The sequence below is a fragment of the Alligator mississippiensis genome, chromosome 15 (genome assembly GCF_030867095.1).
Source record: "Alligator mississippiensis isolate rAllMis1 chromosome 15, rAllMis1, whole genome shotgun sequence".
Taxonomy (NCBI): domain Eukaryota; kingdom Metazoa; phylum Chordata; order Crocodylia; family Alligatoridae; genus Alligator; species Alligator mississippiensis.
In genome coordinates this window covers 2,818,064-3,074,360 of record NC_081838.1, presented here as the reverse complement: position 1 = coordinate 3,074,360, position 256,297 = coordinate 2,818,064, and the positions used below count along the sequence as shown (strand labels likewise).

At 45.9% G+C, this 256,297-nt stretch overlaps 1 protein-coding gene across 8 annotated transcripts; it reads right to left on the bottom strand.

Moving 5' to 3' along the window:
* Positions 1–15,136: 15,136 nt before the first annotated feature.
* LOC102573424 (leucine-rich repeat and fibronectin type III domain-containing protein 1-like protein) lies at positions 15,137–184,716 on the bottom strand. Of its 8 annotated transcripts, XM_059718459.1 has the most exons (6): positions 184,547–184,716; positions 112,357–112,527; positions 111,499–111,567; positions 111,315–111,385; positions 37,496–38,887; positions 15,137–15,857 (listed from the first exon to the last, which is right to left on the bottom strand). In XM_059718459.1, the coding sequence occupies exons 5-6, from the start codon at positions 38,866–38,868 to the stop codon at positions 15,347–15,349; spliced, it is 1,884 nt and encodes a 627-aa protein (XP_059574442.1). In that variant the 5' UTR covers positions 38,869–38,887; positions 111,315–111,385; positions 111,499–111,567; positions 112,357–112,527; positions 184,547–184,716; the 3' UTR covers positions 15,137–15,346. The 8 variants fall into 8 exon arrangements, with proteins under 8 accessions (XP_059574442.1, XP_059574443.1, XP_059574444.1 ...); XM_059718460.1 differs by lacking the exon at positions 111,315–111,385; XM_059718461.1 differs by lacking the exons at positions 111,315–111,385; positions 111,499–111,567.
* Between the last annotated feature and the right edge of the window lie 71,581 nt (positions 184,717–256,297).

The following is a 256,297-nucleotide window of genomic DNA, read 5'->3' as shown; positions in this document are numbered from 1 at the left end:
CCCCTTAGACGTGCTCCGTGGGCTCTCAGGGGTCCGCAGACCACAGGTTGGAAGCCATTGCTGTAGTTCTGACAGCTCTTTTCTCACGGGCCCTGCCACGTCAAGTCAGTCCAAGAAAAGGGGTGGGGGGAGAGCTCCTGAATTCCAGCTTGATCCGAGCTGCCTCCCATGCAAAAAACCAGTTTGGCAAGTTGAAGTGAATAAACTTCCTGGCTCCAGAACAGATTTCACAATCCTCAGCAGCTCTCAGTCCAGGCAGGTTGTGATGTCTAAGTCCAGCATTCAACAACATTTCTAAGCGCTGTGCACAGTAAAATCTCCGAGTCCGAGCAAATTCAGTAGACCCACCCAGGGACACCAACATCTTTTGCTGGACTTTTAATATTAGACTTCAGGTAGTGGCACCGAATTTATAAATGCTTGAATAACAGGCAGACAAGGTTCTTTGGGTAGACGTGATATCTTTTATTAGACGAACTAAGTAGTTGGAAAAATGGTTCTGTGGAAGCTTTTGGGCGCAAACGCTCTTTGTCAGGCACGGGGAGAGTCTGCCGGGGAATCGTGCGCGCCCTCTGTCGACGGCCGGTGTCGAGCAATTTGCAATTTCAAGTGTGCGACAAAGAACAGAAGAACTCAGCCCAGTAAGACACAATGACAGCACACGCACCTGAGCCTAACGGAAAACGTAACATCATAAGCCAGGAATGTATTTGGCCGCCGTGTCGGTCCGAGACAAAAAGAAATGCAAAACTCTAGAACTCTTGGTTCAGGGATGAGACCTTTTACTAATCCACCTAAGAAATCACACAAAAATATCTTTTTCTGCATGCTTTCGGGCACACCCCCCCTTCCACAGGCTCAGGGAAAATTAAGGATGGTAAAAAGTCTCCATGGGTAGAAAATAAACTTCATTTTTGCACAGAAGCAGCTGAAAGTGGAAGTCTGCTCAGAGGAACTGCCCTGGGGAACAGACATCCACCCTCAGCTTCCTCTGTGCAAAAATGACGTTACTTTTCTACCTACGGGGACTTTTTACCATCTTTAATTTTCCCTGAGCCCGAGGAAGGGCATGTGCACCCAAAAGCTTGCAGAGAAAGATCATTTTTTTCCAATTCCTTAGTTGGGCTAATAAAAAGTATCATCTCTGAACCAAGAGTACTCGGGCTTTGCACATCGTAAGCCAGCAAGACAACACAAAGCCTTGCACAGCTAGGTCTCGTGTAATCCTGAGGGCAGAGCGCCAGGTATTCAGGAAGTCTCTGAGGATCCACAGCTCTTCCTCGATGAGGAGCAGATCCCACAGGCCTGAGTTTTCCTGGATGAAGCTGCACCTCCTTCTCCCCCTTGGGTGCCTTTTCACGTCCCTCGCTATGGCCTACCTCTCCTGACTCTCACACATTCAGTCTCTCTCCTCTGAGGTATTCCAGTCTTTTACCCCTTACAAGTTGCACTTTGAAATGCAAATGTAGCCCCCCCACCGCCCCTCTTCTTCCCTTCCCCTGCTGCCGCAGGTCACACCCTTAACACCTGTTACGTAGCTTTACACCCGCTCAAAGGGCCCACACTTGCGATGACCGTGCCAGGTCTTTGCCAAGAGGGCCGTGCACGGGGAACGAGAGATATCGGCAGTCAGGCCAGGGGGGCTCCAGGGCAGGAGTGGGGGGCGCTGCCACCAAGAGACATGGGCTGTGGCTCGGGGGAGGAAGGAGAACGATTTGCTGCCCTTGGTGACTTGGTGCAATCTCCAAGTGTGGCCCTGGGCACTCAGAGGGAACAAAGGGACAGAGCCCCCATTCCCAAGGCAACTTCTTAGGGGTGGTACGGATGCATCTGCTTACACCAGGGGCGGGCAATTATCTCGGGCGGAGGGCCGCTTACTGAGTTTTGGCAAGCCATCGAGGACCACGTGACAGGCAGCCGGGGGCAGATAAATATTCATTTTCTACATTTTTTTAGGGGACCTGCAGGACGGATAGACTAGGACAGGACCAGGGGTCTCATGGGAGGCCTTCAGAGGAAAGATGAGGACAGGAGAGGCTGCCAGGCAGGACAGGGGTGCTGGGCATGAGAGGGTGAGCGGCTAACACATACTGAAGCGTGCAGAGATCCCAGGGCTCCACACCTGCTCCAGGCACAGGGAAGCAGAATAGCAAGTCTGGGGGTCTGCGCCGCTGGCATCGGGACAGGAGATTGCTCCTGGAGGGCGCTACTCGTCGCTCGAGGGAGAGAGCTGCAGTCATTTGAGGCGCTGCCTTCGGACGCGGGCAAGCACACCAGGTGCATCCAGGCAGCAGCCGAGGCGACTGCCGGTGCTTTCACGCTCGCCGAGCGCGACAAAGGCAGAAACATGGACTCCCTCGTTGCCGTGGATGTTTTCTGGGACCGATGCAGACCCCAAAACGCCCTTTCCCGAGTGGCTAGTGACTGTCTGCAGCCAGGAGCTGCTGGGGGCCCTCCTACCCCACGTCCCCCGGGGCCGCCGGTCACGCCGGCCCTCCTCACCGACAAGCTGGCTCCAAGGACAGGTCATGAGGACTAGCCTGGGAGGCCAGGCAGACCCACATCAGGTGGTTTCATGCGAGTTTATATTCACACGCCATGTACCGCACCACCGCCGATGAGATGACCCCCTTATGCCAACCGCAGTCGCACAACGCAGCTTCGCAGTGCCGCGCTGGCTGAGCCAGGGCAAAGCTCAGAGGAACAGGCAAAGCTACAACAAAACGTGACCCTGCACATGTACAAGCTACCGGGACACAAAGGCAAGGGCGTAAGGCCTGAAATCTGCCTTACCACTTATGGCAGGTGGTGAGGGACCTGAGCCCGTGCCCGCTGGGGGTGCAACTGTACATCTCCATGCAGCTGCTCCTGCCAATCTCGGCAACCCAGCGCAGAGTCCAGAAGGCTTTCTTTTGGGTTGTCTTGTATTTCTCCACTCAACTCTCGTCCTCCCCACCAACCTGATCTTCAAAAAGCGCCTTGATGCCCACCTTGCTGGGGTCCACGTGCAGGGGGCTGGGCCCGATGATCCGCAAGGTCCCTTCCAGCCCCTAAAAACGATGAAACCCCGCAGCACCCTGGTAGCACAGACTGGTGCCCCATGCGAGGAGGCTACACGTGAACACAGCTCGTGGGAACCGAACAGACGCAACGTTCCCAACCTGACCGCCCACCCCGCCGCAGCCCTGGCTCCAAAAGGGCAGACGGAGACCGCGGTGCTGGCATCGTCCCCAGCTCCTGCAGCCGGGCACAAAGGAAGCAGTTGAGCCACGCGCCTCTGTCCATAAGGACCCCGCGTGCTCCAAAATGCAAATACTGCCCTGTAGGAAAAGGGGGGCAAAACCACAATAAATCTGCACACGAGATCACCAGGCAAAATAACCGAAACACTATACACAAGTCTCCATACACAACGACCTAATTAACTTGCAAAATCTCCGCACAATTTTCCAGGCCCCCCCCCCCCCCCAAGTCCACACAAGAGTCCACAAATCACCACACAGTCCCCATAACATTGTGTGCACAAAAAATCCCCCGTGTTCCCGCACACGTTTCCACCAAGTTCTCACGTCACTGCGCAGTCGGGGTCCTGCACGACCACCCCCACCTGCAAGACTATGCAGACCCCCCCCGGTGCTATTGCAGCGCTGAGTGTTGGGTCCTGCCCACTGCACCCCCGTCCAGCCCACGCTGCCACTGACCTGGTGCAGGCTGCGCCAGACACCCCACGTCTGCCGCCGGCTGGAGCACAGGGCAGCTGCCATGGGCTCCCCAGGACTGGTGAATCGTCGTGGGTGCAGGGCGCCCCGAGTCCCCCCTGGCAGGGGCTCCCATTTACTTCCAGGCTGCTCTGCCAACTCCGTCCATGAACAAAAACACCCGTGGGCGCCTGCCACTGGTCTCCCTGCCAGAGGGTCCACGCAGACCAGCGGTTCTCCATCTGTTCAGACCGAAGCTGCCCCTCGACGGACCCCCCAGAGCAGGCCAGCTCCGAGCTGTCGCTCATTTTTAGAGGGCAGAAAAATACTACAGCAACAACTCCGTTGCAAGGAACTCACAAAGCCCACGGCAGAGCCCCAGGGTTGCAACACTAGGGATCCCTACTTCAAGCCAATGCCCGGTGAAGCGTGTTTCCTCACCTAGCAATGCTCACCTTGCCCGGCCCCCCAGCTCAGGTTTATCGCTTTAATTACTCTATGCAATTGGGGCAGAGCTTTTAAAACATACCCGAATTGCGTGCCCTGATTTTTCAGGCCTCTTCAAATGAAGGAAGGGACCTCGAAGGATCATCGGGTCCAGCCCCCTGCATGAGCAGGAAAGACATCTGGGGTCTGACAACCCCAGCCAGGTGACCGTCCAGTCTTCTCTTGAAGACCTCTGGGGTAGACGATTGCACCACCTCTGCGGGGAGCTCGTTCCAGTCTGGACACCCTCGTTGTGAAGAAGTTTTTCCTAATGTTCAGCCTGAAACTCTCTTCCAGGAGTTTGTGGCTGTTGTTTCTAGTTTTCCCCAGGGCACCCTGGTGAACAGGTGTTCACCGAGCCCCCGATGTACACCTCTGATATAGCGCTAAGCCACAATCAGGTCCCCTCTCAGCCTTCTTCTCTTTAGGCTGAAGGGTCTGAGATCCATGCAAGTCCCTGATCATGCGGGCGGCCCTCCTCTGGACCCTCTCGAGCTTTAGGATGTCCTTGTTGAAGTGAGGAGCCCAGAACTGGACGCAATACTCCAGCTGTGGCTGCACCAATGTTGAGTTAAGCGGGAGAATCACTTCTTCGGATTTACTGGAGAGGCATCAATCGATGCATGCCAGGTTTATTGGCCCTGGTGGTGACTGCATCGCATTGCCGGCTCATAATCACGCTGGGGTCTACTGTTACCCCAGATCCCTTTCACGTGTAGTGCTGGGCAGGTTAGCGATGCCCAGCCTGTCGGTGCGCTGGGGGCTCTTCCTTCCCGGATGCAGCACTTTGCATTTCTCTACCTTGAACCTCATCTGGCTGCCCTCCATCCAAGATGCCAGCCTGGCTAGGTCTGCTTGCATCTGCAGCCTATCTGCAGGTGTGTCCACACAACCCCAAATCTTAGCGTCATCTGCCAACTTGGCCAGTGGGGTTTTCACCCCCTCATCCAGGTCGTTGATGAAGATGCTGAACGGTACTGGGCCAAGTACTGACCCCTGGGGTACGCCGCTGCCCACATCTCGCCAGGACGACACCGATCCATTCATTTGGACTCTGCGTCCTACCCCGCAACCAGTTTCGCACCCACTTGACAGTCCCGCAGTTGAGTCCAATATCTTCCAGTTTTCTGATCAGTACCTCATGGGATACCAGGTCAAAGGCTTTCTGGAGGTCGAGGTATATGACGTCCACCGCTTGTCTCTCATCCAGGTGACGAGTCACCTGATCATAGAAAGAAATGAGGTTGGTCAGACAAGACCTGCCCGCGATGAAGCCATGCTGGCTGTCATTCAGTATCATAGGCTCATAGAAGTCGGGTCGGAAGGGACCTTGTAGATCTTCAGGTCCGACCCCCTGCCTGGGCAGGAGGACAACTGGGTTCAAATGACCCCAGCCAGGTAGGCATCGAGCCGCTTCTTAAAGCCCCCCAGGGCAGGAGCCAGCACCACTGCCCTTGGAAGCCGGTTCCAGATCCTAGCCACCCTGACTGTGAAGTAGCGCCTCCTGATGTCTAGTCTGAACCTGCTCTCCAACAACCTGTGGCCATTATTCCTTGTTATCCCGAGGGGCGCTAGGGGAAACAAGGTCTCCCCCAAACCCTTCTGGTTCCCCCTAGTGAGTTTATAGACGGTCACTAGATCCCCTCTCAGCCTTCTCTTGCGAAGGGTGAACAGGTTCAGGTCCTGTAGCCTCTCATTGTAGGGTCTGCCCTGCTGTCCCCGGATCACGCGGGTGGCCTCCTCTGGACCCTCTCCATGTTGTCCACATCCCTCCTAAAGTGCGGTGCCCAGAACTGGACGCAGTACTCCAGCTGTGGCCTGACCAGTGTCGCGTAGAGGGGGAGGATCACCTCCTTGGACCTGCTCGTGATGCACTTGTGGATGCGCGATAGGGTCCAGTTAGCCCTGCCGACCGTGACCTCGCATTGTCGGCCCATGTTCATCTTGGAGTCAATGATGACTCCAAGATCCCTTTCTGCCTCCGTGCTCTCAAGAAGGGAGCTTCCCATCTTATAAGTGTGCTGCCAGTTACTACTGTCCACGTGCAGCACCCTGCACTTGTCCGTATTGAAACGTGCCTTCTGCAAGTTTGTCACACGTAGCCTCTTTGATGAATGCATCTAGGATATTCCCTGGAATAGAAGTTAAGCTAAAAAGAGAAATCCAGGGCAGCCTAAGGGCCAAAAGGGGAGCACATAAAAAGTGGAAACAAGGTGAGATCACTAAAGAGGAATATACCTCCTCTGCTCATGCTTGTAGGGAGGCAGTTAGGCGGGCCAAAGCTACCATGGAGCTGAGGATGGCAACCCAAGTAAAAGACAACAAGAAATTGTTTTTTAGATACATAGGGAGTAAAAGGAAGGCCCAGGGAGGAATAGGACCCCTGCTAAATGGGCAGAAACAATTGGTGACAGATAGGGGGGACAAGGCTGAACTCCTCAACGAGTTCTTTGCCTCAGTGTTCCTAAGTGAGGGACACGACAAGTCTCTCACTGGGGTTGTAGAGAGGCAGCAGCAAGGCGCCAGACTGCCATACGTAGACCCTGAGGTGGTGCAGAGTCACTTGGAAGAACTGGATGCCTTTAAATCGGCAGGCCCGGATGAGCTCCATCCGAGGGTGCTGAAGGCACTGGCCAACATCATTGCAGAGCCACTGGCGGGAATATTCAAATGCTCGTGGCGCACGGGCCAAATCCCGGAGGACTGGAAAAGGGCTAACGTGGTCCCCATTTTCAAAAAGGGGAGGAAGGAGGACCCGGGCAACTACAGGGCAGTCAGTCTCACCTTCATCCTTGGTAAAGTCTTTGAAAAAATGATCAAGGCTCACATTTGCGAGAGCCCGGCAGGGCAAATTATGCTGAGGGGAAACCAGCACAGGTTCGTGGCGGGCAGATCGTGCCTGACCAATCTAGTCTCTTTTTATGACCAGGTTACGAAACGCCTGGACACAGGAGGAGGGGTGGATGTCGTATACTTAGACTTCAGGAAGGCCTTCGATACGGTATCCCACCCCATACTGGTGAACAAGTTAAGAGGCTGTGACGTGGATGACTGCACAGTCCGGTGGGTGGCGAATTGGCTGGAGGGTCGCACCCAGAGAGTTGTGGTGGATGGGTCGGTTTCGACCTGGAAGGGTGTGGGCAGTGGGGTCCCGCAGGGCTCGGTCCTTGGATCGATACTCTTTAATGTCTTCATCAGTGACTTGGACGAGGGAGTGAAATGTACTCTGTCCAAGTTTGCAGATGACACAAAACTGTGGGGAGAAGTGGACATGCCGGAGGGCAGGGAACAGCTGCAGGCAGACCTGGACAGGTTGGACAAGTGGGCAGAAAACAACAGGATGCAGTTCAACAAGGAGAAATGCAAAGTGCTGCACCTAGGGAGGAAAAATGTCCAGCACACCTACAGCCCAGGGAATGACCTGCTGGGTGGCACGGAAGTGGAAAGGGATCTTGGAGTCCTAGTGGACTCCAAGATGAACATGAGCCGGCAGTGTGACGAAGCCATCAGAAAAGCCAATGGCACTTTATCGTGCATCAGCAGATGCATGACAAATAGGTCCAAGGAGGTGATACTTCCCCTCTATCGGGCGCTGGTCAGACCGCAGTTGGAGTACTGCGTGCAATTCTGGGCGCCGCACTTCAAGAAGGATGCGGATAACCTGGAGAGGGTCCAGAGAAGGGCCACTTGTATGGTCAAGGGCCTGCAGACCAAGCCCTATGAGGAGAGACTAGAGAAACTGGACCTTTTCAGCCTCCGCAAGAGAAGGTTGAGAGGCAACCTTGTGGCTGCCTATAAGTTCATCACGGGGGCACAGAAGGGAATGGGTGAGGATTTATTCACCAAGGCGCCCCTGGGGGTTACAAGAAACAATGGCCACAAGCTAGCAGAGAGCAGATTTAGACTGGACATTAGGAAGAACTTCTTCACAGTTCGAGTGGCCAAGGTCTGGAACGGGCTCCCAAGGGAGGTGGTGCTCTCCCCTACCCTGGGGGTCTTCAAGAGGAGGTTAGACGAGTATCTAGCTGGGATCATCTAGACCCAGCACTCTTTCCTGCCTATGCAGGGGGTCGGACTCGATGATCTATTGAGGTCCTTTCTGACCTTAACATCTATGAATCTATGAATCTAATTGGCCTGTAGTTTCCCAGGTCCTCACGCTTCCCCTTCTTGAAGGAGGGCACAACACTGCGCCTTTTCCAGTCCTCTGGGATTTCTCCAGAGGCCCATGATTTTTGCATGACCTTTGCCAGGGGCTCTGCGATTACTTCGGCCAACTCTTGCAGCACTCTCGGGTGGAGTTCATCCAGGCCTGCCGATTTCGATATGTCTAATTTCTTTACTTGAGTGTACACCAGTTCTAAGCAATGGTGGGAATGGTGTCAATCCCGCCCCACTCGTTCTGTGCCCTACCTGGCACATTGTTCCTCTTGTCTTGTGAAAGACCGAGGCAAAGTAGTCATTTAGGAGCTCTGTTTTTTCCTGAGTGGTCATGACCAATCAACACACAGAGCAGGGAAGGTGGCTCAACAAGCTCTGACAGCCAATCAGAACGAGGAGAAGGAGAGCTTGCTTCTGCACCCACCTCCTCAAGCAGAGACCAATCAGAGGGAAGAACAGCTGTCTCCACCCCCACGGCCTTCCAGCCAGTCACCACTTGCCTGTAGGCAGCCAACTGAGACACGAGTTTCCTATCCCTTCCCTGCCGCCCTCCCCAGGCTGCCGGCACCAGCGCCGCGTCTCCCATCCGCCCATGGGGGCCCATTTGAGACCAGGGCTGGATCAACTCATAGGCAAACTAGACACAGGTCTAGGGTCCTAAGTGAAGAAGGGGCTCAGTGGTGCTTATTTTACACGCAATTATTGAGTGAAAAAAGTAATATAAAAATTTCATCTTCAGCTGGGAGGCTGCAAGTTTCTTTGCCTAGGGCCCACTAAAGCATTAATTCAGCCCTGTTTGAGATGGGTCTTTTCTGGAAGAGACAGAAGTGGGGGACCGGGTCAGGGGCAGGAACGGGGGTTGCATCTCAGAAGAAGCCAGGGTGTGTAGCGAGGGGCACCGACACTGCCAGGCTGGCAGGGGCTGCGGGTCGGGAATGAGGGGCACCGGCAGAGCAGGCCAGAGGACAAGCGGTTGAGGTGGGGCACCAGCAGCTCCAGGCCAGTGGGGTTGCTGGTTGGGAGCAAGCCAAGCTTCCCGTGCCAGGAGTCAACGGCCCGATCCCCCGCTGCCCCCCAGTTCTTTGCCATGGGTCTGTCTTTTGGCTCAATGCAAACTGCTACTGTGCCTGGGCTTCCTGGACCAGGGGCTCCAGGCAGGGATGGAAGAAGGGCTGCAGGCTGGAAAGCCAGGGGGGTCTGGTCCGCTTTGGTCTGGGGGCGGTGGAACGGGAAGCTGGTGGTGCAGGGCTGGGAGGCAGTGACGATGCTGGGGATGGCGCGTGGGGTCCAGAGGTCTCTCGGTTTCAAACCTCTGCAAGGACACGTGTGGAAGAAGAGGGGGCAGAAGCACCTGAGGGAGGAGGCAGGAGCGAGGAGCAGGTCACGAAGCCTTGGGCTGCTGCAGTGTTTCTTGGTCCAGAGAAAGTGAGGCCCTCATCCTTGTGCCCGATGCCCCAGGCCTCTCACCGCAGCCACCTCTGCTCTGCAGGCTCCTGTGAAGCCCCCCTTGCTGGCACAGGTCAGCACTGAGATGTGCCAGGGATGTGGGGGGAGGAGAGGAGAGAGGCACCCACCCTGCCACTTGCCTCCCCACCCCGCCACCTTTCTGTCCTTTTGCAGCCACTCGTCTGGCCCTGGCTAACCCCCCGGCAGCCCAGTGCCATCCTCCTCCTCCCAGACTCAGGGCAGGGGCGCTTCCCCCACGGGCACACCCAGGATTGTGAAAATGAGGGGGTGCAGAGGATGGGGTAGTATCTTCCCATATATAACAACACCTATTTTTCTCCAGTTCAAGAGCAACTAGAAGCTTTATTAATATGCCAGGGGACCAGGGCTCTATTATTCTGTTTAAATCAAAGCAAGAGACGTCTATTTCCAATGTGCGCTAATCTGCTAGATTATACATTCAGCTTAAAAACACGACAAACCAAGCAAAAAACCCTCCCCAAACCAATTAGCCAAAAGGTATGGTTTTGTTAGGCCTGCAGTCATTTGTTATGGTCACTGCATGCAGGTTTGTGAAACAAAAATCTAGCCGTCTTGAGCACCGTGACAGTGCCCCCAGTGCCTCCATCAATCACTGCTGCACCTCAATTAATATTACTGTGCTCGAGTTCAGATTTTTAGCTAAAACTGAAAAACTGGCTGCAGGGCTGTGAAACAGAAGAGAAACATTACCAGAAACGCCTAATGGACAGCAACATTTCAGAAGGAAGGATAGGTTGAACAGTCGAACATCGACACCTTTTTTTATTTAGCACCCGTGGAGTTAAATTAGCAGGTGGATTTTAATGAGCCATGAAGTCATTCGATTCCCTCCACGCTGCCTGAACAGAAATACCATCGCAATGCCACTGCCCCTCCCAGGGAGCGGGTTTTAACGTCTGGGCAGAGCTGGGGAGAGGGGAGCAGCAGCTTGGCCACGTCTCTCTGCTCCGGACAGGGTGTGCATACACTAAAAGGCAGAGACACGTGCAAGGAGGTCACAGGAGGCTGGACTCAATAAATGGGTCCCTGCACAGATCTCAGCTGCCTTGCTAGCAGTCTGCCAAAATCGTGGCGCCGCAGATGGGAGACCCCCGCTGCACGACCACCCCGCAGCACACCAACGTCTGAAGTCACGCAGGAGCTCCCTCGCCCGCACCCAAGCTCGGGATGCCGTGCCCAGGGAGACACGACTGCGGACGCGGAACGAGAGGCTGAAGAAAATCCCCGACAGCGGAAAAACGCACGCTGCAGCAGCTGAGTCTTTACCGCCAGGGGCTGCGCCATGGAAAGGTAGCGACATCTCGACCACCTACGCACCGGAGTCGGATGCTCCAAGGAACTAAGGAAGAAGATTTAACAGGCCATGCCATTACTGGGCACTTCTCAGCCGGTTTTGAACTGGCCAGGGCCACTGTGCCACAAGCCTATACCACCGGGGCCTTTGCAATGACAACCAACGCCCTTGCGGACAAGTTCAAACCATGTCCCTTGTGTCTATTTACTGGGGCACCTGGTGGCCTTCAGGATGACATCGCCTTATGAGGGCTGAAACAATATGCCGAAACCACGTATGCTAAATGAATGAAGCAGCGGGGCTGTGCCACGGGTTCGACCACCTGTTGACGGTGGCACAGCGCCTCGGACCACGCAACCCCTGCTGCACTGCCCGCGCTGCTTGAGGGCGCATGTGCTACGGGTGTGAAAGGTTCAACGATTAATCATTTAATGGATAGGTGCAGTGGTAACCAGTAAGCAAACTGGTTATCCTTTAGCTTGGGGCGGGCGCAGCCTGGCAGAGAACAGAGCTGTGCGGTGCCCCGGAGGAATCAGAAGGCAGCAGGGCAGGCAGGAGGGAGGAGCAGGGGACGGGGAGAGTAGTACCCATCACCTAAAACAGCTAGCAGCCTAATGGCTCATCAATTAAGCAGTTAGCGGCTCTTTCACCCAGCGCAAGGCTTCCGGTGGGCTGTGTTGTCTGCCCAGGCTCCCCTCCCTCCTTCCTCCCCAGTCCAAGGGCCCTTGGCTGGGAGCAGGGAGGGACACCGCTAGCAGACACGACATGGATGTATATGTTTTCAAACATCAGTGGCATCCCAACCACGGGCAGCGAAAGCCGTCCCAAAGCCCAACAAAAGAGCACGGGCCCACGGAGCAAAGCGGTCAGGTGTGGTGCAGAGACACGAGAAGATGACGACCCATCAGCCTGCCGCCCCCCGCCGGGAGGGGAGCCCGCGCACTGCCGGGGCACAGTTGGGCACCGACAGGCGCGTGTTGGCTGGGCAGCGAGGCACGGGGCTGTGCATACGTCTTACCTCTTTTTCCCCCGAGCTCGGCGGCAATGAGGGAGGGAGCAGGAAACGTAGCCGAATCCAGTGCCCGAGGGACCCGCAGCCGTAGCGCTGTCCTGCTGCTGATGGCCCCGAGGGCTCAGACCTCTAAGCCTTGTGCGCGCCGGGCGGCTCCTGCCTGTGCTGCAGGGACAAGGGAAGTTGTGAGGGCCGGGCCAGGGGCCACGTAGCAGCTCGAGCCGCCTCAAGCCAAGGGCCGTCGCACTCGAGGCCCTGGGCAGGCTGTGCACCCAACACCCCTCACTGGCTCCGTGTGCCCACCCTGTGCACACGCCTTGTACCGGTACGTGCTGGCTGGCGGTGCATGCGCCGCTACGTACTGGCGTATGCAGCCTGCAACACACGTGCCCATCATCGCCATGCTTACTGAGCATGGCGCATGTCAATCGCACGTCAGCGCGCTCCCTTGGTTGTTCTGCACACGCGCCATAAATTACTCCTCTTGCACGTGTACTTGAGCGCAGCGGTATACAGCAACTACTGCACATGCGTGCGTGCATTGAGGCCTGCTGGGACATGTGTGTGGTTGAGTGAGCATGTCCAGAACGGACTTTCCATGCACGCACCATGTACTGCACAAGCACTCTGCATCGCCCGGCCTTGTGTGCTGGTGTTGAAGAGTGAGGGGCACCGATACTGGCCCCTGCCATGGGGGTGGGGGCTGCAAAGTGCTACCACTCGGGGGCACGTGGCCTGTTCTGGGCTCCATCCTCTTTGCAGCCCCCCTGCAGGGAGGTGAAGGCTGCTATTCAATCCCCCTCGGTCTTCTCTTCTGCAGACTCAATCAGCCCAGTTCCCTCAGTCTTTCCCCAGCAGTCATGTCTCCCAGCCCTTGCACCATTTTCACTGCCCTCCCCTCGACTCTCTCTGCCGTGTCCACATCCGTTCTGCAGCGCAGGTGTATAATATGCAACTTCTGAAAAAAGGGGCATGTTCTACATCCTGTCACTGTGACCTCCACAAAAAGAGACCCCACATCCTCTCGAGTATAACCCACCGGCATCCTGAACACCCGTCTCCGGGGAACGGCTCCTTGGAAACCACAGGGGCCACGGGCCAGATCACTAGTGACCCTCCAGGAAGGAGCAAGTCCCTCGAGTCTCGTGCTTACTCCCCCCCCCCAGAAATAACAAAGGCCCAAACCTCAGCCATACTGTTTTCTTCAAACTTAGGAGGCTCTGATGTCAAAGCAGCCGTGAAAATAAAGACGGGCGCACCACCATCAAAACCACACTGTGCTGCGTGTTGCTGAAGGGCTGGTGATACCTGCACCTGCTGGAGAAGTGGGGAGAAAGGTCCTAACTCAGGTCATGGCTAGAAAGTCATATGCACATTATTCCATCCTTTCCCTGTGCAGAGACAGATCAATATCCCAGTTTTCATAAAGTATATCTTTCTCACATACAGGTGTACGATACGCTACGTGACTCGACTTTCACGGTTTGAACAGCCCCTCTTACCAGGGGAACCGAAGACAGAATCATTCAAACTCTTGTGCTTGGTTTTCATTTCTGTATGGAAATCCATGCGGTATCTAGGCCACGCCAAGTAATCTCTATAAAAGATTTCCAAAAGTTCCTGACACCGACAATGAACGAGTCTAAGTATATTAAAGTCTCGAGTTTCTGAGCAGGTGTATTTATTACTCGATTGTAATGACTGAATTAAAATATATTAGTTGGATGTTGCGCAAGTGTACAGCTGTCCGCTGTATATCCTTCCCTGGCCCATGCTTTCAAATCTAACCGGAAAAATATTCAGTTGATTAAAGGGATACCATAAGTCCAAGGATTTCCTTCCAGATTAGTTTTTTAAATTATCATGTGCTTATCACCTTAAACGATTCAAACGGGTTTTGATAATCTGCACTTGTATTGTCGATCGTTTCCTCTCTCCAGTTCCTTCAGCGTGCTTAACAAGAAACAGATTAGTGATGTTAAGGAGAATTTTGTTTTCAAGACACTGCAAGAAAAATACAGAGACACATTGCTGTTGAGTAGGTCCTTTTTTATGTTACGCTCTTCTTAAGTTGGGTTTGTTTTGTTTTTTTTAATGTTACAACAAAATCTAAAATTTGGGCCCGTCTTGACCTAGCAGCATCCCTTTAAACAACAGGAAGATCCAACTATTATGAACGCTTAAAAACGACTGCACAAACATTCACATAACTCATCCTTCGGCCAGTTACATTACACACTTCATGCAGTATTACAGAAAGAAGAGGTTGGCAGAGAAGCCACTGAAGGTCCAGTGTCACAGTGCGATGGTGCAGCGCGTGCGCCTTGAAACATGGGTTGTCAGTCTTAAAACATACCCACACCAGTCAAATCAACACGACTGGCACCATTCGGGAGTGCGACTGTCACCCTTTCCAGCACGGCAAAAACGTGCACAGCGGAGTACTTACTTCAGTAGCTTTCTGGAGATTTAAATCAGGCAGAAAAAAAACGGGTGCCCCTGATTGATTTACGGTAAATCTGACTGCCGGGGAAGAGCAGGGTCTCACAAGGCAATATAATATAAACTCGTTCTGCATCAGTAAATACTTGTGCACAACTATTTGAAAACTTTAATGCTGTTTTCCTTATTTTGGTGTGGTATTTTCCCCACAGACGACCTGTTAGGACCATGCACCCCCCCGGCCTGATCCCCATTTCTCTTCTTTTTTGTTCTGTGGCTCGCATGTCTAGAACGAACATACAACGCTGAACAAATCACGGTCAACAAGTTGAGGACTTTTTTCATTGCGTTTCACTGTTAACGAATCACTACTTTACTTGTTAAACGACTCTGCCACGAGAAGACAAAAACCCGGAGGATCCCGAGAGCACGTCCTGCTGCCAGTTCAAAACTGAATGAGTGAATTGTGCATTTTACCAAAGAAATACCCATCGTTATGTAGTTGCCTCAATACCGCAAGTGTATGTTATAAAAGAACCAGTAAAAAAAAAAAAATCTTGTAAATCACACACTTTATATTTAATATATTGAAACAAAAATAGTTAAGAATGCAGGAACTGTTTTACAGATTAAAAAAATAGTTTTTTTTTAAACCATCTGATCTTAAAAATAGACAATAGTAGTGAAGCTTAAAATACAACCACTCGCATTAAAATGTTTCAAGCGATACCACCTTGGTGTGTGTGTGCTCTTGCCACATTGCTATTAGGATACTGCATCAGTAGTTAAAAAGGTTGTGTCAGTGAGAGTCACTCTTTCGCAATCAAAGTCGACAACAGTTTTGCCTTTGTTGGACGTTCCTGAGCACTCCTGATGCAAACTTTCCCGGCCCTCCGTCAGTTTGGAAGTCGAGCGCGCCATTGACCCGCTCTGGCTACCATTGGTTTGAGAGCAGACGTTACTGACTTTAGTAGTTTTATTTTTGTGGTGGTTGTTGTAGACTTTGTACTTCATGAGAAGGATGAAGATGAAAACGAGAACCGAAGCCACGATGATCCCACCAATAATGATGATCATAGTTCCTCCGAGAAACTGCGCGTGAAGAGAGCGGCACTGCTTGTATTCTTCGTGCGTGGTGAACTGCACGCAGCCGATCGCCCTGGTCGCGGTCAGAGATGTCAACCCATCGTCGTAGACGGCCAGGACGCAGAGATCGTACTCGCGTCCTGCCACCAGATCAGTCAAGAAAAAAGATTTGCTAGCAGCTGGTATCATCCTAGAAGAGAAAATGGGCACAATCAATACTTGAAGCGCAGCAACACCTTCGGTTTCTAATTAGCAGCACCACGTAATAACGGGAGACCTCATTTCGAAAGCAATCGTAGCTACCAGCTGAAGGGTCGGCCTCCAAATCTCCGTCCGCTGGGAAGGAAATGCTGGAAGCCTCGTCGTTCGAACGACGGGAACACGCCTGCAGCGAGCAAGGGCCGGGTAGTAGGACATCTGATCATCTGGACCTGGGCTGCCCCACTGGTGGCCTGCGGGCCACGTGCAGCCCAAGGTCAAGCTGTGGCCTGGGCTCACACTATGGCTGTGGTGGCAGCAGCATTAGGGGCTCCAGGCACCCCCCTCCCTCCAGCTACATGCAGCTTATGTGGGGGTGTCCATGCAGGCACGTGGGCTGGAAGTGGAGGGGAAGGGGTGGGGGGACAGTGACGGAGACACGTGGGCTTGTGGATGCACACAGACTTCTGGTGCATCCACGACGCACCTGCCCTGGAAGCCCACAGACCATCTAGTATGCCCCCTGCCACTTCCAAGTTGGATAGCCCTACTCCAGACCTCACTTTTCTATATTTTTGTTGCCAACAGAACAATCATCAGCTGGAAATGACTCAGGCAAGACTTTTTTAAGTAACTTCAGAGTTCAGGGCACATTTCTGATGCGTCACTACTTGACGGAAGAACGTGACACCGCTCGGCAGTTTGGTTTAGGACACGACATTTAAATTCACCACAGATTTAAGGCAAAGTTTTCGTAACTGGGCTCTACCAAATAATCTTCCTGCTGGCTCTGGGCACTTCTGCTCTAAAATACGTGACGTTTCAGCACTGGAAAGTTTTTACACAATAAATAGTACCAGGACTTTGCACTTGCATGTCTGGTAACTTGCACGTGGGCGCATCTACACGTCACGCGATGGCCATGTAGCGACCACGTGGGGCTACACGTGCCCGGCAGCTACTTTGCCGTAGCAGCGTGCTCCCCTGGCGCAGAGGGCCATGCAGTACGGGCGGTTACTGCGCCATGCCGAAGGAAGTACTAAAACACGGTGCAGTAATTATGTCGCCGTACGACGTGTAGATGCACCCTGTAAGTAGCATGATTTTGTAGCAAAACGTCACCTGTACTTGCAAAATTCATCAACTGCCCAGCCTGGTCCAGCCTTAATGTGAAGGCTGTTTTATCCTGTGCACACGTGTGCGAGCTTGTACAAGTGTGTGTACAGAATAAGGAGTGGAGGGCTAAATATGGCCTAAACAGTGCATTTCCCATAGCAAAAAATACATAAAACCGGTCCTGTGATGTACAAAAGATCCAGTTACTGAGAGAACCGATCCTAACAGAGATAATAGAAGCACGAATCAAACAGATCTCACGCTGGAGGTCAGGAGTACCAGCAAACTTTGGGTCACGGATACATGATTAGTCGGGGGTTTCTTTTGGTGTAGACTACTGTAACTCTCCAAAAAACCAAGACAAAACAAAAGAAAAAAAAAATCAATGCAACTGCATTTATTCCAGCTGAGAATCTGGTCATGACCACACTGTCAAATACTTCAAGCGACATGTTAAGCTAAGCTTCTCTAACCAGGAAACATAAAGCAAAGGATATTTTCATGTGGTCACTCAGCCAAGTATGGAGTCAAGATGCCTACCGTTGAGAATTGGAAGTGACAATCCTTACTCAAACCTTCCTGAACATGTGTTTGAACATGCTACTGCCATCAGTTCGGTTACAGCAACTGTCGTTTCTGGGATTTTTATAATCACCGCAGGAAAATCATGTGCATTTGCAAAACACCGTGACTCTACAAATAATCAAACTATTGCCCAAGGGACACATGCCAATGCAAACGACTGGAGGGAAAAAAGGAGGCTATAATATTATATACGGTGCATCTACACGTGCACTTCAATGCGCGTTAGCTTATTTTAATGTGCATTAAAGCGTCACACAAAAACCATGCGATTTTGCTAATGTGCGTTAACGCACCTTTTCCAGTACCTCACAGTGCAGGCCTCCTATACACGTGCAGGGAGGCTGCTCCGACGCACGGAAGCAGTCTCGATTAATCGAGTCTGCTGGAGCGTGGTAATTCCCGTTCTCCAGCAGACTCGAGCGTCACGTGTGTCAGTGTCCCCATGCTGAAAAGTGGTGGTGGGGCACTCTAAACTAAAGCTCATTCGATGAGCTTTAGTGCAAAGTGCCCTTTGCCATTTTTCAGCGCGGGGACATTAATACATGCGACACTCTGGTTGCTTCTAATTAGCACGTGTCTCAGAGCTGTGCTAATTAAAGCACCCCCCGAAGCACATGTATAAATACCCAGAGGTACTAAATGTAACGTGCATTAGCAAAAGCGCATTAATGAACATGTAGAGGCGCCCACAGACAATTATTGAATACATGCAGAAACACAAGGCGACACATTTCTACCTAGCTTCTCATGCCTTCAAATACGTCCTTGGAGCAGTTTATGATGCTGGGATTACAAAAAGATGAATATACAAGTTCAGAACAGTACCCAACCAGACGTGCAAGGCAATGTCCGCCACACAGCGCCAATATTCTGCTTAGACAAGTGTTATACTTACAGCCGGTTAAAAACGAGGGGAAGACATGAAGGTTTTCAGGAGCAGGGCTGAAGTCTTGTTGGACCCATGAGGATCCAGGACACATCTGGGAAGCAAGGGGTTTTTGTGGCACCTTTTACTGGAGCAACTATAAGGCTCTTGGGTAGCCTGTTCTCACACCTGATGCCCGAAGGCTGGTTCAACAAGAATCCCCACTACGCGGTTGGTCCTGTACGAGATATCGCTTAAAATCTTTGCATCTCAAACCCTTTCAGTAAAATGTCTCCGTCTCTTCCCCTCCCATTTCTTTTAAGTTACATTAATTGAGTATTGCTTGTTATACTGCTCTGATTTGTGACCAGAGAGATTTAGGGGTCAAAATTATCATCATCAAAGACCCACAAATATATTTCCCCCTTTCTTTTACGTAAGCAAGATCACTTACACTTTTTTCTTTACTGTTTTAAATTAGATGCATTAAAAATCTCTTTTTGAGGGAGACTGGGAATTGTCTGGCTTTTAGCTCACAAGGCCAAGGTGTAATAAGAGATCTTTTCTTTTTCTACTTTTACAGTTCTACCGTGGAGTTTCTAACAACATTTTTACTTTTCAAATAGGTTTCATTTCTCCAACATTTGTGATTTATAAAATCCATAACTTTCCAGAGTCTTCCAGGAAAAAAAAGCATTAGACAAGCATTAGATCTGGCATTATTTATACTTATTTATTTTCTTAAGTCACTTCCTTACTCATCTGAACGCATGTGGCTCATCCTTGTGACATATGTTATTATCTCCTATTGATGTTATCACTTCCTTGGCTACCCACTGCTCCCTTCTGGTCAAACCCTCAGCAGGCAGACAGACAAGCAGCCTGATCTCACACAGCGTAGATTCTCAAAGTTTTGCATTAAAAAAATAAAAAAATCAACCATTTCGAGACGTTGAAAGCATTCTCTTACCAAATAAAAGAAAATGAAACAGGAGACCATGTCAGTGGTAACGTTTTAAATACGGTATCCGGTCTTTTAACCTATTATCTTTGCCAGACAGGTATTTAAAAGATTTAAATAATTTTGCCAGTTAGCTTTAAATCATTTACCTTGAGGTCTAGTTTCTCTCTTCATCCATTCTGCATTACAGGAAGGAAAAATTCCTGATATTGCTTTACCCCCTCGCCGTCAATGCAATATAGCAACAGGTCAATGGAACAAGTGGGTCCCAGCTTGTCATTACCGAGGGCTAAACAAACAACCACTTTCGACTGCTTTTCGCGCCTAGGATTTTCTAGAATTTCCTCCTTCCTGGCCTCCGAATTAGAACGAAGCATTTAAACTTGCCAAAGAACAGAAATACTAAAATATTTAGTGAAACATCCAAGTGATCTTATTGAAACATCTTGTTTACTGCAATGGAACAGCTGCCATTAAGGTCAAACCATTGCAACGCGCTATAAAATATTACATACGTCAGAAAATAAGGTAAATGTACATACATCTGTAATAAAAGAAAACATTACATATATAATATTTTAACCTTCATTTGTGTAATGAGTGCTGCAATGAATAATGTATCAAACTGCAAGCTCTATAGCAATCGTGGGTTCTCAACCCACGGCCCAATCAATCAGCACACTGCTGCAGCCCACGTGACATCCTGCTAAAACATTTTTTTAAATGGATACACAGGAAGTGAAGTTTCCTAGTTTCATAGGTGTTAGGGCTGGAAGGGACCTTACAGGTCATCAGAGCCGCCCCCCCACGCGTGGGCAGAAAGCCCACTGGGATCAGATGACCCCAACAAGGTGGGCGCCAAGACGTTTTTTGAAGATCGCCAGGGTGGGTGACTGGACTTCTGGGGCAGCCTGTTCCAAACCCTCGGCACTCGACTTGGAAAGAAGTTTTTCCTTACGTTTAGCCTGAAGCAATCTTCAATCAGCTTGTGCCCATTATTCCTTGTCCTCCCCTGGGGGGCCTTGGTGAACAGACGCTCCCCCAAACCCTGACGTACGCCCCTGATATACTTATAGGCTCCAACCAAGGCTCCTGAGTCTGCTCTTCTCCAGGCCAAGCAATCCCAAGTCCCTCAGCCTCTCCTCATGCGTCTTGGTCTCCAGGCCTCTACATCATGCGTGTGGACCCTCTTCTGGACTCTCTTAAGCTTCTCCACCTCCTTCTTGAAGTGCAGTGCCCAGAACTGGATGCAGTGCTCCAGCTGTGGTCCTACTGGATGAGGCCCACAACACATCGATAGCTGCAAGTGGGGCCTGCCATGGCAAATTGGTTGAGAACCACTGCTCTATCTATAGGATCGTACATCTTCAACATCTGTTTTCATACACCCCAAAACGTAGAGATCCTACACTCATTGGCTACGGACAAGACTGTCGGCATACTGCAACATAACATAAACTTGAATTTTCGATCTACGCTATTTCTGGGGGTGGAAAAAGTGATAAACATTTAGAAACCTACATTAAGAACACATAGTGCAACGTTCCTCTTCTGTTCCTGTCAGCATCTTCAAGTGCTATTTGAATTCAGCCTCTACTAGCCTATCAGTCTTGACCAGGGACGATACATTATCAACAAGAGTGACAAGCATGAAGTTAGACAAGGTTCTTCGGGTAAATCTGATCTCTTTTACTAGACCAACTCAAATATAGTTAAAGCTTCTGCGACATATTCCATTAATCAACATACAAGCTTATTAGCACGATTTGGTTTCTGCAAGCATTCGTTTTTGTTGATTTTTTCCCCAAACCTATCAAACTTTTTTTGTACGGCATTGTTGCAAATTGCTTGGTGAACAGCTTGGGGTTAAATCTCCACTACTTAGCATGAAGGGCTATTTAGAGTCTGAAGCATGTTAGAACATGCAGTGCAAAGCAGCTAGTACTCATGCAGCCTTTGTCACAGAAATGAACAGAAGTGAAGCAAAAATTGTTATATGCTTACCAAACACCAGAAAATACTTTGATGTTCGGTGACACGTAAACCTGTGTACAAATGTTAAGTAATAATTAATACTAGCTGTGTGTTGTGTCAGCTCTTCTGATAACAGAGGACGGCTGCCACCTCCAGAAACTAGGGAAGGCGTAAGCCATGCTTGCAACACCATGGTAAGGTATTACATCAAAGAAAAGATGCCTTGGCTTCTTACAAAGTTGGAGCAAAACCCTGTCAAGTCTGTCTGAAAACAAATGCAGGCGGGTTACTGCTGATCAGATGTTCATATAATTATAAAATACATGCAAAACTTTGCCAAAGACTAATTACTGCTCTCCCCTGCACACGCAGCTGTTTAGACCAGTGCGGAGGTTGGAAGGGCAGGATCTTATCTATATTTTGAGTAATCTGAGAAAAAGGTAACATCATCAGCACTTCTACCACAACTGCATGTGAAAATTAAGTTGCTAGTGTAATTATTGTAAATGATGGCATTCGGCGCTTCGTGGAGCGCTCTCAAACAACAAGGAGCTGTTGGGATGCCTAAGAACAGAAGGTTGATAGCGGTACCTCGTATTGTAGTAGTCTATTTCTTTGCATAGGGAGACTGTATCATTTTACCCCTGTTTTTGAGTGCCTAGAATATATATTCTAGAAGCCAGCATATGTATAACAACGTGGCTATTATTACTTTCATTGGGCTTAGAAGCCATTTAAACAACATGGACATTGTATCCATCCGTCACAAAATATAGGTATAAGTATATACGTATATGTAACGCGGATGTCACATACTACTTGAACACTTGAAAGAAAAAACGGTTTAGATTTAGGAGTTTGTGATTTTGAAAGGGGTAAGACTACTAAATCAGCCTCTCAGTGGAATAAAACTGTATCTCAGACTAGCAACTTGATCACCCTAGTGATCAAAGACATTTACTTAAAGAATTCATTTTAAATGAAAGACATTTCACTATAGTAATAAGACAGCTGCAGGACCCTTGCCATGAGATAGCCATACCTCTTGGGAACCGCAAGGCTCCCCTTTTTTAGTGCTTCCGGAGATTTGAAAATTTTGGTTTCTACGTGGTAACTACTGGTTAGGCCTCACTGCTGAAGACTGCCATTTACTTGCACGAGAGTTTAGCCAGGAGTTTGTTTGCCATTATGTGTACTCTGCAAGAACTACAATTTCAGTTACAAGCCTATTAAATAAATAATTCCTGATTAGAGCAAAAAGTTGTCTCTACACTCCACTTGCCGAGGAAACCAAACATGGCCGAGGTTGGCCCATTCCCCACTACTCCTAAAAGAAAAAAAGAAGGGGTGATCAATACCTGAATAATGCATTGGCAAAGTTAAGATCAAACAATGGTTTCAATTGCAAGGTGACGATTACTGCCTGTTGAAGCAGAACTGGTGCTCCACCCCCACTATAAGCCAGTATTAGCAATCCTATCCGTAATTCGCCTTTGTGTTCCCATTTAACTCGAGACAGTCAGGAAAGACATGAGTTTCTTTCAATCAGCAGTCATCATGGGAGCCAGTAAAAAAACCCACAAAAATCAGTAAGCTATCCACGCAAAACCACGGCTTTGTTAGAACTGGAACGTGTTCTACAGAAACTGTCAACGGGGGAAAAAAATCTGAGCTAGTTTAAATTTAAATGTATTCTTTTGTTACACTATCCTTTTCTTGCATTATGATATATGATCTTTTAAATGTTCGTTACACAAATAAAGGTTAAAATATTACATATGCAATGTTTTATAGCATTTTGCAATGTTTGGACATTACTGAAACGGAACAGTTGCCGTTCGCTAAACAAAATGTTTCAATAAGATCGTTCTGATGTTTCACCAAAGATTTCAGTACTGCTTTTCTCTGGCGAGTTTTAATGCTTCTTTCTAATTAAGAGGAAGGGAAGGAGGAAATTGAGATCCTGAATTTCTCTGGGATGGAAATACCATTTTTCAACTGCCTCTAGTCACCACTAACATAGTTAGGGGTGGGCAACTGGAAACTAGCCCCCCAATACTGACCCAGAAGAAGCACCCCAGATCCAGGCTTTCTCCATTGCAACTGTTGGTGATGACAGACAGTGGAGGGAAGGGTGAGGTGCAGCTGCTTTAGGGAGGGCTGGGGTAGCTGCAGGTGGCATGGGGCGGCAAGAGTTTAGGAGCAGAGCCACGAGGCAGAGAAAGGGGACGCTGGTCCAGGATGCAAGCCACACTATTTATACTTTTGCTGGTGACAACCTTCTTAGTAGTTATTCTCTAAAGAAAAGTGGGTAACAGCCACTTGGTACAGGGGAAATACTTCTTCATGGAAGTGATCAATGAAGCCTGAACCCGATCAACAGTATCTGCAGAAGAAGCCGACAGTCTGTCCCAGCGTGAAAAGCTAAGCTGGATAATGCCATGGGCTGGAGTAAAAATTCAGCTCAGAAGCTGTGTGGAGTTGCGAGATACTAATAATTGCAGGACTCATTATATTCTGGCTTTCAGATAAGTTGTGCAGTGGTTCTTCCATAGAAGAAATTACAAATGATTGGCCCTTATTCATGACATTTAAATAAAATATTTCAAAGACTCGAGAACAAAAAGTAACTAGAGGGATTTTTTTTCTTTGGAGAGAAAAAGCCTGAATCTCTCAGGTGGCAGGAAAACAGAGCACAGGTATTTCAGGTCTGAATGATCTCTCTGTAATGGAAAGATTATCTCTGTCCATTATCTGAGTCTGAAAGAATTACACCTTTATGCAATGTGATGAAGCGACAGCAGCAATCAGTGCCATGGCACAAAGCTGAACTAAGAAACTGCATGAATAAATAACTCATAAAAGGCAATGACAGACATGAGCAATGCTGTTTGAGCAGCACACATTAGTGGCTGCAATCACCAGTTTAACTCAGCACCCAAGAAAATACAGCCTTTTTGGTATAAGGCAGCATGCTGGTAAAGAGCAAATGTACCTCCAATATTTAGGTACTGAAACTACAAAGTAACATGGAGAACAGACATCTGACTGGATTCCCAGATAACTGCCTGGTAAACCTGCTACACATGTTGTCTACAGAAAAAAAAGAAGAATACAAGGTACAAAATAAAGACAAGACTGCAGTTGCAGAGGTGGGAGAACAGATTTGTGAATATAACTCTGGGTGTTACCCTAACTCAGTGGAGACTAAGAATACGCTACCCCCAACACATTGTCTTCTTTATAGACAACAGGTGTTTACCTGAGCAACAAAACTCACGCGTCTCCTTAAGAGCATCATTTCATTGATAGAAATAATATTTCTAGTACTTTTGCTAGGTGAAAAATAGTAATATGAATGTAGAAAAGTCCAGGATGTGGATCACATGCAGAACTAAAACAGATGCATCACAAACTGGCGTTGTGTCAGCATACCCAGCGCAGAAACCTTCAGCTAAAAAGGTTTGTGAACAGTGAATGTAGAAGCCGTTATTTGGAAAAATGAAGTGTGGAGATGTAGAATATATTGAAGATACCAGTAGTATTGTTTTCTCACACACACGTGAGCACGCGCAAATTGAACTAGCAAGACTGATCTTAATTGGAGTGACTTTGAAAATCCCGCCCTTCCTATTTCTCCTATTAACAGGAAGGTGCTGAAATTAAGGCCCAAACTTTAGTTTTTTGGTCAACAATATACGGAGACTTTCATGCTTTACTCAAATAATGCACGATCCTATAAAATTGCTGGCAGTTAACTACACCATATTAATTTAAATCAGACTTTAGGGTTTTTCCTAGGAAAACCCACATAGCCATCTCTCTGAAACAGTGCACTGCATTGCTCCAAAATAATGGAGAGGTATGAGCATTTTAGCAAAAAATCGTACTGCTTTGTCATATAGCAAATGTAAAATGAACCAGCACTCTCCTGTTTAATGCAGCAATCTGGCAATGAGTCACCTCTTTATGATGAATGATATTTCAGCCTTTTACTCTAATATTGCTCTTAATAATAAATAACTGACATTTTAAATTGTTATGCTTTTCCAATAAACAGAGAAAGCTAGATCATATTACCCCATTTTCATGCAATAAATAATGTTTCAATTATCGGTACAGAAATATCACTCTTAAATATTTATTTCTCAACCAATTTATAGTGTGCAGTTCCAGCTAATTAAAGTTCGATGATCACTGGCTCTGAAAGAATAAATTTAGCGCTCAGGAAGATATTTCCTCTGGTGTTATGAGATCCAGCTTCAAGTTGACTAGAAACATTAACCAGATTGTTATGAGCTGTTAATGATGTGCTGCTAATACCAACCACGATATAAATGGGGAGTTTGTCTCACCTAGACCAGAGGTGCTCAACCTCTTGCCCCGACAGGACGGGCGGGCAGCTTCTGGGTCTCTCCATGGATCAAATCCGGCCTGTGGCCATGATACCTCACCCATGGCTGGGGGGAATGGCCATGCAGAGGGGGACAGGGAGCAGCCTGGCCCTGATCTGGCCGTGCAGAGGGAAGGGGGCCCGGCCTGGCCCCAACCTGGTCACAGGGAGAAGGAAGCCTGGCCCAGCTCCATCTGACTGGGCAGGGAAGGGGCATGGGGATTTGGCAGCAGGTGCAGGGTAGCAGTATTAATGACTGCTGCTCCTCCACCGTCAAATTTCCTGACCCACGGGGAGCCCCGTGGGCCAGATGCCGTGGCTCCACGGGCCACATTTGGCCTGCAGGCTGGAGATTGAGCGCCCCTGCTCCAGAATCTACCGTGCCGTTGGTTTAGCAGATCAGTGAAAAGACGCTGGAATTTAAGGTCTGAGTGGCTACTTTCAAGTTCCTTTTTGCTTCTGTACTCGCTTCTATTATAAAACCACCATCCCATTGAAATATTCATCGGACAACAGTTTAATAAGCAGCCTCATTTAATCTGAATCCCAAAGGAGGCTAGAAAAAAATTAAATCATAATTACCTACTGGCAAGGCCAGTGGCCAGGGAAAGAAATGGAAGCTTGAAGCATAATCAGACTTTATTATAGTTGGTATTAAACCCTTAAATTTGAACTCGGCCCCTGTCCAGGGTCTGGCAAGACTTGCATTTACGTGATGTAAACCCTAAATCAGTGACAAAGTTTTGCTGTCAGTAAAAAGTTTCAAGATTGCCAATACAAGAAAAACAAATCCTTGGGTTGGTAACCCTGGTAGCATAGGTCCAAATATAGTATTTTTGAGATTTTTTCTTGTGCTGTGCTCTTTCAACCTTCTGGTTCCCCATCCTCCTACTCCCACATTTCCAGTGCAATCTGGAGGTCTCTCCTACTTTTGGGGGAAAGACTGATGCAAGCTGTGATTCGATAGGGACTATACCCAAACAGCAGATTATGGAACGGTCCAAGGAGCGTGAAAAGTTGAGATTCATTCGGCCTATGACCTTAGTTCTAAATCAAAACGGCAAATGTGATGGCTTTAGTTTTGCTCCTCCCTCACAGCAGGCAACATGAATTCAGAACAGGCACTGCCCTCTTTTACACAATGGCAATTAAGACTGTGCTGGGTAGGCCACCAAGCATTCACAATTCTGGCTTATCAACTTGATTTCATAATAAAAAAATTCTCGTTCCATGTAGTATGTAAATCACAGAAGGGTGAAACTAAGTGACGATAATACAACGTTGGTTGCATCAGTATATGCAAACGCCATCCCCTTCATTCACGAAACAAAAATGGCAACCTCTGAGGGATTTCCGTTACCAGTCTGTAGGTTTTTCTAACCCTTCTATTAAACCCCTTCAGTTGTTCCTATCATATCATACCAGACTGGTAACAAAAACACCAATTGTGGAGTCACAGTTAATATATTGTGATGGGACGATTAGTACCACTTTTATAATGCGTACCAAACCTATGTTTTTGTTCTGCAGACTCTCGGTATTTATTGCTGTATGAATCTTCCTTCTTGTTCTCTCCTTGAAAATCCAAAAAAGAAACCACCCACTCTTGTTCCCTTTTCCTTCACTACAAACTGGCATTTTTCTAAATTCAATCTTACAAAGGATTAAAGTAGCTAAGCACAGAATCACAGAAAATTCAAGTTGGACGAGACCTCAGCAGGAAACATCTCGTCCACCCCCCTGCTCAATGTAGGACCAGCCCCAAATACATCATCCCAGCCAAGGCTTTGTCTAGCTGGGTCTTCAAAACCTCCACCACCCCTCTGGGTAACCTGCTCCAGTGTTTTCCTACCCTCCTTGTGAAAAAATTCCTAATATCCAACCTCAGCTTCCCTTGCTGCAGCCTGAGCCCATTGCTCCTTGTTCTGTCATCTGCCCCCACTGAGATCAGTCTGGCTCCATCCTCTTTGGATCCACCCTGCAGGGAGCTGGAGGCTGCTATTCAATCCCCGTTGGTCTTCTCTTCTCCAGACTGAATCAGCCCAGTTCCCTCAGCCTCTTCTCAGAAATCCTGTGCTTCAGACCTCTAACCATTTTCCTTGCCCTCCACTGGACTCTCTCCAATGTGTCCACATCCTTTCTGTAGTGGGGGGCCCACAGCTGGACACAGGACACCAGATGTGGCCTCCCCCATGCCACATAGAGGGGAAGAATCACTGCCCTGGATCTGCTGGCACCGCTCCTACCAATGCAGCCCAGGATGCCGCAACAAGGGCACACTGCTGGCTCATAGCCATCTTCTTGCCCACTGTCACCCCCAGGCCCTTTTCTGCAGAGCTGCTGCCCAGCCCGTCACCCCCAGCCTGTCCCGGTGCATGGAATTGCTCTGTCCTAAGTGCAGGACTTTGCACTTGTCCTTATTTGAACCTCAGGAGATTTCTTTTGGTTCAATCCTCCAATTTATTTAGGTCTCTCTAAATCCCAGCTCTACTGTCCATTGCATCTACTATTCCCGCTGCTTGGTGTCATCCACAAGCTTGCTGAGAGTGCACCCCCCCCATCTTTTAAGCCATTGAAGATAATATGGGTTATGAAAATACCTAGACCTGTGTTTTGGATTTGTTATCTTTGAATTGTCTATTTACAGACTCTAATAAAACATTTAGGAATTTTCATAAAAATATTAAAAGCCAAATTTTCATTGCACACGTTGTTCTTTACCCCTTGAAAAGGTGGGAAACGCTACCAATTTTGAATGGACTGGAGAACGCGTACTGAATGTGTACTGGTGTTACTCATCACCCAGTACGCAGGACAAATGCACGCAACAATTTTGTATTAAAATGCTAGCTGATTCTTTCAATACAGATGTGTTAGACTGCACAAGGTTTCATTTTAAGCTACGCATTCACCCACTGAATTATTGCTATAGTAGTTGTATATCAAGGGAGAGAAAAAATATGGTAATATACTACAATATCTGGGAAACAAAAGGAACATTGATATGATGTAGCATGCAGCTAATTTTTAGGAAGGAAATCTCTCCCTGTCTTTGAAGATCCTCCAGTAAGTCTTAGAAAACCAGTGAGTAAAAAAGCTTAATTGATTCACGCCCTCTTCCCCAAATGAAGCCATAGGAAGCCAATTGGAACGTGCACTAACGACTGTATTCTTAAGCACGGGAGAATGCATCATGCTTTACAACAATCATTTTACACATACAAATACAATACATGAAAAAAGATTTCCTCTCAAATTAGCATTTCCAACTGTTTAAACCACGGGGGATGTCAGATACAATCTGCATGCACGTTCAGTTCAAGTTCACCCAAGGAACAACTACTTTTGAATACCAGCTGAAGAGTCAGAGCTTTATATTATACAGGGGATAAAACTGTCAAGAGTGCTTAGGCGACTTAGGCCGTTTTGAACACTTCAAGCCTACAAACCTGCAACATGTGGAAACACGACCGCCTATGTATCGTAGCACAGCCGTGCGTTATGTGAAATGGGAAATCATTTTGATCTGCCTCTGCTCAGGGAATGAAAAGAGTTCTCATCACCACAATTACATCTGATGGTTTCAGTTTATACTCTACTCTCAAATTGCGTCTACGTGCACATCTCCCCGCTGAGCACTGCCTGCCTCTGCTGCCATTTTGAACGTACCTCCAGAACTGCACCACGCTCCATAAAATGCATTCATTTGGGTACCAGACAGCAATTAATTTACACATTTGTAAGCAATTTTCTCATAAAACAAACACCTGTTATACATAACGATACTTTGGGTTGTCCTGGTGCTCAGCGTTAATCAATATTGTTTTGTTCCCCAATGCTTCTGCTAATCTACCATGCGTATATTTTTCTGGAAACACAGAAAAGAAAATTTCACTTAAAACCAGTCTTGTAGAATTATTCTCACCTCCTCAGTCAAGATGAGTCGTGTGCATGTTTGATGGACAAGTAAAATATCAGTTCTTGCACTGTTCTCTGCAGAATGGTAAAAAGCTAGTGAACAAAATGTGTACACCTGTGCTGATAGATTTGCATAACAGGTTGCCAAAGCTATAATTTTAGTCTATCACGCCTGTTTTTGGCCTTCTCCAGGATTCGTTCTACATCCAGAACTCCCAGCAAAGTAAGTGGAAAGCTCTGTGCATCCAACAGATATTCTGTTTGTACCCAAATCCAAGACGACTCTGAATTTAAGAGGCCCCTCCACTAATTAGAGGCTATACATGGAATATTTACAGATTTGTTACAAATTCCCACATACACAATCTAATTCTTGCAGGGTTGTCTTGAATGCATCCTCCCTCCACAACTGCAGTGGGGAAGGCAGTGCTGGGGGGGAGCAGGCGGTGGCAGAGGCAGGTGGGGAGGTAGCAGGGAGGAAGGGGGGTGTCAAGCAGCTTGACCCTTGCACCTGACCTCCATTCACCCCCAGCACCCGTCGTCCCTCCTGCTACCGCCCTCTCCCTGAACCCTCTACTTCCTGAACAGACCAAAAAAAAATGGCTTCTGAAATTAATATGCGACATGGAACAGACATGAGAAGGACAAAAAAAGGACATGAGAGACAGAAAAGGGAGCTGGCAAGCAAGAGCACACCCTAATTTAAGACCTCCCTGAATTTTAATCTATATTTCTACCCACATTTTTGAGAGAATTTCACTGGCAGCTAGAGCTACTTTCTGCATAACATCCGCAATTATATTTTGAAAGCATCTTTATCATTCCCTTTCAGTCTCTAATTAGCATTATTAAAATTACATTGAACGGGGAAGCCAGTACAATATTATAACATCAGGGAGTCATGAAAACAGCTCAGGAAAGTCACTTTAACAAACAGTAGGGTTTTATAACTTCCCAAAGAGATCTATTAAGAATCTGTTTTGAAAACCCACCTACACATTTTTAACTTAATGTGGACAGAAAAGTGAAGCGTTTGAAAAAGACACTAAATGAAATAAATCCCATTACAAGGATGCATTAGCCCAGTTATATGCAAATGTTTCAAGGTGAAATTTAATCCTCTGCAGATTGTCAGCACAAAAAGGCTACGCACAACTGAGATTTCAATTAGGCAAACAATGAACAGGCCTTGAGGTGGCCATCTGCAAATGGCAGATTTTACCATCAATGATTTTAAGATGCACTATTTCCTTTTCCCAGCAAATAACTTCTGTTATGGAAGATCAATCTGAAAACTATACAGATGGGTATCTCATTTCTCAATCCTGAGAAACGCCAAGTGATGAACACAGAGACACAAGACTGTCCTACTCCGATCCTAACAATTTTGGCGATGCCTGCTATGGTTGAACAGCAGAGAATAACCATGGAGAACAAGAAACAAATCAGATTAAAAGGCTACTTTTTCATTAAATTCTCAAAAAGGTTTGTTTTAAAATACCATAAAAAAGCATAAACTCTGGAAAATCTGTAAATTCTAGTACTTGGCGATCGGTCACTCTCGGCTAGAACTTGTAGTTTATATAATAAAATTTCTACTTTAGTATGGAAATGAAGGGTCTGTCAGTGTTGGGTAATGGCCAGAAACATTCCCAGGCCCCCAGCTAGAACACCTGAAGATACCAGGTGATATGGAAATCGTACTGCTGAGATGTCTCCATTTTACAGAGCCTGCATGCAGCAGACGTAGGTATGATGATATCAGCAGTGCTAGCGGTCAGTGTGGCTGCCTGTACAGGTGCTCGGTGGCACTCTAATTAGAGCGCGTTAAACAGAACGCTACGCACTCGAATTCGGATGCTGCAGCATCACCACAGCACCATGTGTGTTAAGCCTCCAAGTATTTAAAAATGGCCGGAGGGCGCTATAACTAAACCTCTGGGTGAGCTATAGGTGAAGTGTCCAGTGGCCATTTCTACATGTACAGGGGCTTAACGCACACGATGCTGCAGTGTTTTAATTAAGAGCGGCTGGCTGAGAAACACTGCAATTAAAATGCTCCCCTCCCACCTCTGAGCACATGTATAGGTAGCCTATATGACCAACAGACAGGGAGGGGTCACAAAAGCATGAAAAAGCAGCAAATGTCACTTCCTGCACTTTAGTTACATTTGGGCTAAGTACAGACTGTCAAAAAGCCCGAGGCTGAATCGATTCAATCTTCACAGGTTAGTTTAAGCTGCAGAGATTGAACCGACAAGCAAGTGAACAGACATTCGCTTCTGATTCCAGAAATGCAGCCACATGCCTGCAGTGGCCCAGGCCAAGTGCTGGGGGGCGCTAAAGCACAGCTCCATGCTGGAGCAGACAGCTTGGCCAAGGCCTGCGTAAGGGGCAGGGAGGGGGTGGAGGGGGGGAGGCGCAAAGCATCCTGGGTTGCTGGGGGACTGTGAGTTAACTTGAATCTGGAGGGGACCTGGGACAGAATTTCAATAAGCTAATTTAACCTAAACCAGTGAAGTGTGATAGCGCATCCATCCATTTATCTTAAACTGGTTTCAGCCATTTTGAAAGTGCACTGAACTTCTGCCGCGCTTCAGGTAGGAACTGGTTTCTGATCACCTACACTGGTGTTGTGTAACTTGAACATTAATTATGTGCTTGTTTTCTTGGATGTAATACCCAAGGGAGGGGATGGAAAAAAAGAACTGGGACGCGTAACTGTCTGCAAGGTGCCCAAGGTTTCCGTGATTCTGCGATCCTAACAAAGTTACCACGAGCCAACAGGTTAATTTGGACGCCCGTCTCCTCCTCCTTTCCCTTCCTTGGATCTGTATGGTATAAAAGCACTTTAACTTCCATCTACAATGTCAACACAATATCTGTTGAAAGGGGGGAGCAGAAGGAAGGGTGAGAAAAACAGGGAAGAGGTGATGTAGTAGGTGGAAGGCAACAGAATTAGAAAGGAAAAGACTTCTTTAAATTATTCAGTGTAAAATGAAGTTACCATAGAAACTGCCACTCACATGGCCTAAGCATACGCTGGCTGTTAGATATTACTCACCTTCACAAAGGGGACACGCTTCCCGCACATCGTACAATTGCTTATGGGGGGTTTGGGGGTGGGGTTGGGTTATAAAAAAAAGAAGTTATTGTCTGTCGGATGCTGATTACAGCAAGGAGCCTAGTAACTACCACTGCCTTCACATTAGGGCCCAAGGCTAAAAGCAGCTTTTTGCTTCCCATAATCCTTCTGCAGCAAGACCGAACCGTCGCTGCTCTCCAGGAGCACTACTCGATGGCTCTTGACATCATTATATGCCAAGTCATCCTTCCCAGAGCTCCTGCGAGAAGGATCAGTAGCGTTCTGCCGGTCTTGCAGACTGGAAACGCAGAGCACTTACCCGACTAGTTAGGGGTTAGCACAGTGCTCGGGGATTCCTGGCACCATTAATTCATGCAGCTTAAAATACACACACAGAGGAGTGTTAACGGTGTAACAATTGCTCAGATAACTGCAAGCACAGACTTACTGTTCAATCATCACTCCCCGTCATCCTGCACAGAATGTAAGACCTAGATTTGATGATTATTTACCGTGGGAATCAAACATATGAACTTCAGTCTTTATGAAACGGATTATATTACAACTAATGGGAATCCTTGCTCTCTGATTTGAAGCATAATGTCTTTTATTGCTTTGTTACTTAACTGAGCCTTTCATCTAGAAGAGATCCGGACTGAAACATGGAAGGGATGTGTGAATGCAATCCCCGCCCTTTGCCCCCACCCCATTTCTTCCAAAGAGCTCTTTCCTAGGGACGAGTCTATCAATAGCACCATTCAATTTACCCGTTTACTTCTTGACTTATTAAAGAGTTACTGTATGACTCATGTATTAATTTTTAAACGTTCAGAAAGTTCAAAATGTATCCACAATAAATTGCTATCTTTGTTCTGGAATATGTCAAGGGCTATAACTTGTTACTATGCCAGGGGATGCTCGATTCTTTTTGAAAAGTCCCCTCGAGGACGCAGGGGACCGACTTCTCCAAAAGAATCAGGCATCCGGCGTTGCGAAGATTCAAGAGATGACACAGATGCTGCTACAAGGACACGGGACTTCTCTAGCTCAAGTCAACAGTGCACTTAATTTTAAAAGTTTTGTTTTAAGCAGCAGCAGTGCCTAGAAAGTACTTCTCAAATTAAACCAAGAACTGTGAAACACCAATTTGCTCTCTCAGGTTACTTGATTTACATCCATCAGGACTTCACCTAACTATTCCTTGCAATGCGTGATAAAAGTAATTTATATCAAGCAGGAGACAGGTTTAAAATTAACAAGTACTTTTTTTCATGCAGCGTACACTTAATTTCTGGAACTCATCAGTGTAGGAGGCTGTAGAGGCAGAGAATATAACCAGATTCAAAAAAGGGACTAGATAAATAGGCCCATTAATAGCTATTAAACAGAACAGTCAGGGATGTCTCTCTAAGCCAATGACAGTGGATAGGCCATTCTAGACGTGCCCTGGGGATACGCTCTCTCTCTAAAGCAGAGGTCCATGGCTACATCGAGCCCCGTATGCCATGATAGCGCTGCCCCTTGCTTGGCTCGTGCGTCCCGGGACTGGGCCCTGGTGTTGCACCCCCCTCCCCCCACGCACACACATTTGGGCTCAGGGATCTGGTGCTGCTCCTTCCTGGGACTGGGTCCTGGGGTCTGGTGATGCCATCGTGCACCGAGATTGGGTGCTTGATCAGCGTGCAGGGCTTTAGGCACTACATGGGTCTAGAAATTTGGCGGCTGGGGGGGGGGGGGGAGCAGGGCCACCACTCCCCCACCGCCAAACTTCCAGCCCTGTGGGGAGCCCCACCATGGGCCAGATGTAGCCTGCGGGCCAGGGGTTGAGCACCCCTGCTCTAAAGCATCCACTCCTGCCACTGTCAGAGACGGACGCTGAGCTACACGGACCCAAATGGTACTTACTTTCTTGCGCTCTAATTTCTCCAACAACCCCCAGAGGCAGCCTCTCATCCACGTAGTACAGAGCTCTTTAAATGACACTTTACATCTGAACTTTAAACCAAACTTTGCAAACACGGAAGAAAAATCAACCCAGTTTTCACTCCAATTACCTGCATAGCCGGCAGGTTCACGTTTCATCTTCCACTTCTCCGATGAAACGAGGCCCCACAATTTCTGAGGACAGAACGCAGCTATTTCCATTATTTAAAAAAAATAAAATGGGATTGTTCCTGGAAGGTGGGGGTAGGCTTTCACTTAACTAAACCACCACGGGACAACGGCCGTGCTGCGGTCCCTACAAAGAACCAGGCATTTGTGGAACCGTTTTCATCATCCCCAGAGCTGAACAGCCACATTTGTGATTGAACCTTAAAATGAGTTTACAACTTTCAGCACACAAATGGGACAAATCACACAGACAGGTGTTTGCTTTGTACATCTGCACACGACAAGATAATTTCTAGCCCTTCAGAGACGGTTAACAATATTTCGTGATATTAAGCATATGAAGATGAGCTTTTCAGCAAGCCCATGTGAGAACACGTCCTACAATACCGAAATCTGACAAAAAGAATCATTACATTTAGTTAATAAAGTTAGGTTTCTAATGGCAGCACGTTTAAAATAGCAGAAATGAAAGAAAAGAAACGGTTTTCTTGGAGTTTGGATAGCTTACACTTCTCAGAGAAGCACTGGTCCTTGTTTTAAATCTACTAGCTTGGGTACTCCCCTCGCACATCCTGCAATAAACCGCAACCATCTCAACTGAGATCAGCGAAGGTTCCCAAGGGAAAATTGATGTAAGTGAAAGGCGAACCAGCTCCATTATTTTTGGAAAAGCTGTCACTTCCCGGGATCTACAGCCTGACAAACTAACTCACACGGCTCGCATTCTAGCTCTGGATTCAACAATTGTTCCACTATTTAAACACAAAAATAACTGGAAATAGAGTGCGATTTAATCTGAATGAAAATCCCCTTTGCATAGGGGAGCTGTAACAAACTTACACTTTATGATGCCCATCAACATCTAGAGAAGTCAAATTAATCCCAAGCAAACTTTACCAAAATAACCCCAATTAGACACTCTTTAGACTCTAAATGCCCAATGCGTGAAAAACACATTATGTTATCACTTGTGCCATGGAATTTGGTTTCCTGTGCCTCTAAAGCAGCTGTATAAATGCAATTACTGAATTTACCTAGTCAGTCCTAATGGCTAAGTACAGACATTCAAGGTGTTAGTGGGAGGCTAAATCAATTCAGATGACTGCCCGATATCAGGTAAGTTAGGGTTGGGGGGGTAGCTGGGGGTGGTGGTTGGGGGTCCAGAAGAATACAGGGGATTGAGGGTCTGCTGGCGGATGGGGGCAGGTGTGACCTATGGGTGGGATGAGAGGGTTGGGGAAAGACACAACCTGTGGACGGGGTAGGTTCCCCCCCAGCAAACCTACACCCCCCCACCCCAGCCCTTTCCCCAACAGGACTTATTTGCTCGGCTCCAGCAGCAGCAAATTCTGATAAAAATGGCTGTACCCAGTGCCTTGTGGGATGGGGGTTAAGTGTGCTGGCTGGGAGGGAGCAAGGGGCCGGGGTGGGGCAAAAACCAGACCAGTCTGGGGCAGCGCAGGGGAAGCGGACACAAGTTCCATGCACTGGTCTGACCTACACCGAATGAGTCGGATACTACACAGATCCAGGTTTATGTTAAATCGGATCCTGCAATTTTTAGACAGGTTTGTGCGTGTCGAACTTCTGTACAGTTACAGGTTTAGACTGACTGCCGGTCACTGAGACCAGGTCTGAAAGAGTAAGGTCAGTACCAGGATGAATTAAATCAGGCAGCCATTCTGAACTCGATTTAAGGTCCCGAACGTCTGTACTTAACCAATGTACACGAGACAAAGAAGTAGGAATACAGACCTTTCCAAGTACATGTATAACATAAATACACAATGCAACTTCCAACAATCTTGGGTTCTGAATATTTTCTCTCCTCATATTTTAAATGAAACAAATACATATTTAATTCAAATAACATGTAAATCATGCGTTGGTCTCAATTTCTCTCAATTTAAAAATAGCGATAACATTAACCAGCCTTGCAAGGCTTACTGGAAGCTTAGTTTATGCCTAATCAAGTGTTCAGAGATTCTCTAATAAGAGGCAGAAGTGAATGTATTATTTCTAATATTATCTTAATTCCTCAATAATTGGAGACAACAAATGAAAAACGGGCTAACAAGGGCATTCCCCCTGAGCTTCCTACACTACACACAATGAATATCTGCAAGACAGGTGGTCGAGTTGATGTCCATTTGCAGCAACTCCCAGAAACAGCAAGAGCTACTTACCACCACCGTTTGCCCTGGGAATTTTTTTTCCTACCATGTCTTTACATGACATCCCCTGCATTGGCAGCAGCCATTAGGAGTACCATAGCATTAGAGCCGTGGTTTTCAACCTTTTTTCATTTGCGGTCCCCCCCCCAAATTTCAAATGGAGGTGCGAACCCCTCTGGAAATTGCAACTGGTGGCGTGGACCCCTCTGAATGCTAAGTGTGGGTATTCACATACTTTTGATTGACCACAGCCATCTTTCACGGACCCCTTAGACAGAGTCTGTGGACCCCCCAGGGGCCCGAGGACCAGGGGTTGAAAACTACCGCGTTAGAGAATTGATTGAGGCACCGACTATTACACTGGGCACATTTAAACACCTACTTACTTTCTGATATCCTGATTTGCTACCTGCCATGACATTTGGATTGCTATGCAAGCAGGATTACCTGTAAACTAGTATGTCATCAGAAGAGCTGTTATACTGAATCTGGTACATTTTTATTCCAGGGATGTGATGCTGGGAAGGCCACTGTATGAGAGCAGAGGATGAGGTCAGCTCAGCAACCACAACCTTCTCTTGCTGAGCTTTAGTTTCATTGGGGAAACTTGACTTGGCTGATATAAGAATGTCTGAAGGCCCCGGCTCAGCGTCTTTGTCACAGTTGGTGCTGTTAGCAAGATTAGGATAAGGATTAACAACCAGTTCAACAGGAGCTGTGGACTCCCCAGCAGCATTGGATGCTATGCAGGTAAAGGTGCCTTTTTCTGTTAGGGAAGTAGATAAAACATCCAGTGTCCCATTCTCATAGGAAATTGTCCTAGACGTATTGGAGACCAGCTTCCCTTCGGGCGAGATCCACCGAACATAGGGATCCGGGTCACCGACGGCTTTACATTTCAAAGAGACGCTTTGGCCTTCCATGACCACCAGTTTTGGTGTCCGGTGGGTTATCATTGGCGGTTCACAGACAAACTCCTCCTCTTTAATGGTCCAGAAGTATTTGCCCATCAGCTCAGGTGGTGAGGCACATGTTTCTAGATCATCTTCTCTGGTGAGGCGTCTCAGCCACACTAATTCACAATTGCAGTGCAGAGGATTTCCTCCAAAACTAAGCACCAGAGATGATAATGGAGACCCTTTTGATTTAGCATACACAGGTATTCTCGAGAACAAAGGATCAGGGGGGATCTTTTTCAGCTTGTTGGATGTCATGTCCAGTCGAGCAAGTTTGTGAAGGTTTGAGAAGATTCCTTCTGGAACAAACTCAATGAGGTTGTGATCCAAACTCACTGTATTGACATTAGACAACTTTCCAATGGTTTCCCAAGGAATATTAACTAAATTATTATAGGATAGATCCAGATCCTCAATGGTTTCAATGAAGTCATCTAAAGACCCAGGGGAGATATAGTTTAATTGATTGTTACTAAGTATTAGGTGGCGCAGGTTAATTAAACCTTTGAAATGATCCTCATTGATATAAGTCAGTCTATTACTATCCAAGTGCAATGCGTGAAGGCCTTTAAGATCAAAAAATGCATAAGGCATAATTTGACTTATTGTATTTCTTGACAGTGTCAAATGAATAAGGTTGGTCATATTTGCAAAATCCTTCCTCCTAAGGGTGGTGATGAAGTTATCCATTAGCCTTAGTTCTGCTGTTCTTCTGTCAATGCTGGGGGGGACAAACAGAAGCCCAGTCTTTGTGCAAAGGATGGTGAAGGATGGAGACAGGTTTTGACACATACATCGTTTTGGACACATCATAGCCTTCACAGCTGTGCTAATAACCAATAGATAGACAACCAGCCTTTCCATTGTAAGAAAAATAGCAATCCTAAAGGAGGAAAAAAAAAAAGCCAGGTAAAGATATTTTAATGCAAAAAGTCATGCAGTTTACATTCAGACATTCACTATAGCTGTGGCTTTTGAACAAGCTAGACATGCCATTTGAGGTCTATTTCAAATTGTTAACACTGCTCTTCGCTCACATAGCTCTGCTCATCTTTCCAAGCACAAAGGCCCGATTGCAAAGTAACACTGCCTTTTCGCAGGGTTGTGGCAGCATTTAAAGTAGAGAGGGGTTTGGTGGGATGAATAATTAATTACTTACCAATATTTTTTGGTTTCAAAACACTACCTAAAATTTACCCATCCATGCATTGGAAGTTGGCATGGAAATTCTCTTTTTCTGTAAAATCAGATGTAATTCCGCCCAGGTAGGACAGGCGTACCAGACGCACGGCGCCAGGAACACTGATCCACCCCGTGGCCTACGGAAGTCTGAACATAAAAAGAAAACGATACCTAATGGACTCTGCATCTCGCTGCCACGCACACAAGCATGCCACAGAACAAGATAAAAGGGAACAAACGTGTCAGCCACAGCAAAGGGGGGAAAACCCTACTCAAAGCTTGGCTCTACTTTTTCCCCTGAACGTCTAAGACGACAACGGACTTTGCAGCACGGCGGATGGCCAACACTGGGGAGCTCTAGCAAACCGACGCGGAAGCTCGATTCCACAGTCCATGGGACTCCCTGAAGACGTGCTGCCAGACTCCTCCTTTCACACCATCTTTGACATTTTACAGTTCCCGGCTTGAGCTACGACTCCCGTTTCATTTCATGTCACAAAGCAGAGCGGAAGAAAGGTAAACTCCTTCTGCATTTGGGTCTTGTGACTTTGTAGATTCAGTTTATCACCTGGCATCCTACCTGGGAACCCTGGGGCTTCCTGTGAAGAGCCCAGAGAACCAGTGCAGCACACTCCTGCTGGGAAACGCTGCTTAATTCGTAGGTACCTGCAACCTGTATGCTCGTCAGTCTGAGTGGACTCAACCACATTACAATATAACACAAGAATCTACTCCTGAGCCGACCAAAGCAATTACAGCAAGGTCACCTTGTTGTCAGAGGATAAAGGTGCCATTTTTAAAAAAAACTAGTGGCAAGTGAAAAAAAAAAGGCTATTTCCCATGACTTCTACTTGAGCATCCCGAGTCCGACCAAACCTAAAAACAGCACCACGTACTGCATGCGTGCCTTTATTGTACACGGCAGTCACATTCCCCCCATCAGGGGTATCTACAGAAATCCTGGCACCTTTTTCTTTTTTAGCCGTTTCCCCTCCTGTATGAACAGATTAGGAATTTCTTCTGTGAAATCTTTTTTTTTCTAACCGAGTTTCATTCGGGAGGTGGTGAGGAACCAGATGTTCACTAGCAAATAATTAGGAGGAAAAATGCCTGTAGGCATTTTCGAAAAGCACAGTTATAGTCGGCCATAAGTACATGTATATTATTGTGTACAACAGGTAGCAGCACTGGAATATAAATTCTATAATTATATATATGTATATATGTTTGGCTACTGAAATTATCTCTGTGTAATCTCAAGTACTCAAAATAATTGCCTTTTGTATCCAAAGGGTAGATTTTCATTGCTACTTTACATCCAGCTGGTTAAAAAATTGTCATGCAATAGGCATGACTCAACTTGCACGTTAGTTTTGAACTCCTGTTTTACAGTGTAAGGGCTCAAATGATATAGCTTGCCAGGAGCTTCTAGACGACTCTGTTTCTATTCAAACTTCTTTCCAGGAAGAACTTCTCTTAAAAAAAAGGAACGTCTTCCCGAATGAGAGAACACATTTAATTTATTTCAAACATAGCCCAGCACCCTCCGGTGCCTGTCTCCCCCTGTCATTCTGCTGACCATAAGTAGTGGTTCATTGTTCCACATGAATAGGAATTACTGCTGTCCATGGAGAAAAAAAAAATCATGGACATTTAGGATTAGACGGGACCTCAGGAGGTCACATCTAGTGCAACCCCCTGCTCCAAGCAGGACCAGCCCCAACTCCATCATCCCAGCCAAGGCTTTGTCTACCCAGGTCTTCAACACCTCCAAGGATGGAGATTGCACCACCTCCCAGGGAAGCCTGTCCCAGTGCTTTACTACCATCTGAGTGAGAAAGTTATTTCTTAATATCCAACCTCAACTTCCCTTGCTGCAGCTTGAGCCCATTGCTCCTTGTCCTGTCATCTGCCCCCACTGAGAACAGTCCAGCTCAGGAGCGGGCAAAGTCCAACCTGTGGGCCAGATCAGGCCAGTGGCGGTCTCCATTTCCCAGTGGCCCCAGCCCATGTGGCTGCGACTGGTTTCCATGGAAACCCCAGATGTGGCGGAGCCGTGGCAGCGTGGGGCCAGGGTTTCCACGGAGATCGGCCCCAGAAGCGCTAGCAGGGGCATGCGGGCAGCGGATCGTGGCTCTGCTCTGGCTCCAGACCACGCTGTCACCACTGCAAGACCCCAGCCCTGGCCCTGGAGTAGCTCCCCGCCCAGCGAGACAAAAGTAAAATAATAATTATAAAAATAATGAACTATTGCCTACTAAAACAATAGTGACAATACTAATAATGAATTAAAAATAAATTGAAGAGTAATGTATATCTTAACTGAGAATGGAATAAAATACTAAGTAATTTCCGGGAAAAATGTATAAAAAAGCACTTTTGTTCCTCTCCTGTATATTTTCAAGTAGACTTTGCAAACAGTTAATTGAGTCATACATACAATCACTTTTGAAGTACATCCTAAAGGCACAGAAAACTTCTCCTGAGACAGACAGACACACACACTAAAATACATTCTATCTGAATAGTCTCTATAAAAGCCCATTTACTTATTTAAAAAGTCAATTTTCTCATTTTCTTTTTACTTCACTCAGTTAGACATAAATTGCTGTGATTTCTTGGAAATTATGTCCATAAAAAGCATAACTAAATTCCTCCATTTAAAAACATTTATGATACAGGGAGTAGGGCGCATCACAACCCTTGATGCCACTAGCATCTGAGATCGATCACGTTAAGCCTGTTTCCCTGTTTCTTGATACAAATGCCCTGTTTCAACCACATGATATCTCAGGACAAGAGACCAAAACAAACCCCGGGGACACATGCAAGCTGCATCACTAAGAAAACGACTTGGAATTAATTACACGTCAAATGTTGCTAAAGCCAAATCGAAAACGAGCCTGCAATCTACTGTGCGTTTGCTGATGAAGTATACCCTCCGCTGTTCTGCCCCACTTCTAAACCTCACAAGCAAAGGGGCTTCCACCACTCCTCTTGGTACATGTCCACATAGGCTCACAGGAAAGTAGGGCTGGGAAGGACCTCATAAGGTCCTGTAGCGCAGCCCCCTGCTCAAGGCTGGATCATCCTTGACTAAACCTGCTCTTGAAAACTTTCCAAGCATGGAAAATCCACAACTTCTCTAGACGGCCTCTTCCAGTGCCTGACTACTCTCATAGTCAAATTCCTTCTAATTGCCAGCCTAAATTTCTCTTGCTGCAGCCTGAAGCTATTGCTCCTATTCCTGTCCCCTACATTCACAGGAAACTGCCCCCCCCATCACCATCCTCTCTGTAATCATCCTTCAGGTATTTAAAGACTGTTTATCAAGCCTCCCCTCAGTCTTCCCTTCTCCAGGTTAAATAACCTTAGTTCTTTCAGTCTTTCCCCATGGCTAAGTACAGACAGTGAAAACGCCCGAGCAGAATCGATTCATTCTTCTCAGGTTAGTTTAAGCTGCATCGATTGAACCCACAAGCAGGTGAACAGACATTCACTTTTGATTCCAGAAATGCAGCCCCAGGCCTGCAGTGGCCCAGGCCAGGCACTGGGAGGTGCTAGCTCCCTGCTCAGCAGGAACAGACAGCATAGGCCAAGGCTAGCCTGCTCACCCTGCAAGGGAGAGTTTGTAGGGAGGTGCATCCTGGGATGCTGGGGGACTATGAGTTAACTTGCATCTGGAGGGGATCTGGGACAGAAGTTCAATAAACCAATTTAACCTAAAACTGTTAAGTCTGATATGACATCCATCCAGGTTTATCTTAAACCAGTTGTGGCTATTTTGAAAGCAGTTTCTGTGCACTGAACTTCTGTTATGTTACAGATTTGAACTCGTTTCTGATCACTTACACCAGTTTGTGTGTAATTTCTGTCCCTGGCCCATAAGTCTAGTCTCCCAGTCCCCGGATCATTTTTGCTGCCTTGTGCTAGACTCTTTCCAGGCTGCCCATGTCCTTCTCGAAGCATGGCCCAAAAATGTACACAGTCCTCCAGGTGAGGCCTCAACAGTCTTGAGGAGAGAGGAAGAATCACTTCCCTTGATTTGCAAGTGGTGTTCCTGTTAATACAACCCAGGATGCTGTTGGCTTTTTTTGGCAACAAGAGTACCCTGTTGCTTCAGCTTATGGTCCTCCTCTGCAGCACTGCAGCCCAGCCAGTCATTCCCAAGTCTATAGTTGTGTATGCAGTTATTCCATCTCAAATGCAAGACTTGACACTTGCCCTTGCTGAAGTTCATCTGACTGCGGACTATTTCCCCAGTCTATGCAGGTCATTCTGGATCCTAGCGCTGCCAGCCACAGTTTCCACAGTTCCACCCAATTTGGTATCATCTGCAAATTTCCTAAGCTTTCACTTGACGACATCATCCAAATCATTACTGAAGATGCTGAACAATACCAGACCCAGGACATATCCCTCGGGAACCCCATTTGATAACTCCTCCCAACTAGACATCGAGCCATTGAGGAGTAATTGCCAAGTAGGATGATCCAACCAGTTACGAATCCACCTTACAGTACTTTTGCCTAGTCTGTAGTGCCTTAGCTCGTTAATGTGTATGTCATGGGAGACCCAGTTGAAAGCCTTGCTAAGGGTCAAAATATACCTTGTCCACTGCTCTCCCCTCATCCACAGACCCTGCCACTATCAGAGAAGGAAATCAGATTGGCATGGCATGACTTGCTCTTGGTGAGTCTACGCCGACTGTTTCTGATCACCTTGTTCTCCTCTCGGTGCTTCCTCGAGGACCTGCTCCATGATCTTTCTGGGTATATAGGTTAGGTTGTCTGGTCTGTAGTTCCCCACATCCTCCTCCTCCTCCTTAAAGAGGGGCACAATATTTGCCCTTTTCTAGTCACCTGGGACCTCATCCAACCTCTGTTAGTTCTCAAAAAGGATGGCCAATGCTCTGAAATTACCTGAGCCAATTCCTGCCGTACCCTCACATCCCTATGAACTGGACTGGAAAACCACCCCTGCTATGATACCCATCTTTTATTTTTCTTTAGCATTTTCACCTTATTACTCTCAGTCCTACAACCATATACCAGGCTCAACCTCTCTTCCTCCCTACGATCAGTTATGATCCTTTTGCTCTTCAGTGTCATTGTCTCCTACTTAGTCTGTCCAATGACAGAAGCTCTTAAAATCTTCATAAAGCTATTCTTCTGTGCCTGTACGAAGACAGAGGGAGAGAGAGAGACTGAGGGACAGAGACCGATGGACCTGCTCAGGAAGATAAAAACCCCAGCACAGCTTTTACGTCGCGCCCTTAGCATCTGTACTGCCCGGCAACCTAAGGGAGCCGAAGTGCTTTACAGACGTGACAAATAAAATGGATGACGGACTCAGTCATGCTTAGGACAGAATGAGACCACTGTTAAACAACGCACAACAAAATGCAGCGTTTTATGACACAGGAGAATTATATCCAAAATAATGTAATCCAATGGAATTTAAGAGGAGCTGAATGATACCACCTACCCTAATGCCTGAGCGATACCCTCCACCACTACTCTAATATCTGGTATTTGTAATCTTTTATGCCCAAAAGGGGTCATTGTTTCAGTTGGAAACTTATGAAAGATGCTATCTCCAACATCACAGCAGCCCCTAACACTACACAGAGGTCTGAGTTCAGTACCGAGTCGGAGACGAGAGAACAAGCTGCTGCATAAAATCTCCTAACAAATGAGATCAGAGCCCGTAAGAGCGCAGTCTCCGAGAAGTCAGGGAATTAGCGTGGCATTTTTTTTTCCAACTACACAAGCTGAATGTCTGCTCCATATGCACTAGTATGATCACAGGATCCTAAATCAGCCTCTAAATCACAAATGCTGGGACAAAGGGGAGCAGAATGCAGCTCTCCAGTGCAAAGGAAAGGGCTTCAAGCTCTGGCTCCCAAGGGGCACGTTTCTATCAGCCAAATGTGAGCTTCCAGCTGGCGTTACATGCCTGCCTCCCTCCCCATCACTTCCCAAATGCCAAGTGAGGCTAGGTGCACAGAACTAGAGTGGAGCTTCCTTGCGTCCTGTGCTTGTTCTTCACGACATCCGAGGAACATCCCACCTGCAACAGAAAGCCCAGTCTGCAGCTGCATGCTCTAAGCAGGGGCCCAAGAGCTGCTGTGCAGGGTCACAGAGGGCGAGCTGACCGCATGCACGATGCAAGAAAGGGATAAATCTTCCTGCCAAACAGAAGAGGAGCACCCAATTGTGCGTCTGAGTCTCTTACATTCAGATTATTGCTGCAAGTCCCAGGTGCCTTGGGGTCTTCTCCAGGACAGGCGCTCCCGTGGGCATCAGTCACCCCGGACCGAGGCGGTGGAGACAACATGCCCTAAACACAACCTTCCTTCCTCATGTCTTGGCACTTTGAGCCTGAAAGCTTGTCTACTCTCTCCCTCTAACCATATACACGATTCGGTCAATAGAGATATAAGACAAAAAAACTTGCTGCCTGCGTTGGTAGGAGCGGTGCCAGCAGATGGAGGGCAGTGATTCTTCCCCTCTATTCAGTACAGGGAGGCCACATCTGGGGTCCGGTGTCCAGCTGTGGGCCCCCACTGCAGAAAGGTTGTGGACAAGTTGGAGAGAGTCCAGTGAAGGGCAATGAAAATGGTTGTGGGGCTGGGGGACAGGACTGGTGAGGAGAGGCTGAGGGAAATGGGCTTGTGTAGTCTGGAGAAGAGAAGACCGAGCGGGATTTGATAGCAGCCTTCAACTGCCCAAGTGCAGGGGGCCGGAGATGATGACCTCGAGGTCCCTTCCAGCCCCCAACATCTATGAACTACCTGAAGGGGTCCAAAGAGGATGGAGCTCAGTGGGGGCAGATGACAGAACAAGAAGCAATGGGCTTGAGCGGCAGCAAGGGAAGTTTAGGTTAGATAGAAGGAAAAACTCTCTGACTAAGAGGCGGTGCAGTCTCCATCCTTGGAGGTTTTGAAGACCCGGCTAGACAGAGCCTCATCTGGGATGATGCAGTCGGGGCTGGTCCTGCTTGGAGCAGGGGTTGGACTAGATGTGACCTCCTGAGCTCCCTTCCCACCTGAATTTTCCATGATAGTCCCTGAACTATACTCCAGCAATTACAACACTCCAGCCACCTTACGGTAAGTGTGCAAAGCAGTGCTTAAGTCAGGCTAATCTGCATGAAAAAGTACAACCAGGACAGCTGCCGTGGCAAGGGCTGTGAAGAGATCATGCTGTACAGTGGACAGCTGGGCCAGAAAACCCAGTGTGCATGGGCCAGGGGTACAGCCAGGCACACGGAAAAAGCCATACAGACATTGGATTTATGGTACATGACAACCTGCCTGCCATCTGATAACCCCAGATAACCTGTCTGCATTTTATCACCGTCTCCCCTTTCCTCCCTTCTCACCGCTATCGTCTCCCGTTCCCTTTGAACCTCACTGCCACGCATTTGCATTTTCGCAGACCTGCATGTTGCATATTGGCTTCTGTTCTACCCAAGAGAGCGCGCAGACACCCGCAGACTCTCCCTGTGCCTGAAGAAGGGTGTTTGTGCCCCAAAGCTTGCAAAGAACCATTTTTTCCAACTATTTAGTTGGTCTAATGAAAGATGCTGCATCTGCCCAAAGAACCTGGTTTGCCTCTTGCGGCGCAGTACATTGCATCCCCCACGAGAGGTCTCTGCCGGCACAGCTTACTGGCACGCCGGCAGTGCAACCGCAGCAAAGGCTCTGCGGGGAACAATTCCTTTGGTCACCGTGAGGACGGCAGAGCGATGACATAAAACGATAAGCAGTTAAACTTTCCTCCTAATCAAGATGTGTATTTAGACTAGGTCACTTGTCTCGATTCTCATGGGGGGAACAAAAAAAACTCTCTGAAGAGAATTGAAGCAACGTAACTTTTTAAAATGGGTATAGTTATAGCCTTATCGGAGTAAATCTTTAATTAAGGATGAATTTTTAAACCGCATTTCTTTTTTTCTCCCAGGGCATAAAGTCCCTATGGAATACCTAATAAGAAAATAAATTAATACCAATGTGTTATTCAAATTCCCACTCCGGCTTTTCTTTCCCCTTGAGACTGAACTACAGAAATACAGCCTTTACGGATCTGTCCAGCAAAGCAGAATTTCAGATTTCTGAATCTGGGTACAGATTTGAGGACAGCCAACAATACTTTTCAGTGCTACCTGGAAAACAATAAACTAAGTTTTCCTTTAAGTACTACCAAGGCAAATGATATAGGAAAATGCACCTAATACTGTGAACTGCATGACTCTAATATTTACTTTATTACAGTCAGCGGCAAACTGTATCTAATTTTTTGTAATAACTTCCCATTAGTAACGTCTTTCTTCCTAATGACTTTCTTCATCACGAGCTTCTAAAATATTTAACATAGTGCATTACTGGCTTCCTCTTTCAAATATTTGCTTTTTTGACAATCCCGATTTTATCATCACTTCATCGTGCACTCTGCAACCTGCTTCTCTCTAATGGCCCCATGTTTTCACTCCTATTTGGTACAAATGATTAACTGATGCGTAATTATCTAAAAACAGGCTGCAGTGCAACGTTATCATTCCCTTGCTTTGTCATTAGCAAATATTAATGCATTTTAATGGATTAGCCACCATCTGGGCTATAAGAAACCAACGTGCAACCACCTCGCTTAAGCCACTATTTTGTTACAAAAATAATTAAGTGTTGTTAATGTGAAACTATGGCATTAAATTAACAACGTTGGTGCCAACAGTGATTGTGGTGCAATTACTCTTGTAAAACAAATTACAAAGTCCCTGCAAATGTCATAAAGGAAAGTCGCATCCATCCCTGAAGTACTGCTGTTGTCCTGAATTATAGTTAAAAAACGATCTAGACCTAGAAGTGCAAACAATGCATTGAAAATGCACTTAACTATATGGTGATGCCAATACGCCGAACTTCAAAACCTGAGGGATCTTTAAAATCTGTCTTGGCTACCCCAGACTTTGGGCACGGAGCTGTCCCCCTGCTATCTAGAGACACATCTAGTATCCAGGCACAGTGCTGTTTCCAAGACCTCTTTCACCTCGATCCAATTCGGATGAGATCTGTTTTGACCATGACCAACTCTTGTGTATCTTGACCCTATACCTGTGCCTTGGCACCTTAGTACATCTCCATGAAGTCGCCAGGATGATCCACTAACCACCGAGACATTTTTTCTGATGTACTTCTGGTACTTCTTGTGCTGCCGCTATTCGTAAAGAAAAAAGGGTTAAGGAACTTAACAGGATCCTCTTGCTAGAAAGAAACGAGAGGAATACTCCCAGGATTTGTACAGAAGTCAGAAGTTATCTTCATATTCAGAGATACGGTGGGATGCATCAAAGGGAAGAAAACATCTTCGGGGGGAATTCCTAAATTCCAGCCAACACGCAGGATTTTGGTTAGTAATGCATGTGCCAGGACCCCATGTCTCCGGTGATTAAAACTTTAATCACCAAATCGAAACAAGATGCCATATGCAACGCTCTAAATACCACCCTTGCTTACTGGCAGAGAAAGCGTCAGCCCAACTGCAGTGGAGTGGCATAAAGGTGGGCGAGGCATTAAGAACCGAGAGGCGCGAGTGTAAGCCTTGCTCTAGACTCAAACGCATCCTCCAAACTGACCCAAGAGGCAAATCGTTTGAGTTGAGGCACCAGAGGCGGCTGGACACGGCGCCATCCCACTCCACTTGGTTTTCCACAGCTGTGGAAACCAGTGCATGAACCACGCCAGCTCAACGCACTACCAGATTCTGGATGAACCTCTGGAAGCAAATGCCCCGGTGACTTCCTACTAGAAAACCATCATTTATTTCCGTCGCAGGATTACACGCGATGGATCTGGGTCTCTTCAATGGAAAGGCTTGGTGAATCCAAACCCGTCACTCCCCATGTTACAGCTGAATTACAGGAACGTACACTGCTCAAGTTAAGCATATGCTACCTAGAAAATGGATATGCACGTGAGTTGTGCTTAATTTATAGCACATCTTCTAGCAGAGAGGTGCTCAAACTGTGGACCGCGGACCAAGCTCCATTCAGGTGGTCTGCAGAAAGGTGACCTAAAGATAAAGCTGACAAACATTACGCCCGACTTCCCAGACCTTTGCTTAAAAGAACAGGTAGAATAAAAAAAAAAAAAGTTTATTAAGTGGTCTGCCGAGATTTTGAGCAATTTTCAAGTGGTCTGCAAAAAAGCAAAAGTTTGAGAACCACTGCTCGAGCATGCTGTCGCCAGGGATGCTTAGGACGATTTTTTTTTATAAAGGAACATGAACAGCAGAGAAAGGGGCGTGCTCCTATGACAGTAGGTTAGCAGGCCGCAGTCGACTGAATTCAGAGTGATATTTTCAGGCAGAAAGATTTAATTCTAATAATTCCAGAACTGGATAAGCTGTTGAAGGTCTCACTGGTTTATCGCTTATGACCTATTATTTTGCTCCACAGGAGAGATTTCCAATTGTGTTTCCTGTACGTTTGTGATGCGACAGACAGATTTACCAGTCTTCAATCAAAGAGTCACAGAAAATTAGGACTGGACGGGACCTCAGGAGGACATCTTGTCTAATCCCCTGCTCCAAGCAGGAACATCCCCAACTATCTCATCCCAGCCAAGGCCTTGTCTAGTCGGGTTTTGAAAACCTCCAAGGATGGAGACTGCACCACCTCTCTGGTAACCTGTACCAGCGCTTTATCATCCTCCTAATGAGAGAGTTTTGCCTAATATCCAGCCTCAACTCCCCTTGCTGCAGCTTGAGCCCATTGCTCCTTGTCCTGTCGTCTGCCCCCACTGAGACCAGCCCAGCTCCATCCCCTTTGCAGCCCCCTTGCAGGTGGTCGAAGGCTCCTATTCATCAGAGAACTCCAAGAAATTCAGCATCATGGTATCAAACTCTCTTAGGTTTAAAAACCTGCTTAAAGCCTAAGAATGCTAAGTCAAATCAACTGAACAGATTTCAGCAAATAAAACTTTAAGACCATAAGGCTTGAGGGTGTCCATGGATACAGGATTCACGTAGGGGTTTACAAGAGCCAAGCTCTGGACAGTAGGAAGCACTTCTCGACAAGTCTGGAAGCACATTCATTTCAGGACTCATTTCTGAGTCTATTTTATACACTCTGAATTTCTCTTACATCTTCCTGCCAAGTTAAAGAGCTGTTCAAAAAAAGCAACATCCGCATTTCTTGAGCATCTCATCTGCTTGCAGCATCACAAGCCTCTCCTCAGCACTGAATCCAAATTTCACTAGAAGATCTGGATTTCAGGGAGAAATCAGCAACAAGGACAGATGCACACAGTATCTATACTAACACACGGGCCCTTCAACTAACCCGGTAAGATGCATTTCCTACCATCTAATACACACACTCTGGCATCATCCCAGGTTTGCACCTGTCCTCAGTTCAGCAGCAACGAAACTGCAACGCTTCCTGCAGAACTGCTGACCTTGCAAGGCCCTGAACGATTTCAAATCCCTCAAGTTCATCAAGAGCTGGAAGCACGCGCAGAACACGATCAGACCTCTGTGCTTGGCTAATGACTACCTCAATGAAGCTTTCCCCAAGAGATCTGTTATGCAAAAGACCCATGCAACAGGGTGGGAAGCACACATCCAAATGCTGAAGCATTTGCTCGGCTTCCTCCAACATGAAAAGAGAAGTGGGCCTGTCACTAATCAAGAGACAGCTTGCCATAAGTGCAGTAGAAGGTTGAGTAGATTTGTACCTTATAGACTAGCCAAAGCATTTGCATGTACCCCCCCCCAGCTTTCATGAGCTAAAGCTCACTTCATCAGACACTGGAAAAGGATGGCACTGTGCTCAGCTGAATTCAGTGGACTGCACGTCCTTTCACAGCATCTCATGAAGTGAGCTACAGTTCACAAAAGCTTGTGAAATATCTCTATATATACTGTATATAATAGATTATATATATATGTGTGTGTGCGTGTATGTATGTGTGTATATATATATATAGAGAGAGAGAGAGAGAGAGAGAGAGAGAGAGAGAGAGAGAGAGATCATATATATAGATGTATATATAGATATCTATACATATGATATCTATATCTCTCTAGATCTATATATATCTATATAACTATCTATATATAGATATAAATATCTGCATCTATCTACCTATCCATCTACTTTCCTAGGTGAGTCCATAAGGTGTAAATCTACCCCATGCGTGTGCCCAAAAGCTTGCAAATAAAGACTTTTTCTTTGCGACTATCTAGTTGGTCTACTAATAAAAGCTCTCACTTTTGCCGCGAGCTCCAATTCTTTTTGCCTTTAGACCGGCACGGCTACAACCCGTCTCCAAGACGTTATTTGCCGTTAACTTCGTGTTCCCTCAGATACATGCAATTTTCTCAGCTACTGGCCTATTCCCACGCATCAAGCTCTAGTGCAGAGCGATATTTTCCTGTGATACAGTATTTTCACTCTAACTATCCCAAAGAAATACCTAGTCGACTTCTGAGCGGTCAGTCCGCAGGCGAGCGGCCGACAGTAGCGTCGGTACCACAAGCGAGAGGGAGGCATTTGAGAGCATAAGGATGTCGCCTCGTGTTTAGATGCCAAGACCCAAAGCCAAGCGGAGCGGATCCCTTTTGATCCTTTCACAGCCCGCAGGATGGTATCATGGTCTAAAAAGTGTGGATCAGCTAAAATTCTCCACTGTTTTATTCTTCTGCTGGTTTAAATTGGAAACATTTACACTCTTGAAGTGAGATTTTTTTTCTTCCTCCAAAGATGCTTCTTTTGTATTTTTATGTAATAATTTGCAATATTACAATTTTCAAAAAGAGAAGCGTTTAGGTAGAGGGAGAGCATTGTACGAGCGCTTAAAAGCCTATTTGCAGGTTAGGTAATAGCTTCTTAAAAAGAAAAGATAATCAGACAAAAAACATTAAGCAGATTAATCCGTAATGATGTGATGCCCGACAGCAGAGAATCATAATTTGTACGACCTGTGAGGAAGAGTTATCGGGGTATTACACTACCTTTGGGTGGGCACAGCCGTAGCAGCTGCGCGCTGGTAAAACCAGCGCAGCAATCGGCTGTGCCGCTCACGTGACGGCCATGCGCTGAACTTCCCTACGGCCTCTCTCTTTGGGGAATACTACAAAACGTTTCTCTCTTAACCAATTAACATTATATTGCTCTGCAGGTTTTTTAGTCTCTCTTACACCATGTCCTTGGGGGCGTGAGATCTGTCCCCATTTTACACTCGCGGATCTCCTTAAACGTCAGGAGCTGGAACAGCTAGCGTGTAACACCGTGTAAAGCAAACACCAGGGGCTCGCCTGCTTCGCTCTTACATGTTACTACACGCGCAGCCCCTTGCCCCATTTCTATCTGAGCATAGCTTCATTTCTGAGAGGAGGCAAAATCGTATGTGCCTGTACGCTAGATAAGAAAATCCCTCTCCGGTCAGTAATGCCCCCGGCTCCACTACTTCCAAGATCCCCAAGAGGCAAAACTCGGAAACGTTATGCCACGTTCTCACTCCTGCGCGTTTCTGATGCATTTTATGATGCTTTTGGTTTACCTTTGAAAACACTGTCCATTAGTATATTCCATTTATATCTTTCTTTTCATAGAAACCCGGTACAAACGTCAAAACCTGTAAGCTAGATCTGTAAAAGCAATGCGTGCTGCTTCTGCTGGGAGGCATTACCACTGGGGCTTCAAACACTGACCACAAAAGCTATTACCAGGCATTAGTCAATGTTTGTTAATTGTTGCAGCTTTTATACATCCACCTATTATTGACAGTAGAATTAATGTCGAATCAGTATTCTGGAGATGCTAATCGTGTCACATGGGCTAATCATCCATTTCCCCGATCGCAGTGTCCCGCTACACAATAGATTCTGAAATGCTTAAGGGGAAAAAAAAAGAGCAGGGTGGGCAGGAAGTTACTGAGCTCGCCTCTCAACCCTGGAGATGGAGGCTCCCGTTTTTATTTCAGATTAAAACTGGTTTTTATCCCAGTTCCCTTTGGGCATTTATCTGTGCAACAAAACCTTGCCAAAACCCAGTGGCATTTGGGACCTGCGTTCGAGAGGCATCCAGGAGTGGGGAGGCTTGGGATCTTGCAGCACAAGATCAAGCATTCGTAAAGCTGCAGGGAAGTGTGACACACACAAGTCAGGATGCAGAAGACAGGATTTGCAATCAGTGAATAAATCAGCATCTCTGACAGATTCAGATACTTATGTAGACCAAAATGTCTCGGCTACAACTTCTATCTTCTCTCTAGGTCACTTTCTGTTCTGCTTTTCTGCTCCACTCCCACTTCTCTGCTTCTACAGTACAAAAAACATCTTAGGGTTACTTGTAGCTGCACACCAATGGAAATGTCAGTTCTGATCAAACACATCGCCTAGCCAAAAGAATTAGTGCCTGCAGCTCAGCTGCCCAACCGAGCTCGGTGAAACCACGGGCGATTTGGGAAGGAGCCAGCACAGCAATGCAGCTGCACTTTTGTGAACTGCCGTACAAGACGCTGACCACCGCAGATTGGGGATTCGCACTTTGGAAAGGGGGGGAAATGCAACCGCATTATGAACGTCAGCTCACCTGGCAACTGGGAAAGGCTACACCTTCGGTTTGCCCGCGGAGGGGTTGGCCTTCCAAGGTGCATCCAACATAGCTCTTACCCCCGAGTAATCTCACCGAAGTCACCGCATTGCCTTTCAGGATTCAGAATACCGTGGGACTTATAAAAAGCTCTGAATTTCAGTCTCCAGAAAGGAGCCACTGCACGCGGGTTTTTAATAAGGAAGAGATTGGGAAATGGCACTATCGAACTGCAGTGCGGCTGAAACGAGGCCATAGCTAAATCCTTTTCAGGGGCGTTCCTTACTCTGCCTAGTGAAAAAGTCAAATAGAGAAAGACTAAAAATGAGAAACAGGAAGGGAGAGGGGAAGATATTAAATGAACTGCACACAGAGCAGATAGAGATGTGGAGCTAAATGCCTTGTGCCCCTCCTGTGCTGTTTTCTTTGCCCACTATTACGTCTCCCAACAGCTAGCATGACCCCCCTGCCCCACATCATGTGAAGAGAAAGCATTAAAAAAGTCCAGCTGAAATACAGTGAATGTTTGGCAGAACTGCAAAACGCTCTGCTCAACAAAATCCCAAATCATCGTATTCGTAATGAGATTGCCGGGGGCTTGTTGGGAGTTACACGAGGGAGCGCGTGTAGAAACGTGGAAAGATAACTTTGTAAGTGGTATTACTACCACTTCTTCGAGACCAGTCTGCCCATGTTACACTGGAGCTGCGCACGGCTGTCTACATGACAACAGTCTTTGGAGAATGCGACAGTATTTAAGGGAGTCATGCATGGGTTCGTCTTTGCCGGGCAGAAAGGCATTTCTGTCCATGGCTTTTTGAGCATGCCCCTTTATTTGCATCTTTTACCATCTGCATTATGACTGCTTGCAATTAAATTCACCCTCTTCTCCCCCAAAGCTATTGCCCCTACAACGCTCAACATTTTCTCTGCAAAGAGGGGGCAAGAGTTCCTCCCAACTTCTCAATGTATTTTGTCCCCAATTTCTTGCATCCAAATGACACAAGAACACGGTCAACCTATTTCAACCTCCAAAGCAACACTTTTCGACAGGAAAAATGAAATGGTTCTGCAGAGACCATCCAATGGCCGAGCCTAGCCGAGAGGAACAGACTGTGCTCCTGCACCCGTGCTACGCAAACGCAGCATTTCCAACTGTCACACTGTCGTGGCAACCTGTTAATTGTACGCGACAGGTGTTCGCCATCTGGCTCCGTTGGAAAAAATATAAAGATTTTATTCCAAACCAGGTTTTATGCTCATTTGTTCTGGCCAAGTCTTAGAGAGGTAGTGGAATGCAAGCTTCCTTCTCGCTGAAGCGCCAGTATAAAATTCACAGATCTGCTTGCCGTGCCCATAATGTGTTATAAAAGGTCTTATTTGTCATATCATGTAAAGGCTGTAAAATTTCTCTTTTCAACTCCTGGTTTCCTTCATAGAATCACAGGGTGCACGGGACCTCACAGGTCAGCCCCATGAGCAGATGCAGGTGTTGGCAGCCTAAAATCATCCCAGACAGATGTCGATCCCAGTCTCGTCTCAGTCAGTAAGTTGGGCGTACGTGCCTGCATATGCATGCGACCCTGCAAATGATGGAAATTATGCAATTATAGCTCTATTTGTATTAGTTTAATAGAATATGAAGATTCCAGACAGTTAACATAATGCCATACAAATCAATAGGGGCATTTTTTAAAGAGACAAAAAGTCCCTTTTAAGAGTCCCGAGCCTCAAGGCACGTAATCAGAGTTGTATCCTCCTCGCTGAACTTCCAGATAGTATATCACCCAGGTTTTTACTGTTTAACTCACAAGTTAGATTATTATGGTGATAAATAAAAATACGAGCATGTACAATTGCATTGCAATCTAAGTACATAAAACCCTAACCTTTCATTTCAAATTAAAAGTTTAATGGATGATCAATATAAATTTCAGAATAGCCTTTTTCAGCACGCTGCTCTTTGGGACAGGCTAATTATGCAAACGAGCAACGCGTGTTATATTTCCCCGATAGGTGGCACAAATCATCTCCCCACTCGACCTAGCAAGAAACACTTGCCGTTCGCAGGTCTGCAGGCAGGTGGCGATAGCAATATCTGCTCGTTACCTTACGGGGCAGGCAAATATGAACGAGAAAAAACACACTTTAATTTTAAAATTCGGAGGCACGAACACTGTTTTGGCTAGAAATGGCAGTGCCTTTTAAAACAGCATTATGTAGTATATATTCATAATAAGCATATTTCACACCTCCTTATATTTATCTACTATATAAAAAATAGACATACTCTGTCCACACTCTGCTTCTGAAAAACTCTTCCAGTCAACTGTATTTCAACTAAGTCAACAAGTGTGGTCCTAACGTTAAGCTTTAAAATATTGCTAATATAGGAGAAGTGGGATAAATATGCAAGTATGAACACCACATGGAAAAAAAGGGTCAGACCGTAAGGGACACAGCATCATAGAAAGGCAGGGCCGGAAGAGATCTCAGAAAGCCACCTAGTCTAACGCCCTGCTCCAGGCAGGACCATTTCCAACTAAACCGTCCCAGCAGAGTTTACCCACCTCTGAAAAACTCGCAAGGATGGAGACTCCACCACCTCTCTAGGTAGCCTCTTCCAGTGCTGAACCACCCTCGTAGCACAGAAGTTTTCTAACATCCAACGAAGACTTCCCTTGCCACCATATAAGCAAAGAAGGGACAAAGCAAGGAATAGAAAAGAGAGGAAGTGGGATTTCATCAGTTCCTTCCTTCCCCACTTCTCAGGTAAGTCAGTCCCGAGGCCGGTGAGACCGTTGGGGCACCTCAGATGCTGTCACAACCCTCCTCCGCTCCGCGTGAGCTTAGCTGAGTTGCTGCACATCATCGGCGATTCTTCAGGCCAAGTCATCTGGCAGCGCCCATCTCTTCTCCAAGTATGGATGGCCGTTGGCTCGCAGGGAGCTCATCCACCCTTTGATGGGTCTTCTTTTTTAGTCCCGTTGGGTGTCCACACACCATCCTCACCCAGGCTAGCCCAGGTGGGGGTGCCAGTTCAGTCGCCGACAACCCGAGCACGGAACAGGCTGTGCTGGTTTACATGGTACCAGACCCAAGAGAAGCCTGGCCGGGCAGGTCAAGAGACTCAAATAAGTCCAAAGGTCAATGGTGGAAGATGCCAGCCTCGGAAGAATGAGATCGATCAAGCCCCTCACTCTCAGCACATGGGGTCTTTATCCATTATGCATTTTTTTTTTCAACTAAAGTGTTTTTCATCTAAAGAGATGGGGATTTCAATAAAGACCAAAGCTCAACTTGCAGTCGCAACACAATTCTTTACATTTATAATTCTGTATGTTATAAGCATCTTCAGAAGAGACAGGGGAGTAATCTTGCCAAAACAAAACCGTGACTATGAAAGCATGCATCCTTGCCATTTGCTCCGAATTAAACCATGCGAAGCATTCTCTTATCACCATCGCCAGCTGTGAAATTTCCACCCGAGCGGAGGCAGTCAGCAATCTGACACCGCAACTCCATTCAAGTCTTGATCCGAAGAGGAGGCGTGGTGCCTGCGTCTTGTCTGGACCTTTTTGCAGGGGTCGACGTCACTGTTTCTGAACCGTGTTGTTGAAAGAAACAAACAGATTTCTGGTGCAATTTAGCAAAGCACTGTGATGGATATACGGATGCCATATTTCCCCACCCCCATTGATGTAAATGTGTTCCCACACAGGTAGCAATGACAAGATCTGCTGTCATTTTAGATTATGAATGTGATCCGTCATCAAGCCACATTTTCCTTCATGAGGCACTTTTTTGCAATGAAACCAAAAGCCAGGCAATTGAACCAAAGCTGTTGAAGGGTTCAGTCATCCTGGTAGTGATTAGTATGTAATAATGGGGTCGCTCATTGGATACCTGCTTAACCTCTGAAATGAACAGTGAATTCTGAGACTTACAGCAATAGCTCCTGGCTTTTCTCCAGCGGACTGCAGGGAAAAGGAGCACGCCAAGAGGGCAGCGCTCCCAGAACGCTCCAAGCCACTGCTCGAGCTTCTCCCTTGATCAGTGAAGCAGAAAGGAGCATCTAGTTTTAAAGCCAGCCTGCACCTAGCATTGCGCTGAGCCGGCATTTTTGGAGCAGCGCGTTGAGCCCTACATGTCCGGTGGTCACCACTTCTAAGCAGGGGGCTGCACGTCGAAGTCCTACTGAAGCAGTGCACCTAGCTGCCACTGACCTGCCTGCCACAGAAAAGGTCGTGCTTTCTGAACTGCTGCAGGAAGATATTAAATAATAATAATCATAATAATCAAAACAAAATCAGATGCTGGAAGGAAAGAGGAGCAGAAAAACAGAAACGCGATGCATTGGAGCTGGTCCTTCCCTTGCTGAATTCAGTCGTGTTAAGTCTATTAGAGAAAGAGCATTTCAAATAACCACAAACAATCTCCTACGTATTCTAACTCGGGATCATACTCAATCCTAAAAAGGTTCAGACAGACTTGAACTTTTCCCACCCTGGCAATCTTCAAAAAGCATCTTGACGCCCACTTTGCTGGGGTCGTCTGACCCCGCCAGTCTTTCCTGCCCAAGTGCATGGGGGCTTGACCCGATGATGTTGTGAGGCCCTTTCCAGCACCTAACGACTATGAATCTATGAACCTACAGGGTAATTATCATGCAAATGCTTCTAAACACACCATCCGCCAGCGTGCAAGTTGTATCGGCACTCTCGCTGCCGTTCCCTTATCTATACATAGGATGCGCTTGCTATGCAGACATGTAGGATGGCTTCAGGCTTCACTCCCATTAGGATTGCAGCACAAAGACCAAGATTCAGAACCGCTGTCTGATGGCAGCAGGTGTCCGAGTCTGCAATCGGACACATTCAAGCACATCCTTGAATGGCTCGAGACTCAGAACCCAAGTCTGACATGCAAAATTCAGACCAGGAAAACAAAAAAAGCATGAAGACGGTGGCTAAAACCATGCTAATGGACAGGAAGAGAGCACTTGTATATAAGACACATCTGGACAGTTCCAAGACTATGAAGCAAAACAGAGTTGACATCTGTTATAGTCGAATCTCTCCACGTAAGGACTCAGGAATTGTTACACCTTCGCTGAGGACAATAATTCAGATAGTTTTAACCTAAGGCTAAAGCTGTACTTGGACTGGTTCCAAGTGCGCATTACAATAACTAGAGGAGACAGAGACAAAGCAGGCTTCAATGCTATTCACAAATGTGCTCAGGGACTGCAAAGTTCATAGACGTACCTACTCTTCTTCTAGTACTCTAACGCCTTACAATAGCAGCTGCCATGTTAAAGCATTTCCTGGACGCATAACGACCAGCTGATGGTCTTATTGATAAAAAGTCTCCAGATGTCAATGAGGAATCGTTACTACGGGAACGCAATTTGGAAAGAAAGTCCTGCTTCTGAGCCGCAGGAAAATTTCTCCCCAACGGATGAGAAACACGACCTGTGAAGCCTGAAATTACTATTATAAAAGCTCAGGAAAAAGCTACGAGTATTATTAATTTAAATCAAAAAGGGATTTCATTTTAACATCATTATCTTGACTCAAAGTCATGTTCTACCCGATAAAAGAAGATCTAAGGTGCTTTTTTCCTACCTGGCCCATTACTCCTGGAACCCGCACCCAGCAGGGATTAGTCTCCCCTTCAGGGGTCTCGGTGGTCTCCGGGCACTGACCACCTCTCACTGTCTCTCTGCAGGAATCAGCCCCAGCTCCCCTTGGCAGGTATCACCGGTTGACGGGCATCGACCAACCTGTCCCAGTAAAGGCCCGGGAGTGGGTGTCAATGTGATGACGTGCCTAATTTAGAGTCAGCTTTTATTTCCACTATGAACTTCATCATGCAGACCACTGTTACAATTTTATGAACCCCAATTCCCCTGACAGATGGACATGGTTTTAAATTATGCCTTTAAATGATGTTACTTGGAAAAAAGAAAAAAGAGCGAACGTAACTCTTTTGTGATTTCCGACGACGTTTACCCACAATAAACAAACCAAAAATTCGACAAGGTCTAACTTTGATCCCGATCCTATATCCGATAAAACCGATGCAAATCTCTCCATTCACTGGAATGGATTTTGGAGCAGATGCTTTCTTGCTGGTCTCTCCTGATGTCAGAAAAGCGCTGCAAAGCCTAGCAGCGCTGGTGAGAAGAAATCAGAGAAGTAGGGCTGGACGGGATCTGCGACGGTCCGACTGGATGCACGAGGTTTCACAGCATCAACTGAAGTAGTATTATGGATTATTCTGGTTTATAAGAGCCCAACCCACCACCAACATCTGCTGTGACAGGCTTTTTTTGTACAAGCACCGACTGGAAAGATGGCTCACTGCTGAAAGAGTCTGCGACAGGAGGCACCAGATGCTTACAGGCAGGGAGGTATGTTAAAGGCAAAAGACAACACTGGTTAGCATGATACAGTGCTCTAGACCCCAAATAGCTGAGGGACCGTCAAGTTTTTTTGTTGGGGTCAAGGACAAGGAAGCGGCCTGACAAACATCTACAGGAAACTCCTCCTAAGCCCAAGATGTCATGAAAAAAGGCAAAGGACTTAATCAGAAAATATAACACAATGGAGGTTAGCACCAGGGACCAGGAGTCGATGTCTCACTACTGAATAAAGGACGATGGGTTTGGGCATGGCTGAGGTGCCTGCAAAGAGAATACATGTAGTTCTGTTGTAAAATAACTGCTCAACACCATGTTTGCATCGCCACCGGGTTTGCGTTTGACATGAAGGAGAACGCCCGTCCCCAGGATCCCAAGAACACGGTACGGATGTACCCACATGTATCCCAGGTGTGTGATGCCAGCCACCGAAGTGTAACCTATGGACCACAAGACATTCGTGTTGCAACGCTAGGTGTGTTAGACAGCTCAACCCACCAGGCTGCCATCACCAGGAGGTCACTGTGATCTCCGCACTGGGCGCACAGCCTGGTCCAGCCCATCACAAATATCTGCACATACTGACAGCGCTCAGACCTTACGGCAAACTCCGGTATTGGAGTGGATGAGCGAGGAAAACACCCATGAAAGCAAATGGAAATTATTTGTGTAGAGAGTTCACCGGGCTGGCCTTAAATTAACAACTTGCACACAAGAAAATATAGCCGCTGTAGTTACTTTTTGTGCTCGCTGTCACGATGAGGCTCAATTTTCAAACAGTAAATCTGTGGTTGTATCCACTAAGAGAGAAAATGTTGGGCAGAGACCAGAAGCATCTCTTGTACATTTTGAAAAATGGCCTGAAATTTTATAATACCATATATTAGTAGCGAGACATTTTATCTAGAGGCAGAGAGCAATGCCAAAACGGCGGGTGGTATATTTTCCCATGCACTCGTGAGACCGGGACGCATTCGAAGATTCAAACCCACTCCAGGAGGAGGACATAAAGAAAAACAATAGTTATCATAAGACTTGTAGTGAAAGAGGGAGCTGGCAAAGACGCTGCAGCTCCTTGCTCGCGGAGGCTGCTTCTTCCAGAGCCCTTACCCCGATATCGCCGTGAGGCTGTGCGCGCAGGCTCCGCGGTCATCAGTATTCTGGATTACCAGGTGCTTGGCCCTGTCTTCTAGGGTGGGCATCAAACGACCAGCATCCATGTGGTTGTCGCCTCCCTCTATCTACAGCTGCCAAGGCCAAACAAAAACCGAAGCTTGTAAAACACACAAACAGCCTGCCTTCTGTGCAGGGCCTGGAAGCCAAGTGCATGTCACACCACCGCTATTCACACGCCACTGCCTCCTCTTTGATCCTGAGCCATGTCCAAGGTCCCTATTATAGTTAGCAGAGAAGTGTGAAGATTACCCTAGAACAACTGCCAAAGCAGGCTTCCTGCCTTTCCGATGTAGTAGCAGGTACCGGTCACTGCTGGAGACAGGATGCTGGAACCAGAGCATGGAGGCTTGATCAAGACCCTGCTCACGTTAAGTCCCTGCCCTTTGCACACGGGGTGGTGGTGCATGGCTGCTCTTGGTTGGCAGAGCAATTTGTCTGGTTTATTCCAATAATAAATGAGATTCTGGCATGCTAACGAGTTATGTGACCACTGAGCAGTCGGCGTCCCACTCAGAGCAGCGTTTCCCAACCTGTGGGTCGCAAGAACGTTGTAAAGGGTCACGGGGCGGTGTTTGCCCATGCAGGCTGCAACGCTGGCAGCCCGCATGGAGCTGGCATGTAACTGAGGGTGTGGCGAGCACCCCGCATTATTGAGAGCATCCGCAGGAGCTGGAGAGGATGCAGCAGCCAGAGGAGAGTGTGGGGGGAGAGACTGAGTATGGGTCGGGGCCAGCGGGTTGTGGGTCGTGGCAAGCTGACAATTATGCTAATAGATCTGGGTGTGAAAAAGGTTGAGAACCACCGGCTTAGAGGGACAAGTGGCGTTCAGCCACCCGGGACTGAGCAATAACAGTGTAAATCTTAGGAGAGAATATAAGGCACCCTTATTTTCACTGTGTGCACTGCTGAACCGGCCAGCATTGCATCCTATGAAAACCCCACAGGCTGGAGGAAACCAGGACGAGCTCTGGTCTGAGCGTTTAGAGAACCCAGTACAAAAGTCACATTTTTTTTTTGCAGAACACCTGCAAGTACCCGTAACCGAAGAATGAAGGTAAGAGACAGGGACGCCATCAAGAATGAGAAACAGTTCTGTACATGCACGCGTTCACCCTCCCACGAAAGATGCCCCCGTAAGCAGCCAAACTGAAGGACAGCAGAAACACGGTCTCTCTCGAATAATTTTTCTCGTCCTCTCCACGCTGCACATGGCACCTAGCCAGCATACCGACTGGCGTGCGGAAGTATCTGGGAACATCTGGTAAAAGATGCAGTGAAAGATCTCCTGCAAGTTAATATTGTAAAGGAACTGAGCTGGTGCGAGACCAACCACATCCAAGCATTCGCCGTTTGACAGTGAAAGCCTCTCGCAAAGATACAAGCCTCCTCGAACAATGTTCTTTCTGCCTGAGCACTTAAACTCGGACAGGGAAGTGAATTGTAGAAGGATGCGCGTTCTGGACATGGATGCCATAATTCTAAAGAATGCATAAAACAATAATCGCGCAGTTAAAATGGACCAGCGCTGTTAAAAATACCTCTCGCAACAGCAGAATCTGGGGTTTTTTTTCCCAGATTACACCTAGCATGAAAAAGTCTCTGGCAACTACGCAGGCTTAGGTAGGGGGTAAGCACAAATGCCGATGGAAATGATCAGGAAAAAAAAAGCAGCCCCAAAAGCTGCTCGACACCAAAATAGTCCAAACCACATCCTGTCACACACAACAAAATACGCGTCTAAAGCTGCTTTTCTGAAACCAGCTTTACTTCTTGCTCTACTGGTCAGTCTGCCGGTAGGAACACAGGCCTGGGAGGGCCATCAAGCCCAGCCCGCATCAACCACAGACTTTGTATCATGAAGCCCCTTTCATGAGCTCGTTCGGTGTCATCTCAGTCCTTAGGGGGGTTTTGGCCCTGCTTCTCCTATTAGGTGGCCGTTCCACAACGCCAGCCCTCTGATGACTAACCCACAGACACCTGGAAGCTTTATTCTTACAGGTCTTATTTCTGCCATAAATTTGACAATAGCCAATTTATGCTCATGTGACTGGGTGCCAATATTTTTTTCCCCCTTTAAGAACTTCTTTCCCCTTGCTGGTGCTTAGCCCCAGATGTGTTTATAGACAACAACTGTACCTCCTGCAAGCCTCCGTGTTGCTGGATTGAACAAAGCAAGTGCTTTCCATCTCCTCTGAATAGTAGGGGCGTGCCGATAAAGATATTTTGGGCCGATACTGATGGCTCATTATTAACGAGCCATATCGGCTGATACTGATCCGACTGCCGATATACGGCCTGGCAGCTTGGAGAGCAGCGTCCGGCTGGCAAGTCTGTGGGGGAGGGGAAGATCAAGGCCCCTGCAGTGAGGGAGGGAGTGGGGCTGGGGCAGGGGTTGGCACTGCCTAGCTGGGGCAAGGTGGGGCACGGGACAAAGCGGCACGGCTTGTCTGCGGGGTGACGGGAGTGGGGGCTGATCCTGCTTCTATGTGCACTCCCAGGGGAGCCATGGGGGACACGTGCCCCCTGAAGCCTCCCAGTGCCACTGCCGCCCACCTCCACCACAGCTCCAGCCTAGCCCCCCACCGGGAAGAGCCTGGTGCCGGCCCCAGCCCTGGCCTGCAGTGGCAGCCTGACCTCACCCCTTGCACAGATCTGGGGACACATGCCCCCTATGGCTCCCCCCGGGGTACGCATAGTGGCGGGCTCCACCTCGCCCTTCCCAGCACCCCTTGGACAAGCCTCTTGCGGCTCTGTTCTGCGCCCCACCCTGGCTGGTCAGCGCCTGCCCCTGCCCCAGCCCCACTCCCTCCCTCACCACAGGGACCTCAAGCTGCCCCCCTTCCCCCCCCCCCCCCCCCAGACTTACCAGTGTGGTGCTGCTCTCCAAGCTGCTGGGCTGGCTGCGTGCATGCAGCGGCTGCATGCATGCACATGGCATTTATCAACATTATTGGCCATATCAGCCAAAAAAACCAAATGCTGATACTGTCAATTTTCCTTTTATCGTGCCGACATGATAGGAACCGATGGACTGGTGTACCGCTACCGATAAGCTGCCCATTCCACCACCATCCTAGTGTCCCTTTTCTGCAGTTGTTCTAACTTCAGATTATCATTCTGCAACATGGATGGCAAGACATACAAGGTCCGAAGAGGAAAAAAAGACACGTGTCCCCTCACCTGTCACAGCTGTGTAAAGCTCACAGGTGTATGTAGGTATGGTGGAATTAAGGGAGATCCCCTTCTGGTGTTTGTGAGGAAGTCAGCCACGAATGGATCACCCGTGAAGATTCCCATCCCGAGGGTTTGACGCCACGAGTCTTCTCTGCCTTTGGCTGGGTTCTGGCTTTTTTTCTAGGAGACACTCACGGTCAGAGGGGTGTTAAAGCTGCCTAAACTAAGACTATAAAAACACACAGGTCTCCTTGCTATTCTGGAAAAGGAACCTTCTTGTTTAAACTGAAGCCATCTCACAAGCAGGGGCCAGATAACTTTGTGAGCAGCTTTTGGACATGCTATAATGTCTCTAATTTAAAGTGCCATAAAACAGCGATCTACAGGTAGAGCCTCACTGTAAGGTGAGCCAGGGGTCATAACTCTCTATTGTGCACGACTCCAATCTGATATGAACATTTAATATTTGCAGTAAAGTTAATGTTCCTTCAACTGTTAAACATCTCAGAATATTGAATTTGGATGCAGGAAAAATAATACATCACTACACCTTGTACAGTCTCACTTCACCCGGTCAGTCACTCACGTTGCTTCTAATTTATTAGGGTGGTTTACTTGCCTGCACAAAGGGTAAAGCAACTGCTGGATTGTGGAGACGGTACTTAGGAAATGTTTCTGTCAATTTTGTGAAATTAAACTATCAGCTAGCATACGTTACAGACAATAATACATCCATACAGAAAACTCTAATGCCATCTAGAAAAGAAGTGGCATAATTCTAAATAAAATGAATCCTGCAGTGTTTAGCTGCTTTATATCTAGATTAAACTCTCCACAGTTTAGCCCTAAAAAAAACTATAAAAATAAGGCAAATTATTACTTTTCCTCTACCTGAAGTGTTATTAACTAAGCCCAAGCAGTGTGATTACATATAATAGCCAGGCATATAAATACGTTCTTGCAAGTCATTTCCTCTTAGGAAGTGTCCCTTACGAAAACCTTTGGCCAGGTGTCGGCAGCGGAACGGGTTCAGCTCGTTTTTCTAGGAGACTTGTGGAAGATGTTTGAACAACGCCAGCTTACGCCTTCGCTCAGAAATCAGGGGAATAAACATAGCCCTGAGCACTCTTAAGAAGCCAACCCTTCCCCTTCCCCTTCCCAGAACTGAGCCTCTCTTGCAAAACAAGGAAAAATTCATGGCGGCTTCACCATCTCCTCCAGCTGAAGCCGTTATAGTCTGCATAGGGAGGGAGGGGTCCGGTGCTACACTGCTCCTTCTACAGGTACATCTTTACCAGGTCTGCCTTGCCACCACGCTGCACACCCTGGAGTTGATCCTACATTCGCTCTTGCCACAAAACTGCTCCTCTGCTGCCCTGACAAAGTCCTCAGGGGCTGGCTGAGTAGCACACAAGACCCATGCAGCCCTGACCACTGGGGATGCCCGATTTGCTTTTTCTTTCCTTAGCTTTGGCTGGGCTCCGCTGCCCAACCTTGGCAGAACACCTTTCTGTAGAGCGAGCCCGCGCCCAGGCACACCTGCTGCAGCTCTCTGGCTCGGAGATGGATAGTTTCACGGCTGTTAGGGGCTGGAAGGGACCCTGCAGATCATCGGGTCCAGCCCCCTGCACCTGGGCAGGAAAGACTGCTGGGGTCAGGTGACCCCAGCAAGATGGGCATCAAGATGCTACATGGTCATGTTCGACTGCCCCAAAACCCCAACTCATGAACACTCCCCAAACTGTTGCATGGCAGAAGTGCAAAGAAAGCATCATTTTCATGACCAGATGCTGGCAGAAAATTGTTCTTTTTTGGAGCTGCAGTCTGACCAGGTATTAAAGGAGCTCTGAGCCGCTTCTGTCCCCTTTTCACCAAAAGGTGTTACTGGGGGGGTAAGGAGACCTGGATTGTCTTCCTTGAAAGTCCAGTGAGCAGTGAAGGGGTGCAGCCTCTTTCAAGAACGGTCCCCAACTCGCCGAGGGTGAACGCACATCCCTGTGCTCGCAGGTCACCGGCAGCAAGTCCTTCAGCTTCCTCACCTGTACGCTGGGGACAGCTATACTGACCAAGCTTAGTTAGCTGTTCTGGTCTCTTTGGCGAAAAGATGTTACCTCAAATATTATTACTACTCCTGCATTTTTTATTTTGTGATGACATCCAAAGCTTACAAGTGAATTGGAATCCTTCTCATTTGGACTTTCTAATTTATCCACCTTTTCCTTGTATTCTTCCTTTTATGCTCACCAACTGCTGCTTTATTGACTTGTATTTGATGATACCCACAGAAGCACCGATTGTTAGTGACAAGATTACTGTTCTGTCGATAAAGCAACTGAACCAGCAACGAGCAGACTTTGTCATGCGGAACCGACTCTTCTTAGCAATCGTCTTGCATTAAAATCTTAAAACTCGCAGCTTTCTAACTGTGAGCCATATTACCAAACCATCCTTAGCCTTTTTTCTTTTGTTTTTTAGAATTCTCTCGGCAGAGCGCTGCCGTTTTGAATGGCGGTTCCTACCACGTATAATGACAGCTCTACCTTACTCTATTTTTTTGGAAATATTAGAATAACAGATGATGTCAAAGAATATCTGTCCGTTCTGCCATTTGTCTGGACAGTGGCAAGCCTCTGATTTAAACTCATGAATGGAAGGAAAAAGTCTAACAATCTATGCCGTTGCTGCTCCACCTTTTTCCCGGTGAGGTGGCTGGGCAGTGCTCAGGCCCCGATCGGTTGCCCGCAGTGGCTGCGTGGAAGACAGCAGCCCTCCCCGTGTGGAAGGCCTGGCCCCAATCTGGCTGCGTGGGGAGGACGACGCCTGGCCCAGCCCCATCTGGCCGTGGGGGAAAGGAAGGGGCTGTAGGAACTTGGCAGTGGGGGTGGTGGCATTAATGGCCACCGCTCTCCTGGCACCAAATTTCCTGAGCCACAGGGAGCCGCATGGGCCAGATGCTGTGGCTCTGTAGACTACATCTGGCCCAGAGGCTGGAGGTTGAGTACCCTGATCTAAGATAGTCAACCTTAAGAAGTTATTCCCCAACTACTCAGGTATTTTGCTGATTGCTGTGAACATAAGGGGGGGGGGGGCGGGGGGAGAAATGCTTCATGTGTGTATTAACTACCCAGTTTTAGAACAACTTAATTATAGGCCCAGGGCTCTCTCTCTTGTTTCTTTCCTAAACCTCCATCCCAGCATTATCTGTTGATCTCCCCATGTCTGGACTTGTTATGAGTGAAGAGCTGTACTGTTTTTAACAGACGATATAGATACAGACCAGCAGGCCTAGCAGCTCTTCTGCAGGGCACTGGCGATTTTGACATTCGGTTGTGTGCACGGCGTAGCGGGTCCTGCCCTCTCGAGCATACAATCTTTGCTATGTCTGAAACGGAAATGTCATTTATCTTAATAGTCGGTCATTGGACCGTGTGTTTATATAACTATACCCAGACAGACAGAATAACCAACAGACTCGCCCCATCGAAATGCCGCGTTTCCTTTTTACAACAAATGTTTTTACATACACAAAATTAAAAGATCCCATACCCAAAAGAGTACATTAAATAGAGCACCAGATGCAGAAAGAAAAATCCGACACAAACACAAAGCAGAGGAGTTATTGTTGTTGGAGGAACCAGACCTTTGAATTTCCTCACTTATGTGCTTTTAAAGTCTCAGCCATGCTATTTCTGTAATGTAGACATTTGCATTTAGTATGTGGAAAATAAGGAAATGATACAAATTGATTTGCTCTCCAAGGCTGTTAGTCCTAAATTGGTTCTTGTAGAAGCGGTTTTATTTGGTCTGACATGCTCCCCCAGTGATAGGATCTGTCAAAAAACCATTCTGCTCCAACATCACTGGTGATTACAAGAGAGATGCTAACAAAGCCAGGAAAAATTTCAGAAAATTAAATGAGATAATGCTTAAGAGGTGTACAAGCATCGAACTGGTTGGTCAGAAAACCAGTTGGGAAACTTAGCCAGTGTGTTAGCAACACCCATGAAAGTTAATTTTCCAGCTAGTGGGCAAGCCATGTTATTATTAGGAGAAAATAAAAAAGAGACAAGCGAGAAAATACAATAAATACAGAGCAACACTGAAGACAGAAAGCGTTGCCTGCTATTGCCTAGTCATGTTTTTGGTGCCTGGCTAGTGTTTTCAGGTAAAAAGTCCAAGGGAAATGCATGCATTTCAAATAGTCCTTGCATCTTGGGAACCAGTGGAACTTGCGGAATTTTATTTTATTTTTTAACGAGTCACCATCAGATGGAAAAACGACCGAATTTACAGTTATAGTCTCAATATGGCAAACTTGAAGCAAGAGCTCATCTCAAGAGTTTCCGTCACCCCCTTAAATATAAAGCATGTAGAGAAAAAAAAAAAAAGCTTCTGGGGGATTTAGTTTGCTCTCCTGGGACGTGGCCAGATGAGTGTGGATGTTTGCTTCCCCGAGGACAATGAGCAGTGACACACCTTGTGCCGCTCCTACTTGTCCCTGGGGAATGCCCGTGCCACGTGTGCTCCGGTGCACAACAGGTTAGCCTGGGTGGGGCAGGGGAGGCTGGGGCCAGTCACTGTGCTGGTCCCAGCAGCCTTACCTGCGGGCCTCCCGTGGCTGCAGCTGTGGCAGGAAGCCTGGCGGGCAGCTGGAGTGTAGCTCCGGCCAGCCAGGCTCTGGTTTTGGGTGACGTGCACGTGCGCTGCCCCGTTTTTTGGCATGGGTATTTTTGACCCTGGGTTCTCCCAAGGTTAACCCCCCCATGCTGCAAGGCGGCACGTGTGGCACCGCAGAGGGGTCTGCGGCACCACAAGCCACACATCCGTGCTCGTCCGGATATGGCTCTTGGGTGCACCTACATGTGCACTTGCTATGGAGCTGACTAATTACCTATCTCCGCAGTAAAGGGTTACCGTCTCCACGTGCGTCCATCTTAGGAAGCTGTAAATTAACTCTGCTGTAACATAGTCCTGTTCGGGACAAGTACTATCTTACAGTGGAGTAATGTGCACCGAAACGCATGTAAATGGTGGCCAGGGCTCGCTGCGGCATGAGGGTGCTGGTGGGGGGAGTGCCCGCTGGCTAGTCCCACGCTGTAGCTGGGTCTTCAAAACCTCCAAGGATGGTGACTCCACAACTTCTCTGGGTAACCTGTCCCAGTGTTTTACTGCCCTCCTACTGAAACTCATTCCTGACGTCTAACCTCAACTTCCCTTGCTGCAACTGGAGCCCACTGCGGCTCGTTCTGTCGTCCGCCCCCACTGAGGGCAGCCCAGCTCCAGCCTCTCTCGAACCCCCCTCCAGGGAGCTGAAGGCTGCTATTAAGTCTCCTCTTCTCTAGGCTAAATAAAGCCCAGTTCCCCCAGTCTTTCCTCAGAAGTAATTCCCCTCCCTTGCAAGCTCATTTTTCTAAACTGGGACAGCTTCTTAATAGAATCAGCAGCTGTGCTTTGTGCTGCATTGGAGAATTAAGTCTCGGAGGATTCGCTATCACTTATGGAATTACTGATCACAGACCTGGTACAATCTGAATTATGCCACGTGGCAACATGGCTCTCAGCTTCACTTCTTGGACATCCACATATTACCAAAGAGTTTTACACTTGCACTAGAATCCCAGCTTGGGGCTGTTCTTAGAAACACAGAGCGGCGCGGGTCCCGCATGAACAGCTACAGCAAACTAGAAATGCAAACACAGAGGAGGATTAAGTGAAAAAAACCCCCCAACCTATTCCAAGCTCATCCTAACAAATATTTGGGATGATTATAGGCTTAATGTTTTAAAGTGCTTCTTGAACACTGAGAATTAAAAAGGAGACTATTTATTTAAATGCGTTTTGAGTTATCTTACTGCTGCCAGAAAAAGATGAACATGAAAGGCAAAGAGGTATTTAGCAGCAAAATGAACACTGGGACGGTGAATGGCATTCAGGATTCCTCTCTGCAGACCAGACACGAAGCTGTGGCACAAACACTAGCAAGCTGCACTGAAACACTGCTGGTCTTCAGCTGTAGGTTTGACCTACCTCCGTCATCTCCGTACCCCACCTCGGCTCTGCCCTGCTGTCAGCTTTCCAATTCCACTGTCCAATGCCTCGCTGAATCTCAGGCTCCAGGAAGGGTGGAAAAAACAGGACTGAACAAGTAAAAAAGAATCAGCTTTCAAGGCTGTGCACACCACAAATGCCTCTAGGGCACCACATGCCAGGGAACAGCCCAATTTTTCAAAAAGAAGCTCCTCCCAAAAGACAAATCATTTTCAGATGTGAGATTAAAGTAATTAGCAAAGGAAAAAGGCTCAAACTGGTGAGCATTGTGTAATGTAGATGCCGCATCTCTCTGCGTTGGCTGCACGCTGCCAAGCGTGACCAGCTAAGCAATTTCTTTGTACTAGAAGTGGTAGGGGTATGCGCTGTCAGACCTGGGTCCAACGCCTGCTGACAGTGCAAAGGGAGTGGGTCATTGTTACATTATTAACGACATATAATAAGCCCTCAAAGGAGTAAATCGGCCAGCAACGAGGAGTGCAACCTGGCTTATTCAAACTTCCGCATGTTAAAATGCTATTGTGCTTCTCCTGGGCCTTGGCTTGGCCATCTCCGCAGGATGGAAGATGGGCACATCCCGAAGGACATCCTACACGGGCAAATTGCAGGTGGGGAGGTAAGAGTAGGATGCTCAAAATCCCGCTTCAAAGACACCTGCAAGCAGGATACGAAGGCTTCCAGAACTGTCCCGACTCCTGCTAAGCCCCCCAAAGGCTTGGGGCAAAGCGGTGCTCCCTTCTCGACCACGGAGTCCAACACCGCTGTAAGAAAAGGCCGCTCGCACTGCAACAGAAACGTGACCGAAGGAAACAGCCTGTTCGTACAGCAGCCCTCACGGCACGTACACCTGCGACCGCCGGGGCAGGACCGACCTAACGCTGGTCTCTACAGCCCCAAGAGAAAACGACCACCAGTCGGCAGAAAAGCTGCAATATCCACCGTCACTCGCGGGTGCCAGATGCTCCTGTGCCGTCCTTCCCACTGCAAACTCCCGTTCCAGCGCCTCCCCGCCTAGTTCCCTCTCTCCTCCCGGGGCCCGGCCTCCTCCCTTCAGCACATCGCTCTCGCTGACTCGCTGCTCTTCCAGATATTTCGTTCACCTCCTTTCAAGTGATTCGAGGCACAAGCCAATCTACCCCCAACATGGACCAAGGCCAGTACATTCGGCAACATTTGCTGGGAGTTGGCAGCGTCTGCCAGTCCACCCACTATTTCGAAATCACTCGCTCTTCCACGTACGAGGCATACTAAGCGTTCTGGGGCTTTTAACACCCAAGCCCTCAGAGCTGCGAGACTGGCAGACAGTTGTAGGCTAGCTGCAAGTGCCAGGCCTACAAAGAGCGCACAGAGCATATGAGGCACGCTGGGAAGAGTTTGCACTGGGGAGGAGTCTATGAATGAACGGGAAGAGATCTTTCAAAAAAGACGGAAAGCCAAAAACTCATCCAGCCCATCCCGAGACCACCTCAGTAAAAGTGGGAGATAAAGAGCCAGTATTTTCAAGCTGCAGCTTCCAACACGTGGATTATGGCGAAGGTCAAAACTTAATCTCTTCCCCTGGGATATGAATAACGCGGGGGAGTGATACTCGATGTTGCTTTTCCTTTTCTTGCAGAAGAAGTGCAAAGACGAAAACTGTTTTTTCTTTCTTTTTTTCCTTCCTTTTTGTACTGCTTGACTCAAGCAAGGCAGTTTTTGAAAGGATTCAATAGAGTCACAAATGACTAAAGAACATTCATTATTCAGTTCATGGCCATGGAGCCTTCAGCCAAGACCATTGTATGAAACCAGGCAAAGTTCTGGGGCACGACTGCCGCTGCATGCCCTGCGCACGCGGGAGAAACTCCTTCTATTTTGGGAGCTCCCTCGACTTTGCCTGACAGTGAAGTGCTCTTTACAATCATATTTGGAAATCTGATATCAGCTTTCTCTGCCAGGTGCCATAACCGACGATTGACCCTGGACTTTACATGTCAACACCCATGTACTCTAGCCCAAAATGCACGGCAGACAAAATGCTATTTCCTAATAGTTCTATTGTTTTCCCTTGAGCAGTTTATCCAATCCACTCAAAGCGAGGGATGAAAACAAAAATGCACACTTCAGCATCTATAGCTGTAATCTTCATTAACAAACTCTTTAGAGCTAGGGATCTGTCTGAACTGGAGTTTGCTTCTCTTTGGAAAACCGTGAGCTTGATCCTCAGATCCAGAGGATATGAAAGGCCACATTTACGCCTTCCTCCCAATTCTGGCGCTGGTTCTGCCCCTGCCCTTGCCCTTGCCCCTGAGGTGGGTGTAACCTGCCAAAGCTCATGCTGGCCCCCAAGTAGACGGCAGACTCAAGACTGGAAGGGTAACCCAAGTCCTGCTTGGATGGAAGATTCACTGTTCCAAAACCCTCTTAGCCAGGTGTCTATCCAGCCTCTTCTTGAAAACCTCCAATAAAAACGAGAAGGTTCTCTGGGTAAATCCGGTATCTTTTATTAGACCAACTCAAATAGTTGGAAAAATTCTTCTTAGCAAGCTTTCAGGCACAAACGCCCTTTGTTAGGCTGAAGAATAAAGAAGTACCGATAAAGAAGTAGTATAAGTAATAAAGAAGTACCCACAACTTCTTGGGGCAGCTTGTTCCATTGTTCTTAGAGTTGTAGATCCCCCCCACCCCCGCCTCCTGGAGATCTGCTGATTATCATCTGTTTTGCTGTGGTTTAAACCCACTGTCTCACGTCCTAGCCTCTGCGCCAAGAAAGATCAATGCGTCTCACTCTTCCTTTTGGCAGCCTCCCAGCTGCAGTCGTGCAGCCCTCTCCACAATCACTTTTGCTCCAAATGAAACAAATGTATTTCCTTCCTCCTTGCATTCGAACCCCTTCATCGTTTCATTCCTCACCTCCAAATCCCGTCTGGCTTTGCTATTGTCTTCTTACAGGGAAACACCATGTCTGGTTTGGGGCACTACAGCAGAAGCCTCCAAAGCCAAAATGCAGCTATCTAGAAGGGCACCCTTCTAGATCACACCAGTCTAGTATCCCAGCACGTGTCCACACGTGCATGTGCTAATGCACATTAACACGGGTGTACGGACTGACTTGGGACTAAAGTCAATGGACACATACCACGTTAGTGCGCATTAGCATGTCTACATGTTCGCTAATGCAATTTAGCTATCTGCACATAAATTTGATGCCTTCTTTATGCAGGTATCAAATCTAAGCTTGAATAGCCTTAAGTCACCATTTTTAAGGCACATTAAGGGCATGCATATGTAGACATGCACCCTTAAATGCGACTTAAATCAGGCCAATGCCCATTAAGTGTGCACGTGTCGACACGCCCCCTTGTTCTGAGCAGCATCTCCCAGAGGGTTTGGTCCTACAAAGGGTCCAGGACCCTGCCAGCTTACTAAAATAAATACGAAACAAAGGGTGCGCAGAGCCTCTCACCAATCTCTGAGCTACAAATTTGCTCATTTGCTCAAATTTCAGTCACTTCAGCATTTGGTGCCCTTTTTGGGAAGGATATGGACAAATGTCTGCTAATGCCTAATGGTACTACCATCTGTGCTTGCTGCCACCAGACAGAAATGGGTCCCGGGCATTCTGCCACTGTCACATCCCTTATAAATTCCTGCTTGTTATTTTTCAATAATGAACATAATTTAGTTTCCTGAAATTATTAATGACCTGCAGGGAACACGCCTTTCAAAGAGCAATTCCCTGTCGCTCAATTAATTGCTGCTAATCTCTAGAGAAGTACTGGGTTCAACAACCGAGTTAATTTTAAAAAGGCTTTGTGACACTGGGTACTAAAGGTATGTGCCACCATCTAAATTCCAAGTTACCTGTTGCTAACGACTGCTGCTAGATCATCAAGTACAGCCACACTCGCTGCAAGGACAGCTCATTTCAGTATCCACCAGGATGATGGAGGAGGAGCCACATTATCTTTTACACCAGCGGACATTTATAGGTATTAGCATATTGTGCTTTGCCTGCTAGAAAGGCCAACGACAGGCCCTTTCCAAAAAATTAAAATAATGGAGGAAAAAACCCCTCAAAACCAATGAACCAAATTTAGTTCACGGTTTCACTAGTAAGTCTGCGCTGACTAGACGAATGCTAGCAGTCTGGTGCTAATAGGAAGTAACCTGAAGGACTGTGAGAATTACAGGCCTGATCTAAGCCCTCAAGTGAATTTTTCCACCAATTTCAATCGTTTTGCACTGCACTTCTATCAACTATCCTGACTGAGGAAGTGCGTCACCATTTCCTAACCGATTCAGTGGCACTGATGAGGCCCCGTCTGGAGTCTAGTGTCCAGTTGTGGGTCCCCCACTACAGAAAGGATGCAGACAAGTTGGAGAGAGTCCAGGAGAGGGAAATAAAAATGGTTGTAGGGCTGGGGGATGTAACTTGGGAGGAGAGGCTGAGGGAACTGGGCTGATTCAGTCTGCAGAAGAGAAGACCGACGGGGATTGAATAGCAGCCTTCACCTCCCTGCAGGGTGGATCCAAAGAGGATGGAGCCGGACTGATCTCAGTGGGGGCAGATGACAGGACAAGGAGCAATGGGCTCAAGTTGCAGCAAGGGGAGTTGAGATTGGATATTAGGACAAAGTTTCGCTAGGAGGGTACTAAAGAACTGGAACAGGCTCCCCAGAGAGGCCGTGGACTTTCCATCCAGGGAAGTTTTTAAGACCGGGGCAGACGAAGCCTCGGCTGGGATGATGTAGCTAGGGCTGGTCCTGCTTGGAGCAGGGGGTTGCACTAGACGTGACCTCCTGAGCTCCCTTCAACCTGACTTTTCTATGATTCTAACTCAGGAACCTTATTACAAAGAGTGGTTTTTATGTTTGTTACTCAGCATGGCCAAGAGCTCTTTTTTCTCTCTGCATGACTGTAATGCTGCAGCCATTCTCTTTAGAACGAGCCCTCCTACAGCTTTTTGCCTGTTTTTTAACTTTGAACTAGACCACTGCAATGCACTCTACGTGAGACCACATCTGGAAACTGCTCCAAAGCCAAAGAATGACGGGCAGGTGTAGACTACGCTGCTGAACTGACTTGCATGCTGTCGTGGGTGAAAGGCTATAAAAGCAGTGAGAAAGAGGTTCACTAAAGGATCACCTTCCCAGCTTCTGTTTTCTCTCTCATTTATTTTTATGCTAAACTTAACAGATAATAACTGTTTGGATTCTTGTACTGAGCTGTCCGTGTTACAGCGTGTAGATTCATTTCCACATCTAGTGGTCAAGAAATCTAATTACACAAGAAGCTGGTTTCTCCAAGGCTTTGAAGTTAGTTGTACAGCCTGAAATCAAAATCAAAACTCCTCATTAGAGGGAAGAAGGTCTTCATGTCAGAATCCTTTCGGACGCTTTGGCTTTTAGGGCAACTGCACATCTGTAATTAGTGCAGAAAGTGGGTTAAAAAAAAGAATTATTTATAAACGGCAAGCTCCAGCAATAGAGGCTGGCATGTCAAAGGACAAGTCATCTTTGAGCTTCAGCCAATGCAATGACACAAATGTTATCAGACAAAAGGGAGAAGATCTCCTTTGTGACGGCAGCTGCAAACACCAGCAGGTGCAGTTAATCAGTTACGATGGTGCTAACGAAGGACCAAAAAGACACATAGTCTTGCATAAAGATAAGCTCACCTTAAGGATGCCAAGAAGTGTTAGGAAGGTATAAAAGAGTCTAAAGATGAACAAAGATATAAAATTAACAAAAAGGAACGTTTAAGCTGAATATCAGGAGCAGTCCCGAGGGCACTGGGTGCTCGAGCGAGTTAAAATTTGCTGGAACAAAGCACTCGTGGCAGACTGCACGGAAGAACTCTGGACCGGAAGGGAAGATGAAACCTTCCAAGTCTTTTTCATCTCTAATTTCAAATGGCATCCACTGGACCGTCTCTCTTCCCCGCTCAAAAAAGGTTTAACTGGCATTTAACTTGCTCACTGTAATATAGTGATAATTAGATTCCTTGGGAGAAGCTGTGCTGGATATTCAAGACAATCTAGTATTAAATAGCTTTGTTAAATATTTTGTAAAGTCAGTCATTTGTTGAAAAAACCAAGCTGTTCTGTGATCATCCATCTCAATCAAATTAAACAAGGGGCGGTTTTCTACTACATCCCATAATGCAAAACCCTAGACAAAGATGAAAATCCACATGCCAGTCGCTTACTAACTGGCTGCTCAGCTATCCATGAATCCCATCCTGGATGAGAAAGAACCTCATGAAATCTAGAGCGTAATAACACTACAGTTTGAAATCTGAAAGACAGAAAATAAATGTGCCCTGTCGAGTTAGTATAAACTCAAATTTTTTTCAATCGGTACCCAACCAAGTGTGAATAACAAAAATTACAAGTAGCAGCAACATGCACCAGCTCTCTGCTCAGGAGGCACTTGCAAAAGCAGAAAGAAAACCTGATGAGAAACCGTAGCAACAAGAGATCCATCAGAATCATCTCCCTCACCAACACCATCCTGGGGTGCTGCAGGTGAAGGAGAGAGAGGAAGACCTACCAGCTGGACCACCACCACCGAAGACTGGATGGGATTACAACGGGCTGATAGTACAAGGAGTGCAAAACACCCGGAAGAAGGGAGGAAAGTGATTGCTGCATCAAAGGTGCCCCAATGGTTCGTGCGGCCTCGGGACTGACTTGACTTGATCCGACAGAATCACGAATGCCAAAGGAAAATATTATCAGAAATCATTTATCCTTGCTCTAACCGTGCAGGCTGCTTCACTGGCCCCTGTACAGTTAGTCTTTTTGAGAAGGGGGAGGAGACGGGGACAGGGTAGGAAATCTGGTCCTCGACAAAAGGCCTGTTGGAGGGAAGGGGTGCTTAAATGTCACATAGCCCTTACGGGACTACAACGGTGCCTAGGCTTTGTGCTTGCTCCTCTTCAAAAAGATGAATTTAATCTTTTCTAAATATTTCATGATTACCAGTGATGGATCATGAATAACGCATCTTCATTTAAGATCTATCTGAATGAATATTCATTCGTGCAACCACCTGTACAACTTTCACGATTCAAGTTCCTATTCATATGAATTCAAATGATCATCTGTGGGGGGGGAATGAAAAATGAGCAACAGTCATTGGCAACAGCAACAAACCCAACTCATCCCGTATCGTTTGTCCAGGTTTAATTGCATCGTCCATGTTGCTGCCAGTTTGGTAGTTAACGCGGCGGGCTCTGCTCTTGCCCAGATAATGACTCTGCTCTCTTTACAGAAGTTCGTTTCACAGATGGGTTCTCCTAAAATTCATGTTGCCCCTCGTACCTCACACGAGCACGTTGGGTTATGATCTCACAAGCGAAATAGGAGCGGGTCTAGTCAAAGCTCGCGGGGGAGCTGCCCGAGGAAAGCTCAGGTTGCTGCAGCACAAATACTGCCGATGGCTCTATGTGAAACGCTCCTCACTCCGAATCACCAAACTAATGGTTTTTAATAGGCTGTGTGCTATCAGTGTGCAAACCGAGGTGCCCCCCTTTTAGCTGAAGAAGAGTCCTGCCATGTATCAGGGCTCTCTCTCAAATATTCCTGTAGCAGTGAAAAATGGAGAATTTTTAATAAAACCGCATAAAACATAATGAAGTGACCACTCGCAGAATTTTGTTAGAAGCTTATTACCAACTCAATGTTACAGCTAGTGTTTTGTTCCACTTTTTAACCACCCCGAAATGTTTTACAATTGATGACAGCTAATGACAGATATAACGAGGCTGGCAGACAATAATTTCATTACAAACCCTGTACCATCATCGCTCCTACTATTCAAAGTCTAACAAGCATAAAATTGCATGCTCAGTATGTATGCAGGCAGGTATGTCATTACTCTGACAAAGAAATGATAGTATTTGTAGACAGTACATTAACAAAAGAACAATATTCAAATGGAAATCACCTTTGGTTCAAAATGAAAGAAGTGTGGGAAGGCTGCATGGGGAAATGTATTTCTCTTTCTACAAAGATTTTCTTCTTTCCCAACTTCCTTTCTCCTCTTCCTGACATCTTCGACGTCTCAGGTCAGCACTGTGATGGCCACGTCTCTGAACTCGTGCTTTCAGGGCAGCCGCCATGGAGCTAACTGCCGCTGCTCCTCGCTGACTTGACACTAAGAGCCGAGTCGTATCAAGAGTATTTTCTTGTCCTTCAGGCTCAGCGTTTCAGCTTCACGCAGCATCAAACGGAGAAAGGCTTCTGAAATCTTCCGAAATATTATGAAGCCCCAAATTTGGCCTTGAAGGCAAGAGAGGACGTTGAAACCAAAATGTCTGATCGGGCTCTTTGATTGCTACAGATAACGGAGACCTGGTTTTCAGGATTTGCAGCTGTGTTCGTTTACATGCTTGGCAGCTTCACGCTGCATTTACTATCAGTGCATTTCAGGAACGATTATTCAAATCCTATTCACTGCTAGCATTATACTGACTTGTGGGACAGAAAGGGGAGGACGCGGAAATTACTTGGTAACCTGATAAGGCATTAACTACGCCGATCTCTGCAGCATGTCACGGAAAGCCCATTTTGTTCGCCGGTCTAGCAAGCCTCTGCTGCTGCGTATTGATAACGATGGTTTCTTGTTTTCCTTCCCAGCAATCAGGTTTTCCTCTCTTGAAAATACAGCTCTTACTTTCATCTTGGCATTTCTAAAAGCTTCGGCAGAACATCCCAATCGACGAGGCGCAGCCCATCCCATGTAGACGAGCCATTCCCAACCCTTCCAGGCTCGAGGCACCGCTCCTCGACTTCTCCGATTTTCATGGCACCTCAGTGGAGAACCACTCGCCTAATACAGAGGCAGCTGACCAGAAAACGAGGCGTTTAGGACCTTCCCCCTGCCGATACAGCTATAATACAAGGAGGGAGAAACTGAAAACAGTTGGCAGGGCTGATGCTGCTTCGAAGGAAGCATCCCTAAATCCCAAACCCAGGTGTAACCCACAGACGTGGCCAGTAGCGCTGTGCTGTGGGCAGGGAAGGGGGAAAGGCATTGTGATGAGCACGGAAGGGGGCTGGGAGAGTTGGGCAGGGTCTCGAGTGCAGCGTCTCACCCTCCCACAGCTGCCACCAATCGGTCTGTAGATCCAGGCTGTAAAGTGTTAACTAAGTAGTGGCTGCCAGGGGAATCCTGCCTCTGGGCCTAGCAATGCAACGGGCTGATGCTCCTCCTGGAAACAGGGGGGCACGGGACACCCCCTCCACCCCAGCCAGCGCACCTGTTTTCAGGAGGAGAGCATGGGGTCAGACCAGGAAGGACCGTGGCCCCAAAACATGCCGTGTCCCAATCTGCCTCCCCAGGAAATGCACAGGGCAGGTGACGGTGGCATCCCTAGAAGGGGCTCACCGCTCCCCAGTTGAGAGCCACTTGCCTACGCAAATCCATTATGTACAGGTCGAACGTTGCTGCTTACCCGTCCTCAGGGCATGCATTTCACTCCCAGGCATTATACATCCTCCGGAGAAACAACACGCCCTCACCATGCAAAGCTATATTTTGTGCTCTGTGTGTCTGTACGTAGCTTTCGAAGCAGGGCGTCTCCTACCCACAGTCACACCCCATCATATTTGGGCACCTATTTTTCCAGAACCAAAGTTCCTCTGAAAACTGCTCCATAGGAGATGTCTCCACGCGGACATGGCAACAACTCTCTCTTGCGACTGGGCCCTGGATGCCTCTATTAAACTAAAACTCGTACCAACAGGAAAAAGGAGGAATTTCGACCAGTAAGGCTGCTCCCCTCCACCAAAGGTTTTTACCTCCATAAGCCTTTCCCCTTTCCTTTGCTTTAACAAAAAGGAGCAGGCTGTTTAAACAGATGTCGTTAGCAGTTGCCTTCTAATCTCTCTTGTGATTCTTCTGCTCTGGGAACGCGGCAAAACATACCTCGCGCTGTTTTATTACAGGCAACGCAACAGATACCATTTGGCGTTAATTTGAAGTGCTCCTATGGGGTAGGAGCAAGGATTTCAGCAACATCCCACTGGAGTTACTGGGAATGTTTCCTCTACACACCATTCATCCTTCTGTGAAGCAGCAGAATACAGAAGTAAATTAAAACTGCTCTATTATGGCCAGATCTATACTGGCATGTCAAGCTGCTCTAATTCTTTAAAACTGACTCAATAAGAATCAAGTAGATACGAGCACAGATAGACCCAGCGGAGACCATGCACATACTGCACCATGTGGGAAACGTCATCTGGCGAAGAATGAGAATGATAATAAGGTGACCCCCCCCCGCGCATCACAGTTACGCCAGGTTTCTAGAGCAAATACCGCAGATTTGCAGGTTATTCTTCATAAATAAAAATACGAATGATATAATACACCATTGCATTATATAATTAATCAAAAGCACACTTTTTGTTTTTATGTGCTTATATGGCCTTTCACTAATGGTGCTTCTTTTAGGGATACCATGGTATCCATCATGCTTGCCTTGCAAAGACTTCTTTATTTTTTTTAAAGGAACTTTATGCTCCAAAACAACCAATTCGTACCCTGGACTGGATGATCCCGAGAGGTTCCTTCCAGCCTCTAATATCTATCAAAAACTAACAGAAAGCTACACGCTTTTTTCAACTGATTCCAGATTCAAAACGCAGGCAAGTTAAGAACCGAAGAGCAGATCTCTAGCTTTGGACACACTGCCTTGCCCAAACAACGGGGAAGAACAAACTCATAAAAAGCCAACAAAGTAAACAGACTGAAGAATTATTTCAGAGGTTTCAGGATTTACTGAGCTTCTGAATAGGTTGGCAAATCCTTTTTGGCAAGCCCATCAACATTTAAAATGAAGCTGTTTATCAGGCTCTGCAGCAATGCAAATGTCCCATTCTTCCAGCCCTCCTCAGGAAGGGCCGAAGTGCTATCCCGTAACGATAGACCAACGCGGCTACAACCGACACTCCTGAATCGAGGAATGTAACACTTCAAACCTGGTTCATTTTTTTTAATGCAAGAATTACTTTCCTTCTCATCAGCCAATCAATTGGAACTGGGTTTTCAGTATTCTTTATACACAAGACAAAGGTAGTGTCATCCCTTACCCAAACCGTCCCAAACTCGGTATCGGTTCGAAGAGACATGCTTGAATAGTATAAACGAAACCAAAACCACAATTAGAAAGGGAGTCGTAGAGGCCATTGCGCTTGGACTGCGCCGCAGAACAGGAGCTTTCAACGTTTTTTTTAAAAGGACGCTTCTCCAACAACACACAATCTTCTCCCAAGTGATGCTTCACAGCACAGAAAAATGAAATCTTATTCTATAATATACACACTACAGAATATAGTTATTGTGGCTTATCTGTAAAGAGAAGCAGAAAATTCCCCGTTAGATAGTCTGAATCAAAGGTAAATCTTGCAGTACAGTGGTTAGGGATTGTTTTGCAACTCCCGTGAACTCCCAAGGTACGTCGGCAGTGATTTACCCAAGTTAAGCTACATTTGCAGAAATATTTCACGCAGTTTTATTTCAAAGGAAACAGTTTTTGTTTGGATTCACTGAACAATGTTTGCAAAGCAAATATTTTAGCATTTGTGCTAGTGAAGGGGACTCACAAGAGGAACATGTCTACAATCGTAAGTGGACTCAAATAATTTATTTTCGTTATCCAATCTAAATGAAGTTGAAAAAGTAAATAGGCAGTGTGAATGGGGCGAGGTAAATAGCTTCTTAAATTACTTTCATTTTTTAATATTAAAAGTGCTATTAGCAACACAGGGAAAGCAATCTGGTTTTTAAAGTAAATTATTTTCACCCTGACAGCTTCCTTTAAGCAATACATTTCTCACCCTGCGCTGTAAGTGTCCCCCACACGCCCCGACCAATTTAAACTACAGCTAACATTTCCCACAGCATGAGGAAGACCCCACAATCAAAATGCAATTTCTGTCCTCCCCCCGCCAAGGACTCGGCTCCAAGACTGCTGTGGGTCTGACTCCAATCTCTGTTAGCATCGGTATGAATAATTTTGTTCCCAATGCGTGCTGTCGCGTGGGCGAGTTGCAGATGGAGCTGCAACCTCCAAGACTGCCAACTCCGAAACAAGCCCCGGATTTGTTCTGTTTGAACATATCTCTAGCTGAAAACGCTTGTGCATTGCTAGCAAGGCATTACCATCATACTTCCCCCTTAACCTGTTTGTAAGCTTTAGTGGATGAAGGCGAGAAGGCTATTCAGGGAATAACGATAAGCCTTGAAACACAGGGTTCATGAACCATTCTGCGCCAAAGAGGACGTGTCCTCATTACTTGGCTTCCTATCATTCACTGCATACGCCTTCCAGCACGCTCACAATTCTCGCTGTGATAACTTTGCATTTATTCTTTTTAGCACAAGAAGAAGGTAAGCACAGTGAAAGAAGGGGAAAACATGATATATCGCTATTTTATCTTTCCTACTTCCACAAAAATGGGCTCTTGGACTCGACATTACAGGACTGAACTTGCAGTCCAAGTCAAATGGAGTTCCATAGCATCGGAGCAGTACAATCTGTATATCCTAGATGAACAGAAGTGAGCGCTGAAGAAGGCGTTTCATCCAGCACACCATCGCTGCGACAAAGCCCTACTCCTTCAAAAGACATCGTTCTGTAAGATCATTGCTGGGTGTGTTCATGCACTTTTCTTCCTTCCTAAACAGCAAGCAGAAGAGACCAAAGGAAACAGAAAACAGTTAAAAGGTAGCACAACAGTCACACGAGCACAAATTTGCCTTTAAGAAACATCAGAACTTGTTCCTTTCCTATGGCTGACCCAGAGAGACCTGCCTTTGCTAGGTGTGTTTCATAGGGAGCAGTGCAATGAAGACAAGGATGGCAAGTCCTTTGGGGAGAAGTTGATCAAGACACTTCTGCCACCGCATGTGTATTAGCTTCTGGCTGCATTTCTTGATGCAGCTGACCTTCAACTCTACAGAAAGTAAAGAGATATAATATTTCACACCCTGCTGACTTCCTGCCCCTGGGCAGGGGGCTGACTCGAAGATCTTCCGAGGTCCCTTCCAGCCCGAACGTCTGAGTCTATGAATTACCTGGAAAAATGTGGCTAATAAATATTTATGTGCTGCAACACAGAGTATTTCAAAAACCAAACAAGAACATCCCAACAAATGGCAGGTGCGGGATTGTAAGGGCTTCCAGGAAATGCGAGGACTTAATTCCTCAGATCTGCCGGGTGAAAATTGCACTTCAAAAGCTGCTCTTCATACCGAGCCTGAGAGTGCTTCTCCGTAAACTTAGGAGGCCTTACAACTCCGCTCCAACACGCTGAGCAGCAGATTTGGGGGCATGTTTTCATTCTAAATGGATGGAAAAAAATACATATTTTCAAATTCACTTAAACCACTTCTTGATACTATAGTTCACATAAGGGCAATATATAAAAACATGCATCTCTAGTCACACAAAGCAGGAGAAATAGCAAAAATGATCTCCTATACAACGAAGTACTGCTGACGGTGATATTATTTATGACTAGTACAAATGACAGTCACTTCAAGCACAGGGATGTTGAGGGACAGGACATTTCTTACGGATTAATGACGAGCGGGGAAGTTCCATGCCTCAAAGTTTGTTGGAGGTATTTAGACTTGGATGACATTGCTTAATATTGCTGTATTTCTACAACATCTAAATACCTTTTAAGTTGAGCTCACATCTGCTCAGTCACTTCCTGGCACAAGCTTCGCAACTAGCCACCTGAGTAATGGTTTCCTATTCAAAGCTTAGGAGAAAACCAACTCTAATAATAATATATTCTCTCTCAAAGTAACACCCCAGGCAGTTGGAAGCCCTGTTGTAATAGTTTATGTAAGCCCGTAAAGGATGACAGTCCCTGATAGCAAGGTATTATAATAAGTCATGGGGAAAAAGAAGAGTAGAGCAACCTATTAGAGCGTTTTTGCTTGCTATTTACATTAAACATTCACATTGTACTCCAATCATCCCTTAACTCTGCCAGCTCCAGAAGTGTGAACAGGGTTTTCCCTCCCTGCCATAAGAGTGAAGAAAAATAGATTTTCTTTGCAAAATGTATACAATGTCAGGAATCTTTTCAGATAAACCCCTGTCAAGTATGCTTGGCATTGGATCCCAGATAAATGAACAAGACAGCCAAAGCAAACCCACCAAGAAGAGATGCTCCTTGACGGAAGGAAAGACCAACGGTTGTCCGTCCCCTACCCGCAGGCCTAAAATGCCATTTTAAAAGCTATTATCGGGCCTCTGATAAATTCACTTTTGGCTCTAGATCACCGTGTCAAGCTTGCGCTCTCCCACCCCCCAACCCCAAATAGTGCGGGTACGCTTTTTGGAAACACAGAAGGCAATCGCACAGAATCTAGCAGCTTTGCCATGCTAGACAAAACAGGTGACTTTTATTTGGATGTCATAATGTCTTGGGTCTGAGCACAACTCTCTGCCTCAGAAAATGGCTCGGGATGACAAAGACAACAGAGAGCAACCTGGAAGCATTCTGCTTACCTTCTTCATCAAGTCACTGTGCCACGAAAGGGCAGCTCAATGATATGTGCCCTTGCTGAACGCTATGAAACGCTAGTAAATGCCGTGAAAAAGCGAACGCTCCAGTACAGTCTACACTGAGCAACTCAGGCGGCACCAAAACTCATTCAACAGCTTCCATTTCTTTCATTCCTAATTTGGCTCAATAACTGGGATGGTGTCCAAGAAGCATATTTGGGTTACCGATATAGAAATACTTCTAGCAAGACCTTGAGAGAAGGTGAAGATGCGAAGAGCAGCAATTTGAGGGAGGTGGGGTTTGGTGGATATATGCTGCAAGATGACACGTTAGTCTGAAGATTCATTGAGGAATTAAGACACATTTGAAACATCAACATGATCCAAGTTTTTACAAGACAGTAATTACTGTACCAGAAGGTGACGTTGTGCATGAATGCTTTGTTCTAACTACTTCGGCATTTGTCATCAGACATTGGGCGCTGAAAGCCTGGTGCACAGTCATCACGTACAGAAAGAACATTACATTTAATCTAGTTAGACATTTGCTTTTTTACAAAAAGAGGCAAAACATTGTGCTACTTTTCACAGGGGTAGCAGCCTACATGTCAAAAAGAAACTAGTGAATTAAAATGCCATTCTGAGAAACCTTAAAGGGCGCTGATTTTCAGAGACGGGGTGCTCATTCTGGGCTGAAAATCAAGTTCCTCAAAAGCAAGCTCTAACTGGATGCCCAGAAAATTAAGAACCTAAAACTGATAGTAATTTTGGAAATTTTTGGCAAAATGTTTTGGAAATCAGAAATTAAATCTGAAATTAGACAGATGGATGGGGGGAGGGAGGGAGGGAGTTATTAGCTTGCATCTACATCTAAATAACCCTTATAAACCATCCTTTGGTCACAAAAGAAGTATTTTTGTCTCTCTATGAAACTATTTTAAGGTGAAGGTACATTTTATTGTTCATCACATAACTCTGCATCAGTGGGAGTCTCTTGGACACACAAAATTGATTAATACTATACTTCCTGATGAGACTGGAACTGTATAATTAAGGAACAAATTCTTTTCATTCCTGTGTGAAGTTCTTGAAGAGCAAAGAATACACCTCCCACTCACAAAGTGACTTCAGGGGGTTGAGAAGATAGTTGCTGACCTGGGAGGCTAACTTTATAATCTCCAGCAGAATGCACACAGCTCCAATAAAGCAGTATGAAACCAATAGTATTATATCACAGTAAGTGAGGGAAAGAAAAGGGAGGCAGACAAACACGGAGGTTACTGATTGCTTTGTGTAACCCAACCTCAGTTTGCATTAGACAGAAGTGAGCGTGGAGAAGGGTTGCTGGTTGTAGCTGAGACGCTGCACGTGCCTGAAGAAGGGTGTTTGTGCCCGAAAGCTTGCCAGGAACAATTTTGCCAACTATTTAGTTGGCTTAAAAAAAGAGAGCGCGTCTACCCAAAGAACCTGGTCTGCTGATGTGTGGAGAAGAGCAGTTAGGAGCAGGGCTTTTCATCCTCACGTGGGTGGATGCTGTGAAGCCCCAAACAGGGACAGGGAATGAGCTGGTCCCAAGTCTCCGGAAGAGCTTTGCCGACTGCCAAACTAAACTGTTTTATAAAACCTACATATTAATATTTTGTATTGTTTGAATTGGATTATTAAGCTGCATAACATCTTCTTGCTGCTGGCATGCATAATATGCACAGCAGGAGCAGGAGCCATCAGAGAAGGGAGATTATTTATGAGGGCCAATTACTCTTGTTGTGTAGCTTATCTTGATTTCCACGGCTGAGAATGGCAGCCTCTTAATAATGAAGTAGCTGTCTTAGGACTAGAGAGTGAGAACAAACAAACAATAAAACACAAAGGCTATGATTTCAGAACACGGCAAAGAAATATTAGCTAAAGAGCGCTCTTTCTGCAACACAAGGGTCTTGACCTTCACCACAAGCACACAATTCTACCAGTTAATTAATCACCCGCTATATATAGTGGCTGTTTCCCTGGAGCTTTTTTCCAATGGTAAAAGGGATTTTTGTCACCAATAAAAATGTTGGAGGATAAAATACCTTTCTAAAGGAACATTTCCAGTGCACGCTGCACACCAGGCTGCATCAAAGCCTCGTCCCTCTTACTGAACAAGGTCAACCAAAGCTGGCGCTCCTGTGGATTTCAGGATTGCGATGTTTTCTCTTCTTTTCGAACCACCTCCGACCAGAGGTCTTTAGCAATGGCTGGAAGCCCAGTACACCACAGTCCATGGTTAATTAACTACCATTAATTAAATCAGCTGTATCTATTGCACAATTACCTTCAACTGACAGCATGTCCCACACCGGTGTAGTCACACAAGCAACAGTGGGACTGAAATGATTAGACCTCCCATTCTGCATCCAGGGACAAAGACAAAGCGGCGGTTCTTGGCCGTCTCACCCCGTCACGGCGCTATGCGGTGGCTGTACCCCCCCGTGCCAGAGAAGCACTGCAACCTGCACCAGAACCAAACCTGCACCGAGGTGGGCCCCCTTAACCACTGCCGGTACCTGCAAGCGCCCAATTGAGCCTGGAGTTTTCAAGCCTGGTGCCGTCGTCATACAAGCCAGGAATTCACTGCAGACATTTCTACTAGAGCGTAATTCAGAGGAGAACGCCATTTGATAGCAACACTGCTTGGCAGGGCATTTCATGCCCTACCCATGGCTGTTTGGCACGTTGTCCATCTCACTAGCACGCTCCACCACTTGCAAGAGAAGTGCCTTCGCCTGTCACTTTAATCTCAGGGATCCAGAGAAAATGAACCCACCAGAAGATGAACTATAGCAACGTTTCCATCCGACTTGCCAAGTCTCATGCTAGGCCCAGGCTGCTTCCCATCACCTTGGTTTGCAGTTTGTTTGATGCAAGAAAAAGAAACACGTCTCCATTTAGTCCCGAGTCGTTATTTTGCAGCACACAATGTGGGAAGACAGAGAAATGTTATAAAAAAGCTGCAAACAGAAGGAGGAGTCAGTATTGAGGCTAAATGCTGCCAGGGGACTCCAAAAATCTGCATCCCTACTCGAAAGGTTCCCTTTGTAACACTGTAAAATAAAACTACTTGCAGACTCTCTGCCTCAGTTCCCCATCTTGCTTTATTTGTTGGGATGGTAAGCAATTTGGAGTCTGGATTAGCTCACCCATAAACACCAAAATGTGGAGTCAAACTTGACTGGGTTTTAGTGGCACTGTAACATAAAACAAAAAAGTGAAGCAGCGCTATTCTAATTAAGTGGTAAGGCTCCAGGGGAAGAGAACTAGAAGAAAGGATGGGGAGCCATTTTAAAAGCTTGCTCACCCGTCGACTTTTCACTTCTGGACATTTTTTAAAAATGTTTAAAAGAAACTAAGCCCATCCATCCATTTAAACACTCATGACTTGGATAACTCAAGTATGAAAGTGGCTTTGTACCTCAAGGGTTGGAAGACAGCAAGTACCCTCCTGAGCTATTCTAAACTTCTATGCACAATGAGCTGTCACTTCTAAACTTCCCGTCTGCGACAACTCCTTTGATACGAAGCTAGACCTTCGGCAAATTATTTACTATTTTGTACAGCAGGAAATGTTACACCGGAGTTTAGAGCGTGATGTCTTGGGATTGGCATTCGGGCTTGTGTAGATCCTGCCTGCCATTTGAAGAAAGAAATAAATGGTGTAGGAAATGCATTTGGCTGCAAAGTGCCTTGGATCAATACACCAATGTTATGCATTTTTTCCCCTGGGATGCATTTACAAAGCATGACAGTGAAGTACATACAGCTGTATAACTTATCATTTTATATCAAGTGTGCAAGCTAAAATTAATGAACTCTGAAATGTAAAATCAGCACAGTATACTTTTGCCTTTCACTCTGTTGCTGTTGCACTTTTCTTCTTCTGTGTCATACAGCTTTCAAATGACTCCTGTATAGATTTCAAACTTTTTGGGCAAACCCGTTTTAATTTTATAACCATACTGGGTACATCTCAACAAGACCCCTTTAAGCTCTGCCATGACACAAAGACTACATGATGATAATTATGGTCTGGTGTCAAGACATACAAGCCACCCCCCATGACCGTCAGCTTCAGAGGAAGTAAGCGTAATCATTTCTCAAAAATCTCAAAGACATGACTGGAAAAAGCTGCTCTCCCAAACACGTTTGCTAGGGCCGGCCTCACCGCGATCTGAAGAATTGGGATAATCAGCTGATGACGATATGGTAGCGCAGGACCGGACAAGGAACATTCCCAGGGTGTAAGGCAGGGACGGGCAAAGTTGGGCCAGCAGCGGACTCCATTTCCCGGCAGTCCCTGCCCACGTGGCTGGGGCCGGGTGCCATGGAGACCCCAGCTGCAGCTGTACCCTGACAACGCAAGGCTGGGGTTGCCATGGAGACCGGCCCCAGCCATCATAGCAGGGTATGTATGTGGCAGGGCAGGGAGTTGCTCCAGAGCTGCTGGGATCTTGCGGCAGAGGCAGCTTGCTCAAGGCCACAGCAGAGCCACGATCTGCAGCCTGCACGCTCTGGGCAGGGGTGCGCGAGCAGCGGATCGCAGCTCTGCCGCGGCTCGGGACCACGCCGTCACCATTGCAAGCAGCCGGGGCAGAGCTGCTATCAGTTGCCTGCACACCCCTGCCTGGAGCATGCAGGCGGCAGCTCGCAGCTCTGTCCTAGCCCCGACCAAGCTGCCCCCGCCGCAAGACTCCGCAGCTCCAGAGCAGCCCCCTGCCAGAGTGGCTGGGGCCAGTAGCCATGGCAACCCCAGCCCTGAGTTATCACAGCCAGGCTGCGGCCAGGGTCTCCACGGAGACCGGTTCCAGTCATGCTGGCAAGGGCTGCTGGGAAATGGAGTCTGGCTGCAAGCTGGATCTGCCCACCCCTGGTGTAAGGACTGAAAGCATGCATCAGAAGGGCTCACCAGAACACCACTATGTCTGAAGAATATTGGCCAGTGTTTGCATGTCACTCCCCAGCTCCACCTGACTTACTAAGTCTCACATTAGGCACAAGATGGATCAGAGGGCAGCAACATTTACTCAAAACTGGTGTACGAGGAGGAGCGGGTTTCATCCTCAGTGATACATTCCTGTGAGTAGGAAGCTGGTGTCCAGATGCTTGAAAGAAACCTAAGCAAGCTGGCTGCAAGGTCAGAGAGAAAATTATGCTCACCTGCTCACCGCTGTGCAAAAGCTTTTGAGAGTTAAAGCAGGCCAACCGGAAGGAACGGTACACAATGCTTTCAAATTATAACCACATGGAGAGAAAATGTTCAGGTTGGAAGTGATGCTTTCCCTGTTTCTGCTGCAGGACAGTATTAGGGAGAGATCTCACTCAAGTACTGTTTGCAAGACATTTGCTACAGGAACAAAAGGGGTTTTGTTTCAGAAATAATTAGCTCTTCTTTCCCAGGGATGTTTACAGACTGCAGGAAATCCTGGACCCTCCAGTGCCTGAACATGAGACCAGGATCACCTGGGGCTTCAGATCAGCGAGTGCTGCCAACTACTGCATCAAACGCTCAATTTCCATGTTCATAATGGGCATTGATTTTAATAGAGAGCGCTCCTGCCACCTGCTCTTTCGGAGGGAAACCTCTGACAAGCACTTTGTTCAGAATACATTCCTCTTGCTCCCGCACAATCCTCGTTGGGTGCATCCTAATAAACATGCAGCCTCAAAGCAGGGCACAGAGTTAAGAAAGCTACCTGTTTTCACCTTCGTTTCTAACCTACAACTAGGATTCCCTCTTAATTAGGTTGCAAAGGATGGGTCAAGAAAGGGATGTAAAAACAGAAATGGAGGGGCCCAGACAGACATCGGGGGTATACGGTGCACTGACTGAGGATCAGCAAGATTATAACGAGTTCAGTGCTTGCTGCTGGCCCTAGATCTGAACCAACTGGCTGTGGAAAAATATTCACCCTACAACCTGCAGTCTAGGACCCTTGGACCACTGCCCAGGTGAGGGCTGTGTTGTGTTATTGAGGGATTTTACCAAAGGCTTGTGCGGAGGAAAATCATAGAAAATGAGGGCTGAAGGGACATCAGGAGGTGACATCTAGTCCAACTCCCTGCTCCAAGCAGGACCAGCCCCAACTACATCATCCCAGCCAAGGCTTTGTCTCCCTGGGTCTCCAAGGATGGAGCTTCAACAACCCCTCTGGGCAACCTGTTCCAGTGGTTTAGTACCCTTTGAGTGAGAGAATTCTTCCTAATATCTAGTCTCAACTTCCCTTGATGCAACTTGGGACCGGTGCTCCTTGTCTTGTCAAAATAAGGCTCCTTATGCACTCTATGCACAAGTACAGAAGAGGGGCAGGATTTCCCCCTTGGTCACAAAGGTACATGTGGAAGGAGTCTATCCTTTGTAATTGGATGCGTAATTCTGAGTCCATCTCTGAGTTTGGTCCAATTTTGTGGTGCAGGGCCCCACATTAGACAACTTAATCGCCAAAACTATGCAAAGACTTCCCTTCACCACCAAGCCTCTCTTCCCAAAATATAATGGTGTGAGCCTGAGCTTTAACACACTGAGGAATCAAAAGGACAGGTTCCACAAGAAAAACCTGCTTTTCATGAACAGCGGTACCCATAAGTGATTCACTGAGTGCCTGAAGTGCAAGCATGCAGCACGCTATGTGGAAGATGTCACCAAGCCTCTCAATAGTTTTTTCTAGCTTTCCAACTTTCTGTCCCAGCAGATTTTAATGTCAGATACTCTTTGGCATTGGTAACTATAGGAGAGTTTGGAAGTTTTAAGATCCTACATATATCAACTCTTTTACTCTTCATTATTCCTTAATTTGCCTTGATGGTGGAGGCGTGCTCGTATTCTTGCCCTCTCCCTTTTGTGCCCACAGTCAACCTGCTCCCTGTCTCCTTGAGTACCTAGGTTGCCAGATGGATGAAGAAAATGAATGGGACCAGATGCAAAAAAACAGAAGATGGAGTTTTCTGTTTTTGGGTGTACGACTGCATTCCTGCATCAGCTTAACTCATTCACGTGACCCGCATGCATGTCAACCGATGTCTCCGATGCTACCGTCCCTCGCGTCAGCTGAATTGCTTCCGACCCCAATTCAGTTTCTAGACAAACTACAAAGGGCACTAGAAATGTGTTCTCTTCTTCACCTAGGTTGATTTCTCATTATTTTTGTGTTAGCATGAGGTTCACTCATTAGCAGGATTTTTTTTACAATAACTGACTACAACCGTTGCCTGAGGCTAGATGTTGAACAGGTTGCCAGAGATTTATGTGGAACTAAAACAGAATTGCCATTGCATATATACCACCACCAGAGAGTGGGAGTTACAGAATGCACCTCTGACCTTCCTGTGGGCTGCTCAAGGGCATGGCACTCACATCTCCGGCATCCCCTTTTCTTCGGACTGAATCCTGTAATTTCCTCCCTCCGCCTCCGCTTCCCTGTAATCCAGTGGGGCCGCCTCAACGGGTCCAACTTCATTGCAGCACCTCCCGTACTGATCCTCTTGGAGCAACGACAGGATTTACAGGATTTATGATAGAGAATAAATCCAGTCAGAATAAAGCCAGCCAGCTTTACAACGCAAGTGATATTTATATGGAACAAAAGCATATCTTAAAACAATAAATGGCCGATGCTCCTGTCTCGCATGCAAGATGGTCACCCATTGTCCACAAGGGTATCTGTGTAGCTCCAAAATACTTCCGCGTGACTTTTCAGACAGTGCCTTTCTGCCCAGCTCAAGGGGTTGCGGTTTCATTGACTTCTAAGTTTTGGTCTCTTCAGGCCTTTGAACAAGGTCAAACCAGGGTAAAAACTGAAAAGATCTGCATTACTTTATAATACGGGGAATTTGTATTAATTATGCTTTATTACTGTCAGCTCGTGCAGGGAGAAATCTTTAGTTCACCCATTTTTCTAGGAATCCAATCATGACCAAGCCCATTATTTTCTAAGTGTCACATGCACCCGTGACAGGCAATTCCCCAGCTCGTCACAGCACGTTAGCAGTTCTCATCCCTTCCACTTTGTTTATCCCTCAGTAGTACAGGCTTGCAAAGACTTCTGACAGAAATCTTTGGTTTCTATTTGACATTGGGAATTAACACATAGCAAGTCATCTTTTAGCATGTGTGCGCAAATGCTACAAATCCTAGATAAAGGTTTCTGCATTTCTGATTGAATTCTCTCTCCCCTCGAAGGCACTTGTGTCAGCTGTTTACCTGTTCCTGCACCGGTGCGATGCATGCATCTGCTACCCCACAACGAACCAGCTTGACTGGATATTTTTCTCCTTCCTCGCTCTTATTGCATGGCAAGTATTTTTTCCTGTGCCCCTTCACTCAATTTTTGATGCGAAAGCGCTGATATCCATCAGGCGTAGCTTGATGTAATACTAGAAAAAATCTAATGCAGTCTTGGAAATGCATTCCCTAACAAAAGGGCATAATTTACGTATTGCCAACCGAGGTTATGCTGAATTCTTTATTTGATCATTGTAGTGTAGTGTCTGCCTTCGAATCGCACACGATCCATCATAACCTGCCGAGTGGAACCAGAGACCTTACACTTTTGCTTACTCCAGCTCATCACTACTTCCCACCTACATAAAACTGCTTCCTTATTTATCCCAGTATATTCCTCGGTGACCGAGGCCACTTCATGGCTCAGCAAATGGTGATAGGTTGAAACCTGAAAAAATGCGTCTTTCTAAGCACTGATGGCTCCCCCAAAGGCTTTCTTCCGGAATCCTTGAGCTAACTCTGGAACTCAAGTTCCCCGACTTGACATTTATACAGGACTTTGCTATGCCAATACCTGGGGCCAGGGTTACTGTTAAGCCAACACTTCTGTCGCACAGCTACAGCCCAGGCACGTCTCCTTCTGGGTCCATTTGTTTTTCAAATCTCACGTAATATTTTTAGTTTAGTACCATTAAAGCACAACATTTATAAGGGTCATTGGTTTCAGGGCAGCTCTACCAATAGCTTTCCCCAGCCGTTACTCTGATTTCTATTTTTATTTTTAAGTATCTGAGCACCATTTATACAGCTACTCCTCGCCTAACGTCGTAGTTACGTTCTTGAAAAATGCGACTTTCAGTGAAACGATGTTAAGCGAGCCCAATTACGTCACAGTAGTTACCTACTAGCAGGTGGGGGCCAAACAACGTTATAACTAAACGCTGCGCAACTTTAAACGAGTATGCTGTCTAATAGACCAGCAACGTAATAATGAAACAACGTTAAGTGGGATGACATTAAGTGAGGAGTGCCTGTACTCTGGTGACGGGGACCAGGTAAGCATCTGAGCAGTCAGCTAAGATAGACATAATATATTTGTCTTAACTAAGGACAACGGAAAGCAGCTTAGTCACTGTTTGCATGTCAGATCCCTTTCCCTTACTCATTTCATGCCCTGTCTGTGAACATCTAAGTTGTCTGTACTGTGGTTTACCATGGGCACATCTACACAAGACATTTACTGCGCATTAGCATAACACTGCACAGTAGCACTATGGGAAAAAGCACACTAAAAGCCTGCTGTGCAGCGTTATTAGGCTAAGGTACAGTAAGCATCACAAAATAACCGTGCACTGGCTAGTGCTAACTAAATGCACAGTCTAAGGAAGTACTAAACTAAATGTGCAGTAAATTAAAGCACATTAATGAACATGTAGATGTGCCCCATGCTCAGTTTGTCCTTAGGTACCACCATAACACACACAAAATATAAGGAACTGCTATCCTCAACGCTTGCTATTATTTATTGTTTGCAATACAGCAGTGCCCGCATGCCCCAATCAGGCAAGCCACCTACAGGGCCTGGCGCAACAGGAACACACGAGAGGAGATCGGATCTACCCCCAGAAGAGCGTATAGAGAGAGAACATGTAAGGAGTGGGTATAGCTTCCAATAGACTACCGTAGGTAGGCACAGACGGACAGGAATGCACAGCTAAAAGACTTGCTGTGTTCTGGGCTCTTTCTTACTCCCCAGTGTCACTTTACAGGAGGAGTGGTAAGCAAAGGGAAAGACGGTATCAGTCAGAATATGCTGTGTGGATACACAGTGTATAATGAGGTCGATAATAAGCAGCAGAAGTATGTACTTGGCAGGGTAGGAGTTGTTTTTGTTGATGGCAAGATAAGGTCAGTAATAGGTTCGATGGAAAAAAGAGAATGGAGCAAGATAGAAAGCTTGTGCAATTACTGAAGGAGGACCAGTTGGGTGGGCTCTAAACAGCGAGGAGCATTTCTCTTAAGGAAGAGGACTGCAAACTGCCCAGAACCCTTGTGGAAAGTGGGGCATAGCATGAAGCAACATAATTTATGTTGGGCAAACCCTACAGCAATTCCAAAGTACACCAACGGTTACAGGGACTTTGGAAAGGAAAATTTTATTAAGGGCCTTGTTCCCCCTTATGCTGTAGGCTGCTCAAGTGTTGATCAGCTTGGTGCTGGCTTGGAGTTTGGAGCAGTCACATCTTAAGGCTAAAAATCTTCTCTGTCTCCCACCTGTACAGCTGCAACTTCCCACCAGAGGCCTGGTGAGCAGGGCCAGTGAGCCAGAACAGGCTTCTATCCCTGCTCTACGGCCAGGGGTGCGAGGTGCGGACTGGGGCAGAAACGTGCAACTGTCATTGTCACCTGCCTCCCCTGCAGCCCGGTGCAGGCAGCATGCTAGTGGCTCACCGTGATGAAGGAGAGCCTTCCCCTCCTCTTCTTCCCCACCCAAGGCTGCTAAATGCTCCCAGTCATGGCATGGTGCTGCAGGAGGTAACCAGCAGAGCAGCATGGTGCAATGCTTCCAGGCCAAGCAGTGATGGAGTTGTCAGCACCTTGCTGGGCTGGGCAGGAGAGCCAGCACCAGAGCCCCCTGCACAGCGCCCTCCGCATCCTTGGCACCCTCTCAAGCGGCCTTCCTCTTTCTCTTGTGCTGGGCTATGCTCTGCCCACCCCGCACCAGCTCCAGCTTTCTATGTTGCTCCCCTCTCACTCCCTGCCAGCCTTGACCTGGCTCAAGCTGTCACCACCTTCCACTGTTTGCAGAAATACCATGTGGAGGAGGGACACTGCATCCTGGGATACTGGAGGACTTCAACTTGAGTAGCACAGCTGTGGAGAGTGGCCACACCTCAATGGAACAGGAGCAAGGTTATGCAGATCAGAGCGAATCCTGCCCTGGAGTGGCGTAACTGAGCCACATAACGAATCCTATAAGCCACTTAACACGTGGCTGATCCAGGGGTTAAAACCTCTGGGAGCTGCCTAAAATTACCATGTAGCAAAGCCCTAAGATTGCAAAGGTGAGCCTCTGAAATTTAAGAAAGGCCAGAATAAAAGGTGCCTGTGCTATTTAAATGTACCTTCCAGGGCGCATATATCATGATATAGTTTTTGGTTATGTGACCATAGTTTACACAGGAGCCTAATTTCATTCAATGTATACAGAAGGTTTCCCATAAAAATGAATATTTGGCCTTGGTCTTGAAATCTGTAAAGCCAGTGCTAAATGCGATTTGCTGTAAAGCATATTAAGCAATTAAAAAAGAATGCGATGAAAAAAACCACCACTTCTACCGATGGCAATTCCATCACTTCTTTGGCTGGTCATAGCAAAGTATGTATTTTAACATAACTACTTTCTCCCCACACTGACTACAGAATATGATCCCTCCTCTTTCTCTACATTAACTTAATTAACTCCAGGTACTTATGGGATATTACCACATTATCCCTTTTTGGCTTATATGTAATGACTCATTAACTATGTATAAAATAAGCACATCCAAATAAGTCATTTCCTTTATATGGATGATACCAATTAATTTAGGACTGATAGATGATAACACAAAGGAATAGCACATTAAAATATTAAGCTCCTAATTAAGCATATGAAATACATGATCCTTTTATTTCTCATTCATCTGATGTTCCAAGGAACAGACATTCTGATTTCCATTAGAAAGGTCAATCGGGTTTCCTTAAACATTTACGGACTAAATAAACATCTCTTTCTTCTACACAGGAAGAGCAGTGCAAGCTTATCAAAATAAAAAGAGCCAAAACTGCAACTCTCAGCACAAAATAAGCTAATATTCCAGATAAGAATGTTCTTTTATACAAGTTTGGCAATTGCTGCTTAAGAATAAAAATGCCACTAAAACCTTTCTGCAGAGCTTTAAGGGATTTAGAGGTAAATGCTCCCGATCAGATAAGTTGTAGTTTAGTATTAAAGGGTATACAGATTACACGCATCTCTGCTTCATTTCCATTAATTTTAAAGCAAGAGACATTTAATTAGAGATGCACCCCAAGGAAAGATTAAACATTGTACACAATTCACCACTACTTTTTTGCTTCCCCATTTACTAAACAGAAAAAAGGACAAACTTCTGCTACCTTTCCTCATGCTGAATAACTATGCAAACAGACTCACTAAAACCAGTCGAAGAGCATCTGAATCAAGCACTAAATGCTGACTCAAGCTGTGATTCATGCCAAGTTTTTATGCAAGAATAATGAGGCCACTCTAAGTCCACTGGGCATTTGGTCCATGTTTAAGGGCAAAAATAAGGATTTTAGGCACAATCACACATCATGCCATTAACTAGCCAAAGAACCCTCTTCTTCAGCAGAGGAGACAGAGTCATCATGGAAAGAAAGACTATTCCTCAATTTTACAGTGCTCTTCATCGTGGTTTTCTTAGTCCCATATCCTGGCAGGGAGGCATGGGAAGTATGGCTTTTTAGGAGCCTGTTAAGGAGAAAAGAATTGTACAAACTGTTCAAGTATATTTTAACGGGAAAAGGTCTGCCCCTCCACCAGGCTCTACTGATAGCACATATTATACTACTGCAGATTATCGAGTATTTTACTTGGAATTCATTGCAGCACACCGCACAAGCATATGATAAAGTGTTATCAGACTGGGGCGAATGTTTCATCCCATTTCTTTCAGTGTCTTGTTATCTGCACAGGACCAAAATGAACAGACCCATACTAGCTGCCTCAGCCCATCTCTCGTGCTTGGTTCAATCCCATGTCGCAAGGAACTCGGGTAACCCTTGTGGCTTCTCGAACTGCATGCGTCTTTCTCCAACAGACTGCACAATTATTTACTGGTGAACTCCGTATTTATTACGGCGAGCAAGTTGAATTCTCCTCCTGGATACGCCTCCATGCAGATCTATCTATCTAGATATACAGATCCCACTTGTGTGGGATGCATATATATGCATGTGCGCGCTCGCACACACACATGCATATGTATGCATCAAACACAAATGGGATGGGTACATAGAGAATGATCAAATTAACCCTGATTCTGCCAGTCTTATGCATTATAGCGCCTTCCTCTGCCAGCTGTCCCATTAAAACCACCTTGCAGAAATTACTATTCCCTTCATTTTGCTTACTGTAACAATGTGCTAGACAATATAACGTAGCACCAAACAGATGTGCAGTCCCTGACCCACAGATGTTAAGAAACTATTTAATATTGAAAAGCACAAGGGTAATTTAGTGGTGGCACTTGCCCAATTTCTTCAGAAGACTTGAAATTAGGAGAAGAAATATAAATAAGCAGAAGTATTTAGGGAAAGGCAGCACAGATGATTCTTTCATCCTTCTCAGGAAAAAGGTCCTGTTTCTCCTCTAGCACTTGGCTGGCTAGCGTGAACCCAGAATTGCAAGCATAAAATATTATGTGCAATTTTTTTCCAGCAAACTGTCATTCATTAGGCAACACTTTTTCACCCATAGCACATGACCAATAAGCCGTCCCTTGAAGCCATAACTACACTGCTGAATGCCTAATAGTGTTTGCCGATTCCATCTCTTTCCCATAAATATTTCATTTAACTGACAAGATCGGATTTTATGCATGGAAAGGTTTTAAAAGTTGTCACGATGGAGCATTATGCCAGAGGTGGCTGACAAACCTGTTTGTGTAGTTATCTCATGTGATAGCAGACTCGCAGGCCTTTTCTGCACAACTGAGGTTTCACTGTGCACACACTTAACACTTCGGAGGAAAAAGGCTAGGTGTTGCAAAGTGGGGACAACTGTGCCAAATTTAGTGTACATATAACATACATTTCAACATGAAGATCAATAAAATGAACAATTTTCATTCAACAATATTTGAAACAGTCTGAGCCCAAGGCTGAGACAATGACCTTAAAAACAGGAGTTTTAAGATCCCAAAGCCCAAGAGCTGGCAGGGGTCGTCGTGGAGCCCTTGGCCCGGCTATATGACCATTCGTGGTCACCTGGCCGGGTGCCGGGGGATTGGAAACTGCCTAAAGTAGTCCCAATTTTCAAGAAGGGGAGGAAGGAGGACCCACGTAACTATAGGCCTGTAAGCCTCACCTCGGTGCTCAGGAAGATCTTGGAAAGGATCATCAAGGAGCACATGTGTGGGGGCCTGCAGGGGAGATCATGCTCAGGGGCAATCAGCATGGGTTCATCAAAGGCAGGTCCTGCCTGACCAACCCGATTGCCTTTTATGACCAGGTAACTAAATCCTTGGATGATGGTGTCGTGGACATAGTCTTTCTAGACTTTAAGAAGGCCTTTGACACTGTCTCTCACCCCATCCTCATCAATAAATTAAGTGACTGAGGCATTGATGCCTACACAGTTGGATGAGTAAAAAATTGGCTGATGGGGCACACCCAGAGTAGTGGTGGACGGGTTGCGCTCAACCTGGCGAGATGTGAGCAGTGGGGTCCCCAGGGCTCGGTCCTCAGGCCCGCACTGTTTAACATCTTCATCAGAGACTTGGACGAGGGGGTGGAAAGCACGCTGTCCAAGTTTGCCGATGACACTAAGACGTGGGGGGATGTGGACACACTTGAAGGCAGAGAGAGGCTGCAACTAGATTTAGACAGACTACAAAAGTGGGCAGACGAGAACAGGATGGGGTTCAACGTAGACAAATGCAGGGGGCTGCACCTGGGGAGAAGGAATCCACAGCATACATACAGGCTGGGGAGTTCCCCTCTCGAAAGCACAGAGGCGGAAAGGGATCTCGGAGTCATTATTGACTCCAAGATGAACATGAGCTGCTAATGCCAGACTGCAGCCAGCAAGGCAAGAGAGGCAGTGGCAGGATGCCAGACTACCAAGCATAGATCCGGAGATGGTGCAGAGTCACTTGGAAGAACTGGATGCCTTTAAGTCGGCAGGCCCGGATGAGCTCCATCCGAGGGTGCTGAAGGCACTGGCCGACGTCATTGCACAACCACTGGCGATAATATTTGAGCAGTCGTGGCACAAGGGCCAGGTCCTGGAGGATGGGAAAAGGGCCAACCCCCATTTTCAAGAATGGGAGGAAGGAGGACCCAGGCAACTATAGGCCAGTCAGTCTCACCTCCATCCTTGGCAAAGTCTTTGAAAAAATTATCAAGGCTCACATTTGTGAGAGCCCGGCAGGGCAAATTATGCTGAGGGGAAACCAGCACGGGTTCGTGGCAGGCAGATCGTGTCTGACCAATCTAGTCTCTTTCTATGACCAGGTTACGAAACGCCTGGACGCAGGAGGAGGGGTGGATGTCGTATATTTAGACTTCAGGAAGGCCTTCGATACGGTATCCCACCCCATACTGGTGAACAAGTTAAGAGGCTGTGACTTGGATGACTACACAGTCCGGTGGGTGGCGAATTGGCTGGAGGGTCGCACCCAGAGAGTTGTGGTGGATGGGTCGATCTCGACCTGGAAGGGTGTGGGCAGTGGGGTCCCGCAGGGCTCGGTCCTTGGACCGATACTCTTTAATGTCTTCATCAGCGACTTGGACGAGGGAGTGAAGTGTACTCTGTCCAAGTTTGCGGATGACACAAAGCTATGGGGAGAAGTGGACACGCCGGAGGGCAGGGAACAGCTGCAGGCAGACCTGGACAGGTTGGACAAGTGGGCAGAAAACAACAGGATGCAGTTCAACAAGGAGAAATGCAAAGTGCTGCACCTAGGGAGGAAAAATGTCCAGCACACCTACAGCCTAGGGAATGACCTCCTGGGTGGCACGGAAGTGGAAAGGGATCTTGGAGTCCTAGCGGACTCCAAGATGAACATGAGCCGGCAGTGTGACGAAGCCATCAGAAAAGCTAATGGCACTTCGTCATGCATCTGCTGATGCACAATAAACACATCCAAGGAGGTGATACTTCCCCTCTATCGGGCGCTGGTCAGACCGCAGTTGGAGTACTGCGTGCAGTTTTGGGCGCCACACTTCAAGGGATGCGGATAACCTGGAGAGGGTCCAGAGAAGGGCCACTTGTATGGTTAAGGGCCTGCAGACCAAGCCCTACGAGGAGAGACTAGAGAACCTGGACCTCTTCAGCCTCCGCAAGAGAAGGTTGAGAGGCGACCTTGTGGCTGCCTATAAGTTCATCACGGGGGCACAGAAGGGAATTGGTGAGTATTTATTCACCAAGGCGCCCCCGGGGGTTACAAGAAATAATGGCCACAAGCTAGCAGAGAGCAGATTTAGATTGGACATTAGGAAGAACTTCTTCACACTTCGAGTGGCCAAGGTCTGGAACGGGCTCCCAAGGGAGGTGGTGCTCTCCCCTACCCTGGGGGTCTTCAAGAGGAGGTTAGACGAGTATCTAGCTGGGGTCATCTAGACCCAGCACTCTTTCCTGCCTATGCAGGGGGTCGGACTTGATGATCTATTGAGGTCCCTTCCGACCCTAACATCTATGAATACCTTATCATGCATCCAAAGGTGCATCTCAAGCTGGTCCAGAGAGGTGATCCTCCCCCTCTATGCGACTTTGGTCAGGCCGCAGTTGGAGTACTGCGTCCAGTACTGGGTGCCGCACTTGAAAAGGAATGTGTCCAGCCTGGAGAGGGTTCAGAGGAGGCCACCTGCTTGGTGAGAGGGCAGCAGGACAGGCCCTACGAGGAGAGACTGAAGGACCTGGACCTGTTCAGCCTCAGCAAGAGGAGGCTGAGGGGGGACCTGGTGGCTGCCCACAAGCTCATCAGGGGAGATCAACAGCAAAGAGGTAGAGCCCTTTTCTCCCCAGCACCACCTGGGGTGACGAGGAACAATGGTCATATCATAAGCTGATGGAGAACAGGTTTAGGTTAGAGATCACAAGGCAATATTTTACAGTTAGGGTGGCCAAAATCTGGAACCAGCTTCCCAGGGAAGTGGTCCTCACCCCTACCTTGGGCAAATTCAAGAGGAGGTTGGATGATCACCTGTCTGGGGTCTTGTGAACCCAGCATGCATTCCTGCCTGTGGCAGGGGGTCAGGCTAGGTGATCTGTTCAGGTCCCTCCTGACCGTAGCTACTATGAAACTATGAAAATGGGATAATTAAGGGTCTACTCAATTTGTGACCTGGGATTATCCATAAAATCAACTTAAAAAAAACCCCTTAATAAAATGCTGGCTTCCCAGGGGGAGCCAGCAGTCCTTGCTGCTGCTGTGGCCCAGCCTCATGGCCCGCCCTGGGGGGAGGCGCTGGCTGGCATGAAGGGCAGCAGACACGATGCTGGCCATGCCGTTGTCCCTCTTCTCCCCGCTGGCTCCTCTCTGCCAATCAGGGCTGAGGGCCGAGCCCACACAAAGGGCGGCAGACAAGAGGGTGGACGCCCCCGTGTTCCTCCTCCCCATGCCGGGGCTTCTCCACCGATCAACACCGAGGGGCAGGGCCACCAAAGCACATTCAGGAAATATCCATGGAATTTGCTATTTATGCCGCAACCAACCCAGGAAAATTTAGTTGAAGTAGATTTAAGCAGACCCCTATAGATCATACATTAAAAAAAAGATATTTTCTTTATTTGGTTGACTAATTTGAGCTAGAAAATCCTGTTCAGGGGACATTCACATTTGCCCCCTTTTTAATTTCTGTCGTCACCATGGCTCAGCTGGGGTTACTCCCAGCTTTGTGCGCCACTGCATTATGGCAGAGCACTTTGTGCAAGCATGCAACTGTCTACTGAGCGTCGTACCTGTGCTACAGTGGCAGTGAACTGCTGAATGCTACCGTCCAGGCACTGTGGTTGTCCAAAAGGTAAAGACTGCTTGGGCAGTTAAAAAAAAAAAAAAAAAAAGGGGGGGGAAATATCTTAGCCAATTTGCCTATTTTGTCAACTAGTAAAGCTTCGAGATTGCCTCCCCCCCCCCCCCCCCCCCGAGACCACTTTGGCTTCTCTGTTGGCCTACACAGCCATTATCCTACCATTTTTCCACTGACCAATTAGACAGAAAGCAGAAAGACAGAAAGACAGTTAAAGTAGGAAAGGTATTGTATAAAACACAGTTCTTCTCTATGGGGTTATGTCAACCTTTCAAGAACTTCCAGTATCCTTTTCTGAGCCATAGCATCAGGTTTCTTCCCCCCCCTCATTAAAATAAGTATTGTAGACTCGGGAATGCAAAGGCATTGTTGAATGCTACAAAACAGCCCAAGTTGTATTGACCTTTGAGGAGTCTAAGATGGAAGATGAAAGATTTCCAATTTTGCTACTCAGAACAAGGCACAGAATCCGCGTTCACAGATACTGCCTGTAGTGCTAGACCAGCAAAGTGCAGCCACCGCAGTACAGGTAATTAATTGCTTTGCAAAGCACTTCAGGATGTTCCATGCCGTGAAAAGCATTATGGAAATCCAATCTGTTCGCTATTGTTATTAAGATGCCATCAGGAAATTCCAGCCCCTTTTATTACGTTTGTGTAAAAATTCTCATGTTATACATGACAATTGTTTAACAGATATTAGAAACTTAAACATATCCAACATTATCCTTGCTTTTGCAATCTTCATTTCAAGCCTTCTTCACAGGTTTCTTATTTAATTCATGGAGTGTTTGTCCAGACCAGTTCTTCTATTGCTTTCATATCCAGCACATAATAAGTTTGTCCTCCTAACAAATATGCTCTGTATACAGCCTGGGTACTCCGGTGAATAGTGATGCCACTTTACTGAAATACTGTGCCCAAGACAAGAAGTCACAAGTCCTGCTTCCTGATACGGCCTGTGCAACTATCTCCTTGTCAGGTCTCTTCCCTTCTCCACGCCTTAGTTAAACTTGACTGTAAAAGTGGGAAGGAAAACACCTACCTACCTCTGGAAGTGCTGTGTAACCCATGAGTAAAGGCACTATACAATTGAGGAGAGTAATTAAGAAAACATCAAAGCCCTATCCTTCTTCTTCATGCCCCACTGCAACCCCCAACGTCAGCCAGGAGCACTGTGCCAAATTTGCTCGGCAAAAACACATGGGAGGTCTTTCTCAGCAGTCGTTCTGGAACCCGCTTCCCGCTGAGATCCACCAAAGCCTCAACCTGGATCATCTCGGTGCTCTTGTGAGGTCTCTTGTTTCCTAACTCGTTTTGCAATCTTATTGTAAGCTGCCCTGAGCCGTTGTGGGGAAGGGCAGCCTATACGTGTAATAAATATCTTGGAGGGACTAGCGCTGTATGGGAAGGTTCAGCACATACAGCAAGAGCTGGTTAGTACTTAACGCCCTGTGGTTTCCAACCTGAAATGAGGTCCCTGGGCAGCTTGTGAAGAAGCTATGGTCAGCACCTGGTCTATGGCTGGCATCAGTCCCTCGCACCCCAAGAGCGATAAAGGTGCGTGCTAGTCCACACAAGATTAAGAGTTGCGAATGCACCATTGCTCCAAAGGGCACATGGACTGCTGATTCAGGCGAGCCTTCAGCAAATAAAAATGTTAACCCTTCTCTTCCTGAACCCTTCCCCCCACCATCTTAGTTTTCCAAGCCCTTTGTACTTTGTCTCGGGAAATAGCAAACCATTTCCCACTCCTCCCCCACGCTGGACTGGTTCACTACCAACGTCCATGCAGATATGATCCCCTTTGCACCCTAAAGTTATAAGGTTCTTGGAAGGCTCCGTGCACTCAACTCGTTCACACACGCCTGCAGCTCTACCATGTTTTGGGGAGGAATTTTTTTTTGGGGAGACTGCAGTTCTTGGTCTGTAACATCATTTTCATATTTATTGAACTCTTTGCGATGCTGCGATTACAGTTCCTGCCATTTGAGCCGTAATAATAGTTATGCCTGCAGAGGAAATGAAGACCGTGTTATGGTTTTTAAAGAGTATTTACACTGGCCCGGATTTTTTTTTGTTCTCCTCTTTCATTGCCTTTTTCTTTAAAATTGACCACACTTATTACATTTCAAGAGATGCTACACACTTCACATAAAATCAATTCCCCATAAATAACTACAGAATTAACTCCTGATTTAATTTTTTTGAATCCGAGACTGAAGTCTAATGCATTGTTATGCTCAAAGTGCAACAGAAAAAAAATGAATATTCATCTGCCCTGTTCTTTTTCAGGGAAACACGGAAAATGAAAGTACATTTCAATATTTTCTCACTTTGCAGTTCAGTCCACGCCATGCAGAAAATGTAGTCTGTAACAAACATTTGCTCAAATGTGTTGCACAAATTGATTTTTGTGAAGACTGTTATAACGTGCAGTACTGTGACTTGGCAGCATAGCATTCGACTGTCATTAAACTTAGAAAATGGACTAAAATCAAGTTGACTGGGGTCACCCTACCACTATGCATTCAGTAGAACTGTGTCAGCTGCATTTCGATTCGGCAATCCGCCACAGCTATAAGTGTATGAGGAAGTCTGAGAGCAGCAGTACATCAGCCTGGCACGAAGCAGTGAGTGGCTCACTGCATCTAAACAGGCATCCCGTTTTGCAGGTTTGGGTGGTGTATCACAAATCTGGGGAGGAACTCAAGGTACGCCGAGTACAGTCACTGCCCTTCCACTCACCTGCTTCAAGTAGGACGCTGCTTCTATTTGATAACATTTCCAATTGCCTCAAACAGAGCCGGACTCTTCATTTGGCGCTCTGCACTGTGAAAGTCCCTGAAACCACGCTTGGAGGTAGGGACTGATTAAATACCAGCTTCAGCAGAAACCTTATTTCTGGTGCTGATGGGTAAGCGAGGCCTGCGCAGCATTGTATGTCATGCTACTGCTGTTAATGAACACGGCTGTCCCGGTAAGACTTGCGGGTTTCTAACGATTATGAAAGTAAAACTTAACCCATCAATTTTCCCCCCCATATCTGTGTTTGAAGACTGTCGATTCTATACCTGTCATCGAAACGGGTCTCTCATTCTCCTCTGCACTGTATTTGTGATCTCGAAGCACTGTCCCGCTCCCATGCGGGAAGAAAGCTGCTCTCCTGATAAAAGGGAACTGTAAGAAATGTTCATCTCGAAAAAGACATTGGACTCACGGAATCCCGTCCGAGAGCATGGAAAATGACACCACTTCCTACGGGCCAGGACTTCCACCTTCAGCTCCTCTGGCTCAATGGCAATCTCTATCCCGAGGCTAAATTACTTTTTTTCCTAGGGATTAGCCCAAGACTGCAGAGCTCATTAATGTGGGAGCCAAAAACAACTTCCCATTCCACAACTTTGACTTGCTTTCAACCACACAAGGTGAGCTTAAACAAAATAGTTTTTAAATGAATTATAAATTGAATTTCAACTTGCAGAAAGCAAGTCCACGTGGCGTACACACGTTATTCAGATACCACTGCACCAAGCCTGGCATAGTCACTTGAACACAAAAAATGGAGGTTTCCCACAACCAGAATTGCAGATTTGCTCACTTTGGAACATGGTGAAATGAACTTCTACTTTGACGGTCTCTTTATTGCTCAAAAAATAAATACTACAATGTTACAAGGCTAAAGAAGAATAAAGCATGAGATACCAAACACCAGCCAGTCAGAAATAAGAGAAACTCTCTTATCCAACAGGCAAAACGAAGCATCTTTTTATGGACATTTAAGTCAAGTCCTGACATCTTGATGCTACAAAGGATGCAACTGGTAATTCAAAATACACACCAAAAAAACCTCTCAGCCTTTTCATGGTATTCTAGGATTGTCGTTGTTTTATATATACTGCCCCCAAAGCTACTTCATTTCAGGAACAATAAGTTCATTCAAAAGCCTCAACAAGAGGAGAAATGGGAAGAGGGAAATAAATATTTTTTTATTTTTAAACATAAATAGAAAGGGATTGAAAAAAGAAAGGGCAAAAACGTGGAGGGGAGAAAGAATGAGGAAATCTTTCATGTGCAAGAGTCCTTGTGAGAAGTACAGGGTTTGATGTAAAGTCCAAGTCTGTTTTATGATTTATGTTCTCCCCTTCTCCTCTCTTACTTTCTCCAGTCTACAAGAATGAGAGGACACGGCAAAGACCTGAAGGATTGATGGGGGCAGGCCGCGACGCAGTGAAGACAAGGACACGGTCCATCATCTGAGCATCCCCACCAATCTGCAGGTGGTAATCATACGGCACTCATCTTAAAACGGAAGGAGTAAATAGCTCTCAGAGATCCTTAGTGCCCTGTGCAAAAAATACAAAAAGAGCTCTGCACGCGTGCACATTTGCCATCTCGCCACAAGAATATGCATGCTCTACCCAAATCCAGGCTGTTTACAGTATGCTGGGAGAACTGTGAAGTAGCTGAACAGTGAAGATAGCAACTGCTGCCATTTCTAGTTTTCTGACCCCCCCAAAAAATCCATTTTAAGCATATATGTTCTGAATCGGTGCATGGGTGCTACAATTTTATTATAAGCAGAAACCATTATCTACTACTTCATTGGTACCTGGCATCCAAACACATTTAAAGGGACTGTGGGAACAGCCGTGACTAGACGGGATAATTGCATGTCCGGAGCCACTAGGACCTAGCACCTCTGCACATCCAGAGCATCCCTTGCAACCCATCTGCTTGTCTTTTTAGGCTCCAGTCCTGCAAGGAGCGGTGCATGTGCCGACCCCTGGCACCCATGAATCGGACTCAAATGATGCCTGTTCCTATTTTAGGAATTTACCTGGAAGTAAGGACCAAATTTTAAAGTCCTTACTTCCAGGTAAGGAATCTAGGAGCTGGACTTCTCTCAAGTCCGGCTCCTAGATTTCTATAGCAGCACCTAAACGGACGTGATTTTCAAGGACAGGGAAGTCCATTGATCTCACTTGCTCATTTTAATTTCGATTCTTCCTGAAGCCAAAGTACACGTGATGGCAGAGGGAGACTCGTGGAAAGGTTCCGCCTTGTTTCGCACATTGTGACTTTTCTGGAGATGCGTTTTCCTGACTGATGGACCGAGTGACCTGCAGGAAGCGTGACTGAGTTGTAATCGCCACACCTGCAAAAACGCACTTTCATTTTCATTAATGGATCGTGGGATGCTCTGAACTTTATTCAACTGCATATTTTTAAAAGGGTGTTTTAGAGGTTAATACAGTACTGCAATTTTTAGAATTAATTATCAGGAGAATGACTATCTAGACAATTATAATTAAGTCCATTTTGGGAGATTAATTATCTCAAATTGGACTATCTAAGCAATTAATAATGAACTAAATGAATCGTGATTCCATTTGAAAAATTTTGCTACTTTCACTTGAAAAAAGACAGACAGACTGCTTTGTACCCAGATCAAATCTTGGGCGGCTAATCACCTCCAGATTTTCAGCTCTAGCTACTGGTCCCTAAATTTGGGTCTGGACTCAGAAGTGTATAAGTTTGTCTTAAATTCCTTCCTCTGACCTTCTGTAAATGAACACATCCTACTGAACATACAAGAGAAGTGTCTGCATCCTCTGCATACAGCTACACCCCATCGGTATGGCTCCAGAGTCATTTAAACACGTGTCTGTATCCATGCATTAAACACAACCTGCAATACGGTAATGAGCTACTTAAAATGTCACGGCAGGATTCTTCTTCTGTCTGCAACCAGATCCCAGAACCAGTTCCTACATACAAGAAACCCAATTCTCCCACCGGGGTACAAATCATTCCTATGAATGTCTAAGGGGGTTGCTTGTGTTTGGAGGTGAGAGAAACGGATCACAAAAGATTGAAGTCCAGATCTTCAAGCATGTTTAAGAACTGAACTCCCAGTGAAATGGGAAGTACAAATGTGGACGCAACTTGAACAGTCAGAGCTTCCACTCCGCGTTTAGGATCTGTGCTTAAGTTGTTAAGTACAACACCCCACACAGTATGCTTCCTAACCCAATCAAAAAGACTTAAAAAATATTACATTGCTGGGTTTCACTGTTTTTCTTGTAATGGCATATATTCCCTTACACACAATCCCTTCATCCCTGTGGCTAAAACACTTTCCACCTGAACACAAGAGTACCCAGAGTAGGCACTGGTGTCTGGATTGCCTGTCAAAGCTTCTCCCCACCCACCGCGAGTTTACGAGAGTTCTTCCATTTCAGATTTTGTACATTTGGTCTCACAATTAAATGTAATCCCAAATCATATCCACCAAGTGGCAGGGCTAATATATCACTCTACTTATATGCTCATCTCACCCTCAGTTATGCCTGCATGATTGCTAAAATGCCCCCCAGTAAGCCCTTTTCTTTGAGACCCAGATAATGGTTGTATCAAGATTAAATGAATTAACATACCTATGACGTCCTAACTGCACAGAGATGCATGCTGCAAACACAAAGGTATAAAGCAGATATATTTAGGGGCACATTCATTTAGCTCTCTACTTCACTGCCCCCTGACAAAAAACAAAGGAGTATCTTTCCCTGAGCACTGTGTCTGATGAGCAGGGATCCTGGATTTCTCCCATTTAAAAATATCTCCAATTTTCAGATTTAAAAAAGTAACCCAAAATCCACATTTTTCTGCGATTAAAATGAAACACCACTAATATATCGATAGAGGTCGATCTATATCTAGCTAGCTCTCTCTCTATATACAGGGTCTTCATAAAGTCCTTGTGCACAACCTAAGTTATTAAAAGTTTAAAATTGCACAAGGGCTTTATAAAGACCCTAGACCAGGGGCGGGCAATTATTTTGGGTGGAGGGCTGCTTACTGAGTTTTGGCAAGCCATCGAGGGCTGCGTGACAGGCAGCCGGGGCAGATAACTATTAATTTTCTAAATTTTTTAGGGGCCCCACAGGCCCGATAGAATGGCCTGGTGGGTCGCCTCTGGCCCATGGGCTGCATTTTGCCCACCCCTGCCCTAGACCTAGAGGTGTTTCATTTTAAAATCACAGAAAAATGTGGATTTTGGGTTACATTTTTTAACCCGAAAACTGGGGATCTTTTATAAATTAGAGAAATCAGGGTCCCTGCATATTAGGCTGAGAAAGGCTATAAAACTCTGATCACTGAAACGTCAGGTAACCAGAATCTCTGCTATGACTGGCACCATGTGCACTTGCTCCTGGAGAGAAACCCAAGGCAGTTTGATCTCTTGTTCTGCACCAGCATTTGTCAACTAAGCAGAGCTTAAAATCCTTCATGTTTTGTGGCTTTAAATACTTCATGCTCCCTGGATCCTACTTGCATCCTATTCACATTTCCCGGGTGCATCACTTGTAAAATGTCACTTCAAGTTTATGGCTCTTCTGGAGTCAGACTCTTTAGAGCATTTCAGCGGCAAAGCAACTCTCGCAAAAAAACCCAAACATTTTTTATTGGCGTTTCGGTGTTGAGCGTAGGGGAGGAAAGGAGGGGGGTGCTAACAGGGCGTAGCCCCCTCAAACTCAGGGTAGTAGTAGGGCGCAAGGCCGGCCGGCCGGCCGGGGGCTTCCAGCAGGTGCAGCAGGGTGGGGAGGGATTGGGGCTGGGGGAGGTGCTGCACAGCCAGGGCAGGGATAGGGACAGAGCTGTGAGTGCTTCGCCCAGGGGGCACGGCTCCTGGGGAGGCATGGGGGTCACGTGCCCAGGATCTGCACTTGGGGTGAGGGCTCTTGCGGCGGCGGCGGAGGGTTGGGCAGTGGCAATGCTGAAGGGAAATTTACAGCCACCCCAAAGCTCACCGTAGCCCCCCACCCCGAGCGCAGTTTGGCCCAACCCCTGCGCTGGGAAAAGCGCTGCTCCAGCCCAGCCTTGATCTGCCCCCTCCCCCCCATGGCCCTTCCCCTATAGACTTACCTGCTCAGACCCACTCCCTCCCTCACTGCCGGGGGGGGACGGACGGACGGACACACGACACACAACACAGACCGAGGCCCCAGCGGTGAGGGGCAGAGTGGGGCACAGGCAGGTGCAGGGCCTGGGGTGAGTGGGTCCCGTCTGTGCCCCGCTCCCTCTCTCACCACTGGGGCCTTGATCTGCACCCCCCACGGCCCTTTCCCCGCAGACTTACCTGCTTAGCCCCCCAAATTATTTTTCTCTTCCTCTGCCTATGGTGTTGAGATATAGTTTAGTAGCAGCTCTCTTGTAAAAGAAAAAAGTACGAAATCATAGATTTACTAATTGACCAACCTGAGAGAAAAAAAAAAAGAGCTTTCTTAACCACGTGAAACGGTCTAAAAATGACACTGAGGCACCTGCAATCCAATGACAGCTTTCCACTGGCTTGGAAATATGTCCAACTGTTGACTTCATGTTTTAATTGCCTATATTTAATAAATGGAAAAATAAATGGATAAATACCAGCTAAACAACTACTCCAAGTCAACTTAACAGTACAATGATGCACAGAACTGGAGGAAAAATACATTTGTTTTAAATATATTTCTCTTGTGCCCACTGGACCAATGCAAACTACTCCAAGTCCACCCAATGGAAGGGAATGTATGATTTTAGCAATTTTCTGTATCATAAAATGTGCTAATAACTTAATGAAAACTGCAAAGTAAAACTGAGCAGAGCTGTAAGCACGGAGAATTAATTGTGAGACAGAATATCAAATCTAATTACTTGCTGGCAAAACAAAGTAGGGGCACTATTGTGCATTGAGTCATATGACCTTAAGATGAAAATTAAAATGCAAACAAAACACAGTGAGGGGAATATTCGTTCTGGGTGCAGCGACCTCCCCTCCCATCTCCCCACCCCATTTTACGTAGGTCTCTCGCTGCAGAGATCAGAATTTCTTCCAGAAAGATAGTATTCTTGCCGTAATTATAATGGCATGCGGGTCATTTTATTTTACTGTGGAACTAGATTCAGCAGCACATCCTCCAAGAAATTAAACAGAAAGCAGCTTACATAGAAACTGAAAAATGGCGGTAGCTCAATTTAGTGCCGATAGGTTTTAGCTGCAATTCTAACTCGTTTGGTTGATTAAACTTGGCAACATCCTATATGAGCTCGCTGCCTTTTGATAAGGAACAAGCTATAAATCCCCCAAAGCAAGAAAAAAAAGCAAGAAAGAAAGAGGGGAAAAAACAGTGTGCTCTTACTTTAAAGTGACCTTCAAGGTGACTGTCAAACCTGTTCCAGTCTCTGCTTTTTTTCAGGAGTCTGATGCGCTTTCATTAGTAGCTCATTTGAGTATGGAGTCCTTGAAGTAATAAATTCTCCATTCAGATTCATAACGTAGCACCACATATATCCTGAGGTGGCCATCCATCCTGAAATTAAGAGGCAACAGTCTCTTCTAGCATTGCACTTTATCAGAATCATTAGGGGCGACAGAACACTGCGGCCAAGGCAGCAGCCAAGATTGGTTACCCTTTTATCTTGCTTTAATATGCGCCTGTGTTCAATCTCAACATAATCTTTACAGAAAGAAGTTAAAACGCTCTTCTCCATATACGAGCAGGGTTTGCTGCTGCTGTTTTCCTGTTGACTGGGAAACAGAAGTGTCACCCAGAATAAAATGACAGGGGTAGAGACACGCAGCCCCCACGCCCCTCCCTGCAAGGCCCCAGAGGAAGAAGCTGCTTTACAAAACCGAATAAGAGGATTTGCACTGAATGAGTTCAAGTAAAAGAAAATGATATTAAAATGAATCTACGACACCCATAATCTGCATAAATTGGCTCTGAGTGCTGAAGCATTAACAAATGTCATTTATTATCAGGTATATTATCTGTTTTTCAAAGTGCATTCAATTGATGCAGCCCAGCTGTATTTTTAGCTATGTGCCATTTGGGGATTTCTTCTCCGAACCTGTCCTAAGCAGCAGAGCAGGGATTTCAAATCTCCCTTATCATGAATTCCCCATTCCACAATCCCTTCGTGGATATGGCAGCAACAGCAGTAAATTCTGCTGCTAGTTTCTGAATCACAGGGCCCGCATACCTCCCAGGCCAGGAGCCATCATCTAGGAAGAGAATATTACTTAAAGCACTTCAAGGTTAACCCTAGTAGGTAACAGCACTTAAATTACAGTATAGATCCTGTCTTTTCCTTTTCCCGGCAATTTTAATGACAGGGAATACTTCTATAGTGGAAACCCTGTAGGCAAAAATCCCTGATGCAGCCACAGCAAAGGTAAACGCAAACATGTTCATGCACTTTTCAAACGTCTGTCTTACTAAACTGGGCTAGAGATGAACCACCGACTCCATTCCCCTTACCAATCCTCTACAGACCGTCAAAAAGCCTGAGGCTGAATCTATTCAATCTTCATTAATCTAAAATGCACAGACTGAACTGACGAGCAAGTGAACAGACATTTGATTCTGGAAATGCAGCCACATGCCTGCAATTGCCCAGGCCAGAAGCTGGGGGCGCTAGAGCACGCCTCTATGCTTGGCTGGAGCAGACAGCTTAGGCCAAGGCCAGCCCACCCACCCGGGGGAGGGGGCGCTGCAAGAGAGGTGCAAAGCATCCTGGGGTGCTGGGGGACTGAGTTAACTTGAATCTGGAGGGGATGCGAAGCATTAGTTCAATAAACCGATGTAACCTAAATCAGTTCAGTCTGATACTACATCCAGCAGGTTCATCTTAAATGGGTTCCAGCCATCCTGAAAGTGGTTTGTGTGCGCTGAACCTGTGTTGTGGTACAGATTTGAACCTGTTTCCAATAACTTATACTGGTTTAAGTGTAAGGCTAGGGACAGAAACGAGCGACCACGTCACCCAAGTCTCTCAGCCATATCACTGAACAACAGCACATGTTTTGTTGAAAATTAAAATCACAATATTGCAGCACTGTTTGCACAAAGCAGGAACATTCACTCCCTCGCAGGGAGCCAACACATGGCCTTTTTGCATCACTTATGTCCTATTAACCCCCCTTTTCTTGAGTGGTTCCAAAGGGTTGCAGTCTACACGGGGATAAATCTCCTTCTTCAAAGCTCAGGCACCCTGCAGAGTACCTGAAGGCACACAATACATCCCAAGTGGGTGCCTCCTTCATTTGGTACAGGTCCTCCAAATCAATCCCTATCACCACAAATGGGCTTTTCTTGCAGCTTTACTAAATCAGCATCACCACAAATGCCTTTACTTGCCTCTTCAGGGTATTTTTTAAAAACTGTATAAATACTTAGAGCAGCCCACGACTGTGAATTCAAAGCTTCAGCATACGTGAAACAACCAGTTTTAAAAAAAACCCCTTGCAACAAAACTCCTTTTAATGTGGCATCCAACAGTTGCATCTGATCCAGGATTTTTGGGACTGGACTTAGGACACAAACAACTGGACTGCTTAAAGTTCGTCTAGGAAAAAGTCTTGTCCCTTTGTGACAATTCACCAGTCCTTGCAAAGGTTTCCTTTTTCCAAACTTCCCACCGAGGATGGTGTACAAGATTCCCCCCTGCTCCCCATTTTACAATCTGTTGATGATAATGCCTTCCCTGGTACCATCTGGTGTTAGACGCTTTCAGAGACAAGAGCATGGATTAAATGGATGTTTGGGGCTCAGCCAATATGGCAATGCTACCTTTATAAAAAGGACACAAACTTGGCGAGAGAAGAAAGGCTCTTAGCTGAATAAAAAGGATTGAAGCCTCTATATATCCAGCTTTTTACTTAGGATCAAAGAGCTATGTTTTCATAAAAACCAACCTCCCTCCCCCAAAACTACTTGCCAACCTTCCTCTCTCATATGCTTTTCAGAAATGATGCCTACAAGTTTTGGAACAAAAGAAACCATAAGTTGCCAATCTTTGGGATGTTCAATTGATTTGTGTCTATCTTGCAAACAGCACCCCGGCTCCAGACAGTTGGTATTTTGATTGGAAAGAGACTGATGGTCATCTAGGTGCACAGCACTGAGTATGTGGGTTGAGAAATAGGAGTTAACTCTCCAAACTTTTTTTTAACACAGCTGGAGATTGCATGATTAAGAGAGCACTTCACTAAAAGAAATCTCTCTTGGAAAGCTTTACATTTCAACTTTAAACCAAGCTCTAGTACAAAGCCCATAAGAACAGCCCAAAAATCCAATGCACTATATTTCTAACATAATGAAGAGTGTAAGTGTAAGAGACCCGTGTTATTCAGACTCGGGCAGTATCAACCAGAAAATCAGGTGGCTTCCAGTGGGCGTGCACTGGAGGAACCAGCTCTCACATCCTGCAAAGGTCGACTGTTAATTTCTATAGTACATCTTGTCCAAAATGAAATGGGATAAAGGGAGAAAAACAAAAGCCAACCAGAATCGGAGCTCCTGAATGTCTAACAGCTTTGTCCTTTGAGTACTTGAACTCTACTATCACACATGCTCCAGTCTACTGAACCACGCTGGGTATGGCACTTCATATTTTGTACTGCTACAAAATTTAGGCCAGCATCACAGTCAATACACCCCACAACCACTCGAATCCATGGATCCTACTCACATCCGTCACAGTACCCGATATACCTCACCCAACCCACCAAATGCCCTCACAGGAATTATAGTGGTTAAAGTACCCCACCACGATGGCCAGTTCCAACCCAGTGCCCTTCACTCCTGACCCGCTGCCCCCCACCCCCAGTGTGTGTGTGTGTGTGTGTGTGTGTGTGTGTGTGTGTGTGTGTGTGTGTGTGTGTGTGTGTGTGTGTGTGTGTGTGTGTGAGAGAGAGCATGGGGGGGCCCCAAGCAGCCCCTTGCCTGCAGGAACTCTCTTATCCTGCCAGGGAAAAGCCACCGCTTCCCACGTTTTTCTCCGTTTTAAATCAGAATCCATTTTTAAAGTTTGTTTGCAACCTTTTAATATCTTGCTGTGACCCACTTTTGGGTTGCGACCCACAGGGTGAGAATCAATAGACTAGAAGCAAACGGCAGACTTCTGCTGGAAGACCGTTTTAGACTGGACATAAGAAAAAACTTCTTTACTGCACGAGTCTCCGGAGTCTGGAACAGACTCCCCCCAGCAGTGGTGCGAGCACCTACTCTGGACACCTTGAAGAAATGCTTGGATGCTTATTTTGCTGGGGTGAGCTGACCCCCAGCTGACTTCCTGCCTCTTGGGCAGAGTGCTGAACCCAATGATCTCGCAAAGTCTCTTCCAGCCCTAGTGTCTATGAAGATGCACTCAAAAAATAAACTCCCACAGAAAAATAAGGGAATGAAACAACCACTCACCAATGGGGGAAAACACTTCATACAGATAATAATAATAATATTATTATTATTATTATTAACAACAACACCACTAATAATAATAAATAATAAAGAAATACAGCAGCACTAGTCAAAAGAAGTTTAACGTGCTAGTAAATCTTTGCACTCTTAGTGATGGAAGTGGCGACGGGTGCGGTACACTGAACGCTCCTGGGATCTCTTATGCATCCTGTTTTTCAACAAGGAAAAGGGAGCATCCAACACAACTCACTTAGAAGTGATAAATTAGGAAATCACTAATTGAATCAATAATTTGATGGTTACTGATGGCTCCTCTCCCAAATCAGCATGGTAATGAGAATATTCTCAAATGCTGCCATTTTAAAGCAATATTAACTACCTGTTGCAGGCGATAAACCCTTCACCTTGCCAGTGGCGGACGGAGCTGTTTACCATATTAAAGTAACACCGCGAGACAGATTCGGTTTTATTTACTGACCCTGGAAGTTGTTTTGTTGTTGCTTCTCCTCGCCTCGCATATAACTCTGGCAATTTAGTATGCAAAATAAGCGATTTCGTTAGTTTTATTCCACCAGACAAATGGATTATGCTCCAGGGGAAAATAGATGTGCCAGAACCAATAAGAAAAGCTCTGATACTTTATCTGTACAAGGGAAAAAAGTTCTCTTTGTTCTTTTTTTTTGTGTTATTGATGCTCATAAACAGCCTCTGATCCATAAAATGAGCAATCTGAAGATGCTGAAGGAGGGTTGTGTAGCCACAAGCTATATATAAACTCTTATAATCTAATCTTTCCCAATTGAATTCCTTGCAGTCTGTCCATTAGAAAGAATACAGAACAACCTTGCTGTAATTATATCTAGTATGTCAGAGATGTTTCTCGACTGGTCCTTGCAGCAGTTGGGAAGATATCTGAAATGTAGTTGAAGTTTGGAGGATGACACTGGTGAAGAGGCATCCCCCGTCTGCCCCTAGTGAATGCCTGGACCCTGGACAGATTAGGATTTCCAATCCTCCACTTTTCAGCATTTCCAAATGGCTACTTAGGCAGCCCATCAGGCCAGGCCTCTCTCGGTCTGCTATCTGATACCACGTTAATCAGTACAGCCTGCTCCATGGTCAGGTTGTTGGCTACTAAACCAGTGCCCCCCACCTGGAGTAGCCTGGGTGAGGAGGGTGTGTGGAGACCCACCATGAATAAAACCCAGACCTGTCAAAGGGCAGAGGGACTCCCCCTGAGCCAACGACCATCTGTAGCTGGAGAGGAGATGGGAGCCATCGGATCATTTTGCCCGAAGAATCGTCAATGGTGCACAGCATCTACGGTGCCCGAATGGTCACAGCAGCCTTGGGACTGACTTGACTTAGGCAGCTTCCCACTCAGCCTGCAAGCTGAGAAGCCCGACTCCTTGGGCCCTAGGCACACAACTCTGAGCCAGGAACTCCAGTCCAGGATGTGGGTGCCCAGCACCTATCCCCTACTCAACCTGCGAGTCCCTTTGTGAATCTAGCCCTTCATCCCTGAACTTGAAGGAGCCTCATGTTATCCAGCCAATGGTTCCAGGCCTTCCCTCGCACTGGTTTAGCATGCTGTTTAAGTGTTTTGAATTTCAGTTGAGCAATGGGACGGAAACGCCATTGATTGGTTCCAAATGCTGTAACTGTAATTAGAGCAATAAGAACTCAAGAATCAGGCATTAGTGCTAGGTAATTGAAAATGCTGGGCAGTTAAACATCCTGAGGCAGCGCCAATACGGCTAATTATCAGGTGCTGCCTGCACTTGAGCAACTTTATTGTTGTCACGAACTGTTAATGGGCACTTCAAGTTCACATCAGGTAAGAGCCCCTATGCTGCACTTTCCTCCCTGTGCTGGCACCAGCTCAGGGCAGCAACTGGACTGAATCACCATGGGTGCCAATACTCTACGAGCAAGGGTGGCCAGCGTGTGACACCTGAGCGATTGGGGAGAGGACAGGCTGCACAGCGCCAGGTAAGACAGGGAGCGGAAAGCAGAGCAGCACAGGAAAGGGATCGGAGAGGCACTTGAGAGCGCGTGCCAAAAAAAGGTTGGCCTCATTGCTCTACGGTGACAGTGATGTTCAGAATGATGGAAACTCAAGACAGTCACACTAACTACTCCTTGCTACTTGAGAATTACTCACACAAGACCAGGGAGTGCTCCCCTGGCATCGTCCCTGCCTGAGGCAGGAGCTTCTTTATACAAAATGGACAAAAGGTGCAATTTCACTAATTAGCAGAAAGACCTGTAAGAAGGAAAGAGATGGGGAGTAAAACATCCACTGATCAGAGCAGGCCACAGACACCTGACAGGTTTTTAAACTTTGCCACCCTAAAGTTTTTTCCTTTAAATGATTACTCTGCTGCTAGAAAAGAGCAGCACTTCTATCACTGGATAGCAGAAAGGGGTTGGGGATGCTACAATACATGTTCCTTTTCCAAAGGGGCATCTCACGACTGATCCCGTGAAGGTACGTGCTAGGCCAGCAAGCCCACACCCCGTCTAAGACGCAAAAGAACGCACACCAAGTTGGCACAGGTCTTCCAAGGCAAAGGTTTAATGCAAATACGACCCTTTCCAAAACAGTGCAACAAGTATTTCCCCCTCTAAATCTAGTTAGGGGTTATTCAAAACAGTTTCTTACTCCAATATGGAGAGCTATTTCCATGACTTATCTTCAGTGCCTGATTTGAGAAGCAAGTTGTAATTGCTTGGATCTGTTGCTCCTTGAAGGAGTTTTATGCCGGGGAGGTGGGTAGAGGTGATACAGCAGAAGGTACAAGACTCAGTTCTCTATTCAGCAGACTCGTGTCACTTGGAAAGGCATATTGCTATCATTGGAGGATGTTTAGAAACCTAGTAAAATGCACTAGTGATGGACTCAGAGAAGAACCGTTTTCCATCTGAAGTATGGGGTTACAAGCAATTCTGTTAAATTCTCAAGCAAAAAACCCTGTGGTTCAGAGCAAAAAAATAAAGACCAAGTCCCTCCCAAGCTAACAGCCCATAGGGCTAGTACAGTTACTAGGACTGGAAAAGGGCCAACGTGGTCCCCATTTTCAAAAAGGGGAGGAAGGAGGACCCGGGCAACTATAGGCCAGTCAGTCTCACCTCCATCCTTGGCAAAGTCTTTGAAAAAATTATCAAGGCTCGCATTTGTGAGAGCCCGGCAGGACAAATCATGCTGAGGGGAAACCAGCACGGGTTTGTGGCGGGCAGATCGTGTCTGACCAATCTAGTTTCTTTTTATGACCAGGTTACGAAACGCCTGGACACAGGAGGAGGGGTGGATGTCGTATACTTAGACTTCAGGAAGGCCTTCGATACAGTATCCCACCCCATACTGGTGAACAAGTTAAGAGGCTATGACTTGGATGACTGCACAGTCCGGTGGGTGGCGAATTGGCTGGAGGGTCGCACCCAGAGAGTCGTGGTGGATGGGTTGGTTTCGACCTGGAAGGGTGTGGGCAGTGGGGTCCCGCAGGGCTCGGTCCTTGGACCAATACTCTTTAATGTCTTCATCAGCGACTTGGACGAGGGAGTGAAGTGTACTCTGTCCAAGTTTGCGGATGACACAAAGCTGTGGGGAGAAGTGGACACGCCGGAGGGCAGGGAACAGCTGCAGGCAGACCTGGACAGGTTGGACAAGTGGGCAGAAAACAACAGGATGCAGTTCAACAAGGAGAAATGCAAAGTGCTGCACCTAGGGAGGAAAAATGTCCAGCACACCTACTGCCTAGGGAATGACCTGCTGGGTGGCACAGAGGTGGAAAGGGATCTTGGAGTCCTAGTGGACTCCAAGATGAACATGAGCCGGCAGTGTGACGAAGCCATCAGAAAAGCCAATGGCACTTTATCGTGCATCAGCAGATGCATGACAAATAGGTCCAAGGAGGTGATACTTCCCCTCTATCGGGCGCTGGTCAGACCGCAGTTGGAGTACTGCGTGCAATTCTGGGCGCCGCACTTCAAGAAGGATGCGGATAACCTGGAGAGGGTCCAGAGAAGGGCCACTCGTATGGTCAAGGGCCTGCAGACCAAGCCCTATGAGGAGAGACTAGAGAAACTGGACCTTTTCAGCCTCCGCAAGAGAAGGGTGAGAGGCGACCTTGTGGCTCCCTATAAGTTCATCACAGGGGCACAGAAGGGAATTGGTGAGTATTTATTCACCAAGGCGCCCCCGGGGGTTACAAGAAACAATGGCCACAAGCTAGCAGAGAGCAGATTTAGACTGGACATTAGGAAGAACTTCTTCACAGTTCGAGTGGCCAAGGTCTGGAACGGGCTCCCAAGGGAGGTGGTGCTCTCCCCTACCCTGGGGGTCTTCAAGAGGAGGTTAGATGAGTATCTAGCTGGGGTCATCTAGACCCAGCACTCTTTCCTGCCTATGCAGGGGGTCGGACTCGATGATCTATTGAGGTCCCTTCCGACCCTAACATCTATGAATCTATGAGTTAAGACGTGCCAGTTTCTACAGCCAACAGCATACATTGGTATCACATCCAGCAGTGTTGAAGCTCATATTAACACGAAAAAAACTAACAGACTGATTTTCCATCTGCATTATCTTAAAACAACCAAAGCTAAAACAAGGGAGGTTCATAACCTTGCATATTTTCACACAGAGAATTCAATATAACATGGCAGTAACTTTATCACTGAACATAAACAGGAACGTGTTTACAAAGGGTCGGAGACTGTAGACTGATAAAATCCAAATTAAAGATTCCTGTGATGAAGCTTTGCTGATAAAACCACTGAAAGACATTTATAAAGAACTACAATATTGGATTAAAAGCCTTCAGCAGATGCTTTCTAATGAGATGGTAAGTAAACACAGAAAACATAATCCCAAGCTAAAAAACACAGATAACATAGGGAAAGGAAAGTCTTTCTAGTTGCATGTATAAAAACATCAATAAATATATACTGAGTGAGCATCTATTTCACATAAGCTGTGGCGTATAAGTTACCTAGACCTATTTAGCACTGAACGTTGGTATTTTTAAACCAACAGCATCTGAGGCATGAACTGAAAGAAGATATAGATAACATTTTGCTAATAAAACATTCATTCATTTGCATTGTTCCTTGAACTGTAGATAAAGCAATAATGAATGTTATAGAAGAGAAGACTGTCTCCAGCTAACGAGAGATCAAATCTAATTGCAGGGCTCCTGGTAACATACACTGCAGGTCGAGTGGCTGCAGAACTGTGGGACTACATCTTAATTGCACAGCATTTTGAAGGTGGTGTCAGAGTGGGTGCACCTGCATGCCTGGAATAAAAATCAAAAAGTTAATTTAAAAAGTGAGTTTTGGGTGAGTGGATGAGTAATCACCTTTCACAATAGAAAATATCAATTACCACATCAAGGTGATCGTGCTCCTTGGATTGGTAAATGCCTCAGGATACAAGTGCTAAATTATTCGCATTTGTGAGATGTGATTCAAATGACCTTATTAAAGGCAGTTGAGTCTTAATGCAGGGGGAATGCCTGCAGGTGGCACAGCCCTTCCTGGGCAGGTGGGCAAGTTTTACCTGAAGGCTGCAGAGACAGTGCCAACAGCAGTTCTCAGCCAGGGATGCCACCACATCCAGGAAAGTGGAGGTGGGGTGCCCCGACCCTGAGAAGATTGAGATAGGGAGACCATGAACCCTAATTGGGTGGGACAGTCCCGGAATGAGAACATCAAGTTCCAGACCCGGGATGCATGACTAGGACAGCATTTGTCCCAGATTTGCAGCGTCGTGCAGGGATTTGGGTTTTCCACTCCCCACAGAAGACAGCAGGTGTTGCCTTGCAGGCTGGCCGCGTTCCAGCCTGCAAGGCGCTGCTGGGAGCAGGACGAAAGAGGCGCCGTGTGAGCGTGCGCACACATATATGGGGCTGAGAATACAGCAAGCAGCATGGAGAGCAGCTCCCTGCAGGTAAGTCTATGGGAGGAGGGGACAGATCAAGGCCTCCAGGGTGAGGGAGGGAGTAGGGCAGGGGCTGGAGGGCTCAGCGCGTAGGGCCTGGGGCTGGGAGTGGGATGGAGCCATGGGCGGCTCATCCAGGGGTCGGGGAGTTCCCAGCCGCTGCATGTGCCCCCCAGATTTGTGAGCGGGCCGGGGCAGATGTGGGCTGCCTGCTGCGGCCTTGGAGCTCCCCTCCTTGCGCTGGTTGCCTCATGTGTCCCACCTCTGCATTTTGAAAAAAGTGGCCACCCTAGGCTGAGATCTACTTATCTTGCTTAGATGCTACCCTCCAAATCCTCTTGAGTAACAATGCCTGTCACCAAGTGTAGCTCCGTACCCGAGTCGCATATCAGTCACAGGAAAGAGTTTATTTTGCCAGGTACTAGAAATGCTTCCCAACCCTTCCCCCATTGGATAGAAGGCAAGATCATCATCTGCTTCCTAACTGCTCCTATATTCTGGAGAGAGGATGCAAAGTTAGATGTAATTCAGATAAATATTGATCACAGAACTGAGCACAAATGAAGTGTGACCAACAATACTTTAATGTACAGCAAGTGCAAATACATCATTCCCCCCCTTCTTTCATTCCCCTCCCACCCCATACTGCAGCAACCAGGCCAGCTGCTTTAGATTTCTGCAAGAGGGTGGAGAGGCAGATGATAAATGCCTCTGCCATCCTTGATGCTGTGATACTAATTGTCCTTTAAAAAGGGAACAGGAAACACAAAATTAGCAACGAAAACCTTTGCTCATTTACTCCTACAGGAAGCATGAGCCTTTTCTTTCTGGCCCCGACCTTAGTGCTTACCCATCACCTTGTGACAGAGAAGTTCAGCAGTACATGAAATTAAAAACCACAGCTCAATACAAAAGCCAGCTCCCCCCCACCCCCATTCATTTTTTAATGAACATAAAATGGGGAATCAAGTCATAACAGATCAGACTCCCCAGCCATCAACACTGAAGCAGATTTTGCAATTCACTTCAACGGATGGAGGATCAGGCCCTCTTATGGCAACCGCCAGAGGACCCACAACCATCATAAAAAAGGATGCGACTGCAAAGTACTGCAGACACTAAAGTGAAAGCCATTCATTAGTGTTATTGGACACTCTTCTTACAGCGGCACTCAAACAGAGGTGCCAAGTTTTGGAGAGTTATTTATCAGAGGAATGAGGATTTTTGTTAAGGAGAGAAGAAAATGCCTCCCTGGGAACATCTCTGACACATTTACACACACACTTGCGTGTGCGTATCCGTGCAGACACCATATATAAAAACAGAACTAACCTGTCAGGCAAACTTGTCAAAGAACGAGAGCAAACCGTTAGCCAGCACTAAGCTCTGCTCCTTCATGCAGCAGAGACCAGCAGCTAGGGGCCCTGCATGATCTGACAGAGCCGAGATGGAGACTCAGCAGGCTTTCCTTCTTCAAAAATGTCATTTGAAGGACCTGGCTCTTGTGAAAAAAATGGCACCATTTGTAGCACAAGACCCATTTTGGGTCCATCCATATACAGCTCAGTCTGCAAGGGAGGGGAAGCCAGTCACTAGACACGGAAAGCATTTACCATGCTCTACTCCAGGCCCTCGGCACTGCAACTCATAACCGGTACACCGAGGACCTTACTGCAAAAGCTCGCCTCTTGGAGACGTATGGTATTTTTTATTAGACCAACTAAATAGTGGGAAGAAGTGTTCTTTGCAAGCTTTCGGGCACAAACGCCCTCCTTCAGGGCACGGGGAGACTCTGCTGGTGCTATGTTTAGACCAACACAGCTACAACCAACAACCCTGCTCCTTGATTAGATCTTTAACTGGAAATGAATTTGGATGGAGTGGAATAGGACCCAACTTGGCCCCCTAACCCTTGGGGCCCTGTCCAAGGAATAAGTATATTCAGTGTCATCGCCAGATTGTTGACATGGGTGAAGCATAACATTGTAGAATTAAAAAAACCATCCCCCAAAACATGAATTCATCAATGCTTACTTAAACCCCTTTTTGGTTTTTTACAACTGAAAGCACTACCTCTGCTTGTGTTCCATGATTATCTTTCACTTTTTCTTCACACCTTCCCTTACCTATGGCTCTCCAATAAACAAAGGTTATAACATATGCATGCAAGGCCAAAGCCAGGCCTGCTGCAAGCAGGCAGCACTCCAAAAAACTGCCAGGCTTGAAACTTAACCAAGAACAGAATTCCAAAAAACCCGTTCTGCATTTGCTCAGCAAAAATAGCCTCGAGCATGTATTTCTGTGTGTTTGTCATTTCAGTGCTGGTTAAAGGTGGCTGATTGATGGCCCTGAATGTCTTTATCCACAGAAGAGGAACGCACGCAGCATCAGAAGCAGAAACTTCCCCAGAGGCCAACTGATGCACCTAAAACTGGTCATATCCGAGGGGGGGGGCCCCCCCCCGCAGGAAAAGGGCTAGAAATATTTATTTCAAAGATAAGCTTGAATTCTGAAAACAGCAGCAAGTGGGATGCAGCCAGCCCTTGCAGTGGACCCAAAGCGCTGTGTAAATGTGACAGGAAAGCAGATTCCCATGTCAAGCTTCCAAGCAGCAACAGGAAGCTCAGTGACGGGTAACATGGAACAAGGGCTCAAAGCTTAGGACACCTTTCATAGGGTGGGAACAGATGTTGTTTGATTTATTTGTACCACCTTGAAAATTTTTGAAGGTGGCACAAATGCAGAGCAGACAGACACCGCTGCCCTTTGCTGCACAACATAACCTGAAAATCAGCGGTGCAACAAGAGGTAGTAATAGACCCTGGTGCTTTATTGCAGATAATGTCTATTATCTTGGGTCTAGAGCAGGGGCAAGTGTCTTCTTGCTCAGCCATCCCCACAGGGCTGGCTGGGGAGGGGAAAATCGCAGCTTTCTCTGCTGCTCCAGCCCCATTTGGTGGGTCTGGGGCAGTGGGGGAAAGTGCTCCATGCTCAGCCAGGCCTACAGGAGTGGTTGGGGGGGGGGACGGACACATCACAGCACGGCTCAATCACTCCATTTGGCGACATTGTTTCTAGCCCCGGCTCCGCTGGATTGTGCTGCTTGTCATTTCTAGGTTTCAATTTCAGCAGGAACATGAATTATTTCACGTACGGCTAATGAGGTTCCCCCACAAGTCGGAGAGCACTACCCCCCAGCCCATCCAATACATCTATTCATCAGCCGCGTCTGACCACTTCTGTGATAGTTATATGAAAGTCTTCAGCGTCCTAAAAACGTCAAAGCAGTTCTCCGTTTCCTTGTGACAAAGGCAACCTCTTCTCAGCTCGTGATGCCTCCTTATCCCCTTGCACTTCCCCATTATTTAAGGACCATCTCTGAAAGTTGTGCAGCGCAGCTTAGTGACCCTCGGCATCAGGCACTCAGCCTAACACCTGCTCCAGCTCCAAGGATCCTCAACAAGGCCAGACCGGCAATTGCATAGCAGGCCCCGAATCAAACAAGAGAATACATTTCACTGATTACATGGGAAGGGGAGGCAGAGCTGCTGCACGTGGCAACCCAAGCACCATGCAGGAAGCTATCACAGTGCTCCTAGAATAAGTGATCTCCTGAAAGTGGGCATGTGCTCCTTCTCCCTTTCTGCAGGTGCTAGATCCATATGGCAGAGGGCAGAAAGCTACGCTGGCTGTTTGTCTACCGTTTCCACTGACCTCATTCCCTTTTTTCCCCGACAGTGCAATGCTCTACTTCTTATTTTAATGTTCTCTGTACAGTTTTTTAGTTAATGGTCACGCTTGCTTCAGACAAACCTGTAGAAACAAGGAGATTCTGGGTAGAGGTTGGTCTCGTCCCAATATCTTGGGTAGAGGGGCTGTAGTCAGTCCCTCAGTGCTGGGCAATATTACACCCTCCAATGGACTCCGCCGCCCCCATCCCCCCAAAAAACAAACGAAAAAACAACCCAACCAAACTTTGCTCTTTTGCCATTTGCAGGAAGTGAGAATAGTCTCATTAGGCAACGACAAAAGAGCAGTATCACAAGTCGTGCATGTTGGAGAGTTTAGAAAGCTCTTCAGGGAACTTCAAAAATCACTCCAAAACGGCCAGTTTGAAATTTCCTGACAAAACCCAACAGCGTGAAATCCCAGTTCCGGTTCCCAGGCTAAGTCTCTTTTCAAGTCTGAGTGACAGTTCATTGCTTTCCCGAGCCGGGCAATTAAACTGTAATGGGCAGACGGAGAAATAGCAAGTTGGGAAGGGCTGACTCGCAGTAACATTTTGAGCCTGACATTTGGGAGGACGGAGGAGACCACAATGACTGGGGCAAAGGGACTCTTAGTAAAAGGCAACAGATAGGGTGCAGCATATAAAAATAAGGCAGCGGCAGCAGCCCTTTAAATATTTTGTAAGTCCACTATAGACGGTCACTGTGTTCTGGGTTTTGTAAATCGTCAGACTTCAACCAGAACCAGTGTGTACATATGTAGCAGGGGCCGGTGCACTGAGTATAGTTAGCAAATGTGGTTGTCAAGAGACCACCGTGCCTATATAGGCAGACAAGGTTCTTTGGGTAAATCTCATCTCTTTTATTAGACCAATTCAAATAGTTGGAAAAATTCTTTGTTGCAAGCTTTCAGGTATAAATACCACTTGCAAAGAAACAGAAATTTTTTTCTTTCTAAGTTTTCAGGAATAAATAGTGCTTGCAAAGAAGAAGGCTGGCAAAGAAGGATTTTTTCAACTATCTGAGTTGGTCTAATGAAAGATATCACATCTATCCAAAGAACCTTGTTTGCCTGTGTCCTTAGACCGACACTGCTACAACCTATGCGACTATACGACACTTTTGTTACATTTGCTGTAAAATAATGAGCAGAAACCACAATATATGGGTAAACTATTTAGTTGGTTTTGGAAAGTCCAGGCCTCAGAGTATCATATTAAGAGATCCAACCAACCAAGGTGAGCTTAGATTTTCAAAGGAAAAGATGACATGCTACACAGGACAGAAAGATCTCTTCCTACCTTCTACAATAACGAATGAAACGACTGACATTCTTGAGGGTCTTCAGTCCCCATTACTACTGGCTGCCGAGCCTCACGCTCTCCGGAATACAGTTCCCACGGGGTCTGAAATCAAAGCAGGATTTCTGTAGACCTGCAGCAATACGGTTTTGTCATTTCATTTGGCATTGTCGCAAAGTTTCTGTGACTTTACTTTGATACCATCTTGACATCCTGCTTATGTCTCAATAGACTCCACATTGCGACTACGCCAAGCTCCATTCCAGTCTATTTGGAATTAGTGCAATAATAAAATGGTGCTAAAATGTAACAGTTTCAATTTACACCTCCCTTTTAAAAGCCAATACGTTTTTATAACATGAATACGAGATGAGACTTAGCTCGAGAGAATGTGTATCTTTACGACTATGATGCTGGGCTGGGATTCGAGAGATCTGGGCAGCATTCCCAGGTCTGCCACAGACTCCGTGTTTGACCTTGAAGAAAGCCACTTTGGATGCCCTTGCTTCGTAAAATTTTCCCCACCTGGAAACTGGGCACAATACTGCTCTCCCTCATTAGTGGCTGATAGAGGTCATTCAAGGACTCACTAAAGGCGATACTTAGTCCATACAGGTACTTTAACAACTCATCACACTGCCCACCACAGTGGCCTTTACTACTGCCTGAAAACTAGTAAAAATGGCTAGTTAGACTGAAACGCAGCACTTCAACAATCCACTAGACCAGGGGTGTTCAACCTCTGTCCCGTGGGCCAAAAGTGGCCTGCAGAATCATTGCATTCGGCCTGCAAGAAAGCTGGTCACCAGTCCCCTGCTGCCAGTCGGTACAGCCACACCCCTCCCTCCAAATTCCCAAACCCCAAGCCCTGTGTGCCCTGCCAGAGCCAAGCTACTCCCCCTTCCTTCCATGGGACTGGGTTGGGGCTGGGTCACACCCCCCTTTCCCCATGAGCTGGGTTGGGGCTGAGCCATGCCCCCCATCCCAGCTGGGGGACATACCTCCACCCTGCTGGACCAGGTGAAGCCACCTCCCCTGCAGAGCCAGGCTCAGGATGGGCCCCGGGCTGGAACCACCATCTAGCATGCAGTCAGACCAGGGACTGCCCATCCAGCCTGCCAGGGGAAAAGATTGAGCACCAGTGCACCAGACCCTACTGTTAGATAGCTTAATTTAGTGGTTCTCAACCGGAATGCCTCGAGGCCCTCTCAGGGGCGATGCAGCAGGTAACACTGCCCCCCAGGCACACTACCCCTTCATTAGTGCTTTCTAATCAGCCTAAAGCAGGCAGCAAAGCTGCCTCATGCTGTGCAACGCTTCCTGCCCAAAATGGGTATGGGTGAAATCGTCCTGTTTGCTTCTGTTTTTGGGAATGGGAGGGGAGGGGAGCAGGGACCAGAAAGAGCAGCTTTAGGCTGATCAGAGCCCCATTGCAGGAGAGCACACACGGGGCAAAGACTGTCCCGAGCGTGCAGTGCAGCAGCCACGCAGGGGGGTTCACCTGGAGGCAGCAGAACCCAGCTGAGAAGCACCCACAGCAGTTCTCAGCCAGGGGTGCTGGCACGCTCAAAAAAAGTGGAGGTGGAGTGCTGGGACCCTGGAAAGGTTGAGATCCACTGGCTTAATTACTTCACCTTCAAATTATGCTTTTGTTACAAAAAGAGGGGGGGGGAGAAGAGGGGAACAAACAGACCCCCTTATGCAGATAACCTCTGCGATGCTTATTTTATGACTCCATGACACTCAGGGGATCACAGAATAATAGAAAATTCAGGTGAGAAGGGAGCTCAGGAGGTCACATCTAGTGCAGCCCCCTGCTCCAAGCAGGACCAGCCCCAACTACATCATCCCAGCCAAGGCTTTGTCCAGCTGGGTCTTCACAAGGATGGAGAGTCCACCACCTCTCTGGGTAATGTGTCCCTGTGCTTCACCACCCTCCTAGTGAAAGATTTTCCTAATATCCAACCTCAACTTCCCTTTTTGCAGCTTGAGACTGACTCTTTGTTCTGTCGTCTGTCCCCACTGAGACCAGTCCAGCTCCATCCTCTTTGCAACCCCCCTGCAGGGAGCTGAAGGCTGCTGTTCAATCCCCCTCAGTCTTCTCTTCTGCAGACTCAAATCAGCTCATTTCCCTCAGCCTCTCCTCACCAGTCATGTCCCCCAGCCCCACAAACATTTTTGTTGGCCTCTGCTGGACTCTCCCCAAAGTATCCACAACCTTTCTGTAGTGGGGGCCACAACTGGACACAGGACTCCAGATGTGGCCTCCCCAGTGCTGAATAGAGGGGAAGAATCACTGCCCTCAATCTGCTGGCACTGCTCCTACCAACGCAGCCCAGGATGCCAGTAGCCAACAAGGGCACACTGCTGGCTCATATCCATCTTATTATCTACTGTCACCCCCAGGTCCTTTTCTGCAGAGCTGCTACCCCCTCCTTTGTGAACCCCACCTTCCCCCCTCCTCTTTAGACCTGGCTACCCTTCAGCAAGGAAAGCACTTGCTGGGCAGAGAGAGAAAGCAAGCGGGACCTGACTTTTTAGCGTAGGGGTTATAGGACATTCAGCAGGGAGAAAGGGGATTTGGATCCCAACTCTTTGCTCCTTGACCGATTTATGCATTCTACAGAAGACAACCACAGAAATAATCCCAGATCATCTATTGGATAATCCAAGATAATCTGCCACATCAGGCCCCTCCAGGGACTGAGGTGGAGTTCTGGATCACAAAACAGCTTAGGTGAGAGCTCAGGCCAGGGTGTTTCTGTGAACGCACACAAGTTCAAAATCAGGCACCTGCTTGGTTCTGTAGCTATTAGAATTGCAGTTTTCGAAGAAGTTTTTTGGTGACACTGAGGGACCTAATCATTTTTGATGGCCAAGGTGGTTTTTTGGATCTGACCACGGAATCGGAGTTTCGGAAGCAGCACCGACAGTCTGTTAGACAATCAGCTGTATTACCTGGCTCCTACATTTCAGTGGCTCAGAAGCACACAGCTGAATCCTACCTAGATCCACTTGCTAGCACCTTCAGTTAATTGCCAAAAAAGCTGCAGTTCAAGAGTCACACGCACTCATTAATTTCAAGCCCACGGAGTGTACGACAAATCACCCTGGTTTCTTGGTTTGAAGAGATCCAACTTATTAAACATGCAGGAAATGCGTGCTGCACAGCACTTTGAGCTGCTTAGCTCATACAGAAGCAAACAAGCAAGTAAGAGAAAGGAACAACAGGGCCAACCTCCAAAAGATGGTTTTAATCTCGGAGCAGTGAAGATGTCCATAACTAACACTTAGGGTGTTTCCCGGGATGGGGGGGAAGACATGACAAGTGCACGGACACAACAGGCCGCTGAATGAAATGCGCTCTTTGCAGGAGGGTCAGCAGGACGGACAAGTATCTGAGATGCCCCAGCTGAGTGAAGTGGTGCTTGGGGCAAATTTTACTCTGTGCAGATCAGCAAAACGGATATACGCATTTCCTCAGCCTCCCATACTTCACAGGGGAACGGACGGACAGACAACATACGGACACACGACAGCCTGAACATCCTGGCATGAAAGTGTTCCTCAAAACTCTCCCTCGTTTCACATTGCTTTCTACTGCTCACCTCCAAGCCTGTGCTCTCTGCTCTTTCATCTCACCCCATGTCATTCTCAACGGAAAAGATATTACAGCTTTTAAGATCCATTTGCAATACAACATAACATACATTATCTCTCTCTTCACTCTCCTTTCTCTGCCCCCTCCTGACTTTAATCTTCATTTTGTCTGTCTCCTGTTGGTTGCGATGTCAGGGGGGACTGTGCCTCTTTCTGTCTCCAAAGAGCCCTGCAAAGTTATGGTGTTATATACTGAATAATAAATAACAACATGAGCAGCAAAATCCATTCCTATGAGCTGCCAGTGGGTAACCATTAATTATAACAACAATCTGAGAAACCACCAAAAGATATTAGTAATGCCTCAGGATACACCATGAGAAAGCCAGTGCCCTATGGTGACACGATAAATCTGTGTTTAAGTCTGAGTCACTGAGGCATGATTCCCCGCTCGTTTACACCAGAGGAAACCAGAAGCAGCTAGCTCTAATAAAGTGAACAAGGGTTGCATGAGCATGAAACAGGTGTCAATGAGGAAACTCAGGCACAGTGTTTCTACTGAAGACCTAAATCTGGGGCGAGACACCTTTGCCGTTTGAAACCGCGGTAGACGGACACACCAGGTCTCTAACTGGACCACGCTGATCTTTAAAGTGAAATACCAGGCTCCAGTATTCGAAAATACAAAGCTATCTATATTAGAGAGATCTCTTCTCTCTACGGGACGCAAATCACTTTCCTGCAGTCCATTTTGCAGATATGGGGCTTTTATTCTTCATTTAGGTTCCAAGGAGAGCAGAATCAAACCTATTTTTTCTAGCTCCATGCCTTAACTGCAAAGTTTCTTGGTTCATATTTTTATAAATCCTTCTACAGTTCTTTGCCACCCTCCCTTGCTTGGACTAACAAATAATTCTCTGTCAACTTAATGATTTATCTTCCATGCTATTATTGTGGCAGAAATGCCACCGTGGGTGCCCCTCTCCAGAGACCCGTCTCAGCCAGCCTGGGAGGCTGGTGTTTCATTCCTCAGGGTGGGGATCTCCCACCTGGTCTACATGACAAAAGCCTGGCGCCTGGGAGGCGATGCTCTAGTCACCTGGGCAGGGAGGAAAGACCCGGCCCTGCGCGGGCCCAGGTAACCAGGGATGCTGGGGAGATTGGTCGGCTTGTGGCCAGTATTGGCAGCTTCAATTGGACCGGGCTGCTGAGGTCAGAGAGGTTATTTAAGGGCTCGGTCCAAGAAGAAGGGGAGTCAGCCATTAGCCATTAGCCATGCGGTCATCCAGGTGAATCTGAGCCTGGCTCTCTCCTCATCACTGCATGCTCCAAGAGTGCCCTGCCTCCAGAGGAAACAACAACTACCTCTGGACGATGAGAGTGAGTAAGCTACTAAAGATCCGATTAGATATTTAGTTTCAGTAACTCAGATGCGTTTAAACGGCTACCTCAGCCACCCTGGTTTGCTCAATGGGATTCCTTTGATATTCCTGTAAGATTTCTATGATACTGCTCTACCTTTTACCCTGTTTTCACCCTACCCCCTGTGATCAATAAAGTTCTCCTTTGTGACCGGTGTGGGAGACTTATTGAGGGGTGGGTCTAAATTATGCCGAGGAGGCCCCTTAGGTCTGTGGACTAAGGGAGACTTTCCTAATAAGCCCCTGACTTGGGGAAGTGCCCCAAGTGCTTGTATTGGATCTAGTACCCATTGGACGATCAGGCCTGCGTTCTCCAAGGCGCGCAGAGCCAGAAGTGAGTCCAGAGCCTTGGATGGTGGCAGCGGGACCCCAGGCTAGCGGGTGTGCTCCAGGGAAGGGGTCGGCCGGACGGGAGGCACCCTAAGGGAGGCACTCGGAGCCTGGAAGGTGGTCGGGCGCAGGGAGGTGGGCGGCTCAACGCAGGAGCGCCCCCTACTGGCCCGCCACAATTATTACTAATATATTACACACACACACACACAGGTTAATCTCCCTGTGGTCCCAGGACACCTGTTTCCAGGAATAATAAGAAAAATTAGCATGAAATCTGTTCTCTGAAGTACTCAACATGTAACCCGATGCACTGTACGCACAGGAGATGCTTTATAGGGACCACCATTTAGGAATGTTTAATAGCTATTTAAAATGCCAAGAATGTCTATGTTCCACGATCAGGCTTCGACTTTGTTAGCTGTCCAGGAATGAGTTGATCCTTTCATATGTACACAGACTGGCTTGATATGGTAATGCATTACCTTACTGCAAGTATGGGAAGAGCCCTTCTCCATGGGAAGAACACTAGGACCAGAACATACAAAGCCACTGCAAAATCCAAAGTCCACTTGGAAGAACTGTAATTTCTTCTAAGAGGGAAATTACAGTAATGTTGGCTGAGATCTTCTTGCAATCACTGTAAAATTGTGACAACTCATGCAGGATGCATAAATTATAACGGGCCCAGGGCAAAGATCTGCAAGGGCTCTCTGTAGTTCTAGAGAAGCCACACAAGCCAAAGAAGTGCTAGCCCCCACTGAGCAAAACTGAACAAAAACTTATTCAGCAAAAAGCAAGGCAGGCCATATATTTCTTGGGATAAATAGGGCCACAAGAATTAGGATGAGATTCTGAGTCTGGCATTCATACCAGGATTGTGCCATGTGCCAAAGACATCCTGGCTTAAATGCCAACTTGAACTTACAAATTGATGTTTCTGTAGCATTGTATCTGAGGACCTAAAAGTGGCTTTGAGAGAGATGTGCAGCAAAGAAACACAAAATGGATCCAAACAAGGGACTCGAGGACTGAGACAGTATTTTGCTTCTACAACTCCTTTGTAAGCACCAGTGGTTTCAGTAGAAGAGGTCAGACTTCAAAGGCAAAGGCTGTCTCCTAGCTCGAGTGCTGTCACGTGGAATAGTTTCTAGTCTTGCTACAACTCCACTGCAGCGCTCTGAAAATACTGTGGTATTCACGTAATATTTTCCTCTACTTGAGAGTTCAGGGATCAGCAGGGACGTGCCTGTTTCTCTCATCTCGGTGCACGTTCAACCCAGTTACAGCTTCATTGGAGTCAGTAATGATCAGCTTGGCCTATTACATATATTTCAATGCTGCGCATGACACATCCAGATGAACACAGACCCAAGCGCAGCCTGGTCCACAGTCAATAACATTAAGCACTCTGCGAACTTCATCCCACAGAGGGTAAACCCCAGGCTTATGCACCATTTAAGTAATGGCCCCTTTGCAAAGAAATCCATCTGTTCAAGCCCTGAAAGAGCGCTTATTGCAGTTCTCATTGCCAATGCCTGGGTTAGCAAGAAGCTCACTTCATATTCTTCATTGTGTTCTAGTTTCATAGTGACAATTCCCAGAGGTCAAAGCCTAATGGAAAATGAATATGGGTTAAGCTGGTGCTCCTGAGACACAGGGATAAACTTAGAGAAAGAAAATCTTGTCCTGCTTTCCTGATGTTGCTGCATTGCATTTCCTGAGGTGCTTGCAAAATGATTAAGAGATTCTTTTTCTTTGAATTCTTTGCATGCATTAATATGGGAAGGCAAGATTCTGGAGAAAAATTACAGAGCTAATTATGGGTTTTTAAGGATTTTACCATCTTGCAGTCAACAAGCCTGTCAGGAATGTGTTACTGGAATTCTCTTCTCCCTGGAATAAAAGATCTTCTAGATTAGACATGCAAAAAGATGCATCTAGATTAATTGAACAGGGATCCAACTGAATTGGCAGCAGCATAGCGCAGGGATTTGAGGAATCTCTGCTTACAGACTACCTTAATTCAGATAAAACAGTTTGCATAGCAAAGAAGAAAAATCTGTTCTCTTGGAAGCAGAAAGGAGCTTTCAACTTATCGTAAAAAGGCTTCAAAATATTCTCTCTGTACCACCTTCTAGTTCATGCCAGGAGGAATCCTGGCTTCTCCATCTGTTCTCCGACAACACACAGAACACGAATGCTGACGGTCTCAGATTCATGTTCATTGCTGTTAGTCTTACAGGTAGCTTAAAAAAACAAGGCATATAACAAACACTTGAATCCTCAAATATTGAATCAGGACTGGTAAGCGCATTCAGCGGTAGGACTGGCAGAGTGCTAGCGATATCTTTATCTTCTTTTGCTTACTCAAAGTAAAATTCATCGTCCATGGAGGGGCAGCATAAGACCCATTCTACACAGTTAAAAAAAAAAGTCTTCAGTGGCACTAATTACCCATCCCTTCTCCACAGAAAAGCAAATTACGTGAAAACCTAAGCAACTGAAAAACAAAGCTCCCTGGTCCTTCCTGGTATAAAATAGGTCAGGGCTGCTCAGACTGCAACGGCCTTCATTTCTCACCTAGGCCACCTTGAAAATGAAGCTCAGGGCTCTTTTTCTCTCTTAAAGAGAGTCATATTTAATATACAGATGATAAGACATGCTTTTCCTACCGTTTCACAGACTGGGGCCGTGTTCCTTCTCAGAGTCCCGAGCCGTGTAAAGTGGACAATTCTGTTATCAGGAACGTTGTGGGTTTTGATTTGTTTAGTTCAAAGCTGCAGAGAGACTGTTTCATACTCAATAAATATTTCAGTTCGTTTCCCCAGATTGCAGACGCTTCCTCCTACTAAGCTATCATTCTGGCACTGCAGGTCAGTTTGCATCTATTCAAGACACATTGTACAAATCAGCATAATAATACAGACTGTAGCAATTCAGTCGGTAATGCAGATCTGTAGGAAACAGAACAAAATAGCCACTCCAATGTATGTCAAAACCTGCTGTGTGTATGGGCCCAGGTTCAGCAAGGAGCCTTGTACCCAATTTTAAGTGTGCAAGTACTTGCATAAAAGTCCGTGCGACTTCTCAGGTATTAAACAGACATGTGCTTATGTACTTTAGTGAATCCAGAGCCTCCAGAAGGACTCTGGGTGGGAAAAGGGCAACTCTGTAGCGCAGGGGTTGTCAACTGGGGGTACCTGACATGGCCTAGGGGGTTCGCACAGGCAGGCAGGGACGGGGCACTGCTCGCCTGGCCAGATGCAGGGGAACCTTGCACACAGCAGCTGCTGCCACTTTGCGTCCAGCCGCTCATCCCCGTTCAGTGGCTAGGGGGGTACACTGCTTTGTGTCCAGCCACCGGGCGCTTGCAATGATGCAAAAAGGTTGAAAACCCCTGCTGTAGTGTATCAGCTTTTACATTTCCCCTTGCATCTCTATGGCTCTAAATCCACATCCAATAAGGGAGACAAGGACCAATGGATCAAGCACTTATCTTGTTCATGGGCGTGGACAGCACAAAAAGATCCATCCACTCAAGATATTTGGTGTCTAGGTCCCACTGAAACCAAGGGAAGCCTGGCACCAAATTTGTGGTTCTAGTCCAAAGGGCGAAGCCAAAAATGCTGAAGCTTTACAATGTAAGTAAACCCTAACCCTTTCCCTCTTCCACTAAGTTAGAGTCCTTCATGCCTACTTTCCTCAGCTCTATTCGCGTGCATCCGAGTGTGTTGGGGTAACTCAGCAAGGGGCTGGGAAGCAAGAAAATTCAGTCTACTTTTACTTGAGCCCTCTTTCAGATATGGGGCATCACCAACTTGGAGATGCTCACTGTACGTGGAGGTAAGGTGACTATTTGCCAGAGTTTGGCCTGAAGCTTCCAATACATTATGGCAGAAAGAACACAAAAATAGTTGTGTTTTGGATATGAATACCGTTAGTATTGCTGATTATATCACAATAGCTACTGTAACATTCCTGATAAATACATGGAATGACTAACTAAAGACTGCTGATTCTGAGACTTTGCTTCATTTACAACCTCATACCAGCAGGTTTTTAATGTACTGACAGTAACATAGATGTCCACCGCTATTGGGTCCAGGGGGTTGGGGGATCAAGCTCCTGGCACACACCGATAGATATTAATGAAGGCGCTCTGCTTTGGAGTGCTTTCATGTGAACCCTTATGTAACGAGGGTTCAGACTGTCATGCAATTGGGCACTTTTAAAATGCAATGCAGCTGTGCCCTTCTGTAAGGGCACAGCTGTAGAGCGCTTTCAAGGGGCCGACTGCATGACAAATGTAACTTCTCTGCACCCTGTGAGCTTATTATCCTAGTATGTCTACACTGGACTGACAGTAGTGACCTGCGGGTGACAGCAGACAATAAGCTGAATACGAGCCAGCAGTGTGTCCTTGTTGCCAAGAAGGCTAATGGCATCCGGGGCTGCACTGGTAGGAGCATTGCCAGCAGATGGAAGGCAGTGATTCTTCCCTTCTATTCAGCACAAGGGAGGCCACATCTGGAGTCTTGCGTCCAGCTGTGGGTCCCCACTACTGGATACATTGGAGAGAGTCCAGCAGAAGGCAACGAAAATGGTTGTGGGGCTGGGGGACAGGACTGGTGAGGAGAGGCTGAGGGAAATGGGCTGATTTAGTCTAGAGAAGAGAAGACGGAGGGGGATTTAATAGCAGCCTTCAGCTCCCTGAAGGGGGTCCAAAGAGGATGGAGCTGGGCTGTTCTCAGTGGGGGGCAGACAACAGAACAAGGAGCAATGGGCTCAAGCTGCAGCAAGGGAGGTTGAGGTTGTATATTAGGCAAAACTCTCACTTGAAGGCTAATAAAGCACTGGGACAGGTTACCTACAGACGTGGTGGCATCTCCATCCTTGGAGGTTTTTAAGACCTGGCTAGACAAAGCCTTGGCTGGGATGATGTAGTTGGGGCTGGTCCTGCTTGGAGCAGGGGGCTGCCCTAGATGTGACCTCCTGAGGTCCCTGCCAACCTGAATTTTCTGATTCTATGACTGCAGTGCAGCTCTGGTATCTCAACACCACCTTTAAATTAACTGGCCTGGGGTGCGAGTAGCAAACTAGCTGCAGCAGCTCAGAAGCAGGCTGCAACATGCCCACCTTCCCGTTTTGCCTGGTAGGTGGCAATTTTTTTTAAAGCAGGTTTCATGTTTCTCTGTCCACAAAACACCCGGTATGCTTGAGGATCACCATACTATAAAAACAAGACCATCCTGCAGGTGAGCTTTATAATAATTTTTTCCCCCCGCGCTTACAATTTTAGTGTTTACACAGTAAAGGTACCGGACTGCTGAAACAGCCTTGCTACCAAGACAAAAGAATTAGATGTTCATCATCAGAAGTAGAGGCCATTTTAATTACATCTGGTACATGTTCATTATCTTCCCAGTACATTAGAACACCATTACATTAGCCTATCTGCACTTGAAGCAGATGTGAGCACATCAGGGTGCTGGTGTATTTTATTCACTAGATGAGAGTGAGTTTGCACACTGTCTTTTTTTTTTTTTTTTTTTTTTTTTAAAGCTACAGTAATGAGAAAATGGTAAATATATCTGGGCTGGGGAACTAGGCTTTAAGGTCCTTAATGAGGTTTTACAAGTATTAATGAACTTCCAAAAATAAAACATCTTACCATTGACTAACACTTCTCATCTGTTGAATAATAAAAAAGCTCTCAGAGCTACATAAGCCTTTCTAGTGTGCGTTATGGCATTTACTTGTATTTTCAGAAAAGAGCTGGAGTTGTGCACCAGTTGTCTGTTCTGATTCATATATGTGTATCTGTATCAACAAAGTCAACAGCAAATACCAAGCTAGAGACAGACTGCCATGACAAGTTAAGAGATGGCTCTCAAAAACTGATGCCTCTGTACGGACGCAGGGCATTTTCATTTTTTGGGAAAAAAGGTCCGGCAGTCATTAAAGCAAGCAATGAACAAGTAGCATGCATTGGTCTAGGACTCGGGCACTGATGGATCCTAATCCATTGCCATGTGCTTTGGCTCCAGCTCCCTTCTTTGATCCCCAGTCATTAATAGGGAACAGCAATATTTAGCCACCTTCCTGACAGGATGGCTGTGAAGCTTAATTAATGTTATAGTGAAGTGCTTTCAAGAGGGAAAGCGCTGTCTAAGTGCCAACCATTATTTCTCAGCCTCTCCCCGCCCCATCAGAGTTCTGCCTCCGTTAATCAATGGATTTGTAGTGGAACAGAAGCAGAATCCAGCTTTTAGTAACTGTGAATAAAATGTTCAGGGTGCCTAAGCGACTTAGGAGTCAAAGCACCACTTTTAAAAGCAACTTAGGCACCAAGTAGCCAAAGTGCCTAACATCCAGAACCACAAAGGTAGATATGGGTGCCTATACACATGCAGGGCAGGCATTTCCAAAGGCGCTGTAACTTTTGCACTTTAGGTACGCTGCCTTAAAACTTTAGTGCGAGTTTCCGGCCTTGCTACAGTTCTGCAGATGAGGAGACAGGAGGCGCTGGACCCCACACTGCAGCTAATTACCACTTTGAAAAGCCCCAGTTAAATACACATGCAATAAAGGCTAGCTAGGTAGGTTGAGATGCACTACTGCAGCTCACCTTACATTTCAAACATACAACGAGGTTTAATTAAGATGACTTCCACCATTTTAAAAACGTACTCACGTTGCCCAAGTGTATTCATAGTTGGTAGGGTTGGAAGGGACCTTGCAGATCTTCTAGTCCAACCCCCTGCCATGGTCAGGAGAGAAAACTGGGTTCAAATGGCCTCAGCCAGGTAAACGTCAAGCCTCCCCTTAAAGACCAAGGCAGGAGCCAACACCACTTCCCTTGGAAGTTGGTTCCAGATCCTAGCCACCTTGACTGTGAAGTAGCGCCTCCTGATGTCTAATTTGAACCTACTCTCTAACAACTTTTAGTCGTTATTCCTTGTTACTCCCGGTAGTGCTCGAGGGAACAGGGTCTCTCCCATCGCCCGCTGGTTCCCCTTGGCCAGTTTATAGACGGCCACCAGATCCCCTCTCAGCCTTCTCTTGTGGAGGCTGAACAGGTTCAGATCCCATAGCCTCTCCTCGTAGGGCCTGCCCTGCTGCCCCGATCATGTGAGTGGCCTCCTCTGGATCCTCTCCATGCTGGCCACAGCCCTCCTGAAGTGCGGTGCCCAGACCTGGACGCAGTACTCCAACTGCGGCCTGACCAGTGTCGCAAAGAGGGGGAGGATCACCTCCTTGGACCTGCTCATGACCCATCTGTGGATGCACGACAAGGTGTGGTTAGCCTTACTGTCTGTGTCCTCGCATTGGAGGCCCATGTTCATCTTGGAATCGATAATGACTCCAAGATCTCTTTCTGCCACTGTGCTTTTGAGAAGAGTTCCCCAGCCTGTAGGTCTGTTGCTGGTTCTTCCTCCCCAGGTGCAGCACCCTGCACTTGTCAGTATTGAATCCCATCCTATTCTCATTCGCCCACTCCTGTAACCTGTCCAGGTCCAGCTGTATCCTATCCCTCCCTTCTAGCATGCCCACCTCACCCCAAATCTTGGTGTCGTCCATGAATTTAAACAGGTGTATTAAGTGACAGTTTTAGACTGCTTTAAATGATGAAAATTGTCATGTGTATAGGTACCTTATGTGCCTATAACCCATTTAGGTCAACTGAAGTTAGGCATCCAGACATGCTAGGGGATCTGGGCCAACACTGATTTTGGAAAGGAGATTTGGAACTACAAGCATGGTCTTTCTTTAAAATCACTGGGAGTTAGGAACATAAGTACCTTTAAAAATCTGGCCTTTTGGCACTTGCAAGTTTTATCTTAAGCCTATAAAATAGCAACCACTCTAAAAGAAAGCACCACATTTTCAAAAAAAACTGCTCAGATCCCAGAGCAGTAATTGATTGGGTCGAGAAAGTCTAGGCAGAGAAATTAAATACGAGGATTACCTGAAAATCAGAGAGAGTTTGAGGGGATTGGTCACTCATCACTGACTTCAGAGTAACAAGTCTAATCTACCTGCCTAAAATAGAATGAGACTGGGCAGGAAGGTGAAATTATAAAGCCAGCTGCTATGGAAATGCCCGAATGAGTCTGATAGCCTTTAGGGCAGGAACACCTTACTTCTTCTGCAGGGACTGTATGACAAATCCTCAAACAGCCAGCAGGAATCACACTCGGGGACAAGACAGGGTTATTTACCGATATTTGTATCTCTCTTTCATCTCTGCATAAAGTGCTCTTTATACAGGAGCCAATTTTCAAGAGCACAGAGCATGCAAAACTCCAGGTGAGGTCAGCAAGAGCTGCCGGGGCCGAGAGCTGATTTTCCTCTGAAGGGAAAAAAAATAAAAAATAAAAATCAAGTCTACGGTTGACCAACACCAGCAAGTTCTGGATCCCTGAAAATTCAGGGAAGATTTGTGAAGCATCTTCTAGAAAGCAGAAATCAAGAACCTCCGTCTTCTAATCTTGGCTCTGCCACTGCCCCTATATGCATGACTTTTGGCAACTCACATCATCCCAGGCTTCTTAATCTGTAAACCAGAAATATTACTTTCTCTTCACATCCCTCATCCACTGTGAAGGTTGCCACTGATTTCTTTAGTTCTTAAGATTTGTACATGTCAAAAATTAATAAATTAATATTTATAAATTAAGCAATACCATAAATGGACACTTTTTTTTTTTCTTTTTTTATGATTTATAAAGTTGGCAGAGTATTCTGCCAGACGTAATCTATCACTGCATCCAGCATATTAGCTGGACTAAATGACCTGATGGGCTGTTCTGGCCTTGAACTTCATGAATCCGATTCCAGGGTTGGGGGCAGAATTGCACAAGGTTTCAAGCAAGCCCTTTTTGGTCGATTCCCCACTTTTCACCTGCTGGTTCTGAAATGTTTACGAACATGGTTGACACCACACTACTGAAGACAGGGGAGATGGGAACAGTGCCAGGAAAAAACAGCAGTCGCAGTAAGGCAGCACTGAACGTGCCACGTGCTACGGGGGAACGAGAGGCAGTTGTAACTCCTAGTCATTTTATGTTAACTGGCTTAAGCTTAGCATGTGGTTGATCTAAAACCACCAGTGGAGTTTGACTTGCAAGCTGCACCATCTGCTGTCAAGCATCATGCGTTTAAAATGGATGCCTCTGTGCTGCGAGTGCACTTCAAGTCGATATCGGCTAACCCTGAACAACCATCAAGACCTGTTAAAACGTGAACCTGACATCAGAAATCCCTTTGGTCCCTTACGAGAATGCATTGCTGGAGTGGAAAACTTCACAATGTTTCAAAAAGTCCAAGTAAGATGTCCGCCGCTTGTTAAAGAGCCCTGCTTGTGTCGAGCACAACTTGCACACATGGCGGCAGGGTTAAAATACGGATTTCAGTCCGCACACAAAGACCACAGATTCTTGTTACAACTGTCTTGTACACGGGGGAAACACCTGTTCTTTTTCCTAAACGAATTATGACTTTGTAGTTAAGGCATAGGATGGGATCCATTCCCACCTCTGTCACATACTCCCTTGTGTCACCTTAGGCAAGCCCCTTAATTTCCAACCTGTGAAACACTGACGGTTCTTTCTGCCCCTCATCTTTTGCCTTGCCTACTTCATTGGTAAATTCTTGCAGAAGGAGCTATTTCCACCATCCAAGTACGGACATACAGTCAATTGTAGGCATAAATGGAAGTGGAGTTTGGTAGGAAGTCAGAGCACACATACAGTCAGTTACTGCAGAACATCTGATGTGCGGTGAAGCTGACTCCTCCTCCCCTGAGGTTAATTGTTTAGATACTCATACCCCAGGTTTCTTCCATGTCTGGCACAATATTCAATCCCTCCTGGCCCTCGAAGGGATTACCCTAGTACAAATAAGAATAGAAAAACAATGTTCTTTCATCTGTTCATGTCAATTAAACTCTGGATGGGGCAAGATGTTAAAACTGAACTGCTGATACGTTACCTCCTCCAACAGAAGTGGATGGTGACAGTGGATTTCAGAAGCATCCAGATGCTTTGGGTGGTCTTGAAAATCCAACCCAGTCTGTTGAGAAATGCCAGTAGCCACAATGAGAAAGGGGACGCTAGCTCAGGTTTTAGAAAAGCAAAAACTGTTTCAGTGGCTGTTGTTTTAATGAAGCTCCAGTTCTTTTCCACATCTGTCCTCAACTAGAATTGCTGTCTGGCTTTTAGAAGATTTATATAAGAGAATAAATTGCTTTTTTTTTGGGGTGGGGGGGTGGGGGGGAAATAGGTAGAGTTGAATTAAACCTCTGAGGTTCTGGCTGAGCTGATTGCTAATGTGATCCCTGCAAGGAAGGGTCACTGGCAAGTGGCAGGTCTGACAACATGACAGACAGAGGGAGCAAAGGACTGGAAATTACATGCTTGCTCTGGCAACACTATCAGGCAACTGCCGATTTAACCAAGTTTTCCAAAGCGCCGGTTAGAAAAACAAATAAAATGGGCCTTTGAGTAGCCAGTCTTCTGTGTAGGAACAAAGCTCTTCCCCATGCTCAACTGAACCCTGTGCACTATGCTAGGGCCCTTGTTTATAAGCTGCAAGATGCTGGGATTTGGGAACCTGTTTTTTGCATGTGTTCAACTCCATTAAATCAGCCTTGGCACTGGCAGAGAGCTGGCAGCCATCACCTTGTCCCACACACGCAGGACCTGGAGGCCCAAACCCCCTCTGCCAGCGTAACAGATTTTGCTGTCGTGCAACCTCATGTCCCCTGCAGCCTCAGGCATCATCTCCCCAAGTCCTTAAGGAAATCCTCATGCTTTTACTCGCTACACCAGATCCCTACATTAAAGGCGGCCTCATTAATTTCTGGATAGCTCCACTGAGGTCCAGGTGCGAGGATGAATTTGGTCCATTATAGGGCCCGATTCTGCTCCCCTGTACATCGGTCTTTGTTGTTATTCCTGATTTATGCCGCTGTGAGAACAGAAACCAGCAATAATATTTTGGCTTAAGTGCTTTCTTCTTCATGGCTACCTTGCATGGAGGCCACCCCAGGATGCAGAACTGACATGCATGCGATTCAGGTTTTTTTTGCATGGAAGTGAAACCGCAAAGCAGTCGTGCATGTTCAGGGGCACAGCTGAAAGCAGATACTGCCCTAGAGGAGACGCACTGAGAACTGGGATCCACATTCAAATCTCTCCAAAGTTCAGGGAATATTTAGATCTAAACGTTTTAGTCTGAGCTCAGACTAGACGGAGACACAGCCATAAGGTTGCAGCACAGCTCTGGAAACGGCAAGTCTTTAAGAATGGACTCTCGGTCACTATCTTCACACAACACAACACAACATAATTTGGGATCTAAACAATTAAAGCACAGGGAAGGGAAGTAAACGTTAGGGACTGCATGCACTGCCCGGTGCCATTTTCGTGGCAAACTCCCCTTCCGTTGATTGGCTGAGGGCCCCCAGCAGCCTTGCCCCTTGTTCTCCGAGCAGGCAGCTGCAGAACTGAGTATCAATTATTGATTATTTGACTACCTATCACAGATTGAAAAAACTACAGAGTCAGGAATTGGGAAGATTTAAACTGGTTCCTTTCCTTTCTTGTGACAAGGTATTTAGCAGAATCCACAGAATCACTGGACTTAGACATGGCCAGGCCATGAGTGCTTCTGCCATGGCCTCAAAATCTTGGCCACTGGGCTTCCAGCTGCTTGCACCAGTGTCCTTGCCACCAATTGGCTGACAGGGATGCCCTTCATGCAACCGGGCCGCTTGCCACTGATTGGCAGTGAGGGCAGGGCCACACAAAAAACAGCCCTCTTGGCCAATCGGCAGCTGACAGAGGAGAGAGCAGCCATCTTGGCTGCTCGCCATCGTGCCAGTGGCTCCTCCAACAGGGAGCCAATATTTTAGTTTTACTAAGTTTTTTTTGGGGGGGGGGGAGGGGGCAATTCTCTGCAAAACGGTGGAGCATGCCGGTTTTTGCGGTGATCGCGGGAACCGTCTTTTTTCACAGTTTCTGTGAAAATCGCGCAATGCTAATTGAGCAGTTCCCTAAACACAATGCTGCGACCCAGGGCGCTACCACAACATGAAACAGATAATGTTATTCCATAGAAACCCGCGTGTTATTTTTCTTGCTGAAATTAAATCACATGCTTCCTGCAATACGCTGCCTTCCTGCTCAAGAAACCCAGGATCTCAACAACTTTTAGTGGGCAGAGCTGCCTGTAACGTCCCATTCGTGGCACTACCACAATGGCACAGCCTGTCTTCCTGTGTGTGTGGAAACAGCCGTACAAAACCGGACAAATGCCTGATTAGTACAGGGTGTTTGTAAAGTCCTTGTGCAACTTTAACCTTCAGTAACTTTGGATGTACATGATAGAAGCAAACTGTAGACAGCGACTGAAAGCATAATTCATTAAGTTTTTTAGCATAGTGCAAGCTATGCATAAAGGTAAGGACCACAAATGCAACTCATGAAATCCAGCAACTGGAAAATGTTTTCCATGAGCTGGAAAATCTGACTGAACGATCTGTTGTGAAAGAAGGCGGTTATGTTGAAGTCTAGATATCTGAGCCATATTGTGTTAAAACTCAAATGAATTATGCTTTCAATTGCCGTTTATTGTTTGCTTTTCTCATGTGTACATCCAAAGTTATTAAAGTTGCACTAGGAATTTATAAACACCTTGTATAAAAGCTGCAGATAGGATGCCCAGATTCTTCTTATTTTCCAGACCACAAGGGAGTATGCATCTGAGCTGCATATGAGTAACTCGCCCCCCTCTTAGCTGCTATAATGCTAGTCTGTTAAGTCATGCTGCATGCTTCTAAACTTTAGCACGCGCACAAAGTGAACTCAGCAGGATACATAAAGTATAAAAGGATTTTAAAAAAGAGAGACTTGACTTTTAAAGAGCCACACATGGTTTTGACAGAGCCAACTCCCTGGTTTGCTTGCCTGCTTTTTTCCTCCTTTTATTTACTTGAAGTGTAAGCTTGAAGTTCTTAATCCCTAGACAATAGAAAGGTATAAAAGACAAGTGAAAACGATAACCTACCAGGATCGGAACAAAAAAGGTTGATGTAAAAAGGTAGCTTTGCAAATAGCATGTCAATTCCTTTATTGTGTTACTGCCAGGTTTCCCCCATCCTGCAAAGATAATCAGAGCTGATTTACGGTTTTACGCATAATGCAACCGCCATCTACGCAAAAGGCGTTTTCCATTGACACTTTCTCCACACACCAGCAAACGTGCACAGAATTTTCAGGTTTGCGTAGAAGAATATAAGAACTTGATTAGCTTGAAAAGACCTTCAAGATGCAGAACTGGTTTGCTGTATAGTTAGATTCAGTAGGGCTGCGCAAAGCTTTGGTCCCTGATTCGATTCGGCAGAGATTCGGTGGCTAAATCTCTGAATCCGAATGGAAATCGGAGGACCCTTTAATCTCTCCAAGTCGATTGGGAGAGATTCAGTGATTCGGACATAGATACAGTTCTAAATGTTTTTTCTACATACCTCTAAGTAGCAGGGGCTCTGAGTGCTGCAGTGCTGGGGCAGATGCAGCATCCCACAGAAGCACAGGAGGCTCCCCAGTGAGCTTGGCAGCAGACCCAGAAGTGGACCAGAAGTGCTTCTGGTCCATTTGGGATTGAAAATCTGGTCCATAGATTGAAAAAACAAAAGTCAGGAATTAGCTAGATTTAAACTGGTTCCTTTCCTTTCTTGTGACAAGGTATTCAGCAGAATCCACAGAATCACTGGACTCGGACATGGCCAGGCCACGAGTGCTTCTGCTACAGCCTCAAAATCTTGGCCACTGGGCTTCCAGCTGCTTGCACCAGTGTCCATGCCACCAGAGTGGGATATTTAAACTGGTGACTAACTAACTTCAAAAGGATTAACTGGTAATCAACAAAGCAGTACTATGCAGAGCACTGCCAATTCTCCAGAGCTGGCACAAGCTGCAAAGCTCACTTCTGCTGGATACAGATATCTAGCTGAAAAGCCCGATGGAGGTGTTTTGATTAAGCTTCAGTCTTTGGGAAACTGAGTGGAAGAGGATGCGTGCGGCACAGATGCCACAGCACTGCTAGCTCACTTGACAGACTCTTTATTATACTGAATAAACTCTAAAATATAACTGGCTCATGAAGCTTCAGCATTTGAACTGGAAAGCTGAGAACTAGACAACGACAGATGACAAACTATGACAAATTAACTTGGTAAAAAACAGAAACATAGCAGGTAGTTTTACATAATGTCTCTTCTCTTAGGGAGGGAAAAAGAAATCATAAAATCACAGAGAAGTAAGGTTGGAAGGGACCTTTAGAGGTTATCTTCATAGACACTGGAAGGGACCTCGCGAGATCGAGTCCGTAAGGGGCAGGTGTAACAGGGCCCTGCCCTGTTACTACGGGGTCAGGGGAGTCTGAACAGCCCCACACCCCAGAAGCACCTCTGCACACCTACCCCAGACCTGGGAGAACTCACCAAAGACTTGTGAACCAGGTCCTGGGACGTAGCGAGTCCCTCAGCAAGGGAGCTGACAGGTGTTGGGAGTGAGAGAGGGTTAGCCATGTAAGCCCAGAGTGAGAAGGGTAAGATGCATTGAAAGCAGTCTCAAGGTGCTGCACCTGGCTAGGGAGCAGGCTGCCTGGAGCCTGGAGTTACCAGGGATTAAGCAGCCGGGTGCAAGGCTCTTCTATGTTTGCTGGATCATTTGCTTTGTTGCACAAGCCCACAGGCTCCGCAAAGCCTTTGCAAGATAAGAGGCAACCAGGAGGTGAAGCCTGGAAAAACCACTGGAAGACAGCTACGTGCAAGCTTACTTGTTTAACTTCTTTTGTTTGTTCTGCATTGCTACCAAGCCTGGGGTGGCCTCCGGGTATTATCTACTAGCCTGGCTGCAGCCGAGGCAAGGGCCCTGAACAGTGGGTCCTTGGCCAAAGCCAGCAGCAAAAGTAAAACTGGTCAGCTCAACTAGTTTGATCATACATGCTATGCTGTGATCTGCCCAAACTCTGCCCATAGCAGCCTACAGCAGGAAGTCAGCTGGGGGTCAGATCACCCCAGCAAGGCAAGCATCCAAGCATTTCTTGAAAGGTATCCAGAGTAGGTGCCTGCACCACTTCTGGGGGAGTCTATTCCAGACTCTGGAGACTTGGATGGTAAAGAAGTTTTTCCTTGTGTCCAGTTTCAAACGGTCTTCCAGCAGAAGTCTACCGTTTGCTTCTAGCCTATCGTTTCTCAACCCGTGGGCCCCAACCTGCAAGAAGATATGAAAGGGTCGGCAAACAAACTTTTAAAATAAATTCCGATTTGAAAAGGAGCAAAAATATGGGAAACTGTGGGTTTTCCCTTGCAGGTTACCAGAGTCCCAGCATGCAAGAGGCTGCTTGGGACCCCCCATGCCCCACACACCAGGGACCTGGGGGTAAGGGGGGCAGTGGGGCAGGAGTGAAGGGTACTGGGTTGGGACTGGCCATTGATGTTTACAAATGGGACCTGGTACAAAAAAGGATGAGATCTAGTCCAACCCCCAAGACTTAAAAAAAAAAAAGTGTGTGGTGAATGCGAGCAAGAAGGGGTTCAGCAGGGTCTGCCGGAGAACAGACCATCCCAGGAACTGTGTATTAACCAGAGTGTGTCTCATTCTAGCTATGTCAAGGGGACTAGGTAATGCCTTAAGTGGGAAAGCTGAATATTCCCCTAGCAGAGCAGGGGGCATTGGCTGCATCACTGGCTATGCACCTGCATCCCCCCATGTTCCAATGTAGGGGGCAAGTAGCAGGAGAAGGCAAAGCTTGAATGGGCAATGCCCCCATGAATCCCAAGCATAATAAAGGGAGCTACTATATGCTGGTGTCCTATAGACCACTGTACTGAAGATGCTGTCAATTATAGGAGGGAGGTTTGGGGGCACTAAGAATTGGTGTTTGAGGAGCACAGGACTACAAACAGGCAGCTAAGAAACGGGCACAAAATAAGCACCGGCATTTTACGTGGTCAGTCGGTTACATTTATATTCCTTCGAGACTCAAGTTTCGGCTGGAAAAAAGGCAGACTGCATTAAGCGAGCGCAGCGTGCGCTTCCAGCCAAGCTGCCTCAGCTTTTACCCCCAGCCGAGCAGGACAGATGCAAACCTCCAAGGGGATGACTTTTCACTATTCTTCCCCTGAGGTGACTGAGCGGCTGCTGCAACCAACTTCCAGTCTCAAGACCTAGATCTGCAGCAAATTTGGCTTGGAACAGTGATTTATTTTTTATTTCTTTAAGTGAGAAGAGTTTGCCCTGGTTCTGTTAACCATAGCAGCTGTTTGTTAACTGGAGAAATATTACTTGAATGCACTAGAAGCAGTGGATGCAAAGCTGCAAGATGGAGACAGGCAACTTACCATCTAAAAGCACATACTGGGGTAGACGATCTCACATTAAATTTACCCCTGTTGAGGACTATGCACCACTTAAATATTCAAAGTAGGATTTGAGCCAGAGTTAAATGCTGCATCAGACTGTGAATATCTAACCTCATGCATGCCTATGCTAGCAAGAAACGTAGATAAGAGACCAAGACATCACCATGTCTGGCAGGATACAAATTTCTTATTAACAGCCACTTAAGCGTCCTGGATATTACTCACACCACCATCGTCAGCAGTTGGGGTGTACCCGACGCCATTCTCTGACTCGGCATTGATCGTTTGCTGGGCAGAAAGACGCCTTTCAGAGCCTGCCAGTCCTTAATTGCTCTATCAGCATAACCATAAGTCAAACTGGGGTCTGGACCACACATGGCTCTTAAGACCATCAAAACACATGGGGTATCTGAGGCATCTGGAGGAAGAAAGCAGCATGAGGCAGTCTCTTACAAAACGAGCGGTAGAGGGAAACTTTGTTACGTGAAACGTGACCATATACTGGATGCAGCGTGCCTGAAAAAAAAAAAATCTATATGCCGTTTTCTAGACTTCACTATGCTATGGAGAGACGAGGCATTTCTAAAGGGCATGGGTTCAATGCTCCAAACAGCAGGCTCCCTGAAGTCACAGGTTCAAGTCCCAGCAGGGCTGATACTATGCCTCATTCTCAAACTCGATAAATGAAGCTGCAAGCAGTTTACGGCATACGTGCGCAGGAGGAGCTCTTTTGGAGAAGAACTTAAAAACCAGTTCTGCCTGTTCCATACAACGCTCCAGTGGGACGCTTCTGGCAAGAGTAGAGGTGACCCAAGGCCATGTCCAGAATTTACCTTCCTCATTACTGTACTCTGTGCTGCCTTCTAGCAGTTTGCCATCTGCCAGAGCTGAGGCAACTACTTTCTGGTGCTAGTTATAGCAAACAGAGCCCTGCAACAAAAGGCACTACCATAAATCGGAGATATTGATAAAATGCAGAAGTGTTTAGTACGAGACATTTAAACAGAAATATGAACAAGCAATATCATCTTAATAGCACAAAGAAAAGTCTTAATGCTTGTATTATCATGACATACTCATATACTGCATTAACACCTAAAGGTGCCAACTGAAATCACAGCCGCATTCTTCTCTCCAAATAAAGAGAATTATGATGCCGTTATTTTCCAATCCTTGGAAAATTAGGATGTACACGCCTTCACTCCCCGAATGGTGGGGACCAAGCATACCCTGGCACCCAGTCTTCTGCATGACTTACAGTGCCAGTGAGTTTTTCTTTAAAGATTGCTCAGACAACCCATCAAGGAGGAGGGCTCCACTCTTCTCCAGATATTACAGGGATCAAGTAATGTTACAAAGAGGATTCATGGTGCTGGGAGGCAGAATGGCAAACAGACGAGGAGGGAACAATTTATAAAACATACCTGTATAGCAAAGTGAAGCAGAAGAGGAGCAACACTGCAACACTACTTTCCTATACTGCAAATAACACTATCTTCATAAGCAACATTCAAATAAACTGTGGTGCTTGCCTGAGTCCTGGGGAAGAAAAAGTGTGAGCTGCTGACTTTGTCGTTGTCGTGTCTCCAATCCAACCTCTTTCTACGTGGTCTGTTCCTGATATTCTGCACAGGCCGCTGCTTCTTAGCGTTGGTGTGTCCAGATCTTGCCCTGTTGCACCACAGTGCACCCCACATCTCGGGGGATGGTCCATCGTTTGCTCCTCCCGACAAACGCACTGGTCAGTGCGGAGAGGCCCCGTGATTTTCATGAGAAAGTTGCATCTGCTGAGACCCACTCTCAATCTGTTCAGGCTCTGCCACGTATGCCATTTGTAGTTGGAGCCGGGTGCCAACTCCTCACCGGGGGCAATTCCTCACCAAGCAAACACCAACCAAATTCAGCTGCTGACTCAAATGCTGCAACAATATCTGAAGCAGCGAGTGACATCACTGCAGCGAGCTCCAGAAAAGTGACTGCTGTGCTGCTCTTTTATTTATTTTTTTAAACAAGGGCAGATCCTTCTCAGAAGTCACTTACTTGCTATGAAGTTAAATTGTTTCAACTACTTTGTCCTTCCTGGCACCTCATTTTGTTGTTCCTGGCCGCATTAGATTGCATTAAGCATTTATTATTTTTATCTAGCATGCTGTTTTCCTGGCTGTGGAAGGAGCAGGCATGGGGTCTGAAGTCCTGGAGGATTTCTCTTTTGTGCTTACAGACTATTACATATTTCGTATACCATTGCCTTTCATATCTCTGTAGAACCTGCCACCAGCACAGATTAGTAAAGAACTGAGAATTCAGATTTCATTCCTTCTGTCACATCCGCAGCCGGCTGGCTTATGCGGAAGATCACACATTAGCGCCAAATAACCGTCTGCTCAGATACGTTCTGTACACAACGCGGTAAATTTCTGGGCTGTTGCAATGAATAAAATTGACCAAGGTACCTTGGGAGTCTACGGAGACTGTTAGAATGAATCAGCAGCTTGATTATTCATCTGCGTTGCCATGAGCAAATAAAAGTGAAGCGTCTAATGGTTTATTTCTTCAGCCAGAGCCCAAAGGCAGCTGTGGCAGACTGAAAGCACAGTCCCTGCTCCTTTTAGAGAAGTGGATTCATGCAGTGCTACTATTATTTATTCCACTTTATTTCCTGCAAAAGCTCAGGCTGGTAAATGCTCAAAGGTTGGCCACAACAAAGACTTCTGGGCTACAATAACTGTATCCTGTCCCTTCTACACTCAGTGGAAACTCTGCTGGAGGTGACCTTTAAGCTTCCTGGCCCCTGGGACCAATAAAGCGAACCAAACTTTCTGCTAGGTAGGATGGTACCAGGCATTCTGCCATGAAGTCCTGACCCTCTTCATTCACTGGTACACTGCAGCTTTTATGGCTGCTGAAACCCAGGACAGATCTACAGACAGCTGCTGGCATAGACATGCCCCTTCCACTTCATCACACATCTATGCCAGCAGCTTCGTATGATCTCATTTAGTTTGGGTGACTTTTTGGCCCATTAAATGATGCTCCATAAGTGGCACCCCTGAGAGAACAGCATGAATTCACACTCGGGCAGCTTGGTCCATCCATAGAGGCAGTTGTGATTTACACTTTACAGCCTTGGGCTCATGCCCTTGTCGTGATGTGGGCACCAGGCAGGTGCTGTTTGCACATCAGTCTTCAAGAATAGCTCCAACTTACTCCCATGTTTCCTAGAGCCACAGGCCAGTATGGAATTGGGCAGCTGGTCACTATGGCCGCAGAGTGGAGTCTGCGACTAGTGGAAGACACTTACTGGCCTTCAAGAGTATGTCTTTACCGAGGCTTGATCCTTGGCAGCATGAAGAGTTGGGTACATCTTAGGTTTGGAATTAATTTGCTTTGACATGGTGCTCTCTGCTTAATTTGCTGTACATGTGCTACGACCGTCTGTTGAATGAGGCCTTTCATATGTTGCAATATGACTATAAGACACAGCCTTTCACAATCCTGACCTGTAGCCAAAATATCACATTAACAGAAGAAGTGCAGCATTATACATGTATGAAACCCTACAAGGAAATTCCTGAAAGCAAGCTATGCTTTCAGAGTTGTAGATACTATGGGGCAGGACCCCTATGTGTGGGCCGCAGCTAAAATACAAACAGCAGCAGCGCATTTTATTTCTGCAGCAAAATGTATTGAAGTAGCTTAAATAGGAAATGAGAGACCCAACTCCAAATTTCAAAATGATGAAAACTGTCAGAGATCAGAAGAAAACCATTCTTTGGCTTTATTTTGTTCAGCTCTTTAGGGTGCAAGTTTGCCTCTCTCTGAACACTATGGGTCACTGGGTGTTCCACCGATTTCTTCATGTTCCAGACATAAATCTTTTTTTTTTTTGGTTTGAAATAAGCTATGGGGGGTATGTTTATCTTCCACAAGAAACAAAAGCTAATTCAAATGGAAACACTTCTGATAATACGCTGAATAAAGATAGAACAATGGGGAAAAGAAGTCCTGATGAGAACGTAAGGATCTGAATGTTTAGGCTTAATAACTAGGGGAAATGCTCCAGTAAATCTAGGTTATTGCTGTAATTCTAATTATGCTGAATATTCCCTAAACATAATTTATTTTTTTTTAAACAGCATTCTTTGTGAAAATGCTCTAAGCTGGCATGAAACAAAAAAGACTCTTTATGACTATGGGGCAAAAGGAACTGACATCCCAGATTCTACATCAAACCTTCATCGCAACTGTAAAAACCATGGGTACTTTAGATTCGACAGAAAAACAATCACTGCAAAGTATAAAGCAACTGGAGCCATCCTCTAATTGGTTACTGGTTTAGCTGAAGCCAGGCAAGGAAATTAAAGCATCGCTGAAGTTCCCAACAGATTCCAGCCTCAGGTAACTTCTTTGACCTAGTTAAAAGCACTTTGCAAACACCTCGTCCTGAAAATGGAATGGAATAATATTATACTCTCGTTCGTCGCAGTGAAGCCCTGGGGCAGGAGAGGTATCTGCTGTGGTGGGGGTGGGGATGCTATTTAAGAGATGGATATTCCCCCGCCCCTGGTTCTTAGAGAAAAATAACAAAGATTTCATGCTTGTAGCCAGATGGACAAACACAATTCATGACAAAATGCCCAAGAACGGAGTGACAGTGGGCCATGTGCTGCCCTTGAGAAAAGCATATTCTCTTGGGCTCTGCTGCAGAGTTATGAGGTTTACTTGGCTTTGATGAACATCCAAGAGACTTGGACCCTCTGGAGGATCCTCCATTTGTTTGCTTTGGTCGTGAAATCACGTGGACTCTACAGAAGTGCAATTATTCCAAGCTGCACATTTCATCCCTCACGCTCACCTGGGACTCATTCAGAAATAGAGAAGGGTCTAATCCTTGCACATGGTGAGTGTGTTTGCCAGGGAGTTGCTGTTAATCATTTCAATGGCTTCACATCTCAGAGCTTGCTCAGAGACTCCCCATTCTCAGATTGCCATAGCCCCGCTAGGCTTATTTTTGGAAGCAAAACAGTCTGTTGCCAGGTGCAGGCTGATCGATGTCTAGCCTCCAATGTCCAAAGCTTCACAGCTGAACAAGACCTATGTTCTCTAGCAAAAATAAAAATCAATCCAGCTAGGCTCTGCAAAGACAGCATTTTTCTCCCAGCCTTGAGAACCTGGGACAGCTCCCAAACCCAATCACGCCTGCATAATGTAGTAATACCGTTACTAAACCAAAAGAGAAGCCACCTACCTGGTACTTTGTGGAGCAACTGCCCCATGCCTTTCTGCTCAAATACTGTATTCATTTTTTTTCCCTGATTTCAATCTTTTCTGCATTTGCCATGCTACTCTATTAGTTTTCTCCTCCACCGATGCTTGCCAGCTAAAACATACCAAACCGGGGGGGGGGGGGTTTGCTTCTGCTGGGATCTGAACAACAAACTGGCTGATTAAATTAATCTTAGAACAGTGGCTTTCCACCTTTTTTCATTGGTTGGACCCCTAAAAATGTTCAAATGGAGGTGTGGACTCCTTTGAATTTTAAGTGTGGGTATTCAGGGGAATGGGCTGTAGCCGCACTGGTCTGAGTGTGGGTATTCACATACTTTTGATGGATAAGAGTCACCTTCCATAGACCCAGGGGTCTGTGGACCACAGGTTGAAAACCACTGATCTAGAGAGAAAATGGTTGAGTGTTTTTAAAGTGCCAAAGGGCTGTATACTTCACAAATCTGACTGAGGCTCTGAACTTCAACAATCAGGCCCTTCACATGCACCTTGGACTGGCAGAAGCGAGGAATATTTGGGTTCCTCTGCTCTTAGCACTTACCAATTTTAAGCAGCAAATATTAAGGGGAGCAAGAAAGAAGAGAAAGAAGGAAGGAAAATGTCTTGATGCACATCTTGCTGGGGTTATCTGATCCCAGCGGTCTTTCCTGCCACAGTGCAGGGGGCTGGACTCGATGATCCGTAAGGTCCCTTCCAGCCCCTAACAACTATGAAAAGAAGCATGATTCCTGCATGCCTCTGGGTCTGTAGAAAGGTCGAGCAGGTTGTCAACATCATTCTGGCACGATCAAGAATTAAATTGCATTTTCCTATTGCAGCTAAGCACACGGCACAAGGGGCAGAACTGAAATGGCCGTGCATGACAACATATTAATGACCCAGACGGATGAGGAAGGTACCGGGGGGTGGGTGGTCCAAGGGCTAAAAAGCCACCTCATCTCATTCTGCTCTCTGCAGGATGCAGCCCAGATTCTTAGAACAAGGAGTTGAGGGAGAGGGTTTATTAAGCCAAGAGGCTTGATCTGCAATCCGTAGCATATCTAATGTACCTGTCACAGCAGTGCATGAATACCCAGGAACATGAGCATCCCAGAGCAAGCAGAACAGAATAGCTGCCAATCAGCTGTGAAGGAAACAGTAATATTACTTTATTCTTCTTGTTCCTCCGGGGGGGAATGGAATCTCAAACCTGAGACGGTTGAGGATAACTACGCCCCATCTGTGAAATAATGCAACTGAGACTCAGTGAAGTGAACTTGGGATCACAGATGCTTGTGCCCTATATATGTATCTTATTTAACTGGTCGATTGAGGTGCATTTCTACCCTGCCTTATGACAAAAGAAAGCTATTTACTCAGGGTTATGTGGTAAATCAGTGGCAGGAACTGGGATTAGAAGCCAGGAGTAAATTCTTTCCTGAAAGATGACAAGGGCTGCTCAAATGAGCCCATAATAGGCCTAATGCCAGCAGCAATCACTGTCGCAGGCTGGAAAGTGCAGGGGTTTGTTCTGTTATTTTCCTGCAGTACAAAATGACCACTCTCAGCTCTCAGGCAGGTGCTGATTTGGGATTTCAAGTGCTGCTTTAATGCCTGAAGAGCACTATCCAAGCTGTAATCTTATGGAATAAGAGTGGAGACGGCTCATTAAGAACCTCTTAGTAAGATCTCCTGCTCTCATGTAAATGATTATATCACCTTGAGAGAAGTGTCAATGAAATCCTTAATGTGCAAGCCCTCCAATTCTCCAAGACAGAGGACATGGACACTCAAGAGAGCCAAATACTCTTTGAGATGTCTCTTTACCAAACACCCCTATGATAAGGATGAGTGAGAATCCTTTTATGCAATTAACTTCTTGACCATAAGCTTCTCACCCTGTATTATCTAATGGTGGGCAGTAGCATGCACACCCCTCCCAGAAAAAGCCTGCTTCACAACAGCATTTGCAAACAGCTATAGCCTGCAATCGGACCAGTTCTGACTACTCTTGACTTCACAAACCCACACACTTATCACTGAACGAGACCAGTGAACCCAAGCTCAGGTTCCCACTATTTGTACATAGATGCAGCCAATGAGGACAGTGAAAAAGTAAGGTGGATGGATTGTTCCTGTGCACTGGTTTCCTGCCAGGTGTCGTTGTACTGTGATAACCTCTGTCCTTACGGGGCACTCGATTCCCTTCCGCTGAAAGACGCCTCATTCTAACCTTTGCAGGCTCTAAATCATTAAAGCCAGGGGACGATAATTTTTCATGGAAAAACACCATTAGAAAAAAATGGAGGGTACACACCTCCATGATAATACACGACTATGCTCTTCCTTATCAGCCTCCCAATTACCTGACTAGATCAAGGCTCAGGGACAATCTTCTTGGCTGCTGCTTTCATCACGGGCATGATGATACTGCATAAAATACAACACGTGCCCACAGAAGACAGTAGGTCCTTCCCTGAAGGGCTTATAAACCAAGCGAGAGGCTATGGAGACTGATCTCTGATGTCACCTTACCCAGCCCCTAGTAAAAGATACCTGCAAGCACAAAGACAGCTCGCAAAGAGTAATTCCAGGGTGCTCAGGCCTGCTTGTGCATAGTTAATATGAGCACAGCAATTCCAAGTCAGTTGACCAACTGACAAAACCAAAAGTTGAAAGAAAAAAAAAGGGATGCTTCAGGATTCACCGGTCACTGTTTTACCAGCGGAGGCTACTATAACAAGGACTTTACAAATTTGCAATAGTCCTCAGTTAGGATAACTTTCAGGAAAGGCCAAATATCATTTTCTGAAGTCACTGAAAGCTTTTAAGGGAATACCTCAATGGACCATCAGGTTCCACAGTTTTGATGCTTTTGAAAAAAATTCATCCCAAGTTCAGCTCAAAGTTTCTTTACTGCAGTAACATGCACTTTATGCAGCATCTATTCTTTAAAGGCTCTGCAGTCAGTCAGATCCTCTTTTTCAGACATGCAATACCTTTTGCATTTTTCTGCTGAAAAGTAACATCCAAAAATCCCTGTCTTCCCTCTGAAATGGCTGCTAAAACCAGTCTCCAAGAATAACCAAATCCTAACTAAAGGATTCTGGTCTTTGCCAACTCGCAGCTCCCTACCGAAGGGTAACAGAGAATTTGCAGACCTGAAGCGAGCCATCTCAGGCTCCCCATGGCAGCAATGCTGACTACAGAATAGTTTCAAGGGACTAAGGATTTGAAGATAACCAAGCTGAGACTTGCGCAGTTTAGCATAAAACAAGCACTTATAGACCATTTACCCTGAAAAGTTATTGTAGCAAACAAATCCTAGGTCTCAGAAGGATAGTATTTCAGCCAGAATCACCAAATACCTGAGTAAATGTCACCTGGGGAGGCTGGAAGAACTGCCCTGAATTAATGGTGCTGAGAGGAGTTTAGATAAAGGCAATAACTCTGGCAAGCCAACAAGGCTCCTCCGAGCAAACAGGAGGCCAGGCTGATACTATCCTGCTGCTCCGACGCATCATTTGAAGGTCGACTTAAGCTCCTTCCTTGGGCAGCACCCAAAAAACTGCAGTCGGGTACAAAACCAACACATCCTATAGCCACTGGTGACCAAAGGAAATTACTGCGGGGTTTAGAAAAAACACAGCCGCTGCCTTTCCAGATCCACAAAAATTAAACAGAGGTGTCCGATGCTGTGACTTGCAAGGCCCTTCAATAAGGCAAACTGGAAGAGACCTGGTTTGGTGTACCACAGAGAACTAAGAGTTAAAATCTGAAGGCTTGCTCTGTTAAGACATTTGCAGGAATGAGTGTTTTCATTCGCCATGGCTTTCTGGAGACTGCCAGGACACATCAGAGCAGCCAGAAGGACAGTGTAGGAGGTCTTATTAGCTGGAATCCCAAAGGAACAAACTGAAGGATTCCTTAGCAATTCTGTACACATTCATTCCCAGCACACATGCAATTTACAGCCCACTTCAGCATCTGTGTGGGTGAGTAATGTTCCGTTATTGAATAATATTACAATTCCTATTATGCAGAACAAATAAATACTTTTTTTTTCCTAATTTGCTATTTTACTAAGGCTGGGGATGAAATTATCTAACCTGTTAAACATTTTATTTATATACTTCACGTTTTACAATGGGGAGAATTGTGGAATGCGAATTAAACCAATCTCTCAAAAACAATCCAACGGAAAGTAATAATGCAGAAGACAGAAAGCTGCAGGGGAATGACCTCTGTTTGTGACTTAAATCCCAGCATTTCATCCTTGGTTCTGAGCAAGGAATGAGAAGAACGCAATCGTTCGGTACCCTATCTACGTAGGGGCACTGAAGAAAGGCAGCCCGAGTCACCTACAGATGAGAATTCAAAGCGGGTTAATTAAACTGCATCATTATCATTATTATTCATAATGCTAGACTGGACTGAGGTCGCACTCGCTCTGTGCAGGACTGTTTTATGCACGTAGGAGTTGAATTCAGTTTAGTCCAATACAAAAAGGTCAATTCAGATGTGTGTTTTTTTTCCCCTATAAGGCCCCAAAAAGATAAACCCTAAGTTTTTGCAAAATGGAGCTTAATAGAACAAGGCAACCAAATTCTATGGGGACTGGGCTGTTGAGTCTCTCCTACATTGTAAAACAGGATTGGGATTACTGGGGCAGAAGAGCCCATACACATTGCCCTGTGTGGAGAAACCTACTCCATACTCAGAGCCCTCTAAAGCTCCCCATCCACAGAAGACAACCGCGTGCAATCTCTAGTGTGCTGAAAATGTAATGTTCTAGCTTACTGTGCATTACCTTCCCCATGTAGGAAAGCCAGAAACTCCCTTCAGGTTGTTTGGAGGGGTTTTGTTTACATTCCAGCCCTAGTATTTTCAGACATATCCTTTACATATTTGCATAGCACAAAATGGTTGAACACATCTTGTTCAGTGTTTCCCAAAACCACTCCAACCAATTTCAATCGTGGCACGTTCATTTTGAAATCCCCTTTCCATGAATGGTAAGAAAGACATATCCACGAGCTGACAAAGTTTGCTACCAATTGTTATTCTGCTTGTGCAGCAGCCCCAAGAAAGAGGAGAGGAGCCAAGAGAAATGACATGGACAGCACTGCCAAGGTTTCCATGAGATGCACACGTGAGTCTGCCAGCAGAGCACTTTGCTGTGAGTCACTTGCTTTTGCCACACTTCATGCTGTGCTGAAGCCCTGAGCCAACAGGAAAACTGCAAGGCCGATGACCTGCCAAACTCTTAGACAGGTGAAAGCTTCCCTTTGCAACTGCCCCAGTTCTGTGCAGCTCTACAGGAACGTCATCCATAAAGGGTTAAGTGACCCACTCTCTCCCCTATCCCCAGTAAGTAGGGATGGGCTTGTAAGACAATAAGCCCCAGATACCTCCATGCCATCCCACTTGAGAAGGGAGGAAAGACTGAGGTCAGCGTTTCTTGTGACCCACAGGTTGAGAATATAGGAAAGACTCATGAATAAACTTTAAAAATTAATCAACAAACTTTAAAAATGGATTGTCCCTTAAAAGAGAAAAGCATGGGAAACGGTGGCTTTTCCCTTGCAGGCTGGCAGAGCTCCACCCTGCAAGGGGCCACTTGGGTGTCCCCCCGCCCCATGCTAGTGGCCGCGCGGGGGGGGGGGGCACTGGGTCTGGACTGGCTACTGAGGTTTACAAATGGGTCCTGGTCCCAAAAAGGTTGAGAACCACTGGTCTAAGTGATTTGAGCAGTAACTTGCTGCCTGACCTTGCCCGAGTTACAAAACGTCTCCTCCCACAGGTTACACAACGACCAACTGCTTTGGAGGTGTTGCCACCTTAACTAACACGCATAAAGGTCTCAAACACCGTAAAACTAGAGCTAGCAGAGTTGTAACCAGATCTGAACCCAGTATCCAAGTGAGACTTAACTACTGATATTCAGAAAGGTGCTGCATTTCCCACTCCCACTCCACAAAACATCATTCCCCAGCCCTTCTGCATCCTGTGATCTTATTTTAATATGACCACAGCAGCACATGGTAGAGCAGTTTCTCATTCACTCATCAGATGTCTCATTCAGTGATGCCTGGGTCCTTTCCTTAGATGATGCAGTACACAGGGTACAAAATCATAGTGTATTAAATGTTTTCCTCCAGTGTGCAATCCCATCATGTAGGTTCTCGTGCCAAGCTCTTCCCTGGAGCACTGAGCACCTTCCAGTAGTGCATTTAACAACGAGATGAACATCCCTCACATGTTTGTCCCTCATCTTCTCCCCAGAAAAGAAGCGTACAATTGCAGCTTTGTTCACCATCGTGTTGCCAATTCCCCACCTTGCTCAGATCTATCTAAAGCTCCTGACAGTCTCCTCTGGGTCCAAATAACCTAAAAACTGTATTATCTGCTAACTTTCCTACCTCATAACTAACCCCTATTCCAAATGGATGCTTGGATGCTTATCTGGCTGGGGTGATCTGACCTTTGGGTACGGGGCTGGACCCAATGATCATGGAAGGTTCCTTCAAGCCCTAATGTCTATGAAATAATTAAGATAATATATTAAAATAGGACCTAGAGTAGAACTGTGGCATTAAATAGTTGTTCAACCACAAATGCAATATGTTTTTCACCTGAAAACTATACACACTGGGAAGAAGCAAAACAGCATTGTTTTAAGAGAAAAAAGGAAAAAAACCCAAAACAGTGAAAATAGACAACTTCACCTGAAATTAACCCTCTCCCGAATACATACTTCATAAACTATAACACATAAAATAAACTTATCCCCCCAAAAATACATCCATAGTTTGTAATTCCTTCTAACAAAGTTTCTTATTTGTTGTGACACATTAGAGGAAGACATTATGTCGACAGGCCCCCCTTTCAGGGCTTGCTAAATTAGTGTTTTAAAGCTACTGCTTTAAATGTCCATTTTAATACTTTAAAAAAACAAACAAACAAACAAAACCAACACTTGTAACTGCTGCATTATATGGCAATCAGGGGTAAATCAGATTTTGCAGAAAGCTTTGCCAGCAGCTGAAAGGAAAGAAAGTGAAGCAGAGAAATAATGTTTATTATAAGTAATAAAACATTTTACAAAGAAGCACTGTGTAGCGGGAGAGGCAGTATATCTCTTGTTAAGTGATTTCAAACGTGCTTTGAGAAGGCAGGAAAGGCTCTTCCCCAAAAGCACTAAGGCAGATGAAGCCACTGGCTCCTGACAGCACGTGCCATGGATGTAATGGAAATGGAAACATAGATCCGGAAGTCTAGCAGGGTCTAATCTGTCAGGCTGTATTAAGGGAGGATTAATTTTGTAGGAAGCAAAAGGTAATGAAACTATGACACAGATTTACTGCGAGAGCAGAAGCTTCCTGCTACCCCAGGGCTGGAGTGTCTGCTTTAATTAGCGGCAGTCAAAGCTTCATCAAGATTTCTTCATTGCTGACTTGGCTCTCAGAGAGACCATCTTCCCCAGTCTGCAACTGGTCAGCCCTGCTCCCAGCCTGAAGACACCCACGGGAGGACTGTGCAGCATGTAGCAGTATCTATTTGTGCAGAGTTTCCTGCTGTGGCATTTTCAGTCCCATTTAGTACAGCACAATCATCTAACACAACAAGTGTAAAAGAAGTTAGGCCTGGTTGTTACCTTGCTGCTTTATTCCTTCCCCAACACTCCTGCTAATCCTGCTTTCCCAATGATCACCCATAGCCCTTAAAAGGCCTTCCTCCCCGCTGTGTGTGAGCACTGTTCAGTGTTCCATGCACTTACTCAGACAGATAAGAACCAAAGTCTTTGAGAGATTAAGTGACTTTCCCAAGTCTATGGCAAAGTAAGGAAGTGAGCCACTGTCTCCTGACTCAGGACCAGATTCAAGCCATCCTTGGAAGCATTTCTCTTAAGGTTATGTTCTGGTGCTAAATATCCGACTGCCTCCCACAGAACAAGGAGGCAACAGACATCAGTCTTTGGCTCCTCTTGGTTTATGGTAGCTCTGCTTGGGTTTGGATTATATTTCAAGGGCTCTCATCTCCATCCCTGCTATTTTATTTTTCAGAGCCTTTCACCAACTCATTGCCCTTCTTCAGGAGTCTCCCAAGGATTCAGCCTGGCACAGCCTGATTCAGATGCAGTTTGCACAGTCGAGCCACCAGCATACAAGCACGGGGCATTTCAGGGGAGCCGACAGGTTTTTCTGGACTACCCTACAACTGCCAACCTTTACTCAAAAGGGCTGATGTGCTGGCCAGACTCCTTGCTTAAAGCCTTTTTAGGTCACATCTCAGTGCTTTACAAGGAACAGGAAATTTTTCTTTCTTTCAGCCATTCATATTCAGGCCTCAGACTCCATTTGCTCCGTTTCTAGATGCATTTGTAGCACAAAAACGCAGCTCTGCCCATATTTTTCCAGACATTTTCAGAGACAAGCATACCCTTTTGGAGTTCTCTCTCAACCAAAAGTTAATTGCCTTTATACAGGATTGCTGGGTGAAAGTCTATGGCCTGTTTTCAGCAGGAGATCAGGAGTTAATCATAATGCTCTGTGCCTTCTGGCCTCAAAACCTCTGAATCTGGACAGCAGCACTCTTCAATTACAAAAAGTTATTATTGCCACTAACATTTGTTTTTCCAGTCATCTCCATTTCCCATTATTTTAATCTTCTTTTTCTTCTCTGGACACCAATTTTGGCAGTATCGTCCATGGATTTTTATCATTTGCTTTTTACACGCTGCCTGGGAGAACGAGGCTGCCGACCGTATCAATTACACCCAGTGTCAAAAAGGCGTATGTGGCTAGGCTAGACAGGCTGATTGTTCATGCTCCCCGCCATCTATTTGTAAAAGAAACAACAAGAAAGGAGAAACAGCTTTGCAGAAGCACCATTAGCATGCGGTAAATTGAACAGAAACAGGTACTCCTTCCTAAGCAGAGCTGTGTGTATTTACTCGGAGCACATCAAAAGGGAACATCACAGTAGCACTCCTGCAGGATGTCAGGAAGGAGGATAACCAGGGCGCAGTTGAAAATGTTAGAAGGCAATATCTCTCTGCCACACATGCATCCCTGATGATCTAGCCAGACTAGTGGAGTTTGCCATTCTTAAATGGAGGTCTGAGATGCACCTACACAGGGTCTTTCTTCATGATGCTTCATCTCAAAATACATTTATGTATCAAGATTGGCACTTAACCCAAATAGCAATTTTCCACTCCACATCACTTATTACAAACATTGGCGTTACATTATTTGCTGTCATAAGCCCCCAGCAGGGGCCGGTCCTACAGACCAACAGACTCTGCAGTCAAAGATCTTGGAATTAATGCACCATAGAATCATGGATAATCCCCCCAGCTCTCCGAGACTCGGTAATGATACCAATGATTGTCTCTTGACATAACTAGACTAAGGATTAGCATGGTCATGTCAAGGAACAAATTAGCTCCCACTTCTTCTCAGTTCTTAATTCTTGAGAAGTACGACTCAAATCTTGGGAAAGTATTCACAGTGGACCAGCTTATTGCTTGTCTAAAGAGACATTTCCCTCTTGTCTTCAACCTCCCTCAGGACCTTGGAGAATAAGAGCTGTCATGCTGGGGCTATCAATGAGCTCTTCAAGAGAATGCAGAATCAAGAGATGGCTTCCCGCGTTTAAAGAACAGTCAAAGTTCAGCCTGCCAGAAATTTCAAACACAGGCTGGAAAGCCTCAGTACTATATAAAGTTTAAACTGACCCTTCAACAAAATGGCCAGGGAAATGGGTTTTAAATGCTGCACAAAAGGCACTCTGCCTAGGGGGTGAAGTTTTCCCTGCATCTCTTCATCAAAGAAATAGGGAACTTGACGTTCAAACTCCATAACAGGTTTTACAAGCGCAAGCAGAGAGACTGCCTTCATTTGGAACTGCTCGGACATGACATGCCTCAGGATGAGACATAATGTGCGCACCGAATTCAATCTACCTGGGTGGTACACATCACCCTGGCAGAGCAGCCATGCCCAGATAGTTAAGGAAGATGCAGTTTGATGAACAGCGGTGCAAGACAGGATGGCTGTTAAAAAAAGAAAACCAGCAAGAGATGCCAAGGAGGAATGCTGTTAGTGTTCCAGCAGTTTCCACATTCTAAGTGTCTTGCCAATACTTTCCTTTAATTACCTGGGAAAGCTGCAGGGCTCCTACATCCTACACCGCAGTAACACAGAGCTCCTGCCTGTCATTCCCTCCAACTTAATCCCCTTCCTGTTTAGAAAAAATATATATTCGTCTTGAGATCATAAAAATACCCACCTCCATACAGTAAGTCTGACTTCTGCGTAATTAATAGATTCAGTAACCTATCACCTGTGGTGTCTGAATTGCCAGATACCTTCAGTACCTGCAGATGATTCTGCACCTCTCTGATATGCGCAGCATGAAAGCATGTAGGCTGAAAACATTAAAGAGCCTTTTGATGAACACACTGACCTCTACCCATAGGTGCAGGGACCTATGGGCTTTGTGGGGTTATCGCCTTAATAGTGTTTGGGCTTATTTCTTACACAGTTGCAAAAAGTGGGAGAAGTTATATCAGTAGTTCAATAAGTTGACAGCCCTAAAAAACCTCTGCTGCTCCTTCTCCATGCCTCTACTGCCAAATTCAGATGGAGCTGTTCCTGAGAAACAGCAGATGAACCACTGGATGGGAGTCAGGACATTTGTACAAAGGGCATCTGTACATGTTTGCATCTCAGCACTGGGAGTTTGAAAAGCACCCAGCGCTGTGGCACATACAGTTGTATAAGTGGCAAAATGCACATCAGTGCTGAAAAAATGACAGTGGCATACTTTTGAATCAACACACATCAAAAGTGTTTTAGTTCAAAAGTGTGTTGCAGTTTTCTGTGCGCTGACATGCATTTTGCCAGTTCTACAACTGCATGCGATGTAGCACAGTGCATGTCAGCTCACATGCAGAGCAGACTCAATTAATTGAGTCTGCTCCAACACGCTGGGTCTCTGGTGTGTCAGAGCACAAAAACAGGTGTATAAATGCCTATGGGCTCTGTAGCTCTGCCACAAACCTGCTGTAGGACCTTTCACTGTCTTTTTCTGCTCACCTTTGTTGTCTAGCTAGATTAGAAGCTCTACTTGGACATGGACAGACTTACCAAGTGTGCTTAGAGCGCCCATGGCCATAGCTAGATCCTCGGTGTTCTAGCAATATACATTTCCTTGTGTCCACTGAACTGAAGATTTCCCACGAGCAAAGCATTCTGAACAGGATGCTGCTGACGCAAGCTGCAGACAGCCATGAGTGAGCCACAAACCCTGTGGAAGCACTTCTATCTGATTTCTGCCCAAAGTGCTCAATATTTACTGCACCCAGCAGAAAACTGACCATGTCTGCTGAAGCCTGCTATTTCTCCTGCGGCACGCTGTCATGCCCCACAATCTGTTGGTTTCAAATTGTGCATATTTAATTGGGTCTTTGAATGCAGTGCCCAAATGCTGCTTACCTTTCAGCATATAATTTTGCTGGGAAAATGAAATGTTATGATGTTTCATTTACTACAGTCACTCTCGCAATCCTAGAGAATAAAGCAACAAAGTCATATGAAAGCCCACACGCTGTTTCTGCCAGATGGTTTGAATGCAGTTGCAAGAGCATTTCTAGACCTGCCTATTCATTTCCATCACTGCCAGTTTTTAATTTTCCAGCAGCAGCAGAGGCCAGTCCCTACAGGGTACGTACCTTCTATCATCACTGACTGAGCACTGCCAGTGTCCTGGCTTGAGCTGCCCACTGCCCTCAGAAATAAGATGACTGCCTCTTAAAGACAGACACTGCCAGGTCTGGGGGCCCAGGAGAGAGGTTCAAGGTCTGGTTTGAAGGTGGATGTTCTGTCCATGACAGCATGTCATCAGGGAGGCCCGATCAGCCTCCAAACCAAACAGCTATTCAGGGAAGCTCCAGGTAAAGCTAAGGACAAAGCTTGGGACAACAGAAGCATAGCTCAGACTGCAGCTTGCAATCTCCACCAACCGCCAGAGGGAGAGATTCCTGGAAAGAAGATGAGACCAGCCTGATCTACATTTTAAAGATAAAACGCTTGTCTCCCTCTGCTCTCCTGAACCCAGCTATTGCTGCTTCCCATCCCTCACCTGACCAGAATTTTTTTGTTTCCAAATATCTAATGCTTTAACATGGAAAGCATTGTTATTTTTAGCTCCTTATCAGTGATTTCCATTCCTTTTTTCCTTTTAAATGGCCTTGGGGACTGCTGGTAGAAGCCCTCAGGAAGGGAAAGGCCATGATAAAAAAATGCTCAAGAGCTGCTAATCAGGGAAAACAATCCATTACTAAAATGTATTTATTGATGGCAAAGTTCATATACATATGAATGGAGGCCCAGTGTAAAGCTTGCAAGCATTGCCATGACTGAATCTGAGAACTTCAGCACCACAGCACAGACAGCTATCACTGGACTTAGGAGAACACAGCTCTCGACTGGCAGAAGCAGTAGGTTGTTACCCTCTAGCAGAGCAGATCTTAGGTGGACGCTGCCAGGGAAGGCTACGTGCTGCATATGCACCTGCTGCTTAAACAGGGCTTCAGTCTTGTGTCAGTGCCTGGCAGAGAAGGGAGTTTCAACCTTAATGCATTAGCTGCAAAAGCAAAGGAGTGATGCAAGATTAAATGCAATCCATGACTGCAAAGTTATTGCAACAGAGCTAAAAATCAAAAGCACATGAATTTCTAACCCCCGCCTCCCCCTTAATCATTTTCTGAAATACTCAAAACTCACTGTTACAGAGAAGGGCTGGAAGGGATCTCCAGAGCTTATCTAGTTCACTTCCTGCCTGAGGCAGGATCACCCCTACTCAAACCATCCCATACAAACCATAATCTAAACTCTACATAAGACTGCTATCAACCCTGACAACACAGACATGCCACAGGTAAAGCAGGGGAAATGGGACAGCTTATGTCCTGCTTCTATAAGTGTCAGTCATGAGATCTTCAGTTGGAAGGAGTAGGCAAGGGTGTAAAACTACAAGGGTAGTAGGAATTGCAGTTTGGAGGCTGCAAAAAGACCTGACAAATTATAAAATATTAATAAGGACTTGACATATCTATTTCAGAGGGAAGGTAGCAAGCTAAGCATTTTTTCCTGTTATAATTAGCTTAGGACAAAATACTATTTCCATTGTTTTTCCCAGTAACCTTATCAGAGGAGCCAGCCTGACTCTCTTTGATCGGAGATAATTTGTTGGGCCAAAAAAGCACAGCAAAAATACAGATCTGGGTGGCTGCTGTAAAATACCATGTGCATCTGTGATAAGTGCATTTCTTTGTAAGAACGAACAACTCTACCCTTCTCCTGGGAATGCTGGGGACAGACGTTTTGCTCTGAAAACACCAAGTGGCCCATACCAATAAAGGTAGTCCGTTTTCCACGATAATGGTTCTCTGATGGAACATATTATGAAATTCAGATTCCAGCTATAGTAAATCAAGTGAAGGCAATCTGACAGGACAGCGCAGAGCTGGAGATAAGGGAAAAAATGTAGGCTTTGTAAGCTTTAAAGCTTATGAGAATGAGCAATACACTTAAAACCCCCTCCCCCAAAAGAAAAACCTCATGCATGCCCATTACAAATTGCTGACTGTTCAGATCTTTGCAGCAACTCCTATGGGTTAAGCTTGCGATACCTTCAGAACTGAGCCTTGCTAGAGGCAGCAGGTGCAAGGTTTATAGGCAATGTACTCTGAACAGCATGCCTGTCCCCGAGGTGTCTGCTGATCTGGATGGGTGCCCAGCAAAAGGGCAAGATTCAGCAAGCTGTGGGTTACAGTTTGAGACCACTTTGCGATCCTGAAAGGAGGTCAAAACCAACAAAAGCATTTCCAAGGGTTCATTTACCTCTGTGATGAATGTTACTATCATATGCTGGAGCTGACATGACTGGGTTGGATGGACAATGGCTCCCAATACACTAGAGATGTCAAGTCAAGCACACATTTTAAATTGTTCCAAATTGATTCCTACACTTTAGCGATGACAGGTGCTGAGCTTATTTATAATATGCATTAGAATAGCCCCCAAAGGCCTCAGTGAAGATGAGGGATGCATTACTCTAGATGCTGTACAGACATCCAGCAAGGCCTCCCTGTGTTAGGCACTATGCATGTGTGCATAGGATAAGCCAGGAGTCCCAGCACTGAAAGAATTAATTAGAGTGGATGAGCCACAGGAAACAACCACAGAGAGAGGAAGTGATTCACCTTCCCCCCCTCCAAAAAAAGGAGAAAAAAAATCACATAGTAGGACAGTAAGAAAAGATGGGAAGAAAACTCAGAACTCAAACCCCTGCACAAGGTCTGTCCCCTGATAGGGAATCAAGTCCTTATAGTGCAATTTGTATACCAAGATGGTCCAGTCCCCCAGCTCCAGGGCGTCTGTAACCATAATAAGTGACTAGAGGCAAAAGGGGGGAATTGCAACAAAAAATAAGACTCATGAGTAGGTCAAGAGAACAATAAAATTATCATATTTAGTGTAAAGAGAAATGGTTACATATCTGCTTCCCTTCTGTGAACTTATAGGTAGATAATTCTCTATACAGGAAGCCCTAGATTAATTAGTCTTCCTATTAGTCCCTGTTACCATGCAAACAGATTACAGGAATAACAAAGAGTAGAAACTCGAGCAGAATTCTGCATGCTTATTCCTAGGCAGCACTTCTGCTACAAGCATATTAGCATGGCTCCAGTCGCCAAAAATTCAAACTGTGTATTACACTCCTTGATTCTTTCCATAGAAAGCCACACAGCAACCAGAAGACCTGGCAACCCTACTTTTTAACTGGATGATGATGATGATGATGATGATGATCTTACATATTCCCAGGACCCCAGGAGCTGGGGTTTTACAAAACACACCAAATACCATGCAATTGCAATGAAATCTCAAGACTGTCACCCAGGGTATTGCCAATCTCTGCTTTACTGTACTCATGGAGATTACAACACCACTTTTTTACATTGCCTTCTTCAGCAAGACTTCTGCACCAAGCACAGCATTTAGAAACAAATTATCCAGCTCTTGTTAGTCTTAACAGTGGATGGCTGGGGCATCCCAAAAAAAACAGCCATGACCTAGCCAGATCCCTCATATCCACTTTATACTGACTAGAGCATGCAGATCACAAAACTTAGCAGCCTCTCTAGCCCCAGCACCATGTGGCTTGTCTGAGGTCCTTGCAAATACTCCACTGTGATCAAGCTCCAATCATGCTGTTATCTGCATGGCAACAAGCTCCACTAGGAACCAGCCTGGTTATATTAAAAGCAGCAGCTCTCACATGACAAAGAGGAAGCAAACTATTATTAGTCCCATAACAGAGAGGAATCTGAGGGGCCCTTTGTCTGCATTTTCCCCTGCAGCTGTAGTGCTTTAATCGGTGAAACAACACTGAAAGGCAACGTGATGCCAGTACCAGGAAGACCAAGGGAAGAGAAACAGAAATAAATGAAGTCACTCCTTCTATCATATCATGGGCTGCATGAGACAGATGAGCTGCAGCCCCCAAGCAGGGTCACAGAGAGCATGGAGGCAAAGGGGCCTGACAATTATTTGATGCATTTGACTTCCTACCAGAACTTTCATTCTCTTTTTTTCTTCCTCCTTTATTTTAAGCCACAGAGCGCCATTTTCATTGTACAAGGTGTCTTCCAGAGCAGCACAGGCTCCAGATACAAGCTCTCCCTTAATATCATTTGTGTCTGAACTTAATATCCTTCACCTGAACTCCTTAACACCTTGCCAAGGAAGGTGCAAAGCACACTCCAGCCAGAAGAAACAGAGACACCAATAAACACCTTCAGCTACAGTTTTCACTCCACAGGTCCAGCACCCAGGACAGAACTGGATGGCCCCATGAAATGCAAATCACCAAATGCTGCCAGATTTTGGTCCCACTGGGTGCATCCAAACAGTTGTGAATGTGCAGGGGCATGCATTTCCCACGGCACACATTTGTGCTACTGCTTTTTTGCCCCAGGGCATACCCCTGCTAATTGTCCTGGATGGCGCAAGAGAGGCTGGGCCCAACACTTGTGCTGACCTCAGCATCCTTACCTAGCGTTCTGGGGGATCCTGGAGCAGCAACAGCACCAATCTGGCTACATGGAGTCTGGCCAGCAGCTACAGCACGGCTCTGGACAGCCAGGCTCCGTTTCTGGCAGCACATGTCACGCTGCTTTTTTTATTGCAGGTGGTTTTTTGGCTCTGGGATCTCCTGGTGTCAAATTTTGGCACCATACTGCAAATTAACAGCGTGGCAAATGTGTGCACATGTGCTGTGTGCAGTTTACGGAGCTTCAAACAGCCTTGAGGTGCTGCAACCCACACATGTGAGCTCATCTGGATGTGACCACTGAAGGCAAATTGAAGTCTGGCCACTGAGTTTATTTAGCCTACTATATGTTACAGCATCCCAGCCCCGTAACATTTAGAATTCGCTGAAGGAAAAAGCTGCAAATATCAATTAGGGAGTTCAAAAGTGTAGTTCAATTAAAATAGAACTTAAATGATCATTTCTGTCAGTACACAAAGCTCTTGCTGGACACACACCAATGAAAAGAATTTCACAAAGCTGAAAATATTTGTAGCAGGTTAATGGCAAGACAGAGGAGCAGCCCCAAGCTGGCACATATGGCTATTTCAAAGTATCCTTGGTCTCATGTGCATTATACGTTACAATGAGAAAGGGCAGAAGAGAAAGCATGATCCCGCTACAATCTTTAGCCATGCTCTACAGCAACACTGGCTAGAAGACACGAAGTAGTATTTCATTCTGTTGCTGATAACACATTCACTGGGAATTCAAAGAAAGATTCTATTCTCAGGTGAACCAAAGTGTCTATAATTAGAAGCCATTTCTGAGTTTTGAAATTACAGTGGCTGAAACAGGCATTATGGCACAGCAAGAGCTAAATATTTTGGCTTCTTTCATAAGCTTCAGGCTTGCTCATCTCTGAAAACTACCATGTTCCCTAATGGTATATATCAAGGGCATTCCTAAATTACACCTCCCACCTTACTTTCCTGCCCAAATACAACCACCACATGGTAGTGAAGAAAAATATGGGTGAAGATTTTCAAAAAATTATTGACAATTTGGGGTACTGAGCATTGAAACCAGTCCCACTTAAGGGTGTTTAAAAGTGACCCATGTCACATTTTTTTCACAGCTGACAGAAATGTTCAAGTTCCGAAAAAGTCCTATTGCTATCACTGGTATATCGAAGTGCAGGGAACTTTTATACAGAAGCTGGGGGTCTGTTCTTATTGCATACCCACGTTGCACAGGCATTACGTTAAAACGGTGGAAAGGGGAGCAAGACTTCCACGAGGCCACTGCTCCAGACCCCACTCGCTCGGTGTTTTGATGTCCATTGCATAGCACCCTCCAAACTGTTTTCAATGGTCCTATGCCCATGGTTTAGAAAAATGAAGGAACAACAACAACAACAACAGTTTCATCAACAAGGCATTAGATGTACACGACTTGCTCGTATTACACGGAACAATTCTAGTGCGCTCACGAAGAAAGAAACGGATGTTCTCGCAACCAAGAAGAGAGTTTGCTATGCAACGTTCTTGAGTCAGCAGCAGCTGAACAGACAGACGGCAGCTCTGGGCGAGGCTGTCTCTTAGGGAATCCAAGCCAGATACTCTCCCTTATTCCAGTTTGAAATGGAGAAAGACTTTGTATTTGAAGGCCCCTGTGACATGAAAATGGAAGGAGGGAGGAGAGGTGAAGAAGCAAGCCTGTTTCTTTGCAACAGACCCAAACAGATCATTGCTGGAAAACCACAAACAAGGAAAGTGAAGAGAGTTGCTCCTTTTGCTGTGGTTAGCAGACAGATATGATTGTCAGGCTTAGCCGAGAGTCAGTTGTCTGTGGTTTGCAACTCAGGGGTTGCATGGGATGCCAAGCTGTTTCCAGATCCAAGTGGCCCAAAGCAGCATACATTGTACACCCTGGCAAGAAGACCACGGCCTTTTCAGATTTCAGATGTGGGACCTTCCCAACGAGACCACCTCTGTACTGGATACCACCACCAGGCACTCAATATGGGCGTGTATTCACAAGACTATTTAGAAATATGACCTAGTGCAGAATAACTAGCAGCTTCACAAAGGGGAAATTCATCCTGTGCATAAGGGCTTGAGTACACAAGCCCTTTTAACAAAAGATCATTTCATTCTCTCATGCATTTGAACTTCCACCGTAGCATGATCAAGGCACAAAGACAGCGAAGTCATCATTTAATACACAAAGAAAGGAGCAAGTGGCAAGGTGCACAGCACATCCACAAACGGTTGCTGTAGTTTTACCAGCTGTTCAGAATTCATGCTTTGCTGTAACCTACTTTATTATTCTCAAAGGCCTGAGATTAGGAGCTATCTTGGTTGGAATTAAAATTTGAAGAAGAATGTCAGGGTAGGTGCAAATCCCTTTCAAAGACTAGACTATGACAAAGGAGTCCTTTTGGGAAAAAAAGGTAAGGTCATTTGGAACCTCCCTCCCCCCAAAAAGCAACACTAATTAAGGAAGTCTCTTTGTCTATTAATCATGAGTGCAAAAAGCTCCGTTTCTTTCCCTGTGAAATCCATCCTGCATGTTCTAGTTATATGTACATATAACTCATGCATATGCCACATTTGAATTTGACCTTTACATTTCTAGCTAATTTTAACATTCACTTTCACCCTGCCAAACTCAACTAGATAGAGGAGAAGATGCTGGAATACCCCTGCTCTGCTTTGTGGGGTGAGGGTGAGAACTAAACTTACTACCAAAACTTGTGGAAGAGGCGATAACTGTTATTAGACCAACTAGATATCTGCAACCAAATTTCTGTAGTTATCCGCAAGCTTTCAGGCACACACCCTTCATCAACCTACTACCAGGCTCGTGTTCCAGCATTACTGGGGCTAGGATGCCGTGATCTCAGAACTGTAATCAGCACCAAGGTCAGCAGCAGCCTCTCTTATTTCCCCCTTTAATACTCCTGTCTGCCGTTTAAAGGCCTGCAGAGCTGGTGACCATGTTTTCTTTTGGGAGGTGGGAGGAACAGAACAGTTTATTCCCCAATACAGATGCAGTGGAAAGCTCTGCCTGGGATCCCAAGTCTGCAAACATGTAAACACAGACAGAGCTACTAAACTCCCTGGGACGGGTCCCTCCCAGCCCCTAATATCTATGAACAAGTCAGTAAGAAGTCATGTGTGTGCTTACAGGGGTGAGAAAAAAAATCATGTTTTATATGTTTTGAACCAAAGCTAAATGGCTACTCAACCCCAAATTTTACACAAAAAAAGAATGTGTAAATGTATGATATTTAAATATCAAGTGCATCAGAACTCTGTTCCACAGGAAGTGCTGCTCTGCGCCTGCAGCAATCCCCAGTCTAGCACCCAGAGGGATATTCCAGGTATATACACTCAGTGGGGATCATCAACACGTGATGCCGCAGCTGGCAAAGCAAATAAAACTCTGACTTGCATGTACTGATGCATCTCAAGCAAGACCCAAGAAACCATCCTCCCGCTTTACTCGGCCTTGGTGAGGCCGCCACAGTTGGAGTACTGCATCCAATTCTGGGCTCCAAGCTTTAGAAGGAATCTGGGGAAGCTTAAGAGAGTCTGGAGGAGAGCCATGAGCATGATTAGAGGCCAAGAGAACAGGCTGTATGAGGAGAGGCTGAGGGACATGGGACTCTTCAGCCTGGAGAAGAGAAGGCTGCTTTTTTTTTTTGGGGGGGGGGGGGAACGGACACAACACGACTTGGTGACTGCCTATAAGTATATAAGGGGTGTGCATCAGGATCTGGGAGAACATCTGTTCACCAGGGCACCCCAAGGGAAGACAAGGTGCAACAGTCACAAACTGCTGGAAGACCATTTTAGACTGGGCAGAAAGAAAAACTTCTTTACTGACCGTGTCTCCAGGGTCTGGAACAGACTCCCCACAGAAGTTGTGCAAGCACCTACTCTGGCTACCTTTAAGAAATGCTTGGATTCTTACCTTTGCGGTTTTTCAGCTAGACCATTAGCCTAAAATAAGGGTTTGCCCCATTTATTCAAAGCTTGTGTGTAGGCAAAAGTAAAACACTGCGCCAGGCAAATCTAGGAAAGAATTAATGAGCTCCTGGGAATGCTCAGGGGGTCGCAAGCTGACACCGTTACATACAAACCTGGTGAGTAAGATCCAAATGTACAGATGCTCAAAGGGAGACCTGCCTGACCCAGCCAGTCATGGGAATGGAGGGATCTGTCGCATGAAGCTTGATGTATGAAGCATTTATTTTTATAAGATGTTTTAGAAAGAGATTTACACTCTTGGCACTGATGTATCAACTGCCAAAGATGAAGAGCTGTAAATTCAGGTATCAGGCCCTGCAAACCTACCAGTTCTACTCAGAGCTTTATTTTCCAATCCCGAAAAACACACAGTGCTAGCTACCTCCTTAACAGGAATGGTGCCGACTGTATCTGTATTATTCAGATCAATGAGCATGGTACTGGACAAGGCTGCAAGGCAATAGTGAGCTATGCCTTTGGTGTCAGTGAATGCAGGTGCAAAGAAGTCTACCATTGTTTTGGTATTCATTTGTACAATTGTATGTAACTACATAAAATGTGGGCAACAAAGAATCTGACCTCCTGCACAAAACAAAGAGCAACCTGTAAAGAGGTACGATGACAGGTTAATACCACCAGAATTAACTCCCGAGTTTGGATTTTTTGTTTCTCTCTCTAAGGATTTACACTGCAGTTAATTACAACAGTATCCAGGGCAGGATTTTCAGGGCTGCTGGAAACTCCACTGAAGTCAAGGGAAGCAGAAGCTACCCAGCACCACTGAAAACTGATCCCAAACGCACCTGCTTTCAAATCAGAATGTTTAGCCTAACTACTCTGAACAAGTTCAGGGTCTTGCACTTAAGGCTCTGCCAACACGCTGTCCAGGAAGTACAGTTCTAGGGATGACACTTTTGCAAATAGCATTAAAAAAAAAAAAAAAAAAAAGAAAAATGGTTTCCTTCAGAAACATCCCTCCTTGCTCTACTTTTCTAAAGTCAGAAATGAGCCTTCTGTGTGCTTTTGTACCCGGAGGCACATCAGTTATTGCTTCTCAGCCATGGAGGAAGAATTTGTCTGTGCACTGAAATTAAGATGCTGACATTGCAAAATTGGACTCAGGAAGACACGGGAAACTTTTCAATCGATACAACTTATTTTCATCTCAGCAATGGCTCCCAGTGTCTACCTCAAAAGGCAGAGGCAAATACATTTTAGTACATTATAAAGCTGCATATAAATGAGACAGTATCTGCTGAAGAGCTCACTCCCCTGACTTCAAACTTTACATGAAAAATATAATGGACAGACCACACACCCATGACAAGCTCCAGTCCTCCTAATACAGTGGAAAACTCATTTTCCAGGCTAGATAAAATGCCTTAGGGGCCTCACCATCCTTTTATTCATTCATTCATTTTAATACAGGCTTCATTATAGCCCTGTCTTATACTACTCCATCCGCTCTTGGTTATCAGGAGCACTAACCCTAGTTAAGCTTCCTCTTAAGGAGAAAGATCTCGAACTCTCATTCTCCGCAAAAATGATCATTTTGACAGCCAGCTTCTCACCCTGAGCTGGCTGCTTTAATAACTTTGGTTCATTAGACAAGCTTAAATAAGCCCAGTAAGGAGAAAGACTCTTATAGCAGTACACTGAAGAAAAGATATCAAATAAATGAGATACACACCTACTGAAATCCATTTATCTAGAAACTGATACGCAATTAAGAAATTTAATTCCAGGATGTCTGTGATTGGTTCACAGCTCCTGTGTGCGTGTGTGCACACTCCCCCTCCCCACCACATATGCATTGCATACCCTGCTTGAATCACCTACATGTGGGTCCATGATTCATTATAATTCATCCCTTATCCAGATAAACACAAGGCAGTCTCAGGTATGTTCCAAGAGAGACCTTTAGAGCTCCATGCCATACAAACTGAACCTGGCCTAGGGCCAGAGATTCCTGGGAAAACTTCTTCCCTCATTAAATCACTTCACTTATGTTTTCCTCCAGCTGAATTACAGCAAAAGGGTTTCTGGCATGTGGCAGCATCAGCAAATTAAATAGGAGAGTCTGCAACTGGCCTATATTTCATGTGCAGGAAAAGATTCATGTTTCAGACTCCCCAGAATGCAGGCCAGAGGAGGAGAGACCTCTTATCAAGGTACAGACACCCAACAACTCTAGTTTCCTAGAGCTGCTACGTAACATTACACAAACTACAGATCCTTGGGATTCCACACAAATACTCACCAGGTCGAGTGTGCTGCAAACTAAGGTCCAAAGGGCAGATGCCTCTCACCCTTTCATTCCAAAAGTACAAGCTTCTGTGACTGCTGTCTACGTAAGCCTGACTACATACACATGCACAGATCTCACTCCAGCCACTAGACAGCAGTAGCTGCGTACTCAGGCACAACATGTGCATGCACACGTGCACAGATGCATGTTCCAAATGGCTCCCAGAAAACGATGTGAACTCAGTTAGGCACAGACTCACACACCTCCAAAGCAGAACAAACCTGCCTCTGAAGTCTCCACTGCCAAAAAACTTTGGCTGCAAAAGTGTTACAAGTTTGGTTCTCCAGCCTCCTAAATGCTGCACTCAAACTTGTCATGGAGTGGCATGATACAAACAGAGCTCATAAGCAGCAGTGACTTTCAGTGATGCCAGCCTGTTCATCCCAAGACATTTCACATAAACAGCAACTGCTTCCTAACCACCAAATGCTGGCTTCAGGGATGTGGGACAGAAAAAGAAACTTGCTTTTCATGGGAAGGGAGGCAGGCAGAGCTATCCTGAGATTCAGGGCCCCTTCTGCTCACCTTAAATACCAGCAGCTGCCCTATTGATGGCAAAAAGGGGGGGGAGCACTGCTTCCACTACTGCCTCGTTCCCTTCTTGATGAGATGAGGAATTGTGAAAACCTTCCGGTGAGAGGTAGGATTCTCCATAAGCAAGTAGACTTATTATCTGAAACCTCATAAGAGGTGAGAGGCCTCTTACTGAATCAGCAAAAGTGCTTCCTGCAGCACACTGTACATTCCTTTGCTGACTGAAGGTGGGAGAGAAAGACATAGCTCTTTCCCCCAGCTCAGTCCAATTTAATCTGCACTGTAATTCTTGTCCCATCTTCCTGCCCCAGTCAGAGACCCTGTTCATCTCTCCAGAAAATTTTCATTAAGCCTATGCCAGTAAAGGCTGAAAGCCAGGTCTACCGGCTCCTACATTCACGAGCAATTAGTCACCTAAAATAAAACGTGAAAGGAATAAAACGACCGAGGAAATGTGCTAATCGCATCACTAGAGTGTCTGGGAGTAATAAAAACTAGGTGCAATTGGATTGTTAGCCAGGGGGAAAATACCCCCCTGCACAATCAAAAGTACAGTGTGCCAGCACATCTTCCCACAGACAGACCAATAATTAGCAGTACATTATCCACAACCCTTAAGCAGCAACACAGCAAGAAATAACTAACTGGTGACCTGCAAGTGAAAAATGCCCCAAGCGTATTTTATTTTATTTTTTACTCTGCTTTGGATGCCCACTGACCCCCACATCAAGGTGCTATTTTATTTCATCTTCCAGGAAACTTGCAAGATTGGATCTGTCTGTGATATGATGTGTGGACATCACATAAAAACCCCATTCATGCAACGTGTAAAAGATAAAATTACAATACAATCATACTCCTGAAAGGAATTTTGCCTCTGCAGCGTGAATTCCATCATTCTTTGGGTTTCCTAAAACTTTCTGTGTGGACAGACTAAGTAATTACTTGGTTTTTACCTCTGCGTTTAGACCACAGGTTCCCAAACTGTGTCTTACTGCGCAACCCCTTCCATATTTACCAGCTGCCCACATACCATTAAATCCTCCATTACATAATTTCTCCCACGTATCCCCCCCCCAAGATGTCTTGCGTACCCCAAGGGGTACGCATATCACAGTTTGGGAAACCTTGGTTTAGACAATTTTAGATTGACGGGAAAAAACCCTACCATTTGAATTGTTCATTCAAGGGTCCATAAGACTTGGACCTCTTGTGAGAAGACCAAGGACCTTGGACCTCTTGTGATCACAGCACAGTGTCCCCCAGACTTTCCTGTAGGTCACCATCACACTACTCTTTAGTGAACTTGTTCAATCTAACAAGCTGAACAAGGAATGTCAGACATTATGGTTAACTGTGTGAATTGATAAAAGGAAAGAAAGGGAATATTTGTGAGGCCTAACACTTATGCTATACACTGAAGCACGTAAGGCAACCTCTCTCATTCGTTTCACTTTACTATTACAGTCCATACCTAGGCAAAATTGTCACAGGAGTTTGGTCCACGCAAAGAATACAAGAAGAACAGTGCATTTAATCTTCCTATATCTCCCACCAGGAATTGCAAACTGCGGACTACTTGTTATAGCAGGTAACCCCAAATGCTATGACCCCAAAAGGCACTAGCCTAGATATTTTTATGTAGAACATCTTTTAACTGCTTCCCTGGGAAAAGAAAGCATTTGGCTGTTAGAAGAGAGGGTAATCAGGAACAGGGAAGAAAGAGAGAGAATTATCAGGTTAGGAGAACATTTTTATTCTCTAAGAAAGGGTAAACATGAGATCACCTAAGGCAATAACCAGCCATTTCAGACACCATTTGGATGCCAAGAAGCAGCAGCAAAGATATAAATAATTTAGCTCTGATTAAAAAAACCCCAAAAACAAAAACCCCAACAAACCATGAAACCACTAACAGTAGAGCAAGGCAAAGTTATCTGGTCTTCCACAGGATTGTACCAATGGGCATGACAGGTCTCAGCAGGGGTTCACCGATCGCAGAAATTTGTCTGGAAATACAATCGTGACCGCTTACAAGAGAATACGCACATATTTCAAAGGAATTCTGCTCCGCAGTGAACTTCCGTCACCACTGGCTTAAGTATTGCCAATTTTCCTAGACTAATTGCTCTTCTAGAGAAGGACAAAGCTGAGCATTAGATCAGAGAACTGCAGTTTCTCTTTGTTACAAAAATCAATGCAGCGCCTCTTTTGAAATTGTACTCAAGAGTTCTCCTTTGTCCAATACCTCCCAAAGCAACAGAATTTCACTTATTAAGTCCATAGAAATATTTCCTCTATGAGATTAGTGCAAATCCTTCTGGAACGTTCATGCAGCTCACAATGACCTTTCCATTTTCTGAAAAGCACATGACAAATGTTGGCTGTATATTTATATTCTCTCTACCCCAGATAACCTTTGAGTTGGCTGCAGGCAGATGGTCTTGGGCAACTGAAAGGATCAGAGGTTCAGGCTGGTGGATGACCTATCTGATTGCAATCAGCTTCATGGACAGATGTTCCTATCACCACAATCCAACAGCTGCCTGACTTTGTTTGCAATATGGATTTCTCTCAAGAGCAGGGAGGGGCAGGATCCCTCCCGAGGGTATGAATTAACAGAAAGTCGGCAACGTGTAGAGACAAAAATTTTCACATATGCAGCAGAACAGGTGGGAATCCAATCTGGTGTTACAGTGAACTCTGGTAGCTACTGAACTGGGATTTAACCACAGGCTAGTAGGGTATTTGCGCCTGCACGCCCAGATTCAGAAGCGCCTATATCAGAGGTGGGCAAAATGCGGCCTGCCAGGCCATTCTATCCAGCCTGCGAGGCCCCTAAAAAATGTAGAAAATTAATATGCATCTGCCCCTGGCTGCCTGTCACGTGGTCCTCGATGGCTTGCCAAAACTCAGTAAGCGGCCCTCCACCAGAAATAATTGCCCACCCCTGCCCTATGTCATAGCTACCATGGCCTAAATGTTGACTGACCCTTGGTTTAGGATACACAACTCAAAAAACTTTAAGGGAAATCTGCTTTCCAAAAAAGAGCTGCCACTGCAGCTGCCAAGAATTACCCAGGATCTGTAGGTCACTTAAGTTTTTAGATCCATGTATTTTTTTTTTTTTTAATAAATTTAATTTTGTTCAGATTTAATAAAAAGGAAGGTGTGGGGGGAATGAACTAACCAGTCTGATTACAAATAGCTGTCACCCTGCCATTTCACTAACAATCTTTAGTAAAACCCACTCTAACACCTACCACCAAAGCTGGCAGCAGGAAAAACAACCATTTTTCTTCCTGGGAATGTTTTTTTTGGAGGGGTGGAGAGACTGATTTTTGCTCGAAATACCCATAGAGATCCTAGTTTTCAATGAAAGGCAAGAAGTACAAAAAAAAAAAAAAAAATTCCATTTTCTGTTAAAGACAAAAAATTCACTTAAAAAGGTTAAGCTGAAGGTTAAGCCTTCTCCAAAGGCTTTCACGTTTCAGTCACTTGAGCCCTATGCTAGATCTGTTAGCAGTTCCTGGGTCCCAGCTAAAGGACACAGTAGATCTGTCATTCCCTGTTTTTAGAAAACTTGTATGCATCTTTCTGAAAATGTCAGGTATCCAGGTAACCTCACACAGAGGTGAGAGACTCCATACCAGCTCTGAACTGGCTGCCCAGAGGAGTTTCCATCTACTGACTCCTCTGTGAAATCCTATGAAATATGAACTTTCATTTCTCCCCAGGAGAACTTGTACAATCTTTTCTCCAGTGCCTGATGAAGGGTGTTTGTGCCCAAAAGCTTGCAATTAAAGACTTTTTTTTTTTTGCAAAAATCCTATTGGTCTAATAAAAGATATCATCTCTACTACGAGTCCGGATTGCTCTTTCTGAAAACAGCACTCCAGCTCAACCAGAAGTCAGGGGCTTGAGATGGAAGAATTGCTTGGTGAAAATCTTTGGCCTATATACTGAAGAAAAGCAGAGCAAATCTTCATAATGATCTCTTCTGGCTTTAAAAAAAAAGACAAGACCCCCCCCCCCAACAACAACTTTTGAATCCCTGTTAAACACCTGAATCTAGAGGGGAAAAAAAAGACAAAAGATGCTCAACTGTGACCTTTGATATATGAACCTGAAATACAAGTATTAGGAATCAATCTATCTGTTGGCAGAAACACATTCTTAAAAGGTACCTATGAATAGCTTCTGAACAAGTACATGTTTCCAGTTAAAAATGCATTAGCTCCAGTGGTAGTGACAAGCATCCTAAACCTTCCATTTATTTCTGACACACAAAGGACTTTGATTTAAAATTTTACTTTATAGTCAGCTCTCCCCTGGCTACATGCAGCTGGAGAGGTAGTTAGATAGGTTAGTCTGAAGTCAGGCAGAAGGCAGGGGAACAAGGTATAAATCTACTCTGCTTTCTACCTGCATCTGGAGCAGTTATAAAATTATCCCAGATGCTCTCGCACTACAGGAATAAAACCAAAGTGCTGAGTATGCATTCACAGCAATTCACTGCATAGGGTGTCTGGACAGCTCTGACAATATGCAACTGTCTATGGACTCTTTCAGCTCTGGGTAATCGGTTCAAATCCAGGCCAGGCTATTCAGCTTCCCATGCAAAAAATGAACTTGATAGGTCTCCGTTCAACTCCTAGCGGACATGTGCCTACATCACAAAAACCGTGCATGCAACGGGCCCCCTTGTGGTAAACTCCATGAGAAGGCAAAGGCCTGAACAGACTTGGAGAATTTTATACCATGGCAAGAATGAAGCAAGCTCCCGGGATCTTTGTATGCAAGATTTGCACTACCTGCGCTGCAAACGGGGGGGTGGGCAGACAGGTCTTCCGTCCTCACGGCTACTCATCTGGCAGGTTTCAGCAATGGTAAATTCACACAAGGGACAATTTTGTAAGATGGGATGGACAGAAAAAAACCCAAAAACAAAATTGCAGCCGGTTGCCTTTTACCTATGATTCCCAGGCTTCATGAAATAATCAAGTGTTACTGCAATTTTACATCCCAGTGGGTTATAAGCAGTCATGACTACAAGGAGCCTCTCTCATTCTCCCATGAGAATGAGATTCAATTGGCTTCTTAGCAGTAAAAATGCAACCGTCGTATTTCCGAATAATGGCTGGGGTGAGTTGCACCGTCTCTGGAACAGAAGCGATTCTGACATCTGCCACCTTTTTACTAAAGACTCTATTAGTGCCTCAGTAGTTCAAAATGATTTCTCTCTCTCCGATTTAAAGCTGCATCCCAGCCTGCTCCCCGAGGAGCATTAAAGCTGCATCCCAGCCTGCTCCCCGAGGAGCATAGCTGCTTTAATCAGAAAGCTGTGCATCCAGGGAAACATTTTTAATACCTAGCATGGCATTTTAGTAAAAGCACGGCATGTTTATTCCAATTTGAAGGGAGGGGAGGAAGCAAACAAACAAATAAATAAATAAATCAATCAACTCCTGCTCAAATTTTCTTTTAAGGTGGAAGACATCTTTACAGTATAATGATGGATTCAGTGGCATGCCTGCTCTGTAGGAGACTATGTTCCTGTGTTCCCAGATGTCTGTACGGAAGGAAAATACTGACCAAAATAACCTTAAAGGGAAAGCATCTGGCATCCTGAAAGCAAATTTTCTTAGATAACTATAATAATATTGTGGTTTCAAACTCGTTTTGTGATAAAGCAGCACATTGCCCTGAGGTTTATGTCTTGTTCTTTGGAAATAATACTCCCCAGCATATGGTATCTCTGATCAAACTCAATACCAACCTACAATCTATGCATCATTTCATTAGCTTTATTACATGCAATCACCTTAGCCAGTCTCAATGACAACACCATAATCTCCGACACGGAAACTGCACACCCTCCTGTGCTCGCAAGATCTCTTAATCAGCCCCAGACAGCAAACAAACCCGAAAGGTCGCTCTCACTTCATGCGAATACAGACGATATTAAAAAAGACAACTACGATCCATTTAGAGAGCCCTTCTCCATCACTGCACAAAACGAGCCCTGCACGGACATCAGTCCTGTACGGCTTATCCTTCTTTACGGGCAGATGCAGCACACTGCAAGTTTTAAAAATACATGTATGAGACAAGGAAAAGGCAATCAGGACTCGCAGTAGAGATGATATCTTTTATTAGACCAACAAAGTGTTTGCAGAAAAAAAAAAAATCTTTAAACTGCAAGCTTTCAGGCACAAACACCCAAAAGCTTGCAATTAAAGACATTTTTCTGCAAACGTCTTGTTGGTCTAATAAAAGATATCATCTCTACTATGAGTCCCGATTGCCTTTTCCTCTAGACCAATACGGCTATAGCCTGGATATCTAGTATTTTTGTCCTAGCAAACATGATACACCGAACTAGAAACAGACAAACAGATCCTGTTTTGTTTTTTTAAATAAGATTTCTGCAGGGATGGGTTTTCAGATCATTTTTAAACATAATTTCCAGCCAAAATCATGAAGACATTGCAGAAAGGGACAAACGAAGATGCAGGACGATATTTCACTATAACGAGCGGTACCTCGTAGTTGGAAATTAACGCAGGGGCGCAGCCGTGCCGGTCTGAGGACACGGGCAGACCAGGCTCTTCGGGCGAATCGGAGCTCTTTTATTAGCCCGAGCCGGTCTAATAAAAACAGAGATCCCGTTCACGCGAAGAACAATCGTTAACGAAGACATCACAGAAAGGGACGAGCGAAGACGCAGGGATATTTCCGTATAAACGTCCAGCCACGATCGGTAACGAGGACGCTGCGGGAAGGGACAAGCGAAGACGCCGGGAGGGGCGCGTGGATGCCGTTTCAAGACAAGATCCGGCTACACCGTCGTGACCGAGGACACCACGCGAACGCGCCGGACGGAGACACCGCTGCGACCAGCACCGCCGAGCGCCCGCCGTGAAACACGCGTGGCAAGGGGAACGGACGAGTAAAACACGGGTGGGGAAAACAGGTGCCTCTCGCAATGACACGGCAATTTATCCGTGGAGGGGGGCAAAATCATCATCATTAAAAAAAAAAATCATGATTCATTTCATGACACCCCCCCCACCAAAAAAAAATAATAATTAAAGATAATGCGGGAAGCGCCTCACCTCAGCTCACCTCACCTCACCTCAGCTCGGCTCGGGGCGGCGGCGGCGGGGGCTAGGCGGGCGCGGGGCCGGGCCGCCCGTGCGGGTCCTGCTCCCGGCCGCGGCCCGCCGGGGGGGGAGGCGGCGGCGGCGGCAGCGCGGGGCCCGGAGCCGCCCGCGCATCCTCCGTCCTGCGGCTGCGGGCGGCTGGAGCAGGCGCGCTGGCGGCGGCGGCGGCGGCGCTCCCGCACATGCCCACTGAGGCGGGGCGGGCCCCCGCACGAGGCTCGGCCGCCGCGGCAGGGGGCGGGGCTTCGCGCGGGCCAATGGGCGCGCGGGCGCTGGGCGGGAAACTGGGCTGGGGGCGTGAGGGCGTGGGCGCCATGTTGGGTGTGGTGGGCTCTGCCCCCAGGGCGGTGCATGAGGGGCTGGTGCCTCCTGAATCGGGCCCTAGCCCTGCCCTGTCGTGCGGGGGTGGGGGGCGCCTGCTCTACCGACAGCAGCGGGGGGGGGGCATGTGCACCCCTCACTCGTCACGTATGGGGAGCTCAGGACGTCCCGTTGCTCCAAGCAGGGCGTCTTCAACTAGTCATCCCGGCTGAGCTTTTAGTCAGGTCTTCAACGCCTGCGAGGATGGAGAGTGCACAGTGCCAGCCTCGAACGGGATGGGTGAAGGGAGCTCAGGAGGTCGCGTCTAGTGCGACCCCCTGCGCCAAGCAGGACCGGCCACAACTCCATCATCCCAGCCAAGGTGGTGGCAAACTGGGTCTTCAAAACCTGCGAGGATGGAGAGTGCACAGCGCAAGCATCAAACAGGAGGGGTGAAGGGACCACATGTAGTGCAACCCTCCTGCTCCAAGCAGGACCAGCCCCAACTCCATCATCCCAGCCAAGGCTTTGTTGAAGCGGGTCTTCAAAACCTGCGAAGATGGAGAGTCCGCCACACAAAATCATCAACGATGAGGGTTGGATGTCGCATCTAGTCCAACCCCCTGCGCCAAGCAGGACCAGCCCCAACTGCATCATCCCAGCCAAGGGTTATGTCAGGTCTTCAATGCCTGTGAGGATGGAGAGTGCACAGCGCAAGCATCGAACGGGAGGGGTGAAGGGATCTCAGGAGATCACATCTAGTGCAACCCCCTGTGCCAAGCAGGACCAGCCCCAACTCCATCATCCCAGCCAAGGTGGTGGCAAACTGGGTCTTCAAAACCTGCGAGGTTGGGGAGTGCACAGCGCAAGCATCAAACAGGAGGGGTGAAGGGACCACATCTAGTGCAACCCCCTGCTCCAAGCAGGACCAGCCCCAACTCCATCATCCCAGCCAAGGCTTTGTTGAAGCGGGTCTTCAAAACCTGCGAAGATGGAGAGTCTGCCACACAAAATCATCAACGATGAGGGTTGGATGTCGCATCTAGTCCAACCCCCTGCTCCAAGCAGGATCATCCCAGCCAAGGCTTTTAGTCACGTCTTCAACACCTCTGAGGATGGTTGTTGTCCTCCTGGTTGGGTATATAAAATGAAATCGGAGATGCATAGAAAATTCAGGTTGCAAGGGACCTCAAGAAGTCTCATCTAGTGCAGCACCCCCCTGCTCCAAGCAGCCCATCCCCCAACTAGATCATCCCAGCCGAGGCTTCTAGTCAGGTGTTCAACACCAACAAGGATGGAGAGTCCACAACACAATCGTCGAACAGGAGGGTTGAAGAGACCTCAGGAGGTCACATGTAGTGCAACCCCCTGCTTCAAGCAGGACCAGCCCCATCTGCATCATCCCAAACAAGGCTTTGTCGAACCGGGTCTTCAAAACCTGCAAGGATGGAGAGTCCACAACCCACCGTCATTTTTGATGATTCTGTGAAGAGCCCTCAGGAGGTCCCATCTAGTCCACCCCTCCGCTCAAATCAGGACCGGCCCCAACTACATCATCCCAACCAAGGCTTTCTGTCAGGTCTTCAACAACTCTGAGGATGGTTGTCCTCCTGGCTGGGTATCCTCTATGATAAGTTGCTTCTGTTGTGTTTATGTCATTCTGTCTGTCACACGCAAAAAAACATATTTGCATTCACTTTTTTGGGCTTTTAATGATTGATTTCAATTACTTATGGTGTACTCTCAGTATCTGAGCAAAAATTGTCCCTTAACACCCTTACTTTAACTTTAACCCATAACACCCTTACCAAGGTGAAGGAGAGAATAGATGGCAATTGAATGCAGAAAGAATGGCAAGAGTAAGACAAAACGGAACAGATGAGCAAAGAGGACGTCATAGAAGTGATGCAATGGAAAGACAAAGGGGTCGCAGAGGCAATAGAAGATGGGCTGAAAGACTAAACAACAATAGATTCGCTGAAGACGAGATTGAGGAACATAGTTGTTGATTGATGAACGTGGTGTGCCAATTCTACAGACACTACAGACTTTCTACGGAAACTTAAAAACATAGACCACCTTCCCAGCAACACACTCTTAGCCACCATGGACGTTACCAGCCTATATACCAACATCCCACACCAGGATGGCATCCAAGCCTGCCTTACATATCTACAGGAACAAGATTACAACCCAGAATACAGACCTAAAGATATTACTGTCCTTATACACTTCATCCTCACACACAACAATTTCACTTTTAATAATCAACACTTCCTCCAAATGATGGGAACAGCAATGGGCACTAAAATGGCCCCACAGTATGCCAACCTTTTTATGAGCCACCTGGAAGAAGACTTCCTCAAGAACTGCCCCATCAAACCCTTGCTGTACTTGAGATACATCGATGACATCTTCATCATTTGGACTGAGAACCTGCAATCTCTGATTGAGTTCCATCAGAAATTCAGCAGTCACCATCCCTCCAGCTGACTTCCTCTAGAATACTCCAGCACCAACATCTCCTTTTTAGACACAGTGATCAGTATCCAGAAGGGTAAAATACAGACCACACTATACAAGAAACCCACAGACCAACACACGTATCTGCACAGAACCAGCAATCACCCGAAACACACCAAAAAAGCTGTGATATACAGCCAAGCCCTCAGATACCACCGCATCTGTACTGAAGAGCACACCCGGGATCGCCACCTCACCAATCTTAAAAAGGCTTTCACTCAGCAAGGACACTCCTCCAGAGAGGTAGATTGCACGTTTGAAAGAGCCACCCGGATACCAAGTGACGAACTGCTGCAGTACAGAAGAAAAACACCCACAAATCACACACCGCTGGTTATGACAGATCATCCCTCCCTTGAACCTGTACGGAAAATCCTCAACCCATATTAGAAAGAGACCGTATTCTTAAAAAGATCTTCCCAGAGCCACCCATCCTAGCCTTCAAACGAGCACTGAACCTCGCCAACCTAATCACCAGAAGCAAACTTCCTCAAGCCCAGACCACACCAAAAGGATCCAGACCGTGCCATGACAAGAAATGCAAAACCTGCCAACACATCTCCACCACCCCCACTATGACTACACCCCACAACAGAGCCATCAGCATCCCAGGATCTTACAGCTGCACCTCCAGGAATGTGATATATCTCATCCAATGCACCAAATGCCCTGATGGAAGATATGTAGGAGAGACCAAACAACAACTGCACACCAGAATGAATGCACACCGGAAATCCATCAAAGACAGAAACACCCAATTACCGGTGGGGGCACAATTCTCACAGGAGGGCCACTCTCTCTCCAATCTCTCAGTCCTGATCCTCAAGGGAAATTTACACAACACTTCCCAGAGATGAGCCTATGATCTCCATTTCATCAACCTGCTGGATACTAGAGATCAGGGACTAAACATAGACATTGGATTTTTGATACATTATACTCTGCCTGGCAACTGACTCCCCAGCCCAGCCCAGCCCAGCCCCTGGCTTCTTTACTTGTCATCCCATCCAGGAAGAGCGCACACCAACTGCTGCAGCTTCCTTAGCCTGACGAAGGGTTTTTGAACCCGGAAGCTTGCTTAATAACTATTCTCCAACCATTTGGGTTGGTCTAATAAAAGATATCAAATTCACCCAAGGAACCTTGTCTGCCTGTGTGCCAATTCTGTAACATTAAACTTCCAAGCTGAAAGTCCATCAGATGGCCAATTCTGGAGTAGTCATAAGGGTAAAGTGATTCTGCCTCCAAAAAGGCTGTTTCCAGAGTATTTGCGAGATTTAATGCCAAATCGGAACAACGAGCATCACCACAACTTTAAAACAAACATTCAATCGTACAATGGTGCATTCCCTCTTGAACAAAAATTATTGTGATGAGAATATGATTCATGGACCATGTGGAGGATTGAATCCAAGTGCACTGTGCATGGAAAATCATCAATGTCTGAAGAAATATCCAAAGGAGTTTAGAGAAGAGACTCCTGGAAATGTTGATAGATACCCGTTGTATAGAAGAAGACCGAGCAGAACTGCTCAAGTTGGTAACGACACAGTGGGTAACAGAAATGTGTTACCCTATAACAAGTAGCCTATTTTTGCCTATCATTTTTGACGGGCTTTTACCCTAGTATAGAATAAAATCAGAGAATTGTAGAAAATTCAGGTTGGAAGAGACCTTACGAGGTCATATTTTAGTCCAAACCCCTGCTCCAAGCAGGACCAGCCCCAACTACATCATCCCAGCCAAGGCTTGGTCTAGTTGGGGCTTCAAAACCTCCAACAAGGGAGACTCCACCACCTCTCTGGGTAACCTGTTCCAGTGCTTCACTACCCTGCTAGTGAAAAAATTTGTCCTAATATCCAACCTCAACTTTGCTTGCTGCAATTAAAGACTATTGCTCCTTGTTCTGACATCTGCCAGAACAAGTGGCTATTCAATCCCCCCTCAGTCTTCTTTTTTCCCGGCTCAATGGGCATTTATACACCTACTTTTTAGTCCCACGACATGCCAGAGATCTGCCACTTCGGAGCCGACTTGATTAACTGATTAATCAATTAATCGAGTCTGTTCTGCATGCAAGCTGATCCAAATTGTGCTGTGCCATGTGAAGTTGTATAAGTGGCAAAATGCACATCAGCGCACAGAAAATGGAGGCAGTACACTTTTGAACTAAAGCACCTTTTATATGACGTGCATTTGGCCACTTATACAACTGCAAGTGTCACAGCACCGGACAGTTTTCAAAGCTCCTGACGCTGTGGCACTTCCGTGTGTAAAAATGCCCAATAAGCCCAGTTTCCATGAATTGGTAGAGACATGAATTAAGTCTCTCTTTCTTTCTCCATGCTGACTCTTGACAGTGGCTCTAGCTACAGATTTCTTTCTTCCTTTGGTTATTTTTATACGTGTTGATCTATTCCTGTTGTGCTTTCTGTGATTGTTTCCTAGCTGTAATGCCTTATTGTGCTTCCTTTTCTCAGTGTCAGAATGGTGTCTTTCCTTTCATCAATCACGTTAGCTCTTGCAGCTGAATTATTACTGTGCCGATTCATTCCATTTTTATGCCAAAGTCACTTAATTTTTCTGATTTTTTTTATGTAAGTTGAAGAATAAAAATGTGATACTGGGATGTTCTCAGTCATTCTGCCCTCCAACTTTCCCTGAATCCATCTGCCCTGTTACAAAGACCTGCAGGTTTTTAGGGAGTAGGATTGTTGGGGTCAATACCTTGGGGATTTAGCAATGACTAGTCAACTTCCATTCTCATAAAAATCAAACCCAGACTTGGATATTTGATGTGCCTGTACTTCCATAATACTCTACTGTGCAGTGCTGCTCAGTGGAGGGGATTTTGCATGGCAAGAACTGTCAGTAAAAACAAATGTAGCCCTTCATCTATGTCTGCAAAATAAGGGGCCTGCTTATTCCTCTGGGTTTAGTACCTCAACACTTGTCCTTCAAGACATGGATTTGGATTCACCAACTAACCATTTACAGACTATTGAGAGGTAGTTAGCCTCTCAATAGAGGGCATGGTAGCACCTCCGAGACTAACTCATTCAGCAAAGCATAAGCTTACAAATTATGGTCTGGCCTATGAACACTTATGCCTTTCTGAACAAGTTAGTCTTTAAGAACACGTACAAGCGCTCTAAAAAGTGCTAGGCTTCCCTGCCTTTTGCCTTACATAGTATAAAAAAGCACTTGGATACATTTTCATTCAATATTGGTTTGGGGAAGATGCTGCTACCATACTCCAATTCTCTGAGCTGCAGACAGCTCCAATAAACTACAGAAAGCTGAAAATGCGATGTGTGTTTCTTAGGCTGGTAGAATAGGCAGGTAAAACATTTACAGCTGGTAGCTCCTTCCTCCTTGTGACGAGAAAACCATGTGCTGATACATCCTGGAGAAGGGGAACTTAGAAATGCTAATAACTGTAATCTGTTGTATATATATAATGTTTAATAATTATACAGGGAATATGGCTTTAGTCTAAAAAGAGGAGGTCCCAGACAAGTGTGGAGGAAAATTGGGTCTGAGGTTTCTTCTATTTGGAATTTGAGAATATTTATGGTATCTGATTAAAGTATGGCTGCAAGTCATTCTCCAGTTTCCATATTCAATATTCTAGGATGTAGAGTACAAAAGGCCTTTTTCTTTGGAAACGCTCAGGTTTTAGCATTTCACTGCAAAGTACCTGTTCAGAATTTCATGACTCTTCAGGTTATGCTTATCATGAACTGGGGGGGGGTGACAGGAGAATTTCCTTGTCAGTCTCCAGATTTTCTGTCTCCCAGCAACCCACTGCTTGCTATTCTCCTTTATTTCCCCGTCTGTTGGTCCTTGGTTTCCATTTAGACTATAAACTCTTTAGTGTAGGGACCATCCTTTTTGTTTATGCGACCCCTTGCACAAGGAGGCCTGGTGCCAGGGCACTACCACAGAACCAGTAATAAATGTTTGCTGGTAAATTTAGTAACCTTTTGTACATTGTGGGTGCATCTACACAAGATGCAATGGCACAGCAGCAACAAGCTAATGTACCGTAGCTTGTTGCTCCCGTGCAGTAACGTTGCTGGGCAGTAACCATGCGGTGCCGATACTGCGTAGTAGTAATGAGCTACTGTACAGTAGCATTGGGAAAAACCCATGTGGTGATGGTACTGTGCAGTAACGCCAGATACTGCGCAGTAATTTAGTACTTGCTTACTCGCATACTAAATGACAGTACAGTAACAACCGTGCGGTCTGCTGCTCATGTAGACATGGCCAGTAGGTGCTACAAATGAGGTATTAGTGAACAACGAGTCATTTAAGGATGTGTTTATGTATCCGTGTTGTGCCTTTTTGTTTGTTAGTTTTGGTGTTTCTTGAATGTGTGATGTGTTTAGTTCTGTGGTAACAAGAGAAAAAAAATTACACAGTTATTTTGGGTTCCAAAGTGTAGCTGAAGGATTCATCTATAGCTGCATGTTTTCTGGTTTTGTTTGCTTGGCTTTTTTCCCCTCAAATCCATAGTGGTGCACATATCTGTAAATTCTGAATCCTTTCCTTTTGTTTAATTCAATGAAATAAAAAAAAAAGCTATCTAAATAAGACATGCTCCTGCTGAGACCTGTTTGATGTCTCTCAAATTTGTGTACTGTAAATACTAGTTTATTTTTGCTTCCATTTTACTCAAAGTTCAGTGTTATGCTAAAATGTGCTGCTGTCAACAGCTTGCTCATTTGAGCTGCTTATTAGTGGCATAAACTCTGGTTAGAGTCTAATAGTGTATTCAAAACAGTGATGTGATGCATATCAGGTAGAGTTGGGATTAAGCTAATAGTACTTTGCTAGGCATAGGTAGATGTCCAGCTTGATCTGCCTGGAGTTGGTTGTCCTGCTCTTGGATAAGCTTCCACAGGACACCGAAGGATTTTCAGTGGCAAATAAGGCCCAGGTATGCAGCTGTCTAAAATAATTGATTTCTCTAAAGAAAGAGAAAGAGAAGTTAGTTTAAACTACATTTAAAATCATTGAAAATGAGAGTGTGAAGGGACCTCAGGAGGTCACATCTAGTCTAACCCCCCCGCTCAAAGCAGGGCCAGACCCAACTACATCATCCCAGCCAAGGCTTTTTCAAGCTGGATTTTGAAAACCTCCAAGGATGGACCTTCCACCACCTCTTTGGGTAACCTGTTCCAGTGCTTTACTATTCTAGTGAGGAAATTCTTCCTAATATCTAACCTCAACTTCCCTTGCTGCAACTTGAGACTGTTGCTCCTTGTTCTGTCATCTGCCACCACTGAGAACAGTCCAGCTCCATCCTCTGTGCAACCCCCTGCAGGGAGGTGAAGGCTGCTATTAAATCCTGCCTCAGTCTTCTCTTCTGCAGACTAAAAGGTGAAGGTGGACACTCGGTTTTTCCCTCTCCCAGGACTCCGGCAATTCTGCGGCTACACATGAGGTAAAATGAGGAGATCAGGACAGAACCTCCCACTTCTTACCTACTTCTGAACTTGCTTTAACAGCATGCAGTTCCAGTGATGCAATGTCACCATGGAGGTGCCAGTGGCTCCATGAATGCATGAAAAATGCTAACAATTGCTGGTGTTCAAAACACCATATTATTTACCCCTGTTTCATCCAATTTTAAATCATATAATCCCAGACATAGTGGAGCTCAGTATTGTTCAGTAAGGAGTGGCTGCATTTCAGCTGCAGAGAAAGGTAATTAGAAAACACTTGAGTGCTCAGAAACAAGATGATACTCCTCATCTTCCTCCTAGGAAAATAAAAGAGAATTATGTTGAATGTGTCCAGGACAAAATACCCAGCTATTTGAATTTACCTCCAAAATACCGCTTTTCACATCCTCTAACCAATCTGTCTACCTCTATGGCCCCATCCCTTTCATATCTGCTCTTAAGGTAGCATTTCTTACTTGTCTCCTAAAATTTCATCGCATGGAACAGCATAGCTGAGACACTACTAGCAAAACTGGCCCATTCCTCCCCCTGGAGCTTTCACTTAGGAAAAGCCATGACCCGGCTCAGAAATCCATCCAATGTAAGGTGAGAGGTATGCTTTCTCTCAGTTATATATCAGTCCCAAAGGTTGTTTTGGACACAAATGAATGTGGGTGTTTCAAGAGGAGGGTGTTTCATTCCAGCACTGCACCCTCTAGGTGAGAAATTAGCTAGTTTGGCTGACATGGGCTTTTGCCTGCGTAGCCAGAGAAATAGGTTGTGTATGGTGTAATATAATTTCTATTTTTAGGGGAACCAGTTCCCATTGTTGTGGGTTAGGATTTAGTGTCTCTTCTCCCAGAGCTAAGTGATTTCTCTTGCAGCTCCCTGAGAGTCCAAGCTGCAGGAGCACCCTACATCTCAGGATTTTCAGTCCCACAAAGACCTGAGTATTTATGATCCAGACTATGCAGCAGCTTCATGAATGTTACCCCACTGGCTGTTCCCTATTGCACAGCCCATCCAACAACGGAGAGCAATGGACTCCGAGCCTCTCGTTTTCCCCTCAGCCTGCCAAGATGTTGGACTGTAGCAGACTAGGCAAACAAGTCCAGGGAGTTTCCTTTGTGTTGGCAAAAGCTTCATCCTTTGGCACTTTTAGCTATATATTATCTTTTAGAGAAGGCATATGTGCTGCTGGCTAATGGACGAATCTGGAGCCAAAGCTCCTGTGGGATAAGTATACTGACCATGGATTTAGCTGACTGATTTTGGAAAGATGCTTAATTTCACTATACTTCAGCCTCTCCACATTTTACGGTTGACCTACCTCACTCTGGGTGTGTGTATGATGGCAGCAGGAGCATATGAGAATAGATCCATGTATTCAGTGCACCTTGAGATCCCCGAGTGTCAAGTATTTCATAATAAGTGCAGACTTTTCATTTCATAAGTGCAGACTATGATACAATCTTCTTAATTTTGCATACTAAACAACTGTACCCCTTTTCCCCCCCAGCAAAGTCCTAATAACCACAAATAGCAGTATAGTGTCTTTTCTGTGTTCCTAATATATTATTACTCATGTAAAATCTCTAAGGGGCATCATACCATTTTGAAGTCATCTTCGCCTTCCTCTACTCTCCCACCCCTAGCTTAATTTTTCCATAGTATTTGCTAAAAGATAAGCAAACAAAATTAAATCATAGGCAATGAGTCATTTGATAATTAGCAGATTTAGGCAAAGCTATCTTAAAAGATCTTGTGTTGTGACATACCCCCTTTTGTCCTCCTTACAATCTCTCAGCCTCATTTTAAAAGTTGAAGGGCCTTATGCTAGACCTCCTGCATATTGTTAGCATAACGTGTTACCTGGTCAGGCAAAGCTTGAACCTAAACCTTTACTTTGCCTCTTACTGGTACATGCTACGCCCAATACCATGTATATGGGCGCATTATGGATACTCAACAGGCATTGTTCTGGAAGAAAGAGGGCAGTGATGTTCTACCAACTGCTTTGGCAGTATTCAAATGCCTTTTTTGGCATGTGGAGAACCCCTCTATTAAGGGGTTTCTAAATCAGCGTATCTTTGGCCCTAATGCCTGACTTGGTATTCAGAGAAGGCTAGCCCTGCCTGTTAGCAGTGGTGGACAAAATCAGGCAGCTGCAGCTGCTGCTGTGTGCCCGTTACAAAAAACAACTTAATCCCAAATCTGTATTGAAATTCTCCACCATGCTTTAGGTTTATCAACGTGTGCTGTTGCCCACCCCCAGGCTGCAGCATTCTCTAGAAGGCAAAGCAATGTTGTTTTGCTCAGCTGCAATTTTTTTCTTCAGTGGGCAGGAAGGCACATTATTTCTTTCACTGCAAGAAAATGGATGTTGACTCTGATGAGAAGTATCAGTGCCTTGTTCTGTGTTTATCTTTCACTCCCATCTCAGGCTGGATAAAAAGATTTAAGAAAAGGCAAAATTAAATTCAAGGCATGCTGCTCATCACAAAACAGAAGCAACTTCTTCCCCTGCAGGGCTGACAAAACCCTCCATGTTCAAGGGGTAATAAAGATGCCTCTAAACCTGAACCCTGCTGCAGCTTCTCTATTCCATGGCTAGCTAATAATATGTAAGGTAAGGTGCAGAGGCACAAGAGTGCCATGTTCTTTGTAAGGCATCTTGTGTCCTGCAAACAGCACCATTTAGTGCAGTCCTTATTAGGACTATCCTTGTAGCCTAATTCTCTGCTTTTGGTCGTCATGCGTAGAAGGTAGGGACTACATGGGAAAGATTACATAGTTCCTTCCCGTGTTCCTATTCTCGAAGCATTTCTTCTTTCTGTCGCTACAGAGATGTGAAGCCTCTTTTGGTTCTTGCCTGTGTAGTCCTCTCCATAGCTGTTTCACTGCAGAGCACCAGCTGTGTAGAGAGACTGCAGATTCATTTCCGTGACCCGTTCATGCAAGACACCTGATGCCAGGTGTCCAGTTACAAAGCTGATGGCAACGCTGTTCCCTTTCTAAGTGTAACCCAGAAGTCTGAGGGCCTTGTGCTGTTCCCCGTTTCTGAATTCTGCAGCGCACCAGCTCCTAGCTTGGGCCTTGAGCTACATTATTCACTTTTCACCCAATAGTTCCAGGTAAGCTCTTGCACCAGCAATTCTTTGATCTGATCAATGGTGACTATAGTGATCAAACAGCGGCTTTAAACCAGAGCTTAATCTTAATGGTGGGAACAAACCTTTAGAGGAAAAGGATATGCAGATAGGCATGATAGTTTTTTAAATAGTCTATCACAAGCGTGCCACTCCCTGACAATGAACCAAACAGGCCCAACTTTTTCAGACGCTTGCTTGCATGAAGATTCTGTATCTCAATCTGCTTTGCCTGAACAAAACAGATTGTTTCTGGAGAGAAAGAGTCAGTTCCACTTTTCATTGCCAGGTTCTCTATTTTAGCATTCCCAGACCTCCAGCTGTACATTCTTTGTGCCCAAAACAGTTTAAACTTGAGCCATCCTTCACCCCCCCGCCCTCCCGCTCCCTTTCCCAAAGGCCATTTCTGAAGTCATTGTATTCATATTGTAAGCATCCCAATGACAAGGGCAGTATTCTTAAATGATTACAGAGCAGATCCAAAGGGAACAGTCCAGCGTCTCTAGAGTTCGGAGACACTGGCCCTCGTGTCATGAGAGTGCTGAGAAGTGACATGCATGGAATGCAATGCTATTTCTTCTTGTGATAAAGCTTCCTGGAGATTTGGGTAACAGCACAGTCCTGCACATGATGCTGTTGTAAATATAGAGTTGCTCTTGCTTTTCCGTGCATCTTGAAACACTGGGATTCCAGCAGAAGCATGGCTGGAACTAATATCCCAGTTTTTCCTTTCTTTGTAATGCTTCCCTCCACTTTCTAAATGTTTCTTTCATTGCATTAACTGGGTTGTGGGTGTCTCGTCAGTAGGACTAAGTGCTGTGGAAGATACAGTATGTAATTAATGCCAGAGCAATTTCCATTGGCTCTATCACTCTCCATAGGACCTGACAAACTGAATGATGATACCTTGGGTAACAAATACAAATGCCACAGGAAATTAATATGCTACCTGCTGAATGCCAGTAAAAATAACTCATCTTGCTGGCAAAAATCAGTGAGAAAGGACCTGGACTAGCTTTCAGGTTTGGGAGTCTAGGGTCTTTTGTGCTATTTGGGCCTTTTGTGCTAGGTGGAACTTGGAGGATGGCATCGAGATGTCATTGTTCCCCCTTTCACTACAGTGTAAACAGATAATCGGTTATTCCCAAAGCTGGGTTTCTGTAAAAATGTGTCTGCTGCACACAGGTTTTTCACAAGAAATCATGTTTATGGTCATACATATAATGGGACCCCCTTATAAGCGCTCTGTCCTATGCATAGCACAAATGCAGGCTAGCAGATGCCCCAAAGAGCTTGCAATGTGAATACCCTTGGAAGGCAAGGAGATAAGGGCAGGGATCTAATGCACCAGCAGAGTTAATGTGGTTTGCTGACATCATATTGTTCATTTTGTTATCTCTCCCTGCCCCCAGAGGGATTTCCACTGGTAATTTGTGGTGAATCAGGCATGTAGTTGTGCAAAAAAAGCTCTCTCCAGAGATACTAGGTTCTATGCATGCTTACATGCCAGTGGGTCTGGCAACTACTAGCCTGAATGATGAGTGCCAGGCTTCACGTTCAGCTGAATCCCTCCTGAAATCTTGCTTTCCCTTTGGTCCCTGTCCTATCGCCGTAAGCTCTTTCATCTTTAAACAACGGGAGCAGGTCAAGGTCCAAATCTTTGGAAAACCTGAAGTCACTGTGTGTACCCTTTGGAGGTAGCACAGGAGACGAAAACTAGAAGCCTGCAGGTGAAATGTCAGGGCTGCATGTGGATGCAGTAAGTCAGGGAATCTCCCAGCATGAATAAGCCTGTGATTCAGCACCAGAAGCAAAGGAAGCACATTTTGAAAAATAAACTGAACCTGATTTGCTAGCAGCTCTGTTACAAAAAGAGATAAAAACGCTCAGTTATTCTAAACGCCGTGTTACAGAAGACTGACATGGAATCCCAGGCTTTTCCTACAGAGAATGATCTGCCGGGCTTTGTTCCGAATGTGTTTCTAGCTTCCTGGAATCATAATACCTGTGATTAGCTCTGCTTTTATTCTCTGTCCTGCAGAAGCTCACAATTTTGCTTGCAGCTGTTTATCCAGCAAGTTGAAAAAGGAAAAAAAAATGTTTCTGGTGAAATATGCTCCCTTGTCTGTTTAAAAAATAAGACCTTTCTGACCTGCAGTGTATAATATGTAGGGGGCATCATTAAGTAGCTGGCATTTACTGCTGTGGTAGAAGAAACGGAGCTGAGGAACCACACTTAATTCAAAACAAGGATTAAGCTTGCAGTGGCAGACTTTGTACCTGGTTAAATGTTTGTGCTCTGTGTCTTTTGTTCAGTTGTCCCCTTGCATTATGGCCATCCCTTTCATAGGTCCATTGTTAACAGCTTAACTGCGGTGAACAGAGTCTTTAGCTTTCTGTGGCCTGCTTCATTTTTTATCCAAGTTTAACAAAACATATGAGTTTAAGCAACAGAATTATTGAATGTCTGTAGAAAGGTATAAAAATGCTTTACGTGAGACTAGTATTAAGAGAATCATTGAAAGACTTGGCTAAAGTGTACCAAAGCATAGGAATGACATACTATTATAATGAAAAATATGAACCGATATAAAACTAATTGCTGTTGGTCCAGGGTGCTCAACAGTCAAAGCTCAAAAGAGCGTGGGTGGGTGCGCATATGTGTGCATGCGCTTTTTGCTTTCCCAAAATTACGGGAAGGTTTGATTGTTTCTCAGGGATAGTCTTATTGCTAGCATTAGTTTTCACTGTCACATTCTCCAAGTCGTGTGTGTCCAAAGGCTTCTCATGCAGCAATGATAAAATCAATAACTCAGATATTTCATAGTAAATGGGATGGCTGAGTAACCTAGCCCTAAAAAAAGAAAATCCCATAAAGCACTTTCCTATGTTTTTTAGCACCTGCCTTTTATCTTGACTCCCAAGAGAACCTGGAACTGGCCTTCCATTGCTGTGAATCTTCCCTGGGAAATTGCTGGTGGCTGTTCCCAAGATAAAGGAAATTTTAAGAGGTAAGCACTACAAAGAGCAACCCCAAGGGCCCTTGGGGACAGGGGGAAGAAGTGACACATTTTTATGTAACTAGACATGCGTGACAATTTACAGCAGGATTGCATTACTGTTCTGAAAACACTTGGGGCCTAAGTTGGAGCAAAGCTGGCCTGTGCATGCGAGGAAATAAAAAGAACTAGTAGCACAGCATACCTCTGATTGGGATTGCGGCTCTGAGTCTCAAGCAAGGCAGTGTTTGAGATGATGGAGGGAGGGAGGTGGGAGGCTGAAGCAGGGAGAGGAAGGCAGTTTATAACACAAGGACTCTTGCTAAAAGGCCACGTGCTGTCCAAGTTGCAATAGATTTATTTCCAAATGTGTTGTAGAATACCTGAAAGCTGGGTAATGTGCAATTACCTTTCCATCTTAACATCACTTTGGATAGTTGTTGTTTTACATAATGACAAGGCTCCCATCTCTGAGACCATGAGTGTGCTGTTACCAAATCTGAAAGCTATGCACCAAGGTGGCAACTGTGTGTTTTGGATAAAGTGAGAGGCTTAAATGGTATCTGAACCTTGGGCTGAGCTTTCTGTACAAGGCTGGATTTCACCTATTTTTAAATAAAGCTGCTGCACTGTCTGACATTTAAAGAGAGTGAAGTGGGAATTATCTACACACCTAAAGCGGTAGATGTTCCAGCTTGTTTTGTTAGCTTGCTAATTGTAACAGAGGCTTCTGCCAAGCAAAGTCTCACCCATGAGTGGGCTTGTGCTCTAAACTGAGATGCCAACCAAGAACCCTGCAATTACAGGCAACATTCTGCACCAGGCAAGTTAAATAGAGGTCTTATCACGGTCAAAGAGAGGCTGTGTGTGTTTTCTGCTGTCATTATACTGGTGAGTTCAGTGGAATTGGCATGGTAAAATATCCTAATACTGTACTCACAAGCAGCAAATTCACATGAAGCCGATGTTGGTAGCATTGATTAGACCTGGCCCTACTGCAGGCCGGTACTACAAATTTATCCTTTGCTAATCTCTAGCAGTGCCTTTAATTCCTACTTGCAATTTGAGTTGAGTTTTCCAGTGTATCAGTCCTGGCCCATAACCCATCTGCTGCCTGAGCCATGAACTTTTCTTAGAAAAGAAAGGGCCAAGCAAGATGTATGAGTTCTGTTTTTTTGGGTAAGTGCACGGAAATCAAGACCAAAATCCTTGGCCAATGGCCATATATTTCTCCTTAAGACATGCTTCTCCAGCTTGTCATCTTTATTTGCACTTCTGCTCCTTGACAGCTTCTTATAGTAGATGCTTTTAATTTGTGAAGCTCTTAGCCAAAAACCCTTCTGCAAAATCTGACTGCTTGGCTTGTTAAAGGATGTCACAAGAGAGAAACTCGGATAGTAGTGTGCCCCCGCCTTTGGCACCCTTGATATTATTGTCTGTGTGCTGTAACTGTGATGGTCCACACAGTTGTCTTTTGCATCAGTTTAGTGGCAAGTGCATCAGTTTCTTGGCATGTCTAGTGCATCAGTTTAGTGTTGTATAAACTTCCATATGATTTATTTATTTATGAGGTCTTATCTCCAAGACATGGATACCAGCTATATGTGTATTTATGTCTGTAATAAATCTCTCCATGAAATTCCATTGACCCCAAAACGCAAGCTGCAAACAGTGAGTTTGAATTGGTTAGAGGGGCTACAGTGTGTCAGATCTGCTTACTGCATCATGGGGCTTAAAGGCTTCTCTTATCCACGTCCACGTAGCTCGGTTTAGTTCAGGGTATTCTCTAGGTTGTAAATCCATGCACAGGAACACGAACCAAGAAGCATTGCTGAACTCGCGCGAATAGTGCTGGGGGGTGGACTTTGGCTTGGCTTGCACAATAAGTGGAGTCAGCTGGCTTCTGGTACCCAGCAGATGGCACTGCACTGTAGTTACTGGCCAGAAGCAGGTTTTCCCCTTGCTAATCTTTGCATTCTTGGTCGTGTCCAGCATTTTCTTGAAGTCTAATTAAATGGAAAAGGTCTCATTGAAGGTATATGAGCATCACCAGAAAGGAAAGTCCAAATGGTCCTTGACCTTTCAGTATTTTGTGCCAGTCTTGACACCCATGTATACCCAGAGAAAATGAAGTCCTCTTGGCTAGTTGTTCTCTTCTACCCCTGTGGTAAACTGGGGACTCCTCTGACACCTTCAGGGGTGTTGGTTGTAGCTGTGTTGGTCTACGGACGTGGGCAGACAAGGTTCTTTGGGCAAATCTGATGTCTTTTATTAGACCAGCTCAAAGAGTGGGAAAAATTCTTCTTTGCAAGCTTTCGGGTGTTTGTGGGTGTTTGTGCCCAAAAGCTTGCAAAGAAGAATTTTTCCCACTATTTGAGTTGGTCTAATAAAAGATATCAGATTTACCCAAAGAACGTTGTTTGCCTCTGACAGCTTTGTGCTTAAAGCTTATTTTATGTAGTCACCCCAAGCTGCAGTAACATTTCATGGTACTTGCTTTCTGATTTTTCCGAGGACATCTTGACCTCTGGTTTCCATTCTGCTTAGGCAGAAAAAGAAGCAGATTCTGCTAAAGTAAATCAGAAACATCGCATGTGATTACAGGGACAACATTATCCCTTTCCAGTACTCTGTACACTTATTGGCACAGCTGGTCTCCTGTCCGGTGTCAGTCCACCCTCTACATTTTGAGTGTTCAGGCCCAGAGAGATGAAGCTCACCGCATCCCCAAAACAGGGATGTGAGGCAGCCTGCCATACCTCTTATCTCTAGTCCATGGGCTGGAGTAGTGGCATAGCTTCTCCACTGTATGTAGACTGATGCCTAGCATAGGCCCTGGCAGAGCAGACATGGTAGATAACAGCCTTGGCGCACTGTAGCAATCCTTGACAGCTGTGCCAGCCTCCTAGGAAGCTAACAGCCACCCTACAGAAGTCTGATTTGTCTCTAAGCTGCTGCCAGACCCAGGGCACTGTAATAATGGAAGGTGAAGTCATATAGTGAGAGTTTTAAAAAATGAGGACAGAAGATAGGGGAAGTCTGCTTGCCATAGTGCTGTCCAGGGAGCTTCCACTCCACTGGTGATGGTTACTACAGCATTATTAAGAATGTGCTTATTAAGAAGAACGTGATGATTAAGAAGGTGTAAAGGATCTAGTAGGAGGTGGTGAGGAGTTACCCTGTTTCTGGCCTGTCCCATGACTGATCTGGTGTGGGGCTGTGAAAGCAAATACAGTGAGCAGCAGCTGATACCTTTTCCGTGAAGCGTTGCAGTGTTTCATTCCTGTGTTGAGTCTTTTCTGAGTTAATAAATCCAATCTGTTAACTTGCAGCCCCTGCTGAATGCTTGCCTCAGTTTCTGCAGCTGATGTGAAAGTTTAATTTGGGAGATATGGGGTCCATGCTGCAGGCAGGGCATTCCAGGGGTTATTCACCCCAGGCACCCATTCAGCCCTGGACATTTGAAGGATATGCAGGAGATGGAAGTGGGTGATTGAGGGTAGCGGCATTTTGGGCTGAAGGCTGTAGAGCTCACTCGATGGCCTGTAGAGCTCACCCAGGCAGAGATGAGAGAGAGGGTAGCCCTGGAAAGAGATGTAGTGTTTGGGATATGGGCTTGAGTGTCTTTAGAAATGACTTCTCAGCCACAGTTGCCCATGAGGCAGCTTCTTCCTTCCTGTCACGTTCACGCTACTTAGCGATTGGTTTTGCCCTCCTGTGGCATGCACTTGATGCAGAAGTTTCCTCTCCTTCCTTTTCAAAAGCATCCATTCACTGCTCATGTTTTTACTGTGCTTACTGCTGCATTCAGGTGTCATTCTATTGTATTCCAAGAAAAGGGCCTTCCTGCCCCTTTCTATGCCGCGTCCTAGTTCAAAGGATGATTCACCTGTGCTCAGGGAGTTTTCCTCCCCTAGCTATTGCTGCAGGCAGCTAGGGATGCTGGGAAAGCAGTGGGGGAGCAGAGGATGCCTGAAAAAGAATCAGTGTGTCTGGGGAGGAGGACACTATGGGTTGGAAGTTTAAAACTGGATTTCTAGGTAGCCCGGCTGTGGTACACTAAATGCCTTTCATCTCCTCAGCACTTCAAGCTGAAGGTCCGACTTTCTAATATTTTGCATTTGAGTGCCATGTTGACTTTTCTTTTATTATAATTTGTAGTAAAAACTTTGCGTGTAAAGCATACCACTTACACCATAAATAACAGACGTGTGGCATTTACCTTATCAACCAGACTTAATAAGAACTATAATTCGTTAATCTGTTTTGATTGACATCAATTATATTACTCTTATTAATTGAATCCATTAATTATGTCAGTCTGAGAGACCTGTATATGATTATAAGTCGTCCTATTTTGACCTTTTTCTATATTTGTGCAACATTATCTTCTAGTCTGGTGTTCCAAGAATCATTGAAAATATCAGAGTTAATGGTGCATGGTGCTCTATGGACCATGTACATTTAAGACTCAAGTGCAGGTTGTATAGACTTTCTGATTTTTTTTTAAATGCCTGGCATTATTAATTTGTTTCTAAGCCTTTCTGAGATGATGTTGAAATATGAAACTGTTCCACCATCATTATTATATGACTACAACATTGTCCCAAATATACCATAGAAACAAGTTGCAGCAAGGGTAGTTCAGGTTGGATATTAGGAGAAACTTTCTCATGAGGCGGGTAGCAAAACACTGGAACAGGTTACCAGAGAGGTGGTGCAATCTCCATCCTTGGAGGGTTTGTAGACCCAGTAGACAAAGCCTTGGCTGGGATGATGTAGTTGGGGCTGGTCCTGCTTGGAACAGGGGTTGCACTAGATGTGGCGTCCTGAGGTCCCTTCCATCCTCATCTTCTATGATTTTATGATATACTGAACTCTTTTGCCTCTTCTACATTTTTTAGACTTCTACCATTTCCATGTAGTGATGGGCCAGGACCAATATTAGGAAGAAAAAAAATTCCAAATAAGCTGCTGCTTGTAGATAAAGGCAGTAGCAGTAGATTTCTCTTTGAGTGCTTTTGTTTCACGTATCAGTTATCTTTATTTATAGCTTCTAATTTGTATTTGTTACTTTCCCTTTTTTCCCTCTAAAGAAGGTTTTAGGGGATACAAGTCCTGTTGTGGGGAGAGTCTACTTGGAGGAAAATGGGTCTGGTGAATATGGGATATGGGAGGGACCTGGCAAAACTGGCTGGAGGAAATAGAGAGGCTGAGAGCATAAATGTTGTCCAGCAATAGGGCAGGGCTTGGCAAGTGTGAAGGTGCAGAGGGTGTGGAGCGGGTGGCATATACTTAGGCTTTGGCAAGAGCTTTAAGAGCAAAGCTGCTGCAGTCGTACTTTGGAGCTTGGACCTGAACCTGCCTGTGCAGCAAGGATTACCCTGAAGAAAAGGGCATCTCATCAGCACACAGAGAAACTATTAAATTGGTGATGCTACTCTTGTGCAAATCCAAAGCCCACACCATGCAGATGCCCCACTGCAGCTGTTCTTTCCAACCAGAATCTACATAATTTAAGGCTGGAGATATGTTAATGAATTATCTATAGTTTAATTATGTAGATAAGAAGCCACTGGCTTCTAATTATTTCATGAAGGTCACTGTAAACATGAGACTTTCTGGGAACAATCCTTGTGTTTTGGAGTATTTTCAGCTAGCTCTCCTCATGCTTCATGTCCTCATCTCTGGTAGCATTCAGGCCTGGTGCCTCTTATTAGCTGGTTTTGTCTCGTAGTGTGGATGTTTTCAGAGCTGCATAGTTAAAACTGCAATGGAAGGGAGAGCCCCTCTAATCTGACTTCTGAGGAGTATTGGTAGGCTTTATTCTGTATTATTGATAGCTTCTGCTTTTACCAGCCTGCATAGTGTTTGTGAAAACTTTAATGGAATGTGTTTTGACAGCAGCTTGTAGCTTGATCCCAATGTGCTGCGTAAGTCCTGAAAGTGAATGCACATATCAAGGTAGTCAAATCCTGGGCCTCTGCAGTAAAAAAAAAACCTCTCTCTGCATACTAAACTGCTTGAAAGGAAAAAAGTGCAAGACAAAACTGCATTGGCATGTTGATAACTTATTTAAAAAAAACACCTTTGGTAAGTGTTAACTCAGGGTTGGAATAGGGGCGGTATTCTGCAGCTGTCTGCTGAATCTACCTAGCTTTAAAAAAAGGAGGGGAGAGGGTAGTCCAACAGGAGGGTGAACTCAAATTACCTGACTTTTTAAACTGAATGGTGAGTTGGGCTAGGGACAGACATTACACATAAACTGGTTTAAGTTATCAGAAACTGGTTTATACCTGTAACAGAACAGATGTTCAGTGCATATAAATCAGTTTGAAAATGGCTGAAACTGGTTTGAGATAAACCTGGTTGAAAGTAGTATCAGACAACAGATTTGGGTCAAACCGGTCTATGCAATGTCTGTCCCAGACCTTGAAGATTAGGAGTAATAATCTTCAAATGTGCCCAAGTGACTTTTGAATTGGGACTTAGGCTCCTCCATCACTTACGCACTTGTAAAAATATAATAGGCATTGTAGTGGTTATTATTTTAGCCCAAACATCTCACTCTTCTGGGACTATTATGGTCAGAGCTTGGTTTTATGGATGTAAGCTGAGCAAAACACTATTGCTTTTCTCCCCTGTCAGTATAATAATCTGAAAATCTGCAGCAGCTCTGTCTGTGTGGACTGGAAGCATTTGAAATCTGAGTGGCCTGTATTCCTCAAAGTGAAAATTGGGAGGTTACAATGTGAATTTTCTCACTTTCTTCTCTCTTTCTGTCTTTTCTTTTAAGAACAGCACTTATTTAAAAGGAGGGGGATGGGATCGAAAGAGGAAAGGTTACTGGAGTCACAAATTGTACCGCTGCCCCTTTTTACCCAGAGCACTTACGGCAAAGCAAGGGCATCAGGCTTCCATACTCAAAGAAAGTTATGTACCAGGAGTCTATATTTATCTGCTTTTGAAATATTTGTACCCCTCAAAAAGAGGGCTCTGCTGCTATCCTTTTATGAATTTCTAAGAATTTTAAACATCTGTCTACCTTAGTAATCGTATAGATGTTGAACCATCTCTTTTCCAGAAGCAGGAACAGGACCTTGAATACTTTTCACCCTGAAATACTTGCCAGCTGAAATCCTGGGTGCAACTGCTATGAAAAGTCCTCAATCACACCTCCTGGTCACCAACCACACTCTTCCTCTGACACAGAAAATGATTATGCAAAGTGTTCTCACACCAGCACTCTGAAGAAAATAGGAGCTGCTATTGCACGAATACAGAAAAGCACATCAGGGTCTGCATTATGAAAGGAGAAAAAAGCATAGTCCATAATATGTACAATAAAGACAATGAACACTCTTCAAGGTCTTTGAGTAGGTGTGAGTGGCTTCCATTTCTCAGATGTGTTGTGTTCAATAGCTGGTTGTGCGTGACCTTCAGCCACACAATTCCAAAGCAGCACAATAGGAATGTACACGTGTATTAATCTGGACTGAATATGTAGCATAAAACCTCGCAGACCACTTCAAACCCTGTTCTGCATCCAGAAAATGAGGGTAAGGGAGCTGTAGTCACTCAGATTTTTTTCCCCCAGAGACAAAAGACCTGTTCCAAATATCATGAAGGGAACTCTGCCTGCACAGCTGAGATAATGAAAATGATCACCGGTTCTGCACAACACATTTTTGATGTCTCTTGTCTAGTTAAGAGTAAAGCTGGAGAGCCAGGGAGTAAATAACAGGTTTAACCATTCTCTTCAGCTACTGCTGTGCAGCTTGACTTCATAACCAGTCGTCTGAAAATTTGTAACCCTTCTTCATGATGCCGTACCAAGCTACTGCATCCTCTCTTGCTTTCTTTAGTTGTCATTGTGCATCCTAAAACCATACCCTTGTTGGAAGGAATTTAGCAAGTTGCTTGTAATGATACGTTGAGGGAGGGAGAGAGAGAGACTAAATCTATGTCCTTTTATGGCCATCTTCACCAAAGTATCAAAACACCTCCTTTGGAGTTAGAAACGATGAGTCTAGGCTTGCATGCCATTATGAGAACCTCCAGACTTCCTATGATTTCCACCCACAATGCTAATCTCATACTTTTCCACCCTTCAACCTAACCTGCATCACTTTTGGCTAATCTTACTAAATTCAGTGCCTAGGTCCTTTATCACACTTCAGTGTTTGCAGCATGGAGTGTTTTAAAAAGAGTCCTTTGTAGGTATTCTCAGCTGCTCTCCTTTGCTTTGGTTCCTGCTTCATTTCTCTGAATTCCTTTGTGTTGGTGCTACCTGCCTTTGGTCCTTTTCATTAGTGTTGAAATACCAGCCACATCCTTCAGATACTTGGGACTTGCTTCCAACAGTTTTGCAATGTCATGTTGGTTAAACTTTAATTTCTTCAGTGCCACTTTCAGGTATCATGATTTCTCTACTGGACCTGACCTTTCTTTTCTATTGCTGAGGCTGGAATAATAGTGTTTGTAGTTATTCACAGTTCCAGGTAACTGCACATCCACTTTTACAGCTGCATTCACTATTTCATGGGACCAACTAACTTTTGACTCACCTTTACTGTCCTGCTTCCTGCTCAACCTGTGCCGATGGAGAGGGTTTTGGCTTCCTTGTCCTGGTCTGCACTGCAGGTCATTTACCCTCCTCAGCTTGGAGCAAGTGTTGCTTTGGGGAGAACTGCTAGACCTCCTGCGTTGTGCCTGTAAGTGAACTGCAGTCTCTGTTGGGCCTTCTCTGTGGTGCCACACACGGTTCCTAAGACATGAGGTGATAGCCCTAGAAAAGGTGCTACTGCTGAGATGCTTCTTGAAAATGGATGTCGATCTAAATTAAAAACCAGCAGTGGACAGATGGACTACTGACCATGCCCTCCTTTGAACATCCCAGACCGCCTTGTAGAGAACTAGCTAACAAAGGCAGGTGAATGTTATGGCCATAGGGGAAACTGAGGCACCAAGCTGGGACATTACTTTCCAAGGGTCTCCTAACAAGCTGCTGCCAGGTCAAAGAGTAGAAGCCCAAAGACTTGATATAGAGAGTAGAGTGGGCATCTGCCTCATTTCACATATGAGCAGTATACATTATGGGGTAGATGAGGCAAATCATGAAGTAAAAATCTGAAACGTGCTTGCTTCATTGGAAGATGTGATGTATGCACACAGGTCCCAGAGCTGCACGGCCTTAAATTTAAGTAGTTCTTGTTGGAAGGTGTTCTCTACTAACTCCCTTTATACCTTGTTTTCAATCTGGTAAATCTATTTTCTTTCTCTTTAGTGATTCAGTTCCCCTGGAATTAGCTTTTGATGTGGCACTGTCTGTAAACTTAACTGTATTACTTTCATTTTTCAGTTCACACCAATAACTCAGGGAGGTCCCCAAGTGTTGCTGAAGCTGGATTTGCCACTCCTAGAATTGCTCCAATTACACTGCAGAGTTTTCTTTCAAAGTGTTCCCTTGTTTTACTTGTCATAGTCATTTCAGAGACTTTTCCCACAGCTGAAGCTAAACCACCTGGTTTTATAGATTTCATGGATGTTAGGGCTGGAAGGGACCTTGAAGATCATCAAGTCCAGGCCCCTGCCCAGGGGCAGAAAGTCAGCTGGGGCCAAAGGATCCCAGCAAGAGAAACATCCAAACACTTCTCAAATGAGTCCAGAGTAGGTGCTTGCACCACTTTTGGAGGGCGTCTATTCCAGGTCTCGGGGGCTTGGACAGTAAAGACATTTTTCCTTATGTCCAGCCTCAAAAGGTCTTGGAGGAGTTTATGATGGTCAGTCCTTGTTTTTCCTTGGGGCGTTCTGATGCACACCCCTGATGTACTTATAAGTAGACACTAGGTCCCCCCTGAGCTTGCACTTTTCCAGGCTGAAGAGTCCCACAGCTCTCTTCATAAGGCCTGTTCTCTTGCCCTCTGATCATGCGCGTGGCTCTCCTCTGGACTCTCTCAAGTTTCTCGACATCCTTCTTGAATTGCGGAGCCCAGAACTGGATGCAGCACTCCAGCTGCGGCCTCACCAAAGCTGAGTACAGCCCAGGATGCCAGTAGCCAACCAAGGCACACTGCTGGCGCATATCCAGCTTACTGTCCCTTGTCACCCCCAGGTCCTTTTCTGCAGAGCCAGTCAGCCCCAACCCGTCCCGGTGCATGGGATTGCTCCCTCCTAATAGTAGAGTTCAGTGAAACTTTGAGGAAGGTTCCAGGTAGACAGGAGCAAAGCCTTTACACAGCATCTGTTTAAGTTAGCCAACTTTCCTTCCGAGGCCTTATCTAACAAGAAAGCAGATGGGTAAGGGAGAGGAGGGTGACTGATTGGGGTCAGGCAGTATACATGATGTGGTGAAAGGCTGAAGAAGCGGTGAAGAGCGACTTGGCACTCAAAATAATTTCCGAATGGAGAGGACTGAATGTTCTAGAAATCATTTCTGTCTCTTCTGTAACCACCTGAATTGCAAAGGCACCTGCACAGCCATGACACTGCCTAGCAGACAACGTAAACACAAGCAGCTCCTGGGAAAGGCATCTGAGCTCTGGGAATTGGCCTCACATCTCCTGCCTGGCTGCACAAAGCTGCGTTGCCAGGCCATCAGGTTAACCCCGTCGTTGTCCAGAGTCTAAATACGTTTCCCCAAAATTCAACATTTTCCTAGCTTTTTTTTGTTAGCTCATTGTCCGGCCCCCATCCTACCTTTTGAGTCTGCTCATTTTTCATTTGTGCTCTTTATTACTTTTCTTGTCTGGCATAAATCTCTAGATTCTCACATATTCAAATGTTTATATGGTTTCTGTATCTGCAGTTTAAATACAATATTTTCTGTTGCTTTTTTGACACTGCAATATAAGATCAATGCTGTAAAGCTAAATATTAGTTTTGGTCTTTTAAACAAAATAATCAATCAAAGCATTGCAAATAAATGTGACTCTGTCACGTTTAGTTTTTAGAAATGATAGGGTTGCATTGCAGACTTCAGTATGTGTGCCTAAGGAGGGTCTATACCTCTCTGAAGTACCATATGGGCCACGTTGCATTCTCTGTTACCATGTCAACCTTTTAACATTTTTAGCGAAAGGCACAGGATAGGGTTGGAAAATTCATTGATCTCATTTGTTACCCCTTCCTTTCTTCAGTAACTGCATCCCATTTCTTCCTGCCAAAACTTTGTCTTATCATTGACATTTTTGTATATCCCACTCCTGTACTGTAATTCCCTTCTCTGCATTTGCAGCCTGTATCCCCGTCTCATGGAACAGAGGCAGCCTCTGGACCGGGAAAGGAAACTGGTACAGAGATAGCTTGAAAAAGGACTCTGTATGCATACAGCCAGTGGCCATCACCAACTCAAATAGTATTTGGTACCACTTGGAGATATGCTCCGAGCCCCCAAGGTCTGGAGTAGCCTGTCATCAGAGGTGGTTCAAGCACCTACTTTGAATGCCTTCAAGAGAAATTTGGATGCTTATCGTGCTGGGATCCTTTGACCCCAGCTGACTTCCTGCCCCTGGGGCAGGCGGCTGGACTCGATAATCTTCCGAGGTCCCTTCCAGCCCTAATGCCTATGAAATCTATGCTGATTTAACAAAAATGCTATGAAAGTAGTTAGTTTTGTCTATTATCATGCTGTCTGAACATCTTACAAACATATTAACACCCTCCCGTTAGGTAACCCTGCCTCAGCATTCCCATATTAGTGATGACAGGCAAGTGTGGCCTGGTGCCACAGGTATGGGGCATAGAAGTGACTTTTCCAAAGTCATGTAGAGATTTGGAAGAGGAGGTGGTAGCTGGACATAGGTATCCTGAAATACTGACCCCATGCCCTAATCACTGAGTGATCTCATTAACAGTGCATGCCCGCTGTTAATGCGGTAGAACGTGGCTGCATTTCCTGATGTGCCCCTGGGGAGGCTGGGCAGGCCCTGCTCAGCATGCTTGAGGCAATAAAAGTTCAAAAGGAGGGAGGACGGTGTACGGCAGATTTCACAGATTCACAGAAGTTTAGGGCTGGAAGGGACCTTGTGAGATCATCAGGTCCAGCCCCCCTGCTCTGGGCAGGAAAGACCACTGGGGTCAAATAACCCCAGCAAGGTGTGCGTTCAGTCTCCTTTTGAAGATCTCCAGGGTACGTGTCTGCACCACGCCTGCTGGGAATCTATTCCAGAGTCTGGTCACATGAACCACAAAGAAGTTTTTCCTTAATGCCACAACATTAATGGAACAGGAACAAAATTAAGTGGACTAGAGATAATCCTGCCCTGGAGTGGCGTAACTTCACACTGAAAAATAAGTACTTTAAGGTCACTTCAAAAGTATTAACTTGGAGCCAGTCCAGGGGTTAAGAACTGCAGAAACAAGTCACCTCTAATATCTAAGTGACTGACCCCTGCTGCTGTAGTCGAAGTGGGATGCTAACAGGACTTGTGCAAACATACCAAGAGGAGCTGGGAATACAACTTTCCTGAAAACAAGTGTTAGCCCAAATAAACCACAGATTCTTGATCATTCTAGTTGTTTTTCTCACCGTTAGCATGTAGTCCTTCCCAGAGTCGGGAGCAAAATCTAGGCATCCTAGACATCTTCTAGGCACTAGACCATAATCCCCGGTGTCCTCTGTATTCTCTTTGTAAATTATGAAAAGGCTGTGAGACATGAGCTGAATAATATTTTGTGAATCAGGCTGTATGGTTTGCGATTGTCATCTCTCGGGAGTCTTCTGCTTATCTGAACAATGTGCTGACATTTCCCCAAAAACTCTAACCTCTGCTGAGATACTGCAGGAAGATGGATGGGTTGGAGTACTACTATGCTATAAAACAGATGGGATTGGAGGGAGTTAGCGTCAAAGGAAGCATGGTTGTTGCCTTTTGTGTCTGGCCCTCATCTTTACTTTTAAAAAATTGTGATTTGGATCTATCTGCTTAAGAATGTCATTGACCCTCGTGACCCAATTTCATTTTCCTCTGATTTCAGCACTTACACCGATGTCTGTTGGAAAAGCCCGCAGTGGGGCCCTTCCTCTAAGTGAGTTTAAAGTTCATAACAAATCTGTAGGCATCTCCCTGTAACCAGGAAAACAAATAACAAAAGTCAGAAGCAAAGGAGCATAATGTTGGTCTGAAGCCCTAGGGCATGTGCTGCCTTGACGCTGAAACAATATTGGAATAGTTGTTGCTCCTGCAGACTCATGAGCTGGTGTCCTTGAACAGTTTCCCTTGATGTGACACCAATGGTTTAACACTGTGTGTGGCTTGTTTTATTTCCACTGCCCAGCTTTTGTGTGCAATGGGATTCCTGACAGCCAAAGAGCATGCCATGTAACACATGATGAAGCACCCCAACATATACTATCTTCCCTTCCAGAGCAGTTCATGGGAAGCCTAATCAATCACCCAAATCCAATTGCAAATGCTTTGTAATTTCCTGGCTCAAAACCTTTGAGAAGTCTGTTGCCTGAAGCACCTTCCCATAGCAGTAGTTATGGTATTGTCAAACACAATTACAGGCTTGTGCTTTCAGGATGCTGATTTTGGGGTTGCACTGCTGCTGCTGGTATCATTGAGCTAACGTGGAAAGAGAAGGGGCCAATTAGGGGGATCTCATGCCAACGGAGAGCCTTGTAAACGCTTGTGCTGTTTAGTCCACCAAGGATCCCCTGTTGCACAGACGTGCATTATCCTACTGCTTGCCTCTCTCTCCTTTAGAGCATCAGTGATCTCGAAACAACAGCTTGGAATTATTTATTTTAACATTTTAAAACCATTACCAGTTGCTGTTGTGAGCTGGAGTTTTGCTACCCTACCGGCCTGTGCCTACAATACAAATGCCAGAGGGGAAAGTAATGACTAGAAGAAGACACTATAAATTGGCAATGCTTCTAACAAACCTTTCAACTATGAATTATAGAGTATTTTCTAAACATTAATGGAGTAAGGCCAATAACCTTTTTAAAGTACTTGCCTCCTATGGAGGAGCACTAATTCAAAATCCCAGAATACTAGTGCTCTTACCTCTGTTTTACACACAGAAGGAGGTGACTTGCTTGAGGTTACAGAGGGAGTAGTGAAGTTAGATACAGAATTCAGAAATCCATGCTTCTAATAACCAAAGAAAAAGCTCACCAGCCCCTAATTGCAGATAAAGCACTTCAGGAAAGATATCTAGCCATAAATTTGCAAGAGTGGGTACTGACTTTGGTTGCTCAAACCAAGTCATTATAGAGGGATCAGATTCCAAATTCAGCCCTTTTTAAGGAGCTGAAATTCAGGCTCCACTTACGAACACTTAGCCCCTAGCATTTAGCTCAGTCAATAGCCTGGCTAGTTATCAAATGCTGCAGGACTCCACCCTGGAGCAAGGATGTAGTAATGAGTTTTGTTTTGATTTATACAGAATAAATCAAATAAATAAACCTGCCTATCCCAAAGCCTTATCAGGTTCTTGTATAATTTAAAATATGCAAACAATGAGAAAAACCTATATGAAATTGCCTTGGGCCAGAGAAGAACCCAACTAACAGCCAGGCGGTTTAATATAAGATGGGTGCTTCTTCCTCTTGAAACCCACCCTGCTGCTATCCTTTAGCCTTTCCCAACACACAGCAACATGGATGAATCTTGCAATATTCCCCTAAGGTCTGTGCACGCAGCTATTTTTAACTAAAGAGAAGAGAAGATTGTGCATCTGACTGGTCTCAGAAGTAGCCTGCTAGTTCTTCCTCTTGTTTAAAGAGATAAAAGGGCATCAGTACTTGTTTGTTTTTTCCACGATGGTCGGGTCTGCCAGAGAACAGGGCTCCCATGGTTCTGGGTGACAGAATCTACCCCATAAAGCTCATGATCCAAACAGACAAAGAGCCAAGAGAGGTGGAAGCTGAGGCAGAGAAAGGGAAATGACTAAACACACGTGGTCTGTCAGTGGCAGAGCTGGGGGACTTGGCTTCTCTTCCCCCCATAATAGCCGTGGCAGTAATGCATAAGGAAAGAAGCTCTCTCTCTCCTGTAAGTAAAGGTTGATCCCTTGTGGACTTCAGCTAACGGGGTAGATTTAATACTTGGACCTAAAGTAAGAGACTAAAATAGAATACCCCGCAAGCAGATATGAGAAAATGACTGAAGCTTATTACCAACGATGACTACGTATCAAAGATGCAGCAATATGCCATATGCTTTTTCACCTCTTTTTTTTTATGCCAAGTAGCTGTAGCCATGCTTTATAATGCTGCTGGGATGGTAGAAAATGTTGAACTTGTTTTGTTAGCACCGTATTTCCAAACTCAATTTAATTATCTCCTTCAGTTTAAATAATTTGTCAAGCAGTATGTGTAGGCACAACTCAAACATGCTGTGTTTGGTTTTTATTATAGCCATGTGAGCCCAGACATTTATTATCGTGGAAGCAAACAGAAACATAAGAGCAAGGAACACGGACATTAGAGATGGAAAAGACCTATTAGGTCAATCTGCCAACACAAGGCTGCATCTTGCAATGCTAGTCAACAGTACAGCCTCATTTAAAATCTCCCCAGTTGTGATGGCTCTAACCAGCTGCTCTAGGAGGTGATCCCACATCACAGATCTTCATTATCAGAAAGCTTTTGGGGGATGCTTGGCAACATTCAAGCATCCCCCTAAGTTTAAAAAAATAAAATAAAAATCAAATGTTGCCATTCCTGTTTGCTCCAATGTTACCAGCAACCCCCACAATTTTGCCCTGGCTCTTGCAATAGCAGGACTGGAGTGCTCCTATTACTGTGATGGTCCAGAAAATATAGGAGAAGCAAGGGTGTTTTTGGTTTGGTTTAATTTGGGGGGTTTTTTTTTGGTGGGGGGAGTTATACCTTTTATTGGATCAGTCACTATACAGCTGGTCTGCTAAAAGATATCACACCCCTCATGGTAGCGGGGGTAATCTCCTCAAAGTCATAGCTCTGGAGCTAACAGATTTCATGAGACTTTTGGCCTACTATTTTAATGGATGGTTCTAGCTCTTGCTGTTGCAGAGAAATGCTTGAAAATGTAATCGGAGATTGTCATACCCTTAAGGTTCAAAAGGCAAATATAAAGATCCCTAAATGGATTTAAAAAATCTTGCACTTAAATATCCTCTCCTGACTCTATGAGGTCTGGCTTAAGGTTTTTGAATGCTTATAGTTAGAAATACTTAACCCTCTCACTCCCACCCCCCAGCATGCAAACCTTCCCAATATGTAGCCTCCTAAATAATTCCTTTTAAGAGTCTGGTGGTTTTTGCCTTTATATATGAATATTTTAAGGACTGATTCACTATTGCCCTACATTGGTCTAAGTGACTATACAAGGCACAAAGTGTGGTCTTGCACCGCACTTAGGTCTGGGGTAGTACATCCTATAGTGGGGCGGGCAAAATGTTGCCCGTAGGCCGAACACGGCTCGCCAGGCCATTCTATCCGGCCCAGGGAGCCCCCCCCAAAAATTCGAAAATAAATATTTATCTGCTCCGGCTGCCTGTCATGCGGCCCTCGATGGCTTGCCAAAACTCAGTAAGCGGCCCTCCGCCTGAAATAATTGCCTACCCCTGTCCTATAGCTAGCTGTATGGGAAGTTGGAGTCAGTAGTGGTCTTAAAATCCTTTCCAGCCCCATGACTTCCACTGAAAATTGAAGTGACCCACTTAAAAACCCAGTGATGTTTGACCCTTCAGGTGTTTGTTCCTTCGCCTCGCTCCCTTTTGTCAAAACCACCTAATCTTCATGTCCAAGCCCATTTCTAATTTGTGTGTGTAGCTGTCCGTGATATTGCACTTGCCTTGTCGATTAATCTTTGGTCTGGTACACTATAACAAAGCTTTTCAGAAAGCCAAGTAAAGCGCTGTGCGGCCATTGCTCCTTCATTGTCTCATGCGCTCAAACAGCTGTGTCAGGAGTTCCTCTTTATTAGATCTCTGTTAGCTGCTTCTTTCCAAGCCGTGTGTCTCTCCACACTTTACATAATATTATTCAGTTTTAATGTGACTAGGACTTCTCCTGCAGCCAAAGTTGTGTCAGTTGTTCTTCACTTGATGCTTTCTTTAAAGTAATGTAGGAATGCTTTTAGCCTTTATTCAGTGCTATGATTGCTGAGAAGTAGGGTCAGTTAGGATCGTGGATTCAATCATCTCAAACAGATCTCTTCCATCTCTAAGTGCTTTCTTTCGGCAGTAGCCAGGTTGCAGTCCCATGTAGGAGATGCAGGCTCTTTAGCTTGGAAGCAGCGGGAGGTGGAGTGGGGGAAAGTGCATTCCATATTCCAGGTCACATTCTTGCCTTGTTATTCCTGGACCAGCTCCTCTGTCATGTGATGATTATTCTCACGTCCTCATCGTCTGCCTTGGCATGTTCTTCATGCATTTTAAATTATTATTTTTTTTTAACTTTCCTTTGCTAAGAAAGAAATGACCTTCCAAATCTCTTGGGCCTCCATTGTAAAAGGATCTTCTAGGCCAGGGGTCAGCAACATTTTTAGGTAAGGTGCCAAAAACACCCAGCATTGTAAGATGTTGGCGTGCCAGGGGTGGATGACGAGGGGCCACATCCTTGTTGTGGCAGTGTAGCCCTGGCCCCTTCCCCACCGTCCACCCCGAGGCATGTGCGCCAAGCAAAATGCCTTCCCGTGCCACATTCTGGCACCCGTGCTGGGGGTTGCCTACCCCGATCTAGGCTGTCAGCACTATTGAACTTAGTACCGGCTACTAGCTTTGCACTCTGCTCCTTCATTCATCTACTTGCCTGGCTCTTTAGCTTTCTAACACTTTAGTGTTTTGTCCTGTATTTTCCTTTCTACCTCAAGCTACCGATGTTGCATTAGCTGGATTTGATTGGTTTTTGTTTGGTTTTAAATCAGTTCTTGCATTCCAGTCTCTCTTATGGGTCTCTCTCTCCTTATTTTTTTTTTTCAGTGTGGTGTGGATTTCCTGAAAACTGATCCCTTTTCCCTGAATTGCCTTGCAAGCCTTTCTTTCTGGTTTGATGGTGTCTCCCTGTTGCAGGATACACTTCTGCTTTGGGAGGCAATCTGTTCTAACAGAAACATCATGCCTGGGAGTCAAAAGAGCTGAGTTGTATTCTTAGTTGTGCTATAGGCATGCTGTCTGATCATGGCAAATTACTTCTCTTGGGTTTTTTTTCTTCTCTGTCTCAGCATTTTGGACAGGAAGTCTCTCCTTATATAGTTCTTATCATAATGAGATCCTGATCCCATGCTACCACAGACCCCAATAGCTCCTGTATAAATACCAACACACACCCCATCCTTGCTGAGAAGTAGTGGGGTTGCCCCACCAAAGGGTAGTTTCAGGACAGGTAATCCTCTATTTCTATGGATTGTTTGCCAAAAACTTCATGTAAACCGTGAGAACTCTACTGTGGGAAGGAGGAGCGTTAGTTTGGGAGTATCACGAAAGCTACCCATCCATCAGCTGAGCAACATGTGCTCATTTTCTAGGATTCTGAGTTTTTTTTTCTCTGTTTACCTAGTTACACAGTGGGAATAATCTGTAATATCTGATGTGGCATGCTCTCTCTCTCTTATGGCATCAGATATCAACTTATGAGCCACTGCCTGGTATTATCACTCAAAGTGCGGATTCCATCTGCTCCGTCCGGGCATTTGTAAAGATTGCAGGTTTTGATTAAGTGCTGTGCTATTTGTTGGTCACTGCATTCATACAGGGCGCTGTCCAAGATGTTCATCTTGTGAAGGGCTGTTTTGAAGCACCTGCATCCAGATCTCAGTCTGTTCAGCTTGCTCCATGCTTCTCTGTCAAGGTTGTGCGCAGTGGGGGACTCATATGGCATTGATATAAAACACGGTAGAAATAGGTCCAACCTTTCCCTGTTCGATTGTTGCCCATAGGGTTGGTTCAGTATCCCCAGTCTCTTCCAGGAGTTTGTGAGCTTCATGTATAAATGGTTTACAACTTTTAAGCCACTTAAGCCTCCATCTGCTCAGGTCTTCAGTTAACAGTGATGGAGAAGGCAATTGTCATCATCTCCTGCATCTGTTGCCAATAGTGGTGTTAGGGTCTGTCTTCTTATATCACTGGTCTAGTGCCTGAGAGTACAAGGAGTACATCTGTGTGCGTGTGTAGGTTGTGCAGCCTGTGGAGTCTCAGCCCACTGTGAAGTACAGTGTCAAGCTTTTTAGTGTGACAACTTCTGGACCAGACGGGAGCACAGTATGTTGCTGGGACTTACACTGCTGCGAGTGCAGTGGTTTTGAGCACTTTGAAACTGGCACCCCATGTCACGCTCACTCAACTTCTTAAGGCAGATGCTCGTGCAGAGAGGTTACTGCTAACCTTGTGAATGTGATGCTTATAGGCGAGGGTGTGGTGTAATGTGCCTCCTAGGTAGATTGGCGTATGCTCACAGGGAAGCGTGTGGTTGTCTACTTGGAATATGTGACTGAAACAGCCTAATGATCCATAGGGCAATACATGAACCCAAGTCTGAATTTTATTAAGTTGACACTCCTACTTTGTGATTATCATGTCCTTGTCCAACTACTGGGCACAGGAGTCCCCCTTTTTGCCTGTGCTTCGCATAGCCATTGGGGAGGAGTACAAAGTCACCCTCCACTCGTATGGTTATTGCTCATCCAGACAAGATACTCTGTACATTCGTCATTATGTAAGAAGTCAAAACGGGCAGTTCTTCACCCTTGGCTGGCCATGAATTCAGTGTTTGGCAGCTGTGTCTGCCCCTGACACAGAAAGACAAAGCCCCACTAAGTTAAAGTAATTGCAAAAGGTGAATGGTTCCCTAGATGCTGGGGAAAGTGATATCTTAATAACAGATGCCAACATATACATGGTACCTGGTGAGACTAGTAGAGAAGCAATCACCTTCACAGCAGAGTTTTTGTGTGGAAGGCCACAGGGTGGATTTATTTTAATCAACTAATTTAACCATGATTTAATTAGCAAGCCAGGAACAGTCACTTGACCAACCTATTCCAATCTTGTTTTGCATTTCTACGTTTTTCGAAGAATAATTAATTGTCATTGGTCAATACAATTTTCTTCTCCTTTTAGCTAACTGGGATACACCATAGCTGTAAAGGATTATATCTGTTCAGCAGCTATACAGCTTAGCAGGCTTTTTTTTGTTGTTGCTTTTTTTGCATGTTAGTACCTTTCTTGTTGACTAGATAATCAAGGAAAGCAGGGCTGGAGGGGACCTCATGCGGTCATCTGTTCCAGCCCTCTGCTCAAAGCAGGATCATCCCTGGCTGAGCCGTCCCAGCCCAGTGTCTGTCCAACCTAATCTTGAAAACTTCCAAGGATGGAGAGCCCACCACTTCCCTAGGTCACCTGTTCCAATGCTTGCCCACTCTCATAAGCCAGAAAGTTCCTCCTAGTCTCCAACCTCAGTTTCCCAAGCTGAAGTTTGTGGCCATTATAGTCCTGTCCCCTATAGTCATGGAGAAATGCCAATTTGCATCCTCTCTGTAATTGCCCTTTACGTGTTTGAAGACTGTAATCAAATCCTGCTTCTCTCTTTTCTTTTCCAGACGACATAAGCCTAGTTCTTTCAGCCTTTTCTCATAAGTCTTGTGTCCGGGACTCTGATCCACCAGGCTGGCTGGTCAGGCATGTGTGTCACCACACCTGCCCCTGATCTCTGGCTAATATGGCTGTCTCTGCAACCAGGTTGGCTGCTGAAAGCACCACTCACCCCTTTTAAAACCAAACCACAGAAGAGGTGGGCAAAATACAGCCTGCGATGCTCTGCATGGGCCCGTGCGCTGCCTGCTCGTGCCAGGGCACCCTGCCCTGGGCTCCTGCCGGCACCCACTGGCCTGGGCCCTGGCCAGCACGCAGCTTCTGGCAGGGCTGTTCCCGGTGCGACTGCAGCTGGGTGCTGCTTTGCACCTCCTGCCTTTAGCAGCTGTTCCTGGTTTTGATCTTGCCCCTGCCATGCCACGCTGTGCTTACTGCCACGCTGGGTGAGCACTTTCAGCTAGGCGACTCCTACCCCAGTGGAAGGCAGCCAGGATCTGGAGCTGGAGGCAGCCCTGCCTCCACATGCCCCCCGCAGCCCTCCCCGCACATCCCACACCCCGGAGGGCAGAGGCACGTGATTCCAGCCTCCCCCTCCTCCTTGCTCACCCACAGCCCCATAGGGACTTTTGGTGAGTTGTTATGGGGGAGGAGAGGGTGCTGACCCACCCCACGACAGCTCATCAAAACTCCCTATGTGGCCCTTGACCCCCAAAATTGTCCAGCCCTGACCTCAGGCTGCAGGTACGCCTTGACACAGCTTCTGTCTGTTCCAGCCAGCCTTGCGTTCACGGCTCTCCCTGGGCGACCTGAATTCTGACCAGGCTTTGGCTTTTCCTGACTCTGATCTCAAATCTCCCCTGAAACTTGGCACTGGTTCTCCTCTGGTTTTCCTGGTATCCTGACTTGGCTTGGCTTCCTTGACCCTGATCTCACATTTTCGCAGCACAGGTTCTCTGTCTCCTGGCTTCTGACCTTGGTCTACATCTCGGACTGTGTCTCTCGAATCTCCCCTCTCAGCTCCAGTAACCTGTGCCCCTGCTCTGCTAAGCTCCTAGGTGTCCCCAGGGCCTATCCACAGGCCTGGCTGCCTACATCCAGGCCAAATGCTTACATCTGGTCTCTGAGGCTTCTAATAATTTGTGTTGCTTTGCTCTGGACTCTTTCCAAACTGACTACATCCTCCTTGTATTTCAGGCGAGGCTTCACCAGCGCTGAACAGAGCAAAAGAATCGCTATCCTGGATTTGCAGGTGATACTCTTGTTCATACAACCCACGATGCTCTTGACTCCCGTTCAGTTTATGGTGTACTGTAACCCCCAGGTTCTTCTCTACAGTATTATAGCCTCGCCAGTCAATCCTCAGTCTGTATTTGTGCATGCAGTTATTCTACCCCAAAGGTAGGACTTCACAGTTGTCCTTACTGAATCTCATCTGATTGATTGCAGATCATTTCTCCAGCCTATCCAGATCACTCTGAATCCTAGCCCTGTCCCCCAGAGTGTCTGCAACTCAACCCAACTCGGTGCCCTCCACAAATGTGCTAAACATGCACTCAATCCCATCATCCAAATCACTAATGAAGATGTGAAACAATACCAGACCTAGGACGAACCCCTGGAGAATCTCACTTGATACCTCCTCCCAACTAGACACTGAGCCATTGACGACTGCTAATTGAGCACAATGATCCAGCCAGTCATATACCCACCTTACAGTATTTCTGTCTAGTCTGTATTGCCTTAGCTTGTTGATGAGAATGTCATGAGCAGGGATCCTGGTTTTCTCTAATTAAAAAAAAAATCCCCAATTTTTGGCTGAAAAAAGTAACCCCAAATCCACATTTTCCCCTGATTAAAATGAAATGCCACTAATACACACACACACATGCACACTCATGCACACTGTGTGTATGTTTGTATTAACAGCGTTTCATTTTGATCATGGAAAAATGTGGATTTGGGGTTACTTTTTTAACCCAAAAATTGGGGATTTTTTTAAATCAGAGAAAACCAGGATCCCCGGTAATAAGAGTCTGTGGCAGGGCACTGGGCTGTGCCTGCTCCTTTAAAGGAGCAAGCAGCTTGAGAGGCCACTTGCAGGTGGTGCACCAGGTTAATGAGACTCACCTGGTGGGGAGAGGGCTCACTTTCTCCCTGGCAGCCATGAAATGAGGGGCTCCTGGCTACAGGGCAGCAGGGCTCCTGAAGGGATCTGGATTTATCTAAGCAACTCTGCAGACCTGAGAAGAGAGGCAAGTTGCCTGGGCAGAGAAAGACTGCATTTTAGAGGCAAGTGGCCTTTCTTTTATGCTAACCCAGAGAGGGTTTGTGGTATTTGCCAGAGGGCTGAGATGCTTCTTTTCATTTAAGTGGCACCGGTGGTTTAGCCTGGAGCCCTGCTGTGGCAGATTCAAGGCCTGCTTCGAGAACTGGTAACCCAGGAGCCCACAGGCTGAGAGTGGGGCTTAGTCAGGGGTCAGGGAGCCTAGGGAAAGGTCAAGACCCAGCCCAGAGGGTCCATTTGCCCAGGGAAGGGCTGAACTGAGTTGGGCCAGATGGTCCACAAATCCAGAGGGGACTAAGCCAGACTAGAGGGTTCCTGAGCCCTGAGAATCAGATCAAGGGGTCTGAGAGCCTGAAGGAGGGGCTGTGTGTGGGACCAGGGGTCTGAGGGCCTAATGGGGCTGTGTGCGTAAATAGGCAACATTTTGGGGTGTGGTGTAGGGAAGGAACGGAGCCTTGAACCCCTAAGGCTATGGGTACCCTGGAGGGGCACAGAGATGCATGTAGCCCTTGAATCTACAGGTGCCCTTCAGGGGCACAGGTCAGCCAAAAATGGCTCATTGAGTTTAAGGGTTGAACCAAGGCTATTGGGGGTCCGGGAGAGATGCGTTGGTGCTGCAAATAGACTAAGGCTCGCTCTAAGGCCTGGGGGCAGCCTCCCTTATTCCACTTCTATTAATAACAAGCTGTGGCAGGCGAGCTGCAAGGGAGGGCTGCAGTAGAGACTGAACGGGGCAGGAGTCACATGGCCACCAGGGGGGATCACGGCCACCCCGGGGCATGAGTCTGCCACAGGGACGATGTCAAAAGCCTTGCTAAAGTCAAGGTGCGCTATTTCTACATGATGAGGATTTCACGTTCCACTTGAATGGAAACTGAAATTCAATTAAAGGCTCCTCACAACTGCATTTTTGTTTAATCTTAGTATCTAGTAACTAACTGGGGCTTCAGAATCAGCACGTGTGGAACATCCTTGCTTTCTGATTCAACAAATCTGTCTTTACGTATCATACTCTTCATCCCAGGAGAAATGATTTGCCCTTTATCTGTTTGTGAATCAGTGTTGCCTCCCGTGGCTAGAGTTGCTCCATACAGTATGATGCCCAGTAGACAAGGATTCAGACAATCTGGGCTCAGTTTCTGGCTCTATCCCAGACCCCTCGTTTGACCTTGGGTAGGTCACTGGGCCTCTCTTTCCGTGCTTCTGTGCCATGTAGCCAAAGTGAGGGCAGTGAGCCCCAAGTTTATGGCTCTGTTCTATTATCATAATATCTGAGGGTCCATAAAATAAGCAGTTAATAATTTAAGCCAGAAGTTATGCTTTTGGGATAGGTCTGACGTGCTGTGAAGGAGGGTGATGGTGGATGGCATGGCAGATTCCACGTTTAGCTAAACTTCTCCATCCTGATGTTTCAGTACCTACCCAGTTTCACAGGTAACAAGACAAACGTATTTTTCTGAAATCATGCTGGCAATGTACCCAGGGCTTCTCATTGCACAGCTGGAATGTTGCTAGTTAAACCATCTTTTAAATTAATGAAACAATTCAGTAATGGAGCTCACTTAACTTCTCCCCACTCATTTCTAAAATCCTCCAACCCAATTATTTCCAGTGGTACAGGCAGCACTCAGATTAATGCTTGTATTATTATTTATAGCCCAGCATAATTACTTCTCAGCAACAAATAAAGCCTGTCTATGATAAATAACATCTCAGTATGCAGTGGGACTAAATGTGGTGACCTTCCATGTCAAAGGCAATAACAGGCTTAATAAGAAGAGCGCTTGCTCTTTCTTGGTTTTTTATTTCAATTGAATGGGTGTGACTGGGTATTTCTGCCACACTTATTTATTGTGGGTGCGGATTTATTTCAAAAGGTCAAATGTGATTTTCAGTTTCTCTGAAAGAAAACCAACAAATGAAAATACTTATTTTGCACTGTCCAGTACGCCCGATTATATGATGTACAGGTGCCTCTAATGTTTGGCATGTCATGTTGCACACTAAGCTTGCAAAGTGAAGCATGCACAAAAATGTAAAAAGCCAGAATTCAAGTAATCTCCCCTCCGGTGCATGTACATGAAGACGCGCTCATGGTAGCCTTGTCTGCGTGCCATCTGAAGCTCTGAAACGCCGCAGACGGTTTCGCAGGAACACGTGCTTTGTGGCAACACGGCCTGTTGTGAAAACGCCACTCTGCTTCGATTGTCCGTGCTTTAGAAATCAGCCAAAGCGGGGTTTCATGGGGGACAGTAAAAGGTCCCTCTGTAATCCCAGTTCTACAGATATCAAGGTTTTGTAATCTTTTTCCCCCTCAACCCCTGCCGCAGGAAATGCTGCGTTATAAATAACCAGTGGAACAGATTTCCCATTATCTGGCACCTTTACAGACACAATTATGATCTGGTAGCATTGCATGTCTGGTTTGTACTGACCTATCTGACGGCACCAGGTACAAGACACTAGAATTGGCTTTGAAAGGCTCAAGCAACCTGATTTGAGCGCCAGCTATAACTGCGTGTGGTGGGTTTCTTGGGGGTGGTTTTTCTGTAACATCAAACTAACGTTTCCGCTCAGGGGAATCTTAGAAGTGAACTAAAGCCCACGCTGAAGACAGCGTGTTGGTTGTCTCTTTCCTCCCTCGCTGCTTATAATTTGTGTTCACAACAAGTGCCTACCCATGGACGTCAATTCGGGCATGAAAAGCCTGGGCTCCGCCGTGCAAGTACAGCTGCCTTTGTGCAAACACAGATGAAGCGCACTTTTGTTTCTGCACCTGTAAAGTTTCTGGGGCTATTTCAGATCAGGGCAGCTGAGGTTCTTGTTTTGCTTTCTTCTCTTGCCTTCAACAGCACTTAATAAGCAATTTCTCCCTTTGTCGTGATTCAACTCGTGTATGGATTTCCTTTTGTTTTAAGTGGATTTTCATTTCACTTCTGTATGAGTAATATTGAAGCAGACGGGGCTGCAGCAGCCAGATGCTTATCCAGGGCTAAGACCAACAGAGGCTGCTTCTGATCACTGAGAGACAGTGCGTGCTCCGCTTATGAGAAACCCGACTGCCTCTCGCCCACCTGAGTCTTGTAGAGTGGAGCAGCCCTCCAGCCCCCATGCATTTGCTTTCTGGCGCTCATAACTCTGACCTCGGAGGATGAAAGCAGCAGTCAGTGGAGTATTTGTGATGGAGATGCAACTTCGAGAGCCTGAAAGCGGGTGGCATTTCAGAGCTCTGGTGCCCTCACTTGCATAGATTTGGGCTATAATTTAAGGCAGTATTTTGTGACTATAGGACAGAAAGATAGGCCCCTGCTCCTCTACACTGATCTTCTCTGGTCCCGATTGCTGCACGCAGCCCTGATAGCCCTGCTTCTTCAACCAGCAGCCCTTATTGCTCTGCAGGATTCAAATTGCCTCTCCTGTGAACGTTGTCGTCTTTTGGCTGGGAAGAAAACTCCAAATGTGATAGTTTTCCTCAAACAGTTGGTTTGAAACACCAACTCTCTTTCTAGCTCAAAACCCTAAGGCTGTAATCCAGTGTCTTTGGTGAAAGGCTGTGCCACATAGCTGATCGCACTCCAGGGATGCCTATAAACCTCCCACTTGCTGCAACCCAACTTGGGGTCTCGTGTCTGCAAGTGAGAGACGCCCCACGTGAAGGCGCATCTCTGTGTTGATGAGTGGGGGATCACCATGGGCGTATCTGCAAGCAGGGAAGTCCTCTGCAGAAGGATTTGCCCACATGTGCCTGCAAGTGCAGGGATGGGGACTCCCACTCCCCTTTCCCACGTAGAGCCAGGGACTCACACAGGCCTTCCTCCTCCACATTTGCAGGCATGCATGGGGAAATCTTTGGTGAAGGGATTTCCTGGGTGCCGCATGGGGTGCGTCTCCACAAGTGGGGAACCCCTGCTTGCAGACGCATGCTCCAAAGTCTCAACTTTCCTTGCTTACCCAGCTGTGGGCCTGGAGGGATATGTCTGGTGCTCCCAAGGCTCGAAGGGCCTGATCCTTCCCAAGAATCCCTAGGGAGTCCAGGACTAGACCCCTCACGCCCTGGAGCCCCTGCCCTGGGTAGGCTGGAGACCCTGAGCAGCTTCATGCTGCCCGAGCTCTTCCACCATCAGCAAACAGGCATGGACTGCAGTAGAGTGGCCTGACTTAATGCTACCTTCTGTCGCAGCCACAAATTTGAGCGCTTGTGGCGTATCAGCACGTATGGACGTCTGCTTCCTTTCACTTGGTGCTGCCATAAAATATGTTGTGGCGGCCGAAAGGTGATACCTGTTTCAACCCTGAATAGCTGCCTGCTGCTTGACAGTTACTCCTGTTCAAGCTCCTGAAATGACATTGTGTGCATGAGGGCCCTGGCTGTGTTACTCACTTATCTTACTTGTAATATTTTTTCCCATTATTAGGCTGATTACACCAGGCTAATTACCATTTATTGATGAAGAATGTTACAAAGTGGCACACAAAAGAATAGTAATACCTCTTCCCCAGAGGCTGGCCCCCTGCACTAATCGCCTGGCAGTGCTTTCTCTTTTATCCCTATAGATCATATTCCTTCCCACTGGGTTTTCTTCTGTTATGTCAGATGGGTCTTCTCTGGAAATGAACTATGCAGCGTCTGCAGAGCAGCCGAAGTCTAAACCCACGAGGAGCCGGAAACCCCAAATAAGCTAGAGAGAGCAGCGGTAAAGATGCTGCTTTTCAAGAAATAGGAATGACGAACCTGGACCAGAGCAAGGGTCCTGCTAGAGTAGTGTTTCCTCCAAAGAAATAGCAAGCGAAGTCAGCAGGTTCTTGTGTTGCAAGATGACTTTTCAGTGCCGCACAGAAACGGCTCTGGAGAGATCAGTATGCAGTTCAAGAATTTGTTAGGTATTTTCTTTGACACAGTGGACCTGAGCAGGTAAGCTAATTTCTCTGTTCTACATAGTGGACTGTGTTCAGAGAAGCTAGACACATTTTTCGCTGCCTCATTTAAAAATATAAATTCAAAGAATTACTCTGAGCAATGTTTCTCCCGGTAATGTGGAATTTCTCCTCAGACAAGAAACAATGGAGGACATGCCATGTTCTTTAGCAAGCATTTGTATTAGCAGCGTTAACAAGGTTAAGTAGCGGAGCCACTTGTTTAACGTCCTGCTTATGAAACACTGAGAAGAAGGACTGGGGTCAATATTTTCCAAGAATATAAATGTTTCTCTGTTTGCTAGCCCAGTGGTTCTGGACCTTTTTAGACTCAAGGCATACCTTGAAAAATGCCAGCTCTTAGATTTCACTTGTTTTTTGACTACAAAAAATAATAGAGCAATTCTTCTGTTGCAAAGAACTCGGGGATACTAGAACAGTTCAGAGCTTTTTAGCACTATGGATTTATATTTGACATCTCTAGGTTCATCTTGTGAATCATGTTTGCACACCTATGAGTGCAAATGGCTGAGAGCGGCACCCTGGTTGAAAATCCCTGTGCTTGGCACTTGGGTGGCTGGGTACCGGACAGTAAAGTGGAGGTGTAGCGTGCAAGGATCCAAACTCTCAGAAAGAGGACGAATCCATGTGTGCAAGGATCCAAAGCTCTCAGAAAGAGGACAAATCCATGATTGACTAGAACAGCAGAATGAACTGCTTCTTTGCATGAGACAGGTTTGCTTTTTCTTTTTCTCCTGGCTTGGCGGGGAGAATAAAAAATGACTGAGCTGCATAAGAAACGTCATGGCTAAGAGGGTTTTCAGAAACTGTGGGCCAAGCCCCTGCATGGGTGTAAATGAAAACAGCGCTGTTAACTTGTATGTATGGAGCTCACAGAGACTTGCTGAATATTTGGGGTATTATCTTAACACCTTCAGTAAGTTCTTAACCTGCTACCTTGGTGCTTTTGCAAGGATTAGAGCTGAATAAATAGCGGAGGGATAAAATTATTTGGAAACTCTTCAGTGAACTGGAAAGTGAACTTTGATTATCAGCTCCACACTCTCTCTTCTATCTGGCACATGGTTTTTCTTTCAATAGACCTTTATGGGAGTAATGTGGAGAATTTGGGCTGCAGCTAAAATTCACCGGCAGACTGAGTGGAATTCATTTAGGCAGGGGAGAAAGAGTAGGTTTCTTGCTTTCTATAGTTCACTTCTCCAAGAACTATTGCTCTTTCTTTGCAGCAGGTCACAGGCGTCCCATCGAACATGTGTGTTGGACTACAGTCAGACTTCCCGAATGTTAGGTTGGAGACCTTTCCAGGGAGAGAGTTCTTGATGTCAGTCCAAATGCAATCCCTTATGGGAACCACCTATGGCACCAATGCCCCAAACACCATGCCAGACCCCTTGTGCAAGACAAAATTGTTCCTGTTTTGTTATATCCCTCAGATATGCCTTATGCATCTACAGTTGCCAGTCATCTTGATAGAGCTTGACATCACCTCTTTAATGTGAAACAAAAGTACCATCATAATTGGCCCACCTCTAGACTGTTTAATAAAGAGATTAATGCTAAAATCTCATGCTTTATTAGACACGAGAGGAGCTGAGCAGTAAAGCATTATCATTGCAGAGAATGGATTGACCATGTCAACCCACAGACTGCTAGATAGGGAATATCTCTGCAGAATGAGTTCCTCCTCTCCAAATAGCATGTACAAGCCACAGCTGAGAGAAATGGGTTTATATAATGGAGGAAATAATGATATCCCCTTATTAACTCTGCTGATCCTATAGGAAAATCTGTAAATGCCAAACATATTTTTTTTCAGCAAAAAATTAGGGTGATATCTAGGATAATTAGTGTGCAATATTAAAATAGATTTTTTGATTATCAACCAGCTTTTACTAAAGCTAATGGATTTTTTTCCTCTGACCTCCCTTCTTCAAATTTCATACCGAAAGCCACATAACAGAGCCCAGTGAATAAAGAAAATTGATGAAGGCGTTGGACTGCATCACAAAAAAATCATTGATTTTCAGTGCATTCGTTGTAAATAGGCATAACATATCTCTCTAAATACCTTTTGGGGATTTGGCATGTTTTTTAAGTGAAGCTTCAGGCAGACATCGAGCCCCTCAGGCAGACAGCCCCCCTTCTAACCTGTGAGCAATAAACAGAAATGACAGACAATGTTTAAAACAAGGAGAAAGACAAATATGTTGATGGGAACATAGGCCATAGGTCTGTAGGGAACCCCCTGGGTTGTCAGGGCAAGTAGCCTGTTATCGGGGATAACCGTGGCAGATAATCTCCTTTGTAAAAGGGTTCAGTGGAAAAGATGTTGTACATCACTAATGTTGGTAAAGCTGCTCTGAGGTTGTAAAGTGATATGCGGTGCTGGTGGTGGGTTTTCTAGGCTTTTTTATGCAGGCCACATAGTAGTTTTCCCTTCCTAATGACTCCACTTCAGCTAGCAAAATGAAAAGCAAGTTTAATGTGTTAGCATTGACCCCTGCACAAATTGGAGGGTTCAGCATAAAGAGACGAACAAACAAAAAGAATTCAAAACCAGAAGAAACGAAGTCCAAATATAAAATTGGGCTGAAAGCCGTGATTACCGATCATTACAAATGATGGTGATATGCAGTATAACGCGACATATGGCAGAACCATTGGAAGTTTTCTTTTGCAACAGGCAGTATGGACCTGCAGCACTACAGTTATTTCAACTTCCATATAGATATAGGATTTTTAGGCATATACTGTAGATCTGTTATTTTGCTGACCCACTGTCGGGGTCAGGAGAGGAGGGACGTAGGCTTCTGGAGTGGAGTCAGGAGATCAGGTCTCCAGGTCTCAGCTGTGCCATGGAGTTGCTGTGCATCCTAGACTAAGTCATGTCTTGGATTTGTGCCTCCTTTGTGCCTCTGAAAATGAGTGATACGGCTTGTCCTTTCAAGAGTTCTCCTGAATTTGTGGATGTGCTGCATCTAGCTGTTGCTATTTGGCTATCACGAAAAGGAAAGGCCTATGGGACTGTTAGGTTCAGCCCCCTGCCGTCAGGGGTGACACATCCTAGAAATGCCCTTCATAAACCAATGCAGTTCCAAGTCCCATCTAATTCAGGTCTTTCTTTGTCTCCTCTTCTATGCAGAATGCAGTTTATTTCATTATAATTGCTTGCTTGAATTTCTGTCTTCCCTTTTGTGAGCAAAAACCTTGGTTACTATCCTTTTTATCTGTTTAAGTAAAATTGAATGAATTTATGATCACTTGATCCAGTTACTTTTTATTACCAGCCCTTCTATAATGTTCTTACTGCATTCTGAGCCCGAATCTAAAACAGGAACAACGCTTGTTGGTCCAGTGGCTAATTGGTGAAGTAATTTCTCTGCTCCCATATTATACAGTAATCAGTATTTATTTTCCCTTGGCTATCTAGGAAGTCCAAAGTCCCCAAGAACGATGCAGTTCCTGGTAGAATTTTTTTGCAGTCTTTTAAGATGAAGACACCTCTCCATCTCCAGCCTCTCCTCCAAACCTGAATATACATGCAAATTCAGGTCAACTTTGGGATATGGCATATTTGCTAAATTGTTAAATTTAAGTCCAGGATCCTTGCATGTTATTGCATCCTCAGAAGGCATGGTTAAATTTAGCATAGCACAGTTTTCATCACAGGGGGAAAGGAGGAGAGAGATACCAGTGTTGGGATTTCTCTTTTGTTGCAGAAAAATATCCGTGGCTGGGAAAAGGCGATTCTTCTAACTCTTCTCCTTGACCTCCCTGGAGGGAGCCAGTTAAAGGCCATGTCTTCAGAGCATCAGGGTGTGCTGTATGGATGCTAACAGGAAGGGATGTCAGCAGCATACAAGAGCTGCCTGCCAGTGCCACCCCCGCAGAGCAGTAACTATGAGCTATTACCGATAGCGTGCAAGGGAAGTATAAAGCCTGTCAGATCTTGACGCCAACAAATCCCCCCAGGAGCTGGGGAGTCTCGTACACCTTTCAGAGCATTGTAGATTCTGGCAATTCTGACCTCTTCAAATGCAAAGAATAATAATTATACTGAACGTACGATTGGTTTGAAGGTACTTGATGGTGGGGTTGTGCAAGTATTTTAATGAGATGAAATATTAAATACCTTGTTAATATGAAGCCTCTCTTTGCTGGGGCCTGATGTAATGAGCAGTGGCAGGGAGGAAGTGGAAGGTGTTGGTTCCCTTCGAGAGTGCCCTTCTTGGTGTCTTTAAGTAGGTGACATGCATCGTCCACAGCCGTGGTAGCGAAGCAGGGGGGAGGACAGAAAAAAGGGGAAGAGTCTCAAGAAATTAATTAGAGCGTTAAAACCAGTGGATGCACGCAAGAAAGCTCAAAGCGGGAGCCTGGATTAGCTCAATCAAAGACATTATATAAAAATGTCCTCATTATTGTGTGTGTCAGTGTATGGCCCAGGAGGAAGATGCCTTGTGGTTTAGTCACTGGAATAAGCTCCGATCTGGGTTTGGCTCCCAGCTGGACCCCCGTGTAACCCTGAGCAAGCCTTTTCATCTCTCTGGGCCTCAGTTCCCCATCTGTGAAATGGGGATAAGAGTGTTTCCCTACCTCTTGGGACTGCTGTGAGGAAAGCAAGCACAGGAACATTATATTCCATGCAATATTAATGTAGTCTAAACACTGTTAAATTAGGTATTTTTAATTGAACTTTCATCACAAATTAGATAAGTGCTAGATTTCCTCTGAATTCAAATGGGAGCTGTGTTTCCTTTCTTATACCATCAGATACTTAAATCTCAGGTTCCTATCCAACTGTCTAAGAGTCCCTGGTTTTAAAGCCAAAGAGGCCATTATAATAATCCTGTCCGACCCTCTACATAATGCAAGCTGGAGTCCTAAAACCAGTCACTGGGCAAAAGATGTCTAAAGTTTGCTTCAATTAATGGTAATGACCAGAATGTATTTTACTTTGTGTTGGGGTTTTCTCTAATACTGCCCCGAGGGGAGCAGAGAGGACTCATAAGCACATATATTGTTCTTCAAACAGCGTAGTATAAAACAAGCAGCAAAATCGGGTTTAAGTGAGTTTTACAAACAACATTCCACTTCAGCAGAGTTTCTTTAGATACCCTGCACAAGGCAGGGATTTGGGGCTCCCATGACCTATTAGCTTCCCTTCCTCTCAGTGCTTAATTAACACTTCATGCACAATAATTAAAAATACCACTTGTGCCATGGAAACTGTACTAGAACTAGCACTGCATGTATTACTGCACGGCTGGTGTGACTGTTGAAATGAGGGGTTAGAAAGAGGAGCAAAGTAATGATAAATTGCAGGAGCCTTGTTCGTTCTGACTTGGTTATCACAGGTAAGCAGCAGGATGCGTGGAGGCCCTGATGTATAGAGCTTGAGAGCGGCTCGAGGGCTGCAGGGGGGAGTCCTGCGAGCAGGTTGAATAACCCTGGGGATAAGCTCCCACGATGTCGATGAGATGAATGAAGTCCCAGAAGAGAGAGCCGTGTAAAGGGAAGATGAAAGGTTCTAGAGAGTTAAGGGCCTGGAAAAGGACTCGGGAGGCCTGGCTCCATCACAGCTCCCTGTGTGATTTGGAGTCAGTCGCAGATCCCACTGCTGCAAGAGGCTAAAGTATGTGCTTAACTCTGGCAAGTCACTTAAGCATTTGCATAGCTATAAGCATGAGCAGTTTTCTGGTTCCACAGGATTTAAGAATGTCGAATCAGAGCAATAATCTCTTTCAATCTCAACCTCCCATCTATGACACTGCGGGGAGGAGTACAGCTCCCTTCCTCCCAGACTGTAAGCTCGGCAACGTAAAAGCAATGAAAGCTAGAAGAGAAGCAGTCACGCATGCGAGGCGTTTGCATACTTCATTGACCAGGGCTATGAGAGACCCTGGACAGGTAGATAACTCACCAGCTCACGTTCAGAGATGATGCTGATCTGTTGTGCAAGGTAATATTTCAAAGATTAGCTTGTTTTCCTCATTGGAAGATGCTATCAAGTGAAACGGCGGGGCCATTTGTTAAACTTATTTCATCTTTCATTCTTTTTAAGTCTTCAGTTGCATTAACTTCCATTCTTGTATGTCCTCCTTCCTTTGACTTTTTTGTCAGTTCGGTTAGAGATTTAATTTTCTCCACCCCACCCCCTGCTGCTGCTGCTTTTTTTTTTTAAAATCCTGCCAGCCTCAATATTGAATTGTCAACGTCAAATATTAAAATTTAACAAAGGTGCTGTAGGACTGACTTTTCTCTATTTTTTTTTCAATTATTAAAGCAGTTCAAAAGCTTGACATGAATATAAATGACAAGGCAGGTGGATGCTCGGAGAGATGAGATTCAGGCCATGAAAATAAGAAAAATAACATGCTCAACTAGTCCAATTTCGGGACTTCATCACACAGTGGCCATATCTGTGCAAGTGGCAGACTGCACAGTTAGTGAGCGGTATTGTCGCCACACACTTTTTTTCTGATGCTACTGCACAGTAGCTCATTAGTAGTAGCTCATTGCTCCTGGACAGTACTGTCTCATGTAGACGTGCCCAGAGTCATTTAATAATGCTTTCTATTAGTCCATTGTACAGAGGTAAAAACCCACTGGACTCATCCATGGCATACTAAACAATATGCTTACGAGGGAGTTTCACCAGGGCTGAAAATACAGACTATTTACCCAACAGAGTCCAAGGCTGGTGTTCCTTTTTATCACCGATGGCACTTGTTTTGGGATGATAGGGCCTCCTATCTCAGTTTGGAACAGGGGATAGTTTCTTTGTTTCTTCCTTTTTATTCAGAAAACAGGAAGATACTTGTGCATTGGTTAGCTTCCACCTTTCCTGAAGCTGTAACGTGTATGGGAAACATGTCTGGTTTCTATCATCCTTGCATGTCCAGTGCTTTGCAAGCATTGCCGTAAAGCTAAAAGGGAACAGAAAGCCGGAGAAGAGAGACACAAAGGGCTCAAGGACCATTCATGCAACTGGAAATTATACTCTTTTGTGGTTACAATTTCCATCAGATTCACTGCAGTGAGCACAATCTCAGATTTCAACCTGCAATGGTTTTGACATATCCAGGTCCTAGCCGAGAAGAGCGGATTTAATAATGGGTTTTAGAATCGGGGCCCAATTTTGGCAGCTTTTGATCTTTGAGTTCTGTTTGACTGTGGAAAAGCACGAGTGCTGGGCTTGTTTGTTCTCCTAGGACACTAAGCTGTGGAAGTGGCTGTGAAACGATTACTTTCAAACAAGTGCCTTTTATTGTTAGCATAGTGCTGTCATTTTTGTTTTAATTAGAAACGCATTTAAAATTGGAAGTTTCTCTTGTACGACAAGTATTTTAGCAATGAGTGAAAAGTCATTCTGCAAATTGGGAAACTTTTAAATCCCTCAATTGATTTCCTCCCCACGCCCCAATAATGTTCTGGAGGCTTCTTGGGATTTTGAAATCCAAGCCAGGCTACCCAAACCCTTGCTTATACATGTAGAAAAGCCTAGTGTAACCCATCTTAGACAGGTTATCTCCTTATGGCATTATTTCAGCAGCGCTATTCAGGGATAGATATTCTGACATGACTACGGCTGCAGTAACTTTGTGGGTGGGCATTCTCTTCTTGAATGAGATTGTCCAGACAGATATATTCAGACATACTTACTGTATTTGAACACCTGCTTACATATGCCTCCATCCAAATAAACTTTAACAGGAAGAGCCAAGGGGCATTTTGTCACTGTAACAGAGCACAGGATGCTGTGTTACCTACAGGGGCATGGGCAGCAGCCAGGCAGCCTACAGCTGGCTGTAATCCCAGTGAGGCACTGATGCCTGACTGGGGAACCGGGCCCAGCTGTTGTATATAAGGGCTAGGTATCTGAACTGCAGGGCAGCAGTCTGCTGCTAAGAGCTGGAGGGTCAACACTGGCTGAGTTGCTGCTCAGCACCAATTGGAGGTAAGGTCTGGGGCTCTGGGGAAGGAAGAGGCTTCATGGTCCTGGGCATGACCTGAAACTGCTGCACCATGCTGGGGAAGAGTGTCCTGGTGGAGCTACCTGTGCAGGGGTAGCTCCCCAGAAATGCCAGGCCAGTTACCTCCCCGGTGAAAGGGGCTCCTGAAAACCCCAGCCCCCACATCCCTGTGGGTTGTGATCTGAAATGGGGGGGGGACACCAGGCTCACTGTGAGCACTGAGGCAGGGCCCAGGCCAGGTGGAGGGATTTGTGGCAGCCCCAGTCTTGCAGGAGAGCCTGGGGCATATTGGGGAGCCAGGAGTTAGGCTTCATAGAGGGACAGGGCTTGGAGCCCTAGTCCATATTGTGATGGGCTTGGAGCCCATAGCAAGAGGGCCTAGGGCCCAGTGATAGAGAGAGTGGTGGATGTCCAGGGACGGGATGGGGCAGGGCTTGGAGACTAGTTGATCAGGAGATTATGATGAGGCCAGGTGTTAGGCCATAAAGATATGATAAGGCTGGGTGTTAGGCCAGGACACATCTGCAAGGCATGGGACACATCAAGGGGAGGTGGGAACATGTACAAAGGCCCTTGTCATCAGAACAGGTAAAGGGCAGCCTCCTGCCTGATTAACATCAGGCAATCGGGAACATCAAGGCATGGCAGGAGAGACGGGCAGGTGGCTAGCCCAGAAACAAGTGGGTGGGCCTACTATGAGATTGGCCCCGGGACACCCACTTGTTACAGTCACATGTTTTGGAGGCTGAGACTGAGCGAGGTCATGAAGACAACAGCATTCAGCAGCTCCTAGAAAGCACAGTGAAGAATCTTTCTCCCTTCTACCCTTTCCAGGGGCCACTGGAAAATCCCCCAGACCACAGTGTGGACAGTATTAAGCACTGTCTATCCCAGGTGTGTGCAAGTCTAATACTGAGGGCCATTTGCAAAGTCTGCTTTCCAATGGAGAGCTGCCATCTACTCTGATCAAGTGAAAGCCCACAGTGCATTTGCAAGTGGGAATCCAGGCTGTATATGCAGATGCACGCAATGTTTGTGAATGGAGTATGCACTACCGTGCGGTGAGGACAGGGGGTGGGATTTGTTTTGCTCTTAAATTCTTTTTTATTTTAAATAAAGAATTATAGCAGGATACTGGAATTGTCCTGGCGGGCATATGTAGCCTGGCTGCGTTAAGTGTTTAAGATGCTTATAAATATGTGGTCCCTGCTTCATGAAACTTTTGGTATAAGAGCTGTTTTTAGTCACTAGCATCTGAATTTATTCCAGTGACTAAACCACAAGGCATCTTTCTCCTGGGCCATACACTGACGCACAATAATGAGAACATTTTAATATAATATCTTTGATTGAGCTAATCCCACCCCCTCCCCCTTTTGAGCTTTGTTCCATGCATTCAGTGTTTTTAACACGCTCATTTAATTTCTTGAGACCCTCCCCTTTTTTCTGTCTCCCCCCTGCTTCATGACCACTGCTCTAGAAGATGCATGTGGACAAATGAGCTCCTGGTTTGGTCTCACGCCATTCCTACTTCTAGGGAGACTGAGTGCTGAGGTGCTGCCCCTGTGAGCTACTGGAAACAGGTGGAAACCATGAGCGTCGCAAGCAAAACATTGGACCCAGCGTTGGTCACTGTTTAATGCTTGCAATTCTGTACTTCCCAAATGATGGGCGTGGAAATGGCTTCCCACCTGCTAGCTAACACCACCGAACTCAAAAGGAAAGATGAGGCTTGGAGGTTTTGAAGACCCGGGTAGACAAAGCCCTGGCTGGGATGATGTAGTTGGGGCTGGTCCTGCTTGGAGCAGGGGGTTGGATTAGATGTGACCTCCGGAGGTCCCTGCAACCCTCGTTTTCTGTGATTCTGTGGAGAGCCAGGTTTTCAGTTCCCTGCCCGGTGTGGAGGAGGTGTGGTGGTAAATCACCACCGGGGTTGAGCTGTTTGCATTTCCCGTATTCGATGTCTGTGTAGGGCCCTGCCCAACCTCTGGCACTAGCTAGAGATGCCATAAGGCTGCTCTAATTCACACTCTGTTCCATATGTCCCCTGGGAAGCAGAAAAACCTAAAATAAACTGCTGTCTTTCCACGTTACTAATCTGTTTCCTGTACTTAGGACTGAAAGCACGGTGGGTGCGGGATGCTTACGTCAGCTCCGCACCAGCTAGGGAAGCTTCCCGCAGGTTTGCTGGGGGTAGGAGGTGCAGGAGAAGGGGGACCTGTGGCAGTTTCCACCCCTTTTACAGTAGCAAAACTGATAATTGGACCTTACTAGTATAGTCTGTGATTTGGCCAGGATCGATGATGACATTTGTGACACGTCAGCAACTTTAAGGGGGCTGTTCATCTGGAAAAACAAGTGCAAAACCTCCAGAAAATTGGCTTTCAATGCATCACTTTGCACCAGAGGGAAAACGAAATCCTGCCACTTGGGCATCTTACTCTGTCTGGCTCAGGCATCAACTTCAGGTCTGGGAGCTAAAAGAGCTATTTCATACTCTGAGATAAAATTAGATTTCTATAACCAATGACTCAATGAGAAAGGCTGGAATCCTTCTGATTTAAGCAATTTATTTAAACAAAAATTCAAATGCTTTCGGGAGGATTTTGTTGACTTTCTGACTAAGCAATTAATTGAGGAAAAAAATCAGATTTTTCCTTTTACCTAAGAACATAAAGTAGTCATTTGGGCTTATACACATGCTCCGAGAGCTGCTCTAATTAAAGCGCCCAGAGCATCTCGTGTATCCGTGTCCCTGCGCTTCAAAACGGTGGTGGGGGTGCTTTAACTCAAGCTCACCAAATGAGCTTTAATTAAAGCTCCTCCACCGCCGTTCTGAAGTATGGGGACACGGATACACGAGACGCTGGAGCGCTGTAATTACCACGCTCCAGCAGACTCAATTGATCGGGTCTGCTCGGATGCGCCTCTCTGCTCGTGTATAGGCAGCGCCGTACCTAGACTCCTGTGGCCCGGGGCAAACTCGTAGTATCGGGCTCCTGCTTTGCCAGAGATAATGATAATAATAATTGGACAACAGGGGGAAAAAAAATAGGATTTTTGGGCTCCCTTTCTGTCTGCCCAGTTCACCCATGCCTGTGTATAGGCGCCTAAGTCTGTGGTCACTGATGCTTGCACGGGCATCTCCTTCAGCTTGACTGCAGGGCTTAGCAAACAGCCTTTGGTGTTGCTCTGTGCATATTTGCTCACCAAAATACTAATGCAGGGAGTGCCCAGTGGGGCGTGCTGCCCCATCACCAGCGTGCCGTCAAGCACGGCACCTGCCTGCTCCCGAGGTCCTGCCACCCAGACCCTAGAGCAACTTCTGGATGGCGTTATGAATGAACATCGTGGCACCCCCTTGGCTGAGCAGATCAGTCGGCCACAGCCCTGAGATAAAGGTGGTGATCCCCGTGTGACAGGTTCTGTGGGTAAAATCCCTGCGCGAGTCCATGAAAATGTGATCTTAAGTGTCCCCTGCATCTTCAAAGGCTCGTTTCTGAGAAAGCAGCAGGCTGAGGATTGTGTTACTAAGCAACCCTGACTTGTAAATAACTTCTTGGTGCAAAGGCATTTGTAATAATCTGAGGAGAGAAATGGAAATCCTGTCTTTTGCAATTCCCAGGCCTGTACAAATGCTTGTGGGGTAGACCAGACTAGACTAGATTTGCTTTTACTAGGCTGTGCAAAAATCCATGTAGGAAAGGAAATAGAAACACATCATTTTAGAGCTGCTGACATTGTCTTTGGATGGTTTGCAAGAAGTTCACGGTGGGTAAAAGACTGACCACCAGTTTCTTTGCATTTTTATCATTTGGTTATTAAAATCATCACTAAATTGGTCTAATCTCAAGGACCACTGTCTTGTTCTTGCCTAAGAGAACACATTTTTTTTTTTATAGGATCCGAGTCAAAGTTTTCTGAGTTGATGTAAAAAGTCTTCTTGACTTCTCTGGATATTGGATCAGGCCTAAGAGATGTTATTACATCATAGGATTGATTAAAGTAACCTACAGTTTGGGAGGGCTTCACATCCTCCCACTTCAGGCATGCGTCAGAGCTGGACACAGGCATGGGCAAACTGGGCGGCTGCCCAGCCAAAAAGGGGGCTCAAAAATGGTGAAGATGATGATTATTACTATCATTGTCTCTGGTGAAGGGGGACCCGATACTAAAAGTTCGCCTGGGGCCGCCAGGAGTCTAGGTACGGTGCTGGCATGAGTCCTAGCCGACTGGATTAGGGGAAAAAACTTCCACCAAAGCAGCTTATTCAGTAATTGCCTATTCTGGGTTTCGTCTTTATATCTGATCTGATATAGGACACAGTCGGCAATGAGAGAGGTTATTAGGAAACTTATTAAAGAAGTTATTTTCTGGCCTCTTCTGCCTGGTTGAACTCATGTTGTGATCCAGGGTATTTATTTGCAAGGAGCAGTTCACCAGCGTCACGTGGCTCCAGCTGTTCTGAACAGATCTGGATGTCAAAGAAGGGGCTAGGAACCGCGTCCAAACTCCTGGGAGCATATGGACTTGGAGTGGAAACATTGAGCCTGGTTCTCTCGTTTCCTCGTATTGGGTGTCCGCACTTACACCGGGGCAAAGGGAATCCCAAACGCTCTTGTTCTGCTATGCGTTCCCTTTGCACAAGGTGGAGAGCAGCCCCTTGTAAGACCAACCGTTTCCACTTCGAATCCCAGCCCTCCTGCTTCTCATCCCATCTGGACATAGAAACGAGCAGATTTCCTTGCTCGGATGTTTCTGGTGGTGGCCTGGATCTGAACTGAAGGAGTAAAACATCTTTGTTTTCTGAATGCGGTGGGACTTTGGGACCTCGAGCCTGATACCTCAGGACACGAAGGTCACTTTATGCAGTGCAGAGTAACATACATCTGCATTTAGGTCCTTATACCCTGCCAAAGGGTGTAAAGGGGCGTTGGTGTAAATCAGTTGGGCCCCTTGCATGTTTTTCTTTGACAGGTTCCCTTCTTGCTTTGTGGAGGTATTGATCAGTGCACTGTCTTTAGCTGAGAACTCGGGGAAGGTTTATGTAAACTCATGTACAATTTGACCCTGCACAGTTTTTATATTGCTTTTTCAGTTGATAAGAGATGATTGATTGGGGTGTCCGTGCCATTTATCCAGGGACTGTTAACGGGTCTTTCTTCCAGAGGCTGTTCATTGTAGTTTAAAGACTACGAAAGGAATTTGATCAAGGAAAAGATCTAATACTAAGGGAGGGAGAGAATGAATTACACAATGAAAAATAGATTCTCCTCCCCCCACCTGCTTTCAGCCTAATTATGGGTATTAATTTGCAGGGCGATGAAAAATGAGGCCTTGTAAAGCTTTACTTTCATGTGCTTCTGCGATGCCCCAGGGATATTTTTTCTTCGCTCTTTTATCATTACAGCTAAGATCATTTCATATTTCAGTCTAATAACTGCAGCTTAAGTCATGTGTATAATGTTCAGTAATAGCAACTTATGTAAAGCACAAGGAGCGTTCACAGGGAGATGAACATATACCGCTGCACATGGCCTGCAAAAAAGCACAGCAAAACAAGCTGCTTCGGGGAAGAGACATCATACAGTAACATTTCCCTTCCAAGGGGGACTGAAAAGCCCTATACTATTCCTGTGGCAACAGAAGTGGACCAAAAGGAAGGCGTATGTTTGTAATACAGGCAATCTTTCTGGGACTGCCGCACAGAAGGGCTTCTAGTCAGATGTCGCGTGCTTGGAGGATTGCTACAGGACTGGGAATGACCTACTAGGTTGCTGCGAGATCATTGTGGAGCCAGGCACAGCCTCGTTGCACGGTATGTTGATGCTGGGTCTGTAGTTATTTAGTTGGTTTCTGCGCTTCCCTCTACAAAAAGGCAGATCCGGGCCGCTCACAATAACAAAGCCGTAAAAACAGATAAAATAATAAAACAATTCCCCAAAGAACGCCCAAAGCTTATCGCCACTTGGTAAAAACCTGCTGGAATAAAATGGTTTTATGCCCACCCAATGGGTTGATGCTGCTTCCAAAAGATGTCCTGGCCTGGACTCTGGTGGGCCTCAAGGAGGAGGGAGTCCCAGAGATAAGGAGCAAGAGCTGAGAAGGGCATCCCTTGTACTGGCCAAGTCAACTTGGGGAACGGATGGGACTTGCAGGACTGACCCAAGGAGTCATGCTAGAACATAAGGGAGGAGGCAGTCCTGTAGGCATATAGGACCCAGGCCACACAAGGCTTTAAGTCAAGCCCAGCACCTTGAATTGTGCCTAAAAAGCTGTAGGAAGTCAATGCAGACTCTCTGGCACACTTGAGTCAAGTGCTCCTGGCGGGTGACCAGCGGCAGCTTCTGGACAGTGCTCAAGGGCAGCTCCAAATAAAGTACATGAAAGGGCTTGCAGCAGTGTAGCCTTGAGGCTACAAAAGCAGGGATGATGGTGGCCGCATCTGAATCTGGAAAGGCTGCAGCCTTCACACCAGGTGTAGCTGGCGAAAGACGATTGCGGTCGGCTTTCGTTACGGTGTCCTCACGGGTCCTGTAATGCACGTCGAGCACGGAAGAGCCCCGCTGGGAGAGCAGAAGGGGCAACATTAGCTTTGCAGGGCAAAGGGCTAGGAAGAAGTCAGGCTGCCTGGCATTTATCTAGAGGGGAATGGCTTCGGCTACGTTCACAGGAAAGGGTCTGACCCTGGGGTTTTCTCAGGGGAGCAGTTGAGAAGCCATTTGTTTCTGAGACGGTTTGGAAGAAGGATCTCAAATTGAAGCCCCGGATTGAAAGAAAGAGTCAGTAGTATTGAATTCTGCAGGAAGCGCAGCCTAGCCTTCCCCACAAATCCTGGCCAGGCATGCAGCCTCCTGTCCCCACCATCAGGCCCTGCCAGGCGGGTGCATCTTTGCCCTCCGGTGAGGCCCCGAGAGGCAGTCAATACTTTCCTAACCACTTGTGATGAAAGAATAACTCGCTGTGAAAATCCAATTGAATCCTATAGCTTCTGCTAAATTTCTATTAGCATATAATGAAACCCTCAAGTTATTAACAAATGATAATGGCAGTGTTTGCTAGCACAGCGTAATGGAAATAGGATTAGCTTAATAAGCTTAAAACACCACTGAACATATTCATGGAGCAAGCTCGGATCCCTCTTTACTGGGAAGCATGCGTTTTACACGCCTCCTCCTACGAGACAACAAATGCTAGGTATGCGGAGTCAACAGAGACCTGAATAGTTAATCAAAGTAGCGCGGCATCCTGGTGGGTCCTCTCCAGGCAAGTGCATGAGCAAGGGGAGCTAAGGCGATGCACTGGATAGGATGCTGTAGGTTAGCTCATCAAAAGGTGGGAGTGAGTGCATGGGTGTAATGAGTTCAGAAGAGTTTGCTTTAACTTCAAGGAGGCAGCGAACTTTTTTACCTCTCATCTTCCCATACACTTCTGTTAACTGCTTTTCCACATCTATATGTTACACTAACTTTGTTGTAGAGCTAGATTTACAATGACATTTAGATGCTTGAAGATCCAGATAGGTTTTGAGTGTAGGTTACAAACTAAGGCATTATGGGAAGGAAGTGGTACACCAAGGGAGAAGCTGGGAGCGTGCTGGACCAGGTCAGGGTTCAGGAAGGAAAGCATGGAGAAAAAAACTGAAGGCAACTGGTAGGCGTGTGTCAGCAGAAACTATCTCGGTGCCTGTCTACAGAAGTAATAGAAGAGAAAAGACCATCCTTCTTTATGTGGGTTCATCTTGTGGGTCAGTGGTAAACAGAGCCATAAAAAGGTATTGATTTTTCACTTTCCAAGTTTGCAAAGGTGAAGATGTGGTTTGTTTACAAATTTTGCTTATGAAGAGATTTTTTCTTTTGCCCAGCTTTAGTGGAGACAGCAATATAATATACTTGCCAGTACCTAAAATGTGTGCCAAGTGCCAGAACCAATGGAATGACAAAGGAGCTCATAGCGGCACCACAGGTCACCGTGGATGGCGGATGAATCCAGGTCAAAGAGACTCTTGGTTTGCGCACAGTTGTTCCTGTCCTGGCACCCATCATCATGGTGTCCAGGTGCCTATATCCTTCCCTGATAAAATCATAGAAATTTAGGGTTGGAAGGGAGCTCAGGAGGTCACATCTAGTGCAACCCCTGCTCCAAGCAGGACCAGCCCCAACTGCATCATCCCAGTCAGGGCTTTGTCTACATGAGTGTTAAAGGATGTAGCTTCCACCTCTCTGGGTAACCTGTTCCAGTGCTTCACCACCCTCCTCGTGAGAAAGTTATTCCTGATATCCAGCCTCCACTTCCCTTGCTGCAGCCTGAGCCCATTGCTCCTTGTCCTGTCGTCTGCCCCCACTGAGACCAGCCCAGCTCCAGCCTCTTTGCAACCCCCTGCAGGGAGCTGAAGGCTGCTTGTTATTCAATCCCCCTCCGTCTTCATTTAAACTTTAAACTTCTTCTTGTTTGGACTTTGCACTTCTCCTTATTGAACCTCGGGAGATTTCTTTTCGGTCCAATCCCCCAATTTCAGGTATCTCTGAGTCCTAGCCCTACCCTCCAGCATATCTACTACTCCCCTCTGCTTGGCGTCCTCTGCAAACTTGCTGAGGGTGCACTGCATCCCACCTGCTAGGTTGGTGATGATCGTATTGAACACAACTGACCCCGGGGCACTCCTCTTGATACTGGCTGCCAACTAGACATCAAGCCATTGATTACTGCTGTTCAAGCCCGATCATCCAGCCAATTTTCTATCCACCTTACAGTCCATTCATCCAAGCCATACATCCCTAGCTTGCTTGCAAAATGTTGTGAGATACTATCAAAAGCCTTGCTAAAGTCAAGGTAGATCATGTCCACTGCTCTCCCTGCATCCACAGAGCCAGTCATCATATCATAGAAGGCAATCAGGTTGGTCAGGCATGACTTGCACCTGGTGAATCCATGCTAATTGCCTTCTTCCTCCTTCCTTCAGTCCTAATCGCCTTCTTCTCTAAGTGCTGAGAAGTGGATTCCTTCAGGACCTGCTCCATGATTTTTTTTTATTTTTATTTTTTTGCAGGGACTGAGGTGAGGCTGACCAGTCTGTAGTTCCCTGGATCCTCCTTCTTCCATTTCTTAAAGATGGGCACTATATTTGCCCTTTTTCCAACCATCCGGGACCTCTCCCAACCACCATGAGTTTTCGAAGATAATGGCCAGTGGCTCTGCAGTCACATCAGCCAACTCCCTCAGCACCATCGAGTGCATCCCATCTAGCCCCAGGGACTTGTACACATCCAACTTTTCTAAATAGCCCCTAACCTGTTCTTTGGCCGCTGTTGGCTGCTCGCCTCCTCCCCAAACTGTGCTGCAGATGCAGTAGTCTGGGAGCCGGCCTTGCTTGTGAAAACAGAGGTAAAGGCATTGAGTACGTCAGCCTTTGCCATATCATCTCTCGCTAGGTTGCCTCCCCCATTCAGTAAGGCACCCGCGCTCGCCCTGATCTTCCTCTTGTTGCTGACATACATGAAGGGTGGCAAGAAGGGTTTCTACAAGTCTCTTGCTAGCTGTAACTCCAGTTGTGCTTTGCCCCTCCTGATTTCATCCCTGCATACCCATGCGATACTCCGACACTCCTCCCTAGTTGTTTGCCCAAGTTTCCACTTGTAAGCTTCCTTTTTGTGTTTGAGTTCACAGAAGAGTCCCCTGCTAAGCCAAGCTGGTCTTCTGCCGTACTTGCTAATCTTCCTGCATATAGGAATGGTTCGTTCCTGTGCCTTAGGAAGGGTTCTTTAAAATACAGCCAGCTTTCCTAGACTCCTGTCCTCCCAAGGGATCCTGCCCGCCGGTTCCCTGAGGGAGTCCAAGTCTGCTTTTCTGAAGTCCTTACGCTGCTGCTCTCCTTCCTTCCCAGCCTCAGGATCCTGAACTCAATCGTCTCGTGGTCGCTGCTGCCCAAGTTGCCATCCACTACGACGTTCCCCACCAGTTCTTCCCTTTTTGTGAGCAGCAAGTCAAGAAAAGCCCGGTCCCTAGTTGGCCTCTCCAACATTTGCACTAGGGAGTTGCGCCCAACAGTTTATACCCATCCGTGACAGTGCTCCAGTCCTGCGAGTTATCCCACCAAGTCTCTGTTATGACCGCGAGGGCTTCCCATCCTTCCTGCTCCTTTCCCATGCTCCACGCGTCCGTGTACAGGCACCTGAGCTGACTGCCCTACTTTCTCAGGAAGAAGGAGAAGGCCTCCCCTGTTGCCACCTCCTACTTGTGCTTTTCCCCGGATCACCTGCTTCCCCACTTACTCCAGGGCTTTGCTCTCCATCCCCCGGTGAACCTAGCTGAAAGCCCTTGTCACTAGATTAGTGAGCCTGTTTCCAAAGTTGCTTCTCCCCTCCTTCATGGCTGCCAGGAGGTCACTCGGCTATTTTAGCAAATTGGTTTCAGATTATACAACTTTAAAGTACGTTCCCTTCTTCTATTATTACAATTAGCTAACTAATCTGAAGTTGTGGTTTTAAAAACCCAACAAAACGCTTGTCGTAGCCCACGAAACAATTGGCACGTTTCGACTCACCAGTCCTTTTCAGAGCTTACACGGAGAGAATCAAGGGCATGACATGTTTGCAAGCTCATATCTCATCAGAAGGGAAGTGAGCCCATCATACACACAAGCTCACTCATTCTTCTTGCTCTGTCTGCAACGCATGCAAAATTATAGATATAGCTTTACAGCCTCCAAGAGTGCCTAAAGAAAATTGCCACTGCAAGGAAAAGGCCCTTTTAACAAATGATCCAGATTCGCTCCATCTCCCCCCACCCCCCAACAAACTCTCACCTTGCTAATGAGCCCATAAAACAGGAGAAGAGTTTATTTATAGAGATGGAGCAGTGTGTGGAGCTGAGTAAGAAGGTGTTTGGAATAACACTGCTGAGAAAATCAATGTTGTAAGAGGAACCCGGCATCTCGAGCAATGCTGGCAGAATGAACAAAGTTTTAAGTTACAGATTGTAAGGAGCTCTGGGGCGGCGAGGGACACGGAAACCAGCAAACCGCTCTGGCTCGGCAAACTTTGGGTAGTTTGGAGCGCTCTTAAATCAGGCTGCTGCGCAGTTGCGTCGTGCCATGGTTCGTGCTGCGGGACAGTACCGTGCGGTAGTAACGAGCTACTGGACCGTTAGCGTCTTGTGTAGACGTGCCCACTGGTAACAACGTATTGGCATTAGAGGCACCTTGAGCCAGGAGCATGCACACTCAGAATAATCTACCTGCTGCACTTAGTAGTGTTGGAGTGGCGATGGCCCTTCTGTACCGGAGTGAATCTCGCCCAGGAGGGGAGCCCAATGCAGACGTTTCCGCCTAAGGGGACTGCTCAATTTAAAACTTTGTCTTTTGACCTATGCCAGAGCTCTTAGAAGAAGAAATCCAGGGTTGATTTTTGATCCGTACACAAAACATGAAGAGAGAGCCCTTCAGTTTGCATAAACTGATGTATGTCCATTGAAGTCAGTGAGGGTTTGTACAGAAGTGCTCCATGCATGTTTTACACTACTGTAATTTTGAACCCTTTCTATAGCACTGTAAAGCAACAGCACTCTTGAACACGACAGAAGTGCAGCGTTTGGTTGGTGGTGGGGAAGCGGGCAGGGCTCTGAGCCTCCCTGCATTTTCCAGGCCAGGAGGCAGGGGACGTTCTGCAGTCTCCTGGGGCTTCTCCACCGGTCAGACGTTGGACCGGGTCAGGTTGACACCCACCGAGGATTTGGCCCATAGACTTTGAGACCGGATCTGTTGTTCCTTGGAATGGAAGCACGTTACTCTCACCTTGCACTGGAAGAAATGGACGGTGGAAGGTGGAAGACAGCAGAGAATCGGGTTCGTCTCGCTGCTGATTTGCAGAATTTATTCCAGTGCTTCTTGCCCTTTTTGGACTCGAGGCACCCCCCACAAAATGCCAGCTCTTATTTTTCACTCGTCTTCTTTTTTTTCTTCTTTCTTCTTTACGACAGAAAAATAATAAAGCAGTTCTTCCGTTGCAAAGAACTTGGGTCACAGCAGGTCAGAATGGTTTTGACACGATGGATTCCTATTTGAAAACTCTGGGTTTGTCTTGTGAATTATGTTTGCACGCCGCTAACGGTGCCGGCACTGTGTGGCACCAAGCACCTGTTAAAGGATCTCAAAGCACCCCGGGGTGCCACGGCACCCTGTTTTGAATCACTGGTTTATTTGCACTGGGTGAAATTCAGTCCTGTCGAGAGAGAGGGGCCAGTTCAAGACCTGTGTGTGGTGAACTAACCCTTTCAGAGCCTCTGGCGTGGGCTACTTGGAGCAGGTTGCTTTGCTGGGCAGGGGCTCGTGTTAAGCAGCGCTGATCGTGGAGACTTAACGAAGCTCTGTGGCTCTGAGTGATTCCTGGACATCGCAGCAAGTCTCCGAGACGGCTCTAATACACGGCTGCAGATCTCAGCTGAGAAGGGAACCTGTTAGCCTTGGACACTGATATTATGTATTTGATGGAGTTATTAGGCAAATGTATTTCCGTTTCCCCCTGTTTGATATCCACTATCTTGATGGGTCAGCTCTATGGAAACATCAAAGAAATATTGAAAAGGCCAGCCGTGGGATGCTAGTCTCCGTGATTTATTATAAAACTGGTTTTCAGCCTGTGGTCTGTAGACCTCCGGGGGTCCGCAGACTGTGCGTAAGGGGTCCGCTAAAGATGACTACAATCAATCAAAAGCGTGTGAATACCCACACTTCCATTCAAACTGTTTTAGGGGTCTGCAAATGAAAAAAGACTGCAAACCACTGCTATACAAGCTTCAGGATCTCCTTTCCCAAGCTCACCTCATCACTGAGTTGTCAAGAGATAAACACCCATCTCTTTTTTGCATGAAACAGGGAGCAACATCAATTACTGAGCAAATGTTCCTTGACTGCAGAACCTCTCATTTATATGTCAGTCCTGTGCCTGGATTAGATCAGGGCTACAAGGTCACTTCCTTTGATGTTAAAGGGGAAGAAACGTCTACAGGGGAAAAGTAAGTCTGTGCAATAATGAAAAAGTAATGTATTTCTTTTCTTTCCATGACTAACGGAAGGGAAATTGCTTCAACCTCAGTCTCGATTTAACCTGCAAACTACAAATTCAGGAGAAAATGCATTTTTATTAAGAATAGGGCTTTTTAAAAAAAAAAAATGAAAATCACTTATACAGAACTGAGTTTGCAAATACGGGCCCACTGAGGCTCTCTGGACTAACTGGCCAACAACTGTAGGACAAAAGCCTTAGTTTGCAGCTAGTTAGATAAAAGCAATGGGTCAAATCCAAAACGGTCATAAGTTTTGATAAGCTTCACCAAAACCAAAAAATTCAAATGGATGAAAAGGGTGGGGTGGGGTGTCGAATTTGCCGGTTGTTTATAGGCAAATTTTTACTTCATTATTAAAAAGAATGAAATAACACCAGGGCCCGAGACATGAATATACCTACTCCATGTCAGATGTGAAAAACAGTTGCGAGAGTTGACAACGCTGTGATTTTTAGCTGGAGAATGTATGATCTGAATGTAAAATCAATCTGTATCTATTTACAGTTCTTTTCAGAGTTGGCTCGTGCGCTGCCTATATCACCATAATATCCCAGTGCCTTCCAGCCACGCATTAAGTGACAGGGCTCGCATCTGTCATGTGCAGTTCCTTCCCTCTCCCATCCTTTCTCCAGGGACGCTGGGTGGGGGGAGAAGGGGATTAGGTATGCAGCGAGACCTAGGGCAGAAAGATTCATTACATTTTTCTCCAGCCCTATGTTATTTGATTTCCTCTTCTGACAGGCTAAATGTCCTAGTGGATAAGGGGAAGGCAGTAGATATACTTCAAATATCTAGTCGAGCTTTTAATACTGTCCCGCACAACAGTGTTATAAGCAAGCCGGAGAAATGTGGTCTGGATGTAATCACCATAAGACCTGCAGAAGTGATTGGAAAATTGCTCTTTTAAGACGACATATCAATAGTTCTCTCTCAACCTGGCAGCGACTCTCAAATCGGATCTGGCAGGGGTCTGTCCTAGGCTCATTTCTAGTCGGTATTTTTAGATGATGGAATAAAGAGTATGCTTGTAACATTTGTCCGTGAGCAGCCAACACTGGCCACTTGGCGAGTCAGGACGCTGAACTCGATCGACCAGGGGTTCAAAGCAGTTTCTAAAAAAAGGGAGCACAGATTGGAAGAATTTTAAGTGAAACCAGAAATGCAGCTATGAGCCTGCCTAATTTGAAGTGTGAATACTGTGCATCACAAAGGAGGCAATGAATGCTTTTTGATGTCATGGCTCAGTCCTAACAGCTGTGCTGAATAGCAGACAGAATTGCGAGCATTTCCTAACCCAAGTGAATAATTGCCCACATATAATCAGGGTAGTGAAAAATAATGGCTGGTGGTTTTCTTTGGATGGTAAACATCAACCCATCGTCTGAAGAAATGGGCTCAAAAACTTACACAAGTTGCACGGGCCCGTGTTTAGAAGAGAAAAGGAAAGCTTTCTCAATAAACAAATTCGACACAAAGCCTGTATCAAGTTTTTTTACATCTCTGTGTGTGACAACTCAATTTGCATGCACACAGCATCGCTGAGGTTGGAGATTATTCTATTTTTAACATCTTTCGGCTGTGTATTTTTTTTTTCCATAAAGGAGGCAGATAAGCTTCATAAGGTATGGAATATTTTTTAAATATCAATTACAAGCAAACTTTAAGGGAAAATATGTTTTAGATTGGTAGTAAAATATCCCAGGCTGGGCTTTGTTTGCTCAAATGCATCATTCAAAGGGCATTTACAGCTGGTGTCTTCCTCGTTAACACCCACACCGTGCATTATCTCGTTACAAAAAAACAGTTCATTGCAAGTGCTTGGCCTGTTTTTACATTGTTGTCTTCATGTGGCCTCTGTTTATATGCCATATTCACCTGAGACCCTGCGGGAGACCAGGCATTTATCTGGACTAAGCCACCAGCCTGGTTCTGCGAGCTGTGGGTCACATTCCCCTGGGGCTAAGGGGCTTGCATCAATTTGATGGACCACTTCAATTCCACTTAAAAACCATAGGGAATTTGAGTGGTGCATACGTCTTGTGCTGGCTCTCTGCGTAGGAATGAATTGCATCTGGAGTGAAGTAGCTAAAGCTGCGCAGGCCAGGTGGGCTAGGTCCCCATTTGCAACGCTGGTAGAGTTTGACTCTGTTCGAAGTTGGGTAGTTGCTGAATAGGTTCCACCACATATACCACCCCGTTCCAGTTCTCAGTCTGATGCTTTGGCTGGTGCTAGAGTATTCACAGCAGGGGACGTTGAATTCCCAGTTCTGCTACTGAGATCGTCCCTTCATTCAGAGACCTTGGTCTCTCAGTGTGTGTCTACAAGTGCCACTTTAATGCACATTAAGGGCGCGTGTCTACACGTGCATGCTCTTAATGCACATTAAAAATAGCAAACTTAGGCTGTTCCCACTGAATTTTGATCCCTGCAAATACAGGGCATTTATACACATACTTTTTTGTCCCGCCGTGCGCCGGAGATCCGTCACTTCAGAACAGACTCGATTAATTGAGTCTGCTCAGCGTGTGAGCTGAGGTGAGCTGCTCTGCAGGTCTATAAGCAGTGAAATGCGTGTCGGCGCACAGAAAATGGTGGCGGTGCACTTTTTTGAGCTAAAGCACCTCCAATGTGATTTAGTTTAGAAGCGCGCTGCTGCCATTTCCTCAGCGCTGATGCTAATTTTGCTGCTTATACGACTCAGTGTTGCAACGCCGGGTGCTTTTCAAAGCATCTGATGCTGCAGCGCTTCCACGTGTAAAAATGCCCACAGGGATCAAACTTAGGTGTGAATAGTTAAAGTGCATTAATGCACATGTACACGTGTTAAAGCACATTAACACTGTGTGTGTGTGTGTGTGGACTGACTGGGGACTAACTTTAGTCCGACGTCAGTCCACACACAGCGTTAATGCACTTTAATACCTGCATGTGTAGACGGCTGCCTAGACCCACTTAATACACATTAAGCTAATGTGCATTAAATTTGGGTGCATTTAAATGCACATATAGACATGCCCTCAGTGTCTTACTTTTCCCATCAGTAAAATGAGTGACTCCAGTAAAAGCAGCCTCTCGCTGAACAAATCCAATTGGTAGGGCAAGCTGGCCAGTTTTCCAGAGGGTGATTTTCAATTCTCCCATCCTTAATTTACCCTGCTGTCCCAGTTAGATACAGGCACCAGAGCCTCATCTAGTGTAAATTCACCTAAATCCATTGGTCATACCCAAACCACAGATGTAGCCGTGGGGCCTCCTTAACTTGTATTCTTAAAATGGCTGAGCCTTGAACAGCAACTAAGCTTTCCCTTTGCTGCATTTTGATGCTGAGTGCCAGGTATCTGTGTTCAGAGCATGCTCTGGGCCCTGCCAGGATACAGGGTGGTGTATAAATGGGAGGCGTAAGGTAATTATTACCATTGAAACAGGTTTAAAACACTGCTTTTATCAGTAGGGTGAGGGAGTTCACCTGGATTCAGCATGACATGCTGCATTTTGGTGAAGTAGTTTTTCTGTCGCTCTGTGACTCGAGCTGCACTAAGTGGTGCTTAGAGACGGCGTTTGTATGGCATGTAGAGGATCAGCTGTCTGAAAGTGTCAGCTATGGGGTAGGCTTAGGTACTGCATTTATTTTACATTCTCTTCCACTCGATAAAGTTTCTAGAAAGTTAAAGTATTGAGATGGGAATCTGCAAGGAAACCAGGAAAAAGACTGCAGTAGTTCAGAGTACCCTGGAGATGTCAGGGGCGGGAGTGCGTTTTCAGTAATAGTCCTTCCTTAAACAGACTTTTTTGGTGAAACTCAAAGACAGATGAAAATACATTATGAATATAAAAGGTTATTCACGCTGCAATAAGTAGATGTTTCTGTGCAAGGTGTAAACTCCATTTTCAAGGTGGGGGGGGGGGTACAGAAAATGACCCTTATAACTTCTGGTTCTTAATTCCTGCAGTGGCACTCGGGCAGCGCCCGAATACTTGCAAATAGGACATCTCGGCAGCGTTCCTGGAGAAGTAAAAGGCAAGAAGCCAGCTGCTTGGTAGGACAATTTGCCTGGCTGCGTGAGTGCTCGGTTAGTGTTGCAAAACCCTTACAGAGAGGGATGGCTTAGGGACGGGATTTAGGACAAGACAGCTTGGATAAGAGCCAAGCCAAACTTGCTGCCCCACACTGAAATGGATCCCTATAGTTCAAAGTCAGCAGGAATATTTGGAGCACCCAGTTTGATCTCCTGCATAGCACAGGTCACCATTTCATCTGGTTACCCTAGTACTGAGCCCGTCACTTGTGCTGGTTGAAACAAGCTCTGGCTTGCTCCGAAGTCGACAAGCGATGGGAAACCTACCAGGTCCCTTGATCCGGGGGTTAATCATTCATCTGTTTTAGAAATTAGGCATAATTTTCATTTTAATTTGTCTGGCTTCAACTTCTAGCCGTCGGTTTTCATTCCTCTCTAGATTAAAGAGCCCTTTAATTCCTGATAGTTTCTCCCCCTGGAGCTTACCCTGGAATTCAGGAGCCTTGCAATAAAATTGTTAGGCGATCCAGTCCTGGTGTCAGCCAGGGAAACGCACCTGTTACGGCGTAAAAAAGCAATTTTGATGTAGCACTAGAAATAAATGCACAGAAAGATTCCCAGAACAAGTAGGCTTTTTTGGGGATTGAATAAGCTTGTGTACAAATTCGGATTTCTTGACGGCTCTCATTTGAAACCGGAAGAAATATTGCATTCCTCCTAATAGCTCACTAGTACCACCCGTAAGGTAAGTTGGCTGAATTTTTTTGGAACTGGTAGTGAAAGGCAAAAGGAAGAGTCCCCTGTAACTAGGCAGTGGGAAAGCTGCTTTGACATGGATTCAAGTGTGAACAGGGGCAGGATGCTTTGAGCTCACCACCTTCCTTCAAGGGGATGGGGGGAATGATAAAAGTGTTTCCCATACTCGATGGGGCTTTGTAAGAATAAATACATTAATGGAGACATATAATTCTGTTAAAAAAAGCACAATTCCTCTTAGTTCAACTTTAATTGCATGTTTTAGGAGCTTGACGCACTGTTATGAAACGGGAGGGAGAGGCTTTCATTTGCAGCCAGCGTCCCCGTATTTCATTGCAATAAAAACTTCCGAAAATAATACTTTCTTTGGGAACGTCTCAAAGCAGAGACCCAACATTTCTTCAAGCTCTCGCCCTTCTTTACCAAAGTAGTTTTTGTATCTCAAGTGAAAGATTTTTTTTTCATTATGCCTTTATGATGTACCCTGCACGATGAGAAGAGATTAATTGAAAATGTTGTAAATGAAACCAGAATTAGTCACTGAGGACAAGTGGTCACAAAGGCGAGAATCTGCTTGCTTTTACACGCGGCGTTGTGAAAACGCTTGCTCAGCAAGCTCCACGAATGTAGCCTCAGCACAAAACTCCAAGGTAACCCCCCTTTGTTTGCATTACATCATTTGTAAAGTGATTTAATTCCAGTGGGAAAGGGAAGTCTAAATAAATCCTGCTTCTTATTAAAAAAAAGACTTTTTAAGAGGCAGTTGCGCATTAATAATGCAGCTATCTGGTTTACTCTGTGGGTTAATAAGATATATTTGTACCATTGAATCATTAATTAAACAGGGGGACAGCTTGCTTTTATTCTTGGCAACACACAATGACGTGTCCATCCAAAGAGAATAGGCAGTGCTGCATTTATTGATAGGATTAAAAAGGATAATGGGTATTATCTGAATATTACTACCTTGAATATTGCAAGTGGCTCTTCAGGTTGTGTTTAAACCCCGAACTGCGTGATCCCTGATCGCTATGCACACTAGCTGAGGGACGTTTCTGGTGTTACTGCAATGGCGCAGCTCTTCCGAGCACCTTTAGGAGTAAAGATCTCTGACATAAAAATAAGGGTCTTTGCGGAAAAACATGCTCCAACCTTTGCCTACTGCTCGATTCAAGGGAATAGTCTTCGGTAATCTGGCATTCAGACTATGCTGGCCAGCAACGGTCTCCAGTTCCTAACCAAGAGGAGACGTGGATGTGGATGATGACGTATCCTTTGGCGCATAGTGGCAGACATCATTATCCGCGCACCATAGAAAGGAAACCAAGGCCCAGAGAGATGCAGGGACTAGCGCCGGGTCATACAAGTCTCTTGGGACCTGAACCCAGACTTCGTGAGCCCTAATCCAGGACCTTCCCTTTGAGCCAGATTTCCCACTTGCTGGGCTTGCTGACAAGTCAGGTCTGCAGGATCGATGTCTGGCGCCAAGCAGAGTCTTGTGCACTGTTATTTTACCTCTTTATTGAAAAACCGTTGTTCTTCCCTCTGAGTGCTTAACAATTGGCCACTTCTAGCGGGGTGCACAGCATCACTTTAATTCACATCAAGAGGTTTACCAAAGGGCATACTCCTTTCCAGTGTAGGCCTGTAATGCAGACTGATGTGAGGGAGCGCCTGCCTTATGGCAAGCATAATAGAAGAGAGGGAGAGACCCTCGTTAGCACCGTTTCTCTAGTTTTAATGAGGCGCTTTGCTGGCAAAGGCAATCGCAGCAGCTGTCAGTCATCTCACTGGTGCCAGTTCCAGCGCCGAGGGGGAAATCCTTCCAAAACGCAGACGTGACATCAAAAGCGAGGGGGCAAAAGCCACAGCGAGTGCTTGGGGGACCAGGGGCATGGCCTTTGCGGACTGAATCCCTGCCGTTTAGGAAGCATCCAGCCTTTTCATGGCAACATAGTTCTTTTGGTCAGAAACTGGATGCAGTTTTGTCAGATCTGATTCAACGATAGAGGTATCAGGAGAGGCAAATTTAGGTGCGAGATGGGCTCGACTTGCTCACAATGTGCAGGCATCCATCTTGGGGTCTGGACTTGCCACACTATCACTAACTGGGTGGGTGATTTCCCTACGAATATATTCAATCAGCCACCCTACTCATGGGTAGGAGAGAACTGAGTCCACACCCATGTGTTTAATGGTATTTTGGAAGTGCTCTGTTCAGCATTGCAAGGGCGAAGTCCTGTTTTCAAAAGTGACACTAGCGTTTACATGGTTTTCCCAACTATATACAGTTGGTCCGGTAAATGGTAGTCCAAAAAAGCCGTGCTTCTTGCAGGTTCCCCAGCCCATCACCGCTACAATAAGACCTATGACCCTACTGCAACGTGGCCGATGCCAAAATGTCCTGCTTGGAATGGAAAGTTAACGTCAAAAAAGAAGCCAGATTTCACGGTAACTTCATTTGTACCTTCATGTGAGGTCAGACTTCATTTGTTCTGTTATATAAGCTAAGAAAGCAGAGCATTGTCCTCAAGGGACTGTGCCTGTTTAGCTGAGGAAGGGCACTGTGTGTCTGAAAGTTTGTCTAACATCTTTCCCAAATACGTAGTCGGTCTAGTGGAAGATCTTGTCAAACAGACCTTGCTTCTTGCATGATTGAACATTACATTATCTATATTATGAATCAGATGTGACTGGGGACGTCTCCAAATTCACGAGCCGCAAGCCCTTGGAGCCATTTATCTTTATTTTTCTTCTTCAGCAATGGCTTTTGAGAAATAAATTTTTAATTTTATTTCTAAACTACTGTCAACATTTAAAAGCTTGGGGCTCTTCCTCATTAAAAAGTGATGCCACCTTTTTGTTGGATACTACTTGCAAAACTGCGAGTCTAGCACACCAAAAACCCAGCGAAGTTGCTGGCTTTTTCTCTTTGTTAACCCCTGTCTGGATGTGCACATGGCAGACCCCTCATCCCACCCTGGAGAGGTGCAAGAGTCAAAGCAGCGGTGGTTATATCTGAAAGATCAGTTGTTCTTGCCTGGAGTCCTATGTAGTCACATTGCTTGCACCCTGAAGCAGTTGTCTTGTGATGTTTAAATATGCCTTTTAAGAGCGTGCTCTGGTAAGAGGGGTGCCGGAAAGCCTAAAGCAGGGATTGTATATTTTCTGGTCACTTGCTGCTGGCATGTGGACTGATCTCTGCTTCTGCCGAGTACACACAAGGGCTTTGCTGGAATCGGAGTACCAGCAGAAGAGGTTATATCAGTTCAAAAAAAATACTCCGGTAGCCCTGGGCCTGAGCACAGTCGATAGGCTCCTTAATATACTTACATAAATAGGCTCCTTTCAATTATGCCTAGAACCTGTTAGCTTGGTAATACCAAAGACCAAGTTCCCCAGCACCGGACTGCCCCGTGACCCCTCGTTAAAGTCCCCCCGGCTGTTCCTGTGAAGCAGTTAAAAGGAAGAGATGGGTCCTGCGGCAGCCCCGAATAATCTCCTAATGAACAATTCTTGGCCAAGGAGCAGGAGCATATTTCTAGGACTCCCAGCTAACTTTGGGCTATGGAATTGCAGTCTCTCAAATAAGAGGTCTTCACTAAAAAGAGCATCCGCAGACATTAGACCCAACCCAAATCTTCCAGCGCCGCTTGGGATCCTGCCGTTTCTCTCCTGTTTGCCAGAGTGCCCACCTTGCCTGGACCTGGGCGCAACAAATAGACA

Coding starts and splice junctions, on each gene's coding strand:
- LOC102573424 (XM_019495505.2), bottom strand. CDS start 78,644: ATGTCAGGAAGAGGAGAAAGGAAGTTGGGAAAGAAGAAAATCTTTGTA. Junction 38,888..78,537: donor TCTTTCATTTTGAACCAAAG/GTGATTTCCATT, acceptor TTCCTCCTTTAG/GATTGCTATTTTTCTTACAA. Junction 15,858..37,495: donor GATGACATACTAGTTTACAG/GTAATCCTGCTT, acceptor TTTCTCTTCTAG/GATGATACCAGCTGCTAGCA.